The sequence below is a fragment of the Phragmites australis genome, chromosome 12 (assembly GCF_958298935.1).
Source record: "Phragmites australis chromosome 12, lpPhrAust1.1, whole genome shotgun sequence".
NCBI lineage: Eukaryota > Viridiplantae > Streptophyta > Magnoliopsida > Poales > Poaceae > Phragmites > Phragmites australis.
Window position 1 is genome coordinate 15506869 of NC_084932.1, and position 288358 is coordinate 15795226.

General features: G+C 43.8%; 1 protein-coding gene and 1 long non-coding RNA gene across 6 annotated transcripts; one reads left to right on the forward strand and one right to left on the reverse strand.

Annotated features, from left to right (window-relative positions):
• The first annotated feature begins 189957 nt into the window (after positions 1 to 189957).
• LOC133886086 (transcription factor bHLH78-like) lies at positions 189958 to 192427 on the forward strand. 3 transcript variants are annotated; one of them, XM_062325814.1, is made up of 7 exons: positions 189958 to 190806; positions 190881 to 191081; positions 191187 to 191273; positions 191342 to 191410; positions 191508 to 191579; positions 191672 to 191909; positions 192037 to 192427. In XM_062325814.1, exons 1-7 carry the CDS (start codon positions 190207 to 190209, stop codon positions 192057 to 192059), a joined length of 1290 nt encoding a protein of 429 aa, XP_062181798.1. In that variant the 5' UTR covers positions 189958 to 190206; the 3' UTR covers positions 192060 to 192427. The 3 variants fall into 3 exon arrangements, with proteins under 3 accessions (XP_062181798.1, XP_062181796.1, XP_062181797.1); XM_062325812.1 differs by having other exon boundaries at positions 189960 to 190806; positions 191672 to 191890; XM_062325813.1 differs by having other exon boundaries at positions 189961 to 190806; positions 191187 to 191252; positions 191672 to 191890.
• A 35092-nt stretch (positions 192428 to 227519) lies between these two features.
• Positions 227520 to 230701, reverse strand: LOC133886168 (uncharacterized). 3 transcript variants are annotated; one of them, XR_009903357.1, is made up of 3 exons: positions 230056 to 230701; positions 228921 to 229857; positions 227520 to 227589 (listed from the first exon to the last, which is right to left on the reverse strand). It is a non-coding gene; the product is annotated as an uncharacterized LOC133886168 (long non-coding RNA). The 3 variants fall into 3 exon arrangements; XR_009903355.1 differs by having other exon boundaries at positions 228921 to 229095; positions 229189 to 230697; XR_009903356.1 differs by having other exon boundaries at positions 228921 to 229095; positions 229284 to 230696.
• Between the last annotated feature and the right edge of the window lie 57657 nt (positions 230702 to 288358).

The following is a 288358-nucleotide window of genomic DNA, read 5'->3' on the forward strand; positions in this document are numbered from 1 at the left end:
AATAAAACATTATTTAAATTATTCTTCTATTGTAAAACATAGGAAAAAGTTTACGGACCCCGTGGACCACGGCCTTAAGGCCGGTCCACGGGTCCATAGTGGACCGAGGCCAAGGAGTAAGCACCAGTCTAATCTGAGTTGTTGGATTAGGATCAGGCGGTCGGGATTTAAAAGGGGCGATGGATGGTGGCACGGGACGGGGAAGGTGGTTGTCGACGGCGATGGAGCGGTCAGAGCTTCGCCGGAGATGCATGAAAACGCGCATCCGACCACGGATCTCGATGGCGATTGGCACAAAAGAGAGAGGAGGAGGAAGGGAGTCTCATAGTGGGTTTCACGATGGGAGAGGAACTCCGGAGGCGGCCGGCGATAGAGAAGAAGGGGCGGCAGGGCTCGGTCACGGCGAGGACGGTGTCCGGCGTTGGGAGGAGCTCCGAGAAGCATTGGGAAATGATGCTTGAGGTCCTGTGACACGATAGGAGCAAAGAACGATGTCAATTACGGTTCAGCCAGGGAGAATATGGGCGGTAACGAGCTTCTTACCAGCAACAATGGAGGTGAAGGAGTCGGGGTCAAATCCATGCGCGAAAAAGAGGGGAAATGGGTGTTTTGGGTGCGGAACCTCAGAAGAGAGACGGTGGGGAGCATATATGCACAAGAGAGGGAGAGGAGGGGTCAAATTTGGAAGATTTGGCTGGCCGGATAAAATCCATAAAAACTTTGGTTTCCGGTGGAATAGAGGGCAATAGATGGTGGAAACGACTAGGGAGGAGGGAATGAGGAGCGGGGATCACGACCATGCGAGTTAATTGGAGAGTTAAGGTGCGGGGACGCTCGGATTTGAAGCGGGCGTGGGGATTTGGGACGTCAGGGTCGGGCAGCGGGAGGGAGAGGAAGGGGAGCCGTGGCTTGGGCGGAGCGGCTCGGCTCGAGCTGGGCCCACCTAGCAATGGAAGAAAGAGGGAGGGGGCCAGCTCGGCCTTAACAGGCCTCTCAGGGAAGAAAGAAGAGAGAGGGTTATGAGGACATCACTCATTTAGATACACGCGCTACAAGTGATCCTCCGGTTTTTGATCCATTACAAGGACCAATTACACGGGCTCATCCACGTCGTTTAACTCATGAGGTGAATTCGTTACTCGCTATCCATACTACTAATTATAAGGATGGGATGCTATTCAATTTTTGTGAATTTTTTATTCTTAGGAATATGGGAGAAGCACCTATGGAACAGCCAAGTCGGACGGGGCTCAAGCCAACTTCAAGTTGGAGTCGGAACTCGGTTCGTATTCAGCAGATAGCACCGTACTAAAATGGCCATAACTACTTCATATGGAGTCCAAATAAGGTGTTCTTTGATGCGTTTGAAAGCTAAGGACGATAGCTTTGTTTTTGGTACTGGTCCCAGCTCTAGATTCATGGTGGATTATTTTGTGTCGTCAAAACAATGTGTTGTGTCACAATTTTGGGCCATATCGGGCCTTGTAAACGTGTTCGAGTCTAAGCCCAAGTTGTGGACGCCCCCTGGTCGCCCAAAACTCTAGCACGCCCCTCTTCATATATCTAGCAGCCGTCGTCATAGACTTTTTGGGGTTTTGCTTAGATTAATCTGTCATTGAACAGTTTCGTCGTCGTTTGATTTGTGAAACCCCAACTCGTGAGCTTAATCATATTTGCAATTTCAGATTGTGTTCTTCTGTGTTCTCGATTCACTTGCAGGAATTAGCCTTCTTGGCGAGGTCAATCGTGTCACGCGCGGTTGATAACCAACGGAGCAGTAGTGTAGCGATTGCAAGGGTTGCGTTCTGTCCTAATCGGAAGCCTTGGATCATCAACGTCGAGTCTCCACCAATCGACTTACCATTACAAAACGGAAGATCGGGTCTAATCCTCTCATCAACTGGTATCAGTTTTTCAGGTTGCCTGCTCAGTAATTTCATTTTTCCCTTAGATTATTTCTGTTTTCATCACCTAGAATCTTAAAAAAGCTAAAAATATTTTCCTTATCCGCTGTCCTACAACCCTTTGGGCCTTGCAGTTTTGTTTGGTGTCACGTTGTTGAGTTTGTGTCCATCGTGGTCGAGTCTTGTTGCTGGTCTAGAGTAGTGTTCTTTGTCGCGCCGCTCTCCCACCACCCCCACCCCCACCCCCACCAACAAGTCGAGCCACTACATCACTCGATTTACCCTCGCAAACCGCCTTGTGTTAATTCTCACCACGCTAGGCCTAGATAGGTTGCAAGCCATCTTGTATCACTCGCCCTGCCACCACAGCCCACCTTTTTCATTTCGCGATCCGATTGCTTGCTTGTCCTAATTTCGTGGGCTTACCGTTTGAGTAGGAAAGCTTTGCCCTAATTTTCCGCTGCTGTTATTATCCATAGCCCAGGGAAGCTTTGCCCTATGTGTGTTCACATCGTTAAGCAGAGTTACTTAGCCGTGTCCTGTGTTTGGTTGATAGGGAAGCTTTGCCCTAAACCGACAGAAGAAAATGAGTGCGCAGAAATCCTAGTTTGAGCAGTGTTCACTAAATCGGGCATAACTTTTTCCTACGAACTTGGATTTGGACATTCTATACGCCGTTGGAAAGCTAATTTCGAGCCCAACGTGAAAAATGCAACTAGTCTTTGACTTGTTGCCTTGTTTGACCCTCAAATTCGACTGTTTAGACTCTCTTTTGGGGCCCAGCACCCGTTTTTCACATCCTGCTGTTTACCGGTTTGTGATCTGTTTTGGTTTTGCTTGCTTCCAAATTTTGTGATTATCCTTTTTAGACCCTTTATAAGTGTGTGCTACAACATCTGGAAAAAGAAAGTGTGCAAAAAAAATAGAGAAAAAATATTCTAGTAAAAATTATAAATATTAAAGGCAATTAGATTGTGGTAGCACACTGTGTTCTTTGTGATTGGTCCTTTCTTTCAGCTTGTAGTGCTAGGTCTAGGGACACGCTAGGGACCAGCAACGATAACTACTTTGGACATTTATGCAGCTTTGCTAATCTAATTATGATTTTTGCTACTCCTTGCTACCATATTGTTCCGTGCCAAGCTACACCTTCTCTTGATCAGAACAGGTCCTCTCTTGCAATCATACCCTCGCTCGACAAGTTATCAAGAAGCAGCCGCCAATTGTTCCACCTGCTGTGTTGTTAAGAACACTTGTAAGAGCGTTGTAAGACGCTTGAGTGTGTGTGATTCCACTGCCTAATAGTGATAGGGATAATTTTGTTTTGTCCTTTGCTTTCTACTAACCATGGCAGATGATCCAATAGATTTCAAGGACTATGTCTCCAAGGGAGAACTTAACACCCTCGTTCAGTAATAGAATCAAACGTTGAACGACATGATGGCAAGACAGAATCAAACATTGAACGACATTGTCACAAGGATGAACGATATGAGAGCAAGCATTGCTAGTCTAGTCACACGGGTAAACGACATTGAGCTGCGGGATCCACAGGAAGAAGATGCTTCTGACAATGATGATCCCAATGCTGGACATGAAGATGATGATGCTGGTGTTTTTGTGGGACAAGATTGGAGGGTGCAACTTCAGCACTGGCTGAACAACAATAACAACAACTGTAACCACTGCATGGGAGGTAATGTTTGAGGTAATGATGATCACTATACTAAGGTCAAGTTTAAGATACCCTCTCTTGATGGTTCATATGATGCTGATGCTTATTTAGATTGGGAAATGACGGTTGAGAAGAAGTTTAATTCTCACATGGTTCCTGACATACATAGAGTTAGACAAGCCACTAATGAGTTCACTAATTACGCAATTATTTGGTGGAATGGGTTGGTAAATGCTGGATTAGAACCTACTACTTGGGAGAGATTAAAGCATGCCATGCGTAGTAGATTTATACCCCCTGAGTACAAACAAGATTTAAAAAAGAAATTGCAGCGCTTCAATCAAGGTAGTCGATCTGTTAATGAATACTATAATGAACTACACATTGCTATCCTTCGCTGTGGTATACAAGAAAATGATGAGGATACAATGATTCATTTTTATTCAGGGTTACGACGTGAAATTCAGGACTTGGTTGATTATAGAGATTATAATACCATTGATAGGTTGTTCCATCTTGCTATGTTGGCACAGAAAGAATTGCAGGGACGTGAGCCAAAGTTGCAGAACATTGGGAGTTCGTTTTCCTCCAGATTGCAATCGGGCAAAGTCAAACTAGCCACGTTCGCTCCGGCACGATCTGCTGCCCCCTCCAATAATAGGGCGTGTACAGCAGCACCGTCACCACCAGCACCACATACAACCAAGGTGAGCAAATCTATTTCTGTGTAGCAACCAGCGACGAAGACCACTCCTTCAACTGCATCCATGAGTAGTTCAGCGAGTATTGTGTGCCACCATTGCCAGGGCATGGGCCATGTCATAAAAGATTGCCCCAATCAACGTGCTTACATTGCAACCGATGACGATGGGTACATCAGTACTAGTGATGTTGAGGATGAATTTGTGCTTCAAGCTAACCTTGCAAGTGATCACGAGACCGATAGCGATGGTGATGAGATTTTAGGTGCCGCTGCCACTGAGGACTACAAAAATAGAACATTTGTTGTACAACGGGTTTTGAGTGCTCAAATGGAGCAAGCGAAGCAGCTTCAACACCATAATTTGTTTCAGATGTTTCTCATTGTTAAGGACTGTTGTGTTCGAGTTATAATTGATGGTGCGAGTTGCAATAACTTGGTGAGTTTAGATTTTGTCAAGAAGCTTGGCTTGGCCACTCGCGCACACCCTTGTCCATATCACATTCAATGGCTTAACAACAGTGGTAAGGCGAAGGTAACACACACTGTTCGTGTTCATTTTTCCATTAGTTCCTACAATGATTATGCAGATTGTGATGTCATGCCTATGCAAGCATGTTCCCTTTTGTTAGACCGTCCTTGGGAGTTTGATACTAATGCTACACACAATGGTAGAAGTAATAAATACACACTTATGCATAAAGGAAAGAAAATAACTTGTGCAATGTGTAAAGTGATAGCTGAAAATGCGAAGAGAGAGCAAGATTTACAATCTGAAAATCAGCAAGTAGCTAAACATATTTTTCCACCAAAGAAAGAGCAACCAACACCTTCTTCTAGTTCCACAAGAATTAAATTAAAAGGTGGTGTTATGCTTGTTACAAAATCAGACCTTGCTGAAATTGTTAACAATGATTTTCCTTGCTATGCTTTGGTATGCAAAGAGGCTTTATTTTCACTTGATGATATACCTTCCTCTTTGCCTTCTACTGTCACTAACCTTTTGCAAGAGTATAAGGATGTGTTTCCAACCAAGATACCCCCGGGGGCTGCCACCTTTGAGAGGAATCGAGCACCAAATTGATTTGATCCCGAGAGCGACTTTGCCAAACCGTGCAGCATATAGGACCAATCCGGAGGATACTAAGGAAATTTAGCGGCAAGTCCAAGACCTTTTGGACCATGGGTATGTACAAGAAAACCTTAGTCCTTGTGTTGTTCTTGTTCTTTTGGTTCCAAAAAAAGACGGTAGTTGGCGCATGTGTGTTGATTGTAGAGCCATTAATAACTTTACCATAAGATATCATCATCCTATCCCTAGGCTAGATGACATGCTTGATGAGTTAAGTGATTTTATTGTGTTCACAAAGATTAACTTACGTAGTGGTTACCACCAAATAAGAATGAAATTGGGAGATGAATGGAAAACTACTTTTAAAACAAAGTTTGGTTTATATGAGTGGTTAGTGATGCCTTTTGGTTTAACTAATGCACCTAGCACGTTTATGAGATTGATGAATGAGGTTCTACGTGCTTTCATTGGTAAATTTGTGGTGTTTTATTTCGATGACATCTTGATCTATAGCAAGTCATATACAAAACATATTGATCATCTACATGTTGTTTTTGATGCTTTGCGAGAGGCACGTTTGTTTGCTAATCTTGAGAAGTGCACCTTTTGCACCGATCGAGTTGGTTTTCTTGGCTATGTTGTTACTCCACAGGGAATTGAAGTGGATGAATCGAAAATTGAAGCCATCAAGAGCTGGCTGACCCCGGAGACTATTACACAGAAGAATTTGAAGATGTGGGAAGAGTGTTTGTCTCATATTGAGTTCGCTTACAATAGATCCGTCCACTCCACCACCAGGGTAAGTCTGTTTCAGGTAGTGTATGGTTTCAATCCCCGTGCTCCTATTGATTTACTACCTTTACTTCCTTCTGAAACTCTGAATTTGGATGCTACACAACGTGCTGAATTTATTCTAAAGATGCATGAAACAACTAAAGAGAATATTAAAAAAATGAATGAGAAATATAGAGCTTATGGTAGCCAGGGTAGAAAACATTTAACTTTTGAACCTGGTGATTTTGTTTGGTTACTCTTGCGTAAAGATCGATTTCATGAGTTGAGAAAATCTAAATTGATGCCTCGAGCTGATGGTCCTTTGAAAGTTCTTGACAAGATTAATGATAATGCATATAAGTTTGAGTTGCCTGCAGATTTTGGGGTTAGTCCCACATTTAACATTTCAGATTTAAAACCATATGTTGGAGAGGAAGATGAGGTTGCGTCGAGGACGACTCCAATTCAAGAGGGGGAGGATGATGAGGACATCACTCATTTAGATACACGCGCTACAAGTGATCCTCCGGTGATTGATCCAATACAAGGACCGATTACACGGGCTCGTGCACGTCGTTTAACTCATGAGGTGAATTCGTTACTCCCTGTCCATACTACTAATTATAAGGATGGGATGCTACTCAATTTTTGTGAATTTTTTATGCTTAGGAGTATGGGAGAAGCACCTATGGAACAGCCAAGTCAGACGGGGCTCAAGCCAACTTCAAGTCGGAGTCGGAACTCGATTCGGATTCAGCAGACAGCACCGCACTAAAATGGCCATAACTACTTCATATGGAGTCTAAATAAGGTGTTCTTTGATGCGTTGGAAAGCTAAGGACGATAGCTTTGTTTTGGTACTAGTATCAGCTCCATATTCATGGTGGATTATTTTGTGTCATCAAAACAATGTGCTGTGTCACAATTTTGGGACATATCGGGCCTTGTAAACGTGTTCGGGTCTAAGACCAAGTTGTGGATGCCCCCTGGTCGCCCAAAACCCTAGCACGCCCCTCTTCATATATCTAGCAGCTATCGTCATAGACTTTTTGGGGTTTTGCTTAGATTAATCTGTCATTGAACAGTTTCACCGTCGTTCGATTTGTGAAACCCCAACTCGTGTGCTTAATCATATTTGCAATTTCAGATTGTGTTCTTCCGTGTTCTTGCTTGTGTTCTCAATTCGCTTGTAGAAATTATCCTTCTTGGCGAGGTCAATCGTGCCGTGCGCGGTTGATAACCAAGGGAGTAGCAATTGCAAGGGTTGCATTCTGTCCTGATCGGAAGCCTTCGATCATCAACGTCGAGTCTCCACCAATCGACTTACCATTACCTATTGAAAGATCGGGCCTAATCCTCTTATCAGAGGGGGGGGGGGGGAGGTGGGTTGGGCCGGGGAGGAGGAAATTAGCCAAAGAAGAGATTTTCTATTTGCAAACCTTTTCTAAATTAAATTTTAAAACAAATTTCAAAAGAGGGTTTGAACGAGCGAGATCTAGCGAATTTTTGCAAACTTTTTCCATTCATGAAAACCCTATTGCATCTATAACGGCGAGAATGCAACAAACTTATATAACCTATGTCAATTTAAATTTAGAAATTAATTTCTTCTAGAGAACAAAATTGCAACACGTATTAAATTTCTAACAAAATTTTAAACTATTAGAAAAATTGAAATTTAGGGTTTTACAAACCTACCCCCCCTTAGGCTGTATCTCGCCCTCGAGATTCGGAAGGATCGGAGAAGAGATTAGGAAACTCAGTCTTCAGATCATCTTCTCTTTCCCAAGTTGCTTCGTCTTCTAAATGATTCTTCCACTGTACCTTGCACATTCGGACTCGCTTGTTCCGGGTAACCCGTTCTGATATGTCAAAAATCTTGACCAGATATTCTGAATAAGAGAGATCTTCCTGCACATCCTATTCTTCTACCGATAGCTATTCCTCAAAAACTCTCAGACACTTTTTCAACTACGACACATGAAAAACATCGTGCACTCCCGAGAGTTCAGGTGGTAGGTTCAGCTGGTAAGATACTTCTGCTCATCTTTCCAATATCTTGTACGGACCAATAGACCGAGGTGAAAGCTTGCCTTTGACCTGGAATCTGCGTAGACCTCTGATTGGTGATACTTTGAGGTACACGAAGTCTCCTACTTCAAAAGTCAGTTCTCAACATCGATTATCTACATAACTCTTTTGTCTTGATTGAGCAGTCTTTAGATTATCTCTGATCTCTTCCTCTTATCTTTTTGCTTCTCTCAGAACTTCTAGACCGAAAACTTGGCTTTCCTCGGTCTAGTTCCAGAATAATAGGGTTCTACACTTCCTTCCATATAAGGCTTCGAAACGGGACATATTGAGACTAGCTTGATAACTGTTGTTGTACGAGAACTCTGCATATGGCAGATTATTGTCCCAACGGTTACCATTCTTTAAAGCACATGCTCTCAACATTTCTTCAAGGATTTGATTTATTCTTTCTGTCTATCCGTCAGTCTATAGGTGATATGCTGAGCTAAAATTCAACCTCGTATCCATGGATTCATGTAGATGCTACCAGAATCGTGAGGTAAACTGATTGCCACCATCAGATACAATTATCTTGGGTACTCCATGCAGAAACACAATTCTAAACATATATAACTCAGCTAGCTTTGGACCTCGATAGGATTCTTTGACTGGAATGAAGTGAGCCACTTTTTTCAACCGGTCAACCACGACCCATATGGAATCATATCCTGATTGCATTCGCGGAAGACCCACTATGAAGTCCATGCTGATTTCTTCCCACTTCCATTCAGGTATTTTTAATGGCTATAGAAGTCCTAGTGATCTTTGATGCTTGGTTTTGACTCACTAACAGATATCACACAAAGCCACATATTGTACTATTGCCCATTTCATTCCGTACCACCAATACTGATCTTTAAGATCTTGGTACATCTTGGTATTCCCTGGGTGAATGGAATATGCTGAATCATGAGCTTACTTTAAAATTGTATCCCAAATAGCTTTTATGTTTGGAACACAAATCCTATGCTTGTACCACACTGTGCCTTGCTCATCTTCAGTGAAATCTGGGGCTTTGCCAACTTTGATCAGCTGCTTGATTTCCAAAATATTTTCATCCTTAAGCTGACACTTTCTTATATCTTGTTCAAGCGTTGAGTTGATTTCCATCGCAAGTATCTCGGTGTTACACACCATACTCAGATTCAACTTCATGAATTCATTGCATAGCTTGGAACTCATCTCTTGAAGAGTTATAGCGTTGACCTGAGATTTTCTGCTTAAGGCATCAGCCACTACATTTGCATTTCCTAGTTGATAGTTGATTCCCAAGTTGTAATCCTTAATGAGCTCTAACCATCTACGTTGTCTGATATTAAGATCTAGTTGAGTGAAAATATACTTCAAGCTCTTATGATCTGAATAAATCTCACATCTTTGACCTATCAAATAATGCCTCCAGATCTTGAGTGCATAAACCACTGTGGCTAGCTCCATGTCTTGTGTCAGGTAATTCTCTTCATGCTTCCTTAACTGCCTGGATGCATATGCTACTACATGACCTTCCTGCATGAGCACACAACCCAGACCTTAACGAGATGCATCGCAATATACAGAAAATGGCTTCTGAGTATCTGGCATGATGAAAATTGGAGCTGAGGTTAACCTTTGCTTCAACTCATTGAAACTAGCTTCTCGAGCGGCTGTTCACTTGAACTCTGCTCCTTTCTGTTTTGTCATTAGATTCGCTATCTTAGAGAAACCTTCTATAAACCGGTGATAGTAACCTGCTAAATCCAGAAAACTACAGATCTCCAAAACATTCTATAGTGGTTTCTAGTTCAGAACATCTTTTACTTTCGATGGATCCACAGACACACCTCCTACTAGAATAATGTGACCAAGAAAGGGAACTTCCTTCAACCAAAACTCATATTTGCTCAGTTTTGCATACAGTTGGTTTTCTTTGAGCTTATGTAATACCATCCTTAGATGTTCCTCGTGCTCTTCCTCATTCTTGGAGTAAACCAGGATATCGTCAATAAACACCACGATGAATTTGTCCAAATACTCTATGAAGGCCTTGTTCATCAGATACATAAAGTAAGCTAGGGCATTGGTCAACCCAAATGTCATCATTGTGTACTCGTATAGACCATACCGAGTAACGAACGCAGTCTTGGGAATATCCAAAGCACAAATTTTTAGTTGGTGATACCCAGACCGAAGATCGATCTTGGAGACACACACTCCTTTCAACTGGTCAAACAGATCTTCAATGTGGGGTAGAGGATACTTGTTCTTGATTGTTACTTCATTCAAGGCTTGATAATCTATACACATCTTTTGTGTACCATCCTTCTTCGGGACGAAGATTATTGGGGCTCCCCAGGGCGAAGAACTGGGGTGGATAAACCCTTTGTCTAGTAGCTCTTGGATTTACTCCTTGAGCTCAGCCAACTGATTGGCCTCAATCTATATGGTCTCTTACATATATGAGCCATTCCAGGTACTAATTCAATGACGAATTCAATTTCACAATCAGGTGGCATACCTGGCAAATCCTCCGGGAAGATGTTAGGGAATTCACTGACCACTCTGTTATCTTCCACTGCATTGCCTTTGTTAAGGCTGGCGTTGATAGCTGAATCTATTGTGGCTTGAAATTCCACCTTGGTACCATCTGTGTGCGTCAACTGTACTGACTTTGTAGCGCATCGAATGACTCCATTGTACTTGGTCAAGCAGTCCATTCCTATATGATATCAATTCCCTTGGATTCCAGAATGATGAGGTTGGCAAGAAAGTCTACCCCTTTTATGCATATACTTATTTTAGGGCATACATGCCTTGATTCCATTTCTCCTCCAGGAGAACTAACTAGCACCCAATTTTTCATTATGGCCCTTGGCAATTTATATGCATTCACAAACTGAGATGATATGAAAGAATGTGTAGCACCAAAATCAAACAACACTGTAGCAGGGTGCGAGTTGGTAGAAAACATACCCAGTACTACATTAGGAGCATCCTGAGCTTCCTCCACCGCAACATGGTTGATGCGACCATGCATCGCATTCTGCCGAGGTTACTGTTGCTGATTAGCTTGGTCGGAGATAGTGTAAAGGTGAGGAATAGGCAGTGGCAGTGGCACTCACCGGAGTTGAAGAAGGTGAGGGCACCGACGGCAAATTCAAGTGAGAGCAAGGGCTTGAGCGGGTGGTGGAGGTGCCGATCTTTATTGCCCTGAGACTGTGCTTGGCCCTGTTGCTTCTTGGGACACTCGTTGGCAAGGTGTCCAAAGTTGCCACAACTAAAACACGGGCCAATGTTGCCTGACCCCTGACATGCGCGGTTCTACTGCTGGAGCTGGTTGTTGGTTTTGGGTTGCTGCTATTGCTGGAAGTTGGGGCGACATTGCTGCTATTGCTGCTGCTATACGGGCGGCTTGTACGACCCTGCAATCATATTTGGCATCTACTATGGTGGCCTCTGCCGCTGATTCTGCCCTCCATGGCGGAACATAGGGCCGGTAGCAGAAGGTTTGAGGTAGGGCCAGGTGTTACTGCCAGAAAACTGACCCTGCAGACTACACATGCGCTCTTATCCCAGGTTATGACGTTTCTTCTCCATGATGAACGTTTTGTCCACCAGCTTCTGGAAACTAGGGTACTCATTGGCTGAGAAGGCATACTGTAAACTAGCGTTGAGACCCTCCAGGAAGCAATCTTGTTTCTTTTCATCAGTATCCACGTCATTGGGGCGTAGTGAGAGAGCTGGGTGCACTTGGTGAGGTATTCCTTTACTGCCATGGGTCCTTGCTTTAGACTAAGGAACTCCCTCCTCTTCAACTTTACTTCACCATTGGGAACATGGTGTGCACGGAAGTTATCCTGGAACTCTACCCAAGTGATTTCCTAGGGATTCTTGTGAGTGGCAGTGTAAGCCGTCCACCACTCTTGAGCTAGTCCAATTAGTTTATGAGATGCGAAGAGAACTTTCTCCCTTCCATTACACTGAGCTATCTGCAGCTTGTCATCTATGGTCTTTAGCCAATCATCTGCCTCCATGGGCTCCACTGGCTGAGAGAAATGGATGGCTGAGTGCTCAAGAAATTCCTGAGTCTAGACTGCGGTTGCTGCAACGGTGCTTGCTGAGCTTGGGGTTGTTGAGCTTGCAGTGCTCAAGAAACCAAACCTTGGAGGATGGTCATCACTTAATTGGCATCCATCAGAGGTGGCGGGGGTGGAAGATTGTGCTGGTTGGTGGCGTTATTATTAGTTTTTTCATTGACATTGTCGTTTTCGTCGTTGTTGACGTTGTTGTTGGTGTTATTGTTGATGTTGCTGTTGCGCCTGATGTTCACCATGTGTTGGTCGCCAGGGTACGAGCGGGGGAGCATAAGAGAAAAGCAAGGGTGAAAAAAACAAGACAAGAATAGGAAAAGAATAGATTGGAATGAAACAAATAGAAAGAAAGGACTCATAACTATTATTATATTAACTGATGCAATGTAGAGGGGAAACCCCCACACTACACCAACACTCAAGCCAGGATTCAACTCATTGCAAGGTTCACACTACAGACTCAAACATAAGCACACACTAGCACAAACGACACACGAGACTAGATGATTTATTCAGCTAAGGACATCCTCCTAGCTCAACTCTACTCCTTGCCTGTTGTGCCTGAGGGGCTTGCTACATCTGCCTGACGGAGCTTCTTGCACGGAGGGGAGCGGGGCGGTGCAGTCACAGGTGCTAGGGAAGCCTCCTCAGGGAGTGGGAGCTGGTCAAGGTCCTCCAGTAACATCTCCAGCTCGCGGATCATCTGCTCGTGCTCGGTGTGGTGCTGGTGCATATCCTCTAGCTCGTCGAGTGCTCTATCAAGCTCAGCATACAGGGCGGTGGTGAGGCGGACCTGCTCTCTGAGACGGAGATCTGGCTCATTGTTGACGGGCACGAAGATGACGTACAGGTTGCCGGACGGGCGCTGCGGGAACTTCCCGAACTAGGTGTGGTAGAGGTCCTGTCTATTCTCCCTGCAGACAAAAGCTAGAGCCTGGAGAGCAATGTCCTCAATCCCTGCCTCGAACGTAGCTCCAAGGGTGGTGGCGGTGTGGACTCGGCGAAGACCGGCGTCGGAGGGCTTCTCAGACATGGTCACCACCACTAACCAGGAGTAACCACGACCTCCAAACGGGACTCTAATTCCCCTGAAGAGTGGAGCTGTCCGTCGGAGTAGAACTCAGCTGGGGGTTGGTGCCTCCAGACTGCACCAGCAGGGATCTCCACCTCAAGAACCAACACGTGCTTGCGTGGAGTGATCTTCGAGCGAGCCATCTAAAATTTTGAAGAAGACAGAAAATTAGCAACAATTTTGTAAAGAGCTATAGACAAGGAGAGGAAAAACTGAAGGGAAACAATTTTACAAAATTAGTTTGTACAAACATAGGTCCTTAGCACATCCTTTCTATCTAGGATGCGCCCTACGGTCAACCTGGCTTTGATGCCACTTCTGTAACACCCAGTTTTAAAGGAACAAAATTGGGCACAACACATGTATGCCAGGATTAAGTTTCCATACATGTGCTACATCCTCAGTGTATCATCACAGTGCCATTATTACAATGTTATTTAACTTATTACAAACGGGCCCAAGGGTCTAAAAGAAAACACAGCGAAATAAAAAGAGGTATTCAGCGCCAGCGAGGCTACCATCTTCCATAGGCGTCGACCGGTGGCACACCTGCCTAGAACAGCAACTCTGGGTCGAAGTCGTCCTCATCAAAGTTTGCAGCTTCAAAGACGTCTTCTGAACAACGGTAGAATGCAAGAAGAGGGACAACGGGAGTGAGTACAAAATGTACTCCACAAGTGTAGGAAAAGCATACTATGGGGCTCAAGTCAAGGAAAGGATAGACATAGGTTAACTGAACTAAGCAACTATGACCTATGCCATCAACATCAGGCATCCTATTTACTAGGTGAAGACTCAACTATAACAAAAAGAAATGACTCATCGGATTCTATCCGACTATCAAGACTCACCGAGTAATTCCATTACTCGGCTAGCCGACGAACCATACCAACCCTGATCCCAACTAATCCTGAAGAAGTCCAAGTTCACTCTTGTCCGTGAGTATGGCTGATCGACCAGTTTGATACTCTGCAAAGTCTGCACAGCTTTCCCCACGAGTCGTGATTCCCGTGTTTCTTCAAACTTCCGGGGTGTGGAGTTAGGATCTCAATACAAGGCCTTGTAGAAATCAGAGGGGTTTCACCTACAAAGTTCCCACTAACCTGCAGGCACCCACTGAGGTTTCACCACTAATAGACGATTACATCGCTACATAAGCCCACTCTTGTGCCACTTAACCATCCAACAGTGCCCACAGAATCAGAGGGGTGGCTAATTAGTTGGCCAGGTCGAATCCATATAGGCCTGGTGGTTCTGCGGAAATAACTTGGTTACATGTTCAAGAACCGGTCCTTAGGACCCCACACAGGAACAATCATAACCAACTGTGCGCTACCGACACACGTGCATTCCCACACCATTCTGTTGGGATCCCTATACCATGTTGCTACAAAATTACCCTTCCTAATTCTTTTTGCATAATCATTAGTCAATATTAACATTTTTCCAACCACAACTGCACCAGCATATACCCATTTTATATCATGACTTAACAACGGTGATAAGGAATAGTCATTAAAAAACTAGTAAACCCTAATATCGGATTTCAAATTAGACAAGCATGCATTTGAAGGATAAACATCTATATATGAATCCTAAGATAGGTGCGAAATATTCAAGGACACTTGCATTCGGCGGAGGGTTGCTCAAAATCCACAAAAGCTTGGTCTTGGAGATTACCGGACTGCTCAGCTCATAAACAATATACCGAAAAAGCACACTCAAACTCTAAGAACAGTACATCAAACAGTGTTAAATCTAGATTAAAAACCCTATGAACAGATTCTACACAACACTATGAACATTTGGGCGTAAAAATCGCCCAAATCGGAGCTACGAGCAAAAAGTATTGAGCTTCTGAAGTTCCATGGACTAAACTGCAAATTTTAGTTTATTTCCGAGAATAAGACGAATTAATTTTATACTAAATAATGGATTTATGACATAATAAAATATTATTTGAATTTTTCTTCTATTGGAAACGACAAGGAAAAGGTTTACGGACCCCGGTGGACCGAGGCCAAGGGGTAAGCTCCAGTCTACTCTGAGTCGTTGGATTAGGATCGGGCGGCCGGGATTTAAAAGGGGCACGGATGGCGGCGTGGGACGATGAAGGCGGTGGCCGGAGCTTCATCGGAGATGTGTGAAAACGTGCATCCTGCCACGGATCACGTCGGCGTTTGGCGCAAAAGAGAGAGGAGGGTGGGGGGAGTCTCACAGTGGGTTTCACGGCGGCAGAGGAACTCCGGAGGCGGTTGGCGATGGAGAAGAAGGGGCGGCGGGGCTCGATCACGGTGAGGACGTTGTCCGGCGGTGGAAGGAGCTTCAAGAAGTGTCCGGAAATGATGCTCAAGGTCCTACGACACCATAGGAGCAAGGAATGAGGTCGATTATGGTTTGGCTAGGGAGAATATGGGTGGTGGCGAGCTTCTTACCAGCAACAATGGAGGTGATGTCATCGGGGTCAAATCCATGCACGAAAAAGAGGGGAAATGGGGGTTTTGGGTGCGGAATCTTGCAAGAGAGATGGTGGGTAGCATATATGTGCGAGAGAGGGAGAGGAGGGGTCAAATTTGGAAGATTTGGCCGGCGGGATAAAATCCATGAAAACTTCGGTTTCTGGTGGAATAGAGGGGAATAGATGGAGGAAACGCCTGTGGAGGAGGGAATGAGGAGCGGGGATCACGGCCATGCGAGTTAATTGGAGAGTTAAGGTGCTGGGACGCTCGGATATGAAACGGGCGCAGGGATTTGGGACGTCGGGGTCGGGTGGCAGGAGGAAGAGGAAGGGGAGCGGTGGCTTAGGCACAGACGGCTCAGACGGAGCAGCTCGGCTCGGGCTGGGCCCACCTGGCGATGGAAGAAAGTGGGAGGGGGTTGGCTCGGGCAAGTGGCAGGCCGACTCGGCCTTAACGGGCCGGCACGGACAGAGGGGCACGGACCACTCTGGGAAGAAAGAAGAGAGAGGGGGAGGAGGCTGGTTGGGCCGGGGAAGAGGAAATTGGCCCAAGAAGAGATTTTGTATTTGCAAACCTTTTCTAAATTAGATTTTAAACAAATTTCAAAAGAGGGTTTGAACGAGCGACATCTAGCAAATTTTTGCAAACCTTTTCCATCCATAAAAACCCTATTGGATCTACAACAACGAGAATGCAACAAACTTATATAACATATGTCGATTTAAATTTAGAAATAAATTTCTACTAGAAAACAAAATTGCAACACATATTAAATTTCTAACAAAATTTTAAACTACGGTAAAATTGAAATTTAGGGTGTTACACACGTCCAAATGTATAAGAAGAGGAAGAGGTCAGTCCTAATATATGTGGACACATTGACCCAGTCAATCAAAGAGATCGTTTATCAAGACATCATGCAAGGGTTTGCGGCACAGGGAGTCGTAATTCTTAGTGCACCAGTGGATGGTAGCCCAATTGCTGGACACAAGAGTAGTCAAACCTCCAGGGAGGTTGAACAACCTGTCTTCTCTCCATCTGTGGTGCCCAATACCATAGACCTTCTCAATGGCCCACACCGTGCTCGCTGGTCATAAGACCAGGAGGCTACTATATTGAGGTTGCAAAGGGCCAAGTGCATTCAAATGTCCAAGTGTTACATACAGTCCCGATACGTCCTGGCTATGCATGACAATGCCATGGACACATATTTGCCCATCCCCCAATTATGAGATCAAAAAACTTAGTCAAGCTCATATTCAAAGGATCCAATGGAAGAGGGGGACATCATGGTGCACACGGTATCTAGGAGCGATCCGCCTGGACGTTCAAGTTCCCTACCCCAACCTCAACCTTGCGATCCGCTAGTCGTGTCGCCTTTTCCTGCTGTGCCATTTACAGTTAAGCAACCTGAGGGCAGCCCACAGAAGAAAAAGAAGCCTTTTCCCACTCCGCCATCTACAAGTAAGCAACCTGACGGTAGCCCAAAGAAGAAGAAGAAGTCCAGGCCAGGGTCCAAGAAGCAGCTGCCAAAGAAACCCAAGTCCTCTAGTAAGGACTCAATCGTTGAGAAGCATTGGATAGGGGAAGCTTGGACTAAGGAAAACCTAAAATTCAAGCTTGGGAAGCCCCTGCTGCCGGTAGATCCACTTCGGCGGGTGGGACAACCTTGTGTTGAGTTGCATAATTACTACCTGCAAGATTGTAGAGAGAAGAAGGTTTCTATAGTCTTATATTACCAAAATCGTCACTTCTTGACTCGGGACAGCTACTTCTTTCAATGACTTATACGACCTCTTCAACCTTGATGGCCCCGACATGGGGTTCTTGCGATGCTTTACATTGTAAGACCTTTCAAACTAGACATTCATTAATTTTCACCACTAAATTCTCCAATCTAACTAATTTCTTATCTATAGACACTTGATACAAGAAACAAGGAACAAGGAGCCATTCAGATTCCTTGACCCTCAAAATTTGATGATTTCTTTAATGGAATAGTAAAGGGAATTCGTTGTGGAATATGTGGCTAGGGCAATGAGCCACTTTTTGAAGATGGACTACCTGATGGCCGGCCATAACATAGGTGGCCATTGGATCTTATTGGTCATTGCCCCCAAGTGGAACTTGGTCTGTTACCTCGATTCATCAAGTCCAGTGGTGGGACCTAACGGCGAATGGGGACAACGTGACTATACTATTGTCAAACAAATCCTGAACGAGTAAGCGCTTCATGACTTAGGTTACATATTGAACTTTTCAAACTTACACCAAATGTTGACTATTGGATCCCTCTTCGCATGTTGGGCTTTTGACATGTATATGCGCTGTGATCCAAAGTACGATCCGAAGGAGCCCCACACATTGACACATAAGACTGTCTTCACGCCAGTAGACATATTTGCAAATACTCTACTACTGCATTTTTTCCTTTCGAACTAACAGTTTTTTCCCTCTCTAGTGTCACCAACAACAGATTAAGCTGACAGTGATGAGGTGTGGGTGCATCACTGCCAACTCAATCCATTAGCCGACAGTGATAACCCTTATCACTACCAGTTCATACGCCACAATTGCTGATTCTTCCCGCGTGGCTAATGAACCGGCATTGAGGCCCCATCACTGCCGGTCCATGAGGAACTGGCAGTGATGGGCCGTCATATAAGCCTAGTTCTGTAGTAGTGATATATCAAGCTAACAAGGACTTAGCTATGAAGCCCATCTGATTGACATAGCCACTAAAAGTCTAGGACGGTAAACCCTTGGTTAGAAGATCTGCTATCATTAGTTCAGTACCAATATGTTCAATTGGCACCCTTTTCTTTTGTACTTCTTCTTTAACTGTCAAGAAATTCATATCCATGTGTTTTGCACCCTTCAAATACTTCTCATTCTTGGAGAAGAAAACGGTTGCGGAGTTGTCACAATAGATCCGTAATGGCCTTGATATTATGTCAATTAGATTGAATCTTGGAATCAAATTCCCCAGCCATAATGCTTGAATGTGGTCTCAAAGCATGCCACAAATTCAGCCTCCATAGTAGACGTAGCAATGACGGACTGCTTCACACTCTTCCATGAAATTGCTATACCAGCCAGTAGAAAAACATAGCCGAATGTAGATATTCTTGAGTCAATTACATCCGGCGTAATTCGAATCAGAATATCCTAAAACATCAAGATGATCTGACCTTCTGTACATAAGCATGAAATCTTTGGTGCCTTGTAAATACGGAATAAATTTCTTTACACATTTCCAATGGTCCTTTCTAGGTTTACATTGATATCGACCAAGCATTCCCACATCAAAATTAATATCCGGTCGAGTGCATGTTGAGGCATATATTAGACTCCCAACAACTGATGCATACAGAATTGATTCCCTTTCTATTTGCTCCAAATTATTTTGGGGACACTGTGTTACACTAAATTTGTCACCTTTTTGGATTGGTACTATAACTGCAGAACATTTGTCCATTCTGAATGTCTCTTAAACTTTATTAATGTATCCTTGCTGAGATAATTCTAATAATACTTGCTTTTCTATCATGGAATATTTCTATTCCTATCACATAGGATGCCTCTCCCATATCCTTCATTTAAAAGTTCTTAGAGAGATATTTCTTAACATCATGCAGTACAAATAATAATCATTAGCAGCAGGAAGAATATCATTAACATCTAGAACTAATATAAAGAACTTGCTCTCACTAACCTTCATGTATATGATACAATCAATGATGTTTTCTATACAATCAATGATGTATACCACTATCGGGAAGCTTGTTGCAGCCCATATATTGATTTATTTAATTTACAAACTAAACTTTTTTTCCTGGGACTATGCAACCTTCTGGTTGGTCCATATAAACTTCCTCTTCTACATCACCATTCAAGAAAGCTGTCTTTATGTCCATTTGGTGAAGCTCTAAATCAATGTGTGCCACCATAACCATTATAATTCTTAAAGAATCCTTCTTAGAAATTAAATTGGAGAGAAGGTTTTCTTAGAAACAAGTCTGGATTTAAATCTTTCAATATTGCCTTTTGAGTCGCATTTGATCTTAAAGACCCATTTACAGCCGACTTGCTTTGCTCTATTAGGCAATTCAAAGAATTCCCAAACTCTGTTGTCATCCATCGATTGCATCTCTTCTTTCATTGCATTAAACCATTTTTTAGAATTACTTCATTCCATGGCTTTCTTAAATGAGATTGTTCCACCAAGTATAGCACATAACCAGTTGAAATTGTAAGCCACTTTTCTCTTACTGACCTTCTTAATGTGGTCTCCATAGGTAGAACATTTTTCATTTCTACTTGAATATTATTTGATGGTTCTTCAGGTGTAATAATATCAGAAATATTAGTATTAAAATTTTCTACCTGAATTTTTTAATATCCACATTTCATGGTTTATCACTCCCACAGAATTGATCATTCTCAATGAATCGAGCATTACCAGATTCTACAATTCTTGTACTATGGTTTGGACAAAAAAACCTATATCCTTTAGACCGCTCCGGATAGCTAATGAAATAACCACTAATGTTTCTAGCATCAAGCTTCCTTTCATGTGGATTGTATATCCTTACTTCTGCTGGGCAACCCCAAACATGAAGATGTCTTAAACTGGGTTTCTTTCCTATCCACAGTTCATAAAGGGTCTTAGGAACTGACTTACTAGGAACCCTATTTAATAAATATGTTGTAGTCTTTAATGCATGCATCCACAAGGACAAAGGTACAAAACTGTAACTCAGCATATTCCTAACCATCTCCATTAGAGTACGATTTCATCTTTCTGAAACACCATTCTATTGAGGTGTACCGAGCATTGTGTATTGTGCATAAATGCCATGACATTAAAAAAAAACTTTGCAAAGGGACCTGGAGATTGCTCACTTTCATTAAATTTTCCATAATATTTACCACTCCTATCAGATCTCACTACTTTAACTTTTCTACCATGCTGCCTTTTCACTTCATCAATGAATATCTCTAAGACATTCGCAGATTGTGATTTTTCATGTAGCAAATATAAATAATAATAACATGAGAAATCATCAATAAAAGTGACAAAATATTTTTCACCACCCCATGATGGAACATCAAAAGGACCAAATATAAGTGTGTATTAATTGTAAAAGTTTTGTGCTTCTTGTAGCAGGAAAGTTTGATATATGTGAGGTTTTCTTACCTTTAATACAATCTATACATATATCCCAATCAACAAAATCCAATTGATGCAAGTTATCATATTTCACTAGCCTTGGATATGTGACCGAGTCTTTGATACCATAAGAAAGCCAGATGCTCATTATTTGCACTATGCAAATTACCAATAATTCTCTAAACATGAAATAGAGATTCAACAAACATAATATCAACCACCGGATCCATAATAGTAGTTACTTTTACATAATGAAAATACACCTCTTCAAATCTCAAACTTAAAACCTTACTTATGCAACTTTGAAACAAAAACTAAATTTCTAGCACAATCGGGAACATATAGACACTTTTATAGATCCAAGTGGCAGCCAGTATTTTGGGTCAAACGGTACGTCCTAATTCCTTCAATTTGTGCCTTCATTATGTTCCTCACATACAAGAATTGTTCACTTCTTCTTATGGGTTGGATCAAAAGGAATCCATACGTAATATGAGAAACATGAGTGGTATCACCAGTGTCTAACCACCAGGTATTATTTGGTACTTCCATCAGATTTGAAACATAGTACATACCTTTCTTTTCGAACCAAATCTTGCTGTTTTGGGCAATATTTCTTGAAATGGCTGATCTTTTTGCAGAAATGGCACTTTAGGTCCTTGCAGATTTGGCCCTTGTAGATCTTTATTCGTGCCTTGCCCTTCTTCTTACCATTGTTCTCTGGTTTAGCCTTACTGCTGCTAGCTTCATTGTGAACCATGAAATGAATAAAGTGCCCCTTTAATTTCTTCAACCTCCTGATATGCGGATGTGTGTCTTGATCTTTCGATGAGAAACACATGTCAATTTGATGGATACGACTTTGACGATCTGGCTACACTCATACAATGACAGAGCACCTTGGCAATCGCTAAACCAACCCCTAGATGTTACTGATCTTACCATAGAAACAATCAGCCTGAACACGAAGTTCTTATATATCCCTACAAGCAACCTAAGAACAAGCAAGAATAAATGAAAGCAATCTGAAATTGGGAATATAGATGAAGAATGATATATTAATATGGCGGAGTTTTGCAAAAGTAGTCAACTAGGTGGTCACAAGATACAACTAGGTACATTGCTATTTGGCCATAGGCGAAACTATGCTTCAACAAAACTCAAGTATTCTGAACACACATGACCTCTATTTATGGGCATGCAAGTACCCTAGACGCTACAAAACAAACTAAGGTAACAAAATTTGACTCTAACTCTATCTGTTACAATGTCAACTCATTTTGAGGTTCAGTTGATGGGATTGGATCCATTGCAAAGATCAAGACATAATCTTTCCAACCTGTAGCTAAACACTTCCATTGGACTTTGTATGATACAACATCTTGCTTTTGTTGCACGGTTGTTTGTTTAATACGAAACGAAATTGGAGTCTAAGTAGCAATTGCCTTGGAACCTGACTAGCTTGTTCGTACTTGGGATCCGGTCTCCCTACTATTGGAGAATGAGTAGGAACATGAATTGAAGCCCAAAAAGTTCCTGACAAGCTCCCAATAAGCTCCAACAATCCCCGACAAGGGTTCGACTCAAGTAGTCTTGTTCTATATTCCGAGTAACAAGATATTTCAAGAATTATTTAGTAGCATCCCATCCTCATAAGTATGGTTATTAACATAGAGGAACGAGCTCACCCCAGCTTGTAGTGCGTGCACCCGCAGCTGTGATGTCCTCCTCGTCCTCTCCTTCTTGAATTGAAGTCATCCTCAATGGTAATTCATCTTCTTCTCTCAAATATGGCTTTAAATCTGTAGCATTAAACGTGGGACTAAGCCAAAATCTGTAGACAACGCAAGCTTGTATGTATTATCATTAATATTCTCAATAACTTTAAAAGGATCATCAGCTCGAGGCATCAATTTAGTTTTTCTCAAATCAGGGAATCTATCATTTCCCAAATGCAACCAAACAAGGTCACCAGATTCAAAAGCAACATGTTTCCTCCCCATGACAACGACAAGTTTATACCTAGGATTCATGCGCTTTATATTCTCCTTAGTTGTCCCATGCATTTTTAGATCAATTCAACATTTTTTTAGCATCATAATTTACCTTCTTTGAAGATGGAATAGGTAATAAATCAATTGGAGCCTAAGGTACAAAACCATAAATTATTTGAAAAGGGCACATCTTTGTAGTAGAATGCAACGAATGATTATAAGCAGACTCAATATGAGGTAAATATTCTTCCCACATTTTTAGATTCATTTTCAACACAGCCCTAATCATTGTACATAAAGTTGTATTAACAACTTTCATTTGTCCATCTGTTTGGAGATGACAAGTTGTAAAAAATAACAGATTAGTCCCTAATTTTGTCTATAAGATCCTCCAAAAGTGACTAAGGAATTTAGCAACATGATCTGAAGCTATAGTATTAGGTACAACATTCAAGCGAACAATTTCACAAAAGAACAAATCAACAACATTTGTAGCATTATCACTCTTATGACATGGAATAAAATATGCCATCTTAGAAAATTGATCCACAACCATAAAGATACTATCCCTCCCCTTCTTGGTTCTAGGCAGTACTAAAACAAAATCCATCAATATATCTTTCCAAGGAGTAGTAGGAACAGGGAGATGCATATATAAAATCGCTTCATCTTTGGTCAAAAGAAGTGGTCAGCAAGTATGTCCTGTGTCTTCTTGACACCAAAGTGTCCCATCAGTGCACCACCATGCGCGTCCTGTAACAACAAAAGATGAAGAAAGCTATCTAGGATACATAGCTTGTTAGCCCGAAACACAAATCCTTCATTGATGAAGAACTTGTTGCAGGTCCATCCTTCTTTGCAATTAAGCAAGATATCATTGAAATAAGCATCATGAGCATATTGATCTTTAATCATTTCAAGTCCAAAGAACTTGAAGTTAAGTTGTGAAAGCATGGTATATTGATGATACAAAGCATCAACAATAACATTTTTTTTACCCTTTTTGTGTGTGATAACATAGGGAAAAACCTATGTCTATAGTTCAGTTTCCTTTGACTTCTAATATGCTTCAAAGATAATGTTTCCATATTTTCGAAGCTCGAACTAAAGCATATAATTACTTATCATAAGTTGAATAGTTGAAACTAGTCTCACTTAATTTCTCGCTGAAATAAGCTACTTGCTTGCATTCTTGAAATAAAACACCACTAAGTCATATTCCACTAGCATCACATGCAAGCTCAAACATCTTATTAAAATTTGCAAGCTGCAGCAAAGGAGTGTGTGTCAACATATATTTCAATATCGTGAATGCTTCTTGTTGTGAATCACACCAAATGAATGTATCATCATTCTTCATAAGCTCATTCATAGGTGCAGAAATTATACTGAAATCCTTCATAAAGCGATGGCAGAATCCAGCAAGTCCTACCAAACTTCACACCTGGGTGAGCGGTGTTGGGGTCGGCCAACTCTAAATAGCTTCGACCTTGACATAGCCAAGAAATAGCACATAGATGTTCAACATGTTTGTCTATAGATGTGCTATATATCAAAATATCATCAATGTATACTACCACAAACGCGTATTTCATACAGCATCAAAAATAGCACATAGATGTTCAACCTGTTTGTCTAAGATGTGCTAATATCATAATATCACCAATGTATAATAAATCACACAAAACCTCATTCTTCAACCTCATCAAGGTACTAGGGGTGTTAGTTAGACCATATGGCATAACCAGCCATTAATATAAACCAAACTTAGTTTTGAATGTTGTTTTCCATTCGTTTCCTAATTTCATGCGAATTTGGTGATAGCCACTCGCAAATCAACCTTAGAGAACACAGTAGAGCCACTCAATTTGTAAAGCATATCATCTAACCTAGAAATAGGATGACGATAATGGATAGTAATATTGTTGATAGCTCTACAATCTACACACATACACCATGAACCATCTTTTTTAGGAACAAGAATAACAAGAACTACACATGGGCTAAGTGATTCATGCACGTACCCTTTATCAAGAAGCTCTTGTACTTAGTACTGAATTTCCTTGGCCTCCTCTGGATTGATTTGGTATGGTGCACGGTTGGTAATCCCTCGTATCGGTGGTAATCCTGGTGGTATGTCATTTGAAAAATATTAGTATACTCCTACAAAATGTTACAGCATGAGGCAAAGAAGGAATCATATCCTCAAATGAAAACAAAGCTTCTTTACACATGAAAGAATAGCAAACAAAATTACTAGCATCAAATTCACGCATATCAAATTTGCTAGCAAGGAAACTCAAATCTTTCAATTTAATCTCTTCTTTCCTAGTTGTAGCAAGTTTATCTTTATTCTTTTGTTGCTCAAATTCTTTTAATACAATTTGATTTTCACTTTTAGATGACTTCTGATTCTTCTCTCTACTAGATCTAGCAAGATCATTTTTAACAATATGTTCGGGAGTTAACATAGAACAAGCTTGTATAGGCACAACATCGCAGTTAACGAAATCATGACATGAACCCAAGTTAAGTGTACTCTCATCGTCCGTTTTACCTTAATCTTACGGCTGCTATTGAACCATTGAATGTAGTATAGATGTGTGTGCTGTCATGTAGGTAGCACTGACTTATCTACTAAATCGATGCTCGCCAAGTTGTTGCAACTTCCTCCATTGATAATGGTGTGAATCGAACATTCCTTGACGACACCCTTGCTTTGGAACAGATTGTGTCATTGATTTTGCTCCACACGAGCTGGTTGAGCACTAAGCACCCGTTGTGCTATAATACACAAATACTGGTCGGCATCAACGGCGTGGATGTGTTCCAACATGATCTGTATTGTGTCCTTTTTATTCATTCACAACAAGCATAGCATAAGTTTCCTCATCAAAATCGCTTTCTGAATCGTACTCGCCTTCTTCATGAATAATCATTACTCGTTTACTTGGACACTACCTCATCATGTGACCGAAGCCTATGTAGTGTCGGCATTTGTTTGCTTTGTCTTCTCAGTGGAAGCAATAGAGGATGAAGAACTCATGACTGGTGCTACGGAACCACTTTTCATCGGTGCTTATGCCCTTTTCTTTGAAGTGGACATAGAGGGAGAGGCTTGTGGTTCATAGCGTTTGATGTCGTGGTACGATTGGACAAAACATCGAAATTGTGAGAAGTCCATGACATACTCCGACCTGTAGAAAAATTAGTACGAGTCCTATTTTTGGCATGCCTGCATTTGACGTTCAGCTTTGCAAGCAAGATGGAACAAATGAGTGAGATTATTATAATCTTTGAAATATAATATGTCTTGAATTTCACGATTTAAACCACCCATAAAACAAGCCATCATTGCATCTTTAGATTCATTAAGACTACAATGAATAAAATCAGTTTGCAACTCTTGATAATACTCTTCTCCTGAATTAGTTCGTTGATTTAATCGTTGCAACTTATTCAACAAATCACGAGCATGATAAGAAGGCACAAATCTATGTCTCATTTGATGTTTCAAATCGTTCCAAGTGGTAGGAATAGGATTAGGGTGTGCACAACAATGTTCACGCCACCAAATAGATGCAAAACCTGTAAATTCACTAGTGACAGCCTTAACTCTTCTATTCTCAAGGTATTCATGACAAGCAAATTTTTGATCAGCTAGAAGCTCCCAACTTAAGTAAGCATATGTGTAATACTTGCAATCACATAGAGGCATTGTAAATTTTACCTTAGCATAATCACCATTGTTATGTAGCTCTCGACGTGGTCATTCTCGTCCCATACCATGACGATTTAAGCGTAGCCATCAAAGGTCACGATCGTTGTCCAAGTCAATGTCTTCCTCCTCCAAATCTTTGATATATTCAATGGAGTTATATCCTTCATGCTCATTTCCCAGCACACCCAAAGTGTTAGGGTTAGTGCTTTGCTCGATGGTGGCACATATCATGGTGGTAGTTTAGAGTAGTGGGGTAGTATGGGGAACTCGATGGGCTCGTTGAAGAGGTTGCCCAACTGATATACAAAGTATAGCAACCTGAGATCCTCCTGCAGCACATGTAAACAAGACAATATAGCTTGAACGGTTGCATTAGTTGTGTTTTGAGCAACCTCAATTGCATTAAGTCTTTCTTCCTGCAAGGACAACCATTCGTTGGTTGAACGAACATCCTCCGTAAGGCCTTCTGTGGTGATCTTCATGTGAAATGATGCCCTTCATCCGAGGTGAGTGTTGACGTGAATCCTCATCATTTGACATGGTTAGTAGAAACAAGAAAACAAAACAACAAGTGTATTGTTCCGATGCACTACTAGGTTGTGGTGACAAGTCCCTCAAACTCTCAATCTGTTCACAAATCCTTACAAGTTCTTACCAAAGAAAATAGTGGGTGATAGCTGTTGGCAGCGTCAAAGTCCTCCCGAAGATTGGATGAAGCGATTGCCTGGTGACCGAACAATCCGTACGAAGTAGAATTTTGAGGATCTAGGACAAGGTTTTCAATATGTAGCAAGGATTAATAATATTCAAATCTGCAATGCACATTAAAAATTAGCTCAAAGTACTAGTCAAGCTTGCTAGTCCTAAGCTAAATCTTGCTAGAGACGTGAGTCTAGATACATATGATATCACAATACGACATAGCCCAAAAGAAGATGACAATTCAAATTGTGGCAGCGCCGTGAAGCAATGATGTGAAAAGATGGTAAAGCGTAGCATGGAGCATTCTGCATGACAAGGAGTTGGAGGTACTTTCCAAGCACACCAGCAACCAAATTGGAAACAAAAATCCAAGATCTGACCTTCACAAAATTTGGAATCAACTTTGCAAACAGATTTTACTTAAACTTCCTTATCAATTATGATTCTCCTTCTTTTCTTTTCTTTTTTTTAATTTTTGCTCCCTTTTTTTGTACTCTGAAACGACTCTTTCTTTCTCTTCTTCTTTCTTTCTTTCTTGTCGATCTTTTTCTATTCCAAAATGACTTCTTTCTTTGTTCTTGTGCACAATATGATCAATTGAACAACAAAACACAACAAGATGAGAATAGCAAAGCATGGAGCGGTTGATGTTGGCGTTGCGTAGCAAAGATATATGAGTGGAAGCAATGTCAACACATATAAAGACGTCATAGGTGAAGTAACAAAAGCAATACTTTTATTAAATAAACGTTAACTCTTACAACAATTGACATATATTGTGTTCTAAGGAGATTTTTGCAGTAGAACAGAAGCACTGGTGCCCAACAACACCGCAGGCAACCGACCGGGAGACATGCGCCTAGAACGTCACAACCTCATCTTGATAATCTTCAACATCTTCACTCGCTCAGCAGCACCACACATGTCGCATGGTATAGGGAAAATAGCAAGTGTGAGCACACGATGCGCTCAGCATGTATACAGGAGAATAATGATATGCAAGCTTATAACAATGATAGGCTAACTCAAGGGTTCATTTGGATAAATGCTAGTAAAGAAATAGTAATGTAATTCAAAAGCATTAAATAGTTACTAAGTGAATGTATCCCAAAAAATCCATCAACTAACCTATAAGGTTCCTCATCTTGTACTATAATCATCTAGTACTCTATGTACTAGAACCAAAACTACGACCATCTAGTAGTCCTTGTACCAGAATCATAACCACAAGCAAACCCATAACCAAGTAATCATGTGAGGATCCAAGTCTCATGTAACCATTGGCACGGATATTATAACAGTTTAATACTCTACAGAGGTTGTCCAGCTTAACTCATGAGTTAGTGAATTCCATGTTATCGTGTTTGCAAGATGCTTAACACACGCCAGTGTTGTGGCACCAAAAAATCACTAAATGATATTTTCCACTAACCAGAGCCTAATCCAGTATGCATCTGCCTATTAGGTTTCACCACCAGGGTTTACGTGAGTCTAACTCCTACCTAGAAGCCCCCTTTTGTGCTGACACAACACACACTGGATAGATTCTAACTAGTATATCACACCTTACTCATATCAGCCTCGTGGTTAGTACGTTACTTCTTGGGTTGTCGCTTCATGAACCAGTCCTTACTTAGGTTACTTGAGCAAACACTAAACCAATAACATAACCATGACAACCACCAAAACCACTTAGCTCAAGGCCTCAGGTTCCATATTGCTAGACCATTAACACATTAACCACCATTGTTGCATAAGTTCATTAATCAAGTCTATGACACTTCTCAACATCCCAAAAGTATTTCTAAGCAAATCTATCTGAGAGACTCATATCAACTACCCCTTAGGCTTCAAGGAATGTAAAGGAAGAACTAGATAAACTCTAACATAGGTGACTACCCATCAAGTTGATAGGCATTGCATGCAATTTTGTAAAATAAAACATTTAAAACATAGGTTCAAGATGATCAAGGAGTCTACTTGCCTTTTATCCAATGCTGCTCAGTGTTGTCGAAACCTTGGTCTTGAAATCCCTCGAACAGACCTTGAAGTGTTATCGACTTATCGCGGATTCTATCGACAAACAAAACAACATCGAATAAACACCAAATAAACTCCAAATTGCAAAAAGAAAAGAAATAGAATGATAGGCTAGGATCTTTGATTGAGATGGACAAGAGAACAAGATTGACTGGACTTCTCTCGAAGAAAGATGAGAAGATAGGAACTAGAGTTTCACATGAAATGATAAGAAAGGATTCACACGAAATGATAGAAACGATTGACTGAATCACTAACATGTGTGAACTACAAATTTATATATTATTTTAATATCATAAACTTATTTTTATGATAAAATGACATGTAGATCTAGCCAGGACTTATATGTCATTGGAACAACCATAAATTTACTAATCAAAATAATATCTTCAAAGTTTAGGGACTTAAATGTTAATGAGGGAAAAATACTGTAAAGCTTAGAAATTGGCATGATTGGATACATCACGTTTTTAGAAAAATTTGAGCGCAAGAATCACTCAAATCAGAGCTAAAACTAAGTAGTTATGGCTAAAATGATTTTAAGGTTTAATCTGAAAAAAGAAAAGGACTAAATTGAAATAAAACAGAAAATATTAGAGCCTTTTTGAAAAAAATAGAGGGATCTTGGGCCAATATGGAAAAGTTTAGGGACTAGACTGTAAAAATATAGGGGTTCCTATTTAAAAATGAAGGATTTCACAGGCTAAACTGCAAAATTGCCTTTTCCTTGAAAATTTGAAATTATTTCTGAACTGGAAAAGATACTTATGAAATCATGCTGATGCAATAAATAGGAAAGAATTAAATTTAAAGGAAAAAGGCTGACTGGACAGTTGACTGGGTTAACAAGTTAGCAGAGATGCTGACGTGACAGATGATTTAGCAGGTGATTTAGCTGTGATTGCTGACTGGTTTAAAGGGGACATATGTCAACATGGGATTGGTGGGCAAAGAAGTGTATTATATATCTAATCTAGACCTTAGATCACAAATTAGATGGCTGGAAGATGGGGCGGCTGGCAAGAGGGGAAAAGACGGCGACGGGAACTCAGGACGTGGCAAAGCATCACTAGAATCTTACCAGATTTGAGCTCTGGCTTGGCGGCGGCGACGACGAAAGGCGACAAAGCATCGAGAAGGAACTGCAAACTCACCTAGGTGCTCGATGGCCTCGAGACAGTGGTGAGGAAGGCTGGTGGCAAGAAAGATGGCGTTGCTCGTCTGAGCTTGGTGGAGGCGGTGCTCCGGTAGTTGAGGAGCGAAGCCCATTGCATAGATGGAATCTGGAGGTGACGACGAAGCTATGGACGAGCTGGTGGTCGTCGGTGTCTCCTCGGCAATGAGATTGACTATAGCGAAAATAGCCCTATTTACGCTATGATTGTGATTTTGGTGATTAATGATAACATAGTCATCGGGACTAAGATGTTTGTCAAGTATATGCTTTAGTAGGTCTCATGGATGCAACAAATGAAAGTCACCGAAGCCGGAACAAAGAGAGGAATGAATTAGACTTGTTCCATGATTTTGATTGGATCAAATAGAACGGATTTTTATATAATCTTGTAGAGCTCTTCACAAGCTTTCCATAGAGCCAAAGATCATCAAAATCGGAGTTCGGAGCAAAAGTTATGCCCGAAATACATAACACTGTTCTGTTGAAATTTGCCTGACCGGATAGTTTGGTGCTCACATAAAAATTAGTCCGGTGCTACATAGGATAATCCAGTGAGTACAATGAAAATAGTCCAGTGTTCACAGAAAATTTGAAGTAGAATCTTTTGCCTCACCATATGATCCGGTGTTCACAAAATGAAGACACCGAACTATTATTTTTAAAGAGCTCCAAAATGAAGATATGCACATAGGATAGTCCGGTGCATTTGTCCAGTGTTCAATAAGTTATCACAGGATAATCCGGTGTTCATAGATTAATCTGAGTAGGTTCGAATGGCTAGTTTCTTCTACTATACTCACTGGATGATCCGGGGTTCACAAAATGAACACACCAGATTATTATTTCTAGAGAGCATCAAAATGAACATATACACATAGGATAATGCAGTGCATTTGTCCAGTGTTCAGTGAGTCATCATAAGACAATCCAGTGTTCACAGAGGCTTGAGTGGAGTTCCAACGGCTAGTTTGTGAGAGTGTACTAACCGGATGATCCGGTATTAGTACTACTGTTCTCACTGGACCATCTGGTGTTACCAGCTTTTTACAGACATTTGAGGCTATAAATACCTCTCCACTCAGTCATTTAAGTGTGCTAAAGTCTAGAGAATAGGGGAAAACCCGTGGGTTGGCCCGATCTTCACGGCAGCAGGTACGACAAGAGATAACTTGCTGAAAAATGCAGCGGGATAACTAGCTTTATACCTGACAAACGTTGGAATGTGGCCAAGTAACAAGGAGAGAGGCACCGAAGCCTTGGACTCGACTCGATCTCCACGAACTCAAGAACACAAACCGGGTAGCTTTAGACCTGGTCAAGGTTGGTTGCGACCAAGCGACGGGGAGAGAGGCACCGAAACCTTGATGGATTTCGACTCGATCTCCGAACGACCGCAGAACCACAAACCGGGACTAATCCACACAAAACGGTGCAGCCTAACTGGAAACCGTAGAGCACGAATTAGGGGGTCCCAGAGGAACCTTCACATATATACCGGTGAATCGGTCTCTCACAAGTCGATGAAGAACTCGCAAGAAATTTGGGGTAAGTCACTCAACAGCTCTTGGCTGGAAACACCATCTGGTGGATTTTTCTTAATTCATAATCATTCCCCTTTGGCTTAGATATAGTAGGTATTTATACTAGGAACACCCCTCCTAGCTAGGTGTGAAAGTTCTATAAGTTTCCACGAAAATAAAGGGAGATGAAAAGGTGAAAACATGGGTTCCCGAGAAGCCTCGCATGATCTTCAGCCTCCCTGGCAGTCTTCACTTAAATGGTCATTACTCCTTAATGGGAAGTCGAAAAGACGAGCCATTTGTTGGAGGTGAAAGTAGATTTGATTATCTTTCTGTCCATGTGCATTATGCATGGTGAATCTTGACCAGTTTGTGCGTGTGTCTCTTGGAACATGACTCTGATGTCAGGAGTCAGTGTGATGGTTCAGCTTCTGCGTAACTCGTCTCCTTCTCGGTGTAACTTGTCTCCTTTGGTCCAGCAGCAGCTCCAATATGCGTAAACCTTAGCAATACAAAAGTAGAACATTTAGGTAGTATAAAATTCTCATTTGTATTGTAATCAAATTTAGTAAGGAGAGAGTTCACCTCTTGCTGCAGTTTCCTTGCACGACTCCGTGTGATGGGTCCTTGTATTGGTGTAATTGGTGCTTGACTTGTTTCAGCTGGTCCATGGCTTGGCACATTTGCTGGGAGGTCCTCATCAGAACATATACACATAGGATAATGCAGTGCATTTGTCCGGTGTTCAGTGAGTCATCATAAGACAATCCAGTGTTCACAGAGGCTTGAGTGGAGTTCCAACGGCTAGTTTGTGAGAGTGTACTAACCGGATGATCCGGTATTAGTACTACTGTTCTCACCGGACCATCTGGTGTTACCAGCTTTTTACAGACATTTGAGGCTATAGATACCTCTCCACTCAGTCATTTAAGTGTGCTAAAGTCCAAAGAAGTTCATATACACCTGAGAATACATCCAAGCTAATTAAGCACAAGATTAGTGAGTGATTAGTACTTATAGGCCTAGAGATTGAGTTGTTAGGTGATTGCTACCTAGAGAGTGGATCAAGGAATGATCCAATAGTGTACCTCTTGGTACGCTGGCACCTTGGAGTCGCCGGCAGCTTGGAGTCTTGGTGACTCACCGACAAGCTTGTTGACCCTTCGACTTGGTGTGGAGTGATGGTAAGGTGACTGTGCGGGGACGCGAAGACCCTTACCTTTATGGCTCAAGCTCCAAAGTGATCACGACGGCAAGGAATTGGAAGAGAGGCTAGTGGTGAGACCTTGCCTTGGTGGCTTGGTAGCTCATCTGGGTGGAGGCCATGTCTTTGTGACTCAGTGGCTCACAGGCCGTGACAGGGTGCCGACCGGGAGTATATCCCTTGTGGAGCTCCAACGTGCACTAGCATTCGTGCCATCGATACCACAGGAAAAAATTATTATGCCGAGTTTTTTTTCTCTACCTTATTTACGTTTTTGCATTTACTTACTTGCAATTTACCTTCTTAGATAGGTTACAAGTGCTTTGATTGGTAGAACATACTAAGATAGAAATTGATATAGGTTTATCTTGTGTTGTTTGGAGCCAAAATAGTTTTAAGTGTTCTAATTCACCCCCCTCTTAGGATGTCACCGATCTCTACAATTGGTATTAGAGTCTCGTGCTATTGATAGGATTAATATTCTAGAGTTGTGATGTCCGGGATTTAGATGGATTCCCATAGTGCTCCACTTTTCGTTGGCAAAAATTTCCCACATTGGAAAATTCTAATGTCTTGTTATTTGTAAGCTAGAGGCTTAGATGTTTGGAGAGTCACCAAGGAAGGGATGAAACCTCGCATCACCAACAAGGAGAGGCAATTAGATGCATTGGCAAAGAGTATCCTTTTATCATCTATATGTGTTGATGTATTCAATCGTGTTTATTCTCTCACCAATGCACATGATATTTGGAATAGTCTCATTGAAATACATGAAAGCATGAAAGATGTGCACAATGAGAAATATCATGTGCTTGTTACTAAACTTAATGGCATCGAGCAACTACCCCATTAAAGTGCTAATGACATGTACTCACATTTGAATATTCTTGTCGATGAGATCAATGGGTTAGGTTTGACGCTAATTGAAGATGGTCAAGTGGTGAGAAGAATACTTCAAGCTCTTCTTCAAAAGCACAAGTTTATCATCTCTATCATCTACGATAACACTGACATCAAGAAGATGGCTCCAAGTCAAGTGCTCGGCAAGATCACCACCCATGAGATGACAATGAATATTGGGGTGGAAGCTTCTTTCTCATCCGACACCAAGAACCTTACTCTCACAAGTAAGCAAGCTAAATGTCAACATATGAAGGCAAGGATGAGAAGACAAGAGCAAGAGTTAAGCTCAAGTGAAGATGAAGATGAAAAGAGTTATGAAGAAGATGAGCAAAGCACCTCAAGCGATGAAAAGATAGATCCCGAAGTTTCCAAGATCATCTCATAAGTGGAGAAAAACATCAAGAAGATCAATACCAAGATTGATCATCCAATCTCAATGAAGGACTTGGTCAAAACAATTGATCATATTAAAAAGGAGAAGAAAAAGACCAAGAACAAGAGGGAGACAACAGGAAGAGCCAAAGCATTCGCAAGCATAGGAAGATGGGTGAGTGATGATGAAGATTCAAGCTCAAGTGACGAGAGCATCACCATCCACTCCTCCAAGAGAAGCTCTTCCTTAAGGTCATCATTACCCAAGTCGTCTCGCAAGCCATCCCACAAGTGTCTTATGGCCAAAGGTATGAATAGCAATGTAAGTTATAATGAATCTAATGAGGATTCTCCTTTCTATGATGAATTCCTTTATTTGATCAATGAGCAACAAAGGGCCCTTAAGAAACAACCAAAAGAGCTTAAAACATTCAATATACTTAATGATATTCATGCTACCATTGTTTCTAATTGGTATCACTATCAAATCTTTGTTCAATTAAGTTACCTCCATGCATAATATAGCTTAAACTTCCTATCTTGACATATTATCTAGTTGTGCATATGTTTCTTTCTCATCATATGTATGCACACATATAGGTGAAGTTTGGACTATATTATATGAGTTTCATGAATTATAATCAATGTGCTTTCATAGCTTTCAATTGGTATCATTACAAGTGGTATCATTTTTTGGATCATGATTTGTAAAGCTCTCTCCCAAGTGCTCTAATGTTTTTCCCTTTAAGTTCAACATGTGCATATAGTCCTTTTTGGAAGATTGTTGATAAAGGAGGAGAAGTTTGATAACCAAAGCAAGGAATACAAGATGAACGATGTGGGGAGATTGTAGCAAAGTGCAAGATACATGAAGGTTAACAAAGGGGGAGAAGCTCTTGCTTAGGTCCATCAGGGGAGATAGTGGCAATAGGAGAAAGGGGGAGCCACAACATAAGAGGGACAAAGTGGTAAGAACATGCATCCAAGTAAAGAGGTATCATTTGCCTAGTGTAGGTTTTGAGAACTTCTTGAATTCATGTAGATCTTAATTGGTATCATTTGCCTCTTGCTTTGGTTGTGTTGTCATCAATCACCAAAAAGGGGGGAGATTGTAGCAAAAATAGTCCTATTAGACTATGATTGTGATTTTAGTGATTAATGATAACATAGTCATTGGGACTAACATGTTTGTCAAGTATATGCTTTAGTAGGTCTCATAGATGCAACAAACGAGAAGTCGCCGAAGCCGGAACAAAGAGAGGAATGAATTAGACTTGTTCTATAAATTTTTCTGTGATCAAATGGAATGGATTTCTGTATAATCTTGTATAGCTCTTAAGTGTTCCATAGAGCCAAAGATCATCGAAATCAGAGTCCGGAGTGAAAAGTTATGCTCAAAATATATAACGTTGTTCTGTTGAAATATGCCTGACTGGATAGTCCGGTGCTCACATAAAAATTAGTCTGGTGCTACATAGGATAATCTGGTGAGTGCAATTAAAAATAGTCTGGTATTCACAGAAAATTTGAAGCGGAATCTTTTGCCTCACCGGATGATCTGGTGTTCACAAAATGAACACAACAGACTATTATTTCTAGAGAGCTCCAAAATGAAGATATGCATATAGGATAGTCCGGTGCATTTGTCTGGTGTTCAATAAGTTATCACGAGATAATCCAGTGTTCACAAATGAGTCTGAGTGGGTTCCAATGGCTAGTTTCTTCTGCTATACTCACCATATGATCTGGTGTTCACAAAATGAACACGTCGGACTGTTATTTCCAGAGAGCATCGAAATGAATATATACACATAGGATAATCTAGTGCATTTGTCCGGTGTTCAGTGAGTCATCACAAGACAATCCGGTGTTCACAAAGGCTTGAGTGGGGTTCCAACGGCTAGTTTGTGAGAGTGTACTCACCGGATGATTCGGTGTTAGTATTATTGTTCTCACCAGACCATCCGGTGTTACCTGCTTTTTGGAGTCATTGGATTAATGGGTAGTGCGCGAGTTTGAGGCTATAAATACCTCTCCACTCAGTCATTTGAGTGTGCTATAGTCCAGAGAAGTTCATATACACCCGAGAAGACATCCAAGCCATCAAAGTACTTAAAGTGATCATCCAAGGGGATTAAGCATAAGATTAGTGAGTGATTAGTGCTTATAAGCCTAGAGAGTGAGTTGCTAGGTGATTGCTGCCTAGAGAGTAGATCAAGGACTGATCCAACAGTGTACTTCTTGGTACGCCGGCACCTTGGAGTCTTGGTGACTCGCCGGCAAGTTTGTTGACCCTCCGACTTGGTGTTGGGCGGCAGCAAGGCAATTGTGCAGGGACGCGGAGACCCTTACATTTGTGGCTCAAGCTCTACAATGATCATGGCGGCAAGGTGCCGAAAGAGAGGCTAGTGGTGAGACCTTGCCTTGGTGGCTTGATGGCTTATCTGGGTGGAGGCCTTGTCTTTGTGTGGTTCAAAGGTCGTGACCGGGTGCCGACCGAGAGCATATCCTTTGTGGAGATCTAACATAGACTAGGGGCAACTTTCATGCCATCGATACCACGGGAAAAAGAGTTTGCTCTCTCTACCTTATTTACGTTTCCGTATTTACTTACTTGCAATTTACCTTCTTAGATAAATTACAAGTGCTTTGATCGGTAGAGTAGACATAATAGATAAACCTAGAGCATATTTAGATAGTAATTGATATATGTTTATCTTGTGTTGTTGGGAGCCGAAATACTTTTAAGTGTCTTAATTCACCCCCTCTTAGGACATCACGATCCCTACATCGACGAGCTCGACTAGAGCTCGGCAATGGCGATGACAGCGGACTTGGGTTTTTGGTGATCCGACGAATTAGGGCACAGGAGCAACGGATTTCAATGGAATCGGGACGAGGGGCACAAAGGCCACGTAGTCCGCTATTTAAAGGCGAGGGAGGAGGCGTGAGCACTCAAGAAACGGGGCGGCGATGTGGTGTGTCTAAGTTGGAGACGCTGGAGCTCGGGGATGACCAGCAGGCCCTGGTTGGTAGAGACAAAGGAGTATTGAGGGTGTGCGGCGCAGGAAGAAGAATGAAAAGCGGCCGGCGCTTTCGGCTGGTGATGGCGAGGTGCAAGCGGCTGGGAGATGGGCCTGCTCGGGTGGGGCCTAGGAGGGAAGGGAAGGAGAGGAGGGAAGGCTGGGCTGGCGTCTTGCTAGCGGGGTTGGGCTAGAGAGAGAGAGATGGAGGGGAGGGAGAGAGGGTTGGGACGGCTAGGTTTACGGTTTTTGGCTTTTCTTTTGAATTGGGAATTTTCCACAAAAAGAAGATAGAAAATGAAATCAAAATAAAACTTCAAATGATCCTAAGAATTCTAGAAAAAATTCAACAAGTTTTTAAACACATTTAGAAACCAAATAAAATATTTTTAGTTTATGAAAACATTTTGATATTTTGGAAATTAAAATTTAGCTTAAACAAATTCAAATAAATCCAAAAGAGCTCAAATAAGATCCAATAAAATCCAAATAAACACCAAGAGCCAAAATAAAACCTAAATGCCTATTATTAGCATGAATGCATACAATCAATTGATATCATTAATTCAAATTTGAATTTGAATTTATAAAATTGACTTTTTCCTATTCTAATTATTCAATATATAATCAAATCTTGGAAATTTTTAGAAATTTAAGAAATCTAAAAATCAGGGAGTGACAAGCGAACTATTGACTGGTGCGTGGAAGTAGTGATGATGGCATCTGCAGCAGCGATGTGATGAAAACGTGACAAGAACTAGAAACTCTAAAGGCTAGACACAAAGACAAGCGACTCGACACAATGATGCAGCAAAAGTTCAATAATGCAAATACCAAAATGAATTTGCAAGGCACAAAGGGTTTGGATAGCGGATGATCTAACACTATTTTATTTTTGTTCTTTTTCTAGATTGTAGGTAAAAGTCCAAACTAACTATGAGAAACAAAAATCTCTCACCAATCAGTTTGAAAATCTGATACCACTTGATATGCACTTTGACGATGGATGTCCCAATTTTTCGATGAGAAACACATGCTGGTTTGGTGGAGACGACTTTGAGGATCCGGCTACACTCATACGAAGATGGAGCGCCTTGGCAATCGCTAAACCAATTCCTGGATGTTACTGACCTTGCCATAGGCACAATCAGCCTAAACATGAAGTTTTTATGCCTGCAAGCAACCGAAGAACAAGCAAGAACAATTGAAGTCAATCTGAAATTACGAATACAGATGAACAATGATTTATTAATATGGTAGAGTTCTGCAAAAGTACTCAACTATATGGTTGCAAGACACAACTAGATACAATGTTGTTTGGTCCTAAGCAAAACTATGCTTAAGCAAAACTCAATTGTTTTGAATGCACCTAGCCTCTATTTATGCGCATGCAAGCCTCCTAGATGGTACTAAACAAACTAAGGAAATAAAATCCGACTCTAACTCTATCTATTACAATGTCATATCATTTTGAGGTTTTCGAGTCGCTCACAAGGAATCTTTTGATGGGGTTGGATCTATTGAAAAGATCAAGACGTAATCTTTCCATCCTGTGGGTAAACAATTCCATTGGACTCCGTATGATAAAGCATCTTGCTTTTGTTGCACAATTGTTTGTTGAATTCGAAATGAATTTGGAGCCTGAGTAGCAATTGCCTTGGAACACAACTAACTTGTTCCTACTCGGGATCCAACCTCCCCACTGTAGGAGAATGAGTAGGAACTAGACTTGAAGTCCGACAAGTTCTTGACAAGCTCTGACGAGCTCAAGATAAGCTTCAACAAGCTCCGATGATCCTCGATAAGGATTCAACTCAAGCAGCCTTCTCCCATATTTTTGAGTAATAAGACAATACAAGAATAATTTAGTAGCATCCCATCCTCATAAGTATGGTTATTAACACAGAGGAACAAGCTCACCTCATGATTTAAATGGCGTGCACGAGCTCATGTTATAGGACCTTGCAATAGCGTAGCAACAACCGATTCTAGACGATTACTCTTAGTGCACATATCCGTCCTCATCACCCCTTCCTCTTGAATCAATAAGGCCTAAATCCCTCCACTACTATAGAATGGCCATCATTGTCGGCTAGTAAACCAGCTACAATGCTAGTTTTCCAGCCAGTAGTACGTATCAGGCAGTGAAAGGTGAAATAACATCAAGAGTTTTAGAACCGGTAGTGAAGCCCTTTTCTAGAGCAAGAAAGAAGAAAAAGAAAAAATCATGCTGCAGTGCTGCCACCGGACCTCACCGTGCTCGCTGCCGTGTATCCCACAACCATGATGCTTAAAATAGAAATGCGGTGGCATGAAAGCTACCGTCACAGCACAAAGCACAACACAGCATGCGGTGGCATGAAGGCCACCGCCACAGCACAACACAAGCACGTGTTGGCACAAAATCCACGACCAAATCGAAGCCTTCGTCGCCGGATCTAGCCTCGCGATGGCTGAAATTGAAAGCTTGCCCTGCTTCTCTTCCGTGTGACGGCCGAATCGGATGAGGAGGAAGGGGCGACTGAAGGAGGAGGGTGCGACTGGTGGAGGCGTACGCTCAGCTGGATCAGGCGCGTAGCTGGAGGAGGAGCTCAGCTGGAGGCAATGCTTGATCAGAGGCCATTGGAGGAGGAAGCGCTCGGCCGAAGGAGTAGGGCACTACCGGAGAAGGCACGCGCTCGGCCAGATGAGGCACGTAGCCGGAGGAGGATCTCGGTCGAAGGCGGCACTCGGCCGGAGGCTGTTGGAGGAGGAGGGCCGTGGCCAGAGGTAGCACTCTCTTGGAGGCGCCGCGCAACACCGATAGAGAATCCTCACTCTCTTTTGACATTTCTCACCTTATCCTCTCTCTCTCTCTCTCTCTCTGGTGGATTGAGCAAATAATGCTGCTGGAGGAGGAGGAGGACATACATAGATTTTTTACACTGGTCAGCTGGGAGGAGCAGACGCGAGACGTGATTAAATCAATACAATGAAAAATTTGGGTCCGAAACTTTGTTCACTGCCGATTGCTAGGACCAACCGACAGTGATACTGTCATTGCCGTTTGATGCTATGAACTTGCAGAGAATATCAATCATCAGTGCCTGTTGATTTTAAGAACTGGCAGTGTTGTTATTTTTTTATGGACCGGCAATGATAATTGTATCAGTGCTGGATTTTGTTTTACCGGCAGTGATAGGCCGGCATATAAGGCTTCTTTTGTAGTAGTGCTTGGAGGTTCCACTCATCTTTGATACTATTGTAGTTCACTAGAATTGGGCTAAACTCAGGAGGAAGTGAGTTCATGATAAATTGCACTACAAAAGAGTCACTCACATTCATTCCCATTGCTTATAGCTTTGCTGCAAGGTTTGTCATACTAATCACATGATCATGAATAGGACACGACCAATTGAAATTCTTGGTCGTTAGTTCACTCATAAAACTCCCAACAATTGACTTGTTTGCAATGTCAAATTGAGAGTACTCCTTGATCAGCATCATGGCTCCTTTGCATTTTCAGTCTTGGGCATTGATGGCTTAACATTCTCGGTGATCATCATTCGCATTAAGTTCAAGCTCAATCTGTTAGACCTCTCCCGAACTTCATCAATAGATTTCTCTTCATCAGTACTATTCTCAGTAAGTGCTGTGGGTTGTTGTTTCATAACTAATGCCAAGTCCAAATTCATAATACCCAGATGGAACTGGATCTGTTCGCCCCATTCTGCGTTAAGGCCATTGAACTTAACAAAACCACTGCTCTGAGTGTGGGATGCAAACATTAAAACAAGCTCATTCATCGAGAAAAGTAATATAAATGGATTTGAACAACAAACTTTAATTTTTCATATCTAAGAACATGTTTGGATGAAGCTTAAATATATCATTTATGAAATAGCGATGCTTCTGCTCTTTAACAGATGATCAGACATTTTATAAGGATGTCATTAGTCCCTAAATATCACTAATCATGTGCAATGGCCTATCTTTGGATGACCGTATAACACAATAATTAGTGATCTCAATTATGTCATTCTAATAGCATCAAGACTAATCAGAATGGCGGAATGCGTGAAACTATTCTAAGCTCTAGGTCACTTTGGCGGCAAACTTGGCCTGCTGTTCCATAAATTTTTAATTAGCACCGGCTAATCAATTACATGGATAACGCGCACAATAATTTATTCAATAATACATGCGCACGTACATGCATGCCCAAAAGGAAAAAAAAAACATTAATGCTTTGGTGCATGTAATGCACGAGTCACCCTGTCTCAACAATGCCAACAGTAAGAGCATTATTTAATATGCCCAATGAAAATAGATGCAAAAGAACTATACTGTTAGCTTTTGCACAAGCACGTGATACTGTAATTTATGGTCAAACTACAGTGTGCGTACATATAATGGGTTCTATAATCTTTCTTTTTCTCTCTGCCTTATACTACCATTCTTCTCTTAAGGACAGTGAAATGAATATTAATATGCACTGTTTGCTGCGTCGACAATCTGATGAATGATTGCCTTGCTTTTATACTTGCTGGAGGGACAGGGTGACCGCTGCAAACAGGCACCTGTCAAGGAGCAGGCATCTGTTCCCACGAACAGGCAGAATTACTGATGATCTGGCTAACCATACCGTGGTTATTTGCAACTGGCAATAATGTGTTCACGTGTAAGATAGTCACAAGCAAAGCCTGAGGAATTTGCTTGAGGATGTGACGTGCTAACATGTGACCAAGTTCCAAAGTCCTGCAGTTAGGGTCGTTGTTAAGGACCCTTGACGGTTTTTTGGCTCAATAAGTTTATACCTATGGATCCACGTTTTTTGAAGGCCGCTTTCGGACTTTCGGACTTCGGAGTAACCACCTCCCGGAGCTATGACTCCCAAAGCCTCCATCTCCTGGGGCCATACCTCCCAAATCCTCCATCTCTCAAAGCCATGCCCCCCTCGAAGCTCCCGTCTCCGGGGCTCGGGCAGGCTTCCCAAAGGCTACGAGGTAAGCCATCGGGTCTCAAGAAAGATCTACCAGAAAAGGAATATCGGTTATCCTTTGACTGCAAGGAAGTGACCGGCATTAAGTACCTAGGCTAGTGAACACCGTCCTGAAGTACAATGGAGGTTATCCTAACACCCTGATAGCGCGGGGCCAGGCCGCAAATGGCGACCGGCTCACCCCTCTGAGTGCAGGCACCACAATAGTTACCATGGTAGATATTTATCTTCTATGTAGGGTAAAAAGTAGTTATCCAAGATAAGGCCATGTAACTCGGCCAGATCCTTGATATTTTGCACATAGCAGTAACTTGTACGCTAAGCTACGCACAACCCTATAAATAAGGGGCCATGGTCATCGGAGGTGCACAAACACAAAGTCACACTGTGATACTCCCCTCAGACCGATCCATTTTTCTACTATCAATACATTTGTGGTGTTCCTTCCTCTCAAACTTCATCTCCAAGCTTGAATCTCCTCCTTAGAAGAAACTCTCGCCGTACTTGCTAGGACAAGATGATCTCTTGCACCAACAGTGCGTTGTCCGTGGGGACTCGAACATAGAAGTGCTAAGAGAGGTAGGATGCTACCCAAGAAGAAGACCACCAAGGCCGTGGTGACGGCAACTGACCCTCCTCCGGTCACACCTGAGTGATAGTCCAGGTGACCAGGCGCAGGCCGCGCCGACAATGACCCCCAACTAGAGGGAACGAGAGCCTTATGACCACCATTGACCCATCCATGACCATAGCTACGGCCAGCACCGAGGGGCTCCCTACCCTGGAGACCCAGCAGCAATAGTAGCAGTAGGGCGAGGTCCCCGCTGTACCCCTAGGGGCCACGGCCGACGTCACCGCTGAAAACACCATTCCACCCGAGTGTCAATCACGCCTAGCAGCACTCCTGACCCATATGGAGGAACTACAAACGGCCCTATAGGTCAAGCAACAGGCTACCCACACGACCATCGCTGCCCCTGTGACAACCAGCGCTGCTCCGATGCAAGCTCTACAGGCCGATGAACTCTTCGACCCTAGGGCCCTCACGTTCAGCCTCCGAAGCCCCAGAAGCGACGTCGCGAGGATCCCCTGCAAGACTACGACTATCCCCTGTAGGACGACCTGCAGAGGACGTCCTTCCTGAAGGGCTTTTGGACCCCAAAGCTACTAAGTTCAAGAGCGATTCAGACCCTGATGAGTTCGTCCGGTTCTACGCCCTCGCCATAGAAGCTAGCGGGGGCAGACTGGACACCATGGCTAAATGCTTTCCTCTCCTGTTGGAAGGGGTGGTCATACACTGGTTCTAGGCATTGGACCCTGATATTATTCACGCCTGGTCTCAACTCCGAGACCTATTCCGCAGCAACTTCCAGGGCACCTTCGTTGAGCCAGTAACCTCTAGAAACCTATTCACTATTAGACAGGAGCCCGACAAAACCCTCCGGGATTATTTCCGAAGGTTCTCCCAGACCAAGGTCCAAATTAGGGGCATATCGGACTCTTCGGTCATCGATGCCCTGACCTAGGGCCTGGTCGAAGACCCCCTATACGACCGGCTGAACCGACGTCCCATACGCATGGTGGAAGTCCTCATGAGAAAATTCGAGGAATATGCACACGCAGAGTAGGAAAAACTCCACCGAAGGCGCTCGCGAGCTACTGAGACTTGCCGTGTCACCCCCAAGAAGTCACACTCACAGGCGGGATTGTCACACGCCCCCTCTTCCCCAGCGAAGAGGGGCTTCGAGGAGGTAGCAGCAGCTATGGTGAAACATCAACAACATCAGCCCGAACTGCGGGGCTCCAAACCAAAACCACCCTAGGGGATGTGGCCGAGGATGCCTCGGAGGCATCCCGGAGCGAGGCTGCGCTCCGAACCGGTGTTCCGAGGAGGAATCCTGGTGCACTCTATACAACGTGGGACGAGGACACAACACCGACAACTGCCGGACCCTCACTACCTTCCGAGAAGAATACTTTGGGAGGCAGGAAGCGTTCGCCTCAACCGAGGGGGCCACCAAGTAGCGGTCTGAAGATCGCAAGCAACTGGTCAGCCGGTGGGTTGATCATCTGGACTTGCAGAACCCTCCGTAGCTGGCCCTACCTTCTCCACCCCGATCATCCGCTGAGCGATACAACGATGAAGGGGCACAGGGCAAACAGATTGTCCTCGCTATAAGGGGCGGAGGGAGCTCCGGTTGTGCTTCGGAACGGTAGCGGCGAGGCTATGCACGTGGCGTGCACCACATCAGAGCAACCAGCATCCATCGACAGGACCCCGAACGGACCCACACCCCCATGACATTCACCATCGATGACTCCGAGGGGGTGAAATTTCCCCACTCTGATGCCTGATCATCTCAGCCAACATCGTCGAAGTCGAGGTTCGGAGAATACTGGTCGACGGAGGTAGCTCGGTGGACCTCCTATTCATACATGCCTTCGACCAGCTCTGAATACCATGGAGCTGGCTCTCGCTAAGCCACAAACGCCTCCAGGGTGAATGGGGCCCCCCTCGATGCCCTAGGCTAGATAGAACTCCCAATCATCTTCAGTGAAGGCTCCACAGCACGAACAAGAGTAATCACCTTTGACATTATGGACATACCTTACGCCTACAATGCCATTCTAGAACGAGGAACCTTGAACAACTTCAGATCTGTACCCCATCACAATTACCTCTACTTGAAGATGCCCGAACCCTGGGACTGATAACCATCCATGGCGACCAAGACCCTGCTAGGCGCATCGAGTACAGGCACACTGCTCCACTCCCCGGTCGCCACATCCATGCAGTAACCCAGGAGGGCTCCAAGGATCCTCCTTTGGCATATCTCGGGCATCGCGGCCCTCCGAGGCCACAACTAGAGGGATACATAAAGAGAGTCCCCATACATCCAGACAAACCCGACCGGGCCTTCCAAAGAAGGGCAGACCTCACCGCCGAGTAGGAAGCCCAACTTCTGGCCGTCCTGCAGAGTAACCTCGACACATTCGCATGGTCCCTGCAGGACATCCTGGGAGTCGATCGCTACATTATAAAAGACTCTCTCCAGGTTGACCCATATGCTAGGAGCTTTGCAAACTCTCCAAGAGTGGGCAGAGGCTGCAAAAGAGGAGGTCTAGAAGCTACTAAAGGCCGGTGTTATCCGAGAGGTAATCCACTCCGATTCGCTCTCCAACACCGTCCTGGTCAAGAAATATAGCGGAAAGTGGCGTATGTGCATCGATTTCACATCGCTAAATAAAGTGTGCCTTGAGATCCGTACCCCCTTCCTCGCATCGACCAACTAGTAGATTCCACCACCGGCTGTGAGCTGCTAAGATTCCTAGACGCTTACTTTGGGTTCCACCGGGTGTGGATGGCGATAAAGCATGAGAGCAAGACCAACTTCATTACCCCCTTCGGGGTATACTGCTACGTCCAGATGCCTTTCGGTCTTCGAAATGCTCGGGCCACCTTCTCTCTCCTAGTGCACAAGGTACTACAACAGCAACTGGGCCATAATGTCAAAGCCTACATGGATGATATAGTGGTAAATAGCTGGCTTGAAACCAACCACGTCGCCGACCTGCAAGAAACATTTGATAGCCTCCGGGCTACAGGCATACGGCTAAACCCGTAGAAGTGTGTATTCAGCGCCAAGGTGGGAAAGATGTTGGGATATCTCGTCTCCCAGAGAGGCATCAAGGCCAACCCTGGCAAGATTTATGCCATCGCAGAGATGTCACCTCCCATAATTCCAAAAGAAGTACAACGCTTGGCCGGCCGCATCGAAGCCCTCAGCCGCTTCCTCACCAAATCCGCCGAGCAAAGCCTCCCTAATGCTGAGGGGCTCCAAACCATTCAGCGGTCCTCAGCTCCCCCACAGGCCAGCAAGTCCAGTTCGCTGCTCGTTTGGATTTCAAGAAAACTAACAACATAGTCGAATACTAAGCCATCCTCTTGGGCCTCTGGAAGGCCCGAGCGTTGGGGGTAGGCAGAGGCATCATCCGGACCGACTAAATGGACAATGGCTAGGCAGACGCCTTGGCAAAATGTGCCGCCACGGGTAAAGACCCACCATTGGGCACCTTCCTCGAGACTCTACACCAGCCGGCTGCTAAAACCCTTGACGAGATGGCCGCCAACATCCTCCCCATCGAAACCACCGACTACAGAGCTCCCCTCTTATCCTTCCTCAATGGAACAGAAGAGCCAGAAGACTCAATTGCACTCCGCCGCATTCAGCATCGCGCCAGGGGCTACCATCTCATAGAAGGCACCCTTTACAAAACAGGTGTCTGCGCTCCCCTCCTTTGTTGCATCACCAGACAAGGAGGAGCCAACCTCATCCAGGAGATACATGAGGGCCTTTGTGGCAACCGTTTGGCACCTCGCGCCCTAGCCAGCAAGGCCCTCCGCCAGGGGCTCCACTGGCCTACAATCATGTCCGATGCAGAAGACCTCGTCCGCACCTGCCAAAGATGCCACTGGATGGGACGACGAAACCACCGGCCCCTGCCTCCCATACAACCAATCACTCCCGTCTGGACCCTAGCTCTTTAGGTCATGGACCACATCGGACAATTCCTCCATGCCAAAGGCAACCTTCAGTACGCGGTGGTAGCATTGGAATACTTCTCCAAAGGATCCAGGCTAAACCCCTCATGACGATCACATTGAAGAATGTCTAGAAATTCTTCTGGAAAAATATAATCTTCCACTTCAGCATCCCACGATAGCTCATAGTAGACAACGACACACAATTCGACTCTGGTCCTTTCAGATAATTTTGCGATGACCTCGGCATTGAAATATGCTTCACGGCAGTTCGACATCCTCAGTCCAACGGGGCCATCGAGCGGGCCAGCGGCAACATTCTCTATGGCTTAAACCACTGACTCGTCGACCTAGCTCAAGGCCAGTGGGTCAAGGAACTCCCCATGGTTTTATGATCCCTCTGCACCACTGTCACGTGAGCCACAGGGTTCACCCCTTTCCGCATCCTATATGGCGATGAAGCCATGACCCGCACTGAGGTCAAGGGATGCTCGCTGAGGGTGCAACTTCCACAAACTACCGGAGAAAGAGAACTCTCCCTCGATCTCACCGAAGGAACACGGCTCCATGCCGTCCAGAACCTCGATCACTACAACACGAAAACCAAGGCCTGGTATGATCCTAAGGTTGCACCATGAAACTTTGAACCCAGCGACATAGTACTTTGACATGCCTTGGCTCCGAGGAAACTGCACAACAAATGGGAAGGCCTGTACCTAGTCCTTAGGTCTAACAGGCCTAGCTCCTACTGCACAGCCAACACAGAAGGAACCCCCCTCCAACAAAGTTGGAACGCGGAGACCCTCTGCAAATACTATGGTAGGGGCCCCTAGGCTCCACCCTCTCCAAATGTCCAAGACAAATAAAACCATAGATTACCCACCCTCAAATAACCACCGTACCTAGAGGTATCTCCTCCTAGAAAACACCTACCCTGCAAAAACAAATCCACACAAAGCCTACAAAGACCTTCCGGCATCTTGAAGGCACTGCCTCCGTGCTAAAAGGGTAAAATGTATGCCTAGCAATCTTGCTAACCTATTACGCCTCCCTGCAACACTACGAGAGGACGAGGGCGCTCGACCGCCATTCCTCCTAGAGATACCGCATGACCTGGAGGATTGAACCCAGTAACTGAGCATAGGGGGTCGACATGAATCCCCTCCATGGAGGGAACCACTGCCTAAGGCAGAGCCCCCTTAGCCTCAAGAAGATGAAGGATCCACTGGGAAGGGATACGAGTTGAAGGCTGAGAAATCCAGCTCATCGTCCTCCTGCTTTTCTAGCGGGGACTCCGTAGCCTGCACCTCCTCCACCTTCACCTCAGCCAAGATAGGCTCAAGGATTTCTGAAGGCACCCTTCCATCAGAATCCTGGGGGAGGTCAAAGTGTTGAAAGAAGCGGGAATCAACAACATCCTGAGCTGTTCGAGCTACACACCAATCATCCTTTGCAACAAAACATACATCCGGGGTAGACACAAGGGGGTCCTCTAGCTTGACCTTGACCAAGACATCGGCGGCCACCAATGGATCCACGTGACCCTCGGAATCACGGGGCATAAAAAAGTGACTCCACCATCAGACTGATGAAGTGGCCCGGACGCTTCGGACACACTCGATCCTTCCCTAGAGGCACCATCCCAGATACGAGCGAGGCCCCATTTGGCTTCAGGCCACCACACCTATACATGCAGATCGGACTTTAGTTAGCCTCAAATGCATGAACACTCCAGAACAACACATGCGAACCACAAGAAGGCAGACATGACTCCATTTAGATAAGAAAAAAACCCAAATACATAAAGTAGAATGGGGTAGTCAACATACTAAGACTTTGACCCGATTCTGAAAGAAAGAAAGCAAAAACCCGACAGCCAATGACAGGGCTACACCTCCGGGCATCCACACATGAAGACTGCCCTTGCGGAGCAATGGCACGAAGTGAGAGGCCTCCAGAGGGCCGCGGTGCTCCTGCAAGCTCCGAATGAAGGGTTGGACCTCCCGATGAAGAACCCAGATGAAGACCTCCCGGGGCATCTAGAGTCACCTGACCTGCCATGTAGTGTAGCGTCACGCTCTGGCCGTGCTTCACCCACAAATTATGACGAAAGTTCTCTAGAGCTGTGCGAATCTCCACCAGATGTGCCTCGGGGCGAAAACCCTCGATCACGGAGTCCGGCACCTGCTACTCCAGTATTTTGAGAGGACAACCCTTGCTTGGTGTAGCAGGGTCAGCTGGAGCGCCGCAGTCACACATGTGCTAGACCTCGCGTATGTCTCCGCAACTCTAACCATGACCTTCGCGGCATACCGAAGCAGAAAGAACAACATCACCGATGCCTCTGAGTCAGAAGGTAGTGGCGGACATATGGCCCTAAGGCCGCTCAGGACGTCGAAGGTGATTTGGGCAACCTCTGGCGCAAATGCAGCTAACCGCTGGCACTCTGAGTGCAGTGCTCCCTCCGATGCCTGAGCCTCCTTCAGCTCTCATCACACCTCACATGCCGCGGCCCGAAGGGTCTCAACATCACCTTCAACTGACACCATGGTCGCATCGGTGAACTCCCTTGCCTCTTGAAGATTTTCGGCAGCCTTCCGCGCCTCAGCCTTTGTGTGCTCCCGCTTCAAAACCACATCCCGCCGGAGACCCTCCTCACTCTCACAGAGTGACATCTCCTCCTGAAGACAACCCTCCAAAGACTCCACCTGCTTTCGGGCCTCCTCCAAGGACTAACGAAGGCCATCAACCTCATCACGGGCCACGGCAAAGGCCTGGTGCCCCCCATCTCCCAATACCCTCGTCAAAATTACTTGCTACGAGGCACAACAGAAGAAGGAAAAGGATAAAATAAGCTACTCAGAACCAGACACCGGACCAGGTAAATCATGACTAAACCACTGACCTGTAGGGCCACCGCTACCAGACACACCTCCACTTCCTCCAAAGGGCGCTGGGCCAATGATCGCTTGACCTGTCCACTCTGGAGAAGAGAGGAGGCCATGATGAAGGCCCTTGATGCCTCTGAGCGCAGCGCGAAGTCATCCAAAGTCAATACCCCAAGGCTAGGCCCCCCTCAGTCGTCGCGGAGGAAGCCCCAGCTGAGGGCATAGTGCCCCCGGCACTAGCCGCCAGGGCAAAGTCACCAGCCGTCTCAGGGCTCCTCGGAGATGAGGCCACGTCCCCTAAGGCGGGCTTTGGGGACACCTCAGGAGGAGTTCCCAACCCCTGCCAGGGCTCACCAGCCTACGAGGGAGGAGTCGAAGACACCTCAGCTGTCGCTGCGAAATGCCAAGAAACATAAAGTCAAGATCCCAGTGCATGACCTAAACAGGATAGCTAAGGAAGCAACGACGCCTTACCAAGTCCCTCAAACCTTCTCATAGAAGGGACTGTAACGTCATCGATGTTCAAACTGGTAAACCCAAAATCATATTCCACGGAGGCCAGAACTCCTTTCCGGCTCTGGCCATGGCCGGCAATGTATCCGAAGAGGCCAGACCCTTCCCCCAGCCACCACCGCCGAGGTGACCCTCACCTCCGGACAGGCCACCCATGCTCCCGGCCCTCATCTAACGCTTCCTACAGACTTGCAGCACCTCGGATGACTCAGCCATCGAGCCAGTATGTGAACCTCTGGAGACAGAAGGCCACCGGGCCTAAAGCGGCTTCACATAGATCGCAGGAGTGGCGCGCGCTTGTTTCCCAGCAGCCTTATGCTCCGGCGGATACTGCCACACCGGAGCCCCCACTCCAAGATAACAGCAGACACGGTTGTACCGCTCCCAACTCCATGTTGAAGCCACCAATCACTCCCACTTTGCGTGAGTAGGTGGGCCCAGGATCACTTTTGCGATCTCCGCCACGCACTCCAGCCGAAGGCAGCTCCCTGAAAGAAAAAGGTAGCTCACATCTGTGAATCAAAAACCAGACAACAAAGAGGACTCACCAGAGCTAATGGGGGGCCAGATTATACCTTCAGCCACTCTTCCGCACCTTGCTTGAAGGTGCAGTCCTAGCCCATCTGAAGGGGCCGAATGCGCAACATGGTGAACTCCTCCACGAGATCACGCATGCTCATCCATTCAGCCACCCTCCAGAGATGGGCCAGTCACGAAGCAAACTGGTCGTCCGTGATCCCCATCTCTGGCTCTGGGGCATACGTGATATCTCGATTTGTGGAGTGAAGGGTGGATGCGAGACCAACGTTGTAGTAAAACCATCACTGCAACCAGCCAGTATACCATCGATCGTTAATAGCCTTCGCCAGGAAGACATCGTAGTACTGCGGCCATATCTGGAAGTGAACACTGCCAAAGTTGTGGGGCCTCTTCGTCCCCTCACCCTTGATCATCTTCGGCTGACAGCTGGCAAAGTGGAGGGCCGCGCAGAAGTCTACCCTCCCTTCACACCCCTCTGCCTGCATGGCCCACTTGAAGGTGGCCAGGCGGGCGATGGCGTTCGCATGGAGCGGTGAAAGCTCCACGTAGTAGTGGCAGAGCACCTCCTCGAGTAGCGACATCAACGAAAAGCCCAGACACGCTTCGAAGAAAGCCTCGAACTCCACGACTTCATGGGGCTAGAGGCTCCGGGACCTCCTCGTCCAGCGGAGGCCGAGCGACGGCTCTAGAGGGAATCTTCCCCTCTATAACTATCTAGTGAAGCTCCTCATTATCGATGGCAAACATCCCCAGCACGGTGGTCTGCTGGGGATGACTTCTGCTGGCAGGACGGAAATCCACCCCAGGCTACGGCCCCATCAGCAATGGAAGAACCGGCCCCACGTGAGGGACCCGCCACGGCTGCACCGGCGGTTTTGCTCACCACCTGAGTACGTGCTCCACCCAGGGCACTCGAGAAAGCCAATCGGATCACAGGAAGACGGCGAAAGGCTTTTGGCGATGGAGAAGAAAGAGGAGCAGCAATCGATAGACACACATGTAAAGCAAGGATAACTGGAGGCAAAAGGCATATGAGAACAAGGAGCAAGAAAAAAGGTTGCTTAGGGTAATCCCTCCCTCTTATAAAGGTAAGGGAGAGATTACCTCCCCCAGAAAAACATGTATATTCCCTATCCCTTTGCCTGACTGGCCACGATCATGGGGGAGGAGACTGCCCCCACGACCCCCTAACCACAAGTGGCCACACATCCCACGTCCGCCTGACAAGGAGTAATCGCGCCTTTCTCACAGGGTGCATTCAAAGTCCTTTGTCACCAGCGTCATCGAATGGACAGTTCACATCAAGTGGATCGAATCTTCCCAGGTAAGCCAAGCGATGTTAGGGACCATGAGCCATCAATAGCAAGCCAGGGACTGTTGGAGGCCCTGCTCCAAAAGAACTGCGAGCCCGACCGCTCCGCTGCCCACCCTCGCGAGGGGCTACTATTGGGGCTCGTTGTTAAGGACCCTCGACGGCCCCTTCACTCAGCAAGCCCATGCCTATGGGTCCATGCCTCCCAAAGGCTGCTTTCTGACTTTCGGGCTTCGGAGTAACCATCTCCCGGAGCCATGCCTCCCGAAGCCTCCATCTCTAGAAGACATGCCTCCCTCGGAGCCCTCGTGTTCGGAGCTCGAGCAGGCTTCCCAAAGGCTACAGGTTAAGCCATTGGGCCTCAAGAAAGATCTTCTAGAATAGGAACGCCGATCATCCTTTGCGGCAATGAAGTGACCGGCATTAAGTATGTAGGCTAGTGGGCATTGTCGTGACACCTCAGTATAATTGAGGTTATCCTGACACCTCTGATAGCGCGGCACCGGGTCGTAATTGGCGATCAGCTCACCCCTCTAGGTACAAGCACCACAATAGTTACCATGGTAGATATTTATCTTCTTTGTAGGGTAAAAAGTAGTTATCCAGGATAAGGCCATGTAACTTGGCCACGCTAAGCTATGCACAAGCCTACAAATAAGGGGTCATGGTCATCTGAGGAGAGAAGAAAAAAGAAACATACAGGACATAGAGGTGCACAAACACAAAGTCACGCCATGATACCTCAGACCGATCCATTTTTCTGCTATCAATACATTTGTGGTGTTTCTTCCTCTTAAACTTCGTCTCCAAGCTTAAGTCTCCTTCTTAGAAGAAACTTTTACCGTAGTTGCTGGGGCAAGACGATCTCTTGCACCAACACCTGCCATTTTTTTACATTGCACCGGCACTAGATAATATAATGTGCATGGATGCAAATAAGATCCATCCACTGATATACCGATTATGGCATAATACAAACACACACACACATGTGATTAACTAAGGAAGAGATGACGGATTAAAACCATTGATTCTTAATATTTTATATTTAGTAACCATCATGCTAAATCATGTAATACTAGAATGAATCTAATAATTACATTGCCAATTAAAAGATTAATATAATCTTACATTTACTGGTCCACAGCTTTATTTTATTTTGGTAGTAAACTGGAAAAAAACAATGCAAAGTTAGTTTTTTTTCTATAGATGTAATCAGTTAACCCAAATGTGGATAGACAATGAGGACATGGTTCTTTTTTGCTGTGTTTCAGTTGAATGGATATTAATCGAGAATATTAAAAATGGATATTGGCAAGTATGTGCATCAGGAAAAGAACCCCCCCCCCCCCGCCCCACCCTCCCCAGTTGTGAGAAATGTAACGTCAAGCTCTTGCTATATCACTGTAAAATGTTTACGTTCAATTCTTCAGAAATGCACAAGCGATCCAACTGGTTGATTTCTGCCGCTTACTTCTTCAAAGTTCTTCGGTTAGCAATCTTTTCTTTTGCATTGATGAAGAAATGTTAGGTCTAACAAGATCAATGTGCTCGACATGGTCAGCAAACTAAAGTGTCTGGTTAATGGCGTGGGTATAGAAATTTTTAGAAGCCAACAGACAACAGCTACTATAGGGAATGATTTGTTGCCGTTCAAAACAATGTCATCACAGTCGTGTATGCATAGATTGTCCAAAAATCTTGCCATCCTATCATCCACATTGGCTGTAGGAGTGTCCATTGAAGCGGGATACCACCTAATTGGCAGAAAAGTTCCGAGGCTGGAGTCCGTAGGATGCCTGTTCTAGAACCAAGAGGTAGCTCAGGTAGATTTTGGTACTGCAAGCAGGTCATACTTAATTGACTCTGTTGGAGCAAGAGTTCTTCTTGCTCCAGCAAGTACGATGAGAGTTTCTTCTAAAGAGGAGACTCAAGCTTAGAGACGAAGTTTGAGAGGAAGGAATACCACGAATATATTGATGGTCGAAATATGTATTACTCTGAAAAGAGTATCACAGCGTGACTTGGTGTGCTTTCACCTTTGTATCTTTTTTTGCTGTGTTTCCCCAGAGGACCATGGCCTCCTATTTATAAAGCCGTGTGTAGCTTAGCGTACAAGTTACTATAATTACTGGGCCTTATCCTGGATAACTACCTTCTACCCTATCGGGGAGATAAATATCCATCGTAGTAATTATTGTGATACCTGCCCCCTTGCCCCCCGAAGGGGGCAAGCCAGTTTCCAACTGTGGCCCGGCGCCGCACTATCAGGGGTGTCAGGGTAGGCACCATCATGCTACGGTGTCAGAGTGGCATCCACTAGTCTAGGTATTTAATGCCGGTCACCTCCTCGCAGGCAAAGTACGACCAGTGCTTCTCTTTTGGTAGATCTTTCCTGAGGCCTGATGACTCACCTATTAACCTCCAGGAAGCTGGCTCGGGCAGCAAGAGGCCGAGCCTTTGGGAGGCTGAGCCTCCGGGAGGCGGGACTTCGGAAGGCCGGGGCTTTGGGAGGTCGAGGCCTTAGAGACCAAGCCTTCAGGATGCTGAGCTTCAGAAGGCGGAGGCTTTGAGAGGTCGAGCCTTTGGGAGGCAGGGCTCCGGAAGGCTGGGGCTTCAGAAGGCGGAGGCTTCGAGAGACCGAGCCTTGGGGAGGCAGGGCTCTGGAAGGCCGGGGCTTCGAAAAGTAGAGGATCCGAGAGGCTGAGCCTTTGGGAGGTAGGGCTCTGGAAGGCCGGGGCTTCGAAAAGCAGAGGATCCGAGAGGCTGAGCCTTTGGGAGGTAGGGCTCCGGAAGTCCAGGGCTTCGGAAGGCGGAAGCTTCAAGAGGCCGAGCCTTTCGGAGGCTGAGTTGATTAAGCCAAGGGGCCATCAGGGGTCCTTGATAATGACACCCAACAGTAGCCCCTCACAAGAGCGGCCAGCAGAGCGGTCGGGCCCGTGGTTCCTTCGGAGCAGGGCCCCCGGTGGTCCCTGGCTTGTGGTTCAAGAATCACTTCGCTTGTCTAGGCAGTTTGACCTGGGTGGTGGAACGGCATGTTGGATGACGTTGGCGACAGGGGGCATTGAATGCGCCTAGGGGAGAGGTGTAGTCCTACTCTGTCAGGTGGGGCATGGGACGCGTGTCATCTTTTCGTTGGGGGGTCAAGGGAGTCTGTTTCGCTCCCCCATGATTTCGGCCTAGTAGGCAAAAGGACGGCGCGCGCGCCCGCTGCCTGGAGGGGGCAAGTTTCTCCCTATTTGTAGCAGGAGGGGGATTGCCTAAAGCGACCCTTTCGCCAACTCCTCGTTCTCATCTACCTTTGTCTTTGACGCCTTTTGCTTTGTGTGAGTTATCCTTTGATCCCTACTCTTTTCTCTCTCGTAATCCAACGCCTTTCGCCATCCTCTTGCGGTTCATATGGCTGGCTTGAGTACCCCAAGTAATGCCAAAAATCAGGTGGCAGGGGAGATGGTCAGAGTGGCCGCGGCGAGGGACCCTCAGGTAGTGCCGGCTTTCCAGCTGCTGATGGGGCCGCTGCCAGGAGTGGAGCTCTGGATTGCCAGTAAAAGCCACTCCCGGCAAACCACTGCACTAGGAGCATCTGTCATCGGTGACGAGGAGCTCGACCGGATGGTTAGGGAGGGGCAGATTCCATCCTGAGCTGTCGCTCGGCCTTCGCTGGGCGAGGAGGTCCCAAAGCCCCTAGCCCATTAGGTCTTGGTGTTTGAAGCCTTCTTCAAGGCGGATCTGGGTTTTCCCTCAGTGCTGTTGCTTGAAGAGGTGCTTTGCCACTTCTACGTGGAGCTTCCGCAGCTCCACCCCAGCACCATTGCCCACCGGGCCACCTTTGAGTGGGCCATGCAGGCGGAGGGGTGTGAAGGGAGGGTGGATTTTTTTGTGGCCCTCCACTTTGCCAGTTGCCAGTTTAAGTTGATAAAGGTCGAGGGGACGAAGAGGCGCCTTAGCTTTAGGAGTGTCAACTTCCAGGAGGCGCCTTAGCTTCAGGAGTGTCAACTTCCAGAAAAAGCTGAAGTATCATGATGCCTTCCCGGCGATGGCCATTAACGGTCGGTGGTATACTGGCTGGTTGCAGCGGTGGTTTTACTACAGCGTCGGCCCTGCATTGTCCCTTCGCTCCATGAACCGGGATATCTCGTATGTTCCGGAGCTGGAGACGGGGATTACGGACTACCAGTTCGCCTCACGGCTGGCCCTTCTCTGGAGGGTGGCTGAAAAGATGAGCATGCATGACCTTGTGGAGGAGTTCACCATGTTGCGCATCCAGCCCCTTCAAACGGGCTGGAACTGCGTCTTTGAGCAAGGTGCGGAAGAGTGGCCGAAGGTGTATTCCAACCCGCTCGTCAGTGCTAGTTTGTTCCCTTTGTAGTTTGGTTTTTGATTTGCCGATGTGAGCCATCTTTTTTCTTCTAGAGAGTTGCCTCCCACTGGAGCGCGCGGTGGAGATCGCGAAGGTGATCCTGGGCCCCCTACTCTCGTGGAGCGAGAGCGGCTGAAGGCCCTAGCACGGAGCTGGGAGTGGTACAACCATGTTTGCTTTTACCTTGGCGTGGGGGCTCGAGCATGGCGGGATCCTCTAGAGCCTAGGGTTGCTAGAAAATGAGCCCCGAATATTGCGCATCACGGCCAGAGCCAACGGAGAGGCGTGGCCTCTGTGGACTACGACTTCGGTATTATTGGCTCGGATGTTGAGGATACTACGGGTCCTCCAGTAAGAGGTTTGGAGGAACTAGGTGTGATTTGCTTCGTTAGTCATATCCTGTTTTTTGGTCGTGTGTTGGGATCTTGATTTGTGTTTCTTTTATGTAGCGACCTTCGAGGTGGATGTGTCCTTGACTCCACCCCCCGAGGCCCCGAAGACCCAACGGAGATAGGGGACTCCTACGAAGGGGTCTCTAAGGGCCATCCCGGGGGACGTGGCTTCGTTCTTGCAGGGCCCTAAGCCAACTGATGACCTACCTGCTACGGCTGGTGCTCAAGGCACTGTGCCCTAGCCTCGGGGTCTTGACCCTAGACGACTTCGTGCTACGCCCGGAGGCGTCAAGGGCCTTCATTGTGGCCTCCTCTCTTCTCTAGAGTGGAGAGGTAGAGCAATCGTTGGCCCAGTGTACCCTGGAGGAGCTGGAGGCACGGTTGGTAGTAGCGGCCCTTCAGGTTGGTAGTATTGGTTATGATTTGCCGGATCTAGTGTTGGGTCCTGAGTAGCTTATTCTGTCTTTTTCCATCTTTTGTGGTGGCTTGTAGCGAGTAATTTTCACGAGGAAGCAGGGAGGTGGCGGGCTCCAGGCTTTTGTTGCGGCCCGTGACGAGATTGAAGGCCATCGCCAGGCCCAAAAACGGGCGGAGTCCGCGGAGGGCTGTTTTCGGGAGGAGATGGTGCTCCGCGAGCGTGCAGAGGCTGAGGCACAGAATGCTGCCAAAGACCTCCGGGAGGCGAGGGAGGTTGTTGATGCAGCCAACATAGCCCATGTGTATGTCGAGAGTAACATTGATACCCTTCGGGCGGCGCTGGTAAATATGCGACGAGAGCTAGAGGAGGTTAGGGCATCGGAGGGGGCACTGCATTCGGAGTGCCTGCAGTTAACGGTGCTTGCGTTGGAGGTGGCCCAAATTACCTCTGATGCCTTGAGCAGCCTAGGGGCTTGGAGGGGTACCGTGAAAGGATCTGGTGACATCGTAGATCGAGCTTTTAACAGAGGGTTCAGAGATCAAGGCTCCGGGGGACCTGGATGGTGATCTTAACCTCTGGCTGGTTTATTTTCCCCCCAACAGTAGCCCCTCATTCTCGGGCCCTGATGTTTCCAAGGGGGGAGAGGATGTAAAGGAAAAATCAACCCCATCATAGTATAGTGTCAAGGATGCATAATTCTCTGTCCTTCAAAGTCGCTAGAGTAGAGGTTTCGTGTGGGTTTGGAGAATCCAACACGTTCGCCTGGCGGGACAAGATGTGCCACTGCCGCATTCTGACTGGATAAAGTGTTGGGTCGTTTAGGGTCTTGTGCCCGCAATCCTGTCATGGACTGGAAGGGGTTTGGGTCATTAATGTGACGGGACATCCGCGCGAGAAAATGAGGCATTCGTCATGGAGCGCCGCCATGTGTTGGAGGGAAACTAGATATGTCCATGGCCCCCTCGCTAGGTGTTCAATGGGAGGACACGGCGATGTTCGTTCGGCTTCATCTTTCGGACCTACGTGGCTGCATGGTCCGGGTATAAAGCCGGGGGTTACCCGGTTGGAGTCTCTACAGCCCATGAGTAAGTAGTTAACCTTGACTTGAGTATGACATCATCTTCCTCCTCATCCTCCTCAGAGGCATCGATGATCTCGATGGCTCCTTCGGGAGTCGGGCTGTTTTGGTCATTGGCAGAGGCACCAGAGGCAAAACCGCTTCCACCTCTGTAGGGGAGGTAGTTGCCCGCCACTCTAGCCCGACCTTTGGCCGGGGAGGGCACGCTTGTCGAGATCATCGATATCTCCTATGACGATGAGGAGAACGACTGGGATCTCCTGTGAAGGGAGAGTGAGCCGGTGTCTGTGGGCCCAACGGTGAAGTAGGAGGAGGCCAGGTAGGCGCGGGAGAAGGCCCCGCCAGTGACCTCCTCGGACACCTCATCATCTTTCGACAGCTCAAGAGTTGGCTACTGTATCGGCTTTTGCAGCAGCAGGCCGCCGATGAGGCGCATACGGCGTACCACGCGTGGCACCTGCCGGGACCCATAGGAGGTGAAGGCGATCACTGGGATGGCGTACTTGGTGATGCCATTATATATCCATGTCACGGCTGAACTTAGTCACCTTGTACTCTTTCTCGCCTTGTTTTGCTCCGTAGGAATCTATCTTCTTCGTGGCAATTTCTGTACTATTGTTTTAGTTTGTATCCCCTATATGTACTAGTTGTTTAATAATATAACGTGGATCTTCAGGAACGGTCGTGTCTCCTTCTGTATCGGAATGCGAGGGGACCTTTCGAACGGGTGACCGCATGTGTGCATGCTTTCGTGCCACCAAACCGTACTTCTTCGCCCTTGGTTACTTCGTACTCCTCAGTCCTAGGATTGGTAGGGCCTCCTTCCTAATTTGTTCCAGATTTTTGACTCAGCAAAGTCCCTCTGGAACCTTTGGAGACGAACTCCGGAGGTGGTCCTTGACCGTTTGGGTTCTTTAGCGACTGTCCAGGTTGATGGCGAGGATGTGTCAGAGGTGCAGCCAAAGGCTAGGCAAGAGAGGTGGTCCACGACCCCCTCGGCCCTTAGCCACTGCTCGGCTCCGGAGGTATTCCGTCCGGAGCCAGGCGACGGCGTGTCGAAAGCGAAGCCAAAGGTTAGGCGGGAGTGGCAGTCCGTGACCCCCTCGGCCCTTAGCCGCTGCCTAGCTTCAGAGGTATTCTGTCTAGAGCCTGACGACGGCGTGTTGGAGGCGAAGCCGAAGGTTAGGCGGGAGAGGCAGTCCACGACCCCTCAGCCCTTAGCTGCTACCTGGCTCCAGAGGTATTCTGCCCGGAGCCTGGTGACGGCGTGTCGGAGGCAAAGTCAAAGGCCAGGCAGGTATGCGGTCCGTGATCCCCTCGTTCCTTAGCCGCTGCCTGGCTCTGGAGGTATTTTGTCTAGAGCCTGGCAACAACGTGTCGGAGGTGAAGCCGGAGGCCAGGCGGGAGAGGTGGTCCGGGACCCCCTTGGCTCTTAGCTGTTGCCCGGCTCTAGAGGTATTCCATTCGGAGCTTGGCGATGACGTGCCGGAGGTGAAGCCGAAGGTTAGGCAAGAGAGGTGGTGCGCACCCTCAGCCCTTAGCTGCTGCCCAGCTCCGAAGGTATTCTGTCCGGAGCCTGGCAATGGCGTGTCGGAGGCAAAGCTGAAGGTTAGGCGGGAGAGGCAGTCGGCGTCCCCCTCGGCCCTTAGCCACTTCCCGGCTCCAGTGGTATTTAGTCTAGAGCCTAGCGACGATGTGTCGGGGGCGAAGCCAAAGGTTTGGTGGGAAAGGAGGTCCGCGACCCCCTCGGTCCTTAGCCGCTGCCCGACTGTGGAGGTATTCCATCTGGAGCCTGGCGACGGCGTGTTGGAGGCGAAGCCAAAGGTTCAGTGGGAGAGGCGGTCCGTGACCCCCTCGGCCCTTAGCCGCTGCCCAGCTGTGGAGGTATTTCATCCGGAGCTTGGCGATGGCGTGTCGGAGGCGAAGCCGAAGGTTTGGTAGGAGAGGTGGTTCGCAACCCCCTCGGCCCTTGGCCGCTGCCCGGCTTTGCAGCCTGTGCAATGGATAGTTGGAGGTTCCACTATGTTTCCCGTGCCACGAGACGCGAGCTTTTACCATACGTGTTTGAGTCACGTGATCATACCTTCCCCTCCAGGGAGGGGAATCTTTATACCTCTTTTATCTGTGTGTGGTGCTCTTTAGAGACCAGCGGGTTTCGTACCCCTTCAGCACGGAGGCGTTAGCCTTCCAGATGCTGGGGTACCATTCCCGTTATGTCTTTTCAGAACCTTTTTGCCCGGCGGAGTTTTCGAAGAAACATCTCCATCGCGGGGGTTTTTGGAACTCTCTCCATTGTGCGGAGGTTTTGTAAGGCTCTCCATTGTGTGGAGGTTTAGTAAAGCTCTCCATTTTTGCCAGAGATTTGGTAAAGTTCTCTATTTTTATCAGAGGTTTTGGTAAAGATGTCTGGTTTTACCAGAGGTTTTGGTAAAGTTCTCCGTTTTTACCGGAGGTTTGGTAGGACTCTCCGTTTTTGTCGGAGGTTTGGTAAGACTCTCCATTTTTGCTGGAGGTTTGGTAAAGCTCTCTGTTTTTGCTAGAGGTTTTGGTAAAGCTCTCCATTTTTACCGGAGGTTTTGGTAAAGCTCTCCATTTTTACCGGAGATTTGTAGGGCTCTCCATTTTTGTCGGAGGTTTGGTAAGGCTCTCCGTTTTTGTCAGAGATTTGATAAGACTCTCCGTTTTTGTCGGAGATTTTTGTAAGACTCTCCATTTTTGTCGGAGGTTTTTGTAAGGTCCCTTGGCATGTATTAATGCAGAAGTATAAACACTATGGGAGCTATGCAATACCTTCCAAGAAACCTAGGCAGTCTTGCCATCTAGGTGACCTAGGCATGCTACGCCCACGGTGTGTAAGCTTGTTGTTCTCCCAAGGAAACGCCCGCGGTGCACCGCAACACTGTCTACCAAGATGTGCCCTAGTGCATGGCATTTATAAGACCGAAGCTATGCAATGCCTTCCAGGGCACCTTGGGCATAATCTGCCTTGCAAGTGACCTAGGCATAAGCGATGCCCGTAGTATATAAGCATGTCGTGCAGAGAGGATTCCTTGCGATAGCATTCCTCAGAGCACCGCATCCTCACATCAGGGCAGTCCCCTGATATACGGCGTCCACACACTATCGAGGCTACACAATACCTTCCAGGAAACCTAGGCAGCCTTGCCCCCTAGGTGACCTAGGCATGCTATGCCCGTACTGTGTGGGCTCCACTTCCTACCAGGGCAAAGCCTACCCTCCGGTAAACCTTTGCAGGTGACCTTGTGTTTAGGCAAGCGATGCTTACTGGTGTGTGGGCTTATCACGCCTCCAGAGAAATCCCCTAGGGGTGCCGCAACTACATTACCAAGGAAGTCCCTTGATAACCGGCATCTACACACTATCGAGGCTACACAATACCTTCCAGCAAACCTAGGCAATCTTGCCTTCCAGGTGACCTAGGCATGCTATGTCCGCAGTGTGTAGGCATGTCGTGCGATGAGGATTCTTTGCAACAGCATCCCTCGGAGCACCACAACTCCGCCACCAGGGACATCCCCTGGGGCATTGCTTCGACACCCAAGGCTATGCAAATGCCTTCCAGGGCACCCCGGGCATAATCTGCCTTGTAGGTGACCTAGGCATAAACGACGCCCGTGCTGTGTGGGCCTCACTGTCTACCGAGACTATGCAATGCCTTCTAGGAAATCTAGGCAGTCTTGCCTTCCAGTTGACCTAGGAATGCTACGTCCGCAGTACGTGGGCTTGTCATGCCACCTGTGAGGACCCGACCAAACAGTATTCGAACTAATCATCAGCCGGATCATTGACATAATCACAACCACGACGATTAATCAAAATACCACTCCTGCAGTCTCGGCACGTGTTTTGTGCCCAAGGATCGGAACACATGCGTTCCAACATATTCATCACAACATAGTTTAATAAAGAGCAGGTAATTAAATATTTATATTACAAGTCTTTAAACATGCAGTTGTTTCCACACTTTACATCAAAAGGAAACAACAACTACGCAGCGGAAGATAAACCTATACAACAAAAGCTAACGGCGCCGATTTCGAAGTAGAGTGTGCTACTCCTGCCCGCCACCCTGATCGATAGGCACAAAGTAGCCGAACATCGCCTTTTCCTCATCGACCTGTGAACCTGCAACAACTTAAGGGCAGCATCCTGAGTACGAAGGTACTCACAAGTCTTACACAGTATGGGTATATATATTCCCGACTCCAAGGATCATGAATTAAGCTGGTAGCAAGAATTAAACATGGTTAAGTAATTAAGCGGTAAGCATCCTAGACATAGGTGTAAGCAACTAACTTAACCAACTTATATAAAACTACCCTGCCATAACCAACAACTGAGCATATGTAAATGTAACAACAAGTATATTAATGTGTACAAGTGCCAACTCGAACTACCAACCACCATACCCAGACCATAATCACATGCTCAACCATCAACCTCATGCCATCATCCACAAACCACAATGAGAACTCTACGACCGGGTGCAGATAAGCGATAGACATGCTCATAACCGAGAGCGCAGTAGTTCAAACTATTTATACATCCTGCAGGGTGATACTCCTGGACCCATACGGCTTGTGCCACCCGCTAAAGTGCACACAAGGGGGTACCCGTGACAACCTTTCCCATCCAGCCCCAACCGTGTGGGGGCATGCATCGCTCGGCACGGCAATACTACTACCGCTTACAAGCCCGCCCGCTCACACCGTCGATGTTCACGCCCACAAAGCCACAGCTGCGAAGGTATTCGGCTCGCCTTACCATTAGATCAGCATATGGTGAGCAAGGTAATTGCTAAAGCCGACTAACCCAATGATCGGCCATAAACGATGCAAGTGGTCTATGGTGCTTAGTTTTCCTCTCCTGACCTGCCCCTTGGACTTTCCACCGAGGCAAACGACACCCCTAACACTGCCCATATCTCGTCTCATACTCACCACTCATACAACCATGTCAACCTCAACAAGTGTATATAATCATAAGAAGGTCCTATGCTTGTGAACAACGGGATGCGCCGTCGTTCGACTTTTACAGAATGACCTAAGCATTGCTAAGAATAGCGAAGACCTTTAGACATCGACATCACCTCTAGGCTTCAAGGAACATATATGAACTCGTGACCAAGGTAGAAGAATGCAACGGCATAGGTTCTACCCAAAGGTACCCGACACATGCATATGTACATAAGCATAGATAACACTTTAGACTTTCAAGTTAGCATGGTGCAATATGATAGATGCTTGCCTTGCTGCCCTGGATAAGAAAGATACGACGCGACAGGATCGCCTTCGGCCTCCGGACTTGACTGATCGGCGGTCACTAAAAGACATACACGCGCGCAATGCCATGAGTATGAATAAAGTGCAACAATGCATGCCTCAATATGTACAAGATGAAATGCCATAAAAATATGCTTTACAATGCATGAAAACATTTCCCTAATTAGAACAAGTTATAAGAAAACTAGCAAAGTTGGATTCACCCACTTTGGACTTGTGAAGAATTATCGATGAATTAATGAAGCTTTAAACTAATTAATTAATCCCAGACATGTAATTCAACATTTCATGCCTGAGGATATTTTTAGTAGATAGAGTAGTTTATTATGAAACCAAAAAAATAGGTTTCATAATTTTTTGAGTTACAAAGAATTTATTATGATTTTTAAAAGTTTCAGTCAACAGAAAACTGTGCTGAAACAGTTGACAGCAGTCAGACCGTAGGCATAAGGGTGGTCAGACCGCTCATGTACAGAGAGTTTTGGCTCCTAACGATCTGACCGGCCAGAGCTGGCGGTTAGACTGCTACATACAGCCAGGGAAACTTGGCGAGCTGGCCGGCGATGATTCTGACGAAAACTTCAAAAACGGTTTGGACTAAAATAACTCTAGGACGTATATGAATGTTTCACGTGGACGTTTGGACGACATTTGTGGCCCAAACGTGTAGAACCCATAAAGTAGATCTATAACTGGAAAAGTGGGGTTTCGCGGCAAAAAACTAGATGCTGGCTGATTCGACCGACGAAAATACGGAAAGAGGGTATCGGGATGTTCACCTTGTCGTTGGCAAACTTTCTAGCAGATCACTTCTCTGCCGGAAAGCTCCAAACTCCGGATTCGGCTTCCGGAATGTGTGCGTGCCTAGGGGGAAGAAAACGGTGAATACCGGCTCGAATCTTTCGAAACGGCAAAAACCAAATGGATGGATGAGTAACTCTCGAGCGTGTGGTCGCGTGGGTACCACACACGTACCTCAGCTTCGCTTGTAGTGGCGGGAATCAAGGGGGAAAGGGAGAGATTGAGAGAGAGAGTCAGAGGGAGAGAGAGCACATATGGGGAGAGAGAGGGGCTGCTGCCCATTTGAGAGAGAGAGTGAGGGATATTTCCCTCATGTGGGCCCCACAAGTTAGAGAAATAGTCCGATTTTGCTTCTAATTCAATTCTCTCTTCAATTTTCTTTTCTCCCACCTCATTAATCCAAATCGAGGTGCGGTAGAGCTCCAAAAACTCCAAAAATTTTATGTCGTGATTTAAATCCTTAGGAGATCCTAATCGTGAATTCACAATTCAAATTTCAATCTGGCGATCGAAAGCGATCCAGATTCAAACATGAAGCTAATGATGCATATTTAATACTAAACATGCAATTACGGATTTCAAGGTGTGACAAACCTCCCCCCCTAAAAGGGATCTTGTCCCGAGATTCGGTACAAGTCGGGGAGAGAGCGATGAGCACGCTACAAGGAACATAGCACGCCGTGAGGGATAATCATGCTATGAGAGGCGGAATCCAAAACACACTTTCATTCACATGTCGATACTTAGACACATGAGAGATTCCAAATATGCTATATTATATCCACATTTACATGTTCTCAAAGAAATCAGGATACTTAGAGCGGAGCTTACCTTCCCGCTCCCATGTCGCTTCGGCTTCTGTGTGATTGCTCCATTGAACTTTCAGGAACTTGATCGAACATCGCCGTGTCTTGCGTTCGGCTTCGTCCAAGATATGGAGTGGCTGCTCACAATATGTCAAGTCTGGTTGCAACTCTTGGGGTGCAACATCAACGACTTACATCGGGACTCAGAGACATTTCTTCAATTGTGACACATGGAACATATTGTGCACGGTGGAGAGAGACGGCAGCAAGTCCAATTGATATTCTACTTCTCCACACCGAGCAAGAATCTGGAATGGCCCCACATATCGAGGGCGCTAGCTTGCCTCAGACTTGGAATCGGCGAATGCCTTTGAGAGGCGAAACCTTGAGATACACATGATCTCCAATAGCAAACTCAAGGTCTCGACGACAGTGATCTGCATAGCTCTTCTACCATGACTGAGCGGTGATAAGACTCTCGTGGATATTCATAACATGATCTTTCACCTCCTTGACCAAATCCAGACCTAGGAAGGCCCGTTCGCAAATTCGGACCAATTCAGCGGCATTCGGCATCTCCAGCCATAAAGAGCTTCAAGCGGCACCATCTCAATACTAGCCTGGAAGCTGTTGTTGTAAGAAAACTCCGCGAATGGCAAGCATATGTCCCACTTCTTCCCATAAGTGAGAACACAAGCTCGGATAATATCTTCTATAATCTGATTCACTCTCTCCGTCTGACCATCCGTCTGAGGGTGATACGCTGTACTATGGAAGAGCTCGGTCTCCATAGCTTCTTGGAAGCTCCTCTAGAAATGAGAAGTGAACTGCGTGCCTTGATCGGAAACGATCTTCTTCGGAACTCCGTGGAGGCACACAATTCTGGTGAGGTACAACTCCGCATACTGCTTGGCGGAGTATGTGGTCCTGATAGAGAGGAAATGCGCAGACTTTGTCAACCGGTCCACGATAACCCAAATGGAGTCATACCCACTCGAGGTCTTCGGCAAGCTGGTAATGAAATCCATCCCAATATCCTCCCACTTGCAGAAAGGAATGGGAAAAGGCTGGAGTGTACCAGTGGGCCTGAGATGCTCGGCCTTGACCCTTCGGCAAACATCACACTCGAAGACATACCGAGCTATCTCCCGCTTCATGTGAGTCCACCAAAAGTGAGGCTTTAGATCTTGATAGATCTTCGTGCTGCCCGAGTGAATGGATAGCAACGAATCGTGAGCCTTATCAAGAATGTTCTTCCTCAATGCCTCGACTCTCAGAACCACTAGACGGTTCCCAAACCACAGAATGCCCTGCTCATCTTCAGAAAAGCATAAGGCCTGACCAATCTTCCTCTTCTCTCAGATTAGAGCCATGCCTTTTTCATCCTTCTGCGCCACCTTGATTTCATCTATGAGAGTGGACTTGATCTCCAAGTTGCAAGAAAATCATCCGGGACCATTTCAAGCCCAAGCCGCCGAAAATCATCACACAGTGTGGAGTCCATCGGTCAAATTGCAAGACAGTGACAGCGAGGTCTCTGACTCACAGTGTCGGCGACCACATTCGCCTTGTTGGGATGGTAGTGCACTTCAAGCTCATAGTCCTTGATCAGCTCCAGTCACCTTTGCTGCCTCATGTTCAAATCAGCCTGAGTAAAGATGTATTTCAGGCTCTTGTGGTCAGTGTAGATACGACACAAGTTACTCATCAAGTAGTGGCATCAGATCTTCAGAGCGTGCACAACAGCGACAAGCTCCAGATCATGAGTTGGATAATTCTCCTCGTGGCGCTTCAACTTTCGAGATGCATAGGCAACGATCTGGCCCTCTTGCATCAGAACACACCCGAGGCCTATGCCGGACGCATCGCAATACACATCAAAACCCCTTCTCACATCTGGTTGGACGAGCACTGGAGCGGTCGTGAGCAACCTCTTCAAAGCCTGGAAAGCGAACTCACATGCTCCTAACCACTTGAATACGCTGCCTTGCTTCAACAACTCGATCATTGGCTTGGCAACCTTGGAGAAGTTCTTGATGAACCAGCGGTAATAACCCGCGAGTACGAGAAAACTCTGTATATCAGTGACACTCTGGGGCTGAACCCAATCGAGCACATCCTGTACCTTGCTCGGGTCAACTGCAACCCTATTCTCTGACAGAACATGCCCCAGAAAAGCCACCTCCCTGAGCCAAAACTCACACTTGCTGAACTTGACGTATGACTGATGATCTCTGAGTCTGCCAAGAACAACACGGAGGTGCTCAACAGGCTGTTCATCTGTCTTAGAGTATATAAGAATGCCATTGATGAAAACCATGACAAACTTATCCAATTCCTCTATGAACACCGTGTCCATCAAATACATGAAGAATGCCGACGCATTCGTCAATTCTAAGGACATGACGGTGAATTCATATAGACCATAACGGGTCAAGAAAGCCATCTTCAGTATACCCTCCGGTCGGACCTTGATCTGATGATAGCCCAGTCTCAAATCAATCTTCAAAAAGACTCGGGCTCCAATCAACTGATCAAACAAGATGTAGATCTGAGGGAGCGGATACCTGTTCTTGACCGTGACCTCATTCAACGGATGGTAATCAACACACATCCGCAGAGTGTCATCCTTTGTCTTCACAAAGAGTGTCAAACATCCCCAGGGTGAGGAGCTCAGATGAATGAACCCCTTTGATAGCAATTCCTAAATCTGCTTCTTTAGCTCAACTAGCTCAACTGGTGACATCTTATACGCCTTCTTTGATATTGGGGCCGCACCGGGCTTGAGATCAATGGAGAACTCCACTGCTATGTCTAGTGGCATTCTGGGAAACTTGTCCGAAAAGACATCCAAGAATTCCCACACCACAGGAATACTCCTCATGTCTATGGTGGGGACAGCCATCAAGGTGAAGAGACAAGATTTGACACCCTCAAGCTTCAATTGAATCGAGGTGCCGGACGAACCATTCAGAGTAACTGTCCGCTGGGCACAATCTAACATGGCCTTGTTCTTGGAGAGCCAGTTCATCCCCAATATAATATCTATTCCCTTCAAGTTCATCACTATTAAATTTGCCCCAAAAGATATCTCGTATTGTTTACGTTTCGGCGTTGTCATTGCCGCCCCCTTTGGGACCCGGCGGTAAGGGCCTCCCTGAAGCTCCTTTTTGCCGGGGGAGCAGGGGCGTGTGATGATCCGGCCTGCGAGCGTGGTCTCCCAGAGTTGGCACGGGAAGCCTCGCCAGCTTGTGAGCGCCTCCGAGGGAGTTTTTCCTCCTTCGCCCACGCATATTCCTCAAACTTGCTCATGAGGACTTCTATCTTGCGTATTGGGTATTGGTTGAGCCGATCATATAGGGGGCCTTCGGCCAGGCCCTAGGTTACGGCGTCGATGACCGAAGAGTCCGATATGCCCCTAATCTGGGCTTTGGTCTGGGACAATCTTCGAATGTAGTCCCAGAGGGTTTCGTCTGGCCCCTGCCTGATGGTGAGCAGGCTGCCAGAGGTTATTAGTTCGATGAAGGTGCCCTGGAAGTTGCTACGAAAGAGGTCCCGAAGTTGGGACCATGCGTGAATGGTGTCGGGGTCCAGCGCCAAGAACCAGCGTATGGCCACCCCTTCTAGGGCGAGGAGGAAGCATTTAGCCATGGTGGCCCATCCTCCCCTGCAGGGGAGAGTCGCAGTCTTGCAGGGGGTCCTCACGACGCTGGTCCCAAGGCTTCGGGGACCGAGGGGCTCATCTGTTCGTGGAGCTTGGATCCAAAATGCGTCGGCCATCCGGGAGCGGTGGTGAAGGTGTGGGTAGCTTCTTGCTCGACTCGTAGGGCCTTTCCTAGCTCCTTCATCTGCGCCAGGAGCACCGCCAAGTCTGATTGCTGCTTAGGCAGAGCAGTGTTTTCGGCGGCAGCGCCGGCCACGGCCCCTAGGGACGCGCTAGGGGCCTGGCCTTGCTGCTGTTAGGTCTCTGGGGTAGAGAACCCTTTGGTGTCACCCGCAGCTATAGTTATGGTTGGGTCGGTGGTGGCTGCATGGTTCCCGTTGCCCCGGTTGGGGGGGCCGTTGTTGGTGCCAACTGCGTATAGCCGGCTGGACTGCCACGCATGAGTGACTGGGGGGTTGGCCGCTGCCAATGCGGCCTTGGTGATCTTTTTCTTGGGTGGCATCCTACCTCTCTTAGCACTTCTGTGTTCAAATCCCCACGGACGGTATCACTGTTGGAGCAAGAGTTCGTCTTGCTCCAACAAGTACGGTGAGATTCTTCTAAGGAGGAGACTCAATCTTGGAGATGAAGTTTGAGAGGATGGAACACCACAAATATATTGATGGTAGAAAAATGTATTTCTCTGGAAAGAGTATCACAGCGTGACTTGGTACACTTTCACCTTTGTATCTTTTTCTGCTGTGTTTTCCCCCGAGGACCATGGCCTCCAATTTATAGAGCTATGTGTAGCTTGGCGGACAAGTTACTATAATGTACAAATATTCGGAGTCTGACTGAATTACTGGGCCTTATCCCGGATAAATACCTTCTACCCTATCGGGGTGATAAATATCCACCATGGTAATTATCGTGGTGCCAGCCCCATGAAGAGGGTGAGCCGGTCGCCAATTATGGCCCAGCGCTGCACTGTCAGGGGTGTCAGGGCAGGCACCATCATGCCGAGGTGTTAGAGTGGTGTCCACCAGCCTAGGTATTTAATGCCGGTCACCTCCTCGTAGGCAAAGTACGACCAGTGCTTCCCTTTTGGCAGATCTTTCCTGAGGCCTGATGACTCACCCAGTAACCTCCGGGAAGCTGGCCCGGGCAGCGAGAGGTTGGACTTCAGAAGGCCGGGGTGTTGCGAGGCCGAGGCTTCGGTGATCGAGCCTTCAGGAGGCTGAGCTCCGGAAGACCAGGGCATCGCGAGGCTAAGGCTTCGAAGGTCGAGCCTTCGGGAGGCTGAGCTCCGAAAGGCCGAGGCATCAAGAGGCTGAGCCTTTGGGAGGCAGGGCTCTGGAAGGCTGGGGTTTCGGAAAGCGGAGGCTTCGAGAGGCTGAGCCTTTGGGAGGTAGGGCTCCTGAAGGCCAGGGCTTCAGAAAGTAGAAGCTTCGAGAGGTCGAGCCTTTGGGAGGCTGAGCTGATTAAGCCAAGGGGCCATCAGGGGTCCTTCATAATGACCCCCAATAGACTCTTACACTAATATCTTAGGATTTGTTTCATCTGATATGAAATTGTTATGTAATGCTTGTAGGTTTTTCATCAGTTTTGCATGGTCTCAAGGTGGGGTCATGAACTAGATTCCAATTAATTCACTATGATAAATGTTTAAATCGCACTCAACTTAATCGAATAGGCTAGCCAGTATAAAGTTGAGAGCTAGCACGCACTCGTCCTTCGACACTACTCTTACCCTAAGTACGAAGGTACTCGTAAGACTTACTCATAGGATATATATTTCCGACTTGAAGGATTATACATTTGGATAAAAATAGCAAGGATAGGCCAAAAGTTAAATTGATTTGTACGAAAAGCAAATTAATTATGAGCAACTAACATAAACAAACCATATAAGCTACCCTCACATGACACCATACAAAACCATAGCCAACACGTAAAAATGCTATTCTCAACATAAGACATATAAGAACCATCTCCGAACATGCCACATCCAACCATGCCAAAAAACCCATGGAACTCTACGATTGATGTCCGATGGACATTAGGTATGCTCATGACCAAGAGCATGATAATTTAAATTGATTTTACACCCTGCAGTGGTACTTCTTTACCCACACGACATGATCCCATATGTCGAATATTAGTTCCCGATAATATGTCTGTAAATTGACTAGGTACCTTCGAGTATAGGGATTAATCACGAGGTGAGACAAACAATGTATACAGGTTCAGGCCTCCGATTGGAGTTATACCCTATGTCCAATGGGGGTGTTACTGCTGTATATTGATGATCTTGAGTACAAGTAAATTGCTAAGACTATTACAAGGAGTTGATTGGATCTAATCTATCATAGGGCTAAAGTTGTCAAGTAGTTCCTCTGTTGGGGCCTTCATGCTTGCCTCTCTCTCTCTTGTTCTCTCATGCTTTTCATTGTGTCTTCTGTGATCCCTCTCCCCCCAGCCTTTCCACCTTATATAGGGGTGAGGTATCGACTACTATCCAGTCGTAGTCGATAGGAAGTTGTCTTCATTGAGGTTCAAGTAGATATATCTGTTTTGAATACTGGTCGTATCAGGTTGGGTAACCAATCTAAACCTTTCTAGTATGTACTTCCTTGATTCTGGGTGCATCAGGTACCACTGATTCGGTTCCATGATATCTGGAGCTGCCGAATTTACGTCGTACATACCCTATCTGTGTATGATATACTCCTTATGCGTATTTTACAAAGTTGCAGCTGATTTAGCCATTATGCAATAATTCATTTTTCCATTTTCCGATTTCACCCAATTCAATAAAGCATGTAGAACATTTTCCACCGACTAAAGATCTACCCACAGGGAAGGAAAATGGTTCCAGGTTTGCTGATCGGTCAAAGGGGCTTCGACTCGGGTGGCTCTTACCGACTCACGCGTAAGGCAATGGCGTTGCATCTCACCACCGGCGACTACCACAATGATTTGGTTGGGGAAAGTGGAACGAGACCAAGCACATGATAGTGAACAAATTGGTGTGGGTCTCATCCAACAAGCTCGATCAAAGCCCTGCTGGCATTGAGCGGGGCAGCTCGGTGGCGCTCAGTGCATGCAGGTGCAGGGGCAACACCACGTTGTGTCTCCCTGGTGCACTGGCATCAGACTAGAAAAAAGGTTAGAGCTAAGTAGCACATTTTGATGACATATAGCAGTAGAAATTTGTTTGGTCATGCTGTGCACCACCATGAAATTTGTCCTAGCTTCCTTACTATGTAGGTGGCCATGCTGGCGTCAAGCAGGAGGCAAAATTGTGCCCGTGAAAGATTGAGGTGGACACAAAGAAGCTCATCCCATGCTTGTTTTGGATCGAGGAGTCGCAATGTGGTCACTTGATGGTGGTGAGGTGGAGGAACTCACTGGAGATGAGGAAGAAGGCGGCGACGCACTAGATCTGGCGATAGCTCGATGGGGAGGACCTTGGGGTAGGCAGAGGAGAATGATGCGACTCTCCTCCCAACTCCTGGTGGCTCATTCTTGGCTGATCTCGTCAGGGGCATGTTGGGTTTTGGATAGGTGGCTATGGCATGAGAGTGTGAGGGTGAGGGGAAAAGCTGGGCTCCTTTGGGAAGGTAAAGGCTGGGCCTGACCTTTCACATGAGAGCGCGGAAGGCGCATGACTGGCCAGTGTGGGTGGTGCACAGTGCTCGCCAGCTGCGTGTCCCCATGGCTTTGCATGACATGACATGTGGGAGGAGGGTAGGGAATGATAGGTGGGACCTTAGTGAATAGTGCTTAGAGCTCCATTATTGTGTCTCCCTCTCTCTCCCTTCAAAAAGAGGTGTTCTATACCTCCAAAACTTATGAATTTTTTGGGTAACTCCTACAATTAATAGAGAACTCATTTGAGTTGTTTTTACTTAAAAATCCTAGATAGGTTTCAAAGGAAAAATCCCCAAACTGGCTTACTTTCATAACTTCTAGCAATTTTTAAGCCATCGACTTAATTCCTAAAAATCTAGGAAAATTCACTCACTACTACAGAATGCATTTACACCTCCTATAACTACGGTTCAATGGAGCCTTATGTACAAATATTAATACAGATAGCTCCAAACTATAATCATTCCCGAAAATGACGAGAAGTAGCCCCAAGGTTGCGGGATACTTTAGTACAAATGGTCCCCAATGGAAACCATCTGAATTATTAATACAAACTGCTTGCAATTGGAATTGTCTATACTAAAACCAATATTTTAGATGGCTCCAAATAGGAACTATCTGTACAATTAATACAGACAGCTATGGTTTGGAGCTATCTGTACTATTGGATATATTACAGACGGCTCATAGTTTTAGCCGTCTGTAATAATAGTGTGCCCATCCGACCCTGCACGTTCTATAATACAGACAATGTGTCATTAGACTCGTCTGTACAAATACTAGATCCTTTGGTTCTTTTGTGACCCTTGACATTCTCTTCCTTTATAAGCTTCATCTTCTTCACTCTCCATTCTCTGGACCTTACACCTTCACTCTCCTGAGCCCACCCGCCTTCACTCTCTCGAACTAGCCTGCCCCTACACCCCTTCTCCCCCACCGGCTGGCCATGGAAACTCCCTAGCCACCACCATCTACGGGCACTCAGTGGTCCCCTTTGCCACCATCGATTTCGGTGACTCCACCCACCCTCGTGCCTTCGTTCGATAATGAAGAGGTAGCTCCAGCATCAGAGAGTTTGGATGGGGTGCAGTCCGACTCTAAATAGGCTAGGTCCTCAACCACCAACTTAGACTAGGAACACTTCCTTGAAGAGTCAATGCTGAAGAGGTGCCAACGCATGGAGGAGGAGGAGGTGGATGATGATGAGGACGACAAAGAGGATGAGGAGGAGGTGGAAGAGGACAACAAGGAGGAGCACGACAATAACGATGGTAGCAAGGAGGATGCGGACCGCTTGTCAAACAACAAAGATGAAGGCGGCCCCGACAACTTCTTCTTCATCATCGATGACTCCAACATGGAGGTGTAAGCGGTCGGGTGGTTCTTTTGCTATGGCGATCTAAAGTTCTTTTGGGTTACTTTTGTGCACACGTGGTCAGTGGGTGGTTTCTTTTGGTTGTACAGTAACTGCTATCTAAGCTTTGTGTTAAATGCTAAGTACTATTTATTTTGATAAGTACTTGTTTGTTAAATGCTAAGTACTAGTTTGTTAAATGTTAAGTGCTAGTTGATTCTGTGATCTGCTTGTTTTGTGATATGTGGCTCTGTTGCTCCACTGTGAATGTTGATCTATTGTGGAAATTCCAATTGTCTGGAAGAGATTACCAAAGATGGCTTCAAAGTAAAACTATCTCAGAAAATGCCCCAGGGGGAGGTGGGATGCATTAGTACAAGACTCCAAGCATAGGATATACTAATCGAATAGTCTAGATGGTTCCAAACCGGTGCCGTCTGTACAATTAATACAAAGGGCTCATGGTTGGAGCCATATGTACTATTCTCTATATAATTCCCTACATGCTCCTGGAGCTAGCCTGAAACACAGCAATAGAGCTCCTCTCTTTACTATGGGCAACTTTTTGAGGAGGGGCCAACGATTTGACCAAAATCTTGCTAGATTTTTGTAACAACTTGAAGATTTATTGGCATTTGTTCCTCCAAAGTGAATATTATGTTCTAATTTCATTTAGATGATCTAGATTTTGTTTAGAGAACAAGATAGATCTATATCTAGATTTTTTTCATAATCTAGATATATAATTGTCCTAGGTATTGGATGATGTAGATGCTCTAGATTTGTGTTTGAATTTGGTTTTTAGAAATCAATTATATCTAGATTTAGATTTAGATTTTTTTTGTTTTGATTTAGGCATATTTTTCCTAGATAAATGAAGGATTTTTATTACATGAATTTTACTATAAACGGCTGGCTTTAATTTCATAATTGTATGGTTAATGTATAAATGTATTAATGTAACGACAATCATTCATTATTTTTGAATTAATTCTCATTTCTATGGTTAATGCATGCATTCATGGTACCTCCATTTATTCGATGAAATGCTAGCTAGCTAGGTTGCTCTCTTTTATTAGGTTAACTTAACATTAATTTACTCCGTACATTTTTAGATGGATCGTGGCTGGATGTACGGTTCTCATACGAACCAAGGGTGCCTTCATGGTACAATGACTTTTCTGATAGTTGCCGAGGAGGATCGTTTGAAGAAAGGTGTTGAATTTATATTTTTCCTTGATGTAATTGTAGAAACAAAAGATTCTTTGTCAGTAGAACGAAGTCCTACTTATCCAAGGGCACTTGATTATTAGGGGCTTTAAACCTGAGTACACATGTTGGACAAAATATGATGAAAATCATAATGTATTACATGAAGATGTTAGTATGATTGAAGAACCCAAAGTCGATGAAATAGTGGAAGATGACGAGGAAGTTGGTGCAGTTGATGATTGTAGTGCTGTAGAGGTCGATGATTGTGGTGGTGTAGACAACAATGATAGGTTGGACAAGATGTTGTGCGATGTAGGCATGAACTTTAGTACTCAAAGAGAATTAACCAATTCATGTCCTATATCGAGGACTCAGAGAAATCGTTGTTCCCTGGTCGCAAGCCAGAATACACAAAGATGTCATACATGCTTGTGGGAGAGGTGTACAATATGGTTAATGATATCGATGTTGTGTTTTGAAAGGGGAGTAAAAAATCAAAGGATCAAGGATATTGGTGGCATGTGGAAGAAGAGATAGATATTGTGGGATATACCGTATTGGCAACATCTTGAAGTTCGCCACTACATTGACATCCTCCATGTAGAGAAGAACGTGTGCGAAATTTTGATTAGTCTTTTACTTAATATTTCAGGAAAGATGAAGGATGGCCTCAACGCAAGGCTTGACATGGTTGATATGAAGATCATGCCTGAGTTGGCACCTGAGCCAGTTGAAAAAAGCATAACAAGGCTTCCTCCAGCCTGCTTAATTTGAAAAAGGACAAAGAACTGAACTATGCCTGTGCTGGCATGGTGTGAATGTTCTATCTAGTTACTCCGCCAACATCTCGAAGCTTGTCTTGATGAAAAATTTGAAATTAGTTTGCATGAAGTACCATGATTGCCATGTATTGATGAAACAAATGCTTTCTATTGCAATCCGAAATATCCAGCTAACATGTCTCCGAGACACAATCATCATGATACTTTACTTCTTTAACACAATCTCATAAGGTTATTGATCCCGAAGTACTAGATGTTTTGCGGGTCGATATGGTGAAGACACTACATCATCTTGAGATGTATTTTCCACCATCATTTTTTGATGATATGATACATGTTATCGTTCATTATGAAAGGTAAAAAAAAAGTACTATAAAGAAATGTGCTTTTTGTGCATACTTTTTTTCTAGCAAAAGAAAACAATCTTGCTGCAATAGGATATGGAAAAAGCTTTAAAAGAAAATTGCAACCTTCCTAACTATTGTACAAACCTCTATTTTTCATTAGTGGTTCAAACAAGATTCACTATCTTTCTTATTCTACTTCACAAACGGATCCTTACTGACTTCTTTGGATCTTATCCCATTCATACAAATGAGCGTATTGTAGTATAGGCAAGTTTAAGTAAGTCATTCACAATCCCTATCATTATCCTGACATTTACGCTTAGTCTAGCTTTAACAATTTATGGACTGGTAGTGGCACTAGCGCTTTTATTTGTGAACCCTTTAGTTTAATCCTAAAAAAGAAAATGAGTCCTTTAGATTAGATACTTGTTTCTTTTTTTAGTCCTCGATCGAACTGAGGTATCGATACATTTCCTAGCAAGACATGGCTAAAGACTTGAGCTTCGAAGGACAAGAAGGTACTGGTTGTGGAACATCTTCTTTCACTAGCAAGAAGAACCCACTGGATGGCTCCCATGGGGAGACCATCCTACAAAAGTGATCTCCAGAAAAATAGAGGGAAGAATGCCTTTTATCGAGGGAATCTCTCCAGGAATCCCGACCTTGGATTAGGTGCTTGCCTAAGTGCCTTCCCGAGATCGGACTCGAGGGAGGGTAAGTAATAATCGAGGCCGCTAGGCCTAAAGGAGTGATAAAATGTTCCGAGGGGGGAACATAAGAATCTCTATTTTTTTTCAAAAAAAGGGAGTATTAAATAAGGAATACAATACTTCGGAGTTGAAGAGAAGTATCCAAATAATGGACACCATTTTCTACAGGAGTGTGAACATCTAACCGTTCAACCGTTAGATTACTCATACGTATGTCATATTGGAAAAAGATATATATGCCGCTCTGTATTCCTATGTCTGATATACCTGTTTGAGAGGTACATGGGAATTCTCAAGTAGTATTTGTGGAACCGATCTCATCTGGAGGGCAGCATCATCCAATCTTACACAACCAAAGATGTAGTCAATTTCTGCATAAATCATGTGAAGAACCTCAGAGCTATAGGTGTTCCTATGTCGCGCCATGAGGAGAGGCTGGATGAGAAAGGGGCCATAGGTAGGGAAACATTCGTTGCTGACTATGCCATGTTATCTAAAGCCTATTTCACGGTGTTGCAACACATGACTGATGTATGCCTGCATATCAACATGCACAAGGAGATTTTGTACGGAAGCTTGGATAACAAACGAGCACAACCGTAGATAAGATAGTAAGAACATGGTACAAAACAACTGTGTCTGCATGGAAGCCTTCCAGGACAAATGTGGGGTGTGTGAGTACTATAGGTACATAGAGGAGATTTGGGAACTCGACCATGTACATTTCAAGATCCCCTCTTCTGGTGTCGTTGGATCGCACTCTCAAGTGTTAAGGTCAACAAGTACGGTGACTGCTTTGGACCTCGAACGCGCCGCATACAAAAACAAACTATTTGTACTCGCTAAGCAAGTTGTTCAGGTATTTTATGTGCAAGACCTGGCAAATCCAAAGCCTCAAGTAGTCCTTCAGGGGAAAAGAAGGATTGTCGGAGTTGACAATATGTTGTGGACCAAGAAGAGTACAAGAAATTTGATGAGTACCCTCTTGGAGATGGCATCACCCTCAACGAACAAAACTTTCTACCGGCGCTTGCTATTTACGTGATGATCATCAAGAAGGGATGATTGTCAAAGCTGTATGTTTTATTATTGTGTACCTATATATTAGTGTGCAGATATCTTCAGATGGATTTTGCGGAGCTTTTGCTTAACTTTTTCTCAAATTGTACCCGAATAGAACTTGAGTTGACCTCCATAAAGGCGTCGTCTCCCTAACCCTAATTGAGTCAAATCAGGACTCTACCATGCCTGTGAGTATAAATTGAGACCACTAGACCTTTCTCAAATCATCACGCAACTTTTGCCCAAGTCACCGAGGTCTATTAGCCACTGCTCCATTGCTCATCTCCATGTTCACTGTCACTAGGCTTCACCACGAGTCATCGACATCCACATGTTGTTTAGTCAAGTTTGCCATGAGCATCTGGTCATGTTTCACCGCTGGTCAGAGTAAGCCAACCATCGCAGTGTGTTCTGGCGAGAATCTTACAGTCGCGCCACCACGGGAGCCTCTGAGCTGCCATCTCGCACGTTGGAGCCAAGCGAGGTGAGTTTTCCACCATCCGATATGAATTTCATGGTTGTGATTAGATCATAGCGTACCATAATATTTTCATCTGATTTGGAGTTTCTATGAATTAGTAATGAATTTTGCAAGTTTTAATGAATTGTCTGAAAAATCAAAAGTACAGATGGTCAACACTAAAAACCATCTATCTTAATGCCCCATACATATTACACACTTGCGCCTCTTCTGTTCCAATACCTATGCTGCCACCTCCTTAACCCTAGCCGCCTCCTCTATCTGATGACCTCGACAACCTCCACAAAGATCCCTCACCAGCAAACTTGGCTATCTCCCCGATGACTCTTGGGCACCGCTCTCTCCTTAGTCACTCCTCCGTTTCCGGTGATTCCTCTTTCCCCATGACTCCTCTCTCCCCAGTGACTCCTTCCTCCGCATGATTCCCTCCTCGACGTCCTCCCTCCGTGGTGACCTCCCTCCCTAGCATAGGTAAGGTACCCGGTCTTTGTTTTCCCCATTGTTGCTCTATGATGATATAAAAAATTGTATTACATTGTAAAAAATTTGTGACCAAAGATGGTTGATATAATATGTTTAAAAAGGTCTCTGATACGTAAGAAGCTACATATGTTAGAAGCTACAATAGTTCTCTTTAGCATATGAATTTTTCCTATTTTGAAGATGGCATATGGCGATGATCTTGAACGCTTGAGGCCACTTGTAACACCCCAGGGCCACCAAAAAACCTAGGATGCCACTAAACTACGCAACCTACAACTAGCCATAATAAAAAAAATGGCAGCATCTTCTCTATGAAAAAAATATCACGGAAGCATTAACATAGATAAACAAGATATGCGGATTATCACAATAACGGATAGAAACATCCTAACATGAACCAAAGGGAAAATATTAAGTTTAACTTCACCACCACACTTTAAACTACAAACGTACGACTCTAAGGACTAAACTTTATTTATTATTACAGCACAATGATAAAAAGAATATAGGCATGAAGTGCAAAACGTGCTGCTACATTCCCATCCCTTCATGACATGCATCAAATACCTAGAAGGAGTAATGCAAGGGTGAGATATAAAATCTCAGCAAGCAAACTTGTTTTGACAAGTTATTTAAACCACAAGTTGATTAAGCATCGATTTAATACAGTTTTCTCAAGACATAAGACATGTTAGGATAGTATTAACAACATTAAAGAATAACTCCAAATAAAGATCACAACCACGTGTGTAACTTCATATCCACAATAACATATAAATGTTATTAATCTCCAAGGATGCATATGAATGCAATGATGTCTTCTTTTACATCGCACCCCTCCTCGGGCAACGTACGATGTGTACCAGTACAGTCGTGATCTTTACGACATAACTTCCAATGCATATGCAAATGCAAATGCGCATGGTAGAATATGCTGCAATTGCATTAAAGTATACTACCAATAATACTTCAACTTCATCCTCAGGTCAAATAACAATATAGCTCACAAGAATTGTAGCAACGTAAGGATGGATATAAGTCAATGATTAAACATGCTTAAATATAAAGCATAACATAAAGTTCAGATCATAGTTAAATTGTCATGGTTCTGAAATAAAGGTGTAGGTAATGAAAATAACAAGTCAAAACGGTAGCAACAACATAGCTACGTTTACTTGCCTTCTACCGACGATAATAGACAACTTCAAGTGTGAGACGAAGAACCACCACCTAAACATAACCATAACTCAGCACCAACACTCCTCATAACATGCAAATACATAAAACAAAACGCTCCTATGCCCGAAACCCTCAATCAAGACATATCGACCAAAAACAGCACACACGCATTAGTTTGACAGGAGCAGCAGTAATTATCTTTTTCTTAACTATTTTTCTATCACGGATATAATAGCAAACGAATACATTTTCGGAAACTACAGAACAAGGGCTACAACGTTCGTTGAGACGACACAATTTTCTCATGCCTCTAAGGTCTCCTAAATGACATAGCAAAACAGCCCCAGAAACATGTCGTTAATTTCAGACAGCGGCCACCCAAACTTGTTTATCTCCAGAAATACGCAACGAAAAATTCTAAAATTTTGTGGAAATGTAGATCATAGCACAAGCTTCAACTTCTGTATTATTAGGATCTTAAAAAAACATCATTATCATGGCCTAATCGAGCTCTGAACATTCAATACTGAAATATGTCAATGATCGATTGCAGAAAATTCAGAATAGCATAACCGGAGCTATATCAAACGCAAAATTTCATACTACACACCATTGGAAAGATTAACAAATCCTCTACAACTTCCTAGTTATTCTGAAAAACTGGTTTGGCCTCTAAGATGCCCAAAAACGGAATAGATCTATTACTGTTCAGAATCTCGCCAGAATCTGACAGCCAAATTTAAAACTTCATATCTGCTAATCTACATGGCCAAAACTTCTAAAATTTCACTGGTACCTAGGTTTCGAAGTTAGCTACAACTTTCTAGTTGATCACTTCCACAGAACAAATCATCTAGGTCACCGAAACATCAAGAACACGCACACTGCTCAATCTGCCTGCGCGCAGAAACTCAGTTCGACCCAAAACCACAAATTCCCCTAACCAAAACCTTTCAAACCAAGATCTACCGGCCACAATCATCAACCAAAACATGAAGAACAGCAGGGGAATTGTTACCTTAGGGCACCACAGCAAGAAAACTCCAAAATCCCCTAGCTTCAAACCTCCTCTTCCCCTCTTCTCCTTGATTTCCTCGCTGCCCTTCCCTTCCCCTTCTTCTCCTCTTTCTTTCTCTTCTCTCTACTGCACAAGAGCAACAGCAGGGGGGGTGGCGGCATAGAAGAGGGACGGCTAGGGTTTGGTGGGGTGGAGGGGGAAAAGAAGGGGGGGGGGGCATGGGCCTTTGGGGGAGGGGCTGGGCTAACCGGCCCAAGCCCAGGTTGGCTTAGCCCACTCTCATGGTTAAAGCTTCTCTATTTTAAAAGAAATGTACTGCTGCAATTTGCCTCACTTTCTTCTCTTTTCTTTCCCGGCGAGAGCTTCTCTATTTTAAAAGAAATGTACTGCTGCAATCCATCTGGAGTCATTGTGGCATTGGAATAGTTAGTGCCGGTGTTTGAACTCTGGCAGCCTAGTCTGGGGGACACTCAACTTATCTTGGACGAGACTCATGTGTTTTCTTGAAATCTTGGGGCGACCAAATTGATGATCCTGCTGCTTTTCCCTTAAATATGTAATAGGCTTCTTCTTGTTTGATAATTGTACTGGAGGCAGTGCTGATATTTTGCCTGTCTAACATGCTACCACTACTATTTCCTTGTCTATGAAATAGAGTTTAGCATGAATAGATGCAAAACTGATCAGAGTGTGCTATAGTTATTCTCGAGATTAATCAATGGTATATCTGTGATACCTGAAATCATAGCTAGATAAGTCATTAGATGCATGGCCCTCGAGTACTCGAGAAGACCGAATAGTAAGGAAAAAGACTAAAACAAAGCTTAAAGCATATCGGATTTTCTGCGAAACTTTTATCAACTTGCGCATTCAATCAGCACATAAACATGAACTCAATAGAGAGCACACGTGAGACAAACTAGGACTTCAGAACCTTTTTGGCCGTTAGGCGTGAGATGTCTGACAATCTCTATGCCGTTATGCATCCTGAGGTATAATTGTCCGCTATCGACTCAACACATGTCTCCGTTAGTTTTATTCAATGTGATCAACGTAGAGCCAGATAAAATTTTACAAAAAACATGGTATTATGATGTAGCCCCCGACTCTATGGTCAAGGAAGAAATTACTCGACTAGAGAGTAAAAAAGGACATACCAGTACTGTTGGTCGATAATGTAGTCAAACAAAGAGTAAAGTTCCAGCATCGAAGGTATGCGATATAGCCCCCGACTCTTTGTTTGATGTGGCAATCAAGACAGAGAGTAGAGCATATGCATCAACACACCATCCTCGACTGAATACTCGAGAGTACAAGCCCCCGAGCATTATTGTTTTACTGTGATGTGAATACCGAGTGAGCTCGAACCGCCGGGTAGGTGGGCATTAAAAACCCAATCCCATTTGTGCTCATTTTCACCGTAATCTTGATTTAACGCATCATAATGACTGCCCATCCCTCTTTACAGAGATGAGACAAGCCATAATGCCATCATGACATCTCGACTTCGCCGAACGCGCTAGCCTGAGGCGACGCTATCATTTCAGATCTTGACAATTATGTTTATATAGTAAGACCCATTCCCCCCGCTATAAATAGAGCAGACTCAAAGCCGTCTGTCTTTCATATCGCACCCCTTTGTTTCCTTTGCCCATTACCTTCTAGGATTTGTAGAGCTTGAAGCCATGACCACCACTCCATCTCCACCTCGTGAACTAATCCCAGAAGTCCTTTCCCCTAGTTCTCTCGCCATGGTCCCTCCTGAAATCATTATCGTTTCCTCCGACGACGAGGAATTGAGTGGTAGGCCTAAGAAAGAGAGGGAAGAAGCGCCCACTACACATAATCGCTGTTCCCTCATTCAGCATGTTCGCCATTACATCAAGACCTATGCTTCATGCCAAACGGCGTAGCGCTCTGCATGGGGGAGGATTGAGGATAGTGGTGATCTCAACCAGATCATTGACCGAGCCGCCATCGAGGTCTTCGGTGGGGGAGACTTTAGGTCATCACCAGCTAAGGAGGCGCGGTCATCTTCTCCATCGACAACTGCCAGATCGCCTTTGCACCACGCAGAAGACCACTCGGCATCACCGGCATCGACCAGCAAGTCTAGTAGGGTCTTCTCCTTGGCCACATTCCCTGGTCCTTATGCTGGTCAGCGGCCGGTCCCTGGAATGATCAGTAGCCATCTGAGGGAGGAGTATAAAAGGATAAAAGGTTCCTCAACTCGTTCAAGGGCGAATAAGATTTTTTTTGAAAGATCTAAGCTAATCCTTTCTGTTAATTTTGCATTAGCCACATGGATTAGAGTGAAAAAGAAAAACTATGTAATCGAGTAGCCAACTGAATCGAATGTAATTGAATTACCTGTAACCTATCTTTTCTATGAGTAAAACTTTTGGAGTTGATCGATGTTCCACAAGTGCTCGAGTATCTCGCCGTTTGGAGTAGATAGCTGTACCGACCCAGGCCGAGTGACCTTGACTACTATGTAAGGTCCTTCCCACTTATGCGATAACTTGTGGCACTGAGCCTATTTCTTCACCTTCCGTAGGACGAGGTCCCTAGCAGCGAGTTGCCTGGGTTGAATTTTCTGGCTTTGATATCTACACAACGCCTGCTGATACTTAGCCACTCGAATAGACGCTCGATCTTGGTACTCCTCAAGTAAATTTATGTCATCCGCTTGTAAGTGCTCCCGCTCTTCTTCAGAGTGACTTTCCACTCGAGGTGATTCGAACTACAACTCAGTCGGGAGCACCGCTTCCGCTCCATAAACCAAGAAGAAAGGAGTTTCACCGTTGGCCCTATTAGTCGATGTACGAATGACCCATAGTACCGAGGGAAGCTCTTTTACCTAGCATTTTGAGTAGGCTTTTAGCCTGTCGAAAACATGAGTTTTGATACCCTGCAAGACTATACCATTAGCACGCTCAACTTGACCATTACAATGCGGGTAAGCTACTGAGGCGAAACAAGTCTTAATGCTGAATTCTTCGCAGAATACAATAAAGGTTCCACTTTTGAACTGGCTACCATTATCCATAATTATGCGATGTGGAATGCCAAATCAAGTAATTATGATCCTTAGGAACTTCTTGGCCGCTTCTGCGGTTATTTTTCTTACGGGTTCGGCCTCTATCCACTTGGTGAACGTGTCGGTAGCCATGAATAGAAACTTGTAACCACCTTGGGCCCTTGGGAATGGTCCCAGGATATCCAAGCCCTAGACGGAGAAAGGCCAAGAAAGAGGAATTGTTTGCAGAGCTTGGGCTAGTCGAGTGGTCTGCCTTCCAAAATATTGGCACCTTTCCCACTTTTTACCAGCTCAGAAGCATTTTGGAGGGCAATCGGCCAATAGAATCCTTGGCGGGAAATTTTTCCGACCAAGGTGCAAGAAGACGCATGATTACCATATGTGCCTCCATGGATATTGAGCAATATTTTATTGCCCTCTTCCTAAGTGATGCACTTTATCAAAATTCCATTACTCCCCTTTCGGTAGAGTTTGCCATCTACCAAAACGTAGAGCTTGGATTTATGAGCAATTTTCTCTACAGACGCATCATCATTAGGGATGTCTCGACCCTCGACATAGGCTTGGCACGAAGTCTTCCAAGTCGGGTTGCATTCGAGTAGTGCAGCATCCGTGTCTGCAGGTTTTGCCTCACTGACCTGACCAAACTGCTGGTCGAATTGGGTAGCATCCGTTCGCCAAACTGTCGGGACAGATGGCTTAAGGAGTTTCTCAACGAAGACCCCTATGGGTACCGGTGCTCAAGAAGAAGCGAGTCTAGTAAGTTCATCTGCACCAGAGTTATCACTCCTTCTAATATGCATCACTTCCAGCCCTTCGAACTTTTGCTTGAGCTTTCACACCTTGAGTAAGCCGCCATGTTGTCGTTCAAGCACTGGTACTCCTTTTGAACTTGGTTTATGACTAGCTGTGAGTCCCCTTTCACATTATTAGAGGCTTTAAAGTCTAACTAGACAACGTACCTGAGTTTGTCGTCCGGTGGATATTTGAGCACAATGCCAGCCCCCGATCCCTGGAGCGTGAGCGATCCATCAAAAAAGAGCGTCCAATGATCTTCGACCATGTTTGTCCTTTTTTCCCCAATGCTTGTCCATTTGGCGATGAAATCTGCTAACACTTCAGATTTCATGCTTGTGCGTGGTGCGTAGCTTACATCGAACTCATTTAGTTCTACCGCCCATTTCGCAATTCATCCAGTAGCTTCACGATTGTGTATTACATCCTTCAGCGGATATGTCGTTATGACCGTGATCCTGTGTGCTTGAAAGTAGTGCCGTAACTTCCAGGAAGACATCAAGACTGCATATATCAGCTTATGTACTTGCGGGTATCGTAGCTTAGCATCATGTAGAACCTCGCTCACATAATAAATAGGTTTTTGGACCTTGGCCTTTTTCTTGGGGCATTCTCGTTTGGCTGCTAGTATCGTGCTTACGACTTGTGTGGTAGCTGCAATATACAAAAAGAGCTCTTTCTCATTAGGCGGTGTAAGAATCAATGGGAAGATAAGTACCTTTTTAAGTCCTGGAAAGTGCGTTCCGCTTCCTCTGTCCACTCGAATCGGTCTTGTTTCTTCAACAACCTAAAGAAAGGCATTTCTCGCTCGCAAATACTAGAAATGAACTGATTAAGAGCAATGATGCAACCTGTTAGTTTCTAAACCTCCTTTAGTGTTCGAGGTGACCGCATATCGTCGAGAGCCTCAATTCTGCATGGGTTAGTCTCAATGCCTCGACTAGACACCAGGAAGCCGAGAAGCTTGCCGGACGGCACACCAAACATGCACTTTTTGGGGTTGAGCATCATGCGATACTTCCTGAGGTTGTCGAATGTTTCCGCGACATCATCAACCAATGTGTTTCTGGTTTCCGACTTGACTACGATATCATCGACGTATGCTTCTACATTGCACCCGATTTGGGGTTGTAAATAGTTTTGAATACACCTTTGATACATAGCATTAGCGTTTTTTAAACAGAAAGGCATCTTTACATAACAAAATATACCGAAGGGAGTAGAAAAGCTTTTTTCTCCTCATCCTCTAATCCCATGCTATTTTGGTGATACCATGAAAAGGCATCTAGAAAACATAGCAATTCGCAGCCTGCCATAGAGTCGACGATCCGGTCGATGCATCGGAGGGGAAAAGGATCCTTGGGGCAAGCTTTGATGAGGTCAATGAATTCGATGCACATTCTCCATCCACTATTGACCTTGTTGACGAGGACGGGGTTCACGAGCCACATAGGATGACGCACTTCTCGAATGAAGCCTGCCTTTAGGAGTTTATCGACCTTCTCCTGGATGGCCCGCTTCCTATTTTTCGCAAATCTTTGCTGCTTCTACACCACAGGTTTGGCACCAGGTTTAACAGCTAGTCAATGCTCGATCACCTCCCTAGGGACCCTGGGCATATCGGACGATTGCCATGTGAACACGTCTTGGTTTCCCTGGAGGAGGTAACGAGCTCGAGTTCCTATTTGGGGTCAAGATTGGCCCCAATCTTAACCATCTTCAATGGTTCAGACGGGTTGGGAGGCACTTCCTTAACGCAACCACCGGTCTTCTTATTGTTGACGCCATCATTGATCTTGCCTTTGGTGTCGTCGGACTCAGAGGTGCTAGCAAGACTTACGAGCCTGGAGTTTTTGGCCTCGACGACATCTTGGTGCCTTTGAAGCTTAGAATTTGCGTCCTTGGGATGATAGCCACTCGACCGAAGTGTTCGACCATATCTAGGCTTTGCTTATAGCGTTTGACCGCTGTGCGTTGATCCCCTTTAACTATAATGGCCCCCTTAGGACCCGGGATCTTGAGCATTTGGTAAGCATAGTGAACCACTACCATGAACTTTCCCAGCATTGGGCGGTGTAGAATCACATTGTACGCCGTCTCGAAGTATGTGACATCAAAGGTCAGCTTTTCTGTGCAGAAATTGTTGGGCGTGCCAAACGTGACCGGCAGCTCGATCTGGCCGAGAGGTATGGTCGATGAGTTGGGAGTTATGCCGTGGAAAGGCTCGACTCCTGCTTTAAGCTTTGATCTCTGAATTCCCATCTTGTCTAAGGTTTTCGAGAAAATGAGGTTGAGTGAACTACCACCATCAACTAGATTCTCAAAACTTTGATGTTGACTATGGTCAGCTAAACCACGATCGGGTATCAACCAGGATGTGGTATCATGACCGGATGATCGGTTTGACCAAAGGTGATCGACTGTTATAACCACCTGAAATACCGAGTGGGCCCAGTTAGGGCCAAGTTGACTTCTCGCTCGATTGCCTTGCACTGCCTTTTGGACTCATACGTGGCGGATCCTCCGAAGATGTGCGCCAAGCTATGGTCTGCCTCATGGAACTGGGGCTCACTGCCCTCAATGTTTCACTTAGCCTACTTATTGCCACACTCAGTGTTCTCCTTGATCTTTTCATCAAGCTTCATGAACACATAGCACTCGTCGAAGTTATGCTGGTTGCTCCGATGGATGGGACACCACTTCCTATCATCTCGACTGTGGCCTTTGTTGTCCCCAGTGTTGCGCGATTTATTCCTGTCAACCGCAGCTATAGTCATATCAGATCCCTTGCGCTTGTCATTGGGTTTGGTCTTCTTTCCTCCACTCTTTGAGGACTCGGGTTTTCCTTTCTAGATTCAAGGTTTTTAACGCGCACATGCGCTTGTTCTCATTTGCGCACTTGTCAGCTAACTCGAAAAGCTCTTTGACTATACGGATCTTCCGAGTAGCCATCTTTCCACTAAATCTATGTCCTGAACACCCAGTTCGAAGGCGATGATTACAGACTCATAGAAGATGTCCGGGATCGTGTTACACTTATCACTAAACCGGCGGATAAAATCTTGAAGAGATTCATTATCACCTTGGTGTAGCTAGTGGAGATCGTTCTCCATTCCTGGGCACTCGAATGTGCCTTGGAAATTGGCTATGAACTGAGCCTTAAGTTCTGCCCATGAACTAATCGAGTTGGGTGGCAAGTTTAGCAACCAGGACATTACAGTTCCATCAAGGGCGGATAATAGGTAATTGGCCAGTACTCGATTGTCACCACCAACTGCTTGAATAACAGTGTTGTATATCTACAACCACTCATTGTGATTTATTTTTCTGTCATATTTTTTAATCGAGCCCACTTTGAACTTCGGGCCACCTTATTGACCAAAGTTTGTGGACGAAAGCCTCGCAACCTCTGTCAAACTCATCAGGAAGAGGTGGTGGGGAACTGTCACGCCTGCCTCCTCAAGCAGGGGAGCCATGTCGACCACCCCGTCTTATAGATCTACTGTCATAGTAGCGGCGATCATCTTCACGATGTTCTTCACGGTGGTTTTAGATCATAGTCCGTAGATCATGCCGATTGTGAGGAATACAATTCCTTAGGTCTTCTTGATTTCCACGCCTATGGATGCGGCAGCTACAGTTTGGCCCACATTGTCGTGTTCGGGCTCAACCACCTGAGCTTCCCGTCTGAGATTACCCTACTGATGAGCTCATGGCTCTTTTGGATACGATCAATACCACCAATATTCCTCAAGTCATACAAGGTCCAATTATAAGAGCACGTGCACGACAATTAGACCACCAGGTGAACTTGTTTCTTGCTGTTCATATTTTGTTAGATGGATTACTACTAAATTATTTTGATATCTTATTGCTTAGGAACATGGGAAAAGCGCTACAACCTTACCCGGATGACACCCCTCGAAGGCCAAGTCTACTCAGACTCGAGGCTGAGCTCTGGTCGAAGTCGTGGACGTGGTCGAGTCTTAAGACAGCACGTTAGTAAAACAGGCGTAACTCTCTCATATGAAGTCTGTTTTAGGCGTTCTTGGACTTGCTGGAAAGCTTATATCGAGCCATTTCCAATGGATCTATGCTTGACCAAATATTCCTTATAGTTTAGTCAAAGTCAAAGGAATAAGGTGTTGCATCCCTGTTTTGGACCCTGTCGGGTTTTGTAATCGTGTCGAGGTCAGAGTCCAGGTTGTGCACGCCTCTTTCCACAGCTGCATAACCCTAGGTTGACCCCCTCATGTTCCTCTACAAATATACGATAGCCATCATAGTTTTGGCTCGGGTTTAGCTTAGATTATTCTGTTTTAGATTGTTTCACCGTTTATCGGTTTGTTGAACCCCAAACTCGAGTACTTCATTAACTAGCAATATACATATTGCATCTACCTATTCTTGCTTGTGTTCTCGATCCGCTTGCTGGAAAAACCTTCTTTGTGAGGTCAACCGTGTCTTGGCATGGTTGATAACCAAAGAGTAGTAGTGCAGTGGTTGCGAGGGTTCCCAATCTGCTCTGTTCAGAGCCTTTGGATCATCAACGTCGAAGCTCCTCCAATCAACTTATCATATTACCTTTCGGAAGATCGGGCAAACGTGCATTAAGTGGTATCAGAGCCTTGATTGCTCGTTAGGTAATCTCAGTTATCCCCTTTGTTTCATCGTTTCCATTACTTAGAGTCCAGAAAATTGCCTCACAAAAATATTTAGATCATAGTTTTTCCGCTGTCCAGACCACTTTGAGCTTTTTGTAATTTTTTATTAGTTTTAGCGTTGTTGAGTTTGAGTCCATCGTTGGTGTTTTTGTTGTTGGTCGAGTCATCGTGTTCTAGTTTCTAGTGTCAAGTCTTTGCTGTCTTAGTGTTCGTGTATCTCGATTTTCCCTTGTTTGCTTCAGTCGAGATTGTGTCACAGGCCGTGTCGACCACTAGTCAAGTTCGACCATCAACTCGGGTTCAACTACTAGTCGCGTTCGACCACCTACTCCGCTTCGACCACTAGTCGGGTTCGACCATCAACTCAGGTTCGGCCAATAGTTGTGTTCGATCACCTACTCAAATTCGACAATTTACTCAGGTTCAACCACTAGCTGTGTTCGACCATCTACTCGAGTTCGACCACTAGTCGAGTCGACCATCTACTCGGGTTGGACCACTAGTCACTTTAACCATCTACTCGAGTTCGACCACTAGTCGAGTCGACCATCTACTCAGGGTTTCGACCAGTCACACTGACCACCCACTTGGGGTCCGACCAGGTACTCCGACTACCTTCTCGGATCCGACAACCATAGCCGAAACAGAGGTAGCCAAAGTTCAGAGAGAGAGAGATAGTATTTTTTATTACCTTTATACCCCAGCTCTCTGGAAAAAGTTTGTGACCCATATACCTCTTTTGACTTAGAAAAGTTGGTAGAAGAGTTTTGAGTTTGTGTCACATTCGCAAAAAAAAGTAAGCAAGAAGCAAAGAGTGCCAAAAAAAGAAAAAGAAAACATAGAGTGCACAAAGAGAGAGAGAGAGAGAAAAAAAGAGAATCAGTTTGCATTGTGAATTTTGTTCCATTGTGCTTGTGTCTGATATAGTCCTAGCTCTAGGAATGTGATCGGGCCATCAACTATAACTAGTACTGTGGACTTCTATTCATCTTTGCCAATCTGATTTCATTAATTCCTATTCCTTGCTACTAAATATTACCTATCCAAGCTACACTTTCTCTCGATCAGAACGGTATCTTCCCTTGCAACTACCTCACTCGCACCCGATAAGCTATCACGAACCAGCCACCGGTTGTGCCAACTGTGGCGATTGGTAAGAACACTTACAATAGCATGGTAAGACGCTTGAGAGTGTGTGACTCCACCTACTCCACCTAGTACTTGGTAGGGATAGTTTATCTTTCATTGTTTTATATCTTTGACTAACTATGGCAGGAGAAGCATCAAATGCATAGGAGTGTGTTTTGAGGAAAGAAATCACAATGTTGTTGGATTGTTGTTGGATGATCATCGACAAACTATTAATGAGGACATTGACAAGAAGCTTGCGTAACCAATACCGCATTGCAGCGACTCAATCAAAGCATTGTAATGCTTAGTACACGCTTTGATCGATCGGTTAATCCACCACTGAACAATGGTCGACTGGATCCGCCTATGAACAAGAGGAAGTGTTCGATGCCACTGCCATGGAGGATTATCGGACCCTCATTGTGCAACAAGTGTTAAGCACTCAAATGGACCAAGCAGAATAGCTACAACACCACAATTTGTTTCAGATGTTCCTCATAGTCAAGGATTATTGTGTTCAAGGCATTATTGATGGAGGAAGCTGCAATAACTTCGTAAGTTCAGATATGATCAAGAAGCTTGCCATGCTGATAAGAAACCATCCACACCCTTATCATATTCAATGGTTCAACACGATAGGGTGTATTTTTCTATTGGTTCATAGGGTGTATTTTTCTATTGGTTCATACCATGATTGTGCTGATTTCGATGTAATGCTCATGCAAGCATGTTCACTTTTGTTAGGATGATCATGGGAGTTTGATACTGATGCAACACATCATGGTAGAAGTAATAAGTACACCCTTATGCATAAAGGAAAGAAAATAACTTTTCTACGTTTAACCCCTGCTAAAATTATGAAATGTGAACAAGAGATAGCTGAAAATAAGATAAAAGAGTTTGAGAATGAATCTGAAAATCAGCAAGTAGAGGAAAAAGTTTTGACACCCAAAAAGGAGAAAGCAACAACAACTTCTAAGTTCGATGGAATTAGATTGACAGGGTGTGTTATGCTTACTACTAAATCTGATCTTGCTGAAATTTATGCTAATAAGCTGTCATGCTATGCTTTGATATGCAAAGAGGCCTTAGTTTCACTAGAGAATATATCTAGCTCTTTGCCTCCTACTGTTGCTAACCTTTTGCAGGATTTTTTTGTTGTATTTCTAGCTGAAGTTCCCCTGGGATTACCACCAATTCGAGAGATAGAATATCAAATTGATTTTATTCCGAGAGCAACTTTGCCAAACCGTGCTGCATATAGGACCAACCCGGAAGAGATTAAGGAAATTCAGCAACAAGTCTAAGACCTTTTGAGTCGCGAGTACGTACGAGAAAGTCTTAGTCCTTGTCCTGCTATTTTCCACTACGTGTCATCCCCAGACCGACGGTCAAACAGAGGTTATCAACCATACATTATCGACCATGTTATGGGCTGTTCTAAAGAAAAATTTGAAGATGTGGGAAGAGTGTTTACCGCATATTGAATTTGCTTACAATAGGTTGGTACACTCCACCACCAATGTAAGTCCGTTCCAAGTAGTGTATGGATTTAATCCCCATGCTCCTATTGATTTACTACCTTTGTCTATTTTTTAAAGACTTAATTTAGATGCTAAGAAATGTGCTGAATTTATTCTTAAGTTGCATGAAACAACTAAAAAGAATATAGAGAGCATGACTGAAAAGTATAGGATTGCTGGAAGTAAAGGTAGGAAGAAAATAAAATTTGAACCTGGTGATTTAGTTTGGTTGCATTTGAGGAAGGATAGGTTTCCAGAACTAAGAAAATCAAAGTTGATGGCTAGAGCTGATGGACCATTTAAGATAATTGAGATAATCAATGACAATGCATACAAAATAGACCTACCTATAGATTTTGGGGTTAGTCCCACATTTAACATTTCAGATTTAAAGCCTTACTTTGTAGAAGAAGACTAGCTTGAGTTGAAGATGACTCCAATTCAAGAGGGGGAGGATGATGAGCCCATGGTACCTTCGGATACGATCAATACAACCAATAATCCTCAAAGCATACAAGGTACAATTACAAGGCATGTGCATGACAATTAGACCACCAGGTGAACTCGTTTCTCGCTGTTCATGTTTCCTTGATGGATTACTACTAAATTCTTGTGATATTTTATGGCTTAGGAATGTGGAAGAAACACTACAACCTTACCCAGACGACACCCTCGAAGGCTTAGCTCTAGTCGAAGTCATGGACGTGGTCTACTCGGACTCGAGGCTGAGCTCTAGTCGAAGTCATGGACGTGGTTGACTCTCAAGACACCACGTCAGTAAAACGGGCATAACTCTCTCATATGAAGTGCATTTTAGGTGTTCTTTGACTTGCTGGAAAGCTTATGTCGAGCCCTTCCAATGGATCTATGCTCTACTAAATATTCCTTATAGTTTAGTCAGAGTCAAAGGAATAATATGCTGCATCACCTTTCTAGACCTTGTCGTGTTTTGTAATCGTGTCGAGGTCGGAGTCCAGGTGGTGCACGCCTCTTTCCACGGCTGCACAACCCTAGGTTGACCCCCTCATGGTCCCCTATAAATATACGGTAGCCGTTATAGTTTAGGCTCGAGTTTAGCTTAGATTATTTTGTATTAGACAGTTTCACCATTTATCGGTTTGTTGAATTCCAAACTTGAGTACTTCATTAGTTGTTAGAAATATTCCGATTGCATCTACCTACTCTTGCTTGTGTTCTTGATTCACTTGCAGGAAAAGCCTTCTTAGCGAGATCTACCTATTGCTGCTGTATATTGATGATCTCGAGTATAAGCAATGAGGCTAAATCTATTACAGAGAGTATACCAGATCTGATCTAACTTAAAGCTAAAGTCACCGAGTATCTTCTCTGCTAGTATCTTCTCTAACTTAAAGCTAAAGTCACCGAGTAACTTAAAGCTGAAGTTCTCTCTCTTCTCCTCCTCCTCTCCCCCAGCTTTTTTGCCTTATATAGGGATGAGGTACCGACTCCTATCCAGCTGTGGTCGATAGGGAGTTGTCTTCCTTGACGTCCAAGTAGATAAATCTGTTTTGAGTACTAATCGTATCGAGTTACGTAACCAATCAAAATCTTCCTGATATATACTTCCTTGATTCCAGGTGTATCAGGTACCGCTGATTTGGTTTCGTGATATCTAAAGCTTCTTAATATGTGTTGTAAATACCATGTTCCTATATGATATATTCCTTATGCGTATATACTCCATAGTTAAATATTTGATAGATTATAATACCAGAGCATTTCATGTAGAGGTTTTTTTGAGCCGTTGGGAAAATGGCTAGTTGGTGGGTTTGTGGCTATAAATACCCGTCCACTTAGTCATTGGAAGGTGTGGCATGCTGCTAGAGTCTAGAGGAATCTCATATACACTTGAAAAGAAATCCAAGCATGATGCTTAAATTGATCATCCAAGGTGATTAAGCACAAGATTAGAGAGTGTTTAGTGCTTATAGGCCCAGAGTGAGTTGTAGCTGGGTGTTGCATCTTGAAGAAGGGATCAAGGAGTGATCCTACCTTATACTGAGTGGTATGTCAATGCCTTGAAGTCTTGGTGACTCGCCAGCATCTTAGGACTTAGTTTCTCTAGCTTATTGACCCTCTGACTTGGTGTGCAGCAGTGGCAAGACACATGTACGGGGATGCGACCTTGCCTTGGTGCCTTGGTGGCTCAAGCTTCGAAGGGATTATAGCGGCAAGTGACTAGAAGAGAGGCTAGTGGTGAGACCTTGCCTTGTGACTTGGTGGCTCATCGTGCTTGAGACATTGTCTTGGTAACTTGATAGTTCAACAACCATGACCAGAAGAGACTTGGCGACTGGGAACATATCCTTTGTGGAGCTCGAACTTGGAGTAGGGGTGGCATTCATGCCATCGATAATACGCGATAAAAATCCCTTGTGCCGAGTTTGTCTGTCTACCATATTTACATTTCCACATTTCATACTTGCAATTTACCTTGCTAGAGTAGGTTGCAAGCCTCTTTATTGGTAGAGTAGACACAATAGATAAAACTAGAGCACATTTAGATAGAAATTGAGATATGTTTATCTTATGAAATTTTTGGAGCCAATTTGGTTTAGGTTTCTAAGTATCCTAATTCACCCCCTGTTAGGATGTTACCGTTCCTCACACCTTAGAGATGCTAAAGGCTATAGGCCTCTTTGGCATGGAGGCGAGGCCATCTAGATGCTAGAGGTGATAGGCTTCTCTGGCACGGAGGTGAGGCCTTAAGATGCTGGAGGTTATAGGCCCCTCTGGCATGAAGGTGAAGCCTTCAAGATGCCGGAGGTTACAGGCCTCTCCGGCACAGAGATGAGGCCTTCAAGATGCTAAAGGGTACAGGCCACTCCGACACAAAGGCGAGGCCTTCAAGATGCTAGAGGTTATAGGCCCCTCCAGCACAGAGGCGAGGCCTTCAAGATGCCATAGATTACAGGCCCCTCCGACACGAAGGTGAGGCCTTCAAGATGCCAGAGGTTACAGGCCTCTCCGTCATAGAGGTGAACCCTTGAAGATGCCGGAAAGCACATGCCTCTCTGGCACAGAGGCGAGGCTTTCAAGATGCCAAAGGTACATGCCCCTCCAGCATGGAGGCAAGGCCTTTAAGATGCTGGAGGTTATTTTAAGGAATGATACATCTCTAGTTAAGTTTTGTATGTACAGTTATGAGCAAATAGCCAATGGCAGTAGACACTATCCCTAGCACGGTTGGCTATTCTTGGCATTCATCAACCTTAAGGTTATTGGTATGCCATGTAATGGTCAAAAGTGAACGACAATGCTGAATTGGAGGAGCAATTGATACAGCATACAGTAAGTGGATTAGGCCATTTCGGGAGGCCCTAGCCTGGGGGGCCTCCTGCACATAGTATTTGTGCAGGGTCTCCATATTCCAGTTGTGCTCTAGAGGGATTCCTTCTATGTCTGCTAATCGGTAGGAGCCTGGCTTGTTGGACTCAACGATTAGGTACAAGCCTTCCCATTTGTTACGTAGTTTCCCTAGAACCAAGGCACACCGAAGCATTAGGTCTCTAGGTTTGAAGGTTCGAGACACAACCCTGGGATTGTACCAGGCCTTGGTTTTTGTGATGTAGTGATCGAGATTTTGGACGGCATGAAGCCACGTGCCTTCGCAGAGGTTAAGGGAGAACTCTCTTTCTCTAGCAGTATGTGGTAGTTGAGCCTGGAGTGAGCGTCCTTTGATCTCGGTTGGAGTCATAGTTTCATCACCGTATAAGAGGCGGAAGTGGGTGAACCTTGTGGGTTGTGTGACCATGGTGTGGAGGGACCACAAGACCTTCGGATGCTATTCAACCCATAGGCCTTTAGCAAGGCTGAGGAGGTGTTGATTTAGGCCTAAAAGGATGTTGCCATTGGCATGCTCAACGGCCCTGTTGGACTGTGGGTGATGGATGGCGGCAAAACATAGCTTGGTGCTGAGTTCAGCGCAAAATTCTTTGAATGGTCCAGAGTCGAATTGTATTCTATTGTCGACTCTGAGTTATCGCAGAACGCTGAAGTGGAAGGCTACATTTTTCCAAAAAAAACTGGACATTCTTCGATGTGATTACTGTGAGGGACTCGACTTTGACCCATTTTGAAAAGTACTCCAATGCTACCACTATGTACCAAAGGTTTCTCTTGGTTTGAGGGAATGGTCCAATAAGGATCGTTCCCCATCATGCTAGGGGCCAGAAATGAGCGATCTATTGTAGTGGAGCTGGGGGTCAGTGGCTCCGGCGCCCCATCCATTGGCATCCTTGGCAGGTGCGGACTAGGGCTTCCGTGTCGAATATGATCGTTGGCTAGTAGAGCCCCTGGCGGAGTGCTTTACCGGCCATGGCACATGGTGCTAGATGATTGCCACAGAGTCCTTAGTAAATTTCTTGGAGAAGGGTAGCCCTCTCCTGCTTGGTGACACAGCGGAGGAGGGGGTGCAGACCCCTACTTTATAAAGTGCTCTGTCTACCAAGAGGTAACCCCTGGCATGATGTTCAATGCGACAGAGCGTGACTAGGTCGTCCGGCTCCTCTGCTCCTCTCAAGAAGGATAAGAGGGGACCCTCTAGTCTGGTGCTTTAATAGGGAGGACAGTGGTGGTCATCTCATCCGAGGTACCACCTGTCAGGTGGTAGAGGACTTCGAGGAAGGTTCCAAATGGCTTGTCACCACTCCCGGTGGTAGCTTTGCCAAGGTGTCCGCCTGGCAGTTGTTCACCCATGGTATGCTCCATACTGGTATGCCACGGAGCGCCCTTCGGCCCTGCGGATGGCCTCGAGATAGTTTGCTAGGTCTGAATGCCGAACATGGAAGCTCTTGTACACGTGCCCAGAAGTGGCTAGAGAGTCAGTCTTGATGATGACTCTGACAGCTCGTAAGGCTCAGACTTTCCAGAATCCTAAGAGGATGACATCATTTTCGGTAATGTTGTCAGTTATCTTGAACTCCAAATCTGCTGGCCTATGCGGGACATGAGGACTGCACCGGCTCCCGCATCGGCAGATTCGTAAGCTCTGTTGGTGTATGTTGTCCATACGTCTTGAGGAGGGGTCGTGGGGGTCCTACCGATGCTGGAGTCCATTCGGCGATGAAGTCGGTCAAGACCTATACTTCATGGTTGCACGGCCACAAACCTTCCCCCGCAAGGGGGCTAGCTCCACAGCCCACTTGCCAATGTGTTCGGTCGCCTCCCGATTGTGAAAAATGTCACCAAGTGGGTATGATGTCGGTACAAGGATGTCATGGCAAACGTAGTAGTGTTGGAGTTTGCACGAGGCTACCAAAAGGGCATATGCCATTTTCTCAATCTTGATGTAATGCGTCTTAGCCCCAACAAGGGCCTTTATCACATAGTATATGACCCTTTGTGTAGAATGACCTTCACTCTCGTCCTCCCGTAGTAGTGCAGCACTAACTACAGAGGCAGAGGCAGATAAGTACAGGAGGAGCCCTTCATTAAGGAGGGGTATTGTGAGCGTCTTGAGGTCGGAAAGGTGGGCCTTGAGGGCCTCCAATGCGGCCTCGCACTCTGGAGTCCATCAAAACGGTTTAGAGCCCCTCATCATTTTGAGAAATGGAAGGTTATGCTTGACAGATTTGGCCAGGAAATGGCTAAGGGCCACAAGACGGTCGACCAGGTGTTGGACCCCTTTGCATTAGTGGGCGCTGACATTTCTGTGATGGCACGGATCTTACCAGGATTGGACTTGATGCCCCTCCAGGAGACAAGGTATCCCAGCAGCTTGCCGGCCTTTACGTGGAATACGCACTTCTCAGGAATAAGCTGGACACCGTCCACTCGGAGGTTGCTAAATGTTTCCTAAAGGTCAGCAATGTGGTTAGCATCAAGCTTGCTCTTCACAACAATGTCGTCGATGTAGGCTTTGACGTTGTGACCTAATTGTTGTGCTAGGATTTTGTGCACTAAGCAAGAGAAGGTGACTCCGGCTTTTCAAAGGCTAAAAGGCATTTGAATGTAGCAGTATACCCCAAAAGGGGTGATGAATCTAGTCTAGTTCTCATCCTTCGTAGCCATCCATACCTTGTGGTATCCGTAGTACACGTCCAGGAAGCTCAGTAACTCGCAGCCCACGGTGGAGTCTACCAGCTAGTCGATGCAAGGGAGAGGGTACGGATCTTGGGGGTGGGCCTTGTTGACTGATGTGAAGTCGATGCACATGCGCCATTTCACACTGTGTTTCTTGACCAAGGCGGGGTTTGAGAGCCACTCAGAGTGTATAACCTATCGGATGACTCCGGCCTTTAGTAGCTTCTGGACTTCCTCCTTTGGCAGCCACTACTCGCTCAGAGGAGAGCTTGTGGAACCCCTGGCGTACTAGCCTGGCCCTCGGATGTTCGATGATGCAATAGTCAACTCCAGGGAGATCCTTTGGGGACCATGCAAAGACATCAAGGATGCCCCGTAGGATGACCAGGAGTCAGGCTTCTTGTTCCAGAGTGAGGTCCGCCCCGATTTGGAATGTTCAGTCAAGGTGGTCTGCACATGCTGGAACATCTTTGGTATCCCCCTATGGTCATGGCTTTGGGGGGCCATGGCATCCGGGGAGCACCTAAGGGGGGTCTTTGAAGTTCTCTTGGGCCACATTATGGACGCAGCAGCCATTGAGGGGTGAGGGGTGCCTGTACTCAATGCACCTTGCTAAGTGTTGGTCACTGTGGATGGAGAAGCCCCATGGGGCCAAGCATCTTTAGGCACAGATAGTTGTGATGGGGAACAACTCTGAACTTATTTAGAGTCCCCTGACCCAAGATAACATTGTAGGTGTAAGATACATCCACGAGATTAATGGTGATTAGCTTGGTCCACGCTACAGAGCCTTCGTCGAAGATGACCAAAAGTTCTATTTGGCCTAGGGAATCAAGAGGAGCCCTGTTGAACCCCTGCAGGTGCCAATGGGCTGGGGAAAGCCAGCTCCGTGAATGTGGAGTTGGTCGAAGGCATGCATGAATAGGAGGTCCGCCGAACTGCCTCCACCTACCAGCACTCTCCGAACCTCCACTTCGGCGATGTTGGCTGAGATGAATAAGGCATCGGAGTGGGGGATCATACCCCCTCGGCGTCATCAAAAGTGAATGTTATGGGGGCGTCAGCCCACCCGGGGTCTCACGATGGATGCTGTTTGCCCCGACATGGTTCACCCGATGCGCATAGTCTCACCGCCACTATTTTGAGGAGTAGCGAGAGCTTCCTCCCCCTGTTATGGTGAGGATTAGCCGCTTGGCCCTGTGTCTCTCTTGTTGTTGTAATGCTTCGTGGGAGGCGGAGGTGGAGGAGACAAGGCTAACTGGGGAGGGTTCCATAAGGCCATGTGATTGACCTGGCATCCAGCCGCCGTCGTACGACCTTCGGGTTGTTCACCATTGGCCCCTTCCGCTCCTGGGTTTGCTGCCTGCCTCTCTAGGTACTTCTCTCTGAAGGTTATTAGGGTCTGATAGTCTTCATTACCATGGGTTCTTCCCTGTGTAGGGTGCACTAGTGGCCCTCCTTAGGGTGCCATCCTGCGGCACAATGCTTCTTGGGGAAGGCTCCGGAGCGCCCTCGGCAATGGCCCCTTAGATAGGGTAGGATCGGAGCTCCTTGGCCATGATTGATGTTGTGGATGTTGTGCTGTCGTTTGCGCATCCTGGAGCCCTCAGCCCTCTCAGGGCCTCTTATGTTGCTTGCGGAAGAGGGGCGTGTGAGGACCCTTCCTGCGAGCACAACTTCTCTGGCTCAATGCTGGGGGTCGTGGTGGCCTACGCGAGCCTCCGACGAAGCTTTTCTTCCTCAGCCCGCGTGTATTCCTCAAATTTGCATATAAGAGCCTCCAACGAGCGCATAGGGCATCGGTTTAATCGATCGTAGAGGAGCCCTTCGGCTAGGCCCTGGGTGTCAGCATCGATGATTGATGACTCCGATATGCCTATGATTTGGGCATTGGGTTGGGAAATCCTTCATAAGTGATCATAGAGGGTCTCACCTGGCTACTGCCTGATGGTGAACAAGCTCCTAGAGGTCATTGATTCGGCAAATGTGCCCTCAATATTGTTGCAGAAGGCATCTCAGAGCTGGGCCCAAGCGTAAATGGTCACTAGATCTAGCACCCAGAATCATCGGAGGGCTACTCCCTCTAGGGCGAGAGGGAAGCATTTGTCCATGGTGGCCTGCCCACCATCACTGGTCTCTATGGTGAGGGCGTACGAGCAAAAAACTCCTCTAGATTTGAATCTTCCCTAGACATAGGTAGCTTGGGGGCTCAGAACCCCTCCGGGAAGGGTACGGCCTATAGGTCTGCTTGCAGGGGAGAATCGTTGTCTAGTAACAGAGCCTCGTGCCAATGGGCCTGAGGCTCCGGATCCTGTGTACCAGTTACCGGTGGTGCTTGGTGGTGATGAGGGGCTAGGATGCCAAAGCCCCCACCAGCCTAGACCCCAGCCAGTGTAACGCTGGTCATAACAGGAGCAGCTATGGTCAAGCCCGTGGGTTGCTATGGACCACATGGCTGCCTGCAGCTCCTCGAGCTAAGCCTGAAGGGCCACTACATGAGACTACTAGTCGGCCATGGCAGGGCGTTCATGGCAACGGCTCCGGTTGTGGCCCCTAACGATGCAATGGGGGTCTCACAACGCTGGGGCCAAAGGGCCATCAGGGCAGTTGGCCCCCTGGCGCCAGCCGCAAACGAGGTTACGACGGCTCTTGCAGTGATAATTTCAGCTGTAGCCCCTAGGGACATAGTGGGAGCCTTGTTGTGCTGCTACAGGAGGGCCTCCGAGATGACTGGCCCACCAGCATCATGCACAACCAGGGTTGTTATGTCCAAATCCCCACAGACGGTGCATTGTTGGTGCAAGGAAATGTCTTCCATTAACAAGTGCAGCAAGAGCCTCCTCTAGAGGGGACACTCAAGCTTGGAGAAGAAGCGAAGAGGAAGCAAACCAAATATGTTGTTGATATTGGTAAGAAAAGATCTCCCCCTTTGGCCTGATGGCCAAGGGTCTGTATTTATAGTACCATCAGGGTGAAGTGTACAAGTTTTCCCTTATAGAGATAGCGATACCAACAATCTCTATACGACATGGACGGTCGGTTCTATCACCCAGCTTGGGTCTAGGCATGATACTTTTATCTCTACTTAGAAGATACTATCCACTATGAATACAATGGTGCAAGTGGTCCTAAGGGTGATGTACTGGGTCAATCGCCTATTACGGCGCCGCACTGTCCAGGGGGTTAGGACGGCCACCACTTGCGCTGGGATATTAGGATGGCCTTCACTTGCATGGGTATTAAATGCTGGTCACTTCTTTGAGGGTGAATGGAGTCTAGTGGGCCCCCTCTCGCTGATCTTTTGCTAAGGCCTGATGGCTCACCCTCTGGGCTTCGGGGAGGCTGCCCTATCCTTCAGAGGGCAGGGACTCCGGAGGGCCTACATAGGCTTCAAAGGGCAGGGGCTACAAAGAGCCTACCTAGGCTTTAGGGGACAGGGGGCTTCGGAGAGCTCTGAAGCCTAGAGACCTGAAGGGCCTTTGAAGATCCGTGATCTGCATGCATAGGCTAGCAGAGCAAAGGCGTCAGAGGTCCTTAATGACGCCCCCAACAAGGAGGATGTTATATTATATTTGATATGAATTGTTAGGTTTACATCCCTTATTTCCATCTTATCTCTAGAAGGCTTCTTGCACTCCAAGTCTTGCAACTCTTTATAGACTAGCCCTCGAGGCTTAATGCAATCATGCATCGCACTACACCAATACCTCTCATTTTCATGAGTGACCACCAAATGTTCCAGGCATCGATCAGCAAGCCGCAATGAAACCTATTATAGTCAAGCTTTTTGATTCATGGCCTCCTTCACTCTCTAAGAAGATTCATTACTACAGAAATGTCATCACTGCCGATTCAAAATTGACATCATTGCCGGTAGTGATAATCATGGATTCTCACTGCCGGTTCTAAAACCGGCAGTAATAGAGATATCACTGCTAGTTTATTTTACAAACCTGCAGTAATATTTGGCCCCAGATCCGATGTTTTTTAGACCATTTTTTTGCACTCGACGAATGAACCCCCCCCCCCCCCACGGCTTTTCTGACTTGTGACGACCCTCCGCAGCTTTTGTGGGAGTCAAATCCACAAATATAGCAATTTATGTGCCATACAGTTTGTCGAAGTAGAATCCACGACCTCACCCCTCATGCAAAGCTTCCTTATCTTCTCACCTCACAGTATTACCTGATGGCTATGTGGTAATTTATTTTTTTGACCTTTCCTACATAAATCTTTGGAGGATTATTTGGATATCTAGATCGCTTCAAATGAAAATGTTGTCAACTACATAGTTGTACATCTCGTCGAGATCTACAATTTTTATATGTTGTTTGTCTCCATCTAGCTCCATATGAAAAGTTTGTCTCGAATTCGTGCACCATTCGGTAAAACAGCCATAGGTGTCATCCATAAACTGATGGTCAAACAGAGGTCGTCAACCGCACATTATCGACCATGTTATGGGCAGTTCTAAAGAAGAATTTGAGGATGTGGGAAGAGTGTTTACAGTATTGAATTTGCTTACAATAGGCTGGTACACTGCACCACCAAGTAAAAATAAGTCCGTTCCAGATAGTGTATGGATTTAATCCCCGTGCTCCTATTCATTTACTACCTTTACCTACTTTTGAAAGGCTTAATTTAGATGCTAAGAAACGTGCTGAGTTTATTCTTTAGTTGCATGACATAACTAAAAAGAATATAGAGAGCATGAATGAAAAGTATAAGATTACTGGAAGTAAAAGTACAAAGGAAATAAAATTTGAACCGAGTGATTTAGTTTGGTTGCATTTGAGGAAGGATAGGTTTCCAGAACTAAGAAAATCAAAGATAATATCTATAGCTGATGGACCATTTAAGATAATTGAGAAAATCAATGACAATGCATACAAATTGGACCTGCCTGTATATTTTAGGGTTAGTCCCACCTTTAACATTTCGGATTTGAAGCCATATTTGGGAGAAGAAGATGAGCTTAAGTCGAGGATGACTCCAATTTTAGAGGGGGAGGATGATGAGCCTATGGCTCCTTTGGATACGATCAATACCACCAATAATCCTCAAATCATACAAGGTCCAATTGCAAGAGCACGTGCACAACAATTAAACCATCAAGTGAACTCGCTCCTTGCTGTTCATGTTTCCTTGGATGGATTACTACTAAATTCTTGTAATGTTTTATTGCATAGGAACGTGGGAGAAGCACCACAACCTTACTCGGATGTCACTCCTCGAAGGCCAAGTCTACTCGGACTCAAGGCTGAGCTCTAGTCGTGGTGGTGATCGTGGTCGTGGTTGAAGTCGTGATCATGGTCTAAGTCGTGGTTGTGGTCGAAATCTAGTTCCAGAATAGCACGTCAGTAAAATGGGCATAAATCTCTCATACAAAGTCCATTTTACGCAATCTTGGACATTCTAGCTTACGACGAGCCCTTTCCAATGGATATGATCTCGACCAAATATTCCTTATAGTTTAGTCAGAATCAAAGGAATAAGGTGTTGCATCACTATTTTGAACCCTGCCGGGTTTTGTAATCATGTCGGAGTCGGAGTCCAGGTTGTGCACGCCTCTCTCCATGGTTGCACAACCCTAGGTCGACCTCCTCATGCCCCCTATATATACACAATAGCTGTCATAGTTTAAGCTTGGGATTAGCTTAGATTGTTCTGTTTAATACAGTTTCACCATTTATCAATTTGTTGAACCCCAAACTTGAGTGTTTTATTGGAATTAGCAATATTCAGATTGCATCTACCTGTTCTTGCTTGTGTTCTCGATTCACTTGTAGGAAAAGCCTTCTTGGTGAGGTCAACTACGTCTTGGCATTGTTGATAATCATAAAGTAGTGGTGTAGTGGTTGCAAGGGTACTTGATCTATTCTGATCAGAGCCTTTGGATCATGGATGTCGAAATTCCACTAATCAACTTATCATATTACCTTCGAAAGATCAGGCAAATGCGCACCTAAAGGGATCCAAAGTTTCAGGCATAGTTTCTTAGGGGGGCTAGGGCTCCTATCTAACCACCTGCTTGCACCCCATCTTGTGCCGAGGCGCCCTCTAGTGTGATCATCCTCTATGCTTCTAGTTTCTTAGGGGTTACTGTCCTCTTCTATCCCATGGTACTTAATCGACCACTAGATTATTGTTGCCTAGAAAAAACTGACTAGCATGCAATGGTTCATCAATGAATTTTTTCATTCCAATATGCAATTGTGAAGCAAGATGCAGCAGGATTTTAGGCAAATGACCATAGTTGCAAGTGTACTTTCAATTTTACTAGAAAATCTATGAAGAACAACTCAAAATGGAATAGCATCGACATATAGTTTTGGTTCATCCATCATCAATATGTAACACCCAGTTTCAAAGGAACAAAATCGGGCACAACACACGTATGCCAGGAACAAGTTTCCATACATGTGCTACATCATCAGAGTATCATCATAGTGCCATTAATACAACTGTATTTAACTTATTGCAAAAGGGACCTGAGGGTCTAAAGAAAACACAGCAGAACAAAAGATATTTTCAGCGCCAACGAAACTTCCATCAGTGACAAGCGTCGACCGGGGGCACACTAGCCTAGTACAGCAACTCCGGGTCAAAGAGATGGGGAAATTCTGTTTTTTCAGATCATCTTCTCTTTCCCAAGTTGCTTCCTCTTCTAAATGATGCTTCAACTGCACCTTGCACATTCGGACCCACCTATTCCGGGTAACCTGTTCTGATATGTCAAGAACCATGACCAGATATTCAGAGTACGAGAGATCTTCTCGCACATCCAGTTCTTCTACTGGTAGTTGCTCTTCGGGAATTCTCAGACACTTTTTCAGCTGTGACACATGGAAAACATTGTGTACTCCTGAGAGTTGAGGCGGTAACTCAAGCTGGTAAGCTAGTTCTCCTCGTCTTCCTAATATCTTGTACAGACCAATAAAGTGAGGTGAAAGCTTTCCTTTGACCATGAATCTGCGTAAACCTCTGATCGGTGACACCTTGAGATACACAAAGTCTCCTACTTCAAAAGTCAGTTCTCGACGTCGATTATCTATGTAACTCTTTTATCTTGATTGAGCAGTCTTCAGATTATCCCTGATCTCTTGCACTTGTCTTTCTGCTTTTCTCAGAACTTCTGGATCGACAACTTGGCTTTCCCCAGTCTGGTTCTAGAACAACGGGGTTCTACACTTCCTTTCATATAAAGCTTCAAAAGGAGACATTTTGTGGCTAGCTTGATAACTGTTATTATACAGGAATTTCTCATACGGCGGATCTTGTCCCAACTATTACCATTCCTTAATGCACATGCTCTCAACATGTCTTCAAGGATTTGATTTACTCTTTTTGTCTGTCCATCAGTTTGCGGGTGATATGCTGAGCTAAAATTCAACCTTGTACCATAGATTCATGTAGGCATTGCCAGAACCATGAGGTAAATTGACTACCACGATACGATTCTTTGACTGGAATGAGGTGAGCTACTTTTGTCAACTGGTCAACTATGACCCATATAGAATCATATTCGAATTGAGTTCAAGGTAGACCTACTATAAAGTCCATGCTGATTTCTTCCCACTTCCATTCAGGTATTTTCAATGGTTGTAGCAGACCCGCTGGTCTATGATGCTTGGCTTTGACTCACTAACAGATATCACACAATGCCACGTATTCTTCTACTGCACGTTTCATTTTGTACCACCAATACTAATCTTTAAGATCCTGATATATCTTTGTACTCCCTGGGTGAATGGAATATGCCGAATCATGAGCTTCTTTTAAAATTGTATCCCGAATTGCCTTTATGCTCAGAACACATATCTAGTGCTTGTACCACACTGTACCTTACTCATGTTCAGTGAAATTTAGGGCTTTGCCAACTTTGATGAGCTGCTTGATTTCCAAGATCTTTTCATCCTCAAGCTAACCCTTCCTTATATCATGTTCGAGCGTTGAGTCAATTTCCATTACAACTATCTCGGTGTTATACACCATTCCCAGATTCAACTTCTCGAACTCCCTGCATAGCTCGGGACTCATCTCTTGAAGAGTTATAGCAGCCACTACATTTGCCTTTCCTGGATGATAGTAGAATCCCAAGTTGTAATCCTTGATGAGCTCTAACCACCTGCGTTGTCTAAGATTAAGATCCAGTTGAGTGAAGATACACTTCAAGCTCTTATGATCTGAATAAATCTCACATCTTTTACCTATCAGATAATGCCTCCAGATCTTGAGGGCATGGACTACTGCGGCTAGCTCCAAGTCATACGTCGGGAAATTCTCTTCATGCTTCCTTAACTGCATAGAGGCGCATGCTACAACATGACCCTCTTGCATGAGCAAACAACCGAAACCTTGACGAGATGCATCGCAATACACAGAAAATGGCTTTTGAGTAGGCATGATCAAAACTGGAGCTGAGGTCAACCTTTTCTTTAACTCATTAAAACTAACTTCTCGAGCGGCTGTCCACTTGAAATCTGCTCCTTTCTCTAGCAGTTCTATCATTGGCTTTGCTCTTAGAGAAACCTTCTATAAACCGACGATAGTATCCTGCTAGATCCAAGAAACCGTGGATCTCAGAAACATTCTGCGGTGGTTTCCAGTTCAGTACATCCTTTACTTTGGATGGATCCATAGACACACCTCCTGCTTTAATAATGTGACCAAGAAAGGGAACTGCCTTTAACCAAAACTCATATTTGCTCAATTTTGCATGCAGTTGGTTTTCTCTGAGCATCTGCAATATCATTCTTAGATGTTCCTCGTGCTCTTCCTCATCCTTGGAGTACACCAGGATGTCGTCAATAAATACCATGACAAACTTGTCCAAGTACTCCATGAAGACTTTGTTCATCAGATATATGAAGTAAGCTGGGGCATTGGTCAACCCGAATGACATTACCGTGTACTCCTATAGACCATACCGAGTAACGAATGCTATCTCTGGAATGTCTGAGGCGCGAATCTTCAGTTGATGATACCCAGACCGAAGATCGACCTTGGAGAACACACATGCTCCTTTCAACTAATCAAACAGATCTACATTGCGGGGTAGAGGATACTTGTTCTTGATTGTTACTTTATTCAGGGCTCGATAACCTATACATATCCTTTGGGTTCCATCCTTCTTCGGTACGAAGATTACTAGGGCTCCCCAGGGCGAAGATTACTGGGGCTCCCTAGGGCGAAAAACTGAGGCGAATAAACCCTTTGTGTAGTAGCTCTTGGATTTGCTCCTTGAGCTCAGCCAACTGATGGGCATCCATTCTATATAGCCTCTTGTATATAGGAGCTGTTCTAGGTACTAATTCAATAACGAACTCAATTTCACGATCAAGTGGCATACCTGGCAAATCCTCCAGGAAGACGTCTGGAAATTCACCGACCACTCTGCTATATTTCAGTGCATTGCCCTTGTTGAGACTGGTGTTGATAGCTGACTCTACTGTAGCTCAGAATTCCATCCTGGTTCCATCTGTGTGTGTCAACTATACTGACTTTGTGGCACATCCAATGACTCCATTGTACTTGGTGAACTAATCTATTCCTAGTATGATATCAATTCCCCTGGATTCCTGAATGATGAGGTTGGCAAGAAAGTCTACCCCTTTATGCATATACTTATTTTAGGGAATACATGCCTTGATTCCATTTCTCCTCCAGGAGAACTAACTAGTACCCGATTTTTCAATAATGCCCTTGTTAATTTATGTGCATTCACAAACTGAAATAATATAAAAAGAATGCGTAGCACTAGAATCAAACAATACCGTAGCAGGGTAAGAGTTGGCAGAAAACAAACCAAGTACTATGTCAGGAGCATCCTGGGCATCCTCCACTGCAACATGGTTAACGCGACCATGCATCACAATCTGTCGAGGTTGCTATTGCTGATTGTTGCCCTGGGACTGTGCTTAGCCCAGCTGCTTCTTGGGACACTTGTTGGCAAGGTGTCCAAAGTTGCCGCAACTAAAACACAGCTCGATGTTGCCCGATCCTTGACCAGTGCAATTTTGCTACTCGGGCTGGTTGTTGTTGAGTCACTGCTGCTGGAAGTTAGAGCGAGACTACTACTATTGCTACGGTGTTGGCTGCACTAGCGGCTTGTATGGCCCTACAACCTGATTAGGCATCTTCTGTGGTGGCCTTTGTTGCTGATTTTGCCCTCCATGGCGGAACATAGGACCGGTGATAGGAGGGATGAAACGGGGATGGGTGTTGCTACCAGAAGACTAACCCTGCAGACTGCGCTAGCACTCTTCACCTAGGTTCTGACATTTCTTCTCCATGATGAACACACTATCCACCAGCTTTTGGAAACTAGGGTACTCGTTGGCTGGGACGGCATACTGTAAGCCAGCGTTGAGACCTCCAGGAAGCAATCTTGTTTCTTTTCATTTGTATCCACATCATTAGGGGTGTAACGGGAGAGCTGGGTGAACTTGGTGAGGTATTCCCTTAGTAACAAGGGTCTGTCGGGGGAAAATAAACCAGTTTGAGGATAATGGTTGAAGATTACTATCCAGGTCCCTCCGGAGCCTTGATCTCCGGACCCTCAGCCAAAGGTTCGACCTCCGAAGTCATCAGGTCCCTCCGTGGTACCTCTTTGCACCTGTGAAGCCTTCCATCGCCCTAACTGGCCCAGCCTCCCGAAGGCTCAGCCCCCAAAACCAGGCCTCCCAAAGCCCGGGCCCCCGAGACCTCGGTATCCCGAAGCCTCGGTCCCCCGAAGCCTCGGCCTCCTGAATCCCGGGCCTTCCAAAGTCCTACCTCCCGGAGCCATGCCTTCTGAGGCCCCCATCTCCAGCTACTTGGGCAGACTTCCCGGAGGCTACAAGGAGAGTCAGCAGGCCTTAGGAAAGATCTACGGGAAGGGGAGTACCGGTCATGCTTTGCCTGTAGGGAAGTGACCGGCATTAAACGCCTAAGCTGATGGACACTGCTCTGACACTCCAATGTAAATGGAGGCTATCCTGACACCCCTGACACTGCGACGCCAGGTCGCAATTGGCGACCGGCTCATTGTCTTCAGGGGGCAGGCACCACGATAGTTACTACGGTAGATATTTGTCTCCCAAATAGGGTAAAAAGTAGTTATCCGAGATAAGGCCCAGTAATTCAGTCAAGTCCCAGATATTTGTACATTATGATAACTTGTACGCTAAGCTACGCACGGCCCTATAAATAGGGGGCCTTGGTCACCTAAGAAAAACACACGAGCTAGACAGCAGAAGGACACAGAGGTGAAAAAAATACCAAGTTACGTTGTGGTACTCCCCCCAGATCGACGTATTTTTTCTATCCATCAATACATTCGTGGTGTTCCTTCCTCTTAAAATTGGTCTCCAATCTTGAGTCTCCTCCATAGAAGAAACTCTCACCGTACTTGCTAGGGCAAGATGAACTCTTGCTCCAACAGCGCGCCCGTCTGTAGGGACTTGAACACAGAAGTGCTAAGAGAGGTAGGAATTCACCATGAAAACCACCGAGGTGCTAGCCAAAACCGCCACACCCTCCATATGCATGCTCGAGCCCTGCTGCTGTGTGGGACGGCGTTCCTCCGACCTTGACCAACCCAGAACCCTGGGTTGGTACAGGATCTCCAAATGGCACAGAGGCATTCCAGCCTCTGCACGACAAAGACCTCACTGCCTCAGGAGAGGATGCGGTCGAAGCCACAGCCAAGCAGGCTGCCTTCCTGTGGTTCTGGGTAGTCCAACCCAGGAGTGTTCCCGCCTGGGCTTGGTCCCAAAGTATCCCCTTCAACAACACCTGGGATACCCTGAGCGAGCCAACATCTTCAGAAAGTCTGTCCACCCAGCATCCTCCTTGGGCCCCTTAGGTGAAAGAGGGTTCCAAGGAGACGCAGGCTCTGGGGTACACAGACCCTACCAGCACCTCCAACGCCGCCCTCACGATGCCAACCACGCGTAGGGAATCCCAAGCCCACCTCGTTCGGGGAGGCATAGTTAGAACCACTTCAGCTCCAAAAGCCGGTTCACTAGACAGCCTCAACAGTCTCCCAAAGGGGAAGGAGACCGTAGGGAAACAACAGGCTCCGGGACATACCACTTTTAGCAGTGACCCCAATGACAACTCAAAGCTCCGGTGTCCCCGGAGGCACACGGGTGCATCTTGCACGGCCACAACACCAACGACTGTCGCACCCTCATGACCTTCCGGGCGGAATACCTCAGAAGGCAACAAGAATAACTGGCTGCAGAAGGAGTCAGTGAAGGACAACACAGGGTTCGGAGGCCTGGGGAAAACTCTTGGGCAAATCCCTGGCCCCTCAACCTTGCACTGTTACTACCAACCCTACTACCAAAGGTACCATATCTAATAATGAGAACTGAGTCGGGGACACGCCATCGCCAGGCTCTGGATGGAGTACCTCTGGAGCCGGGCAGCGGCTAAGGGCCGAGGTGGTTGAGGACCGCCTCTCCAGACTAAGCTTTGACTACGCCTCCAACATGTCATCGCCAAGCCCCAGGCGAATTACCTCCGGACCCGGGCATCGGCTAAGGGCTGATGGGGTCAAGCACCACCTCTTCCGGCCTAGCACAGGCTTCGAGGCCTCCAAGCCTCACAATAGAGTCTTTATTCCTACAAAGGTATGTCCACTGTTAACTATCAGTAGTTTACCTAGTGATCTATCTTTCATACAAGGATAGAGTATGTTGGAGGCCTCCAACCTTACTGTTAGAAGTCTTTTGCAATAGATAGCCACTAGGTAGAAGCGGTAGAAATTAAGTTACATCCTCATTTAGCATGAATAGTTATATAACCTAGATATATTTTATACTGCAATCAGCTTCTTATTGCGAACAATAGACTGCAAAACTTAGCTAGTATAGCCATGCAAAATACCTACACTCCCGCAGACACATCGTGCCTAGGTTGCCTAGGGGGCGGGTCTGCCCAGGTTTCCTGGAAGGCATTGTACAGCCTCGGAAGTGTAGTTGCCATGTATCAAGGGATTTCCTTGATAGACCGTGTTGCGGCGCCACTCGTAGGACATCTTCGGGTGGTGTGACAAGCCCACGTATCGCGGACGTAGCATGTCTAGGTCACCTGGAAGGCAAAACTGTCTAGATTTCTTGGAAGGCATTGCATAGTCTCAGTGGCAATGAGTTCCACACACCACGGGTACCGCTTATTCCTAGGTCACCTGGAAGGTAGATTATGCCCAAGGTGCCCTGGAAGGCATTTGCATAGCCTCGGGTGTCGAAGACATGCCCCGGGCGATGTCCTCGTGGCGGAGATACGGTGCTCTCAGGAATGCTATCACAAGGAATCCTCATTGCACGTCATGTCGACACACCGCGGGCGTAGTATGCCTAGGCCACCTGGAAGGCAAGACTGTCTAGGTTTCCTGGAAGGTATTGTGTAGCCTCGATAGTGTGTAGATGTCGGTTATCAAGGGACTTCCTTGATAATGTAGTTGCAGCGCCCCCGAGAGATTTCTTCGGAGGCGTGACATGCACACACACTACTAAGCATTGCTTGCCTAAACCCAAGGTCACTTAAAAAGGTTTCTCGGAGGGTATGCTTTGCCCCGGTAGGCAGTGGAGCCCATACACCACGAGAGTAGCATGCCTAGGTCACCTGGAAGTCTCGACTGCCTAGGTTTCCTAGAAGGTATTGTGTAGCCTCGATAGTGTGTGGACGTCGCATATTAGGGGACTACCCTGATGTCAGGATGCGGTGCTCTGAGGAATGCTATCGCAAGGAATCCTCGTTGCACAACATGCTTATATACCGCAAGTGCAGCATGCCTAGGTCACCCTAAGGCATCAAGCCTAGGTTTCCTGGAAGGTATTGCATAGCTTCAGTCGTATAAATGCCACGCGCCAGAGCACATCCTCGGTGCACAGTGTTGCGGTGCACCCTAGGCATTTCCTCGAGAGCACGACATGCCTACACACCACAGGCATAGCATGCCTAGGTCACCTGAAAGGCAAGACTGCCTAGGTTTCCTGGAAGGTATTGCGTAGCTCCGATAGTGTATAGGGCCTTCGGCATTAATACATGCCAAGGAGTCTTACAAAATCTCCATTAAAAAGGAGAACCATACAAAACCTCTGACAAAAACGGAGTCTTACAAAGCACCGACAAAACAGAGAGTCTTACAAAACCTCCGGCAAAAACGGAGAACCTTAAAAAACCTACGGCAAAAACAGAGAACCTGACAAAACCTACGACAAAAACGGAGAGTCTAAAAAACCTCCGATAAAAACGGAGAGTCTTACAAAACCACTAGCAAAAACGGAGAGTTTTAAGAAACCTCCACACAACGGAGAGCTTTACCAAACCTCCAGCAAAAACGGAGAGCTTTACTAAACCTCCGCACAATGGAGAGTTTAACCAAACCTCCTCACAATGGAGAGCCTTACCAAACCTCCGGCAAAAACAGAGAGCTTTACCAAACCTCCGCACAACAGAGATATTACCAAACCTTCGACAAAACGGAGAGACTTACAAAGACCCCCGCAATAGGGATGTTTTCCGAAAACTCCGCCAGACAGAAAGGTTCTGAAAGTACCTGACGGTAAGAGTACCCCGACATCTTGAAGGAAAATGCCTCTGTGCCGAAGTGGAACAAAACCCGCTAGCCTCCAAAGTGCCAACAAATAGATCAAAGGGGTATAAAAATCCCCCCTCCCTACAGGGAAAGGTATGAACCACGTGACTTAAACATGTATGGTAGAAGGTAAAATCATTATCCTACCATGTTCTTTCAAGACACATTTCATAACTCATTTTATGAGTGTTATACTGACATTTAATAAAAGCCAACACTGCGTGGCACGGGAAACATAGTGGAACCCTCAATTGTCCATTGTAGAGGCCACAAATTCATTACAGTAGCCAAGGGCCGAGAGGGTCGCGGACCACCTCTACTGCCTGACCCTCGGCTTCACCTCCAACACGTCATTGCTAGGCTCCGGACAGAGTACCTCCAGAGCCAGGCAACGGCTAAGGGTCGAGGGGGTCGTGGACCACCTCTCCCGCCTGGCCCTCGGCTTTGCCTCTGACACGCTATCGCTAGGCTCCGAACGGAGTACCTCCAGAGCTGTACAATGGCTAAGGGCCGAGGGGGTCGTAAACCACCTCTCCCACCTGTCCCTCGGCTTTGCCTACGACACGCTGTCGCTAGGCTCCAAATGGAGTACCTCCGGAGCTGGGCAGTAGCCAAGGGCCAAGAGGGTCATGGACCACCTCTCCCCCTGGCCCTTGGCTTCACCTTCGACACACCATCGCTAGGCTCCAGATGGAGTACCTCCAGCGTCGGACAGCGGCTAAGGGCCGTGGGGGCTGTGGACCACTTCTTTCGCCTGGCCCTCGGCTTCTCCTTTGACACGATGTTGCTAGGCTCCGGACAGAGTACCTCCAAGGCCGGGCAGCAGCTAAGGGCCGAGGGGGCACGGACCACCTCTCCTGCCTGGCCCTTGGCTTCACCTCCGACACACCATCGCCAGGCTTCGGATGGAGTACCTCTGGAGCTGGGCAGTGGCTAAGGGGCGAGGGGGTCATGAACCACCTCTTCCGCCTGGACCTCGGCTTCGCCTCCGACATGCCGTTGCCAGGCTCCGAACAGAGTACCTTCGAAGTCGTGCAGTGGCTAAGGGTTGAGGGGGTCGTGGACCACCTCTACCGCCTAGCCCTCAGCTTCACCTCCAACACACCGTCGCCAGGCTCTGGACGGAGTATTTCTGGGGCCGGGCAATGGCTAAGGGCCGAGGGGGTTGCAGACTACCTCTCCAGCCTAGATCTTGGCTTCGCCTCCAACATGCTGTCGCCAGGCTCCGGACGGAGTACCTTCAGGGCTGGGTAGCTGCTAAGGGCCGAGGGGGTCGCGAACAACCTCTCCCGCCTAGCCCTTGGCTTCGCCTCTGACACGCCGTCACCAGGCTCCGGATGGAGTACCTCTAGAGCCAAGCAGGGGCTAAGGGCTGAGGGGGTCACGGACCACCTCTCCCATCTAGCCTTCGGCTTCGCCTCCAACAACGCAGTCACCATACTTTAAACAGATTGCCTCCGAAGCCGAGCAGTGGCTAAGGAATCCAAAGGGTCAAGGATCACCTCCGGAGCTTGTCTCCAGAGGTTCCAGATGGACTTCGCTGGGTCAAAAATCTGAAACAAATTTGGAAGAATGCCCTACCAGTGTCGAGCCCAAGGCGCACGCAATAACCGGGAACGACGAGATCGCCACTGCTTCATCTGCCCCTCCTTAGTTACCCTACGTATCTACCACCACCAAATTCCCGAGGCCACCTCTCCCCCAGAAGGAATGAAACCAGCGATGATCTATGTGAAGGCTTGGTACGTCGGTCATCGGAAAAACTAGCCATCGCCTACAAAAGGGACGAAGAAGCACGGCTCGAATGCATGAAGGCACACATACATACGGTCACCCGTTCGAAAGATCCCCTTGCACTCCGATACAGAAAGAGACTTGACCGTCCCCGAAGGTCCATATTATATTATTAAACAACTAGTACATCCAGAAGACACATACAAAAGAGACAGTACAAAAATTGCTACAAAGAAGATAGACCTCAACAGAGCAAAATAAGGTAAGAAAGAGTACAAGGTGACTAAGTCGAGCCATGGGACCATAGCAAGGCCATGGTCCACCGTGAGACATGGCTACCTCACGACTTCAGCAAGAACTCCCTCCAGGAGACCTCCACCTCCTACAGGTCCAGGCAGGGGCCATGCATGGGACAGCATATGCGCCTCATCTGCCACCTGCCACTATGGAAGCTGAAACAGTAGCCGACTCCCGATCTGTGGGAGGATAAAGAAGAGTCCGAGGAGGTCACCGGCGGGGCCTTCTCTCTCGCCTTCCTGGCCTCCTCCTTTGCCGTCGCCTCCACAGACACTTGCTCGCTCTCCCCCCGCAGGAGATCCTAGTCGATCTCCTCATCATCATCGGACATATTGATGATCTCGACGGGCATGGCCTCCCAAGACAAGGGTCAGGTCGGAGTAGTAGGCAGCCACCTCCCCTGCAGAGATGGAAGCGACGTGGCCACCGATGCCTCTACCGATGACCGAAATGGTCCGGCTCCCAAGAAACTGTTGAGATCATCAACATCTCCAAAGAGGATAAGGAGGAAGATGATGCCATAATCAAGACAAGGTTAATTATTCGCTCGTAGGGCAGTGGAGAATCCAGCCGGGTGACCCCAGCTTTATACCCGGGTCAAGCAACCACGTAATCCCAGAAGATGAAGTGGAAGCAACACCATGGTGTCCCCCATTGAATTCCAAAGGGGACTATGGCCATGCCCTGGTCGTTCCGCCCGCACGTGGGAGCGTTCCACGATGAATGCCTCGTTTTCTCACACAGACATCCCATCACATTAATAACCTAGACTCCTTTTGGCGCGTGACAGCGGCGTGGGCACAAGACCCTAAACGACCCCCCGCATTGTCCAGTCAGAACACGGCAGTGGCACGTATCATCCTGCCAGGCAAATGCGTACGATATCCCAATCCTACATGTAACCTCTACTCTAGCAACCTCAAAAGGTAGGAAGAACCATACCGAAGGAATCCGGATACCTTCATCGGCCTCGGCACGGACCCCGGAGTACACCACATACATCGACGCCCCTCTGGCTCGAGGTCCCGACACCATGCATGCCAGCTCTAACAACCTCCAGAGTAGATCATCACCACCAGTACACCATCAACCTTAGGCCTCGCCATCGACGCCGACTGTTCCCAACGAAAAAACTTCTTAAGGACAGGGAATCACCATTGGGCGTCATTGATACTATACCAGGCTGGGGTTGGTTTTCCTCTACATCCTCTCCCCATTCAAAACATCGGGGCCTGAGAATGAGGGGGTACTATTGGGGGAAATAAACCAGCCTAAGGACAAGGGTTCCCTCTGGAGCCTTGATCTCCGGACCCTCAACCAAAGGCTCGACCTCCGAAGTCATCAGGTCCCTTTGCGGTACCTCTTCGTACGTGTGAAGCCTTCCCTTGGCATAACCGGCCCGGCCTCCCAAAGGCTCAACGCTCCAAAACCTAGCCTCCCGAAGCACCAACCTTCCGAAGTCCTACCTCCCAGAGCCATGTCTTTTGAGGCCCTCATCTCCAGCTGCTTGGGCTGACTTCCCGCAGACTACAAGTTGAGTTAGCAGGCCTTAGAAAAGATCTGCTGGAAGGGGAGCACCGATCATGCTTTGCCTATGAGAAAGTGACCGGCATTAAATGCCTTGGCTGATGAACGCCGCTCTGATACTCTGGCGTAAATGGAGGCTATCCTGACACCCCTGACAGTGCGACGCCGGGCCGCAATTGGCGACCGGCTCGCTATCTTCAGGGGGCAGGCACCACGATAGTTACTACGGTAGATATTTGTCTCCCAGATGGGTAGAATGTAGTTATTCAGGATAAGGTCCAGTAATTCGGTCAGGTCCCAGATATTTGTACATTATGATAACTTGTACGCCAAGCTACGCACGGCCCTATAAATAGGGGGCCATGGTCGCCTGGGAAAAACACACGAGCTAGACGGCAGAAGGACACATAATTGAAAAATCACCAAGCCATGCTGTGATACTCCCTCCAGATTGACCCATTTTTTCTATCCATCAATACATTCGTGGTATTCCTTCCTCTTAAACTTCGTCTCCAAGCTTGAGTTGCCTCCTTAGAAGAAACTCTCATCGTACTTGCTGGGGCAAGATGAACTCTTGCTCCAACAGGGTCCTTGCTTCAGACTGAGGAACTCCCTCCTCTTCAGCTTCACTTAACCGGTGGGGATATGGTGTGCATAGAAGTTATTTTGGAACTCTACCGAAGTGATTTCCTGGGGATCCTCATGAGCGACAGTGTAAGCTGCCCACCACTCTTGAGCTGGTCCAATTAGTTGACAGGATGCGAAGAGAACATTCTCCCTGCCATTACACTGAGCTATCTGTAGCTTGCTTTCTATGGTCTTCAGCCAGTCATCTGCCTCCATGGGCTCAACTGCCTGAGAGAAGGTGGGTGGCTGAGTGCTCTACAATGTTCTGAGCCTGGACTGTGGCTGTTGCGATAGTGTTTGTGGGTCTTGGGGTCGCTAGTTAATAGCCTAAACCAAGCCTTGGAGGATGGTCATCACTTGATTGGCATCCATGAGAAGTGGCAGGGGTGGAAGATCGCGGTGGTTGGCGATGTTGTCATTGGTGTTGTCGTTGACATTGTCGTTGGCGTTGTTGTTGATGTTGTCATTGATGTTGTTGTTGTGCCTGGTTTTCACCATCTATTGGTAGCCAAGGTTCAGCGGGGAACATAATGGAAAAGCAAGGGCGGAAACCAAGACAAGAACAGAAAAGAACAGATAGGAATTGATACAACACTAAAGAAAGAAGGGGACCCCAACTATTATTATATTCTTAACTGATGCAATGTAGAGGGGAAACCCCTACACTACACCAACACTCAAGCAAAGATCCAACTCATGACAAGGTTCACACTACAGACTCAAGCACAAGCACACACTAGCACAAACAACACAAGACAACGAGAACCCATGAGACTAAATGATTTATTCAGCTAGGGACATCCTCCTAGCTCGACTATACTCCTCGCCTGCTGTGCTTGAAGGACCTGCTGCATCTGCCAGATGAAGCTTCTTACATGGAGGGAACGGGGTGGTGCAGCCACAGGTGCCACGGGAGCCTCCTCGAGGAACTGGTCGGGGTCCTCCAACATAATTTGTAGCTTGCAGATGCTCTGCTCCTGCTCTACGTGATGCTAATGCATATCCTCTAGCTCGTCAAGGGCTCTGTCAAGCTCAGCGTACAGAGCGGCGGTGCGGTGGACATGCTCTCACAGACGGAGATCTGGCTCATTGTTGACGGGCGCGAAGATGACCTCCAGGCTACCGGGCGGGTGCTGCGAGAACTTTCTAAACTGAGTGAGGTGGAGGTCCTGTCTATTCTCCCTACCGAGAACAGCCAGAGCCTAGCAGGCAGCCCTCGATCCTAGCCTCGAAGGTAGCTCTAGGGGCGATGACAGTGTGGACTCGATGAACTCGACGATGATCATTGTCGATGGGCTTCTCGAACATGGTCACCTCCACTAACCAGGAGTAACCACGGCCTCTAAGCGGAACTCTGACTCCCTTGTAGAGTGGAGCATCGTGGTAGCCCAGACCCAGAAGTAGGTACCACAACATGCGAGCGAAGTAGCCAGCAAACTGTCCATCTGAGTAGAACTTGATAGGGGGTTGGTGCACCCAGACAACACCAGCGGGGGCCTCCAGCTCAGGAACCAGCATGAGCATACGCAGGGTGATCTTCGTGCAGGCCGTCTAAAATTTTGAAAAAGACAGAAAATTAGTAACAATTTTATATAGAGCAATAGATAGAGAAAGGAAAAACTGAAAGGAAAACAATTTTACAAAAATTAGTTCATACAAACATAGGACCTTAGCACATCTTTTCTATGTAGGCTACATCCTGCAATCAACATGGCTCTGATACCACTTTTGTAATACCCAGTTTTAAAGGAACAAAACTAGACACAAGTTTCCATACATGTGCTACATCATTAGTGTATCATCACAGTGTCATTATTACAACGATATTTAACTTATTACAAAAGGGACATGAGCGTCTAAAGAAAACATAGGGGAACAAAAGAGATCTTCAGCGCTAGTGGAACTTCCATCAGCCACAGGAGTCGACCGGGGGCATACAATCTAGAATTACAACTTCGGGTCGAAGTCGTCCTCTTCGAAGGTAGGCTCTTCATTAATGGCTTCTGATCAGCAAAGGGGATACAAAAGAAGGTACAATGGGTGTGAGTGCAAAAATGTACTCCGCAAGTAGACGGAAAACATGCTATGGGGCTCCAGTCAAGGAAAGGGTAGGCACACGTTAACTGCACTAAGCAACTATGACCTATAACTCCCACAACATGCAACCTAGTTACTAGATGAGAAGACTCAACTGAAACAAAAAGGATATACTCATCAGATTCCATCTGACTACCAAAAATAACCAGGTAATTCCATTACCTGGCAACCCAGCCAACCATACCAAACCCTGATCCCATCTAATCCTGAAGAAGTCCAAGTTTGCTCTTGTCCATGAGCACGGCTAATCGACCAGATAGGTACTTTACAGAGTCTGCATAGCTTTCCTCACGAGTCGTGATTCCCGTCTTACCTCACACTTCCAGGGTGTGGAGTCGGGGTCTGAGTACAAGGACTTTAAAAAGGTCCCGCCAACTTGCAGTCACCCACTGAGGTTTCACCGCTAACAGATGATTACATCGCTGCAGAAGACCCCTTTTGTGCCACTTAACCGTCCAACGGTGCTCACAGAATTAGTGAGGTGGCTAATTAGTTTGCCAAGCCGTACCCATATAGGCCTCATGGTTGTGCGGATTCACTTGGTTACATGTTCAAGAACCGGTCCTTAGGACCCCACACATGAACAATCACACACTTGCTGTAAAGCACCACCTCAAACCAACCATCCTGTAGGTTGCTTATACCATGTTGCTACAAGATTACCATTACCCAATTTCTTGTTGCATAGTTCATTAGTAAATATTAACATTTCCCCAACTTATTACTGCACTAGCAAAAACTACCCATTTTATCCCATGATCCATCAACGGCAACAAGGAATTGTCATACAAAACTAGTAAACCCTAAAGTGGGATTCCATTTAGACAAGCATGCAATTGAAGGATAAAACTACACATGAAATCCTAAAACAGGGGTAAAATATTCAAGGACACTTGCCTTCAGTGGAGGGTTGCTCAAAGTCTTTGAAAGCTTGCTCTTGAAGATTCCCGAATTGTGCACCTTCTAAACGACAGACTAGAAAAGCACACAAAAAGAAACCTCTAAGGATAGTACACCAAACAGAATTAAATCTAGGTAAAAAAAACCCTATAAAAAGATTCTATATGTTTCTACGAACATTTGAGTGCAAAAATCACCTAAATCAGAGCTACAAGCAAAACGTATTGAGCTTTTTAAGTTCCAGGGGCTTTTCTGCAAATTTTACTTGATTTTCAGAGAAAAACCCGAATTGGTTTTATACTGGAAATTCTAATTATAACGCCATAAATCAGAGCGGAATTATTTTTCTATTGAAAAACTCATGGAATAGGTTTATGAGCCCATGGACCATAGCCTGGAGGCTGGTCCATGGGTCCATGGTGGACTGGGCTGAAGGGGTATGCGCCCCTCTGATCTGGACCGTCCATCTGAGATCGACGGCCGAGGTTCAAGGGGGCTCAGACCGGCAGCGCGAACACAGGGAGGCAGTGGCCGACGGTGGCGCATCGCTGGTGCATCGTCGGAGACATGCAAAATCGTGGTACTGAGCACGGAAGGCGACAGGAAGCAGCGCAAAAGAGAGAGGAGGCGGAGGGGGTCATCACCGATGGGTGCTCGAAGGCCGGAATGGGCGGTGGATGGCCGGAGACGGAGACGGAGACAGGCGGCTAGCGGGCTTGGAGCTCGGTGTGGGCAGCGTCCAGCGGCGGAGAAGCACAGAGGAGCGGCGGAGAATGGTCCTTGAGCACCTGCAACGCCGAAGAGCGAAGAAAAAGGATCAATGATGGCTCGGTCTCGGAGAAAAGTGGCATCGACGTCGATTTCCGAGCGGAAAGAGAGGGGAAATGAGTGTATTGGGTGTGGAATGTCATAAGGAAGGTGATGAGAGGATTATATACTTGAGAGAGGGAGAGGATCGGACAGATTTGAGGGGATTTGACCGGCGGCCTAAATGGAATAAACGCGGCGGTTTCCATCGATGAGAGGGGAAATTGAAGGGAAAAACGGTCGGGGAGGAGTGAATTGGGGGCAGGGATTTTGGTCATGGTGTTTAATCGGCGAGTAAAGGTGTGGGGCAGCTCGGATTTCAGCCGACGACGGGAGGTGGAAGAAGTGAAGCCACGGCTCAGGCGGGGTGGCTCAGGTAGGACCCATGGCGGCGGGGCAGGGCGGGGAGGGGAACTGCTCAGGGTTGAGGTAGGCCGGCTTGCCCTAGCGGGCCGGTGCGGGGTAGAAAGGTGGCAGCCTGCTTGGAGCACGGCCCAACATGTGGGAGGGGGGTAGCCTGCTCGGGAGGAAAAGAAAGAGAGGAGGGGGGAGGGAGGAAGAAGTGGCCGGGATGGAGATTCGGCCCAAGAGCATTTTCCAATTCCGAAATTGCTTTTCTTTTTAGATTTTGAACAAATTTCAAAAGGAGTTTTAAATGAGCGACTTCTAGCGAATTTTTGCAAACTTTTTCTATGCATAAAAACCTTTTGCAACTATGACGGCATGAATACATCAAACTTATATAGCCTATGGCCAAATTAAATTTAGAAATTAACATCTCTCTATTGATCAAATTGCAACTCCTATTTAAGTTCTAGCAAAATTTTAAACTATTACAAAAATTTGAAATTTAAGGTGTGACAAATACAATGTGTTTTGTTGTAATAAATAATAAATCATTCATGACATGATCAAATTACTAAGTTTGATATAAAGATAATGACTCAGAATAGTTCACAAACATATAAAACTCAGTCCACAAATATCTACACTTCAATTACAGAGGTCCTTCGGCCCATAGTAGTTCAGGCAGCTTTTACATTCATTTTCATAAAAAAATGTTTCCCTGGCAAAAACAGTATGTGAATATATGATACGGACAAAGTAATAATGTAAAGAGGTAACTGAATTATTCTTGTCAAACTAAAGTGATGTTTTGTCGGTTCAGTTGTTAAATATGTGAATATACGATATGTTTCAAACATATAATAACCTCATCTGTACCCCTAAATGATTGCAGGTGTTAGGAGTACCAAGCGACAACTGTTAGAGGAAATGCCCCAGCCCACAGGCATTACCAGGGAGTCCCCATCTAGTGCTAAAGTGGAGCACTAAGGCTCTGGGCTCCCCACAAAGACTACAACCTCCGGAGGCCGTAAGAGCTCATTAGGCTGCTCCTTCTGTAGGTGGGGGAGGCACCTAGCCTCTGAAGAAAATATCAACAAAGGAAGGACACCACCAGCAGTCATCTGACACGAAGTGACCAACAATTAATGCCAGTGCAAGTGGAGGCCATCCTGACACCAAGGACCCTTACGGCTGCTTGCACCACTGTATTTTTCATAATAGATAATATCTTCTAAGTAGGGGTGAAAGTATTTTTACCAGAGCTCGAGCTGTGTAAGTTTGATCGGTCCTAGGTCCATGCAGTATGGCGGTAACGTGCACCGTTATCTCTATAAGGGTATACTTTTATGTTTATAGCCCGAATGGCACAATAAATACGGACCCCTAGCCACTAGACAAGAAAACAAATCTATTGACGATTAATACATTTGGTCTTCCTTCCTCTCCACTTCATCTCCAAGCTTGAGCCATTCATGTGAGTGTTCTCTCACCGTACTTGTTCATGGAAGACATTTTCTTCCACCAACAGCGTGTCGTCCATGGGGATTTGAACATAGAAGTACAAAGAGAAGTAGGACACCACCAAAGACCACCAAGGTGCTAGCCTTAGCAGCCATTACCATTGCCACACCCATGAAAAAATATGCATGGTAGTTGTGACCAAGCGCATCATGTGCCCCAGCCAGCTTCGTGGTTGGGCGAAACAGCGACCCTCCGGCCAACGATGACCCAATAGCTTTGGTTGGAATGGAGGTCCAGGCTAGCACAAAAGCCTTCCAATAGTGGCACGGTGAAGACCTCGCCCCACCACGGGAGGTTATGACCGAGACTGCATCCATACAGGCTGCTCTCTAATGATTCTGGGTGCTCGAGCCCAAGGGTATTCATGCCTGGGCCCAGCTCTACGGCATCTCTTCTGACAACACCTGGGACACCCTTGCCAAACCGACATCTTCAGAGAGTCTAGCTGCCCAGCATCCTCCTCGACCCCCTTCAGTGGAAGAGGATTCCGAAGGGGGGCTAGGACTCCAGGGTATGTAGACCCCGCCAACGCCATCAATACGGCAATAATGATGTCAACCGCGTGAAAGGGGCTCTGAGTCCGTCCCAGCCGAGAGGGTGTAGTCAGCACTGCTCCGGCTCTGAGTGTTGGTTTGCCCGACAACCTCATCGGCCTCCCCGGATGGAAAAGAGCTCTGAAGAAACCAAGGACTCCAGCGCGCACAGCCCCTATCGACGCCCTCAACGCCAACCACAAGCTTCGATACCACCAGAAGTGTACGAGTGTATCCTGCACGGGCCTGGATGTGGCCACAATACAGACAACTACTGGACTCTAATAACTTTTTGAGAGGAGTACCTTTGATGGGGGGCAGGACACCTGGTAGGGGAGGAAGCTGATGATGGGTGACATAGGGGTCGTAAGACTAGAGTGGGCCCCTGGGAAGGTTTCCGGGCCTCCGACCCCACTCTGCCACTGCCAACTCCGCTGACGATGATACAATATCACAGTGATGACGGCTGAGCTGCCCTGACAGCTTTGACCATAATGGAGTCTGACATGTCACAGACACAAGGGTCTCGGCCTTAGGCTTCATACGATCAGAGCTCTCGATGGGCCTCCCCTATCAGGCTTAGTATGGGTAGGGTTAACTAGGGGAAAAGGACGTTGGGCCCCTACATGAAGGCCCTAGTTGCTTCGAAGGTCCGCAAGACCAAACCTTTCCCCTCCTCGGAGCTACAACTCAGGCCGGAGGGGACAAACCTTTCCCCTCCTCGGAGCTACAAGGGCTTTCGGGCTTCCGAACTTACGGCGGAGACCTTATTTTGGCAAAGGTACACCTATGACCACCTAGCACTTGTTGGCCTAGCCGGTTTCTAGCCTAGCTATTGTAGGTCTATACTACAGATAGCTACTAGGTAGAAATAGTAGAGCTCAAGTTATATTTCTATTTCAATACTGGATAGTAAAACATAAGTCATATTCCCGTTCACAATAGACAGGAAAACTTAAACTATATCTTAGTTTAGCATGTGGCAAGAATAGCCGTCCGACCTAGTCATAACTTGTGTTGCAGCTAGCCTTTCGCTAACAATAGTAGACTGTCAAACTTAAGCTATATCCCTGTTCAAACATTAGGTACCAAAACTTAGTTTAAGTTTTGCCTTCACTCACATAGTACACTGCAATGTTAACCAACACACCTGCAGATGCAGCTTGCCTAGGTCACCTAGAAGGCATTGCAGAGCCTTAGTAGTGTAGATGTCATGCACCAGAGGAACATCCTTGGTAGAGGAGATGCGATGCACCTGAGGAACATCCTCGATGGTGGACACATCCACGCACCTATAGGCATAACATGCCTAGGTCACCTAGAAGGCATTGAGCCTAGCTCACCTGGAAGGCATTGCATAGTCTTGGTAGGCAGTGGAGCCTACGCATGTGCTGGTGCAACATGCCAAGGTCACCTGGAAGGCATAATATGCCTAGGTCAGTTGGAAGGTATTAAATAGCCTCAGTAGTGTAGATGCCACAAACCAGAGGGACATCCTCAGTAGCAGAGATGCGATGCACCCAAGGGACATCCTCTGTGGTGGACACGCTCATGCACCTGTAAGAATAGCGTGCCTAGGTCGACTGGAAGGCATTGAGCCTAGGTCACCTGGAAGGCATTGCATAGCGTAGATAGTGGATCCTACACACCTGCAGGCGCATCATGCCCAGGTCACCTGGAAGGCACATTATGCCTAGGCCACCTGGAAGACATTGCATAGCCTTGGTAGAGTGGATGCCACACACCAGAGGGACATCCTCAGTAGCCTGGGTCATCTAGAAGGCAATAAGAATCCTTCCTTACTCACACCCAACTCAACAAAACACCCCTAGAGAATCACACGCAACAGCCGCTAGTGGCCGCATGAGGTGAGGGGGCTAGGAAAGGGGAGACAGCTGAAGCATTGGTGCGAAAAAAATGTAAAGATAAAAGGTGAAGTCAGTATAGTACAATATCATCTATACATATTCATAATCATACATAAAGAACTACTCTGCGTGGCATTGAAGTGGGTATAGATTCGTTACAGCCCACTACCTAACTGCGGCTAAGGGCTGAGGGGGTCGCAGACTAGCTCGCTTTGCCCAGCGATTGGCTTCACCTCTAACCTTGCCTCCAGAGCATGGCCGCAGCCAAGGGCCAAGAGGGTCGTAGACTACCTCCCCCAACCTAGCTATTGGCTTCACCTCTAGCAAATTGCCGTGAGGCTCCGGATGGCCTTGCCTCTGGAGTATGGTCATGGCTAAGGACCGAGGAGATTGCGGACCTCCTCCTCCAGCCCACCCATTAGTTGCACATCTAGCAAACCATTGCGGAGCTCCAGATGGACCAGCCTCTTGAGCTTGGCCATGTCAAAGGGCTGAGGGGGTCGCGGACCACCTCTCTCGGCCCAGCCATCAGCTTCACCTCCAACAAACCACCATGGGGCTCCGGATGGCCCTTCCTCCAGAGCTTGGCTGTGACTAAGGGCTGAGGTGGTCGCCGATCGCCCCACCCCGGCCCAGCCATCGACTTCACCTCTAGAAAACTACCAGGGGGGTCCGGATGGCCCTGCATCCAGAGCTTGGCCATGGCTAAGGGCCGAGGGGCTCACAGACCATCCATGCCCGGCACAGTCATTAGCTTCACCTGTGGCAAACTGTAGCCTAGTAGCGGCTAAAGGTCGAGGGATCACAGACCATCTCCCCCAGCTCAGCCACCAGCTTCACCTCCACTAAACCGCCGCGGGGCACCAAATGGCCCTACCTCTAGAACCAGGCATGGCTAAGGGCTGAGGGAGTCGTGGACCTCCACAACCCGGCCTAGCCATCGACTTCAACTTCGGCAAACAGCTTAGAGTCTTTGGACGATCCTACCTCTAGAGCCTCGCTGCGGCTATTGGCCAAGGGTTCGTGGACCACCACCCCTAGCATAGCCTTGGTAGTGTCGCTTTGGCTAGCCCTAGCTCAGGAGCCTGACTATGGCTATGGGATGAGGGGGTCGCGGACTGCCCCACCTAGGCCTAGCCATCAGCTTCACCTTTGACAGAATGACACACGGCTCTGGATGGCCTTGCCTCCGGAGCGTGGCCGCGGCTAAGGGACAAGGGAGCTGTAGACCACCCTACCATAGCCCAGCCATTAGCTTCACCTTCTGCAAACTGCCATGAGGTTTTCGGATGGCCCTGCCTTTGGAGCCTAGCTATGGCTAAGGGCTAAGTGGGTCTAGAACTGCCTCCCCCGTCCCAGCCATTGGCTTCACCTCTGGTAAATTGCCGTGGGTCTTCGGATGGCCCTAGCTCCAGAGCCAGATTGCGGCTTAGGGTCGAGGGTGTAGCGGACCGCCTCCCATGGCCCAGCCATCAGGTTCACCTCTAGAAAACCACCTTGGGGCTCAAAATGGCCCAGTCTCTGGAGCCTGGCTATGCCTAAGGGCTGAGGGGGTCACCGATTGCCCCACATCGGTCCAGCCATCGACTTCACCTCTGGAAACTGCCACAGGGCTCCAGATGGCCCTCCCTCTGGAGCCTTGCTGCAACTAAGAGCCAAGGGGGTCGCCAATCGCCCCACCCCAGCCCAGCCATCAGCTTCACCTCTAACAAACCGCCACGATGCTCCAGATAGCCCTGCCTCTAGAGCCAGACCACGGCTATGGACCGAGGGGATCACAGACCGCCCACCCTAGCGCCGTCATCAGCTTCCCCTCTGTAAAACTGCAGTGGGGCCTTGGTAATGCATGTTTACCCAATCTTCTGAAAGGTAATATGGTAAGTCGATTGGTGGAGCTTCAACGTTGATGATCCAATGGCTCCGAACAGAACAGATCGAGAACCCTCGTAACCACTACACCACTACTTTATGGTTATCAACCGTGCCAAGATGTGGTTGATCTCACCAAGAAGACTTTTCCTGCAAGCGAATTGAGAACACAAGAAAGAACAAGTAGATGCAATCTAAATATTGCTAGTTACCCATGAAGTACTCAAGCTGGGGTTATACACACTGAACAAGTGGCGAAACGTATAAACAGAATAATCTAAGAAAAACCCTAACCTACACTATGATAGCTACTTTGTATATATAGGATTGATGTGAGGAGGGGTTGTGCAGCAAGGAAAAGAGGCATACACAACCTGGACTCTGACACCGACACAACTACAAGACCCAATCGGGTCCGATACGGTGGGGCAGCACATTATTTCTTTTACTCTAACAAAACTATAAGAAATATTTGGTTGAGCTCATATTCATTGGAAAGGGCTCGTCGTAAGCTTTCCAGAATGTCCAAGATTGCCTAAAATGGACGTTGTATGTATGAGTTATGCTCGTTTTACTGATTTGCTATCCTGTGAATCGACCATGACCACGATCTCAACCATGACCATGATTAGAGCTCAGCCTCGTGTCTGACTAGACTTGGCCTTCGAGGGGAGATGACTAGGTAAGGTTGTGGTGCTTCTCCCATATTCCTAAGCAACAAAACATCATAAGAATTTAGTACTAATGCATCCAAGGAAGCATGAACAGTAAGGAACGAGTTCACCTGGTGGCCATGGTCTCATCATCCTCCCCCTCTTGAATTGTCGTCCTCGACTCAAGCTTATCTTCTTCTCCCAAATATAGCTTCAAATATGAAATGTTAAACATGGGACTAACCCAAAAATTTGCAGGTATGTCCAATTTGTTTGCTGTTGGGGGTCGTTGTTAAGGACCCCCGATGGCCCCATGGGCCCATGCCTCCTGAAGGCCACTTTCTAACTTCCAGGCTTAGGAGTTACTACCTCCCGGAGCCATGACTCTGGAAGCCTCCATCTCCCAGAGCCATGCCTCCCGAAGCCTCCATCTCCCGGAACCATGCCTCCCGAAGCCTCCATCTCTTGTATCCATGCCTCCCAACGCCTCCATCTCCCGGAGCCATGCCTCCCGAGGTCTCCGTCTCCCAGAGCCATGCCTCCACCTAGAGCCCCCGTCTCCGGGGCTCGGGCAGGCTTCCCAAAGGCCATCGGGCCCCAAGAAAGATTTGCCTGGAGAGGAACGCCAGTCATCCTTTACCTACGAGGAAGTGACTGACATTAATTACCTAGGCTAGTGGGCACCGTCTAGACACCCCATTATAATTTAGGTTATCCTGACACCCCTGACATCATTGCGTCGAGCCGCAATTGGTGACTGAATCACCCCTCTGGGTACAGGGACCCCAATAGTTACCATGGTAGATATTTATGTCCTATGTAGGGTAAAAAGTAGTTATCTAGGATAAGGCTATGTAACTCAGCCTGATCCTAGATATTTTGCACATAGCAGTAACTTGTACGCTAAGCTACACCCAACCCTATAAATAAATGGCCATGGACGCCTGAGCAGAAGGGCATGCTCAACACAGCATGGAGGAGCACAATCACAAGTCTTCCTGTGATACTCCCCCTATTCCAGTCCATATTTTTACTATCAATACATTTGTAGTGTTCCTTCCTCTCAAACTTCGTCTCCAAGCTTGAGTCTCCTCTTTAGTAGAAACTCTCAGAGTACTTGCTAGGGCAAGATGATCTCTTGCTCCAATAGCACACCGTCCGTGGGGATCTCGAACACAAAAAGTGCTAAGGGAGGTAGGAGGCCACCAAAAAGCAGACCACCAGGGCCGCGGGGACAGCAACCGACCCCTCGGTCACACCTGCACGACAGTCCAGGCAACCAGGCGCAGGCTGCGCCGACGATGATCCCCCAACCAAGGGGAGCGAGCACCTTACAACCACTGCCGACCCAGCCATGACCATAGCTGCAGCCGACACCGAGGGGCTCCCTACCCCGGAGACCCAGCAGCAGCAACAGCAGCAGGGCGGGGTCCCCGCTGCACCCCTAGGGGCCGCGGCCAACACGACCGTCGAAAACAACATTCCATCCGAGCGTCAATCACACGTAGCAGCACTCCTGACCTGTATGGAGGAATTACAAACAGCCCTATGGGTCGAGCAGTAGGCTACCCGCACGAGTGCCGCCGCCCCCGTGACAATTGGCCCTATTCCGATCTAATCTCTACGGACCGATGAACCCTTTGACTCTAGGGCCCCGCACGTTCGGCCTCTTGAGCCTCGGAGCTGATGTTGCGAGGATCCCCTGCAACACTACGACTCTCCCCTACAGGCCGACCTGCAGAGGACGCCCTTCCCGGAGGGCTTTTGGACCCCAAAGCTACCTATGTTCAGGGCGATTCAGACCCTGATGAGTTTGTTCGGTCCTACGCCCTCGCCATAGAAGCTAACAGGGGTGGACAGGCCACCATGGCTAAATGCTTTTTGTCGCTTTAGATGGGGTGGCCATACGCTGGTTCTGGGCACTGGACCCTACGCTATTCACTCCTGGTCCCAACTCCAAGACCTATTCTGTAGCAACTTCCATCGCACCTTCATTGAGCCAGTAACCTCCAGAAGCATGTTCACTATCAGACAGGAGCCAGATGAATCACTTCAGGATTATTTCCAAAGGTTCTCACAGACCAAGGCCCAGATTAGGGGCATATCGGACTATTCGGTCATCGATGCCATGACCCAGGGCCTAGCTAAAGGCCCCCTATACGATCGGCTGAACCAACATCTCATACGCACGGTGAAAGTCCTCATGAGCAAATTTGTGGAATATGTGCCTCCGCCGTAGGCGCTCACGAGCTACCGAGACATCCTGTCTCAACCCCGAGAAATCACCCTTGGAGGCAGGACCATCACACGTCCCTTCTCCCACAGCGAAGAGGGGCTCCGAGGAGGCTCATACCTCCGGGCCCCCAAAGGGGGCGGCAGTGGTAACGCTGAAAGAGTTGTAATTGTTTGATGAACTTATGATATTACATAACGAGATTTCCTTGCATATTTTTCTTTGTGTCGAAGTTTATGGGCTAATGCTATACGTAATTATACATGTTTTTCCAAACTGAGGAAAGTTTGCTATAAAGAATGCGAGGATGATAAGGACATCACTTCTTCAGATATGCACAAGGTGAACTCGTTCATCACTGTTCATACTTTCTTGGTCAAAAATAGAATGCCACTGAATTCTTGTGAAGTTTTGTTCCTTAGGAATATGGGAGAAGCATCACAACCTCATATGTATATCACCCCTCGAAGGCCAAGTCTACCGAATACCAAGTTGTTCTCAAATCAGTCTTCGAATTCGGTTCGGAGTCTCTTGATAGCACATCAATAAAATGAGCATAACTTTCAAATAAGGAGTCCAATTGAGGTGTTCTTGTACTTGATGGAAGGATTACGATGAGCCCTTCCAACGGATCTGGACTGACCCTTAGATTCCTTTGAAATCAACCAAAGTCGATAAATAAGTTGTTGCATCACAATTTTGGGCCATGTCGGGCCATGTAAGCGTGTCAGGATCCATGTCCAGGTTGTGTGTGCCCCTCGCCACAGCTGCACAACCCTAGGTCGACCTCATCACATCTTCATTATATATATTTAGTAGCCGTCATAGTTTAGACTAGGAGTTTTGCTTAGATTATTATGTTTTAGTTAGTTTTGTCGCTTGTTCGGTTTGTGGAATCCCAACTTGAGTTTGTCATTGGTAATTAGTAATATTCATATTGCATCTATCTTTTTCTCTTGTTTGAGAACAATTCTCAGATTTCTATACCAATTAATAAAGTTTGTTCCAGATAGCTTTTCTTTTTCAAAAATCGAACGCAAATTAAAACCGGAATTGGCGTTAATAGTAGGTGCCATGATCTACAATAGAAATAAATATTCTCTCACTATATGTTTAGCACTATGTTTATGTAAACCTTTTATTAAACAATTTAACAAAAGATACTCTCACTATATGTTTTGAAACCATTTCCTTCTAACGACATATAGTGGAACAAGATCCATATTCAACTAGGTTCTAGTGAGCTTTGGAATCACTGCTAGAAACTTAGGTGACATAGGTAACCAATATCTTGCTAATCACATCCCTATGTGACCCTTGTTTGTCGGGTGGCATCGAATACCTCAGCCTCAACACTATGCCCCAAGGCCCAAAACCGTTTTGATAGCTTTGTTAAGTAAACCAATACTATGCGTGTGGATGTCCGACATCCATCTTAACTGGTTATGATAAAAGATGGCACACAGCTTTGGCAGACCTACCAAATAATGATCAAAATCTAAGTAGGTGCAGCTATTGGAAGGGCATAAATTGTTCTTAATTTTTCTGAGGGTAGCTATTCTATCATGTAAACATATCCATCTCATAGAAAACATGAATAAAATAGCATGACAGGAACATAAATAAGCATCACAGGCAATCATATTAACTATGACATAGTATGGCCCCTTCACATGGTGATTTCTATCGCTATGGTCCCTGTCCTCTGATTCATCATGCTTCGAGTCTTCATGGTTATGTATTAGTCTATTACACCTAATAGCACTAGACAAATTACAAGAGAATATGAAGCATCACATATCGGCACACAGGCCGTTATACAATAACATGACAACCTTGGGTTGCAATTAACCATGACACGTAGGTCATGAAAATTACAAACATGCATCACACACATAATAAGGCCATACTATTCACAAAATTCTCTGCAAAAATGAGTTAAGCGTAGAATAGAATTCTAATGTCACAACGTCAACATGTTATCTTTATAAGCCCTAGGCTCAGACAGCACAGCTGTCCCGCTAGCCGATTAGTGGTGGGGGGTTGAGGGGGAAACCGCCCCCGCGGGTTTGATCATGTCAAGCCGATTCCAAATCATTCAAAATGCCTCTATTTTTATTGGATCAATCATATTGATAATCGCGTGAGTTTTATGGAAACGAAGACAACACGTACACCCTTGATCTGCTGTTCTCCCGACCACTAATTTGTAGTGCTGTAAAAACCTCTCAGAAATTTATAGATCATATCTATGAAATTGCTATGAAAATCTCATCAGATTGATCATATCAAGCCGATTCCGAATCATTCACAATGCCTCAATTTTCATTGGACAAATCATATTGATCATCGCATGAGGTTTTATGGAAACGACGACAACACGTACAACCTCGATCTGTTGTTCTCCCGACCCCTAAGCGGCAGTTCCCTGAAAACCTCTCAAAAATTCATAGATCGTATCTATGAAATCGCTATGAAAATCTCATTGGATTGATCATATCAAGCCGATTCTGAATCATTCATAATGCCTCAATTTTTATTGGATCAATCATATTTATCATCGCGTGAGGTTTTATAGAAACGATGACAACACGTACAACCTCGATCTGTTGTTCTCCCGACCACTAGGCGGCACGCGCTGTCAGCCTAGATGGTGATTCCAGTCGGTAGGGGCAAGTCGCACGTGCGGCTAGGTGGGAGATCAAGCTATTCTTTTTGGTCGCATGGTTCCATCGACTTGCACCTCATGCGATCCCAATTACACCAAACCGTGCAGCGACCAATCCATCACATGAACCGATCACTAAAATAATTGATCCAATCTATTAATACCACATATCACATATATGTGACCGATCCAGATCAAAAACTATGCAAAATGGCTCTGATACCACAGTAGGGGAACGGGTAGGCTATACTAGCCTAAAACAAAAAAAATTATACCGCATTCAACCAGGAAATCATGCTAGTAGGAGATTATAGATCATTATTGCTCGATGCGTAGTGCAGCGGAAGAAGAGTTGGAGCAGATCAATCCAACATCGTGCGCATCAAACTCCTCGAGCAGCTTCTCAATCAGATCCGTGACCAGCACAGCACAGGTGGTCATGCTCCTCGACCAACTCCGAGCAAGTGGTCACGCTCGTCGACTAACTCCAAGCAGGTGGTCGTGCTCCTCGACCAACTCTGAGAAGGTGGCCATGCTCCTCGACCAACTCAGAGTAGGTGGTCATGCTTCTCGACCAACTCCAAGTAGGTGGTCGTGCTCCTCGACCAACTCCGAGCAGGTGGTCATGTGTGGGGAACTGTCCAAACAGTATTCTAATTAATCATTAAGTCGATCACTTACATATTCATAACTTCAACGATTAATCAGAATATCGCCCGGTAGTCCCGGCACATGTTTTGTGCCCAAGATCGGAACACATGCCTTCCAACATTTAGCATTACAATATAGCTTAAGAAAGAGCAAGTAATTAAAGTTATATTGCAAATTCTTAAGCATCATTATTTACAACAGTTTACATCAAAAGATAAACTACGGAGCGGAATAAAACCTATCAACACAAAAACTAGGCGGAGCCATATGCCCTTAGGCTCCACCTAAAAGCACGCCACAAGAGAGTAGGATGGACTACTCTTGCCTGCTACTGACATCGGCAAACATGAAGTAGCCAAACATGACTCCTCCTCACCTGCAAAACCTGCAGAACAGCTAAGTACAAAGGTACTCACAAGACTTAATCCATATAGAGCACATATAAATAGCTTAAAAAAATTGGTTTAATAATTTTTGGAGCTACAGAGAATTTACTGTGAATTTTACAAGTTTCAGCAAACAGTAAATTGTGCTCAAAATGGTTCTGCTGAGTTGACCGCGGTCAGACTACCAATAGGGGCAGTGAGACTGTCGGGAGTCACTGTCAGATAGCCAAAAATCATGGTCAGACCACGGCATGCAGAGAGGTTTGGGTTCTTGCAGTCAGACTGCCCCGAGGGGCGATTGGACCCTTGGAACGATGGTAGGACCGCGGAAAATCGTGGTCAGACCGCTGGGACCGGCCGGAGGCACTTGGTGAGCTCACCGGTGATGATTCTGGTGATTCCAGTGGCTTTTGGGGTGGGTATTTTGGATCTAGAGCATCCTCTTGACCTCCTCTACTGTATAGGAGCACACGTATAAGCTGAAATCGACCAAAACTCGGCTATTACCACCAAAACATCAAGAACTCATGAACTTCACTCCACTGCAAAATCGACCAACCAAATCAGGAAATCATGCAGAGGGGTGCCTAAGGGACTCACCCACGATGCTTGTGGATGTTGGTGACCACCGGGTGACGAAGGAAATGTAGGAAATCGCTCAGGAGATGAACAAATCCAGTGTTCTTCATTTTTCAACCCTAAACACCAAAAGACACCAAAATCGGCTCAAATCCTTCGGGAAAGAGCAAACAAATTGGAGGGATGCATAGCTTAGGAGCTAGTGAATGCGATGGTACCACCACATACTCACCTCGAATCCTACTCTAGAGGTAGGATTTGACGGAGAAAGAGAGAGTTTGAGAGAGAGGGAGAGAGGGGCCTGCTCCCCTTGCTTGGTCGGGTGGGGGAGCACGGGAGAGGCATGGTGGGGCTGCTAGTGGGGGCAGCCAAGTGAGAGGGAGAGAGAGGTAAGGTGTGGGACCGGCTGGTGGGTCCCACGTGTTAGAGAAAAAGCCCGTTTCAACTGCAAATTTAATTCTTTTCTCCCGAATTTCTTTCTCTCATCCAATTCACTCAGAACGAAATAGAATTCGGGAGAGAAAAGAATTGAATTCGCAGTCAAACGGACTTCTCTCTCTTGTACGTGGGCCCACCGGCCAGCCCCACCATCTCTCCCTCCACTTGGGCAGCAACCCCTCCTGCTCCCTCACTCCCCCACGTGCTCCTCTCTCCTCTCCCAACCGGCCACACCTCAGGGAGCTGCCCCCTCTCTCCTCTCTTAAGCACTCTCTCCCTTTCTCCCTCAAATCCGTGCTCTAGGAGTCGAATCAAGGTGAGCATGTGGTACCATTGCGATCCTTAGCTCATAAGCTTCCCATCCCTCCAATTTGTTTGCTCTTTCCTGAAAGATTTGGGCCGGATTTGATGTCTTTTGGTGTTTAGGGTCGAAACGTAAAGAACATCGGATTTCTTCATCTCCCGAGCGATTTCCTCTATTTCCTTCTTCAACCAACGGTCCTCAAGCTAGGAAAAACATCTTGGGTGAGTCTCCTAGGCTCCCATGGCATGGATGCGTGAATTGGTTGGTCGAAATCCAAGAATTTGGAGTTAGGGTTGAAGTTCATGAGTTCTTGATTAATTAGAAGAAATAGCCGAGTTTTGGTCGATTTCTGCGTATACATGTTGTCTGACGCGGTAGAGGAAGTCAATGTGATGCTCTGGGTCCAAGTCTCCACTCCAAATGTCGCTAAAATAGTCGTCGGTGAGCTCCCAAAGTGCCCCTGGCGACTCTCAGCGGTCTTACCACCACCCCCAAGGTCGGTCAGACCGCCAGGGACCAAAATCCTCTACACGGGGGCGGTCTGACCACATTTCCGATGGTCTGACTATGACTCTTGGTGGTCTGACCGCCAGTATACCTGCAGTCTGACCGTTGTATACCCAGACAGCATAGTTACTGTTTGCTGAAATTTGTAAAATTCATAATAAATTCTCTGTAGCTCCAAAAATTATGAAACAAATTTTGTTGTTTTCATAATAAAATATCTACCTACTAAAAATATCCCCAGCCATGAAATAATGAATTAAATTTCTGAGATTAATTAATTAGGTTAAAGCTTCATTAAATCACTGTTAATTCATCATAAGTTCAAAATTGATGAATCCAATTTTGCTAGTTTCCTTATGACTTTCTATATCCAGGAAAAATGTTTTCATCTATTATATGCATATTTTGGTATATGTTTGCACTTCATTCATACTCATTGCATTGCACGCATTATTCTTTTTAGAGATCGCCGAACCGACGATCCTGGCGAGCGAGGGCTCCGGAGGCAAGAATCTATCATATTCCACTGGATTAACTTGAAATCTAAAATGTTAAATATGCTTATGTATGTATGCATGTGTCGTCGGGTACCCTTGGGTAGAACCTAAGCCGTTGCATTTCTTCTACCTTGGTCACCTGTTCGTGTATGTTCCTTGTAGCCTAGAGATGATGTTGTATCTAGGTGTAAGGTTGACTTATATGCTTCGCAATGCATTAGGTCATCGGTAGAAGACGAACGGCGGCGTACTCCGTTGTTCGCGAGCTTTGGGTTGCTCCTGTCTTACAGTTATGTTTATGGTTACAAATACTCGATGTCAAGGTGGTTGAGATGTGGTGGTTGGTTGAGTGGTGAGTATGAGGCGAGGTGTGAGCGGTGCTAGGAGGGTGTTTAGCCTGCCCAGATGTGGAGTTCCTCTGGGTAGGACGGTAAAAGAAAAACCGGGCACCGTAGACCGCTTGCACCGGTTAAGCACCGATCGTCGATGTAGTCAGCTTTAGCACTTACCTTACTCACCACATTCCAATCTAATGGTAAGGCGAGTTGAATACCTTCGCAGTTGTGGCTTTGTGGGGCCTGAACAACGATGGTGTGAGAGGGCGGGCTTGTAAGCAGTACTAGTTTGCTCCAGGAGTAGTTCTGGTACCGCCATATCGAGCGTTGCATATCGCACACGATTGGGGTTGGTTGAGAAAGGTTGTCACAGGTACCCCCTTGTGTGCACTTAAGCGGGTGGCACAAGTCGTATCGTCCTCGTGTCGTGCGGGTCTAGGAGTATCCCCCTGCAGGGTGTAAAAACAGTATGAACTGCCGCGCTCTCGGTTATGAGCATGTCTATCACTTATCTGCACCGGTCGTAGAGTTCTCGTTGTGGTTGTGGATGATGGCATGAGGTTGATGGTTGGGCATGTGATTTTTGTCTGGGTATGGTGGTTGGTCGTTGGTGGTTCGAGTTGGCACTTGTTCACATTGATATACTTGTGGTTACATTTACATATGCTTAGTTGTTAGTTATGGCAGGGTAGTTTCACATAAGTTGGTTAAGTTAGTTGCTCACACCTATGTATAGGATGCTTGCCGCTTAATTAACTTAACCATGTTTACTTCTTGCTACCTGTTTAATGCATGATCCTTGGAGTTGGGAATATATATACCCATACAGTGTAAGACTTGCGAGTATTTTCGTACTCAGGGTGCTGTCCTTAAGTTGTTGCAGGTTCACAGGGCAGTGAGGAAGAGGCGGTGTTCGACTACTTTGTGCTTGCTGATCAGAGTGGCGGGCAGGAGTAGCACACTCTACTCCGAACTCAGTGTTTTGGTATGGAGCTTAAGGGCATGTGGCTCCATATCCTTTTGTTGTATAGTTTTGTTCCACTGTGTAGTTGTTGTTTCCTTTTGATGTAAATTGTGGAAATAGCTGCATGTTTAAAGACTTGTAATATAAATGATAATTACTCGCTCTTTATTAAACTGTGTTGTGATGAATATGTTGGAAGGCATGTGTTCCGATCCTTGGGCACAAAACACGTGCCGGGACTGCCGGAGTGGTATTTTGATTAATCATTGAGCTTGTGATTATGTTAATGATTTGCCTGATGATTAGTTCGAATACTGTTTGGTCGGGTCCTCACAGTCGGCTACAACTCAGCCTCTAAATTCGATTCGGAATCGACAGACCACCATGCAACAAAAGTAACATATCTCTCTCATACGAAGTCCTATTGAAGTATTTAGCCGTTGCTCGGAAAGATTACAATATGATCTTTCCAATTGATCTAGCCCTATTAATAGATTCCTCATGAATGACTTGGAATCATCCAAACAAACTAACATTGTAACAAATAGAGATAGAGTTAGATTTTATTTACTTAGTTTGTTTCCCACGGTTGTCAGTTTGAATTAGAATCAAATTCTGAGGTTGAGTTGACTTCTTGCAATCTTTATTTCCACTTCCCGAATGAGTTTTGAGGTGCGACCACACCCAATGGATCGTAGATAATGTCCTTTTTTCGAGATTGTGCTCACACATCTCCATTGGATTTTGGACAAAAGAATTATTAATACATTTATGCAGACTTATCGGCAAACTCCGAATTTGATTTAGATTCTGAATCTGAGTGGGTCATGTATTGCAATTCAAATTGGCTTGGCTTAGAGGTGATATGATGGCTTGTAAAAATATTAGAGAAGCTTCCTTATCTTGGAACCAAGTTTCGTGAGAGGGTCCACCTAGCCCACAAGAGCAAACCGAGGATAATAATCTTACAACATACAACTCTGCAATATTAGCCAGTAGCATATTCTCACCCAACATAAATCAAAGCTTCATAAATTAATTCACATGTCATTCCTCATGAGTGGTCATATCTGGAGGTATCATGGTCACATCTTCCCCCTTCTTTACAGCAAACCATCCTCGGTTTGGACATACGCGTATTATTACGTATAGCATTATCTTGCTCATAAACTTACACAGAGCAAAATGTGCAAGAAACTCTCTTTATGTAATATCATAAATCTTTATGAAATAATTTCAGTCATCTTTGAAATGATCGTACCTGATCATAATTGGCCATAATAGATAACATTGGTACAATGTATGTATGTGCGACTTCTTGCTCCCCTTCTAACATGGAAAGTATTTTGTAACAAAGGTAAATCAGGAATTGATTCCACTAGCAGTTGCTTTACAATAGCATGATTGGTGGACAATTTGTAGACATCAAAATAATTTTCACCTTGAGTGATTATAGCACCTTTTCATTAGCTTTGTTCTCTTCTTCAGCTGATATAGGTGCATTACCATTTCTACGTTTTTGAAACATGCATGGGGAAGCAACTGTCTCCTCTTTGTCCCTGTTCTTCTTTTCTTTATCCATCATGCAAAAGGTTTGCTTGAACCATAGAACTAGATAAAGCAATGGTACTAGCTCGCTTGCAACTCCTCTTTCTTTTTAGTTTGAGTTTTCATGATCTGAAGTAACTCATCGATCTTCTATCCTTGAATCCTCATGAACTCCCTCATCTCCATCTCAAGGGTTCTACCTGCCATTGTTAGTAGCAGATAAGAGACAAAAAAATCCATATGAACTTTTAGGTAGTGGAAGTGGAATCGCACACTCTGAAGCGTCTTACCACACTATTGCAAGTTTGCTCACCAATCACAGCAGGTGGCATAACCGATGGCTAGTTCATGATACCTTAATGGGACCGAGTTAGACGGTTACAAGAGGAAACCTATTTTGATCAAGAGAAGGTGAAGCTCGAACATGCAATATTTAGTAGCAAGGAATAGCAATAATGAATTCATATTAGCAAAGCTGAATTAAAGTCCACAATAGACATCACAGTTGCTAGCCAAAACGCTATCACACACCAAAACCCCTAACCTAGTCATCGAGCATGTGTACGTATCATGACATCATGTTTCATGCAATGGCTTTTGTCTTAAGTATTTAAATATATTTTGGAAATGTTACATCGTTGATCGATGCACACACCATGTAATCTGAGGGTGAACTATTTACAAATAGTTAGGAAGCCCTAAAGCCATTTAGGAAGGAAAAGTAAATGAATTGGTAGGAACGGGGAAAATAAAGGGAACTTTTTGATTGAAAGAGGAAGAGTTCACCAAGCTCCTCGCCGCCGTCTTCCTCACCAGAGAAGCTTCCCCACGTCAAGGCCAACCATCACCGTGTTGCCCGATCATCAAATCGAAGCCTCCCTGGAGTTAGCCAACCCTCTAGGAAGTTTCCCCTCGCCAAGGTGAGATTTCCAGTAATGCCCCATATATCAACATACTCGAAGGCTATCACTTAAATTTAATTCAAGCCCAAAACAAAAGTTTGGTAAAATTTTTTTGGGCAGAGTCACCCCTATAATTACCCCTTTTCCAAACAAATAATACATAAGCATTCAAAGGTAAGATATTTATAAACAGAAAATAACATGACCACATAGGATTATGACCTAATATGTTGAGAAAAAGCAAAACCCAGACCCTTTAACTAGCCAAACTAGCTAAAACACTATTGAAACATATATATTGACATATGGGTGCTGACACATGCTGTTGGGTGACATTACATCCCTTTCCAAACATGCTGTGATGATAAGGTATCTAAAAACCAGATGAAACACAAGAGTGAGTAAAATTACTCAGCAAGTACAATTCAGAACCTAAAACACAACACATCATTAAATACAATGAAGAATGACAAGCAACAAAGATTTTCTTTTCTTGAAAGTAGCAATGAAAAAGTAGTTTCATTCAAAAATGAATAGACATGAATATATATTTGCATTTACTGGTAAAGCTGAGTAACTGAGGCGATCACTCACTCACAGGATCCTGAATATAAGAACCAAATTACATCTCCGGTATCAAGGACACTTGATTGAAATGTAAAGAAAACTTGATCATTTGAAATGAATAAAATCATGAACTTAAATCACGCAAACACAAGAAAATACGAAAGGAAATATGAACATTGAATGAGTACAATCAATAGAGATGAATAAAACATTCAATGAACAAATTATGCCATAACACAGGTTCATCATCACTTGCCTTAACTGTTGTTAGAATCTGGCTTCACATCTTTAGCACCGACACTCCCTAAACTTGAAGAACATATTATACTCAAAATTTGGTCGAGAAAGTTAACATGACAATACATTGAGTGTCCAAGCTACATTCTCTATCCGCATCCCAAAATCCCTGATTATATGATTTTTGGGGAAATCAAACCAATAATCTGGGTTGCTCTTAATCACATGGTTCAATTTGACCTCAAATAACCCTAAATTTCATATCAAACTGTTATACATGAATTGGTTCAATAATCCCTAATTCGGTTAACAAGTCCGATCATCGAAATTCCATTCCGAACAACTAGGGATTACGAAGATGTTACTTTAAGCGAGAAGATCACAGAATGACGACAAAACTGATGAAATCCCCAAAAATCCCCTTGTTTCTCTTTTCTTTCATCCATTTTCTTTCTTTTTCCTCTTTTTTTCCATTTCTTTCTTTCCTTTTTCCTTCTTTCTTTTCTTTTCTTCTCTTTCCTTTTCTCTTTTATGTTTCCTCCTCCATTCCTTTCTCTTTCTTCCCTTTCTTCTCTATGGCTTTTGCCCTTGGTTTCTTTTTCCTCTCTACACGAATAGAACGGTGGCTAGTGGCGCCGGTGGCTGGCGATGCGGCCAGGCAGCTGAAAGGCAGGTGCACCGGTGGAGGACAACGACGTGACTGGAGGTGGCCGGCGGTGGCGTACCTAGTGCTTGAATGGTGATGCGATGAGGAAGGTGGCGTTTGTTTGCGATAGCAGGTAAGCTGGCTGCAATTCTAGGGTTAGGGTTAGCCCGAACTCCGACTCGGGTCCCATTTGAGGAACGACAAGCAGCAATGAAAGGCGGCGGGTGACAATCGAAGGTTAGTTCATCGATTTTTGGTTGATTTGTTTTCTTGTTCCTTTTTGTGCTGTAAGAATCGGGTATTACACTCCCCCCCCCCCCCTTCAATAGAATCCAACATGAGAACATGTTTATACACTAGAGGTGACCAACTTTGGACATTTCTCTTGCATTTGAGATTCAAGCTCCCAGGTCGCTTCATGCTCTATTTGATTTGTGCAAAGAACCTTGACAAACTTGAGCATCTTACATCTCAACACTCTTTCAGATTCTTCCAAAATCCTCACAAGATGAGATTCAATGGTCAAATCTCCTCAGTAGTCACTGGTTCCAAAGTTATATGATGTTCAGGATCTCTCAAGTATTTCCGCAACATGGAAACATGGAATACATCATGCACGCCTTTCATTGATTCTGGTAGCTTTAGTCAATATGCCAATTTTCCAACTCATGCAATTATTGCAAATGGGCCAATGTACCTCAGACTGAGCTTTCCTTTAGTACCAAATCTTACGACAACCTTGGTGGGGGATACCTTGAGAAGTACCTCATCACCCACCTGAAATTCCAAATCTCGTCTCCTAACATCCGCATTACTTTTCTGCCTACTTTGAGTGGCTAGCATATGTTGTCGTATCTCAGCAACTCGTTGTATTGTTTGATGAACCCAATCGTTAAGCTCCTCTCACATGTGTCTTCTACTTGTCCAGCCTTTAACTTCCCACCAATCGGCCGCCTCTCTCTGTCTCCCAGAAATCTCAATCTGCATCTCCATTTTCCTCTCTCCTTCGCCTTCCAGACGCCATGAGCTCTGCCTTCACTCTGATCACCACCACTCCTCCACCATTGGTGCTTGTGCTAGTCCATGCTCTGCCATCTCCTTCTTGGTCAAGCATGTCGTGATCGGAGATGGTGAAAGAGGATGAGGCCACAGAGGTCTCGTTAGAGGAGACAAACTCTAAGCTCTCCATGGAATTGGAGGAGGTAGGCGGCGGTGGCAACTTCGACATGTGGTGGGAGGTAACTCAGCCACTATCATGCTCGAACGAGGAGGAGGAAGTGTCTGAAGAGGATGAAGAAGCGGAGGCCAACGGTGCCTCCATTGGCAGCAATCTCCCTCGGAGGCGGAGGCCGATGCTGTGGATGATGCTGACAGTGACGTCAACCCTGAGGACCTCGCTGACACGAGGCAATGCTGGTGCCATGGGCACGCTAGTGCCTGAGTGACCTAGCTATCCACAATTGTTGTCCCATGGTTCCAAGTACGAACCATGGAAGATAACGATTATCTCAAACGACTACTTACCCATGCGACATAATTGGCAGTAACCTCTAACAATATAATTGTAATGGCTTGGAAACCGTGTGAGACGAAGTTTTTTGAGCTGTATGAGATGAGCCTCTATGTGATAGTGTTGAAATGTAGATGAAAGCACTGATGAGTGTAAACGTGAGCTTCAATGGCGAAAGGGGCAAAATAAGAATCATCTTTAAAAACTTTGATCAAGTTTTAATAGGTAACTGGAGGACAAATGAGAAAACCGAATAGTTATTTGTTTATAGTTTTTCCCCCTGGTGGAAGCGAGTGGGAGTACTTGGGCCGCCTGGCTACTGCAAGTCTCAAAGCGTCCAATTAACAAACAATTTCCCTCTTTGATCATTATATCCCAATATTCCCAGTAAAACCAACTACACTGATCACCACTGGTGCATCGTTTGTCTACATAATTTCAAGCTCCATCACTCCTCTTATTGTCGATATTGATAACCATCTCGCATTCCCATTATAATGAGCTTGTCACCATTTGTCATTATGGAGGATCACGATCTTGACTATTCTCGTTTTTTTTTGGCTAATGTGCTGAACCACTTATGTGCACATCTCTCTATCTCTTTGTCTCTGAACTGAATATTAGAAAGGTACGTAGGAGGCAGGAGGCATCTGGTGCATTAATCGAACGCATTAAGATCAGTGCATGTGGTCCAACTTGATAGATGAAAATTCAAGAGTCTTAAGGTTTTATTCACCTAGATCTAGCAATATTCAGCCCATCCTGTTTTGGGATTTTTGTTTGTAAATCTGAACCGTGTTACTGAGCTAGGCAAGCCATGTCTCTCAACTGCCATCGGTTGACCCTCGCTCTTCATCCGAAGCAGAGACGGGCATTACGTCCACGCCACGATCTGGTCCTGTGTAACCCCGTGCGCCTACCGCCACAGTCACGTGGCTGTCAACAACAAAGGCCAAGGGATATAGGATCGTCATAAAATAAACCCCTCAACAGAAACGAGAGAGAGAGAGAGAGAGAGAGAGAGAGACAGAGAGAGAGAGAGACAGAGAGAGAGAGAGAGAGATGAACGTTTAAAGCAATGGTGCGTTGGGTGACAATCCACGTACCCCACTGGCAGAGCTTCATTGTGGCCAGGGAGGGCCATGGCCCCCTCTATTCTTTAAATTTTGTCAAATAAATACTTAATGTTGTTAATCAAACTCAAGTAAATATTGGTGTATCTCCTTTTATTTAAGCATGTGCTGTTAGATTGGCCCCCGCTTGAATCTCATCCAAGCTCCGCCACTGACGTACCCTGAATATATAGCTTGTAGAGAGGGCTTGTAGTTCGAAGCTGATACTATCTACTTTAAAAAAAATAAACCTTTGTGCTAACTTGTCTTCATCTTTTAGGGGATTAAAGTATGGGAGGTGCTAAATTTCATGTGACTGAAATTAGATGAATTCTTAATCGATAATATTGACCATTGGATGAAGACCTATAGTATTGCTTGTAGTTATATTTTAGCTTAATTGTCTTAACAGGCCCGCAAAGTAAACCCGATTATCTATTCCAGTTGATAACAGGCCCATGAAACAAACCCTTTGAGTTCGCTACTGGGTGCACAAGAAAGACCCATATGTCTATTTTGGTTTAATGGGCCGGCAATTCCAACTGATAACGAAACAAGCCAAAATATATAGATTAATGAACCAAGAAGCATAGTTATATTTGGCCCGTTAGAAAACTAACAGAAAAAATAGGCCTGGTAATGTGTACAAGACTACAAGCACCTACATAACATCTGTAGTGAAATACCTAATATACCGTTAACCCAATGTACAAGTGCACAGAAATAGAGAACACAAAGGAAAAGCTCAAGATCAGAGGAAGACATATAGTAATGCATGTTATAAAAAGAAGTTGGGCAAGATGGCATGAACATAACTTAATAGTTTGTAACGTGACTAATGTAATCACTTACCAATGAGCTATGCTAATGCAAAATATATTTTAGCTAAATGATGCAAAACAGTTATAAAATTAAAAAATTAACAATAGTACAAAAAAAAACAAGTATTTTTATAGTCTAACAATTATAGAATCACCTAGTGAACTCTCAAATGACAGATAAAAGTATATGAACAAACTCTATTCACTTTTGCAGCTAAGTGTATGAACAAACTCTATTCACTTCTGTAGCTGATAACAAGAGACACAACTGTTGTAATTGGAGTTAATAATTCAGGAAAATGGAAGTAAATCGAATTTGGTGCTTCAATTTGCATTTAGTATTGTTCACTTACAGCAATATTTCATATCAATCAAAATCATATTATATTTTTTTCTTACGGGAAACGAACCAAATGATTTCTGCAGAGGTTCCATATAGTTACATGTGCACTCAACAAGAACAGGTATAGTATATTAAATCAGTACGAACTACTGAATCAATTGAGAAGTATTTTTTTGGAAATTTTCATACTCAGCTTTATGAACCAGATACAGGATACTAAAGTCCTGAAGCATATAGGTATTGGTCCTAAAGAGGCTCCTATAAAAAGTCAGAGTTTACTGATATCGACATACACAAATTGAACAAAGGAAAACCACAAATAGTATAGTATGCCAGGATTACAACTATAAAGGTATTTGCTGCTTTGAAATCTAAATTGTAACAAAATTTAATTGATATTTGAGGAACTGAAATATAATTTATTGATGATGCATGATATTCACCTTGCAAAAAAACACAATAGGTTAGAAAAGTTGAAAAGGGTGATTAATTAAAATTTGATTTTTTCCTAAAATTGCAATAATTTGTATGTATAAATTGCACTGCACAAGTTATGCAATTGGTACAGTTAACAAATTGCAAAAAAAAAAATGCTGTGAGTGGAACAAAATACGCCCAAGTTCGAGCTTGCACATATCAAATTAGCAAGAAACTAGATAACACTACAAAATGGTCTAGCGATGTAGCAAAAGGAGAATATGTCGCAAAGGACAGTTGCCTACCTTTTAAATTTGTAGCTTCGTAGCACCTCACTAGATAAACATGCCAGTAGAGATTCAATTGGTTCGGTGCCGGGTAGGGGTGAGCCCATTCAGGGACATGGGTGTATAGATGTACACCATTTCGTGTAAAAAATAGTATATATACTAGTATGTATCGTGTATTAGGTAATGAACAAACTAGCCTAGCTGCTGGCATGCAACACCCCACCCGGCCACCCCCATTGGCTCACGATCTGATCTGACGACCTAAGGCCCATGCTGGCTCCCATTCCCCATGCCTAGACACGAACATGGCAGCAGCCCCCAGTCCTGGCAGCTCCACACCTCGCTCTCCACCTCCACGATTCCACAAAATGTAGAAGCGGCTTGATATCATATGGAGGGCGGGACTATCGGGCACGACACTGGGCACAACAGCGACGGTGCAGATGGCAGCGGGCGATGGAGGTGGTGTTCTGATAACCCTTCAAATTCGGCAAGATGACCAAGACATCAGTCAAGGGTTTCACAATTCCATGCAGTATGTTTGTCATGAGCAATTTTTGCTGCAGATTCTTACTTTTCTTCAGTATACAAGTCCTGGTTGATTCGGACGTTGCTTGAAGCATCTTTTGGGATCTTGTCAAATAGATATTTAGCTGTTCCGAATGGAGGAGGGCTCCTGCAAAGTTACAGGTACCAACTTTAGTCTCCACGATTATGAATGTATTATTACAATTCACATAAACAGCTGTTCCTTAAATATTATTATTACTGAGCACCACATATCTTGGTAATGGTGAGTAGTAAACTAGGGGGGTGGTGTCTTACCTCGATGTCGGAGGTGTTGCATGGAAGGCTTCCGAAACCCTTTTGCTTTCTTTCAGAAAATTCCTCTATAGCTTGGAGCTCAGCTATTGCCATTCCATGTGATTTCTCAGTATTTCCTTCGTCAAGAATCAAACCATGAAAATAGTATGTTGCAGCCTAGATAAACATGTAAAATAGATGTCAGACAGAATACAAATGCTTATATGACTATAGATTAGAAATGAAAAGATCTGTAATCTAAACGAAATCAGTCTCTTGGATTGAGATGAGAATTTGCAGTTTGGAAAAACTATTATAGCATAGTTCTTTTATATTACCTTAGATGTTGTCATTATTATGAATAATTTTTACTTTGGATCTTGACGTTGTTTAATATTTATGATTATAAAAAAAAATAAGCTATATATATAATGCTATATATACACCCAAGTTCAAAAACCTAGGCCCACCACTGGTGCCGGTATTCCACTGTCTTCATTTATGGTTGGCACCTGATCAGCAATGTCAAAAGTGCACATCATGGCATCCAAATATTTATAATGTACATAGAGATTAGTTAATAAGATCTGAACTATGTGAACTATCATCAAATGTAAATGCAGGTAGGTGCAAAGGGTCGGGAAGGGAAAGTTGAGAGTATTGAAAGGTTTCCTTCAGAAAACTGTGGGCTCAGTTATTATGATGAAGTAAATTACTTTGTATAAATGCAAATATATTAACAAGTTATTGAAGTGCTAATATTTGCAATTTATATGTAAGCTGAATGCAATTCCTATTGTTTATGTATGCAAATCCATACACAGGGGGCATCAACAAGACAACAAGTAGGAATCACTTCATGTACCAAGTAAAAGAACAGCATTTTGATGAGATGAGTGTAAGCCAGCTTGTTCTTCGATTGCTTGCAGGAATTGAACCTCGTGTTCAGATTGATCTCGCTATTCCAGCAAGGTCAATAACCATTTGGAGTTGATTCTGCGATTGCTAAGGCACCCACGACCTGTTCGTTCATAGTCGGATCGTGAGAGTCACCACCACCCAATCGATATTTATCCTCTCACCGAAAGATCGGGCACTCCAGGCGTATCAAGTGGTATCATATTTCAGGTTGCTCCGTGAGATCGTTCCCCTACCTTTGTCTTGCAATTTACATTCCTATCATCCACATAAAAGCCAAAAAAAAGGATAGGTTAGTCTTGCTGTCAAAAACCGTTGTGCCATTGCATCTTTCTTTCAGTACTTTTGCTTTGTTGAATTTGTGATCTATCATCGTTCTATGTTGCTAGTCGCACAACAATATTGTATTTCTCGCTTTGCACCACGATACAACCCTTGTTTTCCCACGCAACAACCTACACATCCCAGCCATACCCGCAAGGAAAGCTCTCTCCGAATTGGATAGTTTCTACTCATATTTCTGCGCCCAGGTGTCTTTCCTTTTTAAACGGCTTTAGCAAGGAAAGTTCCAGCGCCAGTTTTTCTTCTAGGAACCAGCGTTACCAAGGCAAAAGGCAAGGTGCACAACACAAAAAGGAAAGAAAAAAGCCGCACCTAGTTGTAAAAAAAAAGGGGGTCATGCAATAGGAAAGTTTTCTGCCATATCAGAACGCTGTTGGGTCGTGCTGTAATTTCCTCTTGTTGTCTGAACCATAGAAGGCAAGAGCCATTTCCAGGGTTTGCCGATCCATTGAAATAGGAAGGAAAGTACCCAAGTTGATCCATGCGCACATGCTTCCTTGTTTAGAGAGAGAGAGAGAGAGAGAGAGAGAGTATATTTTAATTACCTTTTTACCCCTGTGCGCCACAACCCCAAAAAAACAATTGTGCCCAGTACACTCCCAGGACCTAGCATAGGCTACACTTGTGCTTCCTAATAGCCTTCGTCGCACCAAAACAAAAAAAAAATCCATTTCATCGTTCGAGACTAGTTGTTGCATACTACTCAAGCTAGGGGCTATTTGCATTGAACTTCATTTTCATATGCAGGTGCCTCACGTCGTGTGAACTTTTCTACCCCCCCTAATAGCAGCTCTGAGTAGTCGGCTAGGGTCTCTCGTAGTACTTGGTGTGAGATTTATTCGTTGCTTGCATCAAGTCACATTATTTGTTGTGCAACCAAGCTGACACGTTTCTCACCTTGTTTATACCAGCAGCATTGAAACATATTTTGAACACTTATTCAACTTGCATGTGCTGAATTGATTATGCTCATCCTTGCTACAAGTGAAACCTTCCTATAGCTACACAGATTTCTACAACGAACGGCTTTGTGTCACCTGGCAATCGCTCCATCCAATCTTCACTAGTTGACACCGCTGGTTGCAGGTCACCCCTGTCGGCTTGGTAAGAATTGGTAAGAATTTGATAATAGCTTTAGCGTGTGTAACATGAATAGCACCACACCCTGAAGTTGTAGGACATACACTTGTGTTCCTTGCTCTCTTGTTTTGTTGTGCTAATAGTGACAGGTCCTTCGGATACTTCAGACAACATGATGGCGCATTCTCCTCGAACAAAGGGCATCATACAACACTTTGAGCGGCAAATGAGGCTGTAGGTAGAAGGACTTAACGATGATATCCGAACAATAAATGAGCACCTAGGCCAGCTTGAGAGCTCCCAGCTTGCAACAGGTGCAACGCTCAATGAGATGAAGATCGCCCATGCCACCACCAACACTAATCAGGCCAACATCATGACACGCCTTCAGGACCTATCACAATAGCTTGCTAATGTTGTGCAGGGCCAATCTGCCCATAGTGAGATTAACGAATAGGGCGATGCTGATTACGCTGGTGACACCAAGCATGAAGAGCTTCCCAATAACCACAATGCTCAGGATCATCGGCGGTGGCGTGCAAATCAGCAAAGTATGCGTCAAAACCAGCACCGTCGTGAGGTACGTAATCAGGATGATTCTTTTGCTAAAGTTAAATTCACTATACCTGCGTTGAATGGCAAATATGATCTTGATGCTTATCTTAACTAGGAGCTCGCTGTTGATCAAATGTTTGCATGCCATGCTTTTCTTGCAAATAACCAAATTAGGGCTGCTACTAGTGAGTTTACAGATTTTGCATCTATTTGGTGTAGTGAGTTTATAGATTTTGCATCTATTTGGTGGCGAGTACATTGTGGTGAGCATTTCAATAACATCCCCACAACTTGGGAAGCTTTAAAATTGCTCATGCAACATAGATTTGTTCCCTCGTAATATGCTCGTGACATGCTTAATAAACTGCAACGCTTACGTTAAGGTACCAATTCTATTGAAGAGTACTATCAAGAGCTGCAAATTGGTATATTGCGTTGTGGCTTAGTTGAGAATGATGATGCAGCTATGGCACAGTTTTTTTGGGGGGGGGGGGGGACTGAATCATGAAATTCAAGATGTTCTTGATTACAAGGAGTACAATAATATTACTCATTTGTTCCATCTTGCTTGCAAAGCTGAACGAGAAGTGCAGAGACATCAAACGAGGACACGAGCTAACTATTCTGCAGGTCGCACCCACTCTTGGAAATCAACCACTACGGCTGTGTCGACCTTCCCTTCGGCTGCACCATCTAGTAGCAAATCGTGGCTTTAGCACCTCCTGTACAAACCAAAGCTGCCCACAACAGTTCAACACCAAGTGCGTTGGTTGCTTCTACCGGACGCACTAAGGATATACAGTGCCACCGCTGCAAGGGCTATGGACACGTCATCCGTGACCGTCCAAACAAGTGCGTGCTGGTCATACATGAGGATGGTCAGTATTCTTCAGCTAGTGATTTGGATAATGCCACATATGCCATGCTTGCCACTGATGCTGCAGGACACGAAGATACATTTGCTCATGAGAACATGTTGCTGCCGATGATGCCGACAAGTATTTGAGCCTGGTAGTGCAGCGTGTACTTAGTACTCAGCTTGCACCACAAGAACAAAACCAACACCATACTTTGTTTCACACCAAAGGCGTTGTTCAAGAGCGATCAGTTTGAATCATCATCAATGGTGGAAGCTGCAACAACTTGGCAAGCACAGATCTGGTGGAAAAGCTTGCTCTCTCAACTCGACCACATCCCCACCCCTACCACATCCAATGGCTCAACCAAGGTGGTAAGATGAAGGTAACACGTTCAGTAAGGGTCCACTTTGCTATGGGTTCGTATCATGATTATGTTGATTGTGATGTTGTTCCTATGCAAGCATGCTCCTTGTTGCTAGGTAGACCTTGGCAATATGATACAGATTGTGTGCATAATGGTCGCACTAACCAGTACTCACTCCTCTTTAAGGGAAAAAAAATTGTTTTGCATCCAATGACCCCTGAACAAATTGTGCGAGATGAACTTGCTAGGGCGAGTAGAGAGTGTAAACAAAGTGAGAATCAGATTGAAGCACAAGAAATAAAACTGAATGGTCCTATTTTGCTTGCTACTCAAGCTGATTTTGATGAGTGGGACAGTGCCTCTACTTGCTATGCTCTCATATGCACACAGGTGATGTTTTCGATTGACGAGGCACCATCTTTTTTGCCTCTTGCTGTCACTAATCTTTTGCAGGAATACTCCAACATTTTTCCGAAGGATTCATCTGCAGGTCTCCCACCTCTCTGCGGCATTGAACATCAGATTGACCTTATTCCGGGAGCTTCATTGCCCAACTGTGCGCCATATCGCACCAATCCCGACGAGACGAAAGAAATTCAGCGCCAGGTACAAGAATTACTTGATAAGGGGTACATCTGTGAATCTCTTAGCTCATGTGCTATTCCTGTCCTGTTAGTGCCTAAGAAAGATGGCTCCTGGCGTATGTGTGTTGATTGTCGCACCATTAACAATATCACAGTCCGATATCGTCACCCTATCCCTAGGTTAGATGATATGCTTGATGAACTAAGTGGCGCTATTGTGTTCTCTAAGGTTGATTTGCGTAGTGGGTACCATCAGATTCGCATGAAAATGGGGGATGAATGGAAAACAGCTTTCAAAACTAAGTTCGGTTTATATGAGTGGTTAGTCATGCCTTTTGGATTAACTAACGCACCCAGCACTTTCATGAGACTAATGAATGAAGTTTTGCATGCTTTCATAGGCAAATTTGTGGCTGTATATTTTGATGATATACTGATTTATAGCAACTCTTTGGAGGAACATCTTGATCATCTACGTGCTGTTTTTGATGCTTTGCGAAGTGCACGTCTTTTGGGGAACTTGGATAAGTGCAGCTTTTGCACAGCCCATGTATCTTTTCTTGGCTATGTTGTTACAGCATAGGGTATCGAAGTGGACAACGCCAAAATCGAAGCAATCCAGAGCTGGCCAACTCCTTTCACTGTGACGTAGATTCGGAGTTTCCTCGGGCTTGCTGGATTCTATCGCAGATTCGTTCGTGATTTCAGCACCATCGCCGCCCCGCTGAATGAACTCACGAAGAAAGGTGTTCCATTCTCTTGGGGTCCAGCACAAGACAATGCCTTCCTGACTTTGAAAGATAAGTTAACTCATGCACCTTTGCTTCAGCTTCCTGATTTTACTAAGATGTTTGAGCTAGAATGTGATGCTAGTGGAATTGGGCTAGGAGGTGTGTTGTTGCAAGAGGGCAAACCAGTTGCTTATTTCAGTGAGAAATTAAGTGACCCTAGTTTGAACTATTCCACTTATGATAAAGAGCTACTTGCTTTAGTTTGAACGCTTGTGACTTGGCAGCATTATTTGTGGCCAAGAGAATTCATTATTCATTCTAATCATGAATCTTTGAAGCATATTCGAAACCAATCAAATCTGAATCATCGGCATGCTAAATGGGTAGAATTTATTGAGTCCTTTCCCTGTGTCATCAAACACAAGAAAGGGAAAGAAAATGTGATTGCTGATACGTTGTCTCGCCGATACACCATGGTCTCTCAGCTTGATTTTAAGATTTTTCGGAAAGAAACTCTAAAGGAGCAGTATGCACTCAATCCTGATTTCAAGGACGTGTTACTGAATTGCAATAATGGGAGATCGTGGGGCAAGGTCTTCATGGATGATGGATTTTTGTTACGTGCTAACAAGTTGTGCATTCTAGCAAGTTTTGTTCATCTTTTTTTTGTTACAGGAAGCGCATGGAGGTGGACTCATGGGACATTTTGGTGTCAAGAAGACCGAGGACATTCTTGCTGATCATTTCTTTTGGTCAAAGATGCGATGTGATGTGGAGAGGTTTGTTGCTTGCTGCTCGACATGTCAACGAGCTAAGTCACGACTCAATCCCCATGGTTTGTACATGCCTCTCTCTGTTCCTTCTATTCCTTGGGAGGATATTTCGATGGACTTTGTCTTAGGATTACCTCGAACCAAGAAGGAAAGGGACAGCATCTTTGTCGTTGTTGACAGATTTTCTAAAATGGCTCACTTCATACCATGTCACAAGAGCGATGATGCTACTCACATTGCTGATTTATTCTTCCGTGAAATTGTTCGCTTGCATGGTATGCCCAATACAATAGTTTTAGATCGTGATACAAAATTTCTTAGTCTTTTTTGGAGAGCTTTGTGGAACAAATTGGGGACTAAGTTGCTGTTCAGCACTACATGTCATCCCCAAACCGATGATCAAACTGAGGTTGTTAATCGAACTTTGTCTACCATGCTTAACGCTACTCTAAAGAAGAATCTAAAAATGTGGGAGGAATGTTTGCCTCATATTGAGTTTGCTTACAATCGTTCTGTCCATTCCTCCACAAAGATGTGCTGTTTCCAAATTGTCTATGGTTTTATTCCTCGTACACCAATTGATTTGATCTCTGTTTCATCCTCCGAGGACATGAATTTTGATGCTAATCAACGTGCAGATGTGATATTGAAAATACATGAGCAAACCAAGGAGAATATTGAGTGTATGAATGCAAAGAACAAAATTGCAAGTAGTAAAGGACGACAACATGTTACCTTTCAACCTGGTGACTTGGTTTGGTTACACTTGAGGAAGGATCGTTTCCCTACTTTGTGCAAGTCTAAATTGATGCCGCATGCTGATGGGCCATTCAAGATACTTGAAAAAATAAATGACAATGCATATAAACTTGACCTTCCTGCAGACTATGGTGTTTCTTCTAGTTTCAATGTTGCAGAATTGAAGCCATATGAAGGTGAGGAAGAGCAGCTTCCATCGAGGACTTCAATTCAAGATGGGGAGAATGATGAGGACATCACCTCTTTAGTTCCAGCCACATCACCTGCTGTTTCCACAACTCCAAAAATGGTACAAGGACCGATGACTCGAGCTCATGCATGTGAACTGAACTACGTGATTCTCCTAAGGAATGAAGGTCCAAAGGATGGCAACAAATAAAAGGATGCTGCGCCACCAATCCTTTGGGTTGGGCCCATGTAATAAAGTCATGTTTTATGCAGTTTAGGAAATGTTAGAAGGAGATTTCGCCCTGCCTTTGCTGCTGGCCGAAATCTCCTCCACCCTCCTCCTATTTAGTCCAGGTCGAGCCTCCCTTATGAGGTGGGTTTTCTTTTGTTTAAGTTCAGCCATTGTGCAAACATTGATCTTCAGTTGTGTCCAGCGACCACCTGTTAGACAGCAATTGAGAACCCCATATTCGAGTGATTTCAGTTTGCCTACATCTTGTTCTTGCTTGTTCTTCGATTGCTTGCAGGAATTGAACCTCGTGTTCAGGTTGATCTTGCTATTCCAGCAAGGTCAATAACCATTTGGAGTTGGTTCTGCGATTGCTAAGGCGCCCACGACCTGTTCGTTCATAGTCAGATCGCGAGAGTCACCACCACCCAATCGATATTTATCCTCTCACCAAAAGATCGGGCACTCCAGGAGTATCAATACAAGAGGAAGAGCTACCCGCACTAAGCTTGACCCACATGTGCAAAAAGCAAAAACAAGGGATGAGTCGCTAGACGCCACAGGCTACGACGAGATCACCACCACGAAGCTCCGCCGAGTCGTTGCACTCCCTCCCCCTCCCCCCCATCGGATAAGGAACATATCAAGGAGATTTCTTTTTGTTCTCTTAACAGGTTTTTGAAGATTCAGGTGCAGATCTGATAAGTAGGTGGGCCCAAAAAATGCATCCACAAGTATGAACAATCGAACATAATCAATGGTTGAGGTGTCAACTGAGCAAAGATAAAAATTCAGACACCTAAAATGTAGGAAGAGTGTAAAAGTATACTTCAACTGCGGACAGGGAGTTTGCCTAGTTCTGGAGTGTCGTAGGGTTTGAACTACTCTAGTTCTTCAATTTTTGTTTTTCAGTTCTATTTTTTTCTTATGTTTTTTATATTTTGGTTCTGATCTGGAGTGATTGTTCTTAAAGGATATTATTGGAGATTTGACAGGAGATGATTAGTCATGCTTGAGAATATATTTGGTCTCTCGAGAAGTTCTCGTTAGTTCCAGGCCCAGTTTGAAATAAACTTGATAAATAGTTTTTCGCATAATGGTACCTAAGTTAATCACGAAGCGTTCTATATCTAGAATGTCCCTTAGTTAGGGAGTATAATAGATTAGAAGGATTGCTCTAGGATATCTTTTCCAGTTAAGATTTAAACAAAATCTTAAAAATTATCATCCATACCCCTCTTGTATCCATTATATGAAATTGGTTAAAAATGGGACTAGGGTAGCTAGGGGTGTTATATAGCGTTCTCATTCTATAGCACTTAAAATTATAAAGGAATAGTAAAAAATGCTTGTATCCCTCGAGAATATAATACCTATTGCGAATATCCTCCTACATGTTAAAAGGTTGCATTTAGCACCTCACGTCTCCTCTACTCATGTTGCAAACTCATACCTTGTGTATTTGGTGGTGGATAAGGCAAACATGTGACTAGAATGCCTTGGGTATTTGGATGGTGCAGGGTGAGCTCCAAGGTAAGAGAAATCACAGAAATATACGCACTTTAGTGCAACACTTGTGCTTTTGGGTTATGACTCGAGTAGAATACGCATTGCGTAAACAAACATATTTTGATTTTGTAGCCTATGTATGCTATCAAATATTGGATAAATGCACACTTTTAGTTTTAATTTAATTCCTAGATAAATCACAAATAAACTGATATACCATAATTATTATATAATAAGAGTATAACATAGACATTTATGTAACAGAAGAACACATAACTAATATAGTCCATAATATGAACGACATCTGTCAACATGATTAAAAGGAGATTAATCTTAGTGAACATATCAATTGGCGGTGAGAGAAGCCAAAACCCCTATGATGACGACGTAGAAGGCGATGACAAACAGGAAGCAGATCGCATGAGCAATTGATGGTGACGAGGATGTGGATCATGAGCCATCGCGCGGAGCGCTTCCCAAAAACCTTATTCGCCTTCTCTTGGTGCAAGACCTCAAGTATGATGGGTTTCAGAGACTCACCCTCCAGATCACCTGTGCACGATAGCGCAGCGAGATGAAATAGTCTACTTGTGGCAGCACAGCAGAGAGTGAGGCAAAACCTTAATTTGTTGCATTCTATTGTGGTGGTGGCGGCTGACATGTTATAGAGATAACCAAGCACAGGTGTGCCACGATTGGTTTCTATATCTATAACCATGTTGACCATTTTCCCACACAGCAAAAGTACAAAACTGCAAAAGAATGCCGCACATGAGCAAGCAACTGGATCCAATTTTAGCGGACCATTCACGTAGGTGTCGTGTGTCTGCCCTTTTCTCCTGCCATGGCCATGGCCTAGCCCAGCCCAGCGACGCGAGTGAGCGCGTGTGTTTTTCGAGTCCTCATGAGCTAAGGGGTGAAGGAAAGAACTTCTTTTAAGTTGTTCTCCCTCCACCTCCACTAGCAACATGGGACTAAAGAACTATAATCTTCTTTCACATGTTGGGCCTTTAAGATTTATTTGGAATTACACAAATATAATAGGTCAAACCCATATATTCTAATAATCCCCCACTAGATCTCGTAGTCCGACAGTGATTTGCATGTTCCCAATGCTATTTGATATACCGGTTTTTCGATAGAGATCTGTTAGGGTTAAACATCCATCTAAAGCATTAAGTTATACTCATTTATAACTTAGACGCTAGACTATGACTTGAATTACATGTTTTGTGCGAATAAGTTTCACTTAAAGTCATAATTGATACTTGACTACTAGTAGGTTACCCCTCAAGTGGAGCATATAAGTCATACTCCTTGATCTCTTCATAAGTTTATTAGAGATTATAGTCTTATAGATTATGACCAACAATCACTCATATAGGTGTGTTCTTTCAAAAATACCCTATTAGATAGCATCTTCGCTAATTAAATCCAACATAACACATTAAGACAATAACCAACCTGCCTTATAGATTTTGAGATTATTGCATCTTCACTGGAGTGGGTTGTGTAGTACTCTCTTTCATTTAACTAATAGCTTGTTCTTCTCAAGTCCTGATTCATGGGATCTCTAATCACATAGGTTGGATTACCACTATAGTATAACTCACATGGGTCTCATATCCATCTCCTTTGATGCATTATCTATCACATTCCATGGTAATCCCTTTATAAATGGATCTTCCAGGTTCTTAGCTATTTAGATAGAATCCAATACTATCACTCCAGAGTTCCTTAATTTCCTGGCAGACTTCAATCGTCTCTCTACATGTCTTGATGATAATGTTGTCCTTAGATCTATTCACTTTTATAACAATTTTTTTGATTATCATAGTTCATAAGGATAGTCGGTATCGGTTTCTCAACCACTGGCAAATTCATCAAGAGCTCATGCAGCGATTATGCCTCAACAGTGGTTGTATCTAATTCTATGAGCTTTGCTTCTATGGTTGACCTCATCAATATGGTCTATGTGCAAGACCTATATGAGACAGCAACACCGCCAAGAGTAAATATATATCCAATTATAGCATTAGTCTCATCAGCATCGGATATCCAGTTTGAATCACTATAAACCCCAATAATGATAGGTACCCAGTATAGTGAAGTCCATAATTTAAAGTACCTGGCAATTAGTGCATGACTCACGCAAGGGTACGCCAATGATCATCGCCTGGGTTAGAAGTCAACCATCTCAATTTGCTTACAGCAAATGAGATATGAGGCCTTGTACCGCTAGCTAAGTACATGAGTGATCCAATAATCTAACAATATCTCAGTTAATCCCTAGCAGTCCTTTAATTCTTTCGAAGTATTAATCTGAGATCATAAGGTGCTGGAGAACTTTTGCTATCCATATAGCAAAAATAGCTCAAGACCTGTCGATTATTGGTGTCGATCTTACAAATTTGTAGAAAGAGTAGGGGATGCTTCCACTAGACGGATCACACAGCACACATAGGATTTTGTACAGGTCCAGGCCTCTCTTAGGATAATAGCCCTACGTCCTGTTGGTCTTGTATTATTCTCTAGGACTGTATACAAGGGGTACTAGGCTAGCCTTGATAGATCTAAACCTAATCTGAGAGCTCCCTTGCATGTAGTTGGGGAGAGATGATAATACAGATCTAAGTTTACAGAAGGTTCAAGGGTTCACAGCTCCTGCAAGCTTGAATTGCTTCAATGGGTGTGTAGCAATTTGAATTGGCTTGTCCTCCTCAAGGTCCCCTAACTTCATATATATAGGGGGTTCATTGTATGACTTCTGGAGTCTTTCCTTATCATTCTTGGAGATAAAGTCCCCTATTTATGAGATATGATGGGCATCTATGGAAAATTTCTATACGTCTAGAGATTCCCTTTCCAGGGATAGAAGTATGCCCTGAGAATATAGGAAAACCCTAGGGTATCCAAATATGATAGTTTATACTATCCATCGTTATGCCCCGCATTACTACATGAAATGAGACTTCGACGGATCTAAAACTTAGTTAGCAAAGATAAATATTTTGAACTCGGGTCCTCTAGTTAGGATGGTATGTCCAACGAGTTCTTGGAGTCCTTGGGTCGTCTATTCGAGATTCCCAACACCTTCGAGTACTCAGGCGAGCCTTCAAGAAGGTATTCCCTCCGAGTGGGAATTCCGATTCATCCAAGAAATATCGTCCTATTCTTTCAAAAGGACGAGGAGAAAAGACTAGTCACTGACCAGGTTTGAAATTTTGAATCGTCGCAATAGAGATTTTGCATGGTGGTCTAGTGAGTCTTTACTTGACAGGACATCATGATGACGCTTGAGGACTGCATGAGTACGGCGAAGTAGTGCCCTATCCTCTTTGGGATACTATTCCAACTGCCCCGCGTGCATCAAGAGAATACTCTGGGTATTGAATGAGATGAGATACCACCTCTTTATCTGTGTGAGTCTACGAAAAAGACGTGACTTGATGGCAGGTTGATATGTGGCCGCACCCACCATACAACACAAGAATATAAAGAGCCACATTCTCCCTGCGACCTGGAGGCCTTTATATCCCCCGAGTGGTGAGCTCTTGCTGCATCAGCCTCCCAGTTTAGTCATGGAGTCTTCGTCCTAATCTAACTTGTGAGAAGTTAGTGTTCGGGTTTCATCACAAACAAGTCCTCCTCCCTCGACACCAAAGTCTCGCCCTTTAGCGCCACCGTCCTCTCCAATTGAGTTCGACTCCATCGTAGAGGACGTAGCGAAAATGGCCCTATTAGGCCAAGACCTCACCAAAAGGTCCGGTGATTAGTAAATATGCTCACCGGAGCAATTCTTCCATAAAAGGGTGTCGTGCTAAAGAATAAAGGCTAAGTCTCCCCAGATAGTTCGGTGATCAAAGCATGGCAAAACCGGAATGTTTCTATCCAGAAGGAAGAATGGAACAACCCACCGAATAGTCTGGTGATCAGAGGAAGCTACACACTGGAGCATTTCCACCAGAGAAGGTTGCAGCTGTGAAAGATAAAAAATCAACACGCCGGAAGGTTCAGTGATGAAGCAAGGCTACACCATAAAATAAACTAGACAATGAACATTGCAAAGAAGCAAAACGAAGTTCATGGCATCGGATAGTCTGGTGATGAACTGATGTGCACCAGATGCTTACAACAGAGCAATTTACACAGAAAGGATGTAGTTGGCTCGAATGCTAAGTATATATTCACTGGATAGTCTGGTGATCAAGATGAAATATACACCGAAGTGTCTGGTGTTCATAGAGACTTGAGTAGGGGTTCCAATGGCCAGTTTGTGAGAGTATACTCAACGGATGATCTGGTGTTAGTACTATTATTCTCACCGGATCATCCGTTGTTAACAACTTTTCTGAGTCGTTAGGTTAACGGCTAGTGCGCAGGTTTGAAGCTATAAATATCCCTCCACTCAGTCATTTGAGGTTACTGGAGTCCTAAGAAGTTCATGCACACATGAGAAGACATCCAAGCCACCAATGTGCTTAAAGTGATCATTCAAGACGATTAAGCATAATATTAGGGAGTGATAGTGCTTATAGGCCTAGAGAGTGTGTTGATAGATGATTTTTGCCTAGAGATTGAATCAAGGAGTGATCCAAACTTGTACCTCTTGGTACGCTGACGCATTAGAGTATTGGTGACTCACCGGCAAACTTGTTGACCTTTTGAGTTGGTGTGGAGCAGCGACAAAAATCGTGTGCGGAAACGCGGAGACCCTTGCCTTGGTGACTCAAGCTTTGAAGTGATCATGACGGCAAGAAGCTGAAAGAGATTCTAGTGGTGAGACCTTGGCTTGGTGGCTTGGTGGCTTATCTGAGTGGAGGCCTTGTCTTTATGACTTGGTGGCTCAAGATCCATGACCGGGTGCTGACCGGGAGCATATTCTTTGTGGAGTTCCAATGTGGACTAGGTTGACATTTATGCCATCGATACCACAGGATAAAAAGCATCGTGTCAAGTTTGTTCTCTCTACCTTATTTACATTTTCATATTTACTTTCTTGCAATGTACCTTTCGAGATAGATTGCAAGCTCTTTTGATTGGTAGAGTAGCCTCACTAGATAAACCTAGAGCACATTTAGATAGAAATTGGTATATGTTTATCTTGTGTAGATTTTGGAGCCGAATAGATTCTAAGTAGCCTAATTCACCCCCCTCTCCCCGTCATAGGACGTCTCCGATCCTTTCAATTGGTATTAGATCTAGGGCTTACATCTAGCTCTTTAATTTGTGTTAGAGCTTCACACCTTTCACAAGGTTTTGCCAATTCAAGTGGCATTTGAGCCTTAGTCTCTTTGTGATCGGTTAGGCTTCAACGCCTAGTTAGTAGTGACATCTGAGGTTGGGATGGATTCCTATAGTGCTCTATTTTTCGATGGCACAAATTTTCCCCAGTGAAAAATTCTAATGACTTGTTATTTGGAAGCCCGAGGGTTTAGAGAGTTACCGAGGACAGGATGAGACCTCACATCACCAACATGGAGAAGCAATTAGATGCTTTGGCCAAGAGTATCTTTTTATCCTCTATGTGTTAATGCATTTAATCGTGTTTATTCTCTCACCAATACACATGATATTTGGATTAGTCTTATTGAAATACATGAAGTCACAAAGAATGTACGTAATGAGAAATAGCATGTGCTTGTTACTGAGCTCAATGACATCAAGCAACTACCCCATGAAAGTGATAATGATATGTATTCTCCTTTGAACATTCTTGTTAATGAGATCAATGGGTTAGGTTTGGCGTAAATTTAAGATGATCAAGTGGTGAGAAGAATACTTCAAACTCTTCTTCCGAAGTACAAGTTGATAGTCTTCATCATCTACGACAATAATGACATCAAGAAGATACGTCAAGTGCTCAGCAAGATCACCACCTATGAGATGATAATGAACATGGGGGTGGAAGCTTCTTCCTCATCTGACACTAAGAACCTTGTTCTCACAAGCAAGCAAGCTCAAAGCCAACACATGAAGGTAAGGATTAGGAGACAAGAGCAAGAGTAAAGCTCAAGCAAAGATGATGGTGATCAAGATGAAGAGACCTATGAGGAGGATGATTAAAATACATTAAGTGATGAAGAAATTTATCCTAAGATGACCAAGCTCTTCTCAAAGTTAGAGAAGAATATGAAAAGGATCAATGCCAAGGTTGATCATTCTATCTCCATTGAAGAATTGGTCAACTTAATTGATCATATCAAGAAGGGGAAGAAGACCAAGAACAACAGGGAGACAAGGGAAAGAGCCAAGGCATTCGCAAGCATAGAAAGATAGGTGAGCGACGACGAAGAGTCAAGATCAAGTGATGAAAGCTTCACCATCCCCCCCCCCCCCTCCAAGAAGAGCTCTTTCTCAAGGTCATCATCACGCAATTCGACACGCAAGCCATCTCACAAGTGCCTTATGGCCAATGTATGGATAGCGATGTTAGTGATGATGAATCCGATGAGGATTCTCCCTCGTATGATGAACTCCTTCATTTGATCAATGAGCAATAAAGGGCCCTTAAGAAACAATCAAAAGATCTTAAGAAATTCAATTCACTTAATGACATTCATTTACCTTTGTTTCTAATTATGAACCATTTTGAGCAAATTCAATTTGCTAAACAAAGAGCATGATGATCTTAAGGCTAAATTCGAGTGCATTGAATCTCAAACTAAGGTCCCTTTGAAGCAATCTACCTCTCTATTTAATTTCAATCATAAGGTAGATGTTTCTACTTCTTATGATGATTTAATTACTTTATCTAGCTCACCCTTTTGCAATGAGATTTGTGTTGAGAATGTTGTTGTAGAATCATCTAATAACCTCATTGCATAAGAGAACGATGAGCTCAAGAAGGACTTGACGAGTTTAAAGTGCAAAATACATGTCTAACATTCTCAAGATAACAATGCTTTTATGGTGAAGAAGCATGCGGAGGGGTCAACCGTGGTATGCTTCAAATGCCATCAAGAAGGCCATAAGTCCTTCCAATACAAAGAAGTGAAGAAGGAGACCAAGGAGAAGAAGAAGATAATGAACCTCTCTAGCAAAACCTCCAACTCCTACACCAAGCCCAACTACAAGAACAAAATCAAGAGCATCCACTACAAGCTCAAGCAGAAGATCAATGGCAAGGTGGTTGCACACAAGGTTGGGAGAAAAGATTGGGGGTGGAACCAATCCATTTGGGTGTCTAAGGAAATCATCACCTATATGAAGGGGCCACAATCGGTTTGGGTTCCAAAGAAGACTTGAACCTCGAGGCGGCTATGGGATTTGGAGACTTGGCTCACAAGAAGAAGAGAAGGTTCAAGCAAACAAGTCAAGTATACAATTTTGGGTGCTTTGATGAAAATCATGATCATCGTATACCCAAATCTCCATCCAAAGGTAAAGAGGTAAATGGTAGCTAGACTTATGTTCATGCATTTTGTTTTTTCTTCTAGCTTATTTGCCTCGTCTAAGAGTGCATATGCTTATTTCAATTTATTACAATGCCTAGTGTAGGTTCGCATATAGTAGTTTTCTTATCTAACCCATGAACAACCTACATGGTTTTAGTTGTAGGTTCATTTCATGGCACTAGTTCTTACAATTAGTATCTTTCATGTACCATGATCCAATTTATAGGATAAATCTCCATTGTTATCAATAATAAGTGCATATATCTCACAAGTATTCAACACATGTATACACACATTTAGGCGGAGTATATCCTATATGTTGTGATTTTGAGACTAACATGTGTTACAAGTTGTATCTCTTATAGTCTTATGGAGCAATCAACATGTATCCAGAGGTATGCAATACTTCAATTGGTATCATTGTCAAATCTTTTATTCATTTAAGCTACCTCCATGTATAATATAGCTTAAACTTTCTATCTTGACATATTATCTAGTTATGCATATGTTTGTTTCTCATTGTATGTATGCACACATCTAGGGAGAGTTTAGACTATATTATGTGAGTTTCATAAATTATGATCTATGTGCTTTCATAGCCTACAATTGGTATCATTCATTTTTAATGATATTCATATGATTGGATCATGAGTTGTGAAGCTCTCTCTCACATGCTCTAGTGTTATTTCCTTTTGAGTTCAACATGTGCATATAGCCTTTTTGGGAGATTATTGAAAAATGGGGAGGATTTTGATGACCAAAGCAAGATACAAGTTGCAAGATGAACAATATGGAGGATATTATAGCAACTACAAAGATATCTAGGAATGCCAAAGTTGACAAAAGAGGAGGAGAAGAAGAAGCTCTTGCATGAATCTATTAAGGGAGATAGTGACGATGGAGAAAGGGGGAGCCACAACAAAAAGGGGACTAAGTAGTAAGAACATGCATCCAAGCAATGTGGTAAGATTTTGTGCTCATTTATGATCTTTACATCTGGTATCATTTATTATTTGCCACTTACTTTGGTTGTGTTGTCATCAATCACCAAAAAGGGAGAGATTGTAGTGAAAATAGCCCTATTAGGCTATGATTATTATTTTGGTGATTAATGACAACATAATCAATGGGAATAACATGTTTGTCAAAGATATATGTTAGTAGGTCTCATGAATGCAATACATGAAGAAGTCACCAAAGCCGGGATAAAGTTTCATCGAATTAAAGAAGTCCCAGGAAGATTTGCCTCACCAGATAGTCCGGTGCTATGAATGTTGAACTCACTGGAGCATATTTGACAAAGGAGGAGAGAGGCCTGAAGATCACACCGGAAGGTCTGGTGATTAGCAATTGTGTTCACTGGAGCAATTCTTCTAGAGAAATGTGTCATGCTAAAAAATGAAGGCTAAGCCTGACGGATAGTCCGGTAATTAAAGCATGGCAACACTAGAGTGTTTCTGTCCAGAAGGCAGAATAGAACAACACACCGGATAGTCCAATGATCAAAGGAAGATACACACCGGAGCATTTTCACCAAATAAGGTTGCAGCCGTGGAAGATCGAAAATCAATATGCCAGAAGGTCCAGTGATGAAGTAAGGCTACATCGGAAAATACACCAGACAATGAATAGTGCAAAGAGGCAAAACGAAGTTCAAGGCATCGGATAGTCTGGTGATGAAGTGATGTGCATCGGATGATTATACAAGAGTAATTTACACAGAGAGGATGCAGTTGGCTCGGATGCTAAGTATATATGCACCGGATAGTACGGTGATGGAGATGAAGTATACACCAGAGTGTCTGGTGTTCACAGAGGCTTGAGTGGGGGTTCCAACAGCTAGTTTATGAGAATGTACTCACCGGATGATCCGATGTTAGTACCATTATTCTCACTGAATCATCCGGTGTTAACAACTTTTCTTAGCCGTTGGGTTAACGACTAGTGTGCGGGTTTGAGGCTATCCCTCCACTCAGTCATTTGAGCTGGAGTCCTGAGAAGTTCATTCACACATGAGAAGACATCCAAGCCACTAAAGTGCTTAAAGTGATCATTCAAGGTGATTAACACACCATTAGAGAGTGATTAGTGCTTATAGGCATAGAGAGTGTGTTGCTATGTGATTTCTACCTAGAAGTTGGATCAAGGAGTGATCCAAGCTTGTACCTCTTGATATGCCAGTGCCTTGGAGTCTTGGTGACTCACCGACAAACTTTTCGAGCCTTCAACTTGGTGTGGAGCGGTGATAAGAAACGTGTATAGGGACATAGAGACCCTTTCCTTGGTGGCTCAAGCTCCGAAGTGATCACGGCAGCAAAGAACCAGAATAGAGGCTAGTGGTGAGTCCTTGCCTTGGTGGCTTGGTGGCTCATCCAGGTGCAGGCCTTGTCTTTGTGACTTGGTGGCTCAAGAGCCATGACTAGATGCCGATCGGGAGCATATCCTTTGTGAAACTCCAATGTGGACTAGGGTTAGCATTTATGTCATCGATACCGCAGGATAAAAATCCCCATATTTCGAGTTTGCACTCTCTACCTTATTTACGTTTTTGCATTTACTTTCTTACAATTTACCTTCCTACATAGGTTGCAAGCTCTTTTGATTGGTAGAGTAGCCTCACTAGATAAACCTAGAGCATATTTAGCTAGAAATTGATATAGGTTTATCTTGTTTAGTTTTGGAGCTGAATAGATTCTAAGTATCCTAATTCACCCCCCTACTCTTAGGACGTCACCGATCCCTTCAGAGGTTTTCAACATCACTTCCGCTGAAGAGGTAGAAGAAGAAGCGATAACCGGTAGCATCTCTGTTAAAGATGGCCAGGCTCTGGCTCCTGAGGAATTGTCCTCAAGACATGGATGGGATCTCTTGGAGGAAGACATACGGGAAGTGGAGGCGGCGACTGAGGAGAACAAGGAGGAGCTAGCGATTGGCAATGTCTCCATTAAAAATGGCAAGGCCTCGTCTTCTTCTCCACCCTTGTCCTCGAGCGACACTGATGATGATGGCCAAGGAGGAGGCCAAAGCTTCCACTTCATCCTCATCCCCAAGTGACAATGACGATGATGGCAATGGCTAAGGAGGAAAAAGGAGGAGGGAGAGGCTTCCCTGATGTTTTCTTTCTTCATCCTCCTGCACAGCGTTGAGCTAGAATGTAGGGCTTCTTTTAGACTTCTTTTGGATGTTCATTCTCTTTAGCACATATGTAAAAAGAGCTTGAAATCTTGTTAAATGAAAATTCCTATTCTCTATTGCAATGCCTGTGTATGAATGTGGGTCTTCACTAATGCAAGAAATAGCAAGCATGTGTTCAGCCTTTGAAACATTTATTCCAATTAGTTTGGGAATTTCGTAGCTACTTGTCGGGATGTACATCATGGATTGCCTTAGTTCGGACTTCAGTGAAAAGCGTTGTAGCTTTCAGGCACTCGTGGACTCGATAAGGATCTTCATAGTCCCTAAAAAAGTTGTTTTAGATTATCATCCCTTTTCGTCAGAAAGCGTTTTGTGGTGCGCATGACAAGTATTTGTAGCCATTGGCATTGAATACATATGAAGCCCCTGACTGGTTATCGGGGAAAAGTTCCCAGATAGATAGTCTATAACTTCGAGTGTGCACTTGGGCATAAGTACCTAAATAGTGGCTTATCTCAACTTAAGGCATTTGAATTGCAACATTGAATAGAAAGTAACAAGATATATTGATCTTTTCTAGTAATATGAAAACTAATATTACAAAGTATATCCTAAGTACTTACACATAGACCTTACGAAGATGGTCGATATTTCAAGATTTTTTAAGGACTTGACAATCCACCAATTCTAACCTATAAGACCCTAGACGATTAGATTCGATCACCCTATAAGGACCCTCTCACTTCGGAGATAGTTTGTTTCTATTTCTCTGGCTCTATACGAGTCGTAGAACCCAGATATCCAGGTTGCAAGGATCTCTTTCGGATGTTCTAGTCATGATAGCGCTGGAGAGCCTGCTGGTACCATGCCGATCATAACATCACTTGTGTCCTTTTCTCCTCGAGAACATTGAGGTCATCCTATCTTCTTGGGATTTCATCCTTGTTGGCGTATAGGTCGACTTAGAGAGATTTTATCTATAGTTCACAGGGTAGCATGGCTTCAACCCCGTAGACTAGGAAGAAAGGCGTTTCACCCGTTGCCCTGCTAGATGTCGTCCATAGTGCCTAAAGTACGTTAAGCAATTCGGAGGCCCAGGCTTTAGGAAGCTGTTGAAGATGCTGGTCTTGATTTCTTAGAGCACCAGATGTTGGCTTTAGCGTGGACGGATAAGCGATAGATCTAAAACTAGTCGGAAGGCTCCCTTGCGTATAGTCGGGAAGAGATGCTAATACAGATCTAAATTTATAGAAGGCTGGAGGGTCAGAGCTCTTGCAGGCTTGAATGGCTTCAATGGGTGTGTAGTGATTACTATTGTCTTGTCCTCCGTAGGGTTCCCTAGCTTTGTATATATAGGAGGTCATCATATGACTCATGGAGTTTTTCCTTACCATTATTGTAGTTAAACTTCCCTATTTATGAGATATCCTAGGCATCTACGGGCAATTTCCATACGTCCAGGGATTCCCTTCCCAGAGATAGAGATATGCCCCAAGAATATAGGAAATCCTAGGGTACTCGGATATGGTAGTTTTATACTTCCCATTGTCAAAACCTTTACAACATAATGAGATTGTGAAAGTGTAATCCTATTCTCACCCTTGATCGACTTGATATTTAAGATTACGTTAGCCTCTCCTGAATCTTTCATACGAAAATTTTGAAACAAGAAAGTCTTGACCTCATTAATCACATCAAGATTTGTACCAAAGATCAGTATGTCATCAACATACAGGTACAATATCTCCCTCACCCCTACCATGGAGATAATACACACATCTATCAGCTTCATTAGCTGCAAAGCCCACATATGTTAAAGTTTTATTGAACTTCTCATGCTATTTCTTAGGATCTTGTGTACGACCAGACAACGATTTCAGTAACTTACATACCTTGTCATCATGACCTTCTAATACAGACCATCTCGTTAATCCATATAAATTTCCTCATCGTTGTCTTAATATCCATCTGATGAACGAGAAGACTATGTGAGGCAACCAAGGAAAGTGGAGCTCTTATTGTGGTTAGTCTAGCGATATGTGAATAAGTATCAAAGAAATCTTCGTATCCTTTTTGGGTATAACCCTTGACCATAAGCTGAGACATGTAATTTTTGATATTACCATCAGATCTAAGCTTCTTTTTTAACACCTACTTGCATCCCACATGTTTACAGCCATAAGGTCGATCTGTCAGTTCCTAAGTCTTGTTAGTGAGAATGGAATCCATCTCGCTATGGACTGTCTCCTTCTAGTAGTTTGTATCTAGAGATGTATATGCTTCTGAAATAGACTTAGGAGTATCATCCACAAGGTACATAGTTAAATTATCACCAAAGGATTTTGTTTTCACGAACTAGCTCACAAGTTTGTTCAGAATACTCAAGTGGTGTGATAGGTTCAGGAATTATCTTAGAGGTTTGATTAGAAGCGTTATCTATATCCTTCATGGGAAAATATTCTCAAAGAAAGTAGCATCTCTAGACTCCATAATTGTATCGACAAGCATATTAGGTATCTTAGACTTAACTATTAAAAATTTGTACACAATGCTCCAATGAGCACATCCCAGAAAACACAATCTATTGTCTTATGTCCCAATTTACACTTTTTAGTTATCGGTACATTGACTTTTGCCAAGCACCCCCAAGTATGCAAAAAAGAAAATAATGGATTTCTCCCTTCCCATTCTTCATATGGGGTTTTCTTCTTATTCTTAAAAGGAACTCTATTAAGGACATGACACGAGGTCAACAAGGTCACCCCCAATCATACCTTAGATAATCCCGTAATGTCTAACATAGCATTAACAAAGTCATTCAGGGTGGGGTTCTTCCTTTTGGCAACCCTGTTTGATTGGGGTAAATAGGGAGGTGTTCCCTCATTAATAATACCATGTTCCTTACAGAATAAATCGAAATCACTAAAGAAATACTCTCCACCAAGATCCAACCTAAGTCTTCGAATTTTCATTTCTAATTAATTTTCAGCTTCTGCCTTATAGATTTTAAAGTAGTCTAGAGCCTCATCTTTTGTTTTCAATAGATATACATAGAAGAATCTAGAAGAATCATCAATTAAAGTCATGAAATATCATTTTTCACCCTTCGTCAACACACCATTTATTTTACACAAATCCGAATGTATGCGTTCTAATGGTGTCAAATTTCTCTCCTCTGCTGCCTTATGAGGCTTACAATATTTTGTTTTAAATGCACACAATTTTGGCACTTAGAACATTTGACAATGGAAATTTTGAAATTAAACTCATACTTGAAAGCCAAGACATACAACCAAAATTTGTGACATAATTGTGACTACTAAACACTAGCCTTATCTCAATTAATATTACCACAAATATGATTCATAAATTTATTACAGAAATAAGAAAGAGAAAAACATAACAAGCCTCTGCACTTTGACGAACTCAGACACCACCTTAAACCCGTCTCTACAAAGAAAGAAACCACTAACTAGATTCTAAAGGAACAAGCTACACATTCCTCAGCTGCACGATCTTTGCTGAAGTAAAGTTTAGATTTTCTGTGCCAATACTATGAACAAAATCATGTGACCCATTTTTCATTAGGACGGAAGAATCCTTAGAGATCTGATAAGAAGAGAACATTGAGATATCAACACACACATATACATTGGCCCCAGTATCAAGCCGACAATCGGTAGAGACTGACTCACTAAAAGAACAATAGGTAGATTACCATACCCAGTAGTTCCATCATTAGTGTTGCCAATGGTAATGTTGATAGCCTTTGAGTCTATCCTTGATTAACCTTTCTTTCTTTGCAGTTTTCACATTTCTTGGCCCAATTTCCAAGCTCACCACTCACAAAGAAAGGTTTACCACATGTGTTCATCTTCTTCTTCTTGAAATTTATGGTTTGTTTGGCCTTAGTATTTTTCTCTTTGAACTTGCCATGAGAGAGCTAGACTGTCCCTCATCTCCTTTTGTATGCACATCAAGAGATGTGATCAATAGAAATTTCTTATCACTTGTCTCAATAAAGATGATCAGCAAGAACACTAAGAATATTTCCTACAAAGAGTGTGTTGGCATTCTCGAACACCCTTTTTCTTTTTTAGGAGTAAGGGTTCCTTCAGGTTTGCTAGATGCAACCCAGTAGACGTTCATAACTGTAAGCCATATAGGAACTTTGACCTACCATCTCTTAAAGTGCACACCGGTAAATTTATCTGGACTCAGTGCATCATTAAAATCAGTCATTGTTAAACCAAAGTGCTAACAATAATGTTTTCAAATTGTTGATATTTGCGCACTTTTAGGTTTAATTTAGTTCCCAGAAGTTATAAACAAGAAGTCACATACCATCATTATTATGCAGCACATGAATGACATGGTACTGGTTAGTATGATTAAAAGGAGATTAATCATAGCGAACATATCGATCGGTAGCAAGAGACGCCAAATCCCCCATGATTACAGTGCAAAAGGTGACGATGAATAGGAAGCAGATCGTGTGAGCAGTTGATGGCGACGAGGAAGCATATCATGAGTAGCAGTGCAAAGCGCTTTCCAAAAACTTTATTTGTCCTCTCCCGTTGTAGCTGACAAGTTTCGAAGACCTTCTCTCCTGATCACTGGTGCACGCAAGCATAGTAGGACAGAATAGTCTACCTATGGCAACATAATAAAGAGGGGCAAAACCCTAATTCGTTTTATTCTATTGTGGTGGTGGCAGCGACTGACATGTATATATATAGGGAGGACCGACCAGAACAGACGTGTCACAATTGATTTCTATATATATAACAATATTGACTATTTTTCCACATAGCAAAAGAATAAAACTGCAAAAGAATGCCACACTTGCGTAAGCAACTCGACATGATTTTAGCGAACCATTAAAGCAGGTGTCGTGTGCCCACCTCCTTCGCCTTGGCCCTGGCCCCGGCCATGGCCCGGCGAAGTGAGGCGAATGAGTGCATGCGTGTTCTTCTAGTCCTCATAAGCTAAGGGGTGAAAGAGAGAACTCTTTTTAAGTTGGTCCCTTTCCACCTCCACTAGTAATATGAGACTAAAGAACTACAATCCCCTTTCATATGTTGGATCTTTGTGATTTATTTAAAACTATACAAATATAATGGGCCAAGCCTATATATTATAACATCAAATACCCTCAAGTTTTAGCTTGCAAGCAACGGGAGCAGATATGTAGGATGCTAAATACAACTATTTAATTTGTAGGGTGTATTTGCAACCAAGATTGACTTCTGAGTGCATATATGCACTCATTAGAAATGCAACAGTTTCTTTTCTCAAACAGTTTTTCCAGCTTCAGCAACGTGCATCTCAAAGCGTTCTTTTTTTTTGGTGAATAAGAAGGGTTTGAAGATCCATTGTAGTCCTAACATTACAAAGTATTACAGTACATCCCCGGAGAGCTACATAAAATCCACCGAGGAAAGGAAAATTTACACTGATATCCGCAAGATTTCTGTTGCTAAATAATAATAATAATAAATGAAATCCCTCGGATTTGAAATGTTGTACAAAAAACATAAGACATTTTATCAAACCACGAGCTCCTCTAGCAGGGCGTCCAATGCCGTTCAACAGGAAAGGCAAATGGGAACAGTGGGTGGGGCTTCAGGTGGCCTGACTGCCTTCTCTGCTTTTGGTTTTCTGACCAGAACTCCGATTGAATGTATCAACTGCAAGTGATACACGTTTGACCGCGCAAATTTTCACCCAAAGAGAAGATAAACTGCTATGGTTGACAGACGTCTCATCGAGCAAATCTGCCACAGATAATGTTCCATCATTTTCGAGAGGCCCCAACTCCATCATTGAAGCATAGAATCCGCTTGGTTAATCACTATTACGTTGATGATTAGAACTGAGCATGCGTGGGTTAGTCTATGTATGTTGGCAGATAGAAGTGGAGGTTAAGAATGCATGGTTGTTCAGATCCGAGGCACCTAATGCAGATCGCTTTCTGTTGCCTTCGGTTGGGCCTGCCGAGCATTATGGGAGCCCATAGCTACCCTTCCGAGTTGACACTGCAGCTGAGGCTCTGCTAGTGTTTGATTTTGCGCTAATACTCTAGAAAGATCAACTGGTAAGCTGTAAGCAGTTTCAGAAAACAAAAAACTGGTCAGCTGAAAGCAGTTTAGAAGAAACAATGGGCAATAAGCTGAAACGATTTCCAGCAGTTCAAGAAAAATATAAAACTACATTCACTTATAACTATCTGCATGACTAAGAAGTGGTCGGTTTGTCGACCGAAGTACTTATGCAGTGCACACTTCATAATATCCTTGTCTTTGTTACGGTTTGTAATGTTCGACTTTGACAACTAATTTTTTTCAAATCATTAACTGCATACTATATAAGAAATCACTATTAGAGTAGTCCGTGTGGTGGCAACTTTACTAACAATGTTTTCTACATGATTCTAAATTTTTTTACATTTTAAATGATCAAAAATTTAAAAGCTGTAAATTTATTCAATAAAGAAAAAGCATCAAGAAACAAATGGTGCCTTCCATCCTGAATATACGTCTATATAGCATCCTCCGAAATAAACCAAGACAACTCTGATACATCTTTTTGCTTAATTTTTCCATGTTTGTTCTACTTAAATGCACCATAATCAGCTAGATAAATTTGTCAACACCTTAACTTAGCAATAAGTGATAGGCAACAGGGTCATTGTACCCATCACATTAATTCTTATCCCCAAGTTCAAATGGACTTATATTTGGAATTGGAGGGAGTACCATGGAAGTAGTTTATTCTCTCTTTTTCTTTGCGAGTAATGGAAGTAGTTTATTCCTTTGAGCAAAAACCAAATTCATACTTCTTTGTGCTCGAATTACTTGTGGACCCGGCAAAAATCAATGAGTCTCAAAGTAAATTCATAGCGGATCTGAAGAAGAAAATCAATTTCAAGATATAAATAGCAAAACAAAGAAAATATCAGGTGTACAAAATCTTATCGGTGAATATACTTACAAACTCAATTATGTACATCGGATCAAATATGAGCGGTCCATGTTCTATGGGTTGGCTTAGGCCCTGTCACACCTGTGTTTTCCAAGAAAAAAAATCTTAAAATCTCTATCTCTCCGTGACCTGGCACCACTCTCTACTCTGCACCGCATCACGTCGCGCCGCCCGTCCCGTCGCCATGTGTCGCAGCCTTCCTTGCGCCCCATGCCGCCTCGTGCCCAGCGTTGCTCCCTCGAGCCCCGCGCTGCTCCCTCGAGCCCCGCGCCTCATCTCACGCCCTGTGCCACTGTCGTGCCCATGTCGTCGCCACCTACATAATGAATAGTACCCCCTTCCTCCTCCTTCACACCACATAGTTCCACCTCCCACACCTCCACCTCTACCCTCTCTGCCTCTCCGAGCGCCATCGCCGCCGCCGGTGAGCTTCACCACTTTCTCCTCTCTCTCCCTCTTCCTTCCTTCCCCGAAGCCAACCCGAGATCCCCTCCAAACCCTAACACTATCACATACCTTTGCCACTCCGCCAGAGCCTCCTTCGTCACTGGCCGATGCCTCTTCGCCATCGTCAGCCCTCGCCCTTGCCCTCATCGGTCAGATCCAGCCTTGCCCAGGCCAGATCCGGTCGCCCCCGCCCTACCCTTTCGCTTGTTGAAGCCGGCTATCACTCTCTGTTGCTGGCGCGCCTCCGTCCCTCCGCCTCTCCCTCTCGCTCTCTCTGCTCGATCCGCCCGAGCCGGCCACCTCTCCCTATCCCTTACCCTCTCTCCCCCTCGCTGACAAGTGGACCCACCCTTTATCCAAGCTGGGCCACCCTAGCCGAGCCGAGCCCAACCCCGAGCCTAGCCACCTTCCAAGCCAAGCCGAGCCGAAATATTCCATTCTTTTCCTTTTTCTGATTTTCTCTTCTGACAAAACTTCTGAAGCTCATTTCTCCTTCATCCTAGCTCTGTTTTTGACAATTCTTCCACCAATATTCATCTAAATTCAAGATCTACACAATCATGTCAATTTCATAAATTTTGTAATTTAATTATTTTTAATATAATCATTTGATTGATTTTCTGTGTGTACGCTTTTGTCGTTTATTATGTTTGTTAGAGGAAGGCTCATTCGAGGAAGACTAGAGGATCCAGAGTTTGAAGGAGCGGACGATGACTTCAACGAAGGCAAGTCCTACTCTGTTGATCATGTTGATCCTATGTTTTCGAACACATCCCGTAGAGCTATTGTTTTAAATTATAGGGATATGCGTGCTTAAGTTACTAACTGTAATTTTAAAAATATGCTAATATAGTTATGACCTAGCTTGTTTATGCCATGTCTTGATATTGTCACCTTTATTCCGTTGAAATCCTAGAAGGTCTCCAACATCAACTATAAGATTGTTTGGATGAATGTTTGTTTAGTAGTATGCTTAGGATTGATTTGCTCAAATGAAAGAACCAGGATAATTACATATGTTAATTATGCCTTTTCAAATAGTGTGAGGTGTTGTGTGCACTGTGTTTGTATGTTCATGGAACTCTAGTGTGTTTTTGACGGGGGTGAGTAAGGTACCTCATAAAGGTGGGAATAACCTTAGAGCAAGGTTCACCTTTGTGGTGTTCTTGCTGAGAGACACTTGCCTTGGTCGTACAAGGACTGGTTCACTGTGATATCCTACCTTGTATTCAATTGTACAACCACATGACCTAAATGGGCAGGACTTGACCCGATCCCTTCGACTTAGTTTGATACCCATTCGGAGGCTGGTAGTGGCAACAGGGACCAGGAGAAGACTTGGGCAGTACGTAACCCAAGGTCTAGCTAGTGATGTTGTTAAGGCTATGTCAGAGCCTTCAGATTGCTAAGTTGTCATTCCCGTGAATACTCTAAGTCCCCTAGTATCTTAGTGCCCTGTGGGTAGATATGGTGGCTATGTTGTGAGGACGTTGCGTCTCGTTATGACAGATCCATCAGTTGCTATATTGTAAGGACGTTGCGTCTCGTTATGACAGGTCCACCTCTATAGAGTGTTAAACTTATCTAAATACTCATGTCCTCGGTCAAAGACATGCTATGGTTGGTCACAATGATTAGCCTTTCAGCATGTGTATCTCCTTGGTGTGTGAGTGAGCCGTTTGCTCGTGTTTTCAAAAAAAAATGTTGATAGGTGTTTAGAGTATCCTGGACTGTGTGTCCACTGACAAAAGGAGTGTGAGAACTGGAGGGATGAAAGTATCTCCCCTAGGGCCAAAAACTATATAACCTCAACTTGTGTGTTCTCTCAAAAAATAATTTAAGATAGTCTTTGCAAATTGAACCTTGCATCGAAAACTAGTTTTCTGCAAAACCTAAAGACTCTACAGCCTTATACTTATCTACCTTTATGCATCTAATGTCTCCCCTTTAGGTAGGATTTGCTGAGTACCTTATGTACCCACTCTTGCTCTATGTGGATTCAGATGATCCAAATGCCGACTTCGTTGAAGGTGAAGATGAAGAATAGAAAAGTTTGGTTTCATCTGCACTCAAGTTGCTTGTAGGGCTTGGGTCGCTTTTGTGTTGTTTCTGTTGGGCTGTGAGGCTTTGTTTAATTATACTGTCGGGCCTTTATTATAATAAACTCTGTATTGTACCCTAATATCATACTTTAATCAATGTATGTCTCTAATATTTACTTCTGTTGAAAATATGTACATACTAGCTACTGATCTAGGGACTGGTATGAGTTGCACAAGGTGATTTGAAGGAGAGGTTCGACAGGCCTAATCTGACTTGGTGAAATGAAAACCTAGATAACTGGGAGGGGGATTCCCACTTCTAACTTGGCCAATGTGATTAGATCGAAGGGATTAGATTAACTTTATGCATATGTTCGACAATATAGTGTTGTGCACATGATACTTCCTCGCAAAACAATTTAGTAAACAGAGGTTTTGATACCAACTCTAGAGCAGAACCAACCGTTCTAAAAGGTTAATAATGGAAGTATATTCACGACTTTCTAACTTAAATGATTGTGCCTAAAATAGTAGAGTCCGATATGAATTCATTATTAGTGTCTTATTATTCCTTTTTTGCTGCATGCACCTAAACTATGAACACCAGATTTAGTGGTCTCTCTTTTAAAAAGCCAGGTTTAATGTATTGATGGATGCCTAATAACATTTTCTTTAATTGCAATGACTACATAATTTAGTGTATAAGGCGCAGATCTTTTTAGCTGGTTCATATCTCAGCATATAAAGTGTATGATAGGCCCCTAAAAATTGAAAGTATGTGAGAAGCTTAAATTCATGAAATGTCAAATACACAACTCAATGATTCCACAATTTGATAAAAAAAATGTGCAAATTTTACTTTGTCTGTACAATTTTACAGTGTTGATTTTGTTGAGTATCTAACTATGGAGTATATGCGCATAAGGAATATATTATATACGAACAAGGTATGTGCAACACATATAAAGAAGCTTTAGATATCACGGAACCGAATCAACGGTACCTGATACACCCGGAATCAAGGAAATACATATCAAGAAGGTTTCCATTGGTTACCTAACTCAATATGATTAGTACGCAAAACAGATTTATCTACTTGGATGTTAAGGAAGACAATTCCCTATCGACCACGGCTGGATAGGAGTTGGTACCTGACCCCTATATAAGGCGAAAAGGCTGAGGTGAGGGGAGAAGACAGAACTCGAGGCAAGCATCAAGATCCTAGCAGAGAAGATATTCAACGACTTTAGCTTTAGGTTAGATCAGATCTGATATACTCTTTGTAATAGATTTAGCCACATTACTTATACTCGAGATCATCAATATATGGCAGCCACACCCCCACTGGATATAGGGTATTACTCCAATCGGAGGCCGAAACTTGTATACATCGATTGTCTCATCTCGTGATTAATCCCTGCACTCGAAGGTACCCAGTCAATTTACGGACACATTGTTAGGAACTAATCTTCGACAGTTGGCGCACTAGGTAGGGGGCCTTCTTCTGTTTTACAGTATTAATCATGTCTCAGGCTGACGTTTACGTCGGATTCTTCGATAACAGCTTCTATGACCACTTCGAGTCGATGGCGGATAGCTTTGAGTCCCCTCTCGTAGACTCGGAGATCATCTTCAGAACCATGGTTTTCCATTGGGACGGACAAGGTGGACTAATCCATACCGGTACCCTCAAATCTAAGCCAGTGGATACGTACCGTGAGGTGGGACATCTCGAGTGGGATCCCGCGGAGACTAATGTTCTCCACTGCATGGACACTGACAAAGATGAGGGTGGCGACGGTGATTCTAATGATAGCCAGAGCAACCGAACAGATTGATTCATGTATATGGCTAGAAGCAATGATCCCTCATCGGCTGACCCAATAGCGGTAGATCCAGAGGCCGTAATCGACCACAGCTCGGAAATTCTTGAAGATTCGATGATAGCTGTCGACACCAATGGTACCGGCGCCGAGTTACCACCAGAAACATCCGCAGCTGTAGCCTTGTGTGCACTCGACACGACCCTACACCAGCGGACCATAGGAGAACAGATGCCTCCTGGCCTCTCCCGGTGACTTCTGGTGGGTACGCCTCTACCTGTGACGACTCAAGGCTCAAGGGAGAAACTCCCTACGAACAGTCACCATGAAGCCTCATCGGCTCGACTGCCACCGAGCCTTGGTAACAACGTATTCAATACTCTGGACGCTAACATACGAGGAGCGCATATGTTAGATTGATGCATTTGGTTCATTGGTTCTCTTAGGACAATTCTTTTTCACCTTTCTATAATTTTACTTATATTCTTTTGTTGCTCATTTAAACCAATTCTTTCAAAACTAAAGTCAAAACCCTACTCGATGTAGCTCAGATCCAAGTTGTTCAAGCAAATAATCTTAGCAATTTCAGCCCCCCCCCCCCAGTTGGTACTGTCCCGGCTCGAGGAGCCACGGGCGGGAACGCTCTCGAGTAAGAGAATCTCATACGAGAAGCTCAGGTGGTCAAGCCTAAACACAACAATGTGGGCCAAACGTAGCTGCCATGTCTATAGGCGTAGAAATCAGAAAGACCTGAGGAATCGTATTCCTTGCAACCGGCATGATCTACAGACGATGATCAAAAACCACTGTGAAGAACGCCATAAAGATGATCGCTACTACTATGACCGCGGACCTATAGGACGGGATGGTTGACATGACTACCGTGCTCGAAGAGGTAGGTGTGACAGTCCCCAACCACCTCCTCCTGATGAGTTCGACGGAGGCTATGAGGCTTTTGTACACGAACTTAGGTCAATTCGGTGGTCCGAGAAGTTCAAAGTGGGCCCGATCCAGAAATATGACAGGAAAATCAATCTCAATAGCGGTTGCAGATCTACACCACTGTTATTCGAGCAGCCGATGGTGACAATCGAGTAATGGCCAATTACCTGTTAACCGCCCTTGATGGACCTAGAAGATCCTGGTTGCTAAACTTGCCGCCCAAGTTCATGGGCAAAACTTAAGGCTCAGTTCATAGCCAATTTCCAAGGCACATTTGAGCTCTCAGGAACGAAGAACGATATCCACCAGCTACACCAAGGCGACAATGAATCTCTTCGAGATTCTATCCGTCAGTTCAGTGACAAGCGTAAGATGATCCCAGACATCTCCGATGAGTCGGTAATCATCGCCTTCAAACGATATGTTCAATACATAGATTTATGTGGAAAGATGGCTACTCGGAAGATCCGTACGGTCTAAGAGCTTTTCGAGTTAGCCGATAAGTGCGCAAAATGAGCAGATGCGCAGGTGCATGCTAAAACCCTTCAATCTAGCAAGCACAAACCCGAGTCCTCGAAGAGTGGAGGAAAGAATAATAAACCCAGTGACAAGCGCAAGGGACTTGATACGACTATAGCTGCAGTCGATAGGAACAAATCACATAAAACTGGGGACAACAAAGGCTTTAGTCGAGGTGGCGGAAAGTGGTGTCCCATCCATCGGAGCAACCAGCACGACTTCGACGAGTGCTATGTGTTCAAGAAGAAGCTTTATGAAAAGATCAAGGTAAACGCTGAGCGTGACAATAAGCAGGCTAAGTCAAACGTTGAGGGCAGCGAGCCCCAGTTCCATGAGGCAGACCACAGTTTAGCGCACATCTTTGGAGGATCCGCCACGTACGAGTCCAAAAGACAGTACAAGATGGTCGAGCGAGAAGTCAACTTGGCCTTATCTAGGCTCACTCGGTATCTCAGGTGGTCGGAACAGTCGATCACCTTTGGTCAAACCAATCATCCGGTCGCAATACCACATCCTGGTCGATATCCGATCATGGTTCAGTTGACCATACTCAACATCAAAATTTCCAGAACTCTTATCAGTGGTGGTAGTTCACTCAACCTCATTTTCTCTAAAACCTTGGACAAGATGGGAATTAAGAGATCAGAGCTTAAAACAGGATTTGAGCCTTTTCACGGCATAACTCCCAACTCATCTACCATGCCTCTTGGCTGGATCAAGCTGCCGGTCACGTTTGGCACGCCTGACAATTTCTGCACAGAAACGCTGACCTTTGATGTCACTGACTTCGAGACGACGTACAATGTGATTCTAGACAACCCAATGCTAGGCAAGTTCATGGCAGTGGTTCACTATACTTACCAAATGCTCAAGATCCTGGGTCTTAAGGGGGCCATTATAGTTAAACGGAATTAGCGTGTAACGGTTAAATGCGATAAGCAAAGCCTGGAGATTCCAAGCGTCAAAGGCACCAAGGTGTCGGCGAGGCCAAAAACTCCAGGCTCGTAAGTCTTGCTAGTACTTCTGAGTCCAACGATGCCAAAGGCAAGATCAACGATGGCGTCAACAATAAGAAGACCGGTGGTTGCGTCAAGGCAGTGCCCCTCAACATGTCTGAACCGTCCAAGACGTTTAAGATTGGGGGTAATCTTGATCCCAAATAGGAACTTGAGCTTGTCATCTTCCTCCATGCAAACCAAGACATGTTCACATGGTAACCGTCTGATATGTCTAGGGTCCCCAGGGAGGTGATCAAGCATTGACTAGCTGTTAAACCCAACGCCAAACCTGTGGTGCAAAAGCAACGAAGATTTACGGAAGATAGGAATCAGGCCATCCAGGAGGAGGTCGATAAACTCCTAAAGGTGGGCTTCATTCAAGAAGTGCGTCATCCCACGTGGCTCACGAATCCCGTCCTTATCAAGAAGGCCAATGGCAAATGGAGAATGTGCGTCGACTTCACCGATCTCAACAAAGCTTGCCCCAAGGATTCTTTTCCCCTCCCACGCATCGACCAGATCGTCAACTCTATGGCAGGCTGCAAATTGCTATGTTTTCTAGATGCCTATTCAGGGTATCACCAAATTAGCATGGGATTAGAGGATGAGGAGAAAATAGCTTTTACTACTCCCTTTGGTGTATTTTGTTATGTAAATATGCCTTTCAGTTTAAAAAACGCTAGTCCTATGTATCAAAGGTATTCAAAACTGTCTACAACCCCAAATCAGGCATAATGTAGAAGCATACGTCGATGATATTGTAGTCAAGTCAAAAACTAGAAACGCATTGGTTGACGATCTCGCAGAAACATTCGATAACCTCAGGAAGAATCGCATGATGCTCAACCCCAAAAAGTGCACGTTCTTCCTGGTGTCAAGTCACGACATTGAGGCCAACCTGCGCAAAATTGAGGCTCTCAACCAGATGCGGTCACCTCGAACACTGAATGAGGTCTAGAAACTGACAGGTTGCATCACTGCTCTTAGTCGGTTCATTTATAGGATGGGCGAGCGAGGAATGCCTTTCTTCAGGTTGTTGAAGAAACAAGACTGAGTTGAGTGGACAGAGGAAGCGGAACACGCCTTCTAGGACTTAAAAAGGTACTTATCTTCCCCATTGATTCTTAGACCGCCTAACGAGAAAGAGGAGTTCTTTTGTATATTGCAGCTACCCCACAAGTCGTAAGCACGGTACTGGCGGTCAAACGGGAATGCCCCGAGAAAAAGGCCAAGGTCCAGAAACCTGTTTATTACATGAGCGAGGTTCTACACGATGCTAAGCTACGATACCCACAAGTACAGAAGCTGATATATGCAGTCTTGATGTCTTCTTGGAAATTATGGCACTACTTTCAAGCGCATAGGAACACGGTCATAACGATGTATCCACTGAAGGATGTAATACACAATCGGGAAGCTATTGTACGAATCGCGCAATGGACGGTAGAACTAAATGAGTTCGGCGTAAGCTACGCATCACGCACAAGCGTGAAATCCAGAGTGTTAGCAGATTTCATTGCGGAATGGATAAGCGATGTGGAAAAAAGGCCAAACATGGTCGAAGATCACTGGACGCTCTTTTTTGATGGATCACTCACGCTCCACGGATCGGGGGATGGCATTGTTCTCAAATCTCCAACGAGCGACGAACTCAGGTACATTGTTCGGTTAGACTTTAAAGCCTCTAATAATGTTACAGAATATGAAGGACTGGTAAACGGGCTCCGCATTGCTGCATCTCTTGGGATTAAACAACTTCTTGCGAAAGGGGACTCACAGCTAGTTGTAAACCAAGTTCAAAAGGAGTACGAGTGCTTGGATGACAACATGGTTGCTTACTTACTCAAGGTGCGAAAGCTCGAGCAAAAATTCGAAGGGCTAGAAGTGACACATATCAGAAGGAGTGATAACTCCAGTGCGGATAAACTTGCTAGACTCACTTCTTCTCGAGCACCGGTACCCATAGGGGTCTTTGTTGAGAAACTCCTTAAACTATCTATCCCGATAGTTCGACGAACGGATGCTGCCCAACCCGACCAGCAGTTTGGTCAGGTGAATGAGGCAGAACATGCAGACACGGATGCTGCACTACTCGAACGCAACCTGACTTGGATGACTCCGTACCAAGCCTATCTCAAGGGTCGAGACATCCCTGATGATGATGCATCTGCAAAGAAAATTGCTCGTAAATTCAAGCTCTACATTTTGATAGACGGCAAGGTCTATCGAAAGGGGCATAACAGAATCTTGATGAAGTGCATCACTCAGGAAGAGGGCAATAAAATATTTCTCGATATCCATGGAGGCACGTGTGGTAATCATGCGTTTCCTCGCACCTTGGTCGAAAAAATTTTCCGCTAGGGATTCTATTGGCTGACTGCCCTCCAGGATGCTTCCGAGCTGGTTAAAAAGTACGAAAGCTGCCAATTTTTCAGAAAGCAGACCACTCAACCAACCCAAACTCTGCAAATAATCCCTCTTTCTTGGCCTTTTTTCATCTGGGGTTTGGATATCCTGGGACCATTCCCAAGGGCCCAAGGTGGTACAAGTTCTTATTCATGGCTATCGACATGTTCACCAAGTGGATAGAGGCCGAACCTGTAGGAAAAATAACTGCAGAACAAGAAGTTTATGAGGAGCATAATTACTTGATTCAGCATTCCGCATCAGATAATTACGGATAATGGTAGCCAGTTTAGAAGCGGAACCTTTATTGTGTTCTGCGAAAAATTCGGCATTGAGCCTTGTTTCACCTCAGTAGCTCACCCGCAAAGTAATGGTCAAGTTGAGCATGCTAATGGTATCAAAACTCGGGTCTTCAACAGGCTAAAGGCTTACTTGAAACACTGGGTAAAAGAGCTTCCCTCGGTACTATGGGCTGTTCGTACGTGGACTAATAGGGCCACTAGTGAAACTCCTTTCTTCTTGGTTTATGGAGTGGAAGCGGTGCTCCCGACTGAGTTGCAGTTCGGATCACCTCGAGTGGAAAGTTACTCTGAAGAAGGGCCAAAGCACTTACGAGCGGATGACATAAATTTACTCGAGGAGTACCGAGATCGAGTGTCAATTCGAGTGGCTAAGTATCAGCAGGCATTGCGTAGATATCAAAGCTAGAAAATTCAACCCAGACAACTTGCTGCTGGGGACCTTGTCCTACGAAAGGTGCAGAAACAGGCCCAGTGCCACAAGTTATCGTCTAAGTGGGAAGGACCTTACATAGTAGTCGAGGTCACTCGACCTAGGTCGGTACAGCTATCTACTCCAAACGGCAAGGTACCCGAGCACTCGTTGAACATCGATCAACTCCGAAAGTTTTATTCATAGAAAAGGTAGGTTACAGGTAAGTCGATTACATTCGATTCGGTTGGCTACTCGATTACATAGTTTTTCTTTTTCACTCTAATCCATGTGGCTAGTGTGAAATTGACAGAAAGGATCAGCTTAGATCTTTCAAAAAACCATATTCGCCCTTGAATGAGTTGAGGAACCTTTTATACTCCTCCCTCGGGCAGCAGCTGATCATTCTAGGGACCGGCCGCCGACTAGCATAAGGACCAGGGAATGTGGCCGAGGCAAAGACCCTGCTAGAGCTGCTGTCCAGCGCTGGTGATGCCAAGTGGTCTTCTGCGTGGTGCAAAGGCGATTTGACTATTATCGATGGAGAAGACGACCGTGCCTCCTTAGCCGATGATGACCTAAAGGCTCCACCGCCAAAAACCTCGTTGGCGGCTTGGTCGATGATCCGGTCGAGATCACCACCATCCTCAATCCTCCCCCATGTGGAGCACAGCGCTGTCTGGATTGAAGCATAGGTCTTGATGTAATGGCGAACGTGCTGAATGAGAGGACAGTGATTTTCTACGGTGGACGCTTCTTCCCTCTCTTTCTTAGGCCTACCACTCCAGTCCTCCTCGTCGGAGGAAACGATGATGATTTCAGGAAGGATCATGGAGAGAGGCCTAGGGGAAAGGACTTCTGGGATTAGTTCACGAAGTGGAGATGGAGTGGAGGCCATGGATTCAAGCTCTACAAATCCAAGAAGGCAATGGGCAAAGGAAACAAAAAGGGGCGATGTGAAGGATAGACGGCTTCGAGTCTGCTCTATTTATAGCGGGGGAATGGGTCTTACTATATAAAAATAGTTGTCAAGATCCGAAACAATGGCGTCGCCTCAGGCGTGTAGCGCGTTCGGTGAAGTCAAGACGTTATGATGGCATTATGGCTTGTCTCATCTCTGCAAAGAGGGATGGGTGGTCATTATGACACGTCAAATCAAGATTGTGGTGAAAACAAGCACAAATGGGAGTGGGTTTTTAATGCCCACCTACCCGACGGTTCAAGCTCACTCGGTATTCACATCACAGTTAAAACAATAATGCTCGGGTGCTTATACTCTTGAGTATTTAGTCGAGGATGGTGTGTTGATGCATATGCTCTACTCTCTGTCTTGATTGTCACATCAAATAGAGAGTCGGGGGCTACATCGCATACCTTCGATACTGGAACTTTATTCTTTGTTCGACCACATTATTGATCAATGGTACAAGTATGTCTTTTTTAACTCTCCGATCGAGTAATTTCTTCCTCGACCATAGAGTCAGGGGCTACATAATAATACCATATTTTCTGTTATATGTTTTTTGCAAATTTTTATCGAGCTCTGCGTCGATCACATTGAATATAACCAACGGAGACATGTGTTGGGTCGATGACGGATAATTATACCTCAGGATGCATAACGGCACAGAAATTGTCAAACATCTCACACCTAACGGCCAAAAGGGTTCTAAAGTCCTAGTCTGCCTCTCGTGTGCTCTCTATCGAGTTCATGTTTATGTGCTGATTGAATGTGCAAGTTGATAAAAATTCGCGGAAAATCCGATATGCTCTAAGCTCTGTATTAGTCTTTTTCCTTACTATTACGGTCTTCTCGAGTACTTGAGGGCCGCACATCTAATAGCTTATCTAGTTAAATTTCAGGTTGACAGGTGCATAATCGTATGGTCTTAAGAACGATGACAACATGTATCTACCAGTTTTCGCATCTACTTATACTAATCCTATTTCATTGACAAGGAAATAGCAGACAAAAGCATAATAGACTGGCAAACCATAGCATTGTTGCGAGCATTCTCATATCATAAAATATATCTTACAAGTGCCAGAACAGGAAGGACCATCAGTTTGAGAGACTCTCCTCACTATCATCACTAGGTAAACTAAGCCTCAAAGACTCGACAAAGGCTGGAACTCCTGGCTGGACGCTTTTGACCAGTTTTGCGGCTTCCTCACTAATGCAATCGAACCCGACTGCCACCATGAGGTATCGAGCGCGGGTTTATAGCTCTTGAGAATACCTAGCAATGTGGCAGCACTTGCAGAGGCTGTTTGTGACATGAGGTCGAGGGTCTACTCTTTCAGCTCTTGAAGAGCCAGAACAATAGCATCCCTTTTAGTCATCAACAGAGTAAGGGAATGGAAGGTAGTAGCATATTAGACAGGCAAAATATGAGTAATGACTCCATTACATCCGTCAGAAATGCTAACAAGAAGCCTATTACTCGACTAAGGAAAAAATTTCGATGATATCCATTTACAAGAACGCCACTTGAAATTTCCTTCAAGTGACTTTACGGTTTGGAAACTTTGTCGTAGGAAACTTCAAGTGCGTTATAATCATCTCGGTCATAAGCTGAGTTCGTCCGGCGGAAGCTTAGAATTTGGTTAGGATTGGTAATCCCGGGTAATGGAGAGATGGCTTCAGACGTCAGGCCCAACAGGATTGTTCTTTCCTTCGACCAGGGGACAACTTCCCATTCTAGCAGCTCCCATATATTATCACCAAATGTGTGAAGGGAAATCGGCGTTAGTGCGTTGTGCTCAGCTGGATCATCAATCTGCTCTCCAACTTTCAAGAAAAATGCATAAGTGTCGACCAGAAGTAGTCGAGAACCTCTCAGACCAGGTTGCCAGATCTCGAACTCAGGGGTTGATTGTTCTAATGATGCCACCGCGCCTGATGGATCTCTTGAAGCCACTCTATCCAAGAAATCCGCAATACGCCACCAAAACTTGCTACTGGAAACTCGGAACCATTGCAGTGGCCCATCAACAAGATATACGTGCACTCCCTCTATCATCTGAAGGTGAAAGCAAGGCATCCTCGAGACAATGACAATGAACAATTTCCCATTCCTCTGCACTGCGCATCCTTCTAGACTGACCTAGAATGCGTCGTACGAAAGCGAAGGAAGGTCAGAAAACCATCCTGTTACAGGATTGATCACCCTACCTTTGACTTGACGCCCTCGTTCAATGCCGATTAGGAGCCCTTCGAAGCCCCGATTATCTCCCAGGTGTCACCGACCAGGCCTCAGAAATGAAGGTCGATAACTGCTTCACTCCCCAGACGATGCACCTCCACCAAGCCGTCCTAATGTATGAAGGACCCTTTCAAAATCCATGGAGAAAATTCCGCCGTTCTATGCACTTCTCACCACGCGGTGCAAACACATCGAAAGAAGGTGAAATCCTCCGAATGAACCAGCTTGTTGGAGATGATGTCGAGCACTCCCAAGGGAGGAGCTGCCCAATCAAAAGTCTCTTCCATGAGAATTAAAGGGAATAGATGAAGTTCTCCGAGTAGAACACGAAAAATGGTGGACGAGATCGAAGGGCAGGGTTGCATGGAGGTCACAAGAGTAGGACGATAGATTTTTCTACTTAGATAAATAGGCTCTGCCTCATGGTATGACATGGAAGTCGTTTCCGCTTCGGAAAGGGAAAATTTACCATCTCTTTGACAACAACACCTGTTTTTTACCATGCTTCAACTGGTGTGAAAAGCGATATGGTGACGACGTGCGAATCTTTGCACGCCCTTCTGCCCTCATTAAATGCGTCTACACTCATCGTTTCAAATTTTGAAAGGTTTTTTAACTCTACTTGGAGTCGGGTGTCGATCAGTTGAGTTTTTTAGTCTTTTCCTTCAAGTCTCGAGTGTGGTTAACCGCAGTGCGCTTGACCTGACTGAGCTTCCACTTGATACTCGAGGAAGGACTCGTCTATACTTAATTCTTTTGACTATGAGACTGATCCACTTTACTCGACCAAGCTTAAATTTGGCGGTACTCGAGTGGACGCTTATGAAAACCTTTGAGTAGAGTTAGGGAGCTACTATCGAATATCTAACAATAGGGTATATGCAGATAAGGAATATATCATATACGAACAGGGTATGTACAACACATATTAAGAAGTTTTAGATATCATGGAACCGAAATCAGCGGTACCTGATGCATCTGGAATCAAAGAAGTATATATCAGAAAGGTTTTGATTGGTTACCTAACTCGATATGATTAGTACTCCAAACAGATATATCTCCTTGGACGTTAAGGAAGACAACTCCCTATCGACCACGGCTGGATAGGAGTCGGTACCTCACCCTTATATAAGGCGAAAAGGCTGAGGGGAGGGGAGAAGGAGAGAACTCAAGGCAAGCATCAAGACCCTAGTAGAGAAGATATTTGGTAACTTTACCTTTATGTTAGATCAGATCTGATATACTCTCTGTAATAGATTTAGTCACATTGCTTGTACTCAAGATCACCAATATACGTGTTGGGGATCATCTCCTGCCATCCCCGCACCCGAAGACAACTGCGAAGTTAGTTGGAGGTGCTGCGGGACAACTGTCGCGCTGGTTGCATCTTCTTCTCACCGAATTGGCGTATGCGAAGGCTGATCTACCTCGACTGTCGGGCGAAGCCCCGATTCGCGTCCCGCGTCCTTCGAACCGTGCGAAGACAAGACCAGGCCTTCGCCAGGAGGCGGCGAAGGCAGCTCGTCAAGAGGTCGGACGAAGAGGGCTTCGATATCCTTCGGTTGGGAGACCAGTTTAACAGTGGGCCTAATTGTCATGGGCACGGTTGTAATTATGAGATCATGCTCATTTGTACCATATTACCCCCGGATATTCCGGGAGTGTAGCAGGTTAGGGGGTAATATATGTAAACTGGGCCCGTGATCGCTGGGTACGGGCTATAAATAGAGCCACAGTGTAAACGTGAAAGGTAATCGAAAACTGTTCTACTTCCAGTACACGTCACTATAAGGGACCTTCGCCACTTCCACCCCCAAAGGCCTATCTTGTCTGGGACTTCGATCCCAACAATACGGCAGCCACACCCTCACAGGATGTAAGATATTACTCTAATCAGAGGCCCGTACTTGTATACATCTATTGTCTCGTCTCGTGATTAATCTCTGCACTCGAAGGTACCCAGTCAATTTACGGACACATTATCAAGAACTAATTTTCGACAGATTTGATAGAAAAAACAAAAGTTTGTGTGCAATTGCTTGAGAATGCACTTTTTGGGTAAATTTGCAGTATGGAATACAGGAGAAGGAAAATTTTAAATAGTGGCATAGAAGAAACAATACTTTTCTCAGTAGAAAATCAAGGATTTTGAATTTTTTTGATTTTTTCAGTAGAAAATCAAGGATTTTGAATTTTTTGATGGCATACAAAGAATTTTCTCTTTTTTCAACCTATTGATTTTAAAACTCGATGATGTGATGTTACAAAGAATTTTTTAACAGAATTGTTCCATTCTTTCTCTATTATTTTCTTCAAATGATTGAATATAAATGCAATTAACTTTCAATGCATGTTTGGTGGAAGCCAGTTTATATGCACCTGGTTTGGTTATCTATAATTAATCTACCTCTTAGGAGACAAGAGTAAATCAACCATTGATCATGCCAAATTAACGGTCCATATTAAGGTGGGTGTACTTTAAAAAATTCCTTAGTAGATTATATCCTCTAAATTAGTCCCAACCGTAATCGAACTTGGAGAAAATTGTCCAATAGGACGTTGTTCTATTGTAACCGACATAGAGAAACTTCAAGTCTACTTTGAAAATTTTAAATTGCCCGAAATCGACGAACAAACATTTGACCATACTTCCCATTGACCATCACGACACAGGCTACCCAAAAATGGCTCCATCTAGTTTTCCCTTTCAGAAAGATCTTTCTGATCTTCTATTCCCCCCCCCCCCCCCTATAAAAAAAACAAAAGACTAAATTCCGAACGTGCATGCCCTCGTCATGCAGCATGCACGCTCAGATGAGCCGTTCGTTCAGCATCGGATGTCATTGGCTACATGCATAGAGAAGGAAAATATGACAAAATTGCTGACGTCATTCACATGCAAATCCATTTCAAAACTTTAAAAAACTATAGTTTTCAAACCGAGCATCTAAATTAAAATCCGATCGCACCATTGTGTTTCGTGCGATAAGAGCTTCAAAACTAGACCCCAGTTGAGTATATTTTGATGATATTTTTTTTCTAACATCAACTTCGTATAAAAAAAGTGTTTCTGTGTGCATTATAATTTGCTTATGATTTTTGAAAACTTGATCATGACTATTAAAAAACTTGCTTATTCATCAAAATATTTTTCTCAAATCTGTACCCAGTTATGCTAATTTTGCTTTTCAAATTCACATAATATGCTTTTCTGGTTCACATGAATTGCTTGTAATTTGGAACTAATATGTTTTTTATGAGTTTACAGGGATTTGAGTTTTTCAAATTGAAACAATTTGCTTTCTGGATTTTTTTGAACTGCTTAGGTGCGCCTCTCTTCTTTGCTGCTATACCATGCTAGTATTTATTAGGATTACTAAAAATAGAAAAGATGGTTAGATGAAATGCTTTTTCACAGCATATGAAATGCTTTTCTATAGTATATAAAATACCTTTTTCAATACATATGATTTTTGTCTGTGAACAGACAAATTCGCTTTTTCCAGTATTGTCGCAGGCGTGCTCTGCATGTGTCATGCTAATTTGTCCTAATTAGAAAAAGAATTAATTAAATATTTTCTTAATTAAGAGTGTGCATGCTATCCCTTTATAGTATGCACAGTCAGTATTTAATTGTGTCCTTAAAATAAACGGCTGTGCATCACCCTGTCTGTTTTTTTTTGCCTTTCCCCTGTCCGTCCTACTGCTCTCTCTGTCACCCCTCTCTCTCTCTCTCTAGACAGACATACCGCACCAGGAAGCGCCCACTCATTCCGCACCACGACGCGCACTTCCCGCCTCCGCCGTCCTCGCGCCGGCACGCACGCACGCACTCGTTCGCGCGCATACATACACGGCACGAAACTCGAGGACGCGTCCCCTGTTTTGTGCTTGTTTTGTCGCAGGCCGCCATGGCGCACGGCGGCTTCCTGGGTGCTTTCCACGAGCTGGCGTGGCCGCTCGCCCACGCCGCCAACCGCGCGCCGTTTGACGCCCTGCAGGTGCAGGTGCAGCACGCGCTCATGGGCGCCGGCTGGGAGCACGATTGTCTCGCCGCGATGGGCTCGCTCGTGTCTTCGCCGTCGTCGCTCGCGGCGGCGGCCACCGGAGGAGCCCACGAGGCTGTTCTCGTGGATAAGCTGGCGAGCAGGCCTGGCGTCAGCGTGCCGTCGCCGCCGTATTCACGGTACGCGTCATGCTACAGCACGCCAGTGGGCTCCCCATCCAAGCCGGTGGCATCGTCCGGGGCTCCTCTGCTCGCCGCGGACACTGTGCTCACGGAGCGCGCCGCACGGCTCTCGTGTTTCGCGGCGGCCTCCGGTAGGAAGCTGCCACGCGTTGCGAGCAGCCCGTCGCTCCACGCCGAACCGGCGCCGGCACCGGCGGCCGCACCCAATTGTGCCAACCTGCACGCGAGCGATGGGTCGAGCAGTGACGGCCCTTGCCGGAAGCGGAAGGGGGTGGGCGCCAAGTCCAAGGCCAAGGACGCGGTGACCGCGTCCACCATGATGGTACAAATCGTCTCTGTTTGGCCACTCTGACGCCAAAGCCAAGCCCATCTCAAAAAATGTCGAATTCTATGCAGTCCCCGGAGCCGGAGAGGAGAGCCAAGAAATGCAAGCTCTCCACGGACGCCGCCGAAGACGAGAAGCCAAAGCCAGCGGCTGGCGAGGTGGGGCACAGCAATGGCAAGGTGAAGGAGGTCGTCGCTGAGCCGCCCAAGGACTACATCCACGTCCGCGCGCGCCGCGGCCAAGCCACCGACAGCCACAGCCTCGCCGAGCGGGTACGCCGGCGGCAAACGCCTTGCGCGCCTCAATTGCGCATTTCTTTCTAAACTTCGATCGTTCGTTCATGTCATCACGTGGTTGCCGTCGGTGAATTTCTTCAGGTGAGGAGGGAAAAGATCAGCGAGCGTATGAAGCTGCTGCAAGACCTCGTGCCTGGCTGCAGCAAGGTAAAGATATTTGAAAAAAAGGTAAATTTTATTGTTGAAATAGACGCATAACTCAAACCGAGGATAATTTTTAAAGATTCTGACTGAAGGTTACGGGGAAGGCCGTGATGCTGGATGAGATAATAAACTACGTGCAGTCGTTGCAACGGCAAGTGGAGGTGAGAAATGAGAATCTCTGCATTTGACAGAACAGAGTTCAAAGAATTGCGAATGCTTCTCAATTTGAGCAAAATGCATGATGTGCTTTTGCAACAGTTCTTGTCGATGAAGCTCTCGACCGTCGACCCGCGGCTCGAACTCGATGTGGATAGCTTCCTCCCCAAAGATGTAATTCCTCCTGAGCACTTGAAACAGGCAGTTTGATTGATACAGTTGTGGCTCTTTCTTTGTCAGCTTAGTGACGGCTGTGAATTATGCAGGCTAACCAGCAGGGCGCGCCTGAGGCATCGTCCCTGCCTCCGCCGCCGCCAGTCTATTCGTTGGAGGGCTCGAGCTCGGCGTTCTGCTACGCCTCATCTCATGGTATCCCTGGGCAGACTGCGGTGACAAATGCCAAAGACTTTGAAACGTCGTCGTCCTTCGTTAACCACGGCATCCCAGATCGCTCATTCGAAGGATTTCAAAATGCTAATTCGCAGGTACAGCAGAATTTGTTAGGTACATATATTTTAGTATCCTGTCGTCATTCAGTTAAAATATCCTTTCGTCGTTCAGTTCAAATTGTAAATTGCATTAGAATTGTCATCCGTGAATCGTGAACTGCAAAATTTGCGATCAATTTCAGATTGGGAGCTTGTGGGAGGATGACCTCCAAAGCCTAGTCCAGATGGGGTTCCGGGGCAATACGTGATCATTGGCGCTCTGATTGAGGGTCAGTTCAGTTTCACCAACCACGGCAAGAGATGATCAACGGGGGCCATGTCTGGTGCAGGGCCACTTAAACAACAGGGTTGGACTCCAATCATTGGATTCTCCATGATTGTACATACACCCGTGCAGTGCATAGGAACGAGACTCTTACTCGCTAATAGTCTCAGATCAAAGTTTGCAGCTCAGCGAGGTCGAGAAAAAAGGGCGAAAAGGAGTTGTTTTCTTGCGTTTCCAAGAGAAATTTGCAATGTGATGTAATGTAATGATGTTTAGTCTTTTAGACATCAAGTTGATACTATTATACATGAGATGTTTCTTGGCTTTTTTTTTTTTTTGACAATGGCAAAGAAACCACTACTCTTAATGTTATTGTAAATTTGTCAGTAAAAAATTATAAAAATATTATTAAATCTGTCATTCGAGTGGCATCCTTACAAAAAATAAAAAACAGGAAGGTATTTGCAAATGCCCCCTTTTTTTTACAGCTACTGAATTGTTTAGTTTGTGTTGGTAGGTGACATTGTTTGTTCCCGGCATCATAGTATTTTAGCCCTCTGAGCTGGTGTCAACCACTCTAGGTAGAATCTTAACCTTTTTTAGTGTCATGCTACACTCTATGATTGCATTTTTAATCTCATCTGGTGACCCTTAGACACCTAAGATGAGGGAAAAATGCACCTACTCTTTATTCTCCCAAGCACCAAACTGCTGGCACAGCAGAAATGTCCTTCTAATGCATGATGAGCGGAACTGACATGATTCACAATCTTTCGTGGTGGCAATAATTTGTTTGCGCTCCTACCATGTCACTAAAATTCTCCTTTAGGTTTGGTCTCCATAGATAAACTATAACACATACTTGAAAATGTCGCGGTGTCATGTCTATATATTATAACGGTCCAACTCACGTTAAGTACAGGCGACTATATGCACTAATTATTTTTAAATTATATAACAATACTGCAAAAGTTGTTCTTCTATTGATGATTCGTTAAGCATGGCTAACCAAATAGGCTGAAAAAGTAATCTCCATATTAAATTGTTGTTTGTTGTCCATTGGACACCTCTATTACAGGACAAAGAGGAGAATGGAAGCATAAAACAAAGGTTTGTATTGGGTTACAGAGTGGACAAGATTCCATCCAGCATAGAAGCATCTGTCATAGAGTGCTTCTGCCTCCTCTTCCTTCCCTTTAGTCATATACCTTCCCTTCAGTAATATACAAACCTGTGATAAACTTTTGGCATCTAATGGCCTCCAAAAAAACAACTACTGGAACTTTACACGACAAAAAAGGAACATTTATGAAATGCTTTTGTTTTCTGTCTTATGGTGGCTGCTGTAGAGCTAAATGGTATGGCAGGTGGCTTGTCATTGTCCTACTATTCCATTGGGGCGACATGGTTATCTCTTGTGATGGAGACGCGAGTGCTACTTTATAACCATCACGCCTCTAGGAGTTCCTTTTTAAAATTTTAAAAAATATTTACAAATTTAAATGCGTCCCTTTTTAAATTTTAAAAAGATATTTTGTAAATTGCATAGTTTGTAGTTCGTCATCTGGTTTGGGTCCTTGGTCCTTTCAGTTCATACTAACCATGCCATTGATCCATAAGTATCTTATCAAAGAGCAAATTTGACAAAACCAAATGTAAGACATTAACATATTCTTTGTCTGTTGTCTCTTAACACAACGTATTATGGTACAATTGCACCCTAACCAATTTTTTTCCCCGGATCTGAATCGTACTTGCAAAGCCACATGTCGTTTGCGGTACTCGAACAATGAGCATTAGCCGACCCATTTAGTCGGTGAAACTTCTTAATAAGATTGCAAAGAAAACATCCTTGTAAGCATAAATTTTCCTCAGATCACTCGCTAACTGCCAAATCGGAGGATGAAACCAGCAAACAGTCGGAGGATGAAACCAGCAAACAATGTAGCTGATTCCCTGATTAAAGCATAATTTTCTTGCAAGCTGCAAATTTCAGCTGTACTGCGACAATGCTACTGGGTAGTTTAGTTTCAGCGTGTTCATGTTCATACCAGCATTGAGCATAGAAAACATTCGGTCAGCCATAGTACTGCGCAGTGCACACAATCATAAGCACTTGGCTGTTTCTTCCCGATACTGATCATTTACGTTTCCTTTGCTCTTCGAGAAATATTTGGACTTCAGTATCATTGAAAAGCATGTGTGTGCAATCTGCAGATAAGATCTTGGTCCCATGGCGACATCGGCCAAATGTCACCGTCAGAAATATATCGCATTGTACTGCACAAATACTTTCGTCCCTGTTGTCAGTATTGTGTTATTGTCCTTTTTTTCGGTTATTTTGGTGAGGTTTGGGATGCACTACTGTTGATTCTGCTGACTAGTCCCTTTCGTATTTCGTCTTCGTTTGATGCCATTAGGAAGGAATAGAAATTTCCGCAACGGGTGTGCACACAGAGGTTATTTGGGCTGTCGGAAGATTTCAGAGCACAAATCTCAAACCAAGAGAATGGATAGAGAAAAATGGGAGAAATGGAAATGTACCATCCCGCCTTTTCCACCCCGCCAACTTAATTGAAACGCAAGTGAGCTGAATTTGATGGTCACCTTTTCCACCCCATTGGCCTGGGACACGGCCGCCACTAGTGGCTCGTCCGTTACATATAGATTTGCCACCGTCCTCCACCACTGCCATGGCCACATGCTCCTCAAACGTGGTCTCTCTTTCTTGTCTGTAGTCATCGGCATCAACAACGGAGACGGTGGTAGCCACGCAAAGATCTTTGACCATGATCTGAAGCGGTGGCACCAGGACTGCGTGGCATGGGCCCAGAGTTGGCCCTGGGCAAGGGCAGCAAGGGCGATGACCTAGGGCTAATAGTTAAAGCCCCGACCTAGGTACATATGTAGTATGAGTATTTATCTTCTCCTCCATTAATTCTGAGGAAGGAATCGGAGGTATGTAAAAAGAGATTATAGCCCAACCTAAGCCTCCAACAAAAGGAGTCCATGCTAATTGCTTGTGCTATTCACTTGTCACGTCATCACAACCAACAAACGAGATGAGAGGTAGCTTGTGCGGCCGTGCCACAATCCCCTCTAAGTTCCCCTTATCTCTTTACCAAAATCGAATGCTGCAACAATCACCTCACATTCTCTACCTTATGTCGCCCAATTAATGGAGGAGAAGATTTTGATTTTATGGATTCCCAACCTAGCTCTACTCCATAATCCATCAATTAGCCATTGCATACAAGGTGCTACTTGTTCCTGTTCCTACTTGACGCTTAATTCAATGTTAAATAGATCACTAATTCACCTCTTCAATACTTTACTTAGTAACTAGAGTCTAGAGAGTGGAGTGAACCTGTAGAGTGAAAATGCCAAAACCACTTAGCAAAATGGGATTGCCGATTACCATTGCAACTTGCAAGTTGTGACTTAGGATTTTATGGCAAGTTTTTTCTTGTTTATTTTGATTATTTGAATTGTAGCCTTGCACTAATTTTTTAAAGATAATTTAATTTTCTCTTTTTAAGATAATTTTCCAACTATGAAATATCTCATGGCGATTTGTTCCTTATCTAATTCTTGTATGGTTACATCTACTGTCTTGTGTAACATATCGTCTTGAAAGCACTTGTCCTTAGTAGTCAAATGCTATAATTTTAACTACTTAATATATTATCATTGTCACCAAATAATGTTTTCTTTGTTGTGAACTTCTAAATGTACCACATATTTTATTTTCTTTAAATATAAATATTATTTTTATAGGGGTTTCCAATTTTAGTTTCACGGCCACCGGCCGGCCCTATGTGGGCCGCACGGGAGTCCGACGCCCTCACGGGCGCCATTGCCGAGAACCTCCTTGACCGCATTGAGGACTGCAGGAAGGCGTTCCCCTCCGTGCTCTACCTCGGGGGCTCCGCCGGCGCGGTCCGCTTCTTGCTTCGCGGCCGCGGTGAGCCATAGTCTTCTTGTGCATTTTTTTGTATGTGCTAGTCACTGGGTTAGACTATGCCGTCATCAAGATTCCATCAATTCTACCCGCAAATGAGCTGCTGCTTGCAATTTCTCGTTAATTCGTTGCCATGTTATATGGTGGTGATGAATGAACTCAATGTTTGTGTGTCAGGTTGGACCTGCGAAGCTCATTATGATGGACATGTCGACCCACATGGTGAGGAAGTGGCAAGAGATGGAGAATGTGTAATACCCGATAATAATAATAATAATGTGACTTTCTAAACTGTTGCTCGGTTGGACGATCTGAGACCGTGAATGCATAGATCTCGTCAAGATGAATCCGTTTTGCTATCTACTGTTGCGTTTGGGCGCTTAGTGAATTCATGATGAGCCCAATAAATTCAGACCGTTGGTTAAAACAAAAAAAAATAAAAAAAAGATAAGGTTCGGTGGGATCGGCTCCCACCCGATCCCACCCGCATTCGCCGCCCATGCTTCCTGGGCAGCCACCGCTGCCTCCAGCCACTCGCCTGCCTCCGGCCGCCGCCGCCTCCGGCCGCCGCCGTCCCCGATCGCCGCCGCTGCAACCATCCTGAGCCCCCCATCGCCGCGCACCGCCGCCTCCTGCCGCCGCTGCGCCCAGCCGTCGGCTGCTGGCCGGAGCACGACCGATCGATGGTGGGGAGGGAGGGGAGCAGAGGGGGCGTGGTGGGGAGGAAGAAGCAGGGAGGGGGGCTGGCTGGCCGGTCGGCCAGAGAAGAAAGAAGGAAGGAAAGTAGAGGAAAAGAAGAAAAGAAGAAGAAGAAGAAGAAGAAGAAGAAGAAAGAAGAAGAAGAAGAAGGAGGAGGAAGGAGGAGGAGGCCGTCCATGGGTTCCCTTGTTTTTCCTCACCGGTTTGCGGTTCCACTCCAAAGATGACTCCTCCGTAGTCCTTAGATGCTTGTAGGTGATTGAGTTTAGTCGTCCGCGTTGTCGGTTAAGTGTATTGTTGGCCCAGTTAGTGAGTAGCGTGTCATTTAAATTTGAGGCCTAACCGGTGTTGGTCGCGAGTGTATGTCTATAATGGAAGTTGTAGTTCACGTTATAGGCGTACCGATGGTGTGGGTGTTGTTCTTTTTGGGTAAGTGGTTTAGGTGCTTTTGGCTATTTGGGGTCGGTGTCCGGCAAGGTTTAGTCGTACGTTGTGGCTTATTCTTCGCTCTTTGTTTGAGCTAGAGGGGGGGGGGTCTTACTCGGCGTCTAGCAAGCTAGTTGGTAGATGTCTTTTTGAAGCCTTCGGTTGTCGAACGCTGGGTTTTGGCGTACTAGCGTGTGTCCTCTTTTACTTCATCGTTGCGGCGTCATTGTGTTAATGGTGTATTTGTTCAGGTGGTGCCACCTCACGTCATGACTAGTGCTTGGCTTCATCGTTGGTGAAGGCAAGTGAATGTAGCGAATGACTACGCTTTAACCTATTATTGGGTTGCCTACATTCTTTTAATTACAATGCATTCATCTAACCTGAATAACTGATTATGAGCTGGTTACTATGTTGTTTACTTTTCCAGAAGTTTACTCGATTATTGATTTATGAAGTGTAGTAAGCACGATATGCCATTCTGCAGTTGTTCATTATTGTATTATGCAATGTTTTTTTGAAGTCTCAAGCATATTCCGGGAGTTATGTTGTTGGTTATGCTTGAAGCACGTCATATATATACATCTCATGCATTGGAAGTTTATCGTCGTCTTCTGGCCGCGATCGTACTGGTATAGTATCATATGTTACCCGAGGAGGGGTACGGTGCACACCCTTACGTTACCCGAGGGGTAAGTGTGAGGAGAGCATGTCATGTTCATGGTTATGTATTCTTATGAAATTCAATGAGTTATTCGCATCAAAATCTTATTTCCTTTAGTTGGCTTGTATATATATATATATATATATATATATATATATATATATATATATATAGCTCTGAAGGCTTATACCAACCGAATGTTAAAATGGTTAATGTTACTGTTGGACTTGCTTAGTCATAGTTGTTTCTCCGAATGTTGGCCATCTGTTTCATTACTAGTTTTTATTTAGAAATATTTGCATATTCAACTGTGGCTAAATAGCTTTTTAAAAGTACAATTCACTTGCTGAGATTTTTGAATCTCACCCGTGCTTTCTTTCCAGGTTCTTTTTGAGGTGTCAATTGCTTGCGGGATGGGTAGCTACATGTCGCCTACGCGTTCACCTTCTCTCTTGGGCTAAACTTGATGTCTTGTTAGATATTGTCTTTTGCCCTGTAATGTATATAGTGAGTCTGTGGTGGTTAAGTTGTATGGTCGAGGCTTGTACCTCGTTTGCTAGGATCTTTATATTGCTAGTTTGATATTCTATATCTGTTCTGTCTGGATTGTTGTTGCCTATTATACCTCCACTTTCAGGGGAGGTGCTGCCAAAATTTTCCTTTAACTTTCGGCAGATCTGTAGGTTGGTCTAAGTGACCTTCCGGGCTTGTTTTGGTCCCCGGGTCATTACAGTTGGTATCAGAGCCTAGGCTTTAGGTTCTAGGTAATTAAATTCTAAAATTGACACACGTGCACCTGTAGGATGGGTTTTGGTTACATTTTCATTACATGCGCTTGTTTATATACGTCTGTATGCTTATTTGTTCCTTAAGTGTTGTTGTTGAATGCCGAGCTTTTGGTTGTGGCTTGTAGATGCTGCCGAAGGTTCGTGGTCGTCGATCTGGTCGTGGTGGGCGGGGAGGACGTGGTCGCACTACGGTGCCAGGGGGTGGCGACACACGGTCGGTGGCTGAGTCATCCGTGCCAGAGGGTGGAGGTCAGGTTGACCTGGTTGCTACCATTAGAGAGATGCAGGAGGTGGTGATGAGGACGCTTGGGCAGGGCCAGGGTCAGGCTGCGAGCTGATGAGGAGTTCGTTGCGAATCTGGTGGTGATTCCCTTGGAGCCATTCGATGTCATTCTTGGCATGGACTGGCTATCTCAGTACTAGGTAGTGATCGATTATGCATGGAAGACCATCACCTTGCAGACGCCGTCTGGGCGTGAGGTGGTCTTTTAGGGGAGTGCTCTCCAGCACACTCTCTCGTTCCTATGCCGAATGTTTCCAGATCGTAAGATGCTGAAATCTGGGATTCTTTGGTCATTGGTTGATGGTGTAGAAGTAGAGGTGCACTAGGAGGATATCCCAATTGTTTGTTAGTACCCTGATATGTTCCCCAGTGAACTTCTAGGATTGCCACCTGAGCGGGAAGCTATGTGTCGCATTGAGCTAGTCCCTAGTACAAGGCCAATCTATAAGACCCCGTACCGGATGGCTCGAGTTGAGCAAGTGGAGTTGAAGAAGCAGCTAGATGAGCTCCTGGCTAAGGGCTTTGTTAGGCCGAGCACATCTCCTTGGGCTGCTCTGGTCTTATTTGTGGAAAAGAAGGATGGCACCAAGAGGCTTTGTGTGGACTATCAGGTGCTTAATCAAGTCACCATTAAGAACAAATATCCTATGCCTCGCATTGATGTTCTCTTTGATCAGTTGAAAGGTGCTAAGGTATTCTCGAAAATTGATCTGCAGTCGGGTTACCATCAGTTGCGGATCAGGGAGGAGGATATTGAGAAGACGGCTTTCAGCACAAGGTATGGACATTTCGAGTTTGTAGTTATGTCTTTTGGACTAACGAATGCTCCTGCTGCTTTTATGGAGGCAATGAACAGGATGTTTCATGAGTACCTTGATGTCTTCGTGGTGGTTTTCATCGATGATATCCTTGTCTATTCGAAGACTAAGGAGGAGCACGCTGTGCATCTTTGCTTGGTATTGGATACTCTTCAGGAGAACAAGTTTTATGCAAAACTCAAGAAGTGTGCTTTTTGGTTATCTGAAGTGGGTTTCCTTGGGCATGTTATCAATGAGAATGGTATCACCGTTGACCCGAAGAATGTTGCATCAGTGGTCAAATGGCGGAGGCCGATCAGTGTGACTGAGGTCAGGAGTTTCCTTGGGCTTGCAGGCTATTATCAGCGTTTCGTGCAAGATTTCTCCATCATTGCTAAGCCAATGACCAGACTCACTCAAAAGGGGGTTCCTTTTACTTTGACTGATGAGTGTGAGGCATGCTTCCAGATGTTGAAGAATAAGTTGGTTAATGCACCTATTCTTTCTTTGCCCGTGAGTGGCAAGCGCTACACCGTGTACATAGATGCTTCCCGGATTGGTTTGGGTTGTGTGCTGATGCAGGAGGGCCATGTCATTGCTTATGCTTCCAGGGAATTGAAGTCTCATCAGCAGAATTATCCCACTCATGATCTTGAATTAGCTGCGGTTGTCTTTGCATTGAAAACTTGGAGGCACTACCTTTATGGCGAGTCGTGCGACATCTTTACCGATCATAAGAGTCTCAAGTACATCTTCACTCACCGAGAGCTGAATTTGAGGCAACGTAGATGGCTAAAGTTGATAAAGGACTATGATCTGGCAATTCAGTACCATCCAGGTAAGGCTAATGTGGTGGCCGATGCTTTAAGCAGGACAGGTGTCCCTAGTACGGTGATGTCTTTGATCTCAGAGTTTGAGCGGATGCATATATCTTTCTGTTTCGCCGGTGTTGCGCAAGAGGAGACACAAATGATCATTCAGACTGCCATACCCGAGCGTGTTCGTGAGGCTCAACAGCATGATCGGCTCCTTTCTAGTGTAAAGAAGAGGATCTCAGAGGGTCGGTCCTGAGAGTTCAGTTTAGACGAGGATGGTGTAGTTTGTTTCAGAGGCCGTCTTTGTGTGCCCCAGAAGTCCGAGGTGAAGGCAGATATCCTTCATGAGGCTCATCGGACGCTATACTCTATGCATCCGAGTGAGACTAAGATGTACCGTGATCTGAAGTAGCTCTTTTGGTGGAAGCGTATGAGGGTTGACATTTCTAAGTATGTTGCTTCTTGTGGTGTGTGCCAGCAGGTGAAGGCCGAGCATAAGCGGCCTGCCGGTTTGTTGCAGCCTTTGCCAGTTCCCGAGTGGAAATGGGAGCGTGTAGCGATGGACTTTGTGATTGGCTTGCCTCACTCTCCTCGTGGTCGAGACGCTATATGGGTTGTTGTGGATAGGCTTACCAAGTCCGCGCACTTTATTCCCATGAAGACGACTAACTCTACGCATGATTTGGCTTCCTTGTATATTAGGGAAGTGGTTAGATTGCATGGAGTACCGAAGTCGATTGTTTCGGATCGGGACTCCAAGTTTGTGTCTCACTTTTGGCAGAGCTTGCAGAGTGCTTTGGGCACGAAGCTCACTCTTAGCACAGCTTTCCACCCTCAGACGGACGGTCAGTCAGAGCGGACAATCCAGACACTAGAGGATATGTTGCGTGCCTGCGTTTTGTCCTGGAAGGGCAGTTGGGAGGACCATCTAGCTTTGGTTGAGTTTGCTTATAATACAGCTTTCAAGCAAGTATCAAGATGGCTCCTTTCGAGGCTTTATATGGTCAAAAGTGTGTTTCTCCTCTTTGTTGGAATGCGGTGGGTGAGAGAACTTTGCTTGGTCCAGACTTTGTTCAGCAGACCTTAGAAAAGGTGCAGGAGATTCTCCAGAATCTGTTGGCCGTGCAGAGCCGACAGAAGAGCTATGCTGATATTAGGCATCATGATCTGGAGTTTGCTGTTGGGGATCTCGTGCTTCTCAGGGTATCGCCGACCAGGGGCATTGTTCGCTTTGGTACCACCGGGAAGCTCAGCCCGCGGTACATTGGTCCATTTTCGATTGTGATTTGTGTTGGTAGTTTGGCCTATCGTTTGGAGTTGCCGGACTCAATGAGGGGAGTGCATAATGTGTTCCATATTTCTATGCTACGGAAGTATCTCCGCGACCCTGAGCATAAGATCGATTTGGAGTCCATCACGGTGGAACATGATCTCACCGTGGAGTGTCATCCGGTGTGCATCTTGGACTCATCTTGGTGAGTCATGCGGAGGAGGACCATCAAGTATGTGAAGGTCCTTTGGTCAAATCAGACTGAACGTGAGGCAACATGGGAACTTGAGGATCAAGTACGAAATAAGTATCCTGAGCTCTTCGACGCTGGTGAGTATTGTTGCTTATCATCGTTTATGTTTTGTTGCCCTTTCTTATGGTAGAATCGGAGCGGGTAGATTCGGGGACGAATCCACTTAAGGAGGGAAGAATGTAATACCCGATAATAATAATAATAATGTGACTTTCTAAACCGTTGCTCGGTTGGACGATCGGAGACCGTGGATGCATAGATCTCGTCAAGACAAATCCATTTTGCTATCTACTGTTGCGTTTGGGCGCTTAGTGTATTCGTGATGAGCCCAATAAATTTAGACCATTGGTTAAAACAAAACAAAAATAAAAAAGGGGATAAGGTTCGGTGGGATCGGCTCCCACCCGATCCCACCCGCACTCGCCGCCCACACTTCCTGGGAAACCGCCGCCGCCTCCAGCCACTCACCCGCCTCCATCCGCCGCCGCCGCCTCCAGCTGCCGCCGTCTCTGGCTGCCGCCACTGCAGCCATCCCGAGCCCCCCGTCGCCGCTCACCGCCGCCTCCCGCCGCCGCTCGCCCAACCTCCCGCCGCCGCCACGCCCAGCTGTCGGCTGCTGGCTGGAGCGCGGCCGGTCGGTGGTGGGGAGGGAGGGGAGCAGGGGGAGTGGTGGGGAGGAAGAAGCAGGGAGGGGGGCCGGCTGGCCGGTCGGCCAGAGAAGAAAGAAGGAAGGAAAGGAGAGGAAAGAAGAAAAGAAGAAGAAGAAGAAGAAGAAGAAGAAGAAGAAGAAGAAGAAGAAGAAGGGAGGAGGAGGTCGTCCGCGGGTTTGCTGGTTTTTCCTCACCAGTTTGTGGTTCCGCTCCAAAGGTGACTCCTCCGTAGTCCTTAGATGCTTGTAGGTGATTGAGTTTAGTCGTCCGTGTTGTCGGTTAAGTGTATTGTTGGCCCAGTTAGTGAGTAGCGCATCATTTAAATTTGAGGCCTAACCGGTGTTGGTCGCGAGTGTATGTCTATAATGGAAGTTGTAGTTCACGTTATAGGCGTACCGATGGCGTGGGCGTTGTTCTTTTTGGGTAAGTGGTTTAGGTGCTTTTGGCTATTTGGGGTCGGTGTCCGGCGAGGTTTGGCCATACATTGTAGCTTATTCTTCGCTCTTTGTCTGAGCTAGAGGGGAGGGAGTCTTACTCGGCGTTTAGCAAGCTAGTTGGTAGATGTCTTTTTGAAGCCTTCGGTTGTCAAACGCTGGGTTTTGGCTTATTAGCGTGCGTCCTCTTTTACTTCGTTGTTGTAGCGTCGTTGTGCTAATGGTGTGTTTGTTCAGGTGGTGCCACCTCACATCACGAGTAGTGCCCGGCTTCATCGTCAGTGCAGGCAAGTGAATATAGTGAATGACTACGCTTTAACCTATTATTGGTTTGCCAACATTCTTTTAATTACAATGCATTCATCTAACCTGAATAACTGATTATGAGCTGGTTACTATGTTGTTTACTTTTCCAGAAGTTTACTCGATTATTTGATTTATGAAGTGCAGTAAGCACGATATGCCATTCTGCAGTTGTTCATTATTGTATTATGCAATGTTTTTTTGAAGTCCCAAGCATATTCTGGGAGTTATGTTGTTGGTTATGCTTGAAGCACGTCATACATATACATCTCATGCATTGAAAGTTTATCGTCGTCTTCTGGCCGCGACCGTACCGATACAGCACCGTATGTTACCTGAGGAGGAGTATGGTGCACACCCTTACGTTACCCGAGGAGGGGTAAGGGTGAGGAGAGCATGTCATGTGCATGGTTATATATTCTTATGAAATTCAATGAGTTATTCGCATCAAGATCTTATTTCCTTTAGTTGGCTTGTATATATATGTATATATATGCGGCTCTGAAGGCTTATACCAACTGAATATTAAAATGGTTAATGTTACCACTGGCAGTCTGTTTCATTACTAGTTTCCCGCTGCGCATTTCTTAGAAATGTTTGCATATTCAATTGTGGCTAAATAGATTTTTTAAAGTACAATTCACTTGCTGAGATTTTTGAATCTCACCCGTGCTTTCTTTCCAGGTTCTTTTTGAGGTGTCAATCGCTTGCGGGATGGGTAGCTACACGTCGCCTGCGCGTTCACCTTCTCTCTTGGGCTAAACTTGATGTCTTGTTAGATATTGTCTTTTACCCTGTAATGTATATAGTGAGTCTGTGGTGGTTAAGTTGTATGGTCGAGGCTTGTACCTCGTTTGCTAGGATCTTTATATTGCTAGTGTGATATTCTATATCTGTTCTGTCTGGATTGTTGTTGCCTGTTATACCTCCACTTTCAGGGGAGGTGATGCCGAAATTTTCCTTTAACTTTCGACAGATTTGTAGGTTGGTCTAAGTGACCTTCCGGGCTTGTTTTGGTCCCCGGGTGGTTACAGAATGCTACAGCAGGTTTGAGACTCACTTTGTTGTCGGATATGAAGAGTTCCTTCCAATCAAGGAGAGGAAAGGATCAATTGAAGGGTTGCGGGTAGGCTACGCTAGCACAAAATAAATTTTCTCTACCGCATTCAACCAGGAAGCCATGCGAGTAGGGGATCATGAATCGTTACCACTTGACGAGCAGTGCAGCGGAAGAAGAGTTGGAGCAGACCAATCCAACGTCGTGCGCGTCAAGTAGTCGATCGTCAACCTCGTCCCGAGCACGTCCCGAGCACCTTCCGAGTACTCGCGGGTACGTCCCGAGTACTCCCGGGCAGATCAGCACCGCAATAGTAGCAGCGCCTCCACGGTATCCACACGTACAAGGATGGAATCGCCGTGCGCCGGTGTGCTAGCACCGCGCGCCCGGCTAGGGTTTCGAAGGGAGTTCGGGAATAGGAGGCGGCTAGGGTTTCTCAGGAACACCATGCGCCTTGGCCCCTGCCTATTCTTATATAGAGCACGCTAATGGGCCTTTAATCAACATTAAAGCCCATTATGACTCTAAACCCTAATGGTCCTTTAATCAACATTAAAGCCCATTAGCAGATCCAATCCGCAAACTCGATCGCCTCTAGGGCATATTACCAACAATCTCCCACTTGCACTAGAGTCAGCACAAGTTTTATATTCCATCCCCTTAAGTGTGTGACCCGTTAGGTTCATGTGTAAACGGCCGCTATCCGGAAACCCTTTTCCGAATTGCAAGTCAATAGCGGTACCTAGCAGGACATATTGACTCCCGAATGCACACAAAGATCATATCGGCTGAACCTTGATATACTCATGCACCAATCCCTTTACCACACGATACCAGTCAAGCTCAAGGCGAGATTCGTGCCACCCTTGTGATAGCTCGACCATTCACTCGATCAAGTAGTGGATTCACCATGATTAACTCTTTAATCACATTGGCATGGCCATGCACTTTCCAATCCAACTACCTCGAGGGGCCCAGAGATATCTCTCCCGTTATTTAGGAGGGGTAAATTCCATCTTGATCACTCACATCCCACGACATGTTTCATAACATACCCGAAAGCAACCTTTATAACTACCCAGTTACGGAATAGCGTTTGGAAGCCCCTAAGTGTGTTACTACACATTCTGGAATCAATGATGATCTCAGGTCAAAGGATTCTGTAGGTACACCATTTGAGATAACAACTGATGGCACATTAAAAATAACAATCCCAGCAGTATCTCAGGGTGGGTCTATCCAACATCATGTTCTCTAACATGTGTCCACATTACTGATTTGATATCTCCATATCTATGATCCGTGAAACATGATCATCATTCAGTCAAATGTGCTAATCTATAAATCATTATTGTCCCACACAATGATATGAGATTAGGGACTATTTAGAATAACATCATAAAAACAAAGAGTTTCACAAACAAGTCACATACTTGCTGATCAATGTAAATGATAATTATTCATGGAACCAGATAACAATTATCCAAAAGTACATTAGCATAGACAGAACACATTCTCTCACATGCACTAGAGTCTATCCCGCAAGTATCTAATACCCATAGAGCTCAAGTGTGCCTCATGCTTGGGCTGTGGGAGAGGCTTCGTCAATGGATCAGCAATATTCGAATCCGTGTGCACCTTGCGTATCTTTACATCACCTCTATCAATAATCTCTCGAATGAGGTGATAGCGCCGAAGTATGTGCTTGGACTTCTGGTGCGACCTAGGCTCCTTGGCTTGTGCAATGGCACCACTATTGTCACAATAGAGGTCCATTGGACTGGACGCACTAGGGACCACACCCAACTCAGAAACAAATTTTCTAATCCAAACAGCCTCTTTTGCAGCTTCCGAAGCTGCGATATACTCGGCCTCCATTGTGGAATCAGCAACCGTTTCTTGCTTGGAACTCTTCCAACTCACCGCACCTCCATTGAGGCAGAACACAAAACCAGACTGCGATCTCGAGTCGTCCTTGTCGGTTTGGAAGCTAGCATCGGTGTAACCATTTACAACGAGCTCCTCCTCACCTCCATAGACTAGGAACATATCCTTAGTTCTTCTCATGTACTTGAGGATACTCTTTACTATAGCCCAGTGACATTCACCTGGGTTCGATTGATATCTGCTCGTAACACTTAGAGCATAGGAGACATCTGGGCGTGTACAAAACATAGCATACATGATGGACCCGATAGCAGAAGCATACGGGATCGCACTCATCCTCTCGAGCTCATCAGATGTCTTAGGACATTGATTCTTGCTGAGAGTGATGCCATGTGACATTGGCAAGAAACCTTTCTTGGAATCTTGCATATTGAACCGATTCAATACCTTGTCAATGTACGTGCTCTGGCTTAATCCGATTAGTCTTTTCGACCTATCTCTATAGATCTTTATGCCCAATATGTATGCTGCCTCTCCTAAATCTTTCATTGAAAAACTCTTTTGCAATGAAGATTTGACAGCATCGAGCATTGGAATATTATTTCCGATCAATAATATGTCATCCACATATAAGACCAGAAACACAAGTGCGCTCCCACTAGTCCTTTTGTAAACACAAGGCTCTTCTTCATTCTTGATGAAACCAAACCCTTTGATCACTTCATCAAAACGAAGATTCCAACTCCGAGAAGCTTGCTTTAGTCCATAGATGGACTTTTGCAGCTTGCAAATCTTCCCAGCATTTTTCGGATTGACAAAACCTTCAGGCTGTGTCATGTACACATCCTCACTTAGGTTTCCATTAAGGAAAGCCGTTTTGACATCCATTTGCCATATCTCATAGTCGAAATATGCAGCAATTGCTAGGAGAATCCGAATAGACTTTAGCATTGCGACGGGCGAAAACGTTTCATCATAATCAACACCTTGAATTTGCCTGAAACCTTTCGCCACCAATCGTGCCTTATAGATGTGAACATTTCCATCAACGTCTATCTTTTTCTTAAAAACCCATTTACACTCGATAGTTTTCACACCATCAGGTGGATCGACCAAGTTCCAAACTTGGTTTTCTCTCATGGATTCTAACTCGGATCTCATGGCTCCAAGCCATTTTTCGGAGTCTGGTCCCACCATTGCTTCCGAGTAAGTCTTAGGTTCATCATTGTCCAACAATAATATGTCACGCTGCCCCGTGGTTAGGAACATAAACCGCTCGGGTGCACGACTGAACCTTTCCGACCGACGTGGGGCTGGTGTCTCGACAACAGGTTCTGCAACATCTTGCATACCGAGTTGTGGTTCAATAGGAGCTGAAACACTTTCAAGTGGTTCCCGAATTTCTTCGAGTTGCACCGTGCTCCCACTAACTCTCTTCGCGAGAAACTCTTTCTCAAGAAAGACACCATTCCGGGCGATAAACACTTTGCCTTCTTCCCGGTTATAGAAATAATATCCTTTGGTTTCCCTAGGATACCCCACAAAGAAGCATTTATCAGATTTGGGAGTGAGCTTATCAGACGACAAACGTTTTACATAAGCCTCACAACCCCATATCTTAAGGAAAGACAATCCGGGACGCTTCCCGGTCCATATCTCATATGGTGTCCTCTCTACAGCCTTAGATGGAACCCTGTTTAACGTGAAAGCAGCAGTTTCTAGAGCGTATCCCCAGAAGGACAATGGAAGATCAGATTGGCTCATCATCGACCGGACCATGTCTAACAAAGTTCGGTTCCTCCGCTCGGACACCCCATTCCATTGTGGCGTGCCCGGTGGAGTCAATTGTGGAACGATTCCACATTGCCTTAGATGATCACCAAATTCATGGCTCAAATATTCACCTCCACGATCTGATCGCAGAAATTTAATTGTCTTGCCTATATGATTTTGTACTTCATTCTGGAACTCCTTGAACTTTTCAAAGGATTCAGACTTGTGCCTCATTAGGTAGATGTAACCATATCTACTAAAGTCATCGGTGAAAGTAATGAAATACTGAAAACCACCTCTAGCTGTAGAACTCATCGGTCCACATACATTTGTATGTACTAGGGCCAATAATTCATTTGTCCTCTCACTTCGACCAGTGAAAGGCGTCTTAGTCATCTTGCCAAGTAAACAAGACTCGCATGTATCAAATGATTCGAAATCAAATGAATGTAGAAGACCATCTTTATGGAGCTTCTGCATACGCTTCTCATTTATATGACCTAATCGACAATGCCAAACAAAAGTGGGATTCAAATCATTAAGCCGAGGCTTCTTTGTATCAATGTTATAGATAGTTATATCCTCAAGATCCAATATATATAATCCATTTACTAATGGACAATTACCATAGAGCATACCATTCAAAAATATCGAACAACACTTGTTCTTTATTATGAATTCATAACCGTCTTCTTCCAAACATGAAGAAGAGATAATGTTTTTGCCCAAGGCAGGAATATAATAACAATTATTTAATTCCAAAACTAATCCTGAGGGTAGCGATAAGGAGTAAACGCCAACGGCCAACACAGCAACTTTTGCACCATTGCCGACGCGAGCATCCAGTTCGCCTCTTGGACACTTCCTAGTCCTTTTCAGTCCCTGCAACGATTTGCAAGTATGAATCATTGATCCGGTATCAAATACCCATGAATCATCAGGACGAGTAGCAAGATTAATTTCAATAACATTTATACCTGAAGATGAAGTCTTACTTCCCTTCTTCTTTTTGAGTTCTTCCAAGTACAATTTGCAGTTCCTCCGCCAATGACTAGTCTTATGGCAGTGGTGGCAAGAGTCAGAAGCGGCAGGGCCAGCCTTGGGCTTTCCAACAGGTTTAGGCTTAGAACTCGAGATCTCATCCGAAGTTTTAGCCTTGTCCTTGCGCTTTCTCTTCTTGCTATCCTTTTGAACCATCATCACATGACTAGAGCTCTTCTTAATGCTTTCCTCAGCAGTTTTTAGCATCCCATGCAATTCAGCCATGCTTTTCTCCATGCTGTTCATATGAAAGTTCAAAATGAACGGCTCGAAGCTCGCAGGGAGCGACTGGAGAATTACATCCGTAGCCAACTCAGGGCTAAGGGGAAAACCAAGTTTTTCCAGGCTTTCAATGTAACCAATCATTTTGATCACATGAGGACTGACTGGACTGCCTTCTGTTAACCTGCACGCAAACAAGGACTTTGAGGTGTTGTACCTCTCGGCCCGAGCTTGGTTCTCAAACATGCCTCGGAGTCCCACAATCATATCATGGGCATCCCTGTTCTCATATTGCTTCTGAAGCTCAGAGGACATACAGGCAAGCATGAGGCAGCTAACATCCAGTGAATCGTTGGTGTGCTTCTCATAAGCCCTCCGATCCGCGGCAGGAGCATTATCAGCTGGTTCATCAGGATAGGGGACCTCTAGAACATATTCCTTTTTCTCTTGTTTGAGAACAATTCTCAGATTTCTATACCAATCAATAAAGTTTGTTCCAGAAAGCTTCTCTTTTTCAAGAATCGATCGCAAATTAAAACTGGAAGTGTTACTAGCGGCCGGTGCCATGATCTACAACAGAAAATGCAGGTTCAGCACTATGCCTATGTGAATCTTCTATTAAACAATTTAACAAAAGATACTCCACTATATGTGTTTTCCCTCTAACAACATATAGAGGATCAAGATCCATATTCAACTAAGTTCTAGTGAGCTTTGGCATCACTGCTAGAAACTTAGTGACATAGGTAAGCAACGCCTTGCTAATCACATCCCTATGTGACTCTTGTTTGCTGGGTGGCATCGAATGCCCCGGCGCCCAACATCATGCCCCAAAGCCCAAAACCGTTTTGATAGCTTTATCAAGTAAACCAATACTATGCGTGTGGATGTCCGACATCCACTCTAACTGGTTAAGATAAATGATGGCACCCTGCTTTGGCAGACCTACCACACAATGATCAAAACCTTTGTAGGTGCAGCTATTGGAAGGGCATCAATTACTCTTGATTTTTCTGAGGGAAACTACTCTATCATGAAAATCATATCCACCACATATAAAACATGAAAGAATAGTATGACAGGAACATAAAAACATCACAGGCAATCATATTAACTGTGACATAGTATGGCCCCTTCACATGGTGATCTTCATCGCCACGGTTCCTGTCCTCCGGGTCATCATGCTTCAAATCTCCATGATCTTGTTCTAGTCTATTACACCTAATAGCACTAGATAAATTACATGAGAAGAAGCATCACAAGTCGACACGCAGGCCGTTATACAATAACATGACAGCCTTGGGCTGCAATTAACCATGACACGCAGGCCATGAAAAATTACACACATGCATCACATATCACAAGGCCATACCAGTCACAACATTCTCTGCAAAAACGAGTTAAGCGTAGAATCGAATTCTAATGTCGTGATGGGATCATGTTATTACAACAATCTATGCGTGTACGCAACGGCGGTCCCGCTATGAAAATCTCATGATACATAGATCGCATCTATGAAATCGCTATGAAAATCTCATCGGATCGATCGTATCGAGCCAATTCCGAGTCATTCATAATGCCTCAATTTCCATTAGATCAATCCCATTGATCATCGCGTGAGGTTTTTCCAGAAACGATGACAGCACACACAACCTCGATCTGCTGTTCTCCCGACCATGTCGCGATGCATGCAGTTAGCCCCGATGGTGATTCCAGCCGGTAGGGGCAAGTCGCACGCAAAAACAGGTGGGAGATCGAGCTAATCTTTTTGGCTATGTGGTTTCATCGACTGGCATCTCATCCGATTTCTAATTCACCTAACCAACCGTGCATTGATCAATCCATCATATGAACTGATCAAAAACAATAGATCTAATCTATTTCTATCACATATCTTCTATATGTGACTGATCCAGATCGAAAACTACGCAGGATGGCTCTGATGCCACTGAAGGGTTGCGGGTAGGCTACGCTAGCACAAAATAAATTTTCTCTACCGCATTCAACCAGGAAGCCATGCGAGTAGGGGATCATGAATCGTTACCACTTGACGAGCAGTGCAGCGGAAGAAGAGTTGGAGCAGACCAATCCAACGTCGTGCGCGTCAAGTAGTCGATCGTCAACCTCGTCCCGAGCACGTCCCGAGCACCTTCCGAGTACTCACGGGTACGTCCCGAGTACTCCCGGGCAGATCAGCACCGCAATAGTAGCAGCGCCTCCACGGTATCCACACGTACAAGGATGGAATCGCCGTGCGCCGGTGTGCTAGCACCGCGCGCCCGGCTAGGGTTTCGAAGGGAGTTCGGGAATAGGAGGCGGCTAGGGTTTCTCAGGAACACCATGCGCCTTGGCCCCTGCCTATTCTTATATAGAGCACGCTAATGGGCCTTTAATCAACATTAAAGCCCATTATGACTCTAAACCCTAATGGTCCTTTAATCAACATTAAAGCCCATTAGCAGATCCAATCCGCAAACTCGATCGCCTCTAGGGCATATTACCAACATCAATGGGGATTAAGCACCTTGGATGGTTCCATGTATGTATATTAAGATAAAAATGTATTAAGCCCGCAATGCTTTGCAGAGTTTATGACGCACCTCCTGCTCTTATTAGGTCTGGTAATCAACTGCCAATTGTACACTGTTGATTTTTTGCGGTTGAACCATCCCGACTTAAAAATATGACCATTTTCTAACATAGATTTGAATATGAAAATCAGCTGTTTATCATTCCACGTCTCTTGAAAAAAAGAAAAGTACTCTTTGCTTCAGCTACCAAGTCATGTCCCCTACCTTGCTTATAGATAAACGTGTACATGAGAAACAATGTAATTTATTCATCCTTGTGTGATTTCTTATACTGACTAGTAGGATGCCCGTGCCCTGCCACAGAAAAGATCTAATTAACAGAAACCATGATTTATATGATCTCCATTGTATTACACAACAATAATATTTCATGAACAATACATTAATTTAATTCCACCCAGAATTTATCCATTACATTCCACAAGCACTTAGTTTACTCAAGTGATCACTACCTCGACTACATAGTGAGAACTTCTTTGTAGACTATGTTCTTTGTATGGGTCTCAGTAGACATAGATTGATCATCATTTTTCTTCTTTGGTACGGCAAGAATCTTACTGTTACTCCTTGAGGTAGATCTAGAAAGAGAAACATAGAGTTGTCCGTGTGAAAACAGTGGATCATGGAGGTAGACACCAACGTTTGGAATAGTCTGCCCCTGTGCCTTGTTTATGGTCATAGCAAAGCTAAGTCTAATCGGAAATTGCTTCCTCTTGAACATAAAGGGGAACATCTCATCGTTAGATGGCCAAAGAGGAATTCGAGGAAGGAACACCCTCTTACCAGTGTGCTGGGCAAGAACAATCTCAACATCAATTGCATTCCTCATGAACCCCCAAACCACTAACCTTGTTTCGTTGTGAGGCCCATTCGCGGGGTCAATGTTTTGCAACAATACTATATGGCAATTAATCTTCAACTTTAGGATATGAGGAGGTAGCCCATTTGGGTGTTAAGGGAATTCCGTGGGGTGGTAGTTATGTGGATCGTCCTTGGTATGATCAAAACTGTGATATATCATCTCCTCCTTGGGAAACCGCTCAATCATCCTAATATTGATCTTGTCAACATACTCATTCCGAGTTGACTGCTCGAGATGTTATGTAGTTTGGATCCGAGAGATTTTCATCTAGCATTGAGAAAACACTTTCTATAACCACGTTAATGTCAGAATCCGCACCAGTATATGGTATGCAGATCTCATCTGGAAGCTGTACATAACCATCATCCACAATATCTTCTGTGCCATTCCCAACGCGCAAAAGATACTTGGCAAATCATGGATCGCTCTGAGCCCTCATATTATGAACAAGTATGAGTTGTCACATACTCTCCCAAAGGTAAACCTTATGTAGCGTCGCATCTGTTATTTGTGGCCTTGTTCTCTTCCGAACAACAAAAAACACTTGTCTGAAGTCTCCCCCAAACATAATTGTCTTTCCACCAAATGACAAATCACATCGACCTGTGATGTCCCTCATGCTACTGTCAAGGGCCTCAACTGCTTGTCGCTTTGTCATGGAGGTTTCATCCCATATTATTAGGGACACCATTATAAGAAGCTTAGTTGTCCCACTTTGCTTGGTGAAGCTACAGTCCCCACCATTTTTAATATTTAATGGAATTTTAAATCCCGAGTGCATAGTCCTACCTCCGGGCGGGATGGAGGCAGCAATGCCTGACATCGTGGTTGCCCTCACAACGTACCTTAGCAAGCAATGCTTTGTATAGATAAGTCTTTCCCATGCCTCTCGGTCCATCGACAAAGAATACACCTCTGTTCCCACTATCGACCACTGCAAGTATCTCATTGTACACATACCTCTGTTCCGGGTTGAGGGAGTATTCCAGACAAATGTGTTCTCGGTCCACCTCGATCGTGGACTCCTCTATAACCTCCCTAGCCTCACTGCTTGTAACATCATATGACTTATCAATTTCTGGAAGAGGGAATGATGATATGTCCTTTTCCATTGATTGAAGCATATTTATGATATCCATCAAAGTCATCTGCTTGACTGCATAGAGGCCCATGTGGGATAGTCGATAGTCCTCTATCATTGCTTCCAAGTGTTTGTCCCACAAGCCACGCACATCGCTAGGCTCACAGAAGACCAATATAGTGGCAAATAGCCTCCGAAGTGAAGATGGCATTTGAAAAACCTCGGCCTCACTAAGGCACTCGTCGATAGTATTATCAGGCTTGATAAGATTCCTCTTTTCGGTAGCTTCACAGAATGTTGGGAAAACAATACCATCTACTATTCTTAGGTTGTCGTTACCGGATAGGAGTATGGTACGATCAAAGTGCCTACAAAGTTCATTAGTCTCGACCCAAATAGCAGCCACCTCTGATGATATAGGCACGTTATATCTTCGTTGGTCCAACCTCATGTCGATTTTCAATTCAATACGATATTCCTCAAGGTCTTCAATTCCACCTAGGTTCCTGAACATCTGAGAATATGGATTATCCTTGAGGATGACAATAAGCCTTCGAATGACATCTCAGTCTAGGTTCAGGGAGCACCAAAACCTATGTTGTAGATTGGGATCATCATCATAGAAGTAGAGCTCCAAATGCTTAGGTCCATCTTGCGTCATGCCAAATGAGAAGACATTTTGGTAAATCTGACCATGAGCTTGGAATGTATACACTCCTGACCTTATGTTATTGTATCTATTGTCTAGACTAACTCCAAGTGTGGAGAATGAAAGGGTCCATTGAAGTACCGAATGTTATCTCTAGAATGGACAACATCGGGGTCTACACTTGTTTATAATCTCTGGAGTTCCAATGGTGGTTCTGAGTGTGCTAATTTAATTTTTCCAGACCGGCAAGAAAACACATTTGTCTCATACTAGAACCTCTTTGCACCACACGCTTGCAATCAGACTTTGGCACCAGCATGTGAGTACTATCTGGAATGTTCTGGTAGACACGATCATACGGGTCTGGAGCTGTGGTGTCTGCTGCAAAGGCATCTACTTGGTCATCAAAGTCTTCATCATCTCCTAGATAAATAAGATGAGTGATGTTATATAGGTTTTGCATTTTTGTGCTACATGTAGGAAGATAAGGCATCCATTACATCAGCATTACCTCTCCCAGCAAATATGAAGTACTCCTTGTCTTCTTCTTCAGACATGTGAGAATTACCATCTTCTGTAAAAAAGCTGTCTGTTGGCGAATCTAGAAAGATGAAATCATTAAGGGCTGATGATTGATTGTCCATCGATGCATATGTAGGACATTACATTATGTGTTCCTTGCACCGGGTAGTATCATTGTCGTCTAAAGGTATGAAGAGCAACTACGTTATTACATAGTTGGAATAGTGTGTTTTAGAGAAAAGAAGGCATCCACACCTATGCAAGCAAAAACGATGTGCTCTTCTTCCACTTCTTCAGGTATGCTTTCTAGATTACCTGTTATTTTATTGACTACATAAATATTGGATCATCTTTAGACAAATTAAAGAAATATGTATGTGAGAATTACCCTGAGTTGTAGCAAAAGTTTGTGCCAGCATATTTGAATAGCTAAATGATTAAGAGCATGAAAAGGATACCCCACCAATGAACTTGTCGGGCACTGTGTTGCAATGAATTCCTTCCACGGGGTATCTTGTCTAGCTATATAGCTTGCATTACGTTGATCTAGGAGTGCATGCCACCCCTCAGGTGGCAAGCTTTTCCTACGTGCCCTTCGACGTGCATTTGCCTCTTCCTTTTGTTCCATTGGCAAATTCTGCTGTTGTTCTCATTGTCTTGCATTCAGCCTTTGTCTGTACTCTTGTGTCAAACGTTCCATACATTAATTTTGACGAGCATTTCTGTCCTCAAGTGTCAAACTATATCTAGTCACTCTTCTGCAAGCATTTATCTCTTCCATCTCCTCAGGTGTCAATTTTTGACGGCATGCTCTTCTACGAGCATTAATTTCCTCCCTCTCCTCGGGTGTCAAATTTTGACGGCGCATTCTTCTATGAGCATTAACTTCCCCTCTCTCCTCGGGTGTCAAACTTTGTCGGCATGCTCTATCACAATCTCGCTCTGCATTTCATTGTTCAGGTGTATGGTTTGTATTTGTCTGATTTTGTTGATCATACAGAGCAATAGTTAGTTCAGTGTTGCTTGCTTCCCCTTGCTTTGGTGCAAAGCTAACGTAGCAAGCGGCTTCATGAGAATGCTTCCGTTCTGAAATAAACGTAATATAATTACTTTGATGCTTAACGAAGTTACAAGATATGCAATAAGATGATGATACCCTTTAGCTTTCTCCTTATTCAAACACGACAACTGGATTGATGATACAATGAGTAATTGAAGTTGTAGCTGATTGAATTGACACATCTTCGTCCGAGGATGCATAAGTCAAGTCTGTGTTGTTGGATGGCTCACGTATTATAAGACCTGTTAGAGTACGTGGTGCAAAATTGAGACGACATATCTTTGCTTGAATCTGTTCATCCACCACTGTAATATCAATCCAAATAATTATGATTATTTTGTTGTGTCCTAAAATTATGTTTATATAATTCATCATTTTCTATATAGGTTCACGGGACAACTTCCGTACCTTCTTTTTCCTTTACCATCGTGTTGGCTTCGATGCTGAGGCATTTCTGCAAATGACCTTACACGTTCTTTTTTCTAAATCTAAAGAAAAAAAAGTGGATGAACAAGCGATAATCAATGAAGCACACAAACCATGGAAAGGACGTAGGGAAGACATGGACCAAGTCATTGCAATGATCTTGCAGAATATATTTATGATAGCTAGGGTGTTTTTTCCTCTGGCAGTGACATTCCTCTGGTAGTCGCTAGTTTTATTTCTAATAGACCTTGTACCTTATTCCCAGGAACTTACCTTGTCTAAATTTTAGTCAAATCATTGCTCTAAACTGTAAACAAATCGTTCCTTTTCTGAGGACATACTGAGTTAAACATCGCATTAACCATCCAGTCTCCACAGGAACCGGATAATATCAATCATTAGATCTAAGAAAATGGTCCCAAGTGGAGAGTCTTCAATTTCATCATCGGAATCTTCATATGAGGTAGAAGCGCCAAGCAAGATCTTTACAACATCCTCCTTGATCAGGGTAACCGAGATTGGTAAACAAGGCTATAGAGTTTGAAAGAGGATGGGATGGAAAGCCGATTTTGTTTAACAGATTAGAATAGGTAAGTAGAAAGAAAGAAATAGAAAGAGAAGAAAAGCATATAGATAGGTTTTTTTTAAACTAGGTACTAAAATAGGTCTTTATGTCACCACTATTCTATCTAAGCCACGTCCAACGGTTAACACGGCTCTGATACCACTTCTGTAACACCTAGTTTTAAAGGAACAAAATCGAGCACAACACATGTATGCCAGGATCAAGTTTCATACGTACATTTACATCATCAGTGTATCATCACAGTGCCATTATTACAATAACGTTATACAAAAGGACTCGATGGTTTAAAAGAGAAAACAACGGAACTAAAGAACTTCAGCGCCAGCGGGGCTTCCATTTTCCATAGGTGCCAACCCGAGTCGAAATTGTCTTCATTAAAGGTTGCAGCTTGATTGACGACTTTTGAACAGCGGTAGAATGCAAGAGAAGGGACAATGGGTGTGAGTACAAAAATGTACTCCACAAGTGAAGGGAAAACATGCTATGGGGCTTAAATCAAGGAAATGTTAGACATGGTTAACTACACTAAGCAAACTTTAACCTAATAACTCAGACAACAGACATCCTATTTGCTAAGTGTGAAGACACCACTGTAACAAAAAGATTGACTCATCGGATTCCATTCGACTACCAAGACTCACCAGGTAATTCCATTACCTGGCTACCCAACCAACCATACCAACCATGATCCCATCTAATCCGGAAGAAGTCCACGTCCGCTCTTGTCCGTGAGCACGGCTGATCGACCAGATTGATACTCTACAGAGTTTGCACAGCTTTCCCCACAAGTCGTGATTCCTATAATGCTTCACACTTTCGGGGTGTGGAGTCGGGTCTCACTACAAGGTCTTTACAAAGCTCCTGCCAACTTGCAGGCACCAACTGAGGTTTCACCGCTAACAGATGATTATATCGCTGCAGAAGCCCCCTCTTGTACCACTCAACCGTCCAGTGGTGCCCACAGAGTTAGAGGGGTGGCTAATTAGTTGGTCAGGCCATAACCATATATGTCTCATGGTTGTGCGGATTCACTTGGTTACATGTTCAACAACCGATCCTTATGATTCCACATAGGAACAAACATAAGCTTGCTGTATAGCACCACCTCAAACCAATCATCCTGTTAGGATCCCTATATCATGTTTCTGCAAAAGATTACTACTCCCGATTTATGTTGCATAGGCATTAGTCAAGATTAATATTTTTACTATGACTGCACTAGCATATACTACCCATTTTAACCGATGGTTAAACAACAATGACAAGGAATGATCATAAAAGCTAGTAAACTATAACATAGGATTCCAATTTAGACAAGCATATATAGAAGGAATAAAATAGTACACATGATTCCTAGAACAAGGGCAAAATGTTTAAGCACACTTGTCTTCAGTGGAGGGTTGCTCAAAGTCTTCCAAAACTTGATCTTGCAGATTCCCAAACAGATCACCTTCTAAATGACACACTAAAAAAGCATACAAGGAAAACTACTAAGTACAGTACACCAAACAGTACTAAAACTAGGTAAAAATCTTATAAAAAGACTCTACACGTCGCTATGAACATTTGAGCGCAAAATTTGCCCAAATCATAGCTACGAGCAAAAAGTATAAGCTTTTGAAGTTCCAGGGGATTTTCTGTAAAATTTTACTTAGTTTCAGAGATTTTCTAGATTTATTTTAATTCTGAAATTTTTTTTATTGCACCAGCTGACGCCATAAACTGAAATCGAATTATTTTTGTGCTAAAAAAGGAAAAAAGGATGGACCTGGTCCACGTGCTGTGAATCGAAGGGGAGGAGCTCGGTCCACCAGTCGACCATGGACAGAAGGCGCCGGTGGGCTGAGCACAGCGGCAGGGCAGGCTTCGCCGATGAGTGGCGGAAAATGGAGAGGAGCACATGGGGGTTCTCACCGAGGAGTTCTCAAAGGTGGAGAAGCTCGAAGGACAGTGGGCGACCGTGAGGTGTGGCCGGTGGAGCTCGGGGATGGCAGTGGGCGGTTTCTGGTGGCAGAGAGAGGTCGATGACTAGTGCAATGGGGTACTCGAGCACCTGCGCACACAGTGATAGGATCGCCTTGGTCAAAGAAGGCTTGCCGTTGGAGAATTGGCGCGATGGAGCTACTCACCGGAGGCGGAGAAGGTGATGGCACCGACGACAATTCCGAGCGAGAATAGGTGCGAGTGCGGGTGGGAAGAGTGCAGAAACTCACCAGGAAGGCCTCGGGCAGCTTATAAAGGCGTAAGGGCGAGTGGGGCGGCTGGGCCATGAATAGAAATGGCTGGCGGCTACGAGGGCCATCAAGGCATCAGTTTCTTCATCAATTCAGAATTATAGAGGGGGATTAAAGAGGGAAAATGGTGGGGAGGCTTTGATGGGGTTTATGACTTCAAGTCCAGCAATTTTGGGAAGGGGAGAGGATGCGGGGAGGTGCGAATTTGCACGGCGGCCAGTGGAGGGGAACATTAAAAATCTACCTCTCCTATTTAATTCTCGAAAAAATTTAAACTATTGCAAAAATTGAAAGTTTAGGGTGTTACACCAGCGACCGGGTAACCAAGGCGAAGGAGGGAGAAGCTTTGGCGGTCGTGGGTGGCTCTGATGGTGGCCTCGGCTGAAGCTAGAGGGCACCAGAGCAGTGTGACGGCGAGCTTCACGAGGCGGCGGTGACTATGGTGATAGCGAGATCGATCTCGGTGAATTGCTCTAGAACTCGGCGACTCAGCGATGGGAAAACTTAGAGAGGGTCGCGGGCACTTATATAGGTGGGTGGAGGAGGGCTCGGGACACCTTGGGACTCTTAGGTGGCAACTGGATTTCGAATCGGACATAGTGGCGGTGATCATTTCGGAGACGAAGAAGATGGGCGCGGGGAAGAAGGCGAAAATGGTTGGGGCACGTTCAACAGGTGGCTGAGAGGGCTAGCGTAGAGGCAAGCTGGGCTAGGGAGTGGGTTGGCTCGACCGTGGCCTAGTTGGGAAAGGAAAGGGAGGAGAGGAGGGAAGGCTGAGCCGACTGGCGGGTTGGGCCAGAGAGAGACGGAGGGAGGGAGGGGGGGTTGGGCTGGGTTAGGTTTAGGTTTTGGGTTTTTTTATTTTATATTTATAATCCTTTTCTATTCTACTTCTATTTTCTTTTTCTATTGCTATTCTAAAGTAAAACAATTCCGAATAAAAGCCAACAAAAACCAAATAAACCCTACATGCCTATTTCCAGCATGAATGTATTCAAACAAAATATATCCTAAGTCAAAATTGGATTTGGTTTTAGAAAATAGGTTTTATCCTATTCTATTTGTTTAAACCCTAATTAATTCTATGAAAATTTTATGAAATTGATGAATTTGAAAATCAGAGTGTTACAAACCTACCCCACTGGAATGAATCTCGCCCTCAAGATTCGGACGGATCCGAGGAAAGATAAGGGAACTCTGACTTCAGATCTTCTTCTCTTTCTAATGTTGCTTCATCCTCTGAGTGCTAACTCCACTGCACATTGGTATCACTTTGGTTATGGGAACCCTTTTTGATCTTTCAATGATCTTCTCTATATACTATGTATAGAAGAGATCTTCTTGAACATCCAACTCTTCTATTGGCAACTGTTCTTTAGGCACTCGAAGACACTTCTTCAACTAAGACACATGAAAGATATCATGCACATATGCTAGCTGAGGCAGTAACTCCAACTGATAAGCTACTTCTCCTCTTTTATCTAGTATTTTGAAGTTATTTTGGTGATAACTTCCCTTTGGCCTTAAATATACGAAGACCTCTTACGGGCGAAACCTTGAGATAGAAGAAATCTCCAATTTCAAAAATCAATTCTCTATGTCTGTCATCAGTATGACTTTTCTGCCTCGATTGTGCAATCCTTATATTCTCTCTAATTGTCTGAACTTCCTTTTCTGCATCTCGTAGAACTTCTAGACCGAAAACTTGACTTTCTTCGATCTCATTCTAGAACAACGGTGTTCTACACTTTATTCCGTACAAGGCTTCAAATGGAGATATTTGGATATTTTCCTGATAATTGTTATTATACGAGAACTTTGCATATGGCAGATTCTTATCCCAACTTTTACCATACTTCAGAGCACAAGCTCTTAACATATCCTCGAGTATCTGATTTACTCTCTCAGTCTGACCATATGTTTGAGGATGATAGGTAGAACTAAAATTCAGCTTTGTGTCCATAGACTTGTGTAGCTTCTGCAAAAACTTGGAAGTAAACTGAGTTCCTTTATCCGAAACAATCTTCTTCGGTACTCCGTGAAAACACACTATTCTTGACATATATATACATCTCTGCTAGTGTGTCTCCACTGTATGTAGTCTTAATCAGGATAAAATGAGCTAATTTAGTCAAATGATCAACTATAACCCATATAGAATCATATCCTCCTTGAGTACCGGGTAATCCGACAATGAAATTCATACCGATTTCCTCCCATTTCCACTTAGGTACCTTCAAGGGCTGTAGCAATCCTGCTGGTCTTTGATGTTCTACTTTGACCTTTTGGCAAGTATCACACAGGGCTACATATTCTGCAACATCTCTTTTTATTCCATACCACCGATAATGATCCTTAAGATCTTGATACATCTTTGTGCTTTCAGGGTGAATGAAATATGCTGAATCATGGGCTTTCCTTAAAATTAACTCTTTAATGGCCTTCTAATTGGGCACACAGATTCTCTTTTTGAACCACACAATACCTTGACTGTCTTCTGTAAAGCCTGGTGCTGTATCATCCTTAATATCCTGCCTTATTTCCTTGAGCTTTTCATGTTCAAGTTGACCTTTACAAATATCTTGCTCTAATGTGCAATCAACTTCCATGGTAGTTGCTTCTACATCTACCACAAAACAAGGGTTAAGCTTCTCAAACTATTTCCATAACTCAGGTTGACTATTTTGAACCATCATCAAGTTACAATAACTCTTTTGACTCAAAGCATTAGCTACCACATTAGCTTTTCCTAGGTGACAATGGATTCCCAAATCATAGTCCTTGATTAACTCTAGCCACGCTGACGAAGGTTTAAATCCGGTTGGGTGAATATATATTTCAAACTCTTGTAATCCGTGTATATTTCACACCGTTTTTCAATGAGATAGTGTCTCCAAATTTTCAGTGCATGAGCCATTGCTGCTAATTCCAGGTCATGGTAGGGTAATGCTCCTCATGCTTCCTTAACTGCAGTGACGTATAAGCTACGAGTTGACCTTCTTGTATAAGAACACATCCAAGTCCTTGTTGCGAAGCATCACATTAGATGTCAAAGTTTTGCTAATGTCTGGTAGAACTAGCACTGGGGCTGTAGTCAATCTCCTTTTCAATTCTTCATAACTTGCTTGACAAGCTGGGCTCCATTTAAAAACCACATTTTTCTGTAGCAAAGAGGTAAGGTTGAGCTATCTTAGACAATCCTTCTATGAAGCGGCGATAATATCCTACTAAACCGAGGAACCTTTGGATCTCTGACACATTGGTAGGCAGTAACCAATTCAACCCATCCTTCATTTTGCTTGGATCTACTACTACACCTCCAGATATTATGATGTGGTCGAGAAAAGCGACTTGATCTAACCAAAAATCACACATGCTAAGCTTGGCATACAGCTGATGCTCTCTGAGTTTTTGTAGCACAATTTCAAATGTTCATCCTGTTCTTCTTCACTCCTAGAGAAAATTAGAATACCATCAATGATCACCACTACAAACTTGTCTAGATAATCCATAAATACCTTATTCATGAGATTCATGAAATAGGCTAGGGCATTGGTCAATCCAAAATACATAACCATATCGAGTATTGAAGGCGAACTTGGGTACATTTGACAATCGAATCTTCAATTGATAATATCTAGACCTTAGATCAATCTTGGAGAACACTCGGGCTCCTCTCATCTGATCAAACAAATCCTCAATCTGGGGTAACAGGTACTTGTTCTTAATGGTCACATCATTGAGCACTCTGTTGTCCACACACATTCTTCGAGTACCATCCTTCTTATCCACGAAAAGAACTGGGGCTCCCCAAGGTGACACACTTAGTCTAATAAAACTTTTACCTAACTATTCTTGGATTTACTTCTTTACCTTAGCTAGGTCCTTAGCAGACATTCTATATGGCCTTTTAGTTATAGAGGTCGTACCGAGTACCAATTCAATGACAAATTCAATTTCTCGATCTGGTGGCATACCTGTCAATTCATCGGGGAAAACATTTGGAAATTCATGAAGCACTCTGATCTGATCAATGGGGGTTTCTTCAAGTAAATTGAGAGAACAATCCTCTGCTGCTAGGATAGTAGCTATGAACTCAACTTTGGATCCATCTGCATTGGTCAGGCGGACTGCTCTTCTGGCACACTCAATTACTCCATCAAATTTGGATAACCAATTCATTCTGAGGATAACATCCATACCCTTAGATTCCATGACTACAAGATTTGTTAAAAAGTCTACCCCCTTATTTTATGTTTCATCCTATGACACATATATTGTGCTTTCAATTCTCTTCTAGGAGAGCTAATAAGCATAGATTGTTTTATCATAACCATAGGTAAACCATGCTTGGCAACATACTGGGTAGTTATGAAAGAATACGAAGCTCCAGAATCAAACAAAATTGATGTAGGCTGAGAATTAATGAGGAACATATCGTACATCACATCCTGAACATTAGCTTCGTCTGTGGTGACATGATTGACCTTCCCTTGAATGAAGTTTTGTTGTCCATGGTTGTTTTGAACAGGGGTCTGATTTCCATTACATGCTTGGGGTTAGAACTGAGTGGACTTTGGGGTGTTGGTGCTGTACTGATTTAGATTTTTCTTAGGGTACCGATTCACATAGTGTCCTAGCTCTCCATAGTAAAAACATCCTTTGCCTGAGGCAGGAGTAGCAGGGTTGTTCTTGACTTGAGGAGTAGATATTGGAGTTAAACGAGGTGTCTGATAGTTGGAGCACTGAACAGGGGCTTGAGATTGAGGCCTGTACTGATTATTGGTACGGAACATAGGACCTTGCAGGGGAGTTTGAGTTGTCACATGAGGACGTGTGTTGCTTCCTTATCCTTGAAAAGACATCTTCCTCTTCTTCTCGTCTAGTTGACAACGCTTGTGTTCAACCACTAAAGCTTTGTTCACCATTGGTTGGAAATTACGAAACTCTTGAGAAAGTAAGGCATATTCAATAGCATCGTTCAGTCCTTCTAGAAAGCATTCTTGCTTCTTCTCATCTGTATCCACTTCATTTGGAGCATACCTAGATAACTGGGTAAACTTGGTCACATACTCCCTTACAGTCATTGGTCCTTGCATCAAGCTCATGAATTCCTTCTTCTTCAGACAAACATCTCCTGATGACACATGATGAGCGTGGAAACTAGATTTGAACTCCGTCCACGTGATAGCTATTGGATTGTCATGTGTAGCGCAATATTCTTCCCACCATTCCAAAGCTTGACTGGTGAGTTAGTGCGAAGCATAGGGTACCATATCTTTGTCATTGCACTGTGCAACTTATAGCTTCATTTCTATATCTTTCAGCCAATCATCTGCATCCATAGGCTCCACCTCATGACTGAAGACTGAGGGTTGAGTTCTCTTGAATTCTCCAAGTCTTGATGGTTGATGGGGTTGAGGAACATGATTTGGCTGCTATTGTTGCATCTGCACCATAGTTTGAGCTAAAGCTTGTAAGTTCTGAGTTTGCATAGCCATATGTTGTTTCAAGGTCACTGGAGGAGATGGGGGTGGATTCTTGTTCTTGTTGTCCTCCTCGTCGGTATTGGTGCTCCTTCTTGTGTTAACCATCTAATTAGGGTTGGAAAGAGGGACATTAGTAGATAAGCAAGACTGGAAAATGATTTAACTACAAAAACCCAACTATATTATATTATAGATATTAAAGATGTAAATGTGGACAAGGTGCCAAAGCATTCCACAACACACAAACAAAAGATCCAAATCACACACTTAGTACCATAACAATTCTCACACTATCATTATTATCCTTAACAATTACATTGACGCTCAACTCTAGCGAAACTAAGACGATCTACTAAAGACTCTACTACTGGGACTCCTCTCTAGTGCCGGATCCTGAGGGGGATGAATCGACTGATCCTTCTTCTTCTACGGAGGGGGCGTTAAGACAGATCCTCTTGCACTGAGGTGAATGGATAGATAGGACTTCCTCTTCATATTCTGCAAGTTCTTCTTGGATGGCATCATGTTCATCCTTGAGCAGTGAAGTGACAAAAGCGAGGCATTGACGAACATCTCCCAATTCCCATAGGGCGCAATCCAGTTCATCTTCCAAGGCCATAGTGAGTGCAACTTATTCACGTAGCTTGGGACTTTCTCCGAAAGGGTTCTTCACGAACGGTTCATCACTCCCACGAGTTCTTCAGGGACAATATGCATAAAGAGCATCGACCATCTTGCTGTTGTATTGGTCTCTAACACGAGATATGGCTTGACGTGCTGCATCTCTAACACCTGCAGTGAAGGTTGCTCTTGGGGTCATTGCTGAGTGAATGCCCACAACTCGATGAACATCTATTCCTTCATCTTCGCTTTGCTCGTAGTCATAGATGGTGACTTCTACATTCCATTCCATATATCTAGAGTACTGCTTCTTAATTCCCCTGTAGATTGACTTCTGCGTATGTTCAAGTCCAGAAAGTATTCCCCACAGCAGGCGAGGAAGGTGTCTAGTGTGAAGACCGTCACTCTCGTAGACGTCGAGAACATGATTCATGTTGCGGAAAGTGGGATCATCTATCTCCTCTTCAGTTAGAACACGTTGAAGAATGGGTGGACGTCCTCCAGTTGAATTGCTAGCGATGAGCAGCTGGCAAACCATCTATAAAGGAGAAGATATGATATAAGAACTAACCTTAAAAATAGCAAGAGAAAAGTATGAGAACTAAGGAAAAGCTCCTATGTGTTTAGACGAACTAAGGAAAACCTTAGAACGACCATTCTAACTAGGCTTGCAGTCATACAGTCAGTATAGCTTTGATACTTAATGAACAAAATCAAGTGCGGCTTATGTGTACCTAGGAAGTTCAACACACATAAGAACATCATATGAGAAGTAACAAAAACAATACATGTAACTTACAACTGTTTAACTCTTACATTAAAGACTTCACCTAAACAACCTATTAGCTAAACGACATCAACTAAACAATGGACCAAGCAACTCCACAGGCACTGGCCGGAAGACATGCTGCTAGTACACCAGATCGTCTTCTTGAAAGTCTTCAAAGTCTTCCACTGAGCAACATAGATATTGTGAGAGATAGCAAGGGTGAAATGGAGTACTCAGCAAGTGAGGGAAAGATAATGATATCTAGGCTTACAATAAGAATAGGCTAACACATGGTATATTTGTATAGATGCAATAAAGAAAACAGTAATGTAATTCAAAAGTATTAAGCAGTTATTAAGTGACTATAACCTAACAACCCAACAACTAGACAATACCCAATGCTAAGTACCTTACAAACCATAACCATCCAACCATCACCCGTATCAACAACCTATAGCCAAATCATTACCATGACCAACTAATCATGTGAGGATTTAAGTCTCCCATAACCGAGGGCATGACTGTTATAACTGTTTTACACTCTGCAGACGATGTCCAACTTTTAGCCACAAATCGTGATACCCATGTTGTTGTGTCTGCAAGACACTTAACACACGCTAGTGGTGTGCCGCCAGGAGAATCACTACAAAGCATGATCCATCAATTAGGTCCTGATACCCCAACGAATGCGAGCCAGGTGTTTAACTGTTATACTAAGCTTTACCTATATCGACCTCGTGTTTGAAAGGTATTTCTTGGGTTGTCACTCTATGAACCGGTCCTTATATGTGACATTTGGACAAAGACTATCTAACAGGGAAATTACCAACAAAACCTAACATCTTTTATTGAAACGTATCCACAAGCCCACCACATAAACCACTATATCAAACCAACCCCTTGCCTAAGTCCTAGGGTTCCATGTTACTAAAACAAGTTATCATCACCATTACATATGCCCACTAAACATGTATATAACACTTCCCCAACATCCCAAAAGCATTGCTAAGCAATTCTACCCAAGAGACTCATATCAACTACCACTTAGGCTTCAAGAAATGTAAAGGAAGAACTAGGTAAACCATAATATATGTGACTACCCATCAAGTTGACAAACATTGCATGCAATTTTGTAAAACAAAACATTTAAAACATAGGTTCAAGATGATCAAGGACACTTGCCTTCTCCTTGCAGCTACTTAGTGTACTCTAACTCCTGGTCTTGACGTTCCTCAAACTGATCCAGTGCGTTGTTGTCTAATCGCACAATTACCGACAAAGCATAGAAACAAACATACTAAGAGCAGTGCAGAAAATGGAAGAACAACAGGATAAAACCTATCTAAAAAGATAGAGCTTTGAAAAATGAATCCAATAGCACAAGAATCGCTTAAAACGGAGCTAGGACGGCAAAGTTACACAAAAACAGTTTAGGGTTTAATTTGAAAAATAAAAGGACTTAATTTGAAATAAAGGGACTTAATTTGAAATAAAGGGACCTATTTGTAATTATGAAAAGATTAGGGACTAAAGTGTAAAAATATAATGTCTTTTATATGAAAATAGGATAGTTTAAGGGTTTATTTGCAAAATTACCAATTACTGAAATATTTAGAATTATTTTTATATTGAAAAACCTTGATTTACTGCGTGCCTACTGACTGGCTTACATGTGGGCAAAATGGCCAATGTGGCACTGAGGTGGATGGTGACATGGTAGGTGACGAGGCAAGGGGCGCTGACAGGGATAAGTGATGACACGTGGCGATGTTTGATCGGTGGCTAAAAGGGTATCGGTGGATCTAATCGGGACCACACATGATAGATCAAATGGCTCATAATGAGGGAGGCGGCCGGAGGGGAACAAGACGGTGGCTTCATGGGCACGAACGGCGGCGCACGATTGGAGAACGGAGCGGACCTCGTTGCCAGTGTTAGATCTCGATGGCGAGCGACGGCAAACAAAGAGGAGAGCAAGGGGAGTCCGTTTTGATGCTTACCAAGAGCGGTACTACACTGGAGGTGCGTCGGCAATGATGAAGGCGGCGGAGCACTCGGGAACTCGATGGGAAGAGGTCTCCAGCGGCCGAGGAACTAAGGCGAAGGAGGGAGAAGGTTCAGTGAACTTGGATGATTCTGATGGCGGGCTCGGCTGAAGCTAGAGGCACCGGAGTGGCACGACGGCGAGCTTCACCGATGTGGCAACGACTATGGCTATGGCGAGATCAATCTCGGTAAATTGCCCTAGAACTTGGTGACTTAGCGATGGGAAAACTTAGAGAGGGTTGCGAGCACTTAAATAGGCAGGTTTGGTTTAGGTTTTTGGTTTTTTCCTTTTATATGTATAATCCTTTTCTATTCTACTTCTATTTTCCTTTTCTATTGCTATTCTAAAGCAAAACAATTCTGAATAAAAGGCAACAAAAACCAAATAAACCATACATGCCTATTTCCAGCATGAATGCATGTATTCCATCCCAAATGCCGCGTCCATAGCATGATGAGTTTTTCTGAGGATCAAGCATTCTGTAGAGATCTAGGGAATAGTCGCATCATTATGCAGAGTGGAAAGGACCGAACAAACTTACATGACTCACCTGTCCTTCCTCAAAAAAACATTCCTCAGAGAACCATTCACCATGAACTCTGACACAGTTGCCAATGTCCCTCCAGTTCCATCAGGCACTACACCATAGAAAGCAACAACATTTGGATGATGTAAAACTTTGAAAGAATCTGTACTTCCCTCCAAAAGTCCTTGGTCTGTAACAAAAAAGTCGCAATCAAATTCAGAAAAAGAAAATGATAATACATACATTATATCAAAAAGGCTTCAGTTGCAACAACCATATTAACCTTATTTGTGTTTTTCCCTTCAGTTGTTACTGAAATTTTTGCATGAATGACGAAGCGATCATACGACTGAAAGGATTGATGGAAATACTACTCACAAGTTTCTCTTGTTCCTATGATCTCCCAGCGAAACATTTTTTCTTAATACGTTTGATAGCAACATCAGTTCCTCGCCACTTTCCACAGTATACTTACTGTTCCAAATGTGCCGGATTGTCTCTTGAATTTTCAACTGGTTTGAGTCCATTCTCAGAGGGCACGGTCCTCAGATGTACAAAATTTGTAGGATCCATGGCGCATTTCAATGGCAAAACAGCAGTTGAGACGTCTGAAAGAATCTTGGAGTCAAACCTACTAAGACCAAGAACTTTGGTCAGATCTTGGTAGACCACATTCTAGTTTTTCTTGTTGTTGGACCCAACATGGTTATTCATCTGATGCAAAGCAAAGGAATGATTGTTGTGCCGGAAGCTCTTCCTTGAGCAACAACACAGGCTTGAAGGCAAACCGCGAGCCACGTCCATCCACTTGGCTTTGGTATGCCAATTGCTAAATTATGACTATCTCCCAACACCGAACCATTCATCTCTTGAGACAGACACAGTGCTTAACTGAGCAAAGTGGATCGCTGTGACAAGAAATCAAGAACGCACATTGAATATCCTTGTTCCCCTTGCAAGAAAAAGACAGATTGAATTGAGGTCAGCTACATGGACAATTTTGACATACAAGATCAATCAGCCTTGCGAGCCAAAGACGAATGGCTTAATTGAATGTTGAATGGATTAGATTAGTAGGGCAACACCACGCAACATACAAAACCGACAGCAAAATGAACAGAGAACGAACGACTTCGATTTGATTGCTCACTGGAGACAAAGAGAAGATCCCCAAGAAAGAAATGACCCGAGGCGGCTACACTAGCGTGCGTTACCCCCAGATTGCCTGCCCTGAAGGCACCAACCACAGTGAAGGCACCATCGACACCACACCCGAGCTAAGATTGAGGATTAGCTGAAGCCAAGGTTGAAGCGCCTGCTAAGATCCGCACCATCGCCGTCGCCTCCACTCGCCTCCAATCAACAAAATGGCAGCCTCAGTCAGAGATCCGCACCGCCACCGCCTCCACTTGCCTGCACTCAACAAAATGACAGCCTCAGCCAGAGATTAGCAACGCCGCTGCCGTCAGAGATTAGCTATGCGACCGCCGGAGATCCATCACCACCATCGCCAGAGATCAGCACCACCACGCCCTTGGCGTGCTCGAAACAAAAGGAGAAGGAGAGGGGAAGTGCTCCACCTGTTTGAGAAAGAGAAGGAATATAGGCGAAACTAGGTAGATTGGCACGCTACGCAGCATCTATGGAGGTTTAATTCACTGGTGCTCTGAGCAAATCTCTTATCAAAGAGAATGAAATAAGGTCTCTGAACTTCCTTGGTTTTTCAATATATACACATTCAGACAGGATTGTCACTTTGATGCAAATAAAATATTTATGGGAGTCCTATCTGACATCTTTCAATAAAGTATAGCCCATCTACATATATCGGGAATCAGTCCTATGTAATATCAGGTTGTTTGCATTGCTGCATAGTTAAGGTACAGCTACCTATCGAACAAAGAGTGTCTGAATATTCCTTTGATAAGCGAGGAGTTTTAAAATGGAAATAAAGCCTATGAGAACATATATTTGACCACTCAATACTCACGATGCTTCATGCATTTTAGTACAATAAATTACACCTACATATGGATCTTAGAAATAGATAAGCTATTATATTTTATACAGTCAATTTAAAAAAACCTAACATCCTTTCAGTAATCACTATTAATGCATACTGGCAAACTAAAGATGGAAGATGGCGAATAGCTCATAAAGATGGCGGAGAAAGGCTACTATAATGACAAATCAAAATACTATCTTTTTTGGACTAAATACTACTTGGGACTCACGTTCTCAGAATGAACCGCATGGCACTACTATAGAACTAGGCTTATATACCAGCCTATCACTGTTGTTTCCTCATGAGTCGGCAGTGATGCTCACTGCCAGTTTACATGCCGCGCGGGAAGAATCAGGCATCATGGCTTATGAACTGGCAGTGATAAGGCTTATCACTGTCGGCTGATGGATTGAGCTGGCAGTGATATCCAACACCCTCATCACTATCGGCTTATCCACTGATTGGCAGTGATAGCTCTGCATCATTGCCGATGGATGATATGAGTCGACAGTGATGTCCTCCTCTTCCCCATCTTCTTCTAGCTCGAGCTAACAGATTGATCACAAGGTAGTTCATAACTCTCTCCCTCACAAACTCTCCTATGGCAACAACCACTTCATCCCTTCTCCCGCATTGATTCCCCCACCACTCAAGCTTAATTTTGGTCAAGAAGAAGGTTTAGATGAGCTCTCTCTAGCTATCCAAACAAAATCCATTCTTTCCTCTCCATTTGATCATTTTCCTTTTCTTCATTTTTCAGGGCAAGTGAACTCTTGATTTTCCCCCAATAGCAAGCAAGCTTCTAGGAGCCTCTTGAGCTCAAGTAAGTTAAAATTACCAAGCTAAATCCTATATTTAGCATTTTAACTCAAAATGTTAGCTTAAAACCAAAGTTAATCTTATCCCTATGGAGACCTAGGCAAACCTTCAAAGTTGATCCTAATGAACTATAGGAATGAATTTAGAAGTCTACAATATAGAAACTTTAGGTATGAGTATATTTTTTTATGATTTCTAATGATTAGAAAAATTAGCCATGATATTTAGGTATGTAGCAAGATCCAATTATATTTTTTATATTTTATTTAATTAACAACCTCCAATATAGAAACTTTAGGTATGAGCATATTTATTTTTCATTTTTCCTTGATGAGTCCTAGATAAGGGTTGAATAATAAAGAAAATTTCTAGGGATGGCAGCAACAAATACTCATCGGAAGCGGACACGAAAGTATACAAATGGCGGCTCTTCCAACCCGGGCTAATTGCCGGTAGGAGATGGCAAGGTAATTTATTTATTGGTGATCGCAAAATCTTCATGATATTTTGAATTTGGGTTTACAATAATGATATAATTGTAGATGGATACAAGATAGATGTACGATGTGAGCCGTGTGTGCGCAGAGTACAAGAACGACATGGAGGTTTCCTGGTAGCAGCTGCGGCGCACAAGTTAAATACACAGTCTTAACACATGTGCTGTCCATGTGTCGATTGCGAGAACAAGAAGTAGTTCTCCACCACCTAGCAGATACATTCTCACTTGATGCCAAGGGGCTTTATGCATGGCTATACCCGTTGGACCGAGCACGATAATGCTGAGATAGTACAGGAAGGGCAATACATTAGAAGAGAAGACAAAGACATGTGCACCGATATGCCGATCGACGAATACATCGAAATACCGCTTGCCGGAGATATGTTGGCCAACGCTGACGATGGGAGGGGAACTTCACCAATGAAAGAGAGTTTCAAAAATTTTAGCGTATGGTAGAGGACTTTAAAACAGCGTTGTTCCCAGGCTATGAGAAGGAGCAAACAAAGTTACGTATCATGCTTTCACTACTGCAATTAAAGGCAAGCAACGAGTGGTCTGATAAAAGCTTCACAGAGTTGTTATTGCTCTTGAAGAAATTATTTCTAAAGGAAAATGCGCTGCTAGAAAACATGTATCAGGCCATGCAAGTCGTGTGCCCATTGGGGTTGGAAGTATAGAAAATACATGCATGTCCAAATGATTGTATGTTGTATCATGGAGAGCATGAAGACTTGCAAGCGTATCTCGTACATGGTGCAACACGGTAAAAGTGTGACGGCAATGATATCGATGGTAAAGGAAAGAAGAAAAGGTGTCCCGTGAAGGTGATGTGGTATTTTCTTATAGTCCCCCGTTTGGAGCATTTATTCGTGAACAAAAGACATGCCAAACTGATATGATGGCATGCCGATGAGCGTAAGGATGATGGAATGTTGTGACACCCCACTGAGTTTACGCAGTGGAGAAACATCGATAGGAACTACAAGAAGTCCTTTGCAGAAGATGTGAGGAATGCAAGATTTGGGTTGAGTACGGATGGAATGAATCTATTCGGTAACATGAGCAGTAGTCATAGCACTGGGCTTGTAACTCTATGTATCTACAACCTTCCTCCTTGGTTGTGTATGAAGCGGAAGTACATTATGATGCCGGTGCCAATATCAGGGCTGAGGCAACATGGCAACGATATCGATGTCTACCTGAAACCATTAATGAGAGCTTTTGACAGAAAGTTGAGACTCGACCACCTCCTAAGCATCGCACTGGGAGATAGGTATATGAGATGGTAAAGGGACTTAGGGTTATCCTTAGAAAGCGATGCGGGAGTACACTGGTTCTAAAATCTGATCTTAGAGCTCCTATGTTTACAAAGAAATCTGTCTTTTATGACTTAGCATATTGGCTTGATTTGGTGGTTCGACACAAAATCGATGTCATAAACATTGAGAAAATGTGTGTGATAGATTGATTGATACATTACTAGACATACCTAGCAAAACAAAGGATACACTCTATGTATGGAAGGACCTGAAATGTTTAAAACTTAGTCAGGATCTACATCCCGAAGATATGGAAGAAGAGGACAAATATCTTGTCCCCACTAGCTATAATCTAAGCAAGGCGGAGAAAATTGCAATGTGCAGGTGCTTGCATAGAATTAATGTTTCATCTGGTTACTCTGCCAACATAAAGAGACTAGTAAACATAAAAGACTTGAAATTAACTGGCATATATATAGCAAGTTCAATTTAAATGAATATGTATTAGGATTTTATGTCAACAAAATGCTAATAAATACAGATAGTACAATCTCAAATGAAAACACTTGAGTACCGCAGCGGTTTGTTTAGTTTTACTTGGGGTAGGTCATGGGTTCGAGTTTCTTCATGCACGCGCAACAAAAATAATTTTGTTGCACCTTGGTGGTACCCACAGTGAAAGGGGTTTCTCTGCCAGATGAATATGTCCACCAGCAGTGAACTTATAGGGCTGATAGTGATACTACTTTCATTGCTGATCGTCCTCTTGAACTGGCAGTGAAGGTACCCTTTCACTTTCGGTCGTCATATTAAGTCGGTAGTGAAAGCCTTCCCCTATAAATTGGCTCGATGCCTGCGCCCTCTAACATTTAGAAAATGTTTCCCCGTTCCTATGCCCTCCGCCAAAACACCTCCCAACACCGAGGAGCCCACGCCGAAGGACCACGAGCCCGCACCAATAAGCTCTTGTCAACTGTCCCTATCCTCCTTGACGTCGTCGTCCTCCTCCCCTGCACCGTCACCGTCCTTCTCAAAGTCGCCTGCCTCTACACCGCTGCCCCATCCCCGAGGCCGCATTCATCCATGGAGCCGTCCCCGTTGCTGTCATCCCTGAACTCCAATATATCATTGTGGTGAGTACTCCACTGCTTGCCGTCTCCCTCCACCTCCCAAATGGTGTTTGTGGTTCTTGTGAAGTGATAGGTACTATGAGGTTAATGGTTGATTTGGTAATTGAGTTCTGGTTTCACCACTGGGTGGTTTAGTCAATTGAAATTGAGTCGAGTGAGCTCGGTTCTGGTGTTCAGAACTTTGGTGCTTATTGATTAGTCAATCGATTAGTGGAGGTGCTGTGTTGGTGGAGGTGCTATGTTGGAGGTGCTTATTGATTATTGATTTTGCCTTTAGCCGAATTGCACTGTGAGTATTTCGGCTTTCTCCTCCCTTTCATTTATGCTCTCTGGACAACTTGGTAATATACTCTATGATGATCAAATAGAACGTTGAGGTTGGGATAGATGTCTAAGTGCAATAGGTTTTAAATCTGTTTGTTCTTTGTTGTTGGATTGGCACAGATTACCCTGAAAGTAGTGGTGCATTACATTGTTCAATTCCTATGCTTATTGTTGGTAGTCTGTACATTGCCAGTTAGGCTTGATTTCTGGACTAGGAGCTGTTGTATTTGTTGATTTAATTAATCTTGTTTTGATTGAATTTAGGAAGAGCAAGAAAACCTTCGGCACTTTATGATATTTTGCTACTCGGTTAGTGTTTGTTTCTGAAAGAGTAATCCTCTCCTTGTCAGCTTTTATGTCCAACAACATTATCTAGGAAGAAAGCTCAATTTTGGAGAATATTGTTTTTCAATTTTACATCTAATTGTGATCTTAGCTTCTAACCTATCTTGTGCTTTGTCAAATGGACAATTAGGGAGCAGAATATCATAGTCCTGGGGCCAATTGTTATATTTATCTAAGAGTGATTTTATTCAATCATCCATATGTTGTTCAGGTTCATTATCATGCTTGAAGGGAGGTGGTTTTGCTTCTGTACTTATGGCACTTACGTGTATGTTCATGTTCAGTGTATATGAACTACTTTATTTCTTGATTTTTATATTCAGGTAGTTCTCAAGCATATTTGCAGTCGCAAATGATGAAAGAAGATAACTATTTACCATACATATGACTGCAAAGCTCGACTGGAATGGTTATTACACGTGCACCTTGCACGTCTTTTCACTATACCAATCGAGCTTGCAATCGTATATAATTATCTCCATAATCTGATACGGATCAATCAAATAATAAACTCTTTGTTGGATGGTGGTTGCATGATGTTGGTGACTGATTTTTGTTTTTGTTTGTTGCTTTTCTTTTTGCACCCTAATGTATAGATACTGGTGCTATGCTTATTTTATGATCAATGCACTGTCATGATGAGTTTGTATGAAAAGCACTGTCCAGTATATTATTTTTACATATTTTCTGAAATTTAGGATTGCTATGACATGGTATGTTGTCCATCATGGTCGGCAAAGTGGAGTGTTTCTTTCGACGACTTGTACTCTGCAAAGGCTTGCCAATGATCTTTTAGTTGTGGCCACTTGCGAAAATCTGGCGTTGTACCTTTCTGCACATATGTTATGTTTAGTGCGCCCTTCCAGTTCTTAAATGAAAGGCCCATGATCATTAGTGTCTTACTCTTAACTAATTTCATATTTGTCCCCTCTGGGAAGTCAAACTTCTCTAATATCTTGGGCCACAAGATGTCGTTCTTGATTGAATCAGGAACCACATGCGAATCACCTCATTTGCCAATCCACAATATGTAGCTGATGGGCATGTGATCCTTAACAGCAATCCTACAGACTGACTTATATGGCCCCAGAACTCTCTCAGGTGCAGTTGGCTCCCCTGCTGGAGAGACCTCCATGATCATAAATCACTCGGTAGGCATCTTCGAGGATCCTCGGACATGATGCCGCGCCTGAGATTGCTCATTGTTGTGACCCTCCGGAGCATCAAGCATCTGCGCATATGCGAAAAACTATTGGGAACCTATATGATAATATGTAGAAGAGAAGCATTCATGTACTTATGAATTACCTCATCAACTCCACATTCGTCTATTTGTTCCAGGTTGAGGTAGTGGTTCGGGCTACCTTCTTTAATGTTTAACGGTGGCACTACATCTCGTTTTGGCACCTGGGCCAGATCGATGGTTGGTGGTGCCATTCCTTCCTGAAAGTTCTGCATATGATGACGACGTGCAGTTGAGTAGTATACATATAGAGAGCTGAGAAAGGAGGGAGGTAGAGATAAAGCTGACGATGGAGGGAGAGAGGCTGTCAAAAGAGTGAGATACCATGAAGGAGTCGATAGATAGAATGCATACACATACAATATTGTAATTGAGTACGTTAGAACCACATTTAACAAAAAAGTCACATGTAACGTAGCAAAATAGGCATAAGGGTACTGAGAATTGACACATTGATCTTACAAGTCACATCATCTTGCATAGCAAAATAATGATGATTACAACCAGAACTAGGATTATGAATCCATTAACTTGTGCGTGTTATTCCTCCTAACTGGAGAACACTCCACTTTGCCGACCACGATGAACAACATACCATGTCATAGTAGCCCAAAATTTTAGAAAACATTCAGAAATGATATACTACAAACCACCCTAACACCAAAAAATGTTCTTGAAAAAACTATTAGGCTCAGTGGCTCTACCAAATGGCATTATGAGGACTTCAATATTGATTACAATTTTAGAGAGAAAGCATTCTTCGCAAGTCGGCATTTATGTGCCAGTCCTATTAGTTCAAAGAGCAGCTTCTCTCAAGACGAGCTGGACGCCCTATCTGAGGTTGGCCTAAACAGTTTTCTTTTATGCTAAAAGAAAACTATTTAGGTCAACCTCAAATACCTAGAAGAATTTGCATCAGATTATGGAGATAATTATCTCCTTTCATCATTTGCTTATCTAACAATATCAATTTACATTGCCATCTAATAGTAGGATACATGGCCCAATGTTCTTAGTTAACAATATCGATTTACATTGCCATATGATTGATTCGATTAAACACATGAACTCTCTTTACACCTAAATAAACCAATCTCTCTGTCCAGTTGGCAATATCGCAACATCAATAACATACCATTTCATAGCACATTAACAAACTTAAAAATAAGAAAGATGATTTAGTTACCCCAATAATCACCACTGGAACCCCTCTCCTCTCATCTAATCAAACATTCCAAGCTAATTTGGTCCTCATGATCGAACAGTTACCCTAACAATCCTCTAATCCAACCTGCAATCCAGCATTCCTCTAATCCAACCTGCAATCTAACATTCCTCGTATCGTTACCTGCAAGACGGCAAGGTCTTGGTGGTGGGGTGCGCGGGCTGGCGTCGAGGAGGACGGGAATGGCGCCGGGCAAGAGGATGGTGACAACAGCGGGGAGGAGGAGGACGGCGTCGAGGAGGACACGAACAATGCGCACTGGCTCGTAGAACTCTGGCGGCATGTGCTCCTCGACATCGGGAGGTGTTTTGGTGAACGACACAAGGAAGGGGAAAAATTTTCTAAGTGTCAAAGGGTGCAGGGCGTCGAGCTATTTTATAGGGGAGGACTTTCACTATCGTTTCAATATGACCACATGCAGTGAAATGGTACCATCACTGCTGGCTCACTAGGACAACCGCAGTGAAAGTAATTTCACAGCTGTTGGGGGTCGTTGTTAAGGACCCCCGATGACCCCATGGCTCAGCTAGCCCATGCCGAGGGAGCCATGCCTCTCGAAGTCCCCATCTCCTGGAGCCATGCCTCCCAAAGCCTCCATCTCTCTGAGCCATACCTCCCGAAGCCTGCATCTCCCGGAGCCATACCTCCCGAAGCCTTCATCTCCCGGAGCCATGCCTCCCCCGGAGGCTACAAGGTGAGTCATCAAGCCTCAAGAAAGATAGGCTAGAAGGGGAATGCCAGTCATCCTTTGCCTGCTAGGAAGTGACTGGCATTAAATACCTATGTTAGTGGATGCCGCCCTAACATCCCAGTAAAATAGAGGTTATCCTGACACCCCTAAAGGCTGGCCAATCTTGGATTGTTACGAACAACATTGCACATAGGGTGACATTATCTCGTTTGTATGCGTCCCATACCTGCACATCATCATTCCACAGTATTAGAAGGTCTTCCATTAATGATTTCAGGTCGACATCGATATCGTTGCCAGGTTGCCTCGGCTCTGGTATCAGCACCGGCATCATAATGTACATCCGCTTCATACATGACCAAGGAGAAAGATTGTAGATACATAGAGTCACAGGCCAAGTGCTATGACTACTGCTCATGTTGCCAAATGGATTCATCTCATCTGTACTCAACCCAAATCTTATATTCCTCTCATCTTCTGCAAAGGACTTCTTGTATTTCCTATTGATGTTTCTCCACTGCGTAGAATCATTAGGGTGTCTCAGCATTCCATCATCCTTGCACTCATCAGCGTGTCATCGCATTAGTTCGGCATGCCTTCTGTTCGTGAATAAATGCTCCAAATGGGGGGACTATAGAAAAATACCACATCACCTTCACGAGACGCCTTTTCTTCTTTCATTCACCATCAATGTCATCATCGTCACGCTTGTACCATGCTGCACCACAAACAAGACACGCTTGCATGTCTGCATGCTCTCTGTGATACAACATTCAATTATTTGGACATGTATGTATTTTCTGTACTTCCAACCCCAATGGGCACACAACCTGCTTGGCCTCGTACGTATTTCCTTGCAGCATATTTTCCTTTGCAAGCAATTTCTTTAAGAACAGTAACAACTCTATGAAGCTTGTATCGGACTACCCGTTGCTTGTCTTCAATTATAGAAGTGAAAGCACGGTATGTAACTTTGTGTGCTCCTTCTCGCAGCCTGGGAACAACGCTGTTTTAAAATCCTCTAACATACGCTGGAACTTTTGAAACTCTCTTTTATTGGTGAAGTTTCCCTCCCCATCGCGCAACATTTGCTCCAGATCATCGACGTCGGCGTCGGCCAACATCTCTTCTAGATCATCATCGGCCAACGTATCTTCGGCAAGCGGCATATCGACGTATTCGTCGATCGGCATGTCGGTGTAGATGCCTTCGTCTTCTCTTTCAATGTCATACATCTCGGTACCTAAATATCATGGCTAATTTTTCTAATTCACTAAAAATCAACCATAAATATGCTCATACCTAAAGTTTCTATATTGGAGCTTGCTAATTAATTAATATATAAAAAATATAATTGGAGTTTGCTATATACCTTAAAATCATGCCTAAATTTTCTAATTCATTAAAAACCAATAATAAATATGCTTATACATATAGCTAATGTAAATCAATAATAAAGACACTTTCCACCATAATTGAAGCTTTCATATCATAAATGAGGTATAATTGCATGTACGTTGTCTCAAAACATCATGGCCATAGGTTCATCTCCATCATTTAGAAATCTAGAGAAATTTAGCAAATAAAATTCAAAATAGAAACGTATTGGAGAGGAAGTTACACACCTTGGAACACCTAGGGCATGAGGATTCCTCAAAATTTTGAAGCCACCAAGATCCTAGTGAGCAAAAATGGCCGCCACCAAGCAAGAATATAGCTCCTTTCTATTGTGCTCAAGCTTGCAGAAGGAGATGACGACTTTTATATAGCAAGGACATCACTGTCGGCTCATTTAACCAGCCAGCAGTGATGTTATGCTATCATTGTCGGTTGGTGGATTAAGCCAATAATGATGAGGGAGCAGGGCATCACTGCCGACTCAATCCATCGACCGGCAATGATGCTATCATTGCCAGTTAATAAGCCACGATGGCTGATTCTTCTCGTGCGGCTTATGACCCATTAGGAACTGGCAGTGATGGACCGACATATAAAGCCAGTTCTGTAGTAGTGGCTACACGTAAATTGCAGAATAACTCTACATTACCATTATAGGCCTTCAGATCTTAACGCCCTGCTTGTTACTCTGTATTTTTACTGTACAGGTGTAATCCATGCATTTCACTATCTTTAATATCACTTCCATTTCTTTTTAAGAGGCACACATGCAATTTAAGATTCAAACTCCATAACCTTTGACCAACAATCAGTCTAAAAAGTTTTAGCCTTGTGATACAAAAATGATTCCATTGGATTTATATTTAAAAGTTGTTCCATGGTCATGTACATTGATCAACAATATATTAAAAGAGGAATTAACGTTCAAAGTTCAATTTTTAAGACCACGCTAACGCAAACCATATATTTTGAAATGGAGGGAGTATATACAAGCTGCAGGGCATTGCTATGAAATAAAACGCCATGTCATCCAAGCAATGACGGTTGCCTGATCTCTCTTTTTTAAGCATTTGCTCTAAGGGAATACAGCCATCAGATTCCAAAAGGACAAAATTTCAGTCCGGTCCTTTAATTTTGTTATTTTGCAATCCCATCCTCCCACCCTACGACATCCTCACCTCCCCTCATGTACTGCCACTCATCCCCTCCACCTCCACCCTGTCCGCTAACATAGATGCTTCCTTTCCATCTTCATCACTCCCTCGTCCCCTTATGTCACTGTCGCACCTCGACCTATGCGGCTGTCTCCAGCTTCCTCATTGTATCCTTCATCATTATTCTCGTCACTACAACAGACCTAGCTTTCAGTGACATAAAGCATTGTGACAAAAAAACCGTAGACATCATAGAAATGACCATTCAATGACGATCATTTGACTAGCATCATAGCGCTCAGCATCCCGCAGAAAATCGATGATGTTTCTGTAAAATTGACACAGAAGATGCGAACCATTTCATCACAGAAATTCGAGGGTTGGGTGTGGAAGCCAGCTGGAAATAATATACAATAATACTCAAATATTTAATGATGGAAATAATTTCATTATAGACATTTACAATTCCGTGATAATGCATTTCGTCACAATTATTTTTATTAACAACAAACAAGCAAAAATGTCGGCCCATTTATCATTCCTGGCCAACCCCACACATTGATGGGCCTCTAAGTAGTGAGCTCAGCCTGCTCATGTTCAGGCTTCAGCAGTAGTAGTAACCCAACACTACTACTCCATTTGCCCTCTTGCCAAAAGCAGCAGCAAGCTGTTCTTATGGGCATGACCGCATAGGCTGCAATGGCAGGTCGTGTGGACTTGCCTGAGTGATTGGCTGCAGGCCTGCAGGTAATCCTTTCACCCTTTCCCTATTCTCCTTCAGAACCTACTCCTTGCTCATGATGCTTGACTAGTAGTACAATGACAACTTGTATTACGGCGTGAGTGTAGGTTCTTGAATCGACAGTGGACAAGTGACATGTGATACTCTTAGAGTATGATGTTAGCCTCCTGTGATTTTTAATGAACCCTTAAGAAAATCACAATGAGAAAGAATGGTGTGCTTTTCTGAGTGACTATGTCGTATACATGAATGAAGACATAAATGTCATAAGGAAGGTAGATGATCCTACCTCATTTAAGGAGGCTATGATGAGTGAGCATTCATCCAAATGGGTTGAGGCCATGACGGATGAGAATGTGTTTTAATAGGGTTTGGGATCAAGTAGAAATTCATGACAAAGTCAAAACTATAGACTGTAAATAGTTCTACAAAACCAAGCATGACTCTAAGGGAAATGCCAAAATATTCAAGGCAAGACTCATCGCTAAGGGCTTTTCACAAAGAGAAGGGATAGATTATAATGACACTTCCTCTCCTTTCTCAAAAAAAGTTTTATTAAGAATTGTTATTGCGCTTGTTGCTCTTTACGATTTAGATCTATACCAGATGGATGTTAAAACTACATCCCTCAATGGTGACTTGCATGAGAATGAGTACATGGCTCAGCCAGAAGGTTTTCTCATGGAAGGTAAGGAACACATGGGATGCAGACTTAGAAAATCCATATATGGATTAAAGCAGACATCTAGGAATGGTACCTTTAATCTGATGAAGTCATAAGAATTTTTTTATCCTATTACTTTTTGTGGGTGATGTTTTATTGGCTAGCAGCGATAAAGATATGATATTTGAGACCAAGAGATTTCTATCGTCCAACTTCAATATGAAGCATCTTGGTGAGGCCTCTTATGTTCTGGGCATTGAGATTCACCAAGACAAGTCCAAAGGGTATTAAGCCTATCTTAAAGGGCTTATATTGACATAGTGCCAAAAAGTATAATATGCATAATTATTCTACATCACCTGCTCCTGTTGTTAAAGGGGATAAGTTTGGTTCATTCCAGGCACTGAAGAATCAATTAGAAGCTGATCAGATGAAAACAATTCTTTATACCTCAACAGTTGGGAGCATCATGTACGTTCAAGTCTGCACGCACCCTAACTTAGCTTATGTAATAGGGATGCTAGGCTAACATCTGTCAAATCAAGGATTAGAGCATTGGAAAGCTATCAAGAGGACCTTGCATTATTTACAAGGCACTAAATATTTCATGCTCACATGAAAGATAGAATCCAGGATCAAACCATTGAGGTTGAGCATATTAGTACAAAGTCCATGTTTAATGACCCACTAACTAAAGACTTACCACCCAATGTATTTAAAGAACATGTTACTAATATAGATTTAACTGATAGCCCATGCTTTTGAAATAATTATTTTAAGATATCAGTTTCATGATCCTGGGTATAAAGGACCAAGAGAAATAAACCAACTCCCAAGGCATAAGTAATTATCCATATCAAGATGTATAGATTATGAGGTCCAGTGGAGTTTTTGATAGTTGTTGTGATTGCATCATCTTGGTGTGCCATTTTGTTAAGTGTAGATTAATGATGATTAGCTATTCGATCAAGTGAGAGAATATTAGTTGTGATATTAGCTAAAGGATCTAGCAACTTTAACAGAATCCTAAGGGAAACATATAACCCCACGTCACATCATGATCAGTGGCAAAAACCATTGGTTTTGGTCTCGTTTACCTAGTGCCAGATATAAAAAGGGGGAGCTAGCAGCTTATCGTGCATGTTTAACAATAGACTCATGTGACCCCTAAAATCCCTGATTGATAAAAACATTACTGCTGCGGATACACTAATGTGACACTTCAAGCTATCTTGGCTCATTTACCTTTGCCTGCAGGAAGATCTTGTGCTGCTGCTCCTTCTCTATCTTCTGCACTACCTTTCAATGAGCATGATAGATCCCCCTTGCTGCTATGTCACACCTGGTTATATAAAGGGACAAACCAGATGTAAACAATATGTAGGGCAGATCAAGTTTCATACATGCAGCGACTTCATCAGTGTATCACACAAAGTGTTATTATTACAACGCTTAACTTAAACAAATAGAAAGGACTCAAAGTCTTTAGCTAAAACACACTAGCAAAATACAGCGAAGCTCCCATCTTTCATAGGCAATCGACCGGGGGTCCACCAGCCTAGCAATCTTATCTTTGTCGGCGATACAGTCTAGTTCTTCTTCATTGTCTGAGCAGCGTTTGATGTATATTTGGATGAAATAGCAAGTGTGAGTATATATCATACTCCACAAGCATGGGAAATAAATGGCATGCAAGCTTAAATAAAGGAGCATGCTGTAACAGGTTAAATTTGTATAAATGTCAACTATGCTAACGAAGAGTTACAAAAGCATCCTATTTAACTAGGTGAATCACCACTAAACTTTCATCCTCTAGAAACATCTCCACATGTTTCCCAACCACCTGAAAACCACTTCAGGTTCCCAAACCAACTAATCAAACCAACTAATCATGTGAGGATCCAAGTCTCTCATGACCATGAGCATGGCTGATATATCAAATTTTACACTCTGCAGAGGTTGTCTAGCTTTCCCCACGAGTTGTGATTTCCTTGTTGCCGTGCTGGTCAAGCACTTAACACAAGCCTATGATGCATCGCCCGGAGATCACTACAAAGACGCTACAAAGTTTCATCCAGTATGTGCACGTCCACTACGTTTCACCGACGTCAAAGTGGTTTTTATGCCACCCAGAAGCCCCTTTTTGCGCGTTGTAGTTTCTAGCAAATTTTGACCCTTCCCTTCCACTACACATCTCATACTACTAACCAAATGGTTCTGGCCTTAGATGTCCCCACACATCCACTCTTCCGTTTGGCACGTACAAAAACTGGAATCCACAAATTAATAGGCCATGACTGTCCCATATCAGGTATCGTGGTTAGTATGATATTTCTTGGGTTGTCGCTGCACGAACTGATCCTTACTTAGATCACTTGAGCAAACACTAAATCAACTACATAACTATGACCACCATCACCAACAACTCTTTGCCCAAGGCCTAAGGCTCCATGTTGCTATACCTTTACCAGTATTCTCAACTTATAGTTACGTTCATTAGTCATGTTTAACTGGCTGCCCATCCATACCCTTGTGCAAAGCTAAGCATAAGCTACCCAACATTACCATATCGACAATTAGACGACAAGGAATATATGGAATAGGGTACTATACGTAAATAGGACTCAGAATTAACAGCATGTATATTTGAAATAAAGAACACATTTGAAAAACTAGGATCAGAATGTTCAAGGACACTTGCCTCTTCCAACTTGCTGCTCAGACTCTTCAAAGATTTGGTCCTAGAGATTCTCGAACTGCTCTTCATCTGCTCTCAAAACACACCGAAAAATCACACAACAAAACTAAATAAGAACAGTACACCAAACATCATTAAAACACTTTAAAAATACTATGGTTGGATAAGCATGATTTAAGAAGACTTTAGACGTAAGAATCGTCTAAATCAGAGTTAGAATGAAAGAGAACAAACTTTTGGAAGATGGATTAGGTTGAAAAGGAAAGACTAGTTTACTATAGTTATCTTTCAATGGGAATAGGCATTATCATGCAATCATTGTGTCAAACTTGACAATGTCCTTGTGCAAGGTTCAAGAAGTAGAGGACAGACTAGGCTAAGGAGGATGATGTGGTGCTAACTTGGCATGCTATGCAAGCATCGACTTGGATGAAACGGTACGCTAAGATCTAGTCTCGACCACCTGTGATGGATCAAAATGGCCGGAGGTTGCGCTTCTAGGTTAAGGATACTGCCAGTGACTCTACGTAGCGGTGCCTACTTGGGTTTCGTTGGAGATGGCAATCGAGCACGTGGCCACTGACATCGATGTTGGGTTCCAGTGGTGTTTCAGCAAAATGAGGGAAGCATAGCGTAGAATGTGGAAAGGCTAACTCAACGGTAGGGTCGGTTTTGGAAGGGGTCATCCGAGATAGCGGCAAAATAGTAATGACTACTGTTTGGTTTGATGGTGACCGCGAACAGACACAGCAATGAAGATGCTCGCTTTCCAAAAGATTGGCTATGAAATTTGAGAAATTGTTTGAATACAGACGTTCATATATCCTGGGGGAACACAATGCTATAGTATGGGTTTGGTTAGATCATCCCCTGAGAGGAAGAACGATCAACGGAGATGAGATGAGTGGCGGTTGCAATATGCTGCGGTTGGCAATCACGTTCTGGTCAAGTCGCTGCACAACCGATGGAAATCTACTAGGTTCACGTAGAAGACTTCATGGGACATGTCGTGACGCAAATGGCACATCCATGCAGCTTTCGAATTGACGAGGAACGCGGCAGAAAACTCGGTGCACGCACATAATGCGTCCAGAAACCGGACAATGGGCATGTCGACCTTGATCCCAGCGGTTTGGTTGATCTACTAGATGACCCAGTTGGTGAGGGCATGGGCAACAACATGGGTCATGCGCTGGTGAAAGGGCATCGCGATCGGGGAAGGAGGATTCACGAAGACGATAACTAGCTCATCACGGACGGCGACGGCGGCAACACTGGTGAACGGCGACACACGGGAGGGCACCTACGGGAGCTATGGCTCGAAGGCATGGAAAGGGGGTAGGGGGAGGACATTCGACACCTATTTATAGGGATAGGGGTGGATCGTTGAGGTGGAGTCGAAGCTGGACACGAATTGGGTTCGAGTTCACGTCGGTTAGGATTTCCTTTTCGCAGTTCTTTATTCCGAGGATGATATATCTACTGTCAGGACTCCAAATTGTTTTTGGACTCTAAATTGTAGTACTTAAAAAGATCTACAACTTTGGTATTCATTAGAACTTCTAAAAATGCCATTTTGATTTCCAAAAATGCGTCACAAGGTAAACTGTTTGAACTGAGACTTATCTGCAAAGCACTGATTTCGAGGGCCATAACTCCTAGCTCCATTATCCAAAAGGGGACTTCCATAGGTTCAATTAGAAGCTCTCGATGAGACCTACAACTTTTGTATTGTCATTCGAGGCTATCTTGAACTCCGAAACTGCATTAGAATATGAGGCTGTCCAGGACTCCGCGAATATCCACAGATTTCATGGATCTTTTGTGTTGGGCCTCCTAGATGACTTGTGTGCAAGCTAAAAGCTTAGGCTTGGTCAGGATTGGGTCTAATGACACCTTACGCATATCTAGGGTTTTAGAAAAGAAACTTTTACAGAGAAATTTGAATATGATTTGAATTTGAATTGAGCTTAGAGTGAGTTTGAGTGAAACAAAAAAAAATGAGGTTGAACAAGAATTGGAGTACATAAGGAATTTGAATTTGGATTTGGGTATAATTTGACAAAGAGGAGAGATTGGCTTTAAACATGGACTTGGATAAGATTTGAATTGAACTAGAGAAGAATCAGGTATGATCAAGGATTGAATAGATGATGAATTCAAGAATTTTGAATTTCAACCATTAAGATCTTTAACTAATTTACTACAGAGTTTGGTAAAAACCTTTTCAAAATCTTTTTCACTCAAAACAACAAATAGAAAGAAAAAGAAAAATAACTCTAATTCATTTACCTGACTCCTATCAAAACTCAGCATGCGATGCACACAAAATAATAATCTATAATGATTGATTTTTTGTGAAAATAGGTTTTAAACCTATTCTACTGGTGAAGCTACTTACTAATGTTGGAAAGTTTTTTAAAAAAGTTGCAAATTCTGAAAAACAGGGTGTTGCATGCTACAAATGTCCAAACTAGTACAACGACGGCTGCCATTGTTTGCGACATGGCATCACCAATGCTTCGGGCATACTTCAGAGACCCGGAGGAAGACAAGGATCATGATCTCAAATGACAATGCTTCAATCGCTGTGCTATGAGACGACAACAACCACATCGAGAGGTACGTTACAATGATGAAATGCTAAGGAAAAATTTGCTGTGCCTCCATTTGATGGCAATTACAACCCTCATGCTTACTCAAGTTGGAAGCTTCTAGTTCATAAAAAATTTGCTTGTCATGATTACCCTAACAATAGAAGAGTTAGGGCTGCCACTATTGAATTTTAAGGTTTTGCATCTGTTTGGTGGCATGAATTTTGTCATAAACATCCTAATTATAAAACTACTTGGGAAGGTTTGAAACAAGATATGAGACATATGTTTGTGACTTCTTATCATGCTCTGATTTGTTGAATAAGTTGCAGTGATTAAACCAAGGAACTAATTCTATAGAAGAGTATTATGTAAACTGTTTTGAATTGTTGTGGTCTTAGTGAATTTGAAGATGCAATAATGGCTCATTTTATGAGTGGTCTAAATTATGAGATTACTACTGAGCCTCAACACAATTATTTTAGTAGCATGCTTGATCTTATGCATTGTGCTATTTAGGCGAAGAAAAGAATTCAGAAGCATGAGAAGATCATAGTTGATGGTAAAATGCATCGCAAGAAATGCGAGTATGAGAGCCAACTAGTTCAATCGAGTGAGAATGCTGAACATAGCAAGCTGTGTGATTCCACATGACATGAGGTTGAGTGGATCAAAATTGAGATTGTGAGAAATGGGAGAAGTAGATGATAGCAAAAGTGTGGATATTTATGAAACTAATGAATTCATATTTGCTTTTAGTGTCTCTTACATTGTGCAGGTTAATAAAGAAGAAAAGAAGGTAATTAATATCCAACCTACATCACTTCAGGAACAAGGTGAAGACGCATCATTCACAACATCTACATCATGTAAGGATGACATTAAAGGGACTAAAAAAGGAATTGATTTGGTCATGCAACAAGAAAATGCTCATAATTGTGAGTATATACTTACTACAATGAATTTATGTGAACCTATATTTACCGATTCAATTGATCCATGTTTTGAGCTAGTTGCATACATTTTTACTCATGTGGAAATCATTACTCACAAAGAAGTGCTTTCTATAGTATCCCCTACTGATTCCTTGTTTTCTATCATGCTTGGCAAACCTATTAGATTATCTTGTATGTTGGATTTTTTTTAAAATTGCATACATTAGATCATTTTTGAGTACCTACACTCATAAGTATAAATTTTATTTTATTGCAGAATGTGGTGTGGATAATCAAATTCTATGTGTGTTGACTATGCATTACTTGTGATAATCTTGCTAGCTTGCATTTGAATCTTATGGATCTGCAATCTTTTGTGCCATATTTGAATAACCCTGAAATGATGCAAATAATAGTGCTGATTGGATAGAACCAAGTACAATATCATGTTCCTATTATGGGAGTTGGAATGATGAGGATGATAGTGTTCTGGTGCTTAGTTGACATATTCATTATATACTTGTTGTTACTATTATAATAAATGTTATGTGCATAACAAGGAGACAACTAAAACTAATAATAATTACATATATCATGCATATACGTTAGTCTATTTGTTTAGTACAATTGTAAGCTATCAAAAGTCAACGATGGCTTTTCTTAAAGAAGAGGATGATGCGGATCTCCCTATCAATCACACACTAAACGTTGTTCCACCAATTGTTATGAGTGCTTCAAGTACATCTTAACAACATGAACTCACAAAAAGAGTTGAAAACATTTCTAGTGCATACAATGAATCAATTATGCAAGCATATCCATGGAAACATGAGAATAAGGTGAATCTATTCCTAAATACTTTAAATTATGTTCTTTATGATTATAGTATACAACCTAATATATTTACTTTCCTTATACTCATATTTGAAATACTAGAACAATTGGAAGACAAAGAACTTGAGAATAACCAAAATTTTCTTGATTTAAGGTTGTGCACAACAACATGAGTAATTGAAGATGAGTTACCATTGAGAACGACTTCAATTCAAGAAGGAGAGGATGAGGAGGATATCACTAGTGTCCATACAAACACTACAAGTAATCCTCTAGAATCGGTTGTCATTGCGCCAGTGTAAGGTCCTATGACACAAGCTCATGCACGTCAATTAAATCATGAGAAATATGGGAGAAGACAACTCGAGTCGAACCCTTATCGGAGCTTGTAGGAGAGCTTGTTGGACTCCAAGTCTAGTTCCTACCCATTTCCCTACAGTGGGAAGGTCAGACTCCATGTCCCAACCAAGTCAGAAACCAAGACAAGGAAGGATCCAAGTCAATTACTACTCGGACTATAAATTTGTTTTGGATTTAACAAAGAGTCGTGCAATAAAAGAAAAACATCTCTCTTATATAGAGTCCAACGGAAGTGTTTAGCCACAATTTGGAAAGATTACGTCGTGATCTTTCCAACCGATCCAGCCCCATCAACATATTCCTCGTGGGCAACTTGGAAACCTCAAAATGAGTCGACATTGTAGCAGATAGAGTTAGAGTCAGATTTTATTTCCTTAGCTTGTTTTGTTGCATCTAGGGGGGCTTAGATGCTCCATAAATAGAGCCTAGGTGCGGCTATAGTACTCGGGTTTTGTTGAGCATAGATTCGCCTAGAGCCAAATAGCATTGTCTCTAGTTACGTCTTTTGACCACCTAGTTGACTACTTTATAGAACTACACCAAACTAATATATCGTGCTTCGTTTATATTTGTAATTTCAGATTGCATTCAATTATTCTTTCTTGTTCTTTGGTTGCTTATAGGGATAATGATAAGGACATTACTCATTCGGATATGTGTAACACTACTCCTCAAGATATACAAGGACCAATTACAAGAGCACGTGCGCAATAATGAAACCACCAGATGAACTTATTCCTTATTGTTCATACTTTCTTGGATGGGTTGCTACTAAATTCTTTTAACGTTTTGTTGCTTAGAAATTTAGGAGAAGCATCATAAGATCACATTGATCTCATCCCTCAAAGGCCAAGTCTACTCAGACTTAAAGTCGAGCTCTACCCGGACTCCAAATTCAGTTAGGAGTCTCAGGATAGCACATCAATAAAAAGGGCATAACTTTTGCATATGGAGTCCAATTGAGGCATTCTTAGGATTGATGGAAAGGTTATGATAAGGCATTTCTAATGGATCTAGTCTCACCCTTAGATTCATTAGGAATTAATTAGAGTCACTAAAATAAGGTGCCACATCACCATTTTGGAACTTGTCGGGTCTTGTAAGCGTGTTGGGGTCAGAATCCAGGTTGTGTATGCCTCTCCCCATGACCGCACAACCCTAGGTCAACCTCCTCAAGTCCTCCCTATATATATACAATAGTCATTATATTTTACGATCGGGTTTTGCTTAGATTATTTTGTTTTAGACAGTTTCACCATATATCAGTTTGTGGGACCCCAACTTCGAGTTCTTCATTAGTAATTAGCAATATTCAGGTTGAATCTACTGCATTCTTGCTTGTGTTCTCGATTCACTTGCAGAAAAAAGCCTTCTTCATGAGGTCAACTGCATTTTGGCGTGGTTGATAACCACGAAGTAGTGATGTAGTGGAGTAGTGGTTGCGAGGGTTCTCGATCTATTCTGGTCGGAGACTTTGGATCATCAATGTTGAAATTCCACCAAATCAACTTATCACATTACCTTTTGGAAGATCGGGCCATGCACCCATCAAATAAGAACTTCGTATTCAGGCTGATCATGCCCACGACAAGGTCAGTAACCTCTAGGAGTTCATTTTAGTGATTGCCTAGGCACTCCGTCGTCATACGAGTGTAGCCAGATCGTCCAAGTCGCTTCCACAAAACTGACTTATGTTTCTCATTGAAAGATCGAGACACCCATACCCATATCACTGATCAAATTTGCGCTCTTGGTCGTCGATGACCACTGACCATGTATCACTACTACAGAAACCCCATCACTGTCGGCTCCAAAACCCCCTTCACTGCCGGTTTTGGAGCCGACAGTAGGTAATGGGCAATGATAGTCCCCGACTATTACTATCAACCTAGGGAACCGGTAGTAAAGGAGGTTATCACTGTAGCTCAAGGCTTGAGCCGGTTGTGATGCCCTGTGTATCACTGTCGACTTGAGCCGGTAGTGATGCCCTGGGTATCACTGCCGACTCAATGATTCAGCGGTCAATTATGCCTATGGAATCACTACCGGCTGAATCCTTAAGCTGACAGTGTTTTTACTCTCCTCTCTATCTCCTCCCTCTATGTCCTTTCCTCTATCTCTACCCCTCTCTCTCCTCTCTCGTCTCTTTCTCCCTCTCAATACATGCATACACTGAGAGACATAAAATATAAATCAATAATAAAGACTTCATTAATACATAGTAATTCATATCCTTTATTAATATATAGTAATTAATATCCTTCATTAATATGGTGTCATTTGGAGATATATACATAGTAATTCATATCTTTTATTAATACATAGTAATTAATGTCCTTCATTAATATGGTGTCATTTGGAGATATATACGTTGTCAAACCCCCGGTAGACTTCTTCCTTATCATATACTCTCTACTAGAAGGTATGGTTGTCATCTGAAGGTCTCTCACGCATCGATGGCACAATAGGTTCATGACACTCGCCGTTTGGGTTGATAACATGTTCGATGAAGAACCCGGTGATTGCTCTTGAATGGCTTGTATTTCTGTAGAGAGTATCACAGTTGTGCATTGTTTAAAGCGCTGCATTTGAAGAATCGAAACAATTAGTCCTTTAACATGTATAGAAATTGAAAAGAAGGCATCAATATGTAATTTCATACCTCAACATCATTAAACTTGATAGCATCTCCGTCTCTGCTAAATGCGTGCATTAAAGTAAGAGCATAGAACCCGTAGAGATTATTGCCGGGTGGCTGCCTCATACACTTCAAGAGGAAAAGATTCGTTAGTGGAATGAATTAAATCTTGTTATTTAGTAGGAAATGCAAGACATGAATATTCCTTGCGTACCAAAAAGTCAGTTTTTACATCATACTTCTTCCTATATGGAAAGTAGACAAAACTCTTTTTGCAGTATCTTGTGTACGCCCTGTACGTGAATATGAATACCAATTAAACTTAGATGCAATCGACATGAAGAGATCGAGTTTAGCTATTTAGCATATTGATGAGGTCTTGGTAAGTTTACTTATCTCCCTTTTATGAGCCTAAGATAATAATCTTGCTCAGGTTTGGGTGGATGACAAGAAGGATCTAATGAAAAATGTAGAAATATGTCACACCATAGCAAATTAGTACTAGAATTGTGTTGACTATAAAAGCAGAATGCCCTGACACGCAAACATGTACTCAAGTCTGTAGGGTAAAGAGTACGAAGGTCTTATGTTGATGGTGATGCAGACACTACAATAAGTAGTCCTCGGTGAAGTCTTGATTTGTCTTTACAAGTTTCTCATTGATAAGCCCAAGATCAATGAATCCTACTTTATTATCTAATTCTTGTCTGCATGTGTGAATCTCTAGTCTACAAAAGAGAGAAGTTAGCCGTGCAATTTAAAGGTAATGATTTCAAAAAACGATGGAGGGAAACACGCCTGAAGCTAGGATAATCTTGACAATGTCTTCCTGTAGCTTACCTAGTTTTGTCAGATCAATGTCCTTCAGTGATATCGCATTGAAGAATAAACACATCTTTATGATTGGGTTTCGGATCTTCAGTGGAAAAATACCCCTAATTTCAATTTGGAGCATCAGTGTCATCAGCACATGATAATCATAAGACTTCATTCCACTTAATTTCAAACCTTGTTTACTAGTCTCTTTATGCTAGTTGAGTAATCGAATGGAACTTTGATTTCATGCAGGCACTTGCACATTGCAATTTTCTCCACCTTGCTCAAACTGTAGCTAGCGGGACCAAGATATTTGTCACCTTCTTCCATATCTTCGAGATGTAGAGTTTCAAAAGTTTCAGATCCTTCCATGTTTGGAGTGTATGTTTGTTTTGCTAGGTATGTATAGTAACATACTAATCAAGCTATCACACAAATTCTTCTCGAACCACCAAATCCAGCCAATAAGCTAAGTCCTAAAAAAAGATTAGTTTTTGAACCTAGGAGGTCTAATATTAGATTTCAAAACTGGTGTATTCCCGCATCCCTTTCCAAGGATAACCCTATGTCCCTTTACCATCTCATATACTGTCTCCTAGTACGATGCTCAGGAGGTGATTGAGTCTCAAATTTCCCATCAAAAGCTCTCCTGTTGCTACGATACAGGTGATCCTTGCGAAAAAATTTATGATGGCCTAGGTACACCATCTTTCGGTTGTTCTTTAGCCACAAGCTCTCTGTTTCATTCAAGCAATGCACGTATGCAAAGTAGCCTTTGATAGTCCGATAAGTTACCAAGGGCTGGCCAATCTTGTATTGTTACGAACAGTATTGCGCGTAGGGTGAAGTTCTCTTATTTGTATTCATCCCATACTCGCACACTATCGTTCCACAATGTTACAAGATCTTCCATTAATGGTTTCAGGTAGACATAGATATCGCGTTACCAGGTTATCTCAGCCCTTTTATCAGTACTGGTATCATAATGTACTTCTACTTCATACACAACTAAGGAGGAAGGTTTTAGATACATAGAGTCACATGCCAAGTACTATGAATACTGCTCATGTTGTCAAATGGATTCATCCCATCTGTACCCAACCCAAATCTTATATTCCTCACATCTTTTGTAAAGGGCTTTATGTATTTCCTATCGATGTTTCTTTACTATGTAGAATCAGTAGGGTTTCTCAGCATTACATCATCCTTGCGCTCCTTGGTGTGCCATCGCATCAATTCGATATGCCTTCCGTTTACGAATAAACACTTCAAATGGGGAACTATAGGAAAATACCATATCACCTTGACCATGCTTGTACCGTGCTGCACCACTGACGAGACACACTTTGAAGATTGCATGCTCTTCACAATACAACATGCAATTGCTTGGATATACACGTATTTTCTGTACCTCTAGCCCCAATGAGCACACAACCTGCTTAGCCTGATACATGTTTTATGGCAGCATATTTCCCTTTCAAAACAATTTCTTCAAGAACAGTAACAACTCTTTGAAGCTTATATCAGACCACCCATTGCTTGCCTTCAATTGTAGCAGTAAAACCACGATATACAACTTTTTGTGCTCCTTCTCGCAGCTCGAGAACAATAGTGTCTTAGAGTCCTCTACCATACATTGAAACTTTTGAAAATCTCTTTCATTGGTGAAGTTTCTCTCCCCATCGTACAACATCTTCTCCAGATCATCGTCATTGTCGTCAGTCAACATCTGCTCTAGATCATCATTGACCAACGTATCCCCGACAGGTAGCATATCAGTGTATTCGTCAGTGAACATATCTATGCACAAGTCTTCATCTTCTCTACCAATGTGTTGCCCTTCTTGTACAATCTTAGCTTCACCGTGCTCGGTTTAACGGGTATGGCGAGGCATAAAGCCCCTCGACATCAAGTGGGGATGTATTTACTAGGTGGTGAAAAACTGCTTCTTGTTCTCACAAATGTATGTACAACACATGTATTAAAACTGTGTATTTGAGTTGTGTGTTGCAGCTGCTGCTAGGAAATACTCTATGCCGTTCTTGTACTCTATGCTCACATGGCTCACATCGTACATTCATATGTTATCCATCTACAATTATATCATTATTAAAAATCCATATTCAAAATATCTATAAGATTTTGCAATCACCAACAAATAAATTATCTCGTCATCTCACACTGTCAATTCGCTCGGGTTGGAGGAGCCACCTTTTGTATACTTTCGTGTTCATTTCCAATGAGTGTTTATTTATGCCATCCATAGAAATTTCGTTATTATTCAACCCTTATGTAAGACTAATTAAGTAAAAAAGAAAAACAAATACGCTCAAACATAAAGTTTCTATATTGGAGCTTACTAATTAAATAAAATATAAAAAATATAATTAGAGCTTGCTACATACCTAAATATCATGGCAAAATTTTCTAATTCATTAAAATCAAAATAAATACACTACATACATAAAGTTTCCATTTTGGAGCTTGCTAATTAATTAAAATATAAAAATATAATTGGAGCTTGCTACATACCTAAATATCATGGCTAATTTTTCTAATTCATTAAAAATCAAAAATAAATATGCTCATACCTAAATTTTCTATATTGGAGCTTCCTAATTAATTAATATATTAAAAATATAATTGAAGCTTGATATATACCTTAATTGTATGGCTAATTTTTCTAATTCATTAGAAATAAAAATAAATATGCTTATACCTATAGCTAATGTAAATCAATAATAAAGACATTTTCCACCATAAGCTACTAATTGAAACTTCTATATTATAAATGAGGTATAATTGCAATTACTTTGTCGTAAAACATCATGGTCATAGGCTTATCTCCATCATTTCAAAATCTAGAGCAATTTAACAAATAAAATTCAACTAGAAATAGATTAAAGATGAAGTTAGATACCTTGGAACACCTATGGCATGAGGATTCCCTAAAATTTTGAAGCTCCCAAGAACTTGGTGACCAAAAATGGTCACCACCGAGCAAAAACAGAGCTCCTCTATATTATGCTCTGGCTTGGGAAAGCAGAGGACGACTTTTATATAGCTGAGATATCACTGCTAGCTCATATAACCAGTCGACAGTGATGCCCTGCTATCACTGCCAGTTGGTAGATTAAGCCAGTAGTGATGAGGGAGTTGGGCATCACTATCGGCCGATGATGATTCTTTCCGTGTGACTTATAAACCGGTAGTGATACCCTATCACTGCCGGCCCATTAGGAACTGACAATGATGGTCTGGCATATAAGAGCGGTTCTATAGTAGTGTATGGACAACTATTTGGTGATCTACTGTGAGACACTGATGTGATCAACATTGATGCCGAAGACCGTACCTTGTTGCTATTCTTCAACGATCATTGAAGACTAACGGCATCTCGTAATCAAGGTTAATATCTTCCATTGCTTACTGTTAATCAGTGTTTAGTGCATTAGGTTAAGATATTAGTGGCTGATGAGGCAATAAGTTCTAACATATCACTATCGATTACAAAACCGATAGTGATTGATGAGGACATAACTCCCTCGGATACATACAATGATCCTCCATTAAACTTTCAAGATGATCCTCCATTGAACTTTCAAGGTCCAATCACAAGAGCTCGCGCACGACAATTAAATTTAGAGGTGAGCTCGTTCCTAAGCAACTCTTTATATAATTTTGAGAATAGATTACTACCTAATGATTATGTGTTGCTTAGGAATCATGGAGAGGACAAGGAGACACATAGAGAAAGGCTTGGAGGCGTGGAGGAGCAGCTAGGACGTCCAACAACAGCAGGAGGTCCAGTCCAACTCGAGTCCGAATCAGCCTCGACCTCCAGGACCAGCGAGCAATAAAACGGACGCCCAGGACGCATCCGGACTCCGTTTTCGACGATTCACATATGGTTGGAAATATAATTTCATAAGGAAACCAATGGCGTTGGTTTGAGGTCCAAATTCCTTCTGAGTCAACGGGAAACGTCGAAACAAGTCAGCGTCCAGAATCTGTCCCGGTGCTGCGTCACCGTTTTTGGTCCGTTGGGCCATGTATCGTGTTGGAGTCCATTAGGGACGCGTCTAGGGGTCCTTGGCCGACCCTAATCCTTTATATACAGTAGCCGTCGCCCTAATTAGGGTTGGATTTTGCTTAGATTATTCTGTCAAGAACAGTTTCGCCGTTTCGTCGGTTTGTGAGACCCCAACTCGTGAGATTAATCATTCATCTGCAATTTGGTTGCATTCTTCCTTGTTCTTGCTTGTGTTCTTCGATTCGCAGGCAAGGATTTTAGCCTTCTTGGCGAGGTCAACCGTGCAACGCCGGTTGATAACCAGAGGAGACGTGGTGCTGCGATTGCGGGGTTTCGGATCGTGTTGTTCGGAAGCCGGATCGACTTGTGTCTCGTTTCCACCAAATCGAGAGTTACCAGAACCTTTCGGAAGATCGGGAACCCTTGTTCATATTAGTGATACATATGACTATCGGTTAATAACACGAACCGATAGCGATAGCCATATTACCACTGTCTATTTATGTTCAACAATGATAATCAGGTATCATTGTTGTTCATATTACAATCTGATAGTGAGAGTGGGACTATAACTATCAATAGTACTACTCCATTTTCCCTCATTGTCGACGGTAACCAAAACCGGTAGTGACAATTCGTGGTAGTCACTGTTGGATTATAATATGAATCGATAGTGATATATGGGTGCCCCATATGCAAAACCTGAAACCTGCTAAGAAATCATAGATGATATCACAGATATTACAGATCACAAACCACAAATATTCACATATATACATATATTGTACTACATACACTTTATCATTTACATATATCATATAAGGATCATCATTCATACAACATAATTTTGCATCAAGTTTGCAATATGGATCTACAACACTATGAAACAATTCAAGTTTCATTCATATTTATATTTACTAGAATGTGTCATACTATATAAGTTACGAGTCTTGAACGAAGGAGATGTACGAGGAACCGAAAGATTAAGACGTTCATGGAGCTCTACATAAAAGCATTATGTGTTATGAAACTCGTCCTCTGGATTGACAACCTGGTTAGAGGCGCCTTCTAGATGTTGCTGCATTGGTGGGCGATGAGTGCAAATTGGAGGTCCCATCCCTAGTAATTGAGTCCATCTTCTTCTCACAACTCTAAATGCTTCTAATGTCACAATTGAGCATAGTTCTTTGCTAAATGAAGAAAAAAAATCGAAAATATAAGTTTAAAATTCATTCTTCTTTTGACATTTTTACTAGTCTATTGCCAAATTCTTCAACAAAGCAAAAAGAAAACTATTATGGGAGATCAATCTTATTTGGTTCTATAGCATTTGGTCATCTAGTATAGTTCTTAGCGCAACAAAAAGGTGCCAAAAAAACAGTAGTCCTCTTTTTTTTTAAAAAAAACCTTGAAAAAATTGTAAGCGCTTTGTAGCATTTTGCATTATGTTACTTTACTCGGTAAAAGTAAAAAGAGTGAATTGCATAAAATTACAAGTATTGTACCATTTGTAATACAAAACTATAAGTATTGTACCTAGTAACACAAAACTACAAGTATTATGCACTAATTTCACACAAAACCCGATTCTAATTAGATTCATCCAAAATATATCCTTATATTTCTCCAAAAATCCTAGAAATTTTATTACGTGTTTCATAATCCATGTGGAACCTATTTTAATTGAATTCACCCAAAAATCTTGTGTAGAATTTAAACAAAATTCTCCAAAAGGGCTACATTTATAACTCCTAACAATTATTAGGGCCTCATATAAAATCCCAAAAATATGGAAAAATTCAATAATATTCTTATTATATGATGGACTAATATCTAAAATTATTTTTAGCCCTAGGTTATATGGTGAAAAGTGAGTTTTTTTAGTGCTCCATTCATATACTTACAAAGGAACTCACTTTTTTACCATATAACCTAGGACTAGAAATAATTTTATAAATTATTCCACAATATAAAAATAATATTAATGAAATTTTCCAGATTCTGGGATTTTATTTGAGGCTCTAACAATTGTTTGGAGTTATAAAAGTAGCCTTTTTTGGATTATTTTATTTTAAATTCTACACAGTCTTTTTGGGCGATTTAAAATGGGTTGAACATTAATTATGGAACACATACAAAAAGTTATAAGATTTTTAGGGAAATATAAGATCATTTTTTGGATGAATTTAATTAAATTGGGTTTTGTGTGAAATTAGTGCGCAATACTTGCAGTTGTGTGTTACTTGGTATAATACTTATAGTTTTGTATTATAAATTGTACAGTACTTGTAGTTTTGTGTAATTCACTAAAATAAAAAGCATAAAAACATTGTGTTCAGATTACTATGGCCTGAACATGGTGACAATCAAGAACAAGTACCCCTTGCCCCACATTGACAAGTTGTTTGACTGACTGGATCCAAAGTGTTTTCTAAGATTGAGGTACAATTGGAGTATAATCAAATTCCAGTGCGGAAAGAGGATAATCAAATTCCAGTATGGTATTTTCATGATATTTGGGCATTATAAGTTTAGAGTTATGTCCTTGAAGCTTACTAATGTGCTAGCGTACTTCATGGAGACAATGAACAACATGCTACACAAATTTGAGGACTCCTTTGCATTATTTATTGATGACATACTCATTTTTTCCAAGACCGTGGAAGAGCATGAGCGATATTTGAGGATAGTACTCGAGACCTTTTGGGATAATAAATTATATGCTAAGTTGAATAAGTATGAGTTTTGCCTTTTGGAAGTTGATTTCTAGGACATATAATTAATCAGCAGGGTATCTTAGTTAATCCAAGCATGGTTTTTTATAGTAGCAGAATTGGAAAGTCAAGCTAATGTCAAGGAGGTCAGTTTCTTGGGCACGACGAGTTACTACTGATGTTTCGTGAAGGATTTGTCAATTATTGCATAGCCTATGACCATGCTCACAACAAAGTGAATTTCAAGTTGACTGAAGAGTGTGAGCATAGCTTTCAAGTATTGAAGGAGAAATTGGTGACCACAACTGTTATTACCCTGCATGATCCTTCAAGAAGGTTTCACCATTTATTTTGATGTTTTTTGGGTAAAACTTGGATATGTCTATAAGGCCCTAGAACGTCATTCAGCATTTTCTGGAAGTTTTGGTTGATTCGCGGAGTTTTGTCTTATTTTCCTTGAATCGTGAGAAGCGAGGATGTGCTACGAAATTGTTTAAAGGAAAAAAAAGGGAAAATACATAATGGGTGGGCTATACAGAGTGGGAGGACGACCTTTCCACATCCCACCTGGGCCCTAGGCCAGCCCAATTAGGGCCCAGGGCACCCCTTTTATCCCCAACCCTAGCCCTCCCTCCCCCACCTGGCCGCCTCCCCCAGTAGCTGCACTACAGTAGAAAACATGAAGAGAAAAGAAGAAAAGAAGAATGAAGGAGAAGACGAAGTAGAGAGAGAAGAAGGAAGGAGAAGAAGGAAGGGATTTATGCGTGGACGACTTACCTTTCCCCTCCATTTTAGGGTGATCTTAGGCTTTTGTATCATCATTAGAAGTGGATAATCTGGGGCAAACAATTGATTTGCATGTAAAAAGAAGTTCTCAGTTCGATCTTGCAGTTCCACTATTTTGGTGCTTTAGGCAACCAAGACAATTTTTCTTGCAGAACCTATTATAAGAAAGTTGTAGAGAAATAAGAGGTCTAGATTATGTAATTTGTCTAGAATTGTTCGCTGATTAGATTAGGTGTGATAGAGGTTGAAAGTCTTATGTGTAGCAGAGTTGGATTTAAGATTCAATTTATGTTAGTGGGAATATTTAAAGGCTTTAATTATTTTTATGAATTTTCTCATAATACCGAAAGTTGTAGATAATGTAGTAATCTAGCCGTTGGTAAATATTTGTAGCAGTGTATGTTTGTGGTGGTTTGTAGAAGTTCGCTGGTCAAAATTATAGTTTGGTGGTGGGTAGATTCTATCCTCAATTTTCCATTGCCATTTACACCCTTTTAACGATAGAATAAAATTATAGTGTCTTCTCAAAAGTTGTAGATTTCATTATGTAGATTTTAATAATGCTATATCTATGATCTATTTAGTAGATAAAAAGATATGAAAAAACAAGAAGCACTACTGAAGTGAGCCAAGCGTCAGATCGGCAGTTTGAGAGGGAGTTGTCGAGTTTCAGGTGTAGCGGCACTTTACCTTTTAGTTACGAATGTTTTATTGATGTTCTGTGCTAAGTGGTGACTTGTGAATAGGTGGTTCTACTTCGGAATGCATTTAGTGTCCGCCTTCATCATCGATAAGGCAATTGAACGTAGCAGCTGTTCCTACCTATAGTCTCAAAATAAAGCACACATGATGATGCTTAATAATGGGAATAATAGATTTAATTTCTATTTTAAGCATGTTAAGATAGTTAATTGTGAATTGAAGATAGATAGTTTGTTGATTCTATGATGGTATTGCAGTTCAGATGGTGGGTGTTTCCATACTTCACATATGAGGCATGTCATGCATTTGTTTTTCTATAGTTATGGCATATGCAAATGAAGATTACTTTTGTTGTATTTGTGGAAGATAACGTAACTCTTATGGATTATTTGGATGGAGTTTGATGCACTGGCATTGTTGTTTAATTGTTGGCTTTGGTCGTACTTAGCATAACATTTTTTGTGCTTTTCAATGGCTGGAATACATGAGGATAAATTTTTGGTTGACTAGTGGCTTATGGATTTTAGTATGGAACGTGGTCGTATAAATTTATGGGGTGCTGTAGTAGAGTTGAAAAATCAAATTAATATGAAAATAATAATGAACTTGTTGTTCTAAACATGTTTAATATGTCAGAAGTTACTTATGTTGATGATAGCCTTGAGGTATTTGTTTAATTGAAGTTTATGACTCATGGATGTTTTTATATATGTCTCATTTCTATGAGAATGATGTAGTTCTATTCATATGTGGATTATGCATTGCTCTGTGAAGCATATCATAAGCATGACATCTGAATAGAAGATATTGTTGTCATCTTATGGCTGTGACCATATTGGTATAACATCATATCGTAGTATGATGTACTATCAAGACCGGTCCAAGAAATTAAATGATCAATCTCATTTATATGCTGAGCACAATAATCAATTCCAACACATAGTGACTTTGTAGATGAATATCATTAATATCTCACTTAATTGTAATTAATCATTTGACAAAAGTGATCTTTCAGGGCCAAGATCCAAATAAAACTACAGCAGAACTAGGTAGACTATTCTTCATGATGACTCCACAGCCAAGCCGACGTAGAAAATAGCTTAGAACGATCCATCTTAAGTGAACTCTCCAACATCTTCTCCAACTAAGGGTTGGTGATAGCAAGTGTGAACACATATCGTACTCAGTAAGTTGTGATGAAATAATATGCGTATGAAGGCTTAAGTAATAATATGGCAATATGGCTCATTTGCAAAAACAACATTTACTTTAAAATAATCTAAAAGCAAGTAAATAATTAAGTGAATAATAATAAATAGATAACCACCTCAAGATTCCAACATTCTTGACTTAAGTAACGTTCCAACACCGCCACCATGGGTCTCACCATGAAGGTTGAACAACACCTCAATCATAGTTTCTACTATCATGCACATCTGCAAGCTTAGGTGACAATTCTAACTGATATGCCACTTCTCCATGTCTAGCAACCACTTTAAAAGGTCCAATTACTGGGGTGCTAGTTTGCCTCTAACTTTGAAATGACAAAGTCCTCTCAAAGTCGAAACCTTGAGATGTACATAATCTCAAATTTCAAAGGTTAAGTCTCAACAACGATTATCTGCATAACTCTTCTTTCTGCACTGAGTAGTCTTTAAGTTCTCTCATATCGCTCGTACTGGTTCTTCAATTTCTTTTAGGATCTTAGGTCCAAACGCTTGAACTTCTTTTGTCTCACTTCAATGTAGAAGAGTTTTACACTTTCTTCCATACAATGCCTCGAATAGAGCTATTTTGGTAACTATTGTTGTATGAAACTCCGCATAAGGTAGGTTCTTATCCCAACTATTACGATTGTGCAGAGCACATGCTCGTAACATATCCCAAATTCTCTCATATCCCAACTATCTGATCCTCTCTTTCTATTTGACCATCTGTCTGTGGGTGATATATCAAACTAAAATTCAGCTTTTTGGCAAGAGACTCGTGTAGGTTCTGCCACAACCTTGAGGTAAATTGAGAACCTCGATCTGATACTATTCTTTTTAGAACTCCATGTAGACACACAATCCTTGACATGTACAATTCTGCCAACTTAGCTGGACTATAAGTAGTCTTAACAGAAATGAAGTGAGGCAATCCACAATAACTCATATCATAACCTAACTAAGTACGTGGTAATCAGACTATAAAGTCCATGCCAATTTCTTCCTATTTCCACTCATGAATTTTCAAAGATTGAAGCAAACCTACTTGCTTTTGATGTTCTGCTTTCACATGCTCGCATATGTCACACATTGCAACATGCTCAGTAATTTCTTGCGTCATACCAGGCCACCAATAATGACTCTATAGATCCATGTACATCTTAGTACTACCTGGATGAATAGAGTAAGCAGACTCATGGGCCTCCTTTAGTATTATATGCTTAAACCACTTCTGGTTTGATACACAAATATGTTTTCCAAACTATATTGTGCCTTTCTTATTCTTCAAGAACTTTGGAGCCTTGCCTACCTTTATATTCTACTTAATCTCCTTGATCTGTTCATCTTCTACTTGTCCTTTTGATGCGGACATCCCAATCAGTCATGTAAACCAAGATGCTTCACCCCTAGTCCAAGAGCCGATTACACGAAGCCGTGCCAAAAAGATACAACAAGAGGTGAACTTGCTTCTTATTGAGTTAAACTTTAATAATGATAAGAATTTTATACTACCTAAATATTGTATATTTGTTTTGCTAAGGTTTACACCTGAAGAGAAGGATATTGCTCTAGATACAAAGGCCTACAAGCAGCACACATAATCCTCGACCAGCTCTGAGCAACGCCGCATACTCCTCGACCAATTCCGAGTAGCGTCGTGTGCTCTTTGACCAGATCTAAGCAGCACTGCGTGATCCTCGACCAGTTCCGAGCAGTGCAGCGAGATACTTGACCACGAAGAAGAAACAAGGACCACGAAGAGGAAGTGGTCGATCTCGTTGACCATCTCGTCAACCATGAAGAGGAAGTGGTTGATCTTGTTGACCACCTCGTCGACCACAAAAAGGGGCCTCGACCGCCTCTACAACCTTCAACACTCTCAGTCTTGTGACAACTTCTTCAACTTTCACGAATCATGCGACCAAGCCTGTGATGATTTGGCATGCATAATACACATGGTTGGAAAGATAATCAAGTTTACTTTCACATCCAACAAAGGGTTCATCATTTTTACTTCCCAATAAGGAGTAATGGCCAATTTACTAAAGACTGTCAGAAGTTGAATAGGCCACGCGAGACTCTTCGACTTTAGACCTTTCAGCTAGCTTATCTTCAAGGAAACTCCATCAACCTTTCACACCTACCTAGGAGGGTTGTTCCTAGTATAAATACCCCCTTGTATCACTATTATCGGCAGACTTTTGATAATCAAAATACAAACCCCTTTGTTCAGCTGTCTGCTAACAAATTCAAAGAGTGATCTCTACCCCTTTGCTCTTGTGGTTTCCTTGCAGAATTACAGAAGCGGCCGCATCATCGGCTTCCAATTGGTGCTCCTGGTTCGTTGATTCTAGGTTGTGTTGGTTGGTTCTTTAGAGTGTGGTTGGTGAATCCTCGATTCAGGTTGCCGGTTAAAGACGGTGGTTGGCTTCGAGTTTTATTTGTTAGGTTGCACTGTTATCCCACTGCTTGTGGCTAGTTATCCGGCTTTTTTAAGCTAGTTATCTTTTTCGTGATCCTACATCATGAAGATCGTGACACCATCCGTATCACCTTTTCAAATGTTTTCATCCAAAGTTGGTTCTACTTCCATATTTACTACTTCTATATATGTGACAAATTCTAGGTTAAGTAGTTGGAATTCCTCACACAAGGCTGGTTGAGCTTCTTGTGGTGTGACCATATTGTAGTATGCTTTCTAACTTAACCATCTGCAAAACACAATATGGTGGGTTCCAAAGATGAGTAATTGGTGATCTAGCCGACACGCGTGATTACAAGCCAAAGTAGCAGAAGCTACCTTAATCTATCAAAACCCGCCTGCAGATGCTGGGTATATATATATATATATATGGGTAAAGGACGACCAGGAGGTGTTGTGGTTGTACTCCTACCCTAGGACGCTCCCCTCATGAGCTCTACATGGTACGAGGCCCATCGGATCTAAATAAGGTTGTGCAACACCTGTTTGCAAAAACAGATCTGATTTTAAATTGACAATAGTGATCAACTTGGATTGAATTTGGAGATGAGGCCAAATCCGTTGGAAAGTATACTTGATAATCTTTCCATGAAGTCCTAGAACATCCCAAACAGAGTCAGGATTAAGTTGGTATGGCCGAATTAAATTGACACTGCAAGCTACCGAATTCGAATCGAGCTCTTGGACAAAACTGGATTTATGTGCGGTACCCCTTCATGTTACACTTGTGCTTGTATGGCTCTTCTCCCAGGTTCCTAAGGATAATAGAATCATCACAATAATTTAGTAGCATCCAATCGTTAGAAACATTTGTCTGGACATCGAGGAACGAGTTCACCTGATAATTAAGTTGATAGGCGTGAGCTCACGTAATTGGTCCTTGAACAGGTATAACCGGTAGGTTTGGCATAGTTGAAGCATCAACTTGTGTAACTGGACTTGTCAGATATGTATCCAGATATATATCCAAAGGAATCATGGACTCATCCGCAGAAGTTATGTCCACATGATTTAGGTTGTGGTTAGCTTCTCCTTAAGCTCCTTGAAACTTATCACAAGCGGCCGTCCACACATACTTCTTTTCTTTTTTTTTTTTGAGTAATTCTGTGAGTGGCTTTGCTACCTTGGAGAACCCTTCTATGAAGTGATGATTGTATCCGGCTAATCCTAGGAAACTACATACATTTGTGATACTCGTAGGTGATTTCCAATTCAGTACATCTTTCACTTAGCTTGAATCTATTGCAACAACTCTGCAGAAGAACTCACACTTACTGAGATTAGCATATAACTGATGATCTCTAAGCTTTCCTGAGGCTTTTTTCTGAAGTGATCCTCATGTTCTTCTTTACTCTTAGAGTAAACCAGATTGTTATCAATGAATACTACTACAAACTTGTCTAAATACTCCATGAAAACCTTATTCATGAGGTGCATGAAAATAAGCTAAGGCATTCATCAATCCAAACAAAATGACTGTAAACTCCTAGTCCATATCGAATGATAAAAGTTGTCTTAGGTATATCCGTTGCTCGAATCTTCAACTTGTGATATCCTGACCTTAGGTCTATCTTTGAGAAAACATAAGCTCATGTGAGTTGACGAAACAGATCCTCAATCCTTGGTAAAGAGTACTTATTCTTGATAATAACATCATTGGATGCTCTATAGTCTATTCACATCCTTTGTCTTTTGTCTTTCTTCTATACTAAAAGTACGGGTGCTCCCCCAAGGTGAGGTACTAGGTCAAGCATAACACTTCTCTTGGAGCTCTTGAATCTACTTCTTTAGTTCAGTTAGATCAGTAGTAGGCATCCTATTGGGTTTTTTTAGCTATTGGTGCAGTTCCTGGTAGAAGATCAATAACAAACTCTTTGTCCTGATCTGGTGGCATACCTAGCAATTTTGTCCAGAAACATGTCTAGAAACTTGCATAATATTCGAATCTAGTCCACTGTCGATCCTTCCATATGGTTCAGCTTGGATTCTTCTATTGGTGGTGCATCTACAACAAATTCCACTTTAACTCATTCTCCATTAATAAGAGTGACTGCCCTTCTGGCACACTCTAGCACTCTTTTGAGCTTTGCTAAGCAATCCATTACAAGCATTACATTTTGCAGTTTAACTCATTCTCCATTAATAACAATGACTGCTCTTATGGCACACTCTATCACTCTTTTGAGCTTTGCTAACCACCTGATGTGTTCTGGGTGCGTTACGCTCCAATCGTAACATTCAAGAAATCTTGCACTTTGGGACCAATTTCAAGCCAAATTAGCACTAGAACTAATTCAACTGGAAGAATCTCCAACATGACCAACGACACGTGGGAAGACTATGAGGAAAAATTAGAACCAAAGCGACCTCCAACATTGATGAGGACATCCCTTCCATTGATATAACCATGCCTATTGCACAGCAGGGACCAATGACTCGAGCTCGAGCACGCTGAATCAATTATTAGGTAAAGTCGTTCCTTGCTGTCCAAACAAGTTCCTCTCCGAATGGGGTACTACTAAAACCATGTGATGATTTTCTTATGCTTAGAAACTTGGGAGACGAACCATCTAGACACAAGAGTAACCAAGGTAGCCATCAGGTGGATGCTGGTGTAAACAAGAAGATGATCGGACCAAACGTCCAGACTGCACGTTCGGACCTCCACGCATCACCATTTTGATTTGTCCATAATTCTCTGCTCCGGAAGGTGATTGGGGCCCATGAGCACTTGTTGGAAAGATCTCATCATCTACTTTCATATGGATCCAACACCAGCATCAGATTCCATCAGAGCTGCTCAGAATCGGTGAAAGAACATTCGGACCTCCAGACTACACGTTCGGACCTCCAGGCATCACCATTTTGATTTGTCCATAATTCTCTGCTCCAGAAGGTGATTGGGGCCCATGAGCACTTGTTGGAAAGATCTCATCATCTACTTTCATATGGATCCAACACCAGCATCAGACTCCATCAGAGGTTCTCAAAATCGACGAAAGAACATTCAGACCTCCAGCCATGGGCCTTGGTCCTTGTATCCCGTAGAGCCCACTAGGGGCCCATTCTAAGTTAGGGTTTTCTCCCCAGCCCCCCCCCCCCCCCCCCCGCCTCCTGGCTGCCTCCTATGTATAAATAGCACCAGCAGCCACCAGGAAGAAAGTTAGGTTTTGTTTAGATGCAAGATAGCTTCAACTTCTTCCTTGTAAACATGTGTGTCGGCTAGACCACCTGTTTTACTCGATTCAGAACCCCAACTTCATGTGTATCGATTTCATCCTTGGCAAGGTCTGTGCACTGTTTGCTTGTCAACTTGTTCTTCGATTTGCTAGCAGGTTCAAGGTTGTTCTTGGTACGGCAAGAACAGCAACAAATCGGTGTCGGTGTAACTGTGCTAAGGTGCAGCGCCCCTGTTGATCGTTGTAGTCGGGCAACACAATGTCGAATCCACCCCAAATCGAGTTATCCCCTCTCACCGAAAGGTCAGGACCAGCCCCTGCCTTATCATGTGGTATCAGAGGAAGGTTAATCGGTGAGAGTTTTACCCATTCTTTACTTTAACTACAGTGCAAAAATTCCAAAAATAGGTTAGAACCGAAATCCCAAAAACAAATTTTAGCCTTTGCCTGTTCTGCTTAGTTCTTGCTTGTTGAGTTTTCAGTTGCATCGATTGGTCAAGTTGTTGGTTCTTACCAAATAGTAGATCCATTGGGCTACTCTTTTGGTTGTTCTAACTTGTGGACAGGTCCAAACATACCAAGACACCGAACCAAACACTCTCTCTTTGTTCAGAACTGAGTATTCTTACTTTTGAGAAAGAGAGAGAGAGAGAAAAAGAGTATATATGTAATGACTTTCTGATATCCTTGTGAAAAGTTTTCAGATCTGAGCTAGTTGTGCAAAAACGAAAAAAAAAGAAAGAAAAAAAATCAAAAAAAGAGGGAAAAGGAAAAGAAAAAGAGGTGAAAAGAAAGAAGGGGTTCTTGCTGCCATTTTCCTTGTACTCCTTGGTTACTTTTATGTGTGACAACGCTTGTGTTCAGGCTCGCGTCTCTAGCACGGATTAGCCTAGGACCAGCACGGTACCATCTTTGAACGTTTATTCAATTTGCATCGACTAACGTGGTTCCAGCTGTACCTTGAATTCTCTTGCAGCCACCTATAGCTCCACAAATTTATCTACAATGTCACATGTTTGTGCTTGCTTCCACCTTTTGTTGTTGTTCTTGCCAGCTGCCAACACCATCTACAAAAGCATGGTAAGAAAGAACATGTAAGAACTTGGTTGTACAAGTCTGAGGGAGAGATGGAGTGATGTCACCTAGTTCCACTAGTTGATAGGCTTAATTTCTTGTGAATTCTTTGCTGCATACTAACCATGTCAGGAGATGCAGATTATACATCTCAACATTCACCGTGTACGAGAGGCATCATACAACACTTTGAACGCCTAGTGAGGGTGCATGCGGAACACCTTGATGAGGATGTTCGGGTCACCAATGAATGCCTTGGCCAAGTGGAGACAGCTCAGATTGACACCAACACCAAGCTGGCCTCGTTGGAGAGCTCTCTTGGGGCTGTTAACATTTCTCTTGCAGGTACCATGGATCGATTGGAGAGGATGGACTAGAATGATCGTGATGGTTCAGGACCACACAACAGCAACAACCACAACACCGTGGGCAGCATCGTGGGTGAGGATGACGCAGAATATTCTGCGGACATCGAGCTTGATGAAGAGGTAAATGGTAATCAACGCAAGCAACAATGCCGCAACCGCCATGGTACAGGTGCTCACCGACCACGACGAGAGGTACGTGCTGATGACTCTTTCGGCAAGATCAAGTTTACCATGCCCTCTTTTGATGGAAAGTATAATCCTGACACATACCTCACTTGGGAATTAGCTATTGATTAAAAATTTACTTGCCATGAATTTCCTGAGGAAAAACGTGTTAGGGCTGCCACTAGTGAGTTTACTGATTTCGCTTCTGTTTGGTGGAGTGAGTACCATCGTAAGAACCCAAATAATATTCCACAAACTTGGGAAGCCTTGAAACGAGTCATGCGGGCTAGATTTGTTCCTTCATATCATGCACGTGATTTATTACATAAATTGCAGCAACTAAGACAAGGCACTAAATCTGTAGAAGAGTATTATCAAGAGCTGCAAATGGGCATGCTTCGTTGTGGTTTAGAGGAGAATGAGGACGCTGCTATGGCCAGATTTATGGGTGGGCTGAACCAGGAGATTCAGGATATTTTAGCTTATAAAGAATATAATTCAGTCACTCGTTTGTTTCATCTTGCTTGCAACGCTGAAAGAGAAGTGCAGGAACGACGAGCTAGCATGAGAACTAACATTCCTGCAGGTTGTGGTAGCTCTTGGACGCCTTCCATCGCTACTGCAACATCGACCCGAGCAGCTGCACCATCCTCCTCGAGCAAGTTGCGTCCCTCCACAACAAATTCTGCACCATGTCCAACTGAACCAACAAGAGGGGCAGCAGCCATGCCTGCTAAGAGTTCGTCCTCAGTGGCATCATCGGGACGCACAAGGGACATTCAGTGCCTACGCTGCAAGGGCTATGGTCATGTGCACAAGGACTGCCCAAGCACACGTGTTCTGGTCATACGAGCGGATGGTGGGTATTCCTCTGCTAGTGATTTAGATGAAGAAACATATGCTTTGCTTGCAGCTAACAATGCAGGGGAAGATGATGTTCACCACCAAGATGCAGAGCACATTAGGGCCGAAGATGCAGTACACTATGAAAGCCTTGTAGTGCAACGAGTGCTAAGCGCACAAATGGAGAGGGCTGAACAAAATCAGCGACACACCTTGTTTCAGACCAAGTGTGTGATCCAGGAGCGTTCTTGCCGCATGATCATTGATGGAGGGAGCTGCAACAACTTGGCAAGTGTTGAAATGGTGGAGAAGCTTGCATTGGACACACGGCACACCCGCAGCCTTACTACATTCAGTGGCTCAACAGCAGCGGTAAGGTGAAGGTAACACGGTTGGTAAGAGTTAACTTTGTCATTGGTTCTTATCATGATTATATTGACTGTGATGTTGTGCCTATGCAAGCATGCTCTATGTTGTTAGGTAGACCAACATGATAAAGATTCCTTGCATTTTGGCAAATCAAATCAGTACTCATTTGTGCATAATGGCAAGAAACTTGTGTTGCATCCTATGTCGCCTGAGGCCATTTTGAAAGATAAAATTGCTAGAGCTAGCAAACTGAAAAATCTTGAAAATGCAAAGAGTGAAAATCAGATTGTGGCAACTGAACTTGAGAAACATAAAAAGAAAAACACCAAATCTGTTCATGGTAATAAGAATGAGATTAAGCTGAAAGGATCTTGTTTCGTTGCTACTAAATCTGATTTGGAGGAAATTGATGCTAGCACTGTTGTTTGCTATGCTTTGGTGTGCAAAGAACCATTGTTTTCACTCGAAGATATCTCTACTTCTTTGCCTCCTACTGTCACTAACCTTTTGCAAGAGTACGCTGATGTTTTTCCAAAGGAGGTGCCACCGGGGCTCCCACCAATTCGAGGGATTGAGCACCAGATTGACCTCATTCCCGGGGCCTCTTTGCCCAATCGTGCACCATACAGGACTAACCCGGAAGAAACTAAAGAGATTCAGCGCCAAGTGCAAGAATTGCTTGACAAAGGTTACTCTTAGCCCTTGTGTTGTTCCCGTGCTTTTAGTTCCTAAGAAAGATGGATCATGACGCATGTGTGTAGATTGCCGAGCAATTAATAACATTACAATCAGATATCGTCACCCTATCCCTAGGCTAGATGATATGCTTGATGAACTAAGTGGCTCAATTGTGTTCTCTAAAATTGATTTACGTAGTGGTTACCACCAGATTCACATGAAGTTAGGAGATGAATGGAAAATAGCGTTTAAAACTAAATTCGGTCTATATGAGTGGCTAGTCATGCCTTTTGGTCTCACTAATGCACCCAGCACTTTCATGAGATTAATGAATGAAGTTTTATGCGCCTTCATTGGCAGATTTGTGGTGGTATATTTTGATGATATTCTCATATATAGCAGATCACTAGAGGATCATCTTGATCATTTGCGTGCTGTTTTCGATGCTTTACGTGATGCACGTTTGTTTGGTAACCTTGAGAAGTGCACCTTTTGCACGGATCGAGTCTCTTTTCTTGGCTATGTTGTGACCCCGCAGAGAATTGAAGTTGATCAAGCCAAAGTTGAAGCCATACACAACTAGTCGGCTCCCACAACGGTCACACAAGTGAGAAGCTTTCTCGGACTTGCTGGATTCTACCGCTGTTTTGTGCAGGATTTCAGCACCATTGCAGCCCCACTGCACGAACTCACCAAGAAGGGTGTGCCATTCACTTGGGCTGCAGCACACAAAAACGCCTTCAACGCATTGAAAGATAAGTTAACACATGCACCTTTACTCCAACTTCCTGATTTCAATAAAATTTTTGAGCGAATGTGATGCTAGTGGAATTGGTTTGAGAGGTGTGTTGTTACAAGAGGGGAAACTTGTAGCATATTTCAGCGAGAAGTTGAGTGGGCCTAGTTTGAACTAGTCTACTTATGATAAGGAATTGTTTGCTCTAGTTCAAACTTTGGAAACATGGCAGTATTATTTATGGCCCAAAGTGTTTGTTATACATTCTTATCATGAGTCTTTGAAACACATCCGAAGTCAAGCAAAACTGAACCATAGACATGCCAAGTGGGTTGAATTTATTGAGTCTTTTCCCTATGTCATCAAACACAAAAAAGGGAAGGAAAATGTCATTGCTGATGCTTTGTCTAGGCGTTACACCATGCTTTCACAACTTGACTTCAAAATATTTGGTTTGGAAATAATTAAAGAACAATATGCACATGATGATGATTTCAAAGATGTGTTGCTGAATTGCAAGGAGGGTAAAACATGGAACAAATTCGTCTTCAGTGACAGGTTTGTGTTTAGGGCTAACAAGCTATGCATTCCAGCTAGCTCCGTGCGTATGTTATTGTTATAGGAAGCGCATGGAGGAGGGTTGATAGGACACTTCGGTGTGAAGAAAACGGAGGACATCCTTGCTGGTCATTTTTTTGGCCCAAGATGAGGAGAGACGTGGAGAGGTTTGTTGCTCGCTGCACAACATGTCAAAAAGCTAAGTCACGCCTTAATCCTCACAGTTTGTATATGCCTCTACCTGTTCCTAGTGCACCATGGGAGGATATTTCTATGGACTTTGTTTTAGGACTGTCTAGAACAAAGAAGGGGAGGGATAGTGTCTTTGTTGTTGTGGACAGATTTTCTAAGATGGCACATTTCATACCATGTCATAAGAGTGATGATGCTACACATGTTACTGATTTGTTCTTTCGGGAGATTGTTCGTTTGCATGGTGTGCCAAATACTATTGTTTCGGATCGTGATGCAAAATTTCTTAGTCATTTTTGGAGAACTTTGTGGGCTAAGTTGGGGACTAAGCTTTTATTTTCCACTACTTGTCATCCCCAAACTGATGGGCAAATCGAGGTTGTGAATAGAACTTTGTCTACCACGCTTAGGGCTGTTTTGAAAACGAATATAAAAATGTGGGAAGAGTGCTTGCCTCATGTTGAGTTTACTTATAATCGTTCACAGCATTCTACTACTAAGAAATGCCCTTTTGAGATTGTTTATGGGTTTGTGCCTCGTGCTCCTATTGATCTTTTACCTCTTCCAACCTTGGAGAGGGTGAATTTTGATGCTAAACGACATGCTGAATTAATGATAAAACTGCATGAGACCACTAGAAAGAACATAGAGTGCATGAATGCTAAGTATAAACTTGCTAGTAGCAAAGGAAAGAAACATGTCACTTTTGAACCGGGTGATTTGGCTTGGTTGCATTTGAGAAAGGATAGGTTCCCTAATTTGAGAAAGTCTAAGTTGCTTCCTAGAGCTGATGGACCATTCAAAGTGCTAGAAAGGATTAATGAAAATGCATACAAGCTTGAGCTGTCTGCAGATTTTGGGGTTAGCCCCATCTTTAACGTTGCAGATTTACAACCATACATGGGAGAAGAGGATGAACTTGAGTCGAGGACGACTCCAATGCAAGAAGGGGAGGATGATGAGGACATCCCTTCCATTGATACAACCATGCCTATTGCACAGCAGGGATCAATGACTCGAGCTCGAGCACGCCGAATCAATTATTAGGTAAAGTTGTTCCTTGCTGTCCAAACAAGTTCCTCTCCGAATGGGGTACTACTAAAACCTTGTGATGATTTTCTTATGCTTAGACACTTGGGAGACAAACCAACTGGACACAAGAGTAACCAAGGTAACCATCAGGTGGATGCTGGTGTAAACAAGAAGATGATCGGACCAAACGTCCAGACTGCACGTTCGGACCTCCACGCATCACCATTTTGATTTGTCCATAATTCTCTGCTCCGGAAGGTGATTGGGGCCCATGAGCACTTGTTGGAAAGATCTCATCATCTACTTTCATATGGATCCAACACCAGCATCAGATTCCATCAGAGCTGCTTAGAATCGGCGAAAGAACATTTGGACCTCCAAACTACATATTCGGACCTCCAGGTATCACCATTTTGATTTGTCCATAATTCTCTGCTCCAGAAGGTGATTGGGGCCCATGAGCACTTGTTGGAAAGATCTCATCATCTACTTTCATATGGATCCAACACCGGTATCAGACTCTAGCAGAGCTGTAGAACATTCGGACCTCCAGCCATGGGCCTTGGTCCTTGTATCCCATAGAGCCCACTAGGGGCGCATTCTAAGTTAGGAATTTTCTCCCCCCACGCCTCCAGGCTGCCTCCTATGTATAAATAGCACCAACAGCCAGGAAGAAGGTTGGGTTTTGTTTAGATGCAAGGTAGCTTCAGTTTCTTCCTTGTAAACACCTGTGTCGGCTAGACCACTTGTTTTACTCGATTCAGAACCCCAACTTCGTGTGTATCGATTTCATCCTTGGCAAGGTCTGTGCACTGTTTGCTTGTCAACTTGTTCTTGCTTGGTCTTCGATTTGCTAGCAGGTTCAAGGTTCAACAACAGTGGCAAGGTAAAGGTAACACGGCTGGTGAGAGTACACTTTGCAATTGGTTTGTATCATGATTCTATTGACTGCGACATTGTGCCTATGCAAGCATGTAAGATGTTAGTTAGGCCCTAGCAGTATGATAAATATTCTTTGCATCATGGTAGAACTAATCAATATTCATCTATACATAAGGAGAAGATAATTTATTACATCCTATGTCTCCTGTTGCTATTTTAAAGGATGACCTTGCTAGAGCTAGTAAGAGAACAATCAGAAGCATACTAAGAGTGACAGTAAGATTGTAGCAAAGGAATTTGAGCAACATAAAATAGGAAAGACTAAATCTGTTCAGGAGAACAAAAACGAGATTAAATTGAAATGTGCTTGTTTTCTTGCTACCAAGTCTGATATGAATGAATTGGATGCAAGGACTTCTATTTTCTATGCATTAGTTTGCAAAGAAGCTTTGTTTTCACTTGAGGATATATTTTCTTCTTTGCCTCTTGCCGTTGCTAATCTTTTGCAAGAGTACACTGACATTTTTCCAAAGGCAGTGTCGCCTGGACAACTACCGATCCTTGGGATTGAGCATCAAATTAATGTCATTCCTAGGGCCTCCTTACTGAATCGTGTGCCATACAGAACAAACCCGGAAGAAACAAAGGAAATACAATGCCAAGTGGAAGAACTGCTTGATAAAGGGTATGTGCGTGAGTCTCTTAGTTCTTGTGCTGTTCCAGTCATTTTAGTGCCTAAGAAAGATGGAACATGGTGCATGTGTGTGGATTGTAGAGCGATTAATAACATTATCATCAGATATCACCGTCCTATCCCTAGGTTAGATGATATGCTTGATGAATTAAGTGGCTCTATTGTGTTCTCTATGATTGACTTGCGTAGTGGATACCACCAGATTCGCATGAAGTTAGGAGATGAATAGAAAAATAGTGTTTAAAACTAGGTTTGGATTATACGAGTGATTAGTAATGCTGTTTGGATTAACTAATGCACCTAGCATATTCATGAGATTAATGAACAAAGTTTTGTGCACTTTCATTGGTAAATTTGTGGTTGTATATTTTGATGACATTCTAATATATAGCAAATCTCTAGAAGAATATCTTGACCAATTACGTGCTTTTTTTATGCTTTACATGACACACACTTATTTGGTAACCTTGAAAAGTGCACCTTTTGCATGGATTGAGTCTCTTTTATTAGCTATGTTGTTACTCCTCTTTTATTAGCTATGTTGTTACTCCATAGGGGATTGAAGTCGATGAAGCCAAGATCGAAGCGATACATAGTTGGCCGATTCCTAGAAGGGTCTCACAAGTGTGAAGTTTTCTAGGACTTGATGGATTCTATCATCGCTTTGTGAAGGATTTCAACACCATCGCTGCACAATTAGCATGAACTCACTAAGAAGGATGTACAATTTAATTGGGACATTGCACAGCAGAACGCTTTCAACTCGCTGAAAGATAAGTTAATACATGCACCATTACTCCAACTTCCTGATTTTAACAAGACTTTTAAGGTAGAATGTGATGCTAGTGGAATTGGTTTAGGAGTGTGTTATTACAAGAAGGAAAACCTATCGCATATTTCAGTGAAAAGTTGAGTGTGCCTAGTTTTAACTATTCTACTTATGATAAGGAGTTGTATGCTCTAGTTCGAACTTTAGAAACATGGCAACATTATTTATGGCCCAAAGATTTTATCATACAATCGATCATGAATCTTTAAAGCATAATCGCAGTCACGGAAAATTGAACCGTAGACATGCGAAGTGGGTTGAATTCATTGAGTATTTTCCTTATGTCATAAAACACAAAAAGGGAAAGGAGAATGTTATTGCTGATGCTTTATCTAGGCAATATACTACAGTTTCACTACTTCACTTCAAAAATTTCGGATTAGAAATGATTAAAGAGCAATATGAGCATGATGCTGATTTTAAGGATGTGTTGCTGAATTGTAAAGAGGGAAAAATGTGGAATAATTTGTCCTCAATGATGTTTTGGTGTTTAGAGCTAATAAGCTATGCATTCTAGCTAGCACTGTTCGTTTGTTGTTGTTATAGGAAGCACACGGAGGTGGGTTGATGGGATATTTTGGAGTGAAGAAAATGGAAGATATACATGCTGGTCATTTCTTTTGGCCAAAGATGAGAAAGGATGTGGAGCGCTTCGTTGCTCGATGCACAACGTGTCTAAAAGCTAAGTCATGACTTAATCCACATAGTTTGTATATGCCACTTCATGTCCCTAGCGTGCCCTGGGACGATATTTCTATAGACTTTGTTTTAGGACTTCCTAGGACAAAGAAGGGGAGGGATAGCATTTTTGTTTTTGTGGATAGATTTTCTAAGATGGCACATTTCATATCTTGTCATAAAAGTGGTGATGCTGCTCATGTTGCTGATTTATTCTTTTGTGATTTTGTTCGCTTACCTGGTGTGCCAAACGCAATAGTTTCAGATTGTGACACTAAATTCCTAAGCCACTTTTGGAGAACTTTATGGGCTAGGTTGGGGATGATGATGAGGACATCACTTCTGTGGGTACCTCCATAGTTCCTTTGGATAGACATCCAGTAAGTCTAGTTCCACAACAAGCTCAAACATGACCAATTACATATGGCAAGACCATTGGGAAAAATTAGCACCGAAGCTACCTCCAACATAAACTATTTGGGACCAGATTTTTGGACCGTTTTGAACCAAATTAGCACCAGTGCAAAATACCGGAACAAGCTCCAATATGACCAACAACTCCTAGGAGGACCATCCGGTGCGTTCTGGGTGTGTTTCCCTCCGGTCATAACATTCATGAGATCATGTTGTTTGGGACCAATTTCGAGCCAAAATAGCACTAGAATTCAACTGTAAGAAGCTCCAACATGACTAACGACACGTGGGAAGACCATCGGAAAAAATTAGCACCGAAGCAACGTCCAACCTAACCTACCACACCTGGGTGGACCAACCAGTTCGTTCCGATTACATTTCGCTCTAGTCATTACTTTTGTGAAATCCACCCGTTCAAACCAATTAGCACCAGTGCGAAATCAATTGGAACAAGCACTAACATGGCCAACAACTCGTGGGAGGACCATCTGGTGCGTTCTGGGCGCGTTTCACTTTGGTCATATCATTCGTGAAACCCTGCCGTTCGGGACCAATTTCGAGCCAAATTAGCAACAGAACTAAATCAACTGGAAGAAGCTCCAACATGACCAACAACATGTGGGAAGACCATCGAGAAAAATTAGCACCAAAGCAACATCCAACATGACCTATGACACCTTGGCAGACCAACTAGTGCATTTTGTTTGCGTTTCGCTCTGGTCATAACTTTAGTCAAATCCACCTGTTCAGGACCCATTTTCTAGGCCGTTTTGGACAAAATTAGTAGCAGAGAGAAATCAACCAGAACAAGCACCAACAAGAAAAACAACTCCTAGGAGGGCCATCCAGTGCATTATTTGTCTGTTTCTCTCTGGTCATAAAATTCATGAATTCCTACGGTTCGGGACCAATTTTGAAACAAATTCGTACCAGAACTAAATCAACCACAGGAAGCTCCTACATGACCAAAGACACGTGGCAAGACCATAGGGAAACATTAGCACTCAAGAAAACTCTAACATGACCTACCACACCATGGCGGACCAACCTGTGCATTTTGGGTGTGTTACACTCTGGTCATAACTTTCGTGAAATACACCTGTTAGGGACCTATTTTCTAGGTTGTTTCAGACCAAATTAGCACCAGAGTGAAATAAAACAGATCAAGCACCAACATGACCAACAACTCATGGGAGGACCATCCGGTGCGTTCTAGGTGCGTTTCCCTCCGATCGTATGATTCATGAAATCCTGTCGCTCGGGACCAATTTTGACCCAAATTAGCAATGAAACTAATTTAACTGGAAAAAGCTCCAACATGACCAACGACATGTGGGAAGACCATCGGGAAAAATTAGCACCGAAGCAACCTCAACACATGACCTACGACACCTGGGCAGACCAACCGGTGCGTTTTTGGTGAGTTTCACTTCGATCATAACTTTCATGAAATCCACCCGTTCGGGACCAGTTTTCTAGGCCGTTTTGCACCAAATTAGCATCAATGCGAAATCAAACGGAACAAGTACCAACATGACAAACAACTCCTGGGAGGACCATCTGGTGCATTCTTTGTCTGTTTCTCTCTGGTCCTAACATTCGTGAAATCTTGCTGCTTGGGACCAATTTGGAGCCAAATTAGCACCAAAACTATTTCAATTGAAAGAAGCTCCAACATTACCAATGACATGTTGGAAGACCATTGGGGAAAATGAGCATGGAAGCAACCTCCAACATGACCTACAATACCAGGGCAGACCAACCTGTGCGTTCTAGGTGCGTTTTGCTCCGGTCATAACTTTCGTGAAATCCACCCATTCCGTACCCGTTTTCTAGGCTGTTTTGGACCAAATTAGCAGCAGAGGGAAACCAACAGGAACAAGCACCAACATGACCAAAAACTCCTGGGAGGACTATCCAGTGTGTCCTAGGTGTGTTTCACTCCGGTCGTAACATACATGAAATCCTGCCATTTAGGACCAATTTTGGGCCAAATTAGCACCGGAAATAAATCAACTCGAAGAAGCTCCGACATGATGAACTACACATGGGAAGACCATCGGGAAAAATTAGCACTGAGGCAAGCTCCAACAGGGCCTACGACACCTAGGCAGACCAACCAGGGTGTTTTAAGTGCGTTTAGCTCCAGTCATAACTTTCTTGAAATCCACCCATTCGGACCCTTTTTTTGTGCCGTTTCAGACCAGATTAGCAGCAGAGCACAATCAATCGGTACCAGCATCAACATGACCCACAACTACTAGGAGGGTCGTCCGGTGCGTTCGTTGTCTGTTTCTCTCCGGTTGTAACATTCATGAATTCCTACGGTTCGAGACAAATTGGCACTGGAACTAAATCAACCACAAGAAGTTCCAACATTACCAAGGACACATGGCAAGACCATCGGAAAAAATTAGCACCGAAGCAAGCTCCAACAGGACCTACGATACCTAGGCGGACCAACCAGTGCGTTCTGTGTGCGTTTTGCTCTGGTCATAACTTTCATGGAATCCACCCGTTGGGGACCCTGTTTTGGGCCATTTCAGACCAAATTTGTAGCAGAGCGCAATTAACCGGAACAAGCATCAACATGACCAAAAACTCCTGGAAGGACCATCCGGTGTGTTCTGGGTGCAATTCACTCTGGTCATGACATTCGTGAAATCCTACCATTCGGGACCAATTTTGGGCCAAATTAGCACCATAACTAAACTACCAGAAGAAGCTCCAACATTACGAATGACACGTGCAAAGACCATCAAGAAAAATTAGCACCGAGGCAAGCTCCAACATGACCAACCAGCGCATTCTGGGTGCATTTCGCTTCGGACATAACTTTAGTGAAATCCACCCATTCGGGACCCGTTTTCTAGGTCGTTTTGGACCAAATTAGCAGCAAAACGAAATCAACCGGAACAAGCACCAACATGACCAATAACTCCAGGGAGGACCGTCCGATGCGTTCTGCGTACGTTTCACTCTGGTCGTACCATTCGTGAAATCCTACCATTCGGGACCAATTTCGGGCCAAATTAGTATCGAAACTAAAGCAACCAGAACAAGCTCCAACATAAATAATGAAACATGGGAAGACCATCGGGAAAAATTAGCATCGAAACAATCTCCAAAATTTCTTATGACACTTGGGCAGACTAACTAGTGCGTTCTGGGTTCATTTCTCTCTGACTTTTGTGAAATCTACACGTTCGGGACCCATTTTCGGCATCAAAGGACAAGGGAGGGCTAAAGACTTGAGCTTCAAAGGACAAGAAGGCACGGGATTGTGGCCGTTTGGGACCAAATTAGCAGGAGAGCAAAATCAACTCGAACAAGCACCAACATGACCAACAACGCATGGGAGGACCATCTGATGCGTTATGGGTGCATTTCAGTCTAATCATAACATTCATGAAATCCTACTGTTTATGACCAATTTACAGCCAAATTCGCACTGAAACTAAATCAACCGGAAGAAGCTCCAACATGACCAACGACATGTGGCAATACCATCGGGAAATATTAGCACCAATCAACCTCTAACGTGACCTACAACACCTAGGCGGATCAACCGGTGCGTTCTGGGTTCATTTCACACTAGTCTTAACTTTCGAGAAATCCTCCCATTTGGGACCCATATTCTGGGCTCTTACGGACCAAATTAGCAGCAGAGAGAAATCACCTCGAAGTAGCACCAACATGACCAACAACTCCTAAAAGGGCCATCCGGTGAGTTCTTTGTGCGTTTCTTTCCGATCAAAATATTCATGAATTCCTATGGTTCGGGACCAATTGGTGATATATTCGCACCGGAACTAAATCAATCACAAGAAACTCCAACATGACCAACGACATGTGGCAAAACCATCAAGAAAAATTAGCACCGAAGCAGCATCCAACATGACCTACGACACCTGGGCGAACCAACCGGTGCGTTCAGGGTGCATTTCGCTCTGGTCATAACTTTCGTGAAATTCACCTGTTCAGGACCCTTTTTCTAGGCCGTTTTAGACCAAATTACCAGCAGAGGGAAATCAACTAGAACAAGCACCAACATAACTAAAAACTCCTAGGAGGGCTGTCCGGTGTGTTCTGGGTGTGTTTTGCTCTGGTCCTATCATTCGTGAAATCCTACCGTTTGGGACCAATTTCGGGCCAAATTAACACTAGAACTAAATCAATCGGAACAAACTCCAACATGACGAATGACACGTGGGAAGACCATCAGAAAAAATTAACACCGAGCGAAGCTCCAACATCACCTGTGACACCTGGGCATACAAACTGGTGCATTCTAGGTTTGTTTTGCTCCGGTCATAACTTTCGTGAAATCCGCCTATTTGGGACCCGTTTTCTAGGCCGTTACGGACCAAATTAGCAGAAGAGTGAAATCAACTAGAAAAAACACCAACAAGACCAACAACTCCTGGGTGGACCATCCGGTGCGTTCTGGGTGTGTTTCGCTCCAATCGTAACATCCATGAAATCCTGCCGTTTGAGACTAATTTCGAGCCAAATTCGCACCGGAACTAAATCAATCGGAATAAGCTCTAACACGACCAACGACACGTGGCAAGACCATCGGGAAAAAGTAGCACCGAAGCAACCTCTAACATTACATACGATACATGAGCACACCAACCGGTGCGTTCTGGGTGCGTTTCGCTTTGATCATAACTTCAATGAAATCCACCCGCCCGGGACCCGTTTCTAGGCTGTTTTGTACCAAATTAGCAGTAGAGGGATATCAACCGGAACAAGCACCAACATGACCAACAACTCTTGGGAGAACCATCCGGTGTGTTCTAGGTGCGTTTCGCTCTGGTTAGAATATTCATGAAATCCTGCCGATTGTGACCAATTTTGAGCCAAATTAGCACCGGAACTAATTCAACTGGAAGAAGCTCCAACATGACCAACGACATGTGGGAAGACCATTGGGAAGAATTATCACCAAAGCAACCTATGACACTTGGGTAGACTAACCGGTGCGTTTTGGGTGCATTTCGCTTTGGTCAACACTTTCGTGAAATCCACCCATTTGGGACCTATTTTTAGGCCGTTTCCGACCATATTAGTAGCAGAGCGAAATCAACTGGAACAAGCACCAACATGACCAACAACTCCTAGGAGGACCATCCGATGCGTTCTGGGTGCGTTTCACTCTGGTCGTAACATTCGTGAAATCCTGATGTTTGGGACCAATTGCGAGACAAATTTGCACCTGAACGAATTCAACTGGAAGAAACTCCAATATGACCCACGACATTTGGGTGGACCATCGGGAAAAATTAGCAGCAAAGCAACCTACACCTGGGAAGATTGACCGAAGCATTCTGGGTGTGTTTCGCTCCAATCATAACTTTCGTGTAATCACCGGTTTGGAACCATTTTTTTGTGCCGTTTGGAACCAAACTAATTTCAGAGCAAAATCAACTAGAACAAACACGAACATGAGCAACAACTCCTAGGAGGATCACCTAGTGTGTTCTGAATTAGTTGCATTTAATTTTACACATGTGGAAATTATTACTCACAAAGAAGAGATTTCAAGAATATCCAGTGCTGATTCCTTGTTTTATATCAAGTTTGGCAAGCCTATTAGATTATCTTGTATGTTGGAACATATTTATGAAATTGCATCCATGAGATCACTTTTGAGTCCCTACACTTAGAATTATAAATTTAATTTGATTGTAGAATGTGATGTGGATAACTAGTTCTATGTTCATAGACTATGCATTACCTGTGATCCTGCTAGCTTGCATTGAATCTTATGGATCTACAATCTTTTGTGACATATTTGGATAACCCTGAAATGAATGCAAATTATAGTGCTTATTGGATAGAATAGGGTACAATGCCATTTCTTGTTGTACCCATATAACAGATATCAATAATCAGAGTAGCATAGTTAACACATGCATGATACTAAATTCTATTACAACCTTACAGAAGTCAAGGGCGACTATCTTCAAGAGAGGGGGAATGATGAGAATGGTATGTGTTCTAATGCTGATTTGACATATTCATTATATAGTTGCTGTTGTTGTTCTAATAAATGTTATGTGCACAACAAGAAGATAGCTAAAACGGATGACAATTACATATATCATGCATATACACTGTTCTCTTTGTTAAGTACATTTCTAAGCTATCAAAAGCCAAGGATAGCTTTTCTTGAAGAAGGGGAGGATGATGCGGTGGTCCCTACCAATCACACACTAAATGTTGTTCCACCAATTGCTACGAATACTTCAAGTACATTTGAGTAGCATGAACTCACAAAAAGAGCTAAAATATTTATGATGCATACAAAGAATCAAATATGCGAGCATGTGCATGGAAACATGATAATAAGGTCAATTTGTTCCTATATACTTTAAATTCTGAGGATGGGATGCTACTAAACAATTTTTGTGATATCTTATTACTCAGAAATATGGGAGAAGACAGCTCGAGTTGAACTCTTATTGGGTATTGCCGGACCTTGTTAGAGCTTATCGGGAATTTGTCATACTTTGAGTCTAGTTCTTACTCGTTCTCCTACAGTGGGATGTCAGATTCCATGTAGGACCAAGCTAGTCAGGTTCCAAGATAATTACTACACGTACTCAAAAGTCTACTCAGATTCAACAAATAGCTATGCAACAAAAGGAAGATATCTCTGTCATACGAAGTCCAATGGAAGTGTTTATCCATAGGTTGGAAAGTGTAGGTTGTCACATTCCAACGATCCAACCCAATAAATAGATTCCATGTGAGCGACCCAGAAACCACAAAACGATTCGACATTGTAATAGATAAAGTTAGAGCCAGATTTTGTTTCCTTAGATTGTTTGGTAGCATCTAGGGGGCTTGCATGCCCAAAAATAAAGGCTAGGTGTGGCCAAAATTAGTTGAGTTTTGTTGAAACATTGTTTTCATCTAAGGCCAAAACAGTGTCTCTACTTGTCTTAGGACCACCTAGTTGACTACTTTATGGAAACTCCACCTTTATAAATACATGGTTCTTCATCTAGATTCACAATTTTAGATTGCCTTCAATTATTCTTGCTTGCAGAGTTAAGAACTTTGTGTTCAGGCTGATCGTGCCTACTGCAAGGTCAGCAACGTCCAAGAGTTGGTTTAGCGATTGCCAAGGTGCTCTGTCGTTGTATGAGTGTAGCTGGATCAACAAAGTCGTCTCCACCAAACCGATGAGTCTTTCTCACCGAAAGATCAGGACACCTCGAAAGATCAAGGCACCCATGTAACACCACGGGAACCACACAAGCCTAGGATGCTACTAAACTACTCCACAAACATGCCGAACTAGCAAAATTTCGGCAGCAACTCCTCAAAACAGATGCTACAAGGAAGCAACCAATAGACACAGATGTAGTTTATGAATAAACCAACACACTTACATTTTAAAACATCCTAGTAATAAAAGAACAAGAGCTTAACCGCTCTAGGGCATTATTAAAACTATCAAGCAACGACACCAGCAACTATTACATTCTTATTACAGCACCACTCTAAATTATTTGTGATGGTGCAGCAGTGGATGATGTGTTGCTAATCCATTCCTTCCATGCTAGCTTCTATAAGAACAACCTAGGGAGGGAGAAATGCAAGGGTGATATTGAATGAGTACATGATGGAAAGCTCTTCTTGTCTACTTTCAGATGGATTCGGCCTCACCTCCAAATTCCTTCTGAGCTGTTCAGAATCGGCCAAACAAAGCGCATCACTTTTCCAATTCGAGTCAACATGAACTTTTGGGCCTTGTATCCAATAGAGTCTATTAGGGATGCATTCTAGGGTTAGAGCATGACCCCAACACCCTCCTGGTCATCCTCTACCTCTTTAAATATTCCCCATAGCCATCATGAATAGATCAGGTTTTGTTTACATTGAAAGTTAGCATTGCAACTTCCTGCTCTAACCGCATGTGTTGGCTAAACCACCTGTTTTACTTGTCTTCAGAACCCCAATTCTATGATTCTTGGTTTGATCTTCTATTCATATTTGCAATTTAGATTGCTTTTATCTTGTTCTTGCTCGTTCTTCGGTTGCTCGCTAGAACAAAGGTTGATCATGCCTCGATAGGATCAACAACATGTCGGAGTTGGTGTATCGATTCCTAAAGTGCAAACGTCCTGTACGGTTGTAGTCGGATCATCAACGTCTCCTCCCCCTCCACCCCCACAAATCGATAGTTATCTCCTCTCATAGAAAGATCGGGACTCCGATATATCTATCGAGTGGTAATAGATTTCAGGTTGCTTGGTGAGAGATTTCTAGTCCTACTTTTCAATTTTCCTATCATCCAACTAAACCAAAAAACAAAAAAGATTAGTTTCCTTTGTTCCGAACCAGTTTGTGCCTTTTCACTATGACTGCTTGGTCTTTGGTTTGTTGAATTTTCAGTTGCATCGTTGTGTCGAGTTGCTGGTCTTTAGTGTCTAGTTCCTTTAGAGTTTCGAGTTCTTATCACATTTTTGTCATGCATCACCGCTGCCACCACCATCATCAATGTATCCAGCATCTTTACCTTCGCTTGCACTAACTTGTGTCATGAAAAAAATAATACAAAAAGAACAGAAATTAAAGAAAACAACAGCAAAGAAAATGAGGGGAAAAAAGAGAAAAGTTGTTCCTGAAATTTGGCAAGATTTTTTTTAGGAAGGACCAAATCTTCTAGTGTTTCTCAGAAGTACAAGTTTGGAGAAAGAGAGAAAAAAGGTGAAAAAAGGGGAGGAAGGTTTTTCTTTCTTTGTGTTGCTTTCAACCCGTGACATCATTTGTGTCTAGGCTCACATCTCTAGCATGGTCTAGCCTAGGACCATTCAACTTGCGTTTGACTAACGTGGCTGCAGCCCTTTCCTTCCTACTATATTTCAGCCCACCTATAGCTCCACAAATTTGGCTATAGTAGTACAATTTACCTCCCACACATCGATACAACAATCTCTAGAGAATATCTTGACCTATTCGGTGGCCGTCACCTCCTGTTTGGCTTGATAAAAGCTGGTAAGAACTTGATCAAAGCTTGAGAGTGAGTGACTTAAGGCCACAAGATCCTAGTAGCAGGGATAATTTTTCTCTACTAACAATGCATGAATTTCATATTCTTGCGAGTTTCTTGTTTTTACTAATAATGCATGTTGAAGTAAGGAGGTTGGGAGGCTATCCTGATCACCATCAATCTAGTTCTATACATCAGGATACAGGTGTAATCGGCAAGCTACACGTGAGGTATGCAATGATGTTTCAACTAGGCTCATATCTACACTGCCTTCTTTTGATGGAGGATTTGATCCTTATGCATAACAAGTTGGGAGCTCGAGTTAGGTAATCAATTTGAAATGTTTGTTTTGACTGAAGGTGCAAAGATCAAATCTACCAGTAGTGTTTTCACTAGCTTTGTAGTAAGTTGGTGGAAACCTATTCGTAGACATAACAAAGTACCTCATACTTGGAGAGCCAGGAAAAATCTTATGAGAGATGAATATATCCTTGATTATTATGCTAAAAAAATATCTAGATAGGTTACAATGCTTAAAACAAGGTAGTAGTACCGTAAGGGAATACTATCATGATTCGAAGATCAATTTATGACATTTGTGGTTTAGATGAGTGTGCAGAAGCTACAGAGATCATATTTCCAAATGGGCTTAACCAAGAAATTCAGGACATGCTTATGCAAGAAACATATAATTCCCTCTCATGTCTGTTTAAGCCTACATTGAATACAGCCTAATTTGTCAGCCTCTATTTATTGCTTGGATGAGTTGCATTTATCAGAAGGATTTTCTGTGCATGTACCTGCTGTTGGAGCAAGAGTTCTTCTTGCCCCAGCAAGTACAGTGAGAGTTTCTTCTAAGGAGGAGACTCAAGCTTGGAGACGAAATTTAAGAGTAAGGAACAACATGAATGTATTGATGGTAGAAAAAATGGATCGCTCTGGGAGGAGTATCACAGCGTGACTTGGTGTGTTTTCACCTTTGTATCTTTTTTGTTGTCTAGCTTGTCCTCCTGCTAGATGACCATGGCCCCTTATTTATTTTCCTTGCGTAGCTTCGCGTACAAGTTATCATAATGTACAGATATCTGGGATCTGACTAAATTACTGGGCCTTATCCCGGATAACTGCTTTCTACCCTATCGGTGGAGATAAATATCCACCATGGTAATTATCATGGTGCCTGCCCTCTGGAGTGCAGCGAGCCGGTCGTCAATTGCAGCCTGGCGCCGCACTGTCAGGGGTGTTAGGATAGCCTCCGCCGGAGTGTCAGAGCGGCGTCCATCAGCCTAGGCTTTTAATGACGGTCACTTCCTTGTAGGCAAAGCACGATCTGTGCTCCCCTTTCAGCCTATCTTTCCTAAGGCCTGCTAACTCACCTTGTAGCCTTCAGGAAGGCTGCCCGAGCAGCCCGAGGCAGGGGCCTCGAGAGGCATGGAACCGGGAGGTGAAAGCTT

Coding starts and splice junctions, on each gene's coding strand:
- LOC133886086 (XM_062325812.1), top strand. CDS start 190,207: ATGGCGCACGGCGGCTTCCTGGGTGCTTTCCACGAGCTGGCGTGGCCG. Junction 191,411..191,507: donor CGTTGCAACGGCAAGTGGAG/GTGAGAAATGAG, acceptor CTTTTGCAACAG/TTCTTGTCGATGAAGCTCTC. Junction 191,580..191,671: donor ATAGCTTCCTCCCCAAAGAT/GTAATTCCTCCT, acceptor TGAATTATGCAG/GCTAACCAGCAGGGCGCGCC.